Genomic DNA, 288,358 nt, shown 5'->3' with positions numbered 1-288,358 from the left:
GTATTTTTTTGTAATCCCACCTAAATAAATGATGACAGATTCCTAAAGATGAACTGTTGATCTAGTCTTATGGAACTGAGGATATTTTTACTCATGTAATCATTTAATATTTCAGTGAATCGAATTAAACTTTTCCTCAGCTATCTCCTATGTCTGTGACTTTCAGCAATTCTTGCTCTGCATTAAACATTTTTCTTTTATCAATTTTTAAGTTATTGCCTCTAAGTTTTATTGGATATTATCAATACTTAATGAGAACAGCAGTTCATAAACATTTGTAATAATTTAAGGAAAGGACCATTGTTAAATTAAAAATGCTTTTTAAGGACAGTTGGTGGAAATTGTTTCAAAGTGTACAGGATTATTAATGTTAAAAAAAAATTCAGCCTTAAGAGGACTGTCATCTGGATAGTTGAAAGTTCTCACTATTTATGTTCATGACATTTTAATTCATTTTTTTTTTCTTACTGGATATCTGAAAGCTTTTCTTTAACCTTAAGAGAATAAAATGAGAAAATTGGCAAACTCAATAAATAACTGTATTACAGCCAATAATGATTTGCTAAATTGTATCATCATGCCAAAAAAGATCTGAGTCTTGAGTTCAGTCAAAGAATTCCAGTTGCCATTATAAAACCTTCCACAGTGTTTAAAGCCCATTGGGAAAAATCTGTCTCAGTATTTAGCTCAATCTCTATTACTATTATTATGGTTATTATTATCAATCTCTATTATTATTGTTGCTTTCCTCCCCTCTGCTTCCTTTTTGTTCAAAGAAACAAACAAACAAGTCCCTCCCATGTGATGCAGTTAACCATGCAGCTCATCCCTACCCTTTGATACTGCACGTTACCCCCACGGAGTTGATTCTTCAAAGCCATCGACTGGGTTTGAGGAGCCAGTTTCTGTTCATTTTAATGGGGATTAGACATCCATCCCCCAAGGCAGCTTTGAAAAATCTCCACCAGATTCTTTATGGCTCTTCTTGGAGGCAACAAAATGTTTACCCGGTTATGGAGCTGCGTTTCCCAAAGCACTGCTAACATAGAGATCCCCTTATTTCCTCACATTTAAAGAGCTCCATTTTTCTGTTCAGCCAAATTTGCTATTTTGTTTCTATTGAGTCCTCTATATGGCACAGTTTCAAAGGGGAATGACAGTTTTGGAAAGAAACTAGTAGATCAGCCTTTCTGCATGCAAGGAAAATGCTACCTTGTTTTTTGATGTGCACCCTGTAAGAATCAGTTTGTATCCTCTTCTCTTTGTCTGGATGTTACACTGACAGCCTTCTTCAGAAAACTGATTTCTTTCCATTTTGCCCTGTACTTAAAACGTGCTTCGCCTTAAATATGCAGGCTTTCAAAACAAAATTACTGAACCGGACAGAGGAGAGGGAAGAGGAGAATTGCCTATTCCAACAGAAGTGAAAAGCAGCAAACCCAAGTACATTTTCCACTCATTGACACACATACCCCAGCAGCAGCCTGGATTCCCTTTCTCACGCGTTGCTACCTTTCCCTCTGAATAGACTCTCCATAAGAGCAAACCTCACCTCTCATGTTAGGCCAACTTCCTCAGAGGTATCTGCTCTGCAAACATTTCCTTTGAAAAAAGTAAGAAGTTTGCCATGTATATAAACAGAGGTATCCTTAGTTATAGCAACGTGGACGGCTGCTAAATTGCGTTTAAATTGTCCCTGTTTAATTTATGTTCTGTGCTGTCTTCCTTGTATATATCCCTTAGTTATGTTTTTGTCAGTAGTGTTTCTTTAAATGTATTATAAATCTGTATTTCCCTCATAAACCAGTCTGGAAAAGGGCATCTGTACTGGAAACTGGTTTTAGTGACTTGACACTTTGGCTCTTTTATGTTGTGAAACGAGTTTTAATTTTCTTAACATAGGCCAGGCATGGTACATAAACCTCTTCCCCCCCAGGGAGGCTTTTATGTTTGATTCCTTTAGTGGCAAAGCTTTTGAATTTCTCCCCTTGATTGACTTGATTATGATCTTCCCAGTATATATCCTTCATGTTGATGAATTCCTGGTAGGGATCCTCAAAGGATTTTTACAAGCCCCAATGCTAGATGAAACAGAAGAATTAAATTATCCCTGCAAAAGCTGCTACTAGTGAAAATAGGAAGCTGCATATTAGTGCTGCAGATTTATTAATTTATTCTTTGGGTGTCTAATTTGAGATACTGGGGATAGATTCATTTTCAGAGAATAGGTGCTCGGAGGGTTCTGCCAGGTGACTCTGAATCTGCACAAACTCAGAGCTCAGTTTGGAAGTTTGGGTCTACACCCCTGTAAACGTTGTCCTGGCTTACTGCTCTTGTGCTTTGTTAATGCTGGGATGGAGCGGATCTAACCATCCTTAATGAAGATCTCCCTCACTTAGGAGAAAATTGTTGGTAGAATCTCACTGCTGCAGGGAGCTGCTAATGCAACAGTCCATAAGCAGCATGTAGCCGTGATGGAGACATCTTACTGCCCTGAACGCCTGTTTTGCTAGAAAGGACGCTGCTTGGACATGGCAAGCACGGCAAGCAATGCTTCTGTTACTTCCGTCTTCTGTAACTCAACATGTTGCATCAGAAAAGGCTAGATTTTGCACTAGGAAATGTGTCCAAATCTTTAGAATATGGTTGGCTTCCTTAATAATTGGCTCCTGCAGGTCATTGCTGCCCAGCTTCCATTCAACTGTAAGCACTACACGCAGAAGGCAGCTCAAGTCATCCTGAATCTCACTTTGTTCACTGGTTGGACTCAGCCATACAGGATCAACACCATTGTCCTACTCAGAGTCTTTTTTAGGTGAAAGGCAGAACACCTGGGGATGGAAAATGCTGTTAGAACTGACCACGATGACATAAGGGCGATAAATAACGTACAGTGAGTGTGTGCCATATCTGTCCATTTACTCATACGTTTGTTCGTGGTAGGTGTGGCCAGGGGTACTTTGAGATGCTGTTCCTAGAGCCGAGACAACCATGATGAACTCAACAACTCTGGAATATACATGCCAAGAAACAAAACCAGGGCAAGGTATTTTCACCCTAATATAGTATTCATTGTTGGATTTCTAGTGCAAATGAAGAGTCACAATTTTTTATATTCATGGAAGAGAATCTTTATTGGTTCAAGACTTAGTAAGCCATCCTGATCAAAGGATGGGTAATTTTTGTTACTCAGCTTTACAGTCGTTATGAATATGTAGCTTTTTGAAAATTAGCACTTTTGCAACTGGTTCAAGTTGGATGCCACAAATAATCTAACAGGGACTTAAGAAACCTTGGCAGATAGGTAGTGATAAGTCTGGGTGCTGCACCTTTAGCTGTAAGATGCCAGCTTTGCACAGGAAGGGGCTGAGAAGCATTTCCAGTAGGAGGCTGGAGACAGACAGACCTGCTTCTTGCCCATTTGTACTTTCACATCCATGCTTTGTTTTTTCTTCATGTGAAATAAATAGGGAGCTAGTGGAATGGAGGAGAGAATCAGAAGTGAGAATACTCATGGGCTGAGATAAAAACAGTTTAATAAATAACGACTATAAATAATTGTAAAGAAAAGGAAAAAAACCCAAGAAAGACAAGTGATGAAAATGAAAACAATTGTTCCCACCAATGAACCGATGCCCAGCCAGTCCCCGAGCAGCGTCCCCCACGCCAACCTCCTCCTCAGCTGTATATACGCTGAGCAGAGGTCCTGTGGTCTGGAACGTCCCTTTGGGCAGCTGGGGTCAGCTGTCCCGGCTCTGTCCCCTCCCAACGCCTCGTGCACCCCCAGCCCCCTCGCTGGTGGGGTGAGAGGCAGAAAAGGCCTTGATGCTGTGTAAGCACAGTGACTAAAACATCCCTGTGTTATCAACAGTTTCCAGCACAGACCCAAAACAGCCCTGTGCCAGCTACTGTGAAGAAAATTAACTCTGTCCCAGCCAAAACCAGCACATTTGGAAAAGGCAGGATGTATGTAATATTTTGCACAAACTTTTTTTTTTTTACCTTATCAGGAAACCGTAGTTGGGGCTTTTTCACGAATTATCTCAGACAGGCTGGAGTTAATAAGAACAAACTGGGAGGGCAGGCAGGAGAGACAGAGGTATGACTCGCCTGAAAACAGGAACAGCTTTAGGCCTGGACATCTATGTGTATAAATTCTTTTCTAAACACATAAAATAGAAATAATACAGAAATGAAATACAGGAAAGCATGAATCCCTCCTGGTGCAGAGCTCTCCCTCCCTCCTGCATCGGCTTTAAGTCTCTCAGCTGTCGTTTGTCGTTGTTGTTAGAGCTGGCTGAAAATTGGCCAAATTTTATGAAAACTGTTGTGACCTTTTTTCCTGACTTGACAAATAAAAGGATGTTTTTTTCAGGGTGGGGAGAAGTGTTATTATCTGTAGTGAAAGCAAGTTTATTTTTTTTTAAACTGTTTTAAGGGTTGTTGTTTCTATTTTGGTAGAGCTGTGTGTATGGAAAATGATGCCAGAATGCTAACACTGCGTACTGCCAGAAATCACTTCTGATTTGCTTCTTTCTTGCTCTCTTATTATAAAAGTGAAATGATTAGGCTTTAGTTATTGATCATCTTATTCACATAAGTTTATAATCTATTTTAACACCCTGGACTCCTGTGTGTGGTCTCCTGCAGCAGTGTTTTCAAAGACTGCTGGCAGAAGAGATTTTTTTTTTTTACTGGTTTTGAATTTGCTGCCATTCACTAGATCAAAGAAGGAGAAAAGCAAGGATTTGTTAAGATCTTGGGGTGTAGCTAGTTCCTGGTGGTAACTTTTTGACCTTAACATAGTAGCACACTTATATCACATCCATACCTGTTTTCCAGGGGAACGTCGTGCTGACTTTAGCTGCATACTGAGGCAAATCCATGCTACAGAGAATTGGGATTGTTTTTCCCCCAAATCAAAGGTTATTCATTCTATAAATAGTTTCAAATGAAGATGAGAACTTATCTAATACAGAGCTGTATTTTCAGATGGCAAGAGTAATAAATTAATATAAATTGCATAAAAATAACTTCAGTGAGAAAACTCTTGAGTTAGCCTCAGGTTTTGGAACTTGAAAGCAAGAGAAATGTACAGTATGACAAAATATTTCTCCATGCAGTTTCTGCTGAGGTTCTGATGTTTCCAGAGCTTTGCAGATATTTTCAGATCCCAAAAAAAAAGAAATCTGATGGTCCAGATAAATTCTGGGATTTGCATTTTTGGAGTAAGACCACAATGAAGTTTGAGATCCTTGTTTGTTTCAGCATGTGCTGGGGATACTCTGCTCGATGACAGTGAGACTTGAGCTGGGAAAGCTGGGATTTGGCCCAGTATAGCTGTTACAGGGAGGGCTGGTGGATATCTGCTATCTGCCCTTTTCCCCAAGGACATGATGCCGTTACTCCGCTGTATATATTGACAGTGGTGAACAATTTAAGGAGATCATTTTTGTGCCATGACCAGGCGTGTGGCTGTGAATCTTTCATTGTCCACTCTAATGGCTGTGCTGGGGGAAGTGTGTCTGGAAATAAGGTTCACCTACAGAGGAAGCCTGCCAAACCCGGGAGCCAAGACCGCAGCAGAAAGGCTTGCATGCAAACAAACAGTGAAGTGCTGCACAGGAAACTGCTGAAGAATTTGCAAAGTCAGTCGACCATAGTTGTTCAGCAAGACACAAGACAAGACTGGTGTGCTGGTTTCTTCACCCGTTCTTTTCCATTGTAGATCCTTCCCTCATGTTTGCCATCTGCACAACTGTAAAAGTTCTCTTTCCCCCTTCCTTTGCTTCCTTCCTCCTTGCCATCTCCTGTCAGGAGTGAATGTCTGTGGCTCAGAAGGCTGGATCTGAGGAAAGCAGCATAAACACTCACAAATGTCCAGCTCTCTAAAACCACAGGTGCGTTGTAGGAGCTTCAGTCATTGTTTTGCCTCATTTTATTTCTCCTTGTATTCTTCAGGCTTTTTAACAGCAACCATTGCCAATAAGATGACAGAAAGAAACCACTGTTCTCCAGTAGCCTTTAGCGTTTGTTAGTTGGTGGCCAAAACTAATTGAACTTGTGGAAAGAGAAAATAATGAGGAAAAATGCAGATGAGTAAGGGAAAAGCTTCAGGGACTGGACTAGAATGTAGATGAGGGAGGTAAGATACTGAGAATAGTCAGTTCTAGGATGGCTTTGACGTTGTTAACGAGTCTGAGTTGAAAAATACTATTTATTATTGCCTTGTTTAATGATGTAGTGTGTTAACAATTTAACTGTCACCTACAGGCACTTTCCTGAATAGCAGGATATGCTAATGGGACTGGTGCTTGCCTGCTGTACCGTGTGATGCTGCACTCTCTCCCTTCAGCTATGCTCCTTCTTTTTGGCAGAAGTTTATTCAAGATCATCATCTACCACCCATAAGGTGTTTGAAAAGAAAGGTGCTTTGCAGTCTGAGGGACAAAGGAACTGAAAGGCAAGGAGGACTGACAAGCCTAAGGAAAATGAGAAGGTCTGTTAGCAGGAGGGATAGGGAGAGGGAAGAGAATTAGGGTGCAGGGTAGAAGACTGAGACAGCTGGGCAGGGCAAGAGGCAGAAGGCTGAGTGCAAAACAGGAGTGCAGCTTCAGGTGTAAAGACTGTACTGAGCAGGAGGAATATCACATTCTTATGCACTGGATGTGGGATTGAGTAGCTGTGGTGGTGACATGGGGACTACATGGTGCTACTGCTTCTGCTCAGTGACGTGGATAAAACATAGACTCCCCTGGGCTGCCTGCAGGTCCAGTAGACCTCCCTGTGCTCCCTCTAGTAATCTGCCTCTCATATAATAAATTAACAGGATTTTAGAACTTCCTGAATTTTTCTTGCTGGCTTTATCACCCCCATTTTTTTTCGTATTTTGTTAAGGAAGAAGTTAGGAAGGTTCCTTTTTCATTGAGAAAACAAATATTTGAAAAATGATGCAAAGTAGAAATTAAGTAAATGCCCACCATGGTTCCGAATGACTCCTGTAGTTCTCTTCCCCCCATCCCCGTTCTCCTCGGTGGGGCAGGTGAGCTGTGTCTCTCAAGCAGCAGCATGGACAGGTGCTCCTGTGGTACGGCATCTCTGGCAGAGTAGGTAGTGTGTGATGGAAATGTGATCTGATGAGGGAACCTTACCGAGGAAAGTGGGGTCATAAGTACTTGGACATCAGCTCTTGCAGGGTACCAGAGAGATCCTCCCTTGCTGTAATACCTTGGCTGTTGATTTTCTTCCTGAGCTTCTGGATTTTTCACAGAAAGCTTTTACAGTGACAGAATGTTTAGCTTTTTAATAAAGACACACATTCTGCACAACTTGCTGGCATTCTTGGACTCTTTTTTACCGTATACGTGGGAAGATGTGGAGTGTTTATGTGCTACCACTGATCTGATTCCCAGGGCCCACTGAAATGGAGTGTCTCAAAACACTTGGCTTCTGTCGGGCAAAGGAGAAATTAATGGTAAATGGCTCAAAAATGTGAAAGCTTTAACCCTTTGGTCGTTTAAAACCCAGTTCCCATTGGTGCTAACTTCCCTTTCATTGCAAGATAATGAACCTTCACTTCTGTTATGTGTCCTCACCTTCAGCATGGGTTCTCTGCATAGCTCCCGTCGTGATCAATTATCTGGCGGGAGAGGCCCACAGCAGCAGAGACTATTGCTTAATTGTTACTGCGGGACCCCTCTGCACTGCGCCGTTGCCGGGGCTCATTTACAATTCTGACACATCCAGTGCGCCCTGCATCAGGAGTCCTGTGAACTGGACAAAAGTTAGAAAGTGGCAGCGCTGTTCCTGGCCAAAAGCTCATTAAGATAGACGTCTCCTGCTAGCGAACATCACACAGATGACACAGACAGCTCTCCCCAAACGAGAACGTTCTTTTGTTCTGCCTCACTAGGGCTTTCAGATAAAAAGAATCTGAGGCTACTCAAAGGACCAGCTGTGATATGAAGGGAACAGGTTTAAAACAGCTCTCAGGAGCAGTAAATGCTTAATGATCAGATCTTTCATTGCTCTTGGAACATTTGAGGAACCTCAGCCAGCTAAAATTTTTGTTGATTACTTTAACAGAGGCCCTTTGTTCATATTATCCTGCAGAATAATTAAGCCAATGCAAGCAAGTCTGCCTAGCTATATACATAATTAAAATGTTAGGCTGTGATTAAACAGACTGTATTGGCACAGAGAGCACCTATTCACATTGTAAAAGGGTTCCATTGCTGCCTTAAGCTTGTTTTCACTCTATTTTATTTGTTATTATTTTGTAAAAATTAGTTTTATAAAAGATAGGTAGTTGAAGGTGATATGTTTCCAGTGAGGAGTTAATGAGATTTTATAATGGAGAGAAGAGATATAAGCATATCCGAAGTAGTTAGCTTATAGGGCAAAATTTAAGATGTAAAAAAGAGCACATCAGTCTATTTTAACTTACTTAAAAGCTCATTTTGAAGGGCTTATGCCAAATTTTCTCATTTCCTCCCTGTTTTTGGCATCTCCTCTGCAGTAGTCAAACCTTCAAACTGAAAAGTTTATGATTATGTGGCACCTGAAGCTTTGTCAGAAAGGAAAACCCTTTGATCTACAAAATATTTTAATTAAATGCACTTTCAACTTGTTGGACTACCTGTTTTAAGCCAAAAGCTTATTGTGAAACATGACATCATTCTGAGGTCTCCCAAGCCTAATCACCAGCTTTCTTTTGGGATTCTCTCTCAGTTGGCAATTAGTGAAAATAACAGTTATGCTGTTGGCAGGGGCTGACTGGCTTTTCACAAGTTTTTGCAGAAATGGGCCAGGATCTTTTTTGATTTCCAGGGCAGCAGAGCTGGAATGTTATGGCGTTTCTCCCAGCTAGGGCACCAGGAGTTCTTAGGAAGCAGATTTTTTCTCTCCTGCTTTTTTTTTGGTCACAAAATCTTGTTTTACTATAATTTTTTTGAGAGTAGAATAGGTACAAGAAGAAGGTGTCCTTAGCTCTAGGACTGGAAGGATGCTGGTAGAGATGAGATACTTGACAGAAATCAGGTTATTTTGATACAAGGGAGAAGACTATTTTTTTTTACTTTTTTTTTTTTTTTTGTTAATTTATGTTAGGTAACATACTGTAGACCAATAGCAGTGGCTTTAAGATACGCTGGCTGATTGAGGCAGCCCCAGAAGAGATCCTGGGGTTCACCTTGACTGCCATTCATGTGTTAAACAACAGCAATCTTTAGTTACAAGCAAGGTCTTTGGATGCGTTTTCTGAGGTGGAAATAAAAGCTAGTCTGCTGGGTTCATCCCATTGCCATGAAGTAGAGCTCGAAGTGACAACTACTCTGCTCTCTTTGCCAATCCTCTGGGCTAAGCAGTCCCCGGGGAACCTCTGCTTGGAAATCTATTGATTTCACAGGTTCTTCAGCAGGAGTAGCAATGAGTGATTTGCAATGACCTGAAAACTGCAATTTAAAGAGATGAAGATAAGAAAAATCTTCCTCCTTACACTTATAAGAGACAATATCGTATTTCTCCTAATTTTTTTCTTGTGCCTTCTGTCCGGATTGAAATGCGCGTTCCTCTGGCAGGTCAGATGTCCCTCTAACGTGCAAATAAACTGATTTACACAGAAGTAGATTTTATAATTTCCTTTAAAATCCTACTTGATGTACCTTTTCCTACTGAGTTTCACAAAAAACCCCTTCAGAATTTATCGTGACTATTATGTAGATTTATGGGGAAATGTATTTTAAGGGAACAGTGGCAGATAGTGAGTTTCTGGTACGTTTGAGCTGTGTAATCCAAAGTCTGGAGAAGCCCATTTGCCTGTTACTGGATTCTTGGCTTCAAGAATCTTCCAGCAGATTGATTTTACTGGAGCTTCACTCTAGAAGTACTGTTCTAGCAAATGCTCCTTTCGCTATTTTAATCGTAGACAAAAAGATAAAACGTCTCTTAAGAAATACACTACTTGGTGGAAAGGCCAGGAAAAAGAGCTCCAATTTTCATCATTTCATGTTCAACAGCAGTTTTGCAGTGGTCAAAAGTTTCTTTGCTCCTCAATTTCTCTAGGGTTTGCTTAACTTCTTGCCTGAAAAGTAAACTAGTGACTACATTTTCTTAGGCACTTCATATATTAATATAAGCCATGATCATCACGAGCATGGTAGTTATGATAGCTTTGTCTTAATAAGAGTGATCTCATCATGGAGATAATTTAGATGGGGTAAAGAATTCCCAACACATGCTGACTATAAAGAAATTGGGAGCTTGTTATAAGCTGATGTCATGGGAAGAGCCCAGTCTCTTCAGCAGGGACTCATCAGTGCAAAGGTCTCTAAAAAATGTCTGACTTTGAATTAAGAACAAAAATCAGGGTGGGAAAAGCTGTTGTAAGCTCTTAAGTCTCTGTAGACTTTGACCATTATTATCAATTGAATCTTTCAGTTATTTATGATTGCAAAATAAAAGAGACTGAATGTTCTTTGAATTCATTTTAAAAACCCTGCCATTTTTTTCCTCTCACTTGTGAAAATAATCCATAACTTATAAAGTAAGTCTTTCAAACAAAATAGCTACAGGGTTTTTATTTCCAGAAATCTAGCCCATTTGCTGAAGCTCAAAATGACTGTTTTATTTTTTAATTTAGACTTGGTTATAGTAATTTACATAGTGTGAAGTGAGTGAGAAGGGCTACTGGTAGGATTTGGTTGCATGGTTTTACAACTGGTTTGCATTAATATAAATGGCAAAGTTAAACTGAGTGGATAATCAGTTCTGATTGTAAACATCCTCCAATGCTTTTTAATGCCATCATTGGACCATTTTTGAAAGGATGCCACTGTCAGGCTAGATCTAAAACCAAAGATTTTGTGAGACTTAGCTTATGTGAACATATAATACAGCACTGGAAGCAAGGAAATATTTTCTAATAGCACAGAATTGAAAACATGATCTCAGATACCAAAACACAGCCTTCTGGAACATATCATCGCTTGGAGCTGGACATGTGTCTCTAAGAATAATTTTTTGTTAACTAAATAACTGTATTTGCAATCAAATTTTCCTTTTTCTAGAAAGAACTTTGTGAAGATTGATTAGTTGGTGACTGTTGTCTATTAGTTTATGAGACAGTTATGCAGCTGCAACTATAAATCCTTCTCCATAATGTCTTTTCATTTCACTGAAGAAAAAACTGGCCCAAGAGCTCACTTTTCTTGTTCTATGCTTCTGCAATATTTCCCATTCCACTCTGAGTACATGACAAAAAATTTATATAGGAGCTATTTCAGTCTCTGTTGAACTGTGGCTATCTCACACTGGGCATTTAACAGCATACAACCTGGCCGTGCTGCACAGCACTTTAGCAGAGGGAATGAAAATAAATACCATATTAATTTCAAGCTAGATGTTTTGACAGAAAAGTCTGAATCTTCCCATTTAGAGATATGGAACAAAAATACCCCAGTACATAAATGTTAAGCATCACTTGACTCCTATTTATGTCTCTAAAATTAGGACTCCAATTCATTGTCCCATTTTAGCTGTTGGCAGAGGGGAGAACTGAGCGGGGGAAGAACCGGTAAGAGTAACAGGGCTGGCTAAGGAACATCAAGCGGCTGGGAATCTGTCTGAAGACAGTATAAAATGTACCTTTGGTACACACTAAACACTAGAGCATACTAAAATGTGTTTAATGTATCAGTATGAGTTCTTCAGGGACCCCTTCTTAAAGGGATTGGGAGGTTTGCTGTTTACTTCAGTGGGAATAGAATGCGATTTTAATTTATTGTGGCCTTAACACACCTGATTTCGTGATGTTGTGATCCTGGAACAAAGACGAGAGAAACAGGAGAAATAAAGCTATGGGAGATAGACTTGATCGTGGTGGAGAGATCAGCTGTGTATGGGTGCTGTTTGAGAAGCAGCTACACTTAGAGCTTAGTGTGATGTACTGTCTCTGCCCCTTGGGCCGAGGCCATTCAAGGACAGATTGGGAGTTTTTACTTTGAGTGGCAGTGAAATCAGGCTCGCTGCCTTTTCCGAACATGCTGAACTGTCATCCGATGTGTCTACATTAAAAACTGTTTTGCCGGGTTCAAATCAATTATTTGTTTTTGCTTTGGATGCTTTGCATTCTTGCTCACAGTTGGGCTGGTGTGATGTGAGAAGGGCAGGGTTGTGGGTTCATACTCATGTACTTGTACAGTTGCAGACATACTTTACCCAAGAAGTAAAACAGTCCAAAACCTCAGATCAGAAGATTAAGACATTTTTCAAACCCCAAACAAAAGCAATAAATGGAAATAAGGATTAACTTTGTCACCCCTCCCACAATAAATCTCCCAAATCTTGTATTTTATCTTAGATGGATAACACAACAGGCACCAGAGCACACCAATATTACGCAAATACTTCATGTGCTATCAATTATTTTGGAAGTGTTCATCATCTGAATTGTGAAATGATTTGACCTTTTTTTTTTTTAATGGAGAGTGTATGAAGATGAGAGTGTTAGGCTGACACATTCTTTCTCTTCTGCTTGTGTGGTTATATTTAAAAGTAATTTCAGAAGAACACAGCAGTAAATAGGGCGCTCAGCCCCTCCTGATCTGTGGAGTCAGAGATGATCTGTGTTACACGAGAGGGGAATAGGAGTGAAGTGAGAAATACGATTTAGTGTGCTGCTAAAAAGTGTTTGGATGTTACGAAATCAAGAAATCCATTCAATGGGGATGCAGCTGTGCAACCCTGACTGTTGGTGCCTTTCAGTCTGCAGCGACTAGGAAGCTGACACCCCTCAGATAGCTGGGCTCGGACAAGGGGCTGGTACAGGAGGAGAGCGGAGCAGAGCAGGTAGGCATGCCCAGTGTGTGTCCTCATGGAAGGGATTCTTGTAACAGATGCCTTGCTAAAATAAAAAGGTGACTAAGGTGATTATGCAGGTTGTGATGAAAGAACATAAATTAATTTCATGAAGAATTTCCAGCAATATCTTTCATTTCAGATTTGAGGCACTTACTGATTCAAAGTGATTTACTGTGGGACCAATGTGAACAATCACCTTTCCCAAGGCTGATACTCTGCATTTTAGTTACAGTGCTAGCCACATGTGAGTTGATGTTCTATACTTTTTTCTTACGTTTCTTAAGACTATCTCTTTTAGTCATTAGCACAGATTGATTCCATCATTTCCCCAATTATTTTGTGCTTCAGAGTATGTATTGCCCAGAAAGCAGTATGTCCTGTACTGTTCTCTCAGTTGATTTCTTCTTCTGTTGCTTTCCATACATGGATGTCAGTGCTTTGATTTTCAAAATTAATCATGCTGGGTAGGTGAAAGCTGAATTAAATTGGGTATTTCCCAAAGGTCAAACATATCTCTGAGCAGAAAATCTATATATTGCAGGTCCCCTGCTGTCTCCTCGGCATACTATGATTGCCCTGCTAACAAGTCCTGAAAGCAGAGAGTCGCGGCTCTCGAGATTAAACAATTTAAATAAGCTGATAGTTTGAGCATCCTGCTGATCCTTCTAATTTCTCTGTTTGCATTACCCAGGTTGGAATGATTTCTATAGCTTTTCAATGAAAAGCTGAAAACTCACTTAAATGGGAGCAACTTTACCACCCCTATGAATTAAACACTGCAGCACATTGCAAGTTAATTCACTGAAGCGAATTTGTTTGTTGAGGGCCACGCATTTCTGCTGAGCTCACTGGGACTCCCAGGAGTGCCCTCCACAGAGCACCTCAGGCCCAGCTGTAAGCGATGGTTAAGTCAGAACTGCTCAAAACCTACAAATATCTCTTAGATTTTTGATAAACTGGCATCTTAGGTGCACTGTCCAGCAGCCTAAGTCTTGAATCCGACTCTTCCGTAGCTCAGTACCTGATTCCACAGCAGGCAGCCAGGCACCACACCCGGCCCGGCCCGTGAGTTCAGGCTTTCTCTGAGGTGGCAGCAGCAGGACTACCCGCAGGGAAGTAAAGCCAAACACCTTGACCGAACGGCATCCTACACAAAACATCTTGTTTTATTATCAACTTCAGAGTTTATTAATTTATCAAACCAGGTCAAAGTGATACAACAAGTACATAAATAAGTACCGTAACAGACATACATCCCATGAAGAGAAATGAAAAACATGACACTGTGTATTTTGTTGTCTTAAGTGACCAGAAACTGGAAAAATGCAACACTGCATTTTACTAAATTATGATTTTTTTTTTTATTTTATTCAAAAGTGTTTATTATAAAATAAATACACAATCTGGATTCCACCTGTTCTGTCACAAATACAAAAAGCAGCTTGCCTTCTTCTTAAAAAAAAATTACAAACACTGTACACTTTCCACTTAGTCTTTTTTCACCAGCTACTGCTACAAACAGATGATGCCCGTGAGGTGAGAAATCAACCGCTGGTCTTCCCACCAGACCGCTACAGTTCCTCAGAACCTCTTCCATACAATGTCTTCACCAAAGGAGCAATAAGGTTAATTCAGGACTTATTAGGAGATTTCTAATAAAATTTTGCACTTCTGCAGCACATTTCAACCCAGTAGATGCCACGTGCAGTGGGTGCTGCAGATGGCAAAGTGCTTCTTCTACAGCTACGCTGCAGTAACCTCTGGTGCTGCAGGGCCCCTCCGAGCTGAGCTGGGGGGCTGCCCCGTGCCGGACACGGCCGGTTCCAGCCGGTTCCAGCCGCCCCACCGCAGGGCACAGCTGAGCCCCTCAGCCAGGCTGGCGACGCCTCGGGGAAGGCATCTTTGGGAAAGGGGAAAACACTGCTGGGCAGGGAGGGAAAAAGTGTGAGAAACGGCCTGGGACCCCGAGGGCCGGGCAGGAGGAGGGAGGAGGCGCCCCAGGCCCCGAGCTGAGGCCATGGCGGGACCAGGGGGATTTCCCTGCAGCACAGGGAGGCCTGGAAAGAGACGCCCATGGTTCTTACTGATACCAGGTGAGAGCATTTCATTCTTGCAAATCCATGCGGCTGCTGGAGGAGCTCCCTTTCTAGCATGCTTTCCTGTTATAGAGTGGACCGTATTGAGTGCTTGCTGGGGAGGGAAGTATTCCTGCCCTCTGCCCATGCCTAGGGACAACAGGGTGCTTATATACAGGCAAGATTGCTAAGGACTCTGTATCTCTTCTCCCAATTCCCTTCAGCCTTTCCTTCACCTTCACGTCTGTTCTTCTCACTTGCTCCTCTCTGTTGAGAGCCCTGCGACCCGCTGCTCCCGGCAGCCCCAGGAAGCCTGGCCCCGAGGCCTGCGCTGCAGAGGGAGGCTGCCGGGGTTTGCTGCTCAGGACAAAGATCCCCTCAAGATGGTGGAGCTCTGCCTGAAACTGGCTTTTGGTATTCACCACTGAGCTCTCTCACACCTCCATCCCTTTAGAAGTGGGTACACCCTGGAGTGCTGTCACTAGCGGAGTGACAAACCTCCAAATCCTGGCTGTCACTGCTGATTTCACTCCCTGTGAAGACCCAGCCCCTGGCTCTGACCATTTCCATAAAGCTTTGTTTCCTAGCGTGTGTTTGAACAGCAGTATTCCTGCCTGCTTGTGGAGTACAAAATGGGAGCAAAAGTAGGCAGAGTCACTTGCTTCTTGGGATTTAATCCAACATTGCAGCCACAGGGCAGTGCAGTATTTTGGTGACTCTTCAGAAAAAACATTTTTAAAATTATACTTCTACTTTTTCTGCAGATGAGAACCACCTTTCTTAAACACGCTGTAGACGTGCTATGCTATACTTAACAGAATCTCTCAGATTTGTTTTTCACAAAGATAACAGTTTTCACAGAGCTGCTGTGTTCTAAAGGCCTGCTGTAGCTGTTTGGTGTTTGTCATGGGAGAGAGCTGTCCTTGAGGCGTGAGAATTGAGAGGTCATCCTCAGAAAAATGCAGATTAGGTTTGCAACAAATCAGAACAAATAAGTTAAGCACTGTTGCAACTCTTAAGGAGTTATTAATCGGGAGGTTTAACCCTCTGGGTGTTTTGAAAGTACTGCAAGTATTTCACCACCTGCCACGTCACTTTAGAAGGCAGTTTATCAGCCAAGACCATGTGTTAATAGGGCCCAGAAGAATGAAGTTATTAGGGCTGTGATACGGCGCTAACACTTCACCATTTTTTAGAGAAGTGGGTGGAGGAAACAGTGAAAACCACTTAAAAGCAAACATTTGCTCAAATTGCTACAAAAATATAGTGATTGCCACTAACACCTGCTGTTCAGTTTATGGACTCAGTTTGCTCAACTACAAGACATCATCCCAAAGGCAGGCTGCTTAGGAGTTTGTTAGTTTAAATCTGTTTTTTATGTCTCCAACACAAGTATCGTACCACTTGTATTTTTCCTCCACTACTGAAAAAATCCATGAGCCATTTCAATACCAGAAATGGTATAAATTCAGCAGAGGAAAGAATGCTCTCCGTAGCTCCTGCACATTTATTAGGTGTCCTTCTTTTCATTAGTTTGAATATCGTGCCTAATAATAATAAAAATGTTCTGTTTTCTCTTTTCAACTTGTAAAGAAATGCAACTCTGGGAAAGTACAGTCTCTCTTTCTCCTTCCCCCACCAGTAACACAGAGCCTCCTAGTCTTTTGGAGGAGATATTTGAACGGTTGACACAGACCACTACACATAAAGCAGCAAATTCGCTGTGCATGATGTGAATAATTACTGCATTATAGTTTTGGTTTTTAGGGCAACTGTTGACTTAAGCAAAATAAGCCTGCAGTCCAGCTGCAGATCCAAGTTTTCATAAGTTTTCTTGTGTTTCTCCCTCCAGTGCTGTCTCCCTTAACAGTGACCCTTTTCAGACTTTTCAAGGTACAAAACCTTTACCAAATCCTCGAGCTCAGTCCTGCACACTCTGCTTTCACACATTTGGCTGATCTGAGCTTCTCCCTCGCTAAATATTTTCCACTGGCCTGAAAACAAAAATACAAAGGAGACAGATACTGACTTAGAAAAGGTCATAAGGAATTTTGAAGACATTTACAAGCACTCTGCAGATCAACTGATTCACAATTGTTAAAGAGAGAACATCCCATCCTCCCATGGAAAATATTCAGAGTATCTTACAATCACGTAACATATTCCATGCAAAATAACATTGTTAAAAATAATAAACAAGGACAGGAATATTATTCCTTTCTTTAATTAAATAGTACTGTAAGTTGACTCTATTTATTCAACCATTTCTGACGTTGGATACTCTGCTTTATGACAGAGCAATGTGAAAATTTAACTCTGTTGGTAAACCAAAGTATTTAACAGTTGGGAAGCAACAAGTCTAAGTGTTTCATGCCTACCTGTGAGTAAGACAAACTGTGTTTGCTGGATATTAATATTTCTGTACATTCCTGATAATGTTCATAGAAATGCCCACTGTCCTGGTAACTAGAATACTACATTACAGATAACAATGACAAGCTTACGGAAGGCTGACAGCAAAAAATTAAGAAACATCTTATACGAAAAGCTGTCTGCTTCTCACTAAGCCTGCACTATCAAGAATATATTATTCTTGGGAAAAATACTTCCTTGCCTAATTAGAGATCTCAGAAAAAAAAATGACTGCTTGTAATGCAAAAGAACTGGGAACTAAAAATGTCTGTATCTTAATTCAACTATCAAATTAAGTGTCAGATCCCAAGCTGGATGAAATACAAAAAAGAAACTGAGTCAAGAGTGATAAAAGAATTACCTGTCCTTTCAGAGGACAAAACTTAATAATGGAGATATCATTAAGAACACAGGAAAGGCTTCTTGCAAGTATAACATACATGTATGTGGGAGAACCTGTCTTGTATTTTATCAAAATACAGGAGACTAAGGCAGCATGGTCATGAACTACTGTTACATGTATCTATATTTTAAATTGCTGTATTTTGATTATTTAAATCTAAACTTATACAATACTGGAGCCACGTACTGGAGAAAAAAATGAGTACATCTGTTTGACTGTGTTGTGTAAAAGAGAATGTTTTTCAAGGCTATGATTACATGGAGAATAGAAACCTGAAGAGGTCAGAATTTTACTTACTGGGGGTTGTCCTTGTTATCTGCTTGAAGTAAGGAAGTTCTTCAAATTCTCTCTTGGACACTTTTTCAACATAGAAGTGACGCAGAATGCCTTCAGCAAAGAAATGAGAAGTGCATGTTACTGGAAATGTGCCTGTTATTCTAAACCTGGGTTGCTATCCTGCCTTTATGTAGAATTACTGCCACGTTGAGTCACTTGGTGAAATAATCCTTACCAATTACGCTGATTTTCAGACTATTATTTTTTATTCTGTTTGCCAGTCCCCTGGTTTTTTTTTGCTACTCCCTGTAAAACCCTCTGTGGATTTACGACTGCAGAGAGTTTGTGAGAGGTGTGAGAATTCGACAATTATTTTCCAACATAGTTGAACCCTTCCTTAGTATGAGTAAATGTAAGATTACAACAGAAGCCAAAATCCCAGTGTCTGTGAGAAAAACAGTATCATTTTGCAGTCAGACACCACTTTGCCTGTCATGAGCTAGCAGGCAACACCAGTGTCAAATCATCACAAGGCTCTGTGGCTTCTTGAACACACACGGTAGTTATTAACCATCTGATCCTCTGTGCCGTCTTTTCTGCTCACACTTTGGGCTTGGCTTTGTGCTTTATTGTGCGTTTTAGAGATGTATCGCTCCTGTGTAAACGACTGCACTATCTGAGGGTTTCCTATGAGAACATGCTTTTTGCTTTCAGTAGATTAAGTAAATAGGATTTTTAGGAGGCTGGAGATAATTTCTATTATATTAAAAGTTCAGGAGTTGCAGAAGTGCTTGGGCTTCTGAATGCTTTTCTATTTTTTTCTAATTCTACCAGTTAGCCTAGTAAAAGGTATTGTTTCCATCCTTAACGCATTTTTGGCCCATATTCTAGACCATTATGGGTGTCGAACAAAAAAGAAAAAACTTGCTCAACTCACCTTTTCTAATTGTCCACACGTGTATTTCTACTTGAGGTGGTTTTTCAGTCTCTACTGCAATTTTTCTGATGGTTTCTCCTTCTTCTGTGAAAACGGATTCATAGACGGGAAATGTCTCTTTCCCACAGAAGTAATCTTTGTTGTCAAAGGTCTGACTTGGCACTTCTTCTGTTTAAAAAAAGCCCAAAACACATACTACAGCTGTAATCAAGTCCTCCAGAACTTACTTGGCACTCATAGCCACGCAGGTTTAGTTTAGAAGTAGAATTTTCACTTTACGGCCCCTTAAATCCACCTCCAGCCAAGCCCCAGACATTTGAGAGTGTTCTGTTCTGCTAGGTTCTGATGGCCTGTCTGTGGTGGCAAGGCAGTATTTGTATTTATAATCCAGTTTCATAAGGAAATGAGCTGCGTGAAAAAAAAGTAGTTTGTGAGACTCCTCATGATTTCTCAACCTGTTGTCGACTTTTCAAGCATATTTGAAATAATGGTAGAAGTCTCAGAGGTAATAAAATAACCAAATGAAAATCGGTGGTTGAATAGAGTGAAGAGACCCAAATTAATGCTTTGCTGAGGGAAAGGGCAGGTAGAACCTACAAGGTTTGCATTTTGCTCGGCAGCAGCCAACTGGCCAGTGCAAGCCTGGGCTAGCCACAGTGCACATTGTCTCCTGCCCACCTGATAGAGTCGTAGAGCATATATGAGTAGAAATTGTAATTATTCTGTTGGTAGTTGGAAGTTGGACACGAATGTAAGAGAGATGATGCAACTCAGAAACTCAGACTTCTGTTTGTGGAAAAATCTAGTAATTAATACATCTCCACACGTACCAGACAGACTGCGGGAAGAAGTTCAGCTTTCTTAAAAATTGTCACTTAGGATCTCAAAGAAAAAGATAGTAACTTTCTTTTTGCTATTAAGTTTTCTACTGAAGCCTGTTACCCAGGTTTTGCTGACTGTTCTCATCTCAAATGAGCCCCACCAAAGCTGTGGAGCTTTGAATCACAAGTATCCAAAAGGATCTAGATGCACACCTCCTGCCTGCCTGCTGCCACTGCATCATACTTGTTCCCAGTAAGCAAGGCAAGCAAGAGAAAAGTGTGCGCATTCTACGAAGGATTTCTGTATGCGACTGAACAACTCATTTCCTCAGAGCGTTTCTGCCCAGTGCATCACCAAACAAACACAGAAATGGGCCATACAGATTATCAAAGAAGTTGATCAAAGGGAACCAGACACTCACTTAACCTGTGTATCATATGCAACTCAGCTGGTCATTTGGCAGACCATCAGCAGATTCAGATTAGCAGATTTTTCACTAGTTGTAGGCATTGATTTTGGTAAGTAATGTCTACATAAGTTTAATCATTAGTGCAGTATAGAAACAATGCTAAATTCATGATAAGTTAGTATTTATTTTAAGGATTAAGTTACATAACTGACACCAATCAATTTATAATCAGGGGTTTTGAATCCCTCTGGTACATTTTAAAAAGCAGAAATGGTATTATCTCCATGCAAATTTCACAAGCTAGAAAATAATTTGAAAGTTCTGTGAGCACTGCCGTGGAGAAAGAATGGGAGAGTCTTTTGACAGTAATGAACTTTCTGTGTACGTTTCTGTAATACTCTCTTTGGAAATGAGTGTCAGGAAGTCATGCTAACAGTAGTGAGAAAGGCAGTGACTGATCAGAACGCCTGCGCCCCAGGCAGCGATCCCCCCGCTGAGGAACAGCTCTGCCCATCTCACACTGAGACATCCGCACACACAGAACCAGGGGCACAGCCACTGCTGTTTTCATCAGCTCTCATTGTGACCAGAAGGCTTGAGCCAAGCCCCTTAACATGCACAGCAAAAAGGTGGTTTGCGATCAACTTTGTTTTACCTGGACAGACTTTACAGCATTTTCCTTCTACTTTCTGAGGGTATTTGCAGGGATACTGTTCTGGGCAATGAATTTTCTTACATTCTTGTTTGGTGATGTTGCAGGTGCACAACACACACTCTACGATTCCAAAGGCCCGCAGATTAGGATGCCAAGATTCACCGTGTGAGTATGTTTTGCCATTTGAAACACAAACTACGAAAGAAGAGAAAAGGAAGAAAAAGTACAACTGGAAAAGGTATGTTCACTGGTGACCGCTCTATGAATATCCATTTGATTCATGCACATTTGTTTCAAGCAGTGTCCCTCTACATAATTTGTTAGTGTCTCTGGCCCATTTCTCTGCTTGTTAACTTTAACTTGAAGTTTCTCTACTTAAAATGAGTCTGATGCATATGGGACTGAAATTTCACTCCAACAGCATCTAAACAGCTCAGAATATTTATTCATCAGTGCCTCTGGGAGACAGAAATACAGCTGACACAAGGAGAGTGGAAAAATCCATTCCTGGTGGAAGCCAGTTTGGGTCACCCGGCAGTTAACGGGAATTATGTCACTTTACACCATGTTTGCATTTGTCCTATAAACCTTACTCTTTTCTTTTTAAATATTTTATAAACACAAAGAAAAATGCAAACTAATCCTAACAAGGTGAAAGAAAGGGCACTGCTTGATTTCTAAAAGCAACTGAAGTGAAGCTGGGATATGTTGTAAATATTTCCAGTTCTTCTAATATGCCATCATTTTTATTAATGCTTTTATTTGTAAAATATGTTCCTATTTTGCCTGTAACTTTCAAAAGCAATTTAATTTTTATCTGTAATCTGAAATTTACATCTAACTGGTAACAGATGTGACCAACTGGCTTATACTTTACTGAGTTACTGAGATTTATGGGGAGTGTTCTTTGCAATGTATTGTCTTTCATGGGGTTATGCTATCATTTGGCTTATAATTTGCTACTTTTTAACTCTTTCTTAAGCCATGTTTTTATTTTACAGGTAAGAAACAGTTTTGTTTCTCAAATAAAAGCAAATAAAGTATTATCTGTATACTAAGAACATGGGAGAAAAAACTATAGATGAGAAAACTAGCAAGTACTCGGCGGCTTAGCAGATTCTTACATGCTTAAATACTACATTATTAGTTATATTTATGCTCATGTGGAATTTTTTTTCCCCAGCTAGAGTTCTGCAAATCCTTCATGGACATAAATATTTCACAATTTCTCCCTGAGAAGGGAAGAAATAATACAGGACATTGCGTAGATACGTATTCTGTCTGTTTTAAGCCCAGAACAGTCAAATAGTAACGCAGAGGTAGCAGATGAAGCCTCCAATAGAAGCCAAAATTTGGCAAATAATTTCTAGTTCCCTGATGCCCTGTTCTTAGTCTTCTTTATGTTTAAAATGCTAAATCCGTATTTCGAATGATAAATCCATGCAACTGCGCAGTATTTGCATGTCAGGAGAATTGTTGTGTGTTTATTTTTTAACTTGTTGAAACGCGTCTCAAGGGACATGCGCATTAATTAATAAAACACTTGTTAACTGCACACGAACAAAAGAAAATACATGGTCAGCATTCCTGTTTCCATCGTGGGGATCTCTCAGACACTCTCCAGGCAGTGAGTGTCTGAAGTTGCGGCAGTTACTACATACTGCACCCAGAAATATGCTCTTCATCTGTATGCCCTTTATTTGCTGAAACAAATCAGTTAGAAATTGCTTTGATGATGTCTTCATGTGTGAATTACATGTCAAAGATATTGCACTGCCTGGAGATTCCTGCTCCTAGATTCAGCATAAAACAGTGGCATGATCTGAATGTTTTTTCATGCTTGTTCAGGTGGATAATAAAGATCCTATGGCCAACATTCCTTCTGTTAGTTAATACCTTAAAAGATTAGTTGGCTCTAATACAAAGGCTTTTAACTCTTTGTGTGTAGTTTCTAAGTGCACACTGACTGGTATTTGTGGATGGATGCTGTTCTGAACATGCACTTTTACAGCTATTTCTTTTATGGCTTCTTAGGCCCATTCCTGCAGACCTCTGTTCACTGAAGTACATCCACTGTGAGAACTGAGCATCCTACTCTTTTTATTGTACAAAACCTGCTGCCTCACTAACTGGAGAATTGATTTTTTCCTTCTATTTTTGTCCTTCCTGAAATGCAACAGGAATATGGCTTAGTCATGTTTGGCTATGGTTTGCCATATGGGCTCAAAGTTCTGCTGTCCCCAAAATGTCAGACATCCTGTCAGATATTATCAGAAGGCACTACAGGATTCTCAGAGTGAGATTCGTTACCTTGGTTAACTTCACCTCTTTACAGCTCAGGCATCCAGCACAGGCTAATTTCCTACTCTGCCTCCAGTAGTAGTCATGGAGGAGGACAAGCACCCCTTACATCCCAGTGTCTCAGACAACTAGCTTCAGGTGGGGGAAGTCATGATACTGTCTTTCTTGAGAATAATTTGCTGAGCCTTGGAGGCAGAAAACCTCTTGATACTATGGCAAAGCTTTATGGTCTGAGATTTTTGGGGCAGTTTAAACATATGCTGTTTACAAAATAGGAGACAGTGTAAAGAAAATAACCACCAACAATTTCCTACTGGACAAGTCTGTGTGAACAAGTTAGTCAACCTAAAGGCATCGTGGTGTCCTTTAAGGCACAAAGCGCTCACTTCCTGCTTAACTGCTGCCTGTGTTCTCAGAATTCCGCAGCACAGTTCCACAAAGTAATTCAGAGGGCAACACGATAGTGTGGGGCCTTTGCAGAGTGAAATGCACTGTTGTATGTGTAGGCACAACTGATCTCAGTCCAGAGCTAATTTTGTGCCCTTTATACTTTATTGCTTTTTGCCTCCCTCATTTGCATTGAGTCTCTTGATACCAGTGAGAATTTCCAAGATTCTGCCGTGTATTTTGAGAAGGTGATTGATTCCTGACCCAGAGGAATACTGTAACAAGTACTTCTCTTTACCTCGTCCGTGCTTATGCTTGTTGTTGATGACGATTTGTACTATTGTTCCTGAAGCTTGCTGGGGATCCGGTAGGACTCCACGGTTACTCCTGGCATTGGGAAATCGTGGAATGTTGACTACCTGCCTCACAGAGCTGGGTGACAGGTCATAGTGGGAGCGATGGTATGAGTGTCTCTGTTTGGAGACAGAAAGAGAGCAAGAAAGTAAATGTCTCATTTGAGTGAACATGGGGAAAGAGGCTGTACTAGAAGCTGAACACAGGCAACAAGAGTGTTGCCACTGCCATCAAACATCATTAAATGTAATGAATGGCACCATACTAAATAAAGGCTATTCAGGGTTTGCAGATAGTTAACACGGTAGTGAAGTCATCTACACATCTGCAGCTGTAACTCATCTCACCAGGACGTATATGTCACTGTAGGTGTCTTTATCTAAGCTGGTCGTCTGAAGCTGCTAATAAAGACAATGGACAGAGAGGCAATTTTAGAACCTGACCTGAGGAGATGAATCACAACCCAGAAGAGCCTATTTCACTCCACGTATTAAAAGCGCTGTTCAGAGCTAATATCCACTGTACTGATGTCTACTCTACTTTAAGATTAGATGAGAAGAATTGTAAGACTATTTTTTCTCATCAAAATTGCTTTTTACTGGGGCTCCAGGGGCAGAGCACGTCCAGAATGACTGTCAGCTTCTTGTTTGCTTGCAGCTTTAAACTCTCATGCAAGGCCAGCATTAGCCTTGCACAGACTGAGCAGAACCTTACTAGAATCTGTCTTACAGACTGGGAAGTCGCATTTTATTTGCAAAGGAAATTATTATTATTAGTAGTAGTAGTAGTAATGTGCAGCATGTTTTCTAGAGCAAAAACGTTGGTTGTTTTCAGAGAATTATTTTCCAAAATACCCATGGGCATGAAGGAATAGAGTATGTTACAGCAGTTATTTTATAAGGCATAATTCTTCTTACTAATCCAATGACCTGTTGTTCATGTATTTAGGTAGTGCACCTAATGCTTAAAAGCTCTTCATATTCTCTCCAAATGGTGTTAGAAAAATCATCTCTTGAGGAGTAAGTTGTTAATGGATTCTCTTGCCCCAGAGGTAGTGAAGCCCCTGAAGTAAATATATACATGTGTATATGTCAACTGGGAAATAAGGGTTTGTGATTATGATTTAAAAGTGATGCTTGCACAGCAAGCAAAATACTGTAGAATTTTATTCTCATAGAGCATATACAGCAAAGACCAAATCCAGAGCCTGCCGGAGCTCATGGGAGTTTATAGTTCAGTGTTATTCAAGAATTCAGGTTGAGTTTATTAAGGGGTTTGCAGAAGTGGGATAAACCTACTTTAGGCTAGGTTCACAGAACCCAAGGTGAAGCAGTAGGTATTCAGACCTGTTATAATCCCTTTATCTTCTTCCCCAGTGTACTGGCATGCACAGCACAGCAGAAAAATATGTCTTTAAATTGTAGGTCACACTTACGGCTTCCCTGTTGGCTGGCTGCCGGAAGATATCTCCATCGGAATGTTCCCATGATAATTCTCCATCTCCTGTACGTGATGCAGAGCAGTATCAGTTAGGGGAGTAATTGTGCAGCACCTTGGGAGATACTTAGGGGAAAAGTTTCATCCAGCTTTACAGCTAAATTTAGGGTGGAGGTTGCATCAGTGTCTAGAAGCCTCAGTCTGTAGTCTGACTTGATTGTACTGGATTCTGTAGAGAACAAAAGGAAGATCTCTTCCCAAACATTATGCAAACTCAACATGAAGATTTACTATCAGATTTATGTGGCTTAACGAGATGCTATGGGCAAGGTAATTTCCAACAACCATTTGCTGTGTGATTTCAGGCAAAGGTGAGGAGACAAGACTTAGCTTAGCTCACAGAGAAAGGCTAAATTGTGACCTTCCACCCACTGCGGGCTGAGGGAGCCCACAAGCACAGGTACTGCTGCTCAGCCGGCATGTAACTTGACTGAGAACTGAATCCTGAATTACATTTTTGTAGTCAGCTCTGAAACTGTAGCTATTAATAAATAACATTGTATTATATATATCAAGAAAATGTAAGCCATATTTCATCCTGCAACTTTCCTGTCCCCATATCTATGTGGTTGTTTTTTCCCTCTTATTTATGCTTCATTTAATAAAAATCACTAAGTCACGATTCCTCCCCAGGTATGATGATGAACCAGGGACGTGCTTTCATCTGTTTGTCAAAGACCGACTGTTTCATAAATAGAAGCGATGGCCGTGCTCAGCGCATGACTCATTAGACACAAACCAGCAGCTCTTCCAGGAAGCCAGGCACACATAACAATGAGTTAGGGCAGGATGTACGAGAGGTTGGCCCACTAAGACCAGATCCCATCTAAGCTCATAGGATCCCACATTTGCAGGTAGAGGGTATGAAATGTTCAGGACTGCTTTTTTGAATCAGGCCAATAAAAGTACTGCAGAATACGGCTCACAGGTATGGACATTCTGACCTGTCTTTTAAAAGAGAAGAGGTTTTGCTAGAGCACTGGTACTTTGCGCACGTGATGCAGAAGTGGTGAATGCTTTTGAGAATCAATGTGAGGGACTCACAGAGCCAGGCTCTGGTTCCTCACAGCCAAACATGTGATTCATGGAAAGAAAAGTTGGAATGAAGAAACTCTCAGTTTCTGTTCAGGAGCAGTGTCCAGCTGTTTTCTTTGTAAAGACAACTTCATAAATACAAGCACAACTAAGCATAAGCTATGGTGGAAATCATAGCAGGGAAATATCAGTTCAGGCTAGAGAGAGAAAGTGGCTTTAAGAAGTTTTTAGAGACTTATTTAGAGGTGTTCCTTGATAAGACAAGCCATGGAACTTGAACTGATAGCTGATTCTTGGAAAACTTGTACAAAAACAGGAGAAACCATTTAGTGTGGAGCTGAGCTTGGAATTTATCCCAGCCTTGGAGTTCAGATACAGGTACAGATAAGACTGCTTTGCGAGGGGCTCAAAGCCCAGCTCTAGTTGTGCCAAGCACTGCAAGGGAATGCAGAGCCGTACCAGCACATCAGGAGCCTCATGCGAATGCCACAGATCATGGGCTTGGGTCCTCGAAGCAAGATAGCTGCTGCAGCAGCAGTAGCGAGTGATACTGGCTTGGGAGAGCCATGCTGCTGATGCAGGTTTGCCTCCAGTTCTGGAGTTAACTCATCCACATTTAACTCCATCAGATCCATCATGGATCCACTACCTTACTGCATACTATGTATTAGTATGCAGTAATGCTATGTATTAGTATTTCATCCTCTATGCAGTTTATGAGAACATTCTCCTGAACTTAGGAGGAAGCTGGATCCTGACGTAAATCAGCAGCTGAACCATAGTGCTTGGAGCCGTCTCTAGTCAGTAGCAGAGGAATGAATAGGAAAATCTGCAAATTTTAATATATTATTTAATATATTTGGCCATGCATGGAGCAGAAACTGACTCACAGTTTCCTCCCCATGAGCTGTGCTAGATCTTGATGCAAACATTTTGTTTAGGTTTGCATTTCATAAGAATCACAGAGGGGAGATAAAACAGCTTCTGCCATACTGAAAAGGACAAAGTTGATTACATGATAAATGATCTACTTAACATTTTTAAATAAGAGTAGTAGACAGTGGAATACATTAAAAAAATCCGTGCTGCATCTCTACTCTATTCAATCTCACCTCTCATATGGAAATTCTAATGAACTTGTTTCTCATTACTGACTCTCTCTGGCTGAAATGAATTATTTCTCCAGAATAAGGGTGGCTTACGGCACAGCGATGTCTGATACTTTGTACCTTGAAAGTCAGTTTGATTTTTGTAACCGGAAGAGGTTGGTTTCAAATATAGCTCAAATAACTATCAGGGAACAGATACCAGGAATCAGATGATCAGCAAGGATTCACTTTAATTAACTGTCAGTGCATTACTCTTAAAACAGTATGTCACCATAGGAAGCCAGGACTTTCACCTTGCCTGCTTGAGATCAGAAAGCTTTATAAGCAGTTTGCCTGGCAAAATGTTTCAAGATTTGTAAAGATTCTGTGGAGTAACATGGCAAAGCAGCAAAGAATAAGGAACAATCTCCATGCAAAGGAGTACTGCTTAGAGATCCTCATCCTTGCTCTGACTGAGCTGATGTATTTATGCAGCACACAGCATTGCCCTGCCGAGAGATTAGTTTAGGTCCTACCTGGTGCCACGCTGAAGTTAATTACCACTGCATCTCTGCAGGTTAAGTAGCTTAGACAGCTTGCTGCACTGACATGACTACACAGCCTCTCTCCAGGAACTTGTTCCTTCAAAGCGTGCTGGACTATCTCTACATCATGCTGCAACTTGAGCTGCAACTTGAGCGGTCTGGTGACCTGTCAGACAGAAGCTCATCTTTTACTGGAAAGCTTTCCTACCCAGAGCAACGGCAGCTACTTCAATACGTCATTTGACGACGGGGATGCAACTTTATCATCAGTGCATTCTCTCCTTGTTTCAATTTAGGAAAACAAAGTTAGCTGCTGGAATGTGAGTTTTAACTTCCCAGCACGCGCTGGATTGTAAGTACATGGGAAACTTGCAGACAGTGTCCTGAGTGACAGTGCTGGTGCACAGAGAGGGCTCTGACAGGGGAAGGAGTAAATTCAGAGCCTGTCCTCCTTCTGTGGTTGCACTCGAACTTACCTCTGCAAACTGGACAGCAGGACTCCGGAACAGAAACTGGGAAAGAGCAAGTTAATTTGGGACAAGTCTTCAACCCACAGTACACATTTCCTTCCTGCCAGTAAAACACAAGAATTTAGAAGGAATCATCAATTTATCTGGTACTGTATATGCATTTTTATGAACATGCTTAAATCTAGTATGTGTTTACATAAATGCCACTCTAGTATGCAGAAGTAGAATTTCAGACCAATGAAAACTCTGAATAGCTTTTTAAAAAATTGTTGTCACACAGAGGAAGGTCCCTTTCTTTAAAAAAACAGGGGGAAAAGGGAAGAGGTAAAAGCGTGTGAGAAGAACTGCAATTATTGTAGGCTGAAAACCTACCCGACATTGTTGGTACTAAAATCATCCAGTGTAAATTCTCCTCCCTGCTCTCCCTCTGTTGTGTCTTACCATTGAACTGGAGCAATAGCTCAGCAGTAACTAAAAGTCATAAAGTCTGTTCAGTACTTGGCCTGTTAAATTTGTAATTAATGTAGAATATGGTGATGATTTCATCAGAGGGGGTCCAGAAGATACTGGTTGGACTGACAGGGATGTTTTGGTTCAGACACTGGCTCTGAAGAGTCACTGGGTGATTGCTCAAACATACTGGATTTGAATTGGTGACACCTCAGGAATGGCTCTGTGGCCCAGTGCCAGTTTACAGAGCTGTCCACTCCCAGCCTGGGGGGCTCTTCACTCATCAGCTCAGTCCAAACGAATTCAGTTTCAGGCAGTGGATTAGTGCTATATTTTCCAGTCAGGTTGAAGCGAAATATTCTACATATGCCAAGTAGCAATATTTTACCTGCTGCCTCTGCGCTGTAAGTTCACTTACAGCAGACGCTTGACAGGGTAAGCTTTGTCCGCAGTGTTTAAGAGGTAGCCTGCCATTCACCAGGTGCTGCAGGCTGGCTCTGAGCACTCTCATGAGTTTCAGCATTAATTCTCAATGCCCAACCTTTGCTATGTATTGTTTATATTTCAGCGTCATGTCTTCTAGAAAGGAGAAATGAAGCATAGACAGAGCAGGGCTCTGTCAAATCATGTTACTTACTGAGCAGCTGCACTGGGCACACTGGTTTGCTTGCCTGTTTTGGAAAAGCCCCTCTGCCACAAACATTTCACCATGATGGTAGGTGGTGCCATTGTATTCACAGGATTTCCCGGTGATTTTGCTGCTTACTGAGAAAAGGGAGTCTTCTGGAAACAATGAGAAAAGAACGCTTAATGCAAATGTTTTTGACAACTCACAATATCACAAATACAGGGGAGGAAAAGCTTCCCTTCTCCCTCATTTCTCTTTATTGTAAAAGGACAAGTTTTGCCGTCCTACAAAGTATAAGTGATATTTTTATGCTGCTCTTTTGCTGAATTTTAGTAATTGGTACTTTGAGTTGACTGTCCCAATTAATAAGTTAATATAAGAAAGATGGAGAGAAACTTTCTAGCAGGGCCTATTGCGATAGGATATGCGGTAATGGTTTTAAAACAGAAAGGAGGTAGATTTAGACTAGATATAAGGAAGAATTTTTTTACTGTGAGGGTGGTGGAACACTGGCCCAGGTTGCCCCGGGAGGAGGTGGATGCACCATCTCTGGAAACATTCCGGGCCAGGTTGGACGGGGCTCTGAGCAACCTGATCTGGTTGGAGATGTCCCTGCTCCTTGCAGGGGAGTTGGACTGGATGGGCTTTGAAGGGCCCTTCCCACCCAAACCTGTGGTTCTGTGGTTCTATGATTCTGTGCAAGTGTGTGTTCTTGGTGGCCTTCACAATTCGTTGCTGCTGTTTTCAAAATGGGCAAAACTTGACAAAGGCAGACCTCAAAAGCCACCCCAAAGCTGATTCTTCTCTGACATGCATTTTAATGTCAGATGTGCAACTGAGTGCATTTTGTTTGCAGAACTCTGCATATGACAAAACGCACAAGATGGCAGTGTCAGTTCAACCCGAAACCTCCTGTTTCAACGCAAGATCATATCCAGTTCTGCGCCACATGGCTTAAATTTTCTTCTAAGACATAAAACCATCCATACCTCGTGTTAAAACATCCCCTAGATTGTTTAACTGTTAGCAGTTGACAAACTGTGCAAAGGGATTATACTTTACCTATGAAATGTAAGTCACTTGATACCTGTTGGGCAGTGAATCTGGCACTGTACGCTTACATTCATGTGAATTTAGCATCTCAGCACGGGAAAAGACATTCTGAACAAGAGCTCTATGGAAGTAACACTGGAGTGTTTGTTCTCCGGAGCCTGAATTGCTGCAAATTTCTAGGAATGCAGCTGAAATTTCATTCAGTGGGTTTGGGCTTTCATGTAAAAGAAACCTTACCTGAAAATTCAGGTTTTGCTGTAGCCTCCTTTCATTATCTATCAGATAAACCTGGGGAGTTTTTCTGTGAAACTGTACCACCACAGAATGCACATTTCTCAGCCGGGAGCTCAACTGAAAGACTAGTTTTCTGCTGGCATGCACTGGCATTAAACACTGACATTTAGGGTGTTCCATAAAAGCATGTATTTAGTGACACTGGTTGATCAAATAGTAATATTTTGAATGGTAAATGTCAAATCTGGCTGTGGAACATAGATGTACTATAGTATCTGAGAGTGTAACGGGTCAGCAAAGAACGTTCTGCCGGAGAATGGCAGAAGTTAGCCATTTAGGGTTCCTTGCCTGACATATCATTTCTCTTCAAGAGACAGACATGGTATTTTCTGCTTCCTCCTTTGGTACTTCCTCTTCTGAAGCACCAAACACATCATTATTTCAGTGCAATCAAGGGTGTCTAATGATACCTTTCTGAAATCTTATAAATAGTACAGAGCTTTGACAATACCTGTGCTTGGCAGTGTTTTTGGCACTTTCTGTATGGTTTACTAGTAATGCATTCTGGAATGGCATGCATGTTCTGTATGTTCTAATTAAGACAAATCCTTTGAAAGGCATCAGCAAAACATTCAAGTGACAAATTCAGCTATTAGGCACAAATACTGGTGTATATGAATAAAGAGGCACGTCTCGGGAGTGTGACCTCCTGAAACTTATGTCACCATAGTTTCTTGGGCTTCCCAAGAGTCATCTCATGGAAAGCGGAAAGAGAGATTGCCAAACCCTTAGTTATCCCCTTGCCCCTTGGGCAACCGGAAAAGCAGTAGAACTGGAAAGAAATGAAAATGAAAGGAGAAATGAAAGGATAATACAGATGGTTCTTGTCTGGAGATGAGGCCCTGTTCATGCAGCCTCTGCAGGACAGTGCTGTGCCCATGCCTGTCCAAAAGCAGCGTTTGGCCTGTGGTCTGACATTTGCAAGGACCAATACTTGAATGACTGGTCATGACTCTTCAGATTCCTGGATGAAGAGAATAAATTTTATTGCAGATTTACCTTGGTATATGCCACATGGCTCAGATCGCTATGAAATCACCAAATGCCTTTATACTGTGGCTTCTAAATAAGGGAAGGAAGATGGTGAAATTTTTATTGCTTGGAAAATGACAGTGGAGAGTTGCAGTAGGTAATTGTCTTCATCTATTTTTCTTTTAAGATGATAGAAGTTTGGCCTGTAACAGCTAAATCATAACATGCAGCCCAAAACACATGTACACATGCCTATCTTTGGAATATGGGATTAAATTCCATTGCTATTTTGAAGTCTAATTTCATGAAATCATTACAAGTCAAGTCTGTTTCAATTACAGAGAACAAGACCATAGCTTAGCTCCTATACTGCATGTACCTGTGCATATTATTATCTTTTAGCACATTAAGTGCATGGGGCCAATTGGTTGCATAAAGTAAGGCTTAGAAGAAGTTTTCAGATCAAGATCACATTACTATTATTGCAAAAAAAATATATACAGTCATATATCGGAGACAGCTTATTGGAGAGTGCAACTGATCCTCTCCAAACACAGCATCTGTCTAAAACTGCAAGGAAACTTTGTTTATATTGCATGTTTAAATATAAATTCTGTCTGGTGCAGCTTCTCTCTCTCTGTCTTTGCCTGACTTGTTACAACTAGGACTTGCCTTGGTTTCTTTTCTAGTGCTCTTTAAATCACGGCTAATTAGAGGAGTTCAGGCTCCCTCACCATATCATATTCTCCTGTCGAATGTGAAATGAGAGTCACTGTGGATTGTTTTAATAAGTGCCAGGTTTGGACTTTGAAAAAGCTTGGCATTAATATTGATATCAGCATGCATTATTCTGTGCCTTAGTTAAGATATGTTAGAATTTAATTAATTAACTGCAAATACACTGCATTGCTCAAAGCTCTATTTGTAGACCTTGCTTCCTAATCAGGATTGTTCCCAAAGCCTTATCTGGCGTTTTATTGGTGCTGACTAACGTTGCTTTAATTAGCTGCCTCTGTAAAGTACCAGGCAAACCATCTGTGTGAATCCTTTTAATTAACGGGGTTCAGTCTGAGCTTTTCTTTCTGGCATTCATAGCATGTCAGTGGAAGCAATATAGAACAGATAGGGTAAAGATGTTATAGCAGCAATCAAAAAGGAAGTGTCTTTGTTTCTGTGGCGGGTATTTATTCTCTAAGGGCTCAGGCTTCAATGTAGAACTTAACAGGCCATGCTTACGTTTGCCTGTGACTTTAGTGGGATCAAGATAACAGCATATTGCTATGAGATAGCATGGATTTATCACCAGCTTTAGCATTGGGTAATGGCAGGGGGCTAAGATCTGTGATCTAGGCTTCATGTGACTTGCTATGGATTTGAACTTATCCCCTAAGTCGCTCTGAAGACTGAACATGGCTGAAGAAATCTTTCAAGTTTTACAAGCGGGCACCAGAATACAACTGTATAAAAAATGGATTAGCTTCAAAACAACTATGTTTTTAAAAGCAATTGGAAACTATGGTGGCTATGCTTGAATTCTTATATCCAAGCATTCCTCTCTTCCAAACACAGGATTCTGTCCAGCTTCTGTTGTCTACCTAGCCTGATTTTCACCAGCATACCATACTCACAGGGTAAATCTTGGCCTCAACAAAGCCAATAGGAAGGTTTCCTTCAGAATTCAGCCTTGGTACTTGCTTGAATGCTGCTTTTTAAGGTTATGTTTGAGATGGATGCTTGTACTAGGAGGAACTGTTGGTCTACACAAACAAGATTTGTATCAATTCAGATCGGTAGTACAGAGAATCATACAGTGGATTGGGTTGGAAGGGACCTTAAAGATCATCTAGTTCCAACCGCCCCTACCATGGGCAGGGACAGCTCGATAAGCTCGATACCAAAGTTCACTATAAACTAGAACTGCACGTGGGAATAATTCATGTATTCCATGAACTAAAGGCCATTTGACAGGGCCTGTGAAGAAACAGGATGGCAAAAAGTTTGCCATGAAGGGATGCTAACTTGGTGTGAAGTGCAGCACTAATGCTTTCCTGAGTGAATTAGATATGAATTTGATAAACCACAGACATTTTACGGAAATTTTCTGGTTCAGTGGAATCTACTCCAATCACAGATTTTTCATAGAAAGCTGTCTGGATTCCTGAAGGTCTGCCAATGACTTCAGGTTTCCAAGTGCCAAGGTTTGAGGGCAGCCATCCTATGTACACAGGGGCTTCCTGGCTTCTAGAGCTTTCCAGTCTCCTTGGAGAAACAGATGCTGTCTCACATGGATCATAACCAGTTTTGGAAATGCCATCTTTTAGCTTTTTCTGTTTACAACTCTATTCCTTCTTGGATTGTGTAAAAGCTTGGTCCTGAGATGCTTTACCCTTACTTGGATACGGAGCAGAAGAGCATCAGTTATCTGCAACTAATCCCTCAAATAGCTTAGACAAATTCCATGGGCAGTTCCTGGTCTCCGAAACAGTGGTAACTTCCGTAAAAGTATTTATGTGCAGGGAGTGAAAAGCAGTAACTGGCTATGAGCAAACTTGTCTTCTGGGAAATGTGGGGTGACTTTCTTGAGGAAGGGCTTTAGGATCCTGGCCTTACTACTGTCAATTAAGTTTTCAACGTGGATCCTTCTGGATAAAGTCAGGAGGTGCAGGTACAATTGCTAATGAACAGTTTTAGGATGATAACTAACAAACTGGCAAAACCACCTCAGAATCAGTACAGTCATGGCATGATAATCAGCAAAGTACCTATGATGTGACATCCAACCTTCAAGACAAAAAAAATCAGTTGCTTTTGGGTGGTCTTCGCCATTGCGGACAATGAGACCAAGCATCCTGCCTTTCTGGAAGTCGTCGTGCCGAGTTTTGCTGGTCTGCAACCAGTAATAGGTTGACGTGGTAACCAAGTGTAATCCCGAAATGGAGATTGTACAGATTAGCCATGGAAGGCGTGCAAAGTTCATGCTGCTGCATCCCTCTCGGCAGAGGCTGTTAGGACCCTGCACAGCACCGCAGTAATGCTCTGTGGGTTTTTACTGCATCTCGATGAGATACTTTCTTGTACAATATTCTGGCCATTCTTGTTAGTACTTAACACTCTCGCTATTGCTTGTTTTAGTATCACAACATCTGGCAAAGATCATTTTTTAAAAAATTCTACATGCTGTTGGCTTACTGACTTAGAAACTATTGTTAAACTGCAACATTCAGAATCACCTAGTGTCATTTACTGAAAAAGATGGGCTTTTAACACCAAGCAGAAATGCTAGGTGCTCAGCCTGGCTTGGTTCTTGCAGTTTGTTTTATTAACCACCCTTACAAAAACAATCAAGTGCTAAACAATACGAGATTAATCATGAGGTCTAATGCCTTAAGAAATGTACCATACTGGAACTGTTCTGCAGATAGTCTCTCTGGTCTTTCGTAAGTAGACCGATTATGAATTTGAGTCCAGAGAGGATTTTATGAAACATTTTCTGAATCAGCACGGAATATAAGCATTTGAGCAACCTGATCTGGTGGAAGGTGTCCCTGCCCAGGGCAGGGGGCTTCGAACGAGATGATCTTTAAGGTCCCTTCCAACCCAAACCATTCTATGGTTCTGTGATTCTACGAACAGATAAGGAGATTGAAGATTTGTTTTGGAACCCTCTTCACTAGACAAGCAATTGAATTCAGCTGTAACTCTGGGACAACTGTTTGCATTGACATCTCTCCTGCATATTCACTTGTATTCCCAGTGAGTTTTGCTGCTTACTGAACACATTAGGAAAGTCAGTTTAGTTGCACCAGGTACTTCAAAGCTCTCTAGGCTCTATCGTGGTGCAGGAAACTGTCTTTGGACACCAGCTAACAGGTCATCTCACATGCTGCTTCTGTACAGGAATCAGGTTGGCCATATTGCCTTGGCATAAGAACTGCAGGTTGACACATAAAGAGCAATTATGAACGTCAAAATAAAACACAATTCTTGGAAGTGTGCAGACCATGAACATTTCTAATGCCAAAGACACATGACTAGAACATGAGAGTACTTCTCCCTGTTTTGCTTATTGAAAATCTTATGAAACCTGAATCAGCTTAGCTACACACACTGTCCAACACAAGTGGGCACCACTTTGGTGACCTGACACCTGTTTTTGGAAAACTGTTTGCTTGAGTAGGAGTTGCACATACCCCTAGGTCTCCTTGATAAGAAAAAAAATATTGTTAATTCTTCTCCTTCATAGAGTCCAGGTCTTTTTCCTACAAGTAAAATCATTCTCTAGAGTAACTTACACGTAAGTCACTGGAGAGATGCAGGGATGACCCTTGCTTATTGGGTCTTTTTACTGGTGTTTTTCATAGCAATATTACAGGCTATTACAATGGGCTTCAGGTTCGACTGCGAGGATTCACTCTGTGAGGCCCCAAAATACTAACTGAAGTGGTCTGGAATAACAGAAATGGGATAATTTATTAATGTGCAGAAAACTACATTTCTCGATGAAAACCTGCAGGTGGAGTTGCAATTTACAAAGTAGGTTGAAAAAAATCCAGGCAGCAATGTAGAACAAAATGCTAACTTGTACTGACTGCAATTCACGCTGGGGGCTGGAAGCATAAAATGCAAGGAGGAGAAAGTTGCAGATAAGATGCTGGAAGCTTCCATTACAGTATGCACCTTGTTACCCCTCTAGCTGGGACTGGCAGTAGCACAACCAGTTCTTGTCTTTTTCTGCCAAACACCCATGACAATGGGCTGACTCGTGGATCATTGGGTTTTTTTTTAATTCCTGGTGCAGAATCATTAAAACTTTAAGTAAGGGTAACGATATACCTTAAGGTCCCACCTTGCGTGTGGTGAACAGCATCTTTTACACCACAGTACGCTAACGAAGCCCTGTGAATACAGGGAAAGCAACAGCAAGTGATCTATTCGTATGACATTGGATGAGCGGGTTTGGACTCTCCTTTGTAGTTGTGCGTGTTTGCTGCCTACTAACTCGCACGACTTATCTTCCTGTGTCGCAGGAGCACGTGTACAATACTGGAGAATCTGAAGCTCCTTTGCAGCTCCTACTGACACCAAGATACAGGCTTCAGTCTGGCATCTTCCTGAGGCAGACTCAGAGCGAGTGACTGCAGTTTACTCTCGTAGTTAATCTGACGGCACAGCCAGTTGGAACATGTGTGAATCCTCTGTCATCCCGATGGACAGGAGAGAAGCACAAAGCGAGTAAATCTAATCACTTTGAAATTTGCTTTGCAAGGGGACCTGGGCTAAACTCCTCTCTCCAGCTTTAAAATGGTATGTGCCTCTTCCTGCTGCTGGAACAGCCATTCTGACAGCGAGATAAGCATGTATAGATGTGAGCAGTCATGGAGCTGCTCTGATTAACAATATCTGAATGAGCCTCCTTTCACCTAAGGAATCAGAGCTCTGAAAAAGCAGCAATGAATCCTTTGACCCCTACTGCCTTGATGTCTATGTTCCAAGGGGTTCAGCCAAAGCTCTTCCCAGTCCTGGAAAAATCTAAGTGCTAATAACATTCCAAGGAAAAGATAAAGAAGCCTGCCTCCAGGCAGAAATCCTCTATGTTAGGCTCTTCCCTCTACTACACATAAGCCAACGGAATATGGTTATTATATATAAGAAACAGCTATTCAGTATGAGACACGTATTTGGAATGGAGGAGTAAATATGTGTTGATAATCTGATCCTTACAAATTCAAAACAGAGCAGCCGAAGACTTAAAGAGGTGAGGGAAGCATCCTGCAGAAAGAGTTTATGCAGCTTGCTAGGAAAGTGACAGTCAGTGAGATTTTGATCACAGTTATGTTAAATAAATCTAGAACAACTCTTGATTGAACTAACCATGATGCTATGTATTTTTAAAAATATTCTTTAAAAACGATGTTTATATGGGAAAAAGATCACATATTATTATTCTGTGTTTATGCAGTGCATTTCATGCACAAATAGCAATGCTTTTATGTAACAAAGCATTTGCCTATTTTCCTGCAGTTCCAGTGAAATTAAGGTACAGTGACAGCAGTAGGTTTGCTTTGTACCCAGAGATCCAATTAATGCTTATCTTCTAATTCATTTGTACAAGAAGGGCCAGTGCAAAGAAGCATATAGCTGGGAATCTGGATTTCCTCCTTCTGCCTCTGTGGTTCTCTTCCCCAAAAAGCCTGTCAGTGCAGGAGACGTTCTGTGATCATGTTTTGGCCACCTTAGCAGGAGTGTGCTATCCTAGGGCTACACAGTGAGAGGGGTGAAATGCAGAGGGAATAAAGAAAACAGAGAAGACAGGGAATCTCTCTACTATAGGCAGCAAGGGACATTGTGGAAGACAAGTGTCACGGTGATCTGGGATAACGCATGCTTTGTTTTTTCCAGAAATTTACTTTCCTCAGTATCTGTGGAGGCCTTTTGCATACATTCGCCTCAGAAAGGCAGGAAACCTGTCAGCACCATCGACACGGTTACTCCATATTCCTGACCTGCTCCTAGCGCAGCTTCAGGACTGGACAACTGAACTGAGCCCTGAGTGCCACCAGCACGTGGTGGGACAAACCGCTACTGCAAACTGGCTGTGGCAAGGTCAAAACCATCAGCTGCTGAAAGGGTGAATGTTTTTACCACTATCACATCAAGAAGGGCAAACCACAAATATTTGAGAGCTACTTCATCACCAGAATTAAATCCTGATTCATCATCTTAGGAGAATACAAGAACTTCAGATAGAGAAAACCTATTACAATGTTTCAGTGCAAGGTTATCTTCTAGGGATCACCTAGAATTATTTCAAATAACCTTTGTGGCTGGAGGTCCTTGGGGGATTACAGCACAGGGTAAGGGAGCAAATGGATTTCTTTCCTATTAAAAATTCCTTTGCTTAATTTCTTCCCTCTACTTTTGTTTCCACTCTACATGAATGTGTCACCTCAAGGTCTGATCTGAAGTCCATTGAACTAAATAGATTTGGAACCTGGCCCAAACACCTACTCTGTGTGGTACGGCAAAAAGGCAGTTTCCTCTTTCATCTTCTGTCTCATATTTCTACCATAGTCCTTAGCATTTCTAGAGAGGGGGTATAGTCCCACAGTCAATAACTCCATCTGTTTTCATAGAAGGCTTAGTCCAAAACCTATCAAAGCTAATAGAAATCTGTTGATTGACTACAGTAGACTGTGGATCAACCCTCAGCCCATCTGCATTTAGCCTTTTCCCTCAGTCATGCATCACAATCCAACTGATTATAAATGTACGATTTAAAGAAACAGAGATTATGTGTGAAGGTCCCTTTAAAAAACAACAAAAACAGTGCAGCAATGTTGTTTTTAAAGCAGTGGCTGAGGCTGACAATAAATTTGGATTGAAAAGTTGTGCACTATCCAAAACCTGCAAACGCAAGCTCTAAACAAAATCCAGATGTGCCTTTCAGAGGTGCAGGTGTCAAAGATATTAAGCCACAAAATGCTTTACATTAAAAGAACTTCAAGGACCAGGTTAAGCTCTAAAAACTCCAAGGTAATTCAGAGTTAATCACAACTGCTAGTCTGTAATACGGTCAGACGGTAGAAAGTGTATGAAACTCATTGCTTGAAGGAACTAGTAGCACCTTATCTAGACAGTATGAACTTTCCTACAGATTCAAGGCAAAGATGTCATTTCAGTTTAAACACGCAAAAGGCTGTTGCTTGTTTTTCAGCTTTCCAGGGCCGAAGTCAAGCTCTTCACATTATTTTAATATATTTTCTGCAGCTTAATTTCCTGTGTTTTCTTTTATAGTGGCATAAAAAATTGCCCAGCAAAACTCTGAAGGAGTCATAAAACACTTTCTAGGTTGCTCCATTTTAATTCCTGCTCTAAGGTTGAACTATTGTATGAATCTACCGATCGCTCTCCCAGCCAAGGAAACAAATTGAGTGAGGCTTTGGTGCATTTTGAATCCTCTCTGAAGCATCTTTGAAGCTCTTGGAAGTTATCTTGGAAAAATTATGAGCAGCCTATCCTATCCTATCATGTGAGTCCAAAGAATGGAGGTTCTAATTCTGCCATCCATGTGGGAAGATACATATTTTTTCAGTGCACTTTGGATGCTGATTTACAGATATATTATTTGAATTTTTATGGTCAAAAGAGCAGAATGGAAAGAAGTGATAACCTCAATCTGGCTGTGATAGCAAACATTCCTTATGAAGCTAGTAACAAAGGCAGATCACAAAACAAACTGAATCATCTGAGCACACGTCAATAGGAAATAATTAGACATCTCCCAGGAATGCCTATATCATTATATTTCCAAATCAAATTTACTTCCAAATAAACAATTTATTTGAACGGACAGCTGCCCATTGTTGTGACTATATAAAAACTAGAGCGTCTCACTAATCTCTACACTAATCTGTGTAACATTCTCTGAGTCTTTCATATTCCAGATACAAATATCCACCTTGTTTGTATATGTGGAGTAACCATAAACAAGCACGGCTCTGTAATTCTCTGGTACTTCCACAAGAAACAAGTGCAAGCTGCAGAAATTTGAAATTTGCTCTTATCAATAGGTAAAAATAAGTTGTTCTCCAGTTCTTACTATCAGCTGCGGTGTCTGTTGGCATACCTATTCTGTAGTCTCCTGTACTGTGACTGCTGAGAGTTTGAGTCACCAGTTATTTTTAATTTCTTTTTCATTATCTGAAAAGTGCAGAGTGGGCAGTGAAGGTGTAGCTACTGGGGCTGCAGGCAGTGCAACAGCACGGATTAAAGGACTCAAGAGATCCAGATGCTGAGGTAAAGTAACAAGGGAAGGCGGAGGTGAACAATGAAGGGGAGCTGAGTACACAAAATTGCTTCCATGAACTGAGGCTCATGTCAAACGTGACAGAAGAAGAATACTGAAAGAAAAAAATGCTATCTGCATATCATTCTTCTCATGGGAATCTCCCTGTGGCCTTCTTCCTTAATCCTTTCACCCTTATATAAGAGAAAGGCAATCACAAGCTCAGAGATTGTTTATACTGCTGCCTGACCAATGGTCTCTAATCTTTTTATGGGGTAAGACGGAAAGCGGGTGTTCTGGCAGCACGGTTCATGAACAAATTCTGCTGCCTGGGGACTTAGGTGGCAGAGAGGCCGATTAACATACAGAGAGGAGAAGGGTTTCTGTGTTTGCAACTTGTCAGAGATGAGAACCTTGAAGATCTTTCATGGTAGGGCAGAGATCTGATCTTTCAGACAGTGGAGAGTTCTGAAGTTTTGCAAGTAGTATATGAAGTCTGGATCCATCTCTGAATTCTGATGAAATACTTAGGTGTTTGAATGATGCATATTGGTTCAGGCACAACTTTCTGAAGGATAATCTGCCCTTTGCCAGGTTACTAATAGAAGTTCTTGATCTTGAGTATTGCTTAGTAGTCTTGTTTCAGTCTGGAATTCAGGATGTGAAGCGTTTCTGACTTTAATTTCAGAGGTGTAGCATCAGTAAGCAGAGATACATTTTACATTGGAGGCAACAACTCTTCTTTTACTAACAGCATGGAAAACAATGTCTGCTCAGTAAGAGACAACCTGAACATCTCTTAATACTACCATATTTATATGCTTTTTTCTCTTTCCTACTCAGGCTTCACACCTCTATTTAAGGCAATTAAAACTCCTTGTAATTTCAATGAGATCTGGGCCATGAGCTTCTCACTTAGTGATATGAGAAGCGTAGGTGGTAGCAGCAAGAATTGTATAGAGAATGGAAGAGTTGGGTGCAATATGCCTTCCTCCATCCCACAAATATTTGTGAAATCGATTGGGTTTTTCTGGCACAAGGGTGAGAAGACTGGAAGTGAGAGCCTGGGAGCTCCGGTGTGTGAGCTGGGTAGAACCTAAAACCTCTTCACCAAATGGTTTATCGTATGTGCATTCTGCAGTAGAAAATCATTCCAGCAGAGCATTGCAGCTGCCCAGGTTACAGATTTTGGTTGTAGTTCAGTGCAAGATGCAATGTATTATACACATGCTTCCATGTTTACACATATCTATTAGACCAAGAGGTGATGGACATACCTAGCATCTCGCAGGCTGCTTCCAGGATCTAAAATAATTAGGTCAAAGATACAGGTATTACCAAATCATGCTGCAGTCTACCGTGCAGACATAGCCTCATTTATTTTCAGGTGATTTTCTCAGACCACCATTGTGAGCTACATGATCTGGTCCATCTTTGTATTTAGCCCAGCTATGCATATAGCTAACACCTGGCATTCTGTTGATATTTCAACATCTAAAGAACAACAAAAAGTACATCAGAAAAGTGGTGGCTAAACCACCACAGAATCTGACACAGAAAAATCATAGTACCAAAGGAGCTTAAACTTAAATGTGTTACTAATCATGAACATTCTTGGAAGCCAGTGTGTTTAGTCGGGGCAGCAAGCTTAAAAAATACTAGAGCCAGATGGGCTGATTCATAGATCAGCGTGCAGCCTTATCTGCTGAGAAATCAAACCAGCAAGTGGAATATGGAAGCCCTTTCTAAATCCTGCAGTTGTGCATTTTTGCTTCTGATGTAAGCTTCTCGCATCTTAGATTTACATATTCCAGCAGGTACTCAAAAATTTTAGATCTTTAACTAGACTCTAAGTGCTTTGATTCACAATTGTTCCATGTAGAGATGATACAATCTACAATAAATGTTCCATTTACAAAGGCGCTGCCCATTAATAGTGCCATAAAAGACAGCCGCAGCAAAATGCTTGAAGAACTTGTACATGAAGTTTATTTTCATGACAGAAGGCAGGAGGTCTGAAGTCCACCCTAGCTCAAGAGCCAATACAGCTCTAAGAGTGATGGTGAATTCTCTCCCTGACTCTATAAATCACCTCTCCTCTGACGATGCCTGTGCCTGGAGCATCCTGAGGTGGAAGGAAGGAGTTCAAGCTCGGAAGCAGTGATGTCCTTCTGGATCTCACTAATGTGTAAAAAGAGTCCCAATGAATGTGAACGTAGTATTTTTGGTTATACATGTGTGATGGTAAGAATCTAATTCAGACAGGAAAATACTTTTCAGAGCTGCAAAAGGGAGGAATATCTAGTTCTGTTTTATACCCAAGATCTGGACTTTGCCAATGGGTTTAAAAAAAAAAAAGTTAGCAGTGAATGTGTGGTAGAAGCTGATAGGATTGAACGACTGGTGAAAAGCAGAAGATGTTTCAGAACATATGTCTGACAACTACTTAAGATTCATGGTGGATGGTGCCAGGGAGACAGGATACAAACACTGCATCTCTTTGTGTCAGCAAGTCCAGTGTCACTATGGATGCAGGAGACATTAATTCCAAGAGGAGAGCAGTGCCAACTTTTCTCAAAGGAATCCCTTCAACAGCTCCTCCACTTAGGTAGTTATGAAGTTCAGTTTCTAATGAAAGTTGCTGCCTCCTGGCATTACCTCTGCTTCATTAAATAAGGAGGCAGTTATTTGGGCAGTTGCACTCTACCAGGCCTGCAGAAAGGCAAGAGGAAGAGCCCGAAGTCCCTGTGACTAGCACTACTCATTTCTGAAACGCAGCTTGAGAAACTGAGGGGGAACATACGTGACGGAATATAATGAGCATTTATGAGGGTAATTCCAATGGCTAATGGCCAGAGCTCTGGCACGTTCCATTAAAAAATAACCAGGGAAACCAGAGAAGTGAATTTCCTGCCCATCATGAGATGCTGCACAAAAGACATTGTATGCCAGACACACAGGGATGGAAAGCTGGCGTAAGATGTGCAAGAATGCTTGAGATTCCTATTCAGATCAGGCCCGAACAGTACCGCTGAAGATAGAGCACCAAATATGATACGCATAATCACTGCAGAACGCAAATAAACCCTGAAATCACAGGAGATTCCTGGTCCTCTTTTGCCTAATATTGGTGCAGTTCTATCTGAATTACAGATTCAATTAGGGAAAAAGTAAACCTTAGTGGGACTCTCATTTTTAACGAGATGCTGCCCAGCTAGCAAACTAATGGCCCATCATATGTAGCAGATGATAGACTACAGATAGATTCCAGGAGCAGTTAAGACAAGATAATGGAGCGCAATTCAGGAAGGGCTCATTCTGATAATGTTCTAGATTTATCAGTTTAAACACCAGTACAAAATTCTAGCTGAAAACTGTGAATAGCAAGAACTCAATTTGATAAGAAGGATCTGAGAGTTTACAGCGGCCCTTACTCTTCCTTACTAGGACACTGTAGAAGGTTTTAAATCTTGATTGGTATCATGATGTGTGCAGCCTCATGAACAGAATCAAAGCCAAACGGTTCACTGCCAGAGAGCGCTTGAAGCAAAACCAATCAATCTAGAAGCATTTATGTTTATATAATAAATACAGCACAGAGATACTGAAAAAAAACCCCAACAAACAGAAAAAGTTCCTGACCTCAAATGCCAATTACATACTAAGAGTGGGATTTCTGTGATTTAACTTAAGCTGTCAAAAAAGTAAGCATCTAGCATAAGCCTGTGCTCCCTCAATAATCAGTGGAGAGAGACAGGCATCTCCAGGGAAAAATTCTTCTCATTCTGGGTAACAGGATGGATCACCCTCTGGGGACAGCATGTTTCCAACAGCTATAAAGACCATCTACATGATTCCCTTGCTAAATGAAGTTTAGATTAGCTGGAAAAACAGTCCAGATTTTGGGCACACCGGCACACCAGTCCGTCTTTTGATCTGAAAACAGAAAAGAGGTTCATGCTCCCAGCATCCTACCACCTAATCTAACAGCACTAGTTGGTCAAATAAAGCATGCTACCTTATAAACTTTCTTTCCTATGTATTAGACCATCAGAGAAAAAAATCTACCATCAACTAGATGCCAAAGTATTAGATACAAAGTTGAATGGGATGAATCTCATCCTAGGACACAAGAAGAGTGGCATCATGTCATCAGATGAGTTATGCGCTTGAAATACTTCTTCCTCATCACTGATTAAAAAAGAATTCTAGATACCCAGATCAGATCTTGATATACAGATGTATATAATAGTCAGGGCAGATGAATTCTACCAAAAATTGATGAGTGGGTGCCATTTACTCTCCAATAAGTGCAATGATTGCACTCCAATCCCAGCTGAACAGCAAACTCACTTGTGCACTCGTGTCCCTCCACCACTGCGTACCTCCTCCTGCTCACAGATTTTGGTCAGGGAACAGCCGTTTTCCTCAGACAATGAAACTCTCTGGAGAAAGTCAAATAAAACCCCTTTCTATGATGCTGCATGAATACTCTTTTATAAGTGGAAATGAGGGGTGCCACTAAGACAGACATTTAGGGAAAAGCTCCAGTCAAATCTACCAGCCATTAGGCCATGTCGGGAATGTTGTAACAGCCTCGTGAAAGATCCTGCTTAGTCTCTTTCATACAGTGGCTCTTAATAATGAGCATATAATAAATGTACAGTCTGGAGGAATTTACTATGCAGTATCCAATTGGATTTATACAGTCATAAACTGCTACAGCACTGCTCCCATGATTTACAACAGTCTCTACTAATTATGAAGCTGTGCCTGGATTTGAGATGTAGAAGGCAAACGTTACCAGACTGGTTGTACAGTGATACTGTACAAATGCACATTTGCCACAGCAATTCTGAATTGCTTGTTAACAGAGAACCATTGCAAATAACCACGTATTTTAGCCTGCTCTTATGAAAAGCACCAAAAGCAGAAATCTAGGAAGGTTGTGGGATGGGGTTTTATTGTGATGGAGTTTAGAGGTAAGGGAAGGACCGGGGAGCAGATAGACCATGGACCCCACCAGTGAACCCTCTGCTACCTTCTGCCTGGATTGTAGGGGACCAGACCTGGTAGCTTACCTGATCCCTTCCCAAATCGGTACTTCTGATTTGCTAAAAAGAAACCACCACAGGAAATACTGTAACTTACTGTGGGACAAGCCTCTCATGACCTGAATGGATATAGAAGGATGTTCACGTCACAGAAGTTTTCCAGCAAAGACATTTAATTTTGCCGTTACTCAGCATATTAACTAGTAACTATTTCAGAAAGGGCTGTATGTCATTAACAGGAATTACCTGGGCATCGTGGGCAGCACAGCTGTGGTACATGCACAGGGGAAGGACAGTGTAGGCTTGGGCATCTTATTCTGCTGCACAGAACATTTCCATTCTGCAGGTGGAATATAATACAACACTTTAATGAAACGGGCTGTCTTATCAATTTCCATGTTCTCTATTCTGCATCTAGATATTTTGAAAACAAACGCCTTTTTACAACATCCTGATTTCACTCACACCAGGGTAAGCCCAGACTACTTTCCCTGCCTCTGAATTTATGCTGGAGGTCAGAATGTAGCAGAAATCCATACAAACCTTAAAATTAGAACAAGTGCCTAAAAAATGCATTGCAACAATCTTCATCCATGGTTTCCTTTTGAGCAGACTATGCTTAGGAATTGCATTTCCAAAACTAAGACACAGATAATGAATGGTAGGTCTCTGAGATATCCCCTACTGAGGGTTAGTTCAAAACCACAAGAGACAATAGCGTCTGTAATTGTTCCTGAAAACTGTGGAGAGTCCTTTGTTTTCATTTTATGGTTTCCCCAGTACCCAGCAGACAGAAAACACCAGTTGGTAAGTAGCCATTTTTCTAAGAAATACGACCGAGTCTTGGGAATAGTGTTCATTATTCATGTCATTAACATAATATTCTATCTGACCACATCTAAGTTTGATTTATAATTAAAACAGAGGGATTTTTAATTCTCCAGTGTCTGTAACCAGAAAAGACTATCCATTTCAAATTCCTATTTCCCATCTATAATTCATCCTCCTAATTTAGCCCTGAGTTGCTCATGTTTATAGCAAAAAAGATCTTTCAGTAGGAACACTGATACTATGCTAGGACTGTAGTTTTAGGGGGTGTCAGGAATAAACCCACTTATTTTCATATGCCTTCTGGAGCACTGAAATGTTTCTAGCGGAGGTGCAGACTTCCTTAGATAGCACATGTACAGCCTTTTCTAGCCATCTCTTTCAAAATAATCCACTGACTCCTCAAGATCTGCAGATCATACTGGAATCATACTGTTAGATCATGACTACCCATGAACTCCATTTGCGCATCTGCTCTGGAAAAAGACACTAAAAATGCTATCACCATCTGTTTCCAATAATGATTGAAATTAAATATACTGGTTTGATAGAGGAGGAGCAAACTTTAGGCTGCAGACTGTATGCAGGACAGGGACTATTGCTGGTCTGCACAGCTCCGTGCCCAGCAGACCATCATCAGAGCCTGGACAGCACTACTGGCAGTGCCTGCTGGCCTGGCTCCGCGTTGCTTACTTGACCTGTTCCGTGGCCTCCCTCCCTTTTTAATGATTAGTCCCGTGAAACCTCCTGAGGTGAATGTTTACTCTCTGTGCATGATCAGCTGGGATAAAAATTCTGCAGGCCTACTTCTCTCCTCAGTGCTGCCTGCAGTACTCCGCTGTTTGCAGCAGGACAGAACTATTTTAACCAATCTTGTGCTGGGCAAGACTGATTTTATGCATAAATTCCCAATGATATCTGGGAGACCAAGCCCTGTGGTTAGAGTGGGACTGAAGCTCCTGTAGGCCTCTGAGAGTCAGGGCCACAGTTAGCGTTTCTGCATCAGACACCCAAAGAGTAAGAATGCATCTCTTCCTGAGCCGTGTTAGCAGCGCTGAGCACTCACTTGAGCCCCTGAAGTCTGCGGGTCTGACTATGAACACAACCAAAAAGCTGCATTTCAGAGACTAAAATAATGATCTGACAAATTGTGAGAGCTCCAATTTACCTGACAGGAATAGTTAACAGTCTCCACTGTGTATTGTGAGGGGGAGGAGGGGTTGTAAAATAAAGGGGGAACAGGGCGAGAACACTGCATTATGTTTAGTTTTATTCTGGTTTAAGTATGTAAATTATAACTTGTAAAAATACAATACTACATACACAAAAAAAAATCCAGGAAGGCAACAAAAAACAACTTTTTTTTTTTTTAATCCCAGGCTGAATAATTTGGCCTCTGTTTAGTTAATTTGTCTCGCCTTTTTCTTAAACATGAGAAGTGTGTCTTGGGGGGATGGACGGACAGACAATTGTTCAGAGACGGAGCAGAGGTCTCGGTCTGTTGCCTGGCTAACATGACTCGTTTTGTGCAGACATCATATGCATCACGATGTTTGAGGCCACCAAAGAAATTCTGGTCACACTGGTGATGAACACCCCTGGGGATTTTTTTGCTTTTCTCTGCAGTGTAAGGGAGTAGGTTGCTGCTTCAGACTCTGTACATATCCTTTGCCTAACTGACTGACTGCCAGGGAATCGTAGGTGGGTTACGCTTAGGTCTCTCTTTTTTGCTGTCTGTGGCACAGTTTAGTTTCACTTTTTATGCTGTAATATTTGATTTAAGGTCTGTGCTCGTGCTATGTCATGGCATGTTTTCTAATGCTTTATCTAGCCTTAATTTTGTTAAAATTAGAAATTATTGAGAGTTTCCTGATGATCTGGACCTTTTACTGTAGGTCAGTGTTCTGAGGGCATTTCTTTTGGCCAGGACAAAGCTCAGATGAATGGTGGGATGCTGCCGTTGTTATTTGGAGTCTTCCAGGCAACAAGAGTCACATCCCAGAGATCCCTCAGCATCCTCACTGCTAAAATAACCCCAAGTTACATTTTGCACCCTCATGGTACAACAAAGGTAAAACAGAGCAAAGTAGAGTCCAGAAGCCCTTCTGAGCTGCATGTACTCATAATTACCCCACGCAGTTTCTCTCTTAACCTTGTTGTCCTTAAGGTACTCCATTTGTGCACGGGTATGCCTGGATCACAGCAGTGCTGTTCTCCAGAGAAGCATACCATGCACTTTTCCATCCCTCCAGACTGTCTAACATCTTCTTAAAAAATCATTGAGCAATGATTTGTATCCAGATCTCTAGGGTTTCCAGTAAATTTCATCCCCACCCAAGTCACAGTCTTCCAGCAAGTTAATAAGTGTTACCACACATGGACCGTGGGACAGTCTTCAACTTTGTATATAGATCAGCAAACATGAGTGGAAACTCCTTTCTGCTATAACCAAGGACTTTTGCTTTTCTTCCTACTACATCGCTTTTTCTTTTACAGATGCTTTCTGCTGCACAGATCTGAGGTGCAGCCAAGCTTCTGGGACTACTGTTTGTGCATCTCTGCACTAAATTGTAGTAGCAGATCCCTCAGAGCAAATGCTGCACAGGAGCCCAATATTTTACACTTGCAGGGCGGAAAATAGCCAAGAAAACTTTACTCTGCAGTAAATACAGCAGACAAAACTCAGCATCTGGAGTGTCTCATGTGTTAGTGATTAAGATCCCTTATTGTTTAGTCATTTTAAAGTACTCCAAGGGACATACTCTGCCCTCAGCTTTCTGCCTTCCCCCAGCTGTATATGACATACTAGGGGATCTATGACTGCTGTGTCTTTGTATCAGGCATCAATCAATGGTAGCCAAGGACCAATTCTCTCTGCTCCCCATACCCTGTTCTCATTTTTCAACATCTCAACCTTTTTTCGTAGATTTTTACACACAGTGATATCCAAGCCTGTTCCTTCAGCACTTCAGGGCGGCAGATGCTTTGACTTTGGAAACGCCTCTGAAGATGTGGGCATTGTAGAGAGATCAAAAGACTACCAAATTCAGGTTCAGCATAATTGTTCACGGATAATCCAAGGATTATAACTGGACCCCAAGGTAATGGGGTCCAGTTATTCAAGATGTAAAGCTCGGCATTGACAAAGCTTCTGGGTAGTTAATGAGCTGTTTTGTCTACCCCATGCAAATATTTTTTTTGCCAGTATTGGCCTTCTCTGTTAATGCTTTCCCTTCAGTAGGATCACCTGCCTCTATTTCCTGCAGCATGATCAGGACCCACTAGTGAAAACAGGTTCGGGCTTTGTCAAACTGTAGCTACAACAGAAAGGGTTCTAGTCAATAAAACAAGGAGAAGTTGTAGGATCAATAACTCAGCAGTCCTACCTCTGAGCAAAGACAATTAACGCAGTAAACAAGGCCATAGGGTTCTAGATAAGGATGCCATCTTTCTCCCACACGATACTTCTTATCTTGAAACACACAGTATGTATCTGAATCTGCAAAACAGTAAAGCATTGAAAGAACTGTGAGTGAATGTTCCCACTCTGTGCGTACAAGGTGTTTTCAGGTGTGCAGTGCTTTCTGTAAACTATATTTTCTTTCCCTGGAGAATCACGCAACGGAAATGCCCTTAATTTCATGTGCTATTGTTTCTAGCCTCCCAAACCAAAATAAATGACATGTCTTCCCATCTTTCCAAAATTGCAGCTTCTGAAATAGCTGACAAAATGACTTTCATACAGGGTGAGTTTACCCTTCACCTGCAAAGACACAGGCTAAGATCCCGTGTAGGTAACAAAACTGAAGTGCTTGATTCCTCAGACAGGTTTATAGGAAAAAAAAACCTTCTCAATGCAAAACCAAAGCAATTGGCTCAACTTGGAAAAATCGCAGGTTATAGATGACCTACACATGCATCAGCATTCAAAGTATTTTAAGATCTTTCTGTTCATTAAGCACTTCTAATCCTGCAGGTGCAGTTTTGCAGGTATCTACCTATCAGGCCACTGCACTGTCTCTCCCTGCCATATTACGGTTTCACATTGAAAACTCAAATCCCTTTGATAAAAGAGTGTTTCTCATGTGTTTCTATGAGAGAATTAATTTCTGTTATCTTAATGATGTCCAAATTCAGCTTAATTCATCACCCTCAGTATGTGATACTTCAGGGTATCAAACGGAATACCTGACTTCCAAGTGACAATCCAAGCAAGGGACACTCTTCGCATTTACTGGGCCAAAAGAAGGTAGCAAGAGGTAGGGATTATTAGTAGCAACTGTGAAGCGATCTGCTTTCACTTCACACAAAAGCATGACAAATTAAATGCAGGATCTGAAAAAGCAGACGGCTGAAGTGGAGTTTGATAACTTTTTACATTGTGCTTTTCTTTGAACAGGAATACCTGCACATTGTTTTCCTGTGAGTGAGTTCGGTGGAGAAGGTGGTCTTTTTTGAACTCACTTTTTTTTCTTTTTTTTTAAATCTACCTCAGAAGCAGAAGCTGCTGATACTGCGATTGAAACATCTAACTACTTGTCAAGGGCAAACAATGTCCTTTGTAAGAAGGTGGCCAAAACCTAGCTGATGCAGGTGGGGAGAGCATTCCAGAGAGCTAGTAACAAGGCTGGAGCCTTGTTACTCCTAGATTTATTTGGGTAGTTATTCAGTTATTCCTCCTTGCCATGCTTTCTGAAATGTGTTAACATCTCCCACAGCTGACAGGCTTTGTAGAAATATTCCCTTCGTTTTGTTTGTATTCTTTTCAGTTCTTCTCATCAAGTTCTTGACAGTGCTTAGACTCTTAATTTTCTCAAAGGATGTATCTAATCTAGTTCATATGAGGTTGTTTTTGGAACACAACAGAAGAGTCTTGGACGAGCTTTACACTAGCTGAAAACTTCAGCACAATAGTCTTACACATGGGACAAAATCCAGATAATCCGTCAGATGTTTACAGAGGTCACTAAAATGGAATTAAGCACTCTCTTGACTCAGGATATTTGAAATAAAACAGATTCTCCAATTGATGTGTTATGCTCTTTATGACACAATGAAACCTGTACAGCTTTAGGAAAATGTGTCCCAAACATGGGTGTGACCTGATTCTACTAAATGTAGGATTAGAAGGAAGAAGAATGTTAGAAGGTTTTGAACGCAGTTCCACAGTCCAGGACATTCTTGTTTGAAGACCTTTTCAGAACCACATCGGTCAAATAGAAGGAAAACGTCAAATTTGGGTGAATGTGACAACTTTGTTTGAAGTCTACTTACGTTTTACTTGTTCTAGTTTACCGCCATCTATGAAAAGGAGACAGAGCACACCAAAGGAGATAAAATTAAAATCTTCCAAGATCCACTTTTTTTTCATCTTTATCGACCAAAGGAAAAGAGTGAGCCTCCAAAGTAGAGAATGTTGAGCTGTTGGGAAGAAAAGATTAAATGAACTAAACTAAAATCCTGTAAGATGCTTAAATTCTCTGACATTATTTCATCCAGCACACAGAAATCCTAAACTGCCAGAACCAAAATATGTGTCTATACCATGGATCTTCATTTCATGGAAACAGCTTTGGCTTCAGGTCATTTCATTTTTGGACAAGGGGCCACGTCCCCATTCATGAAAGCTGAAAACTTTATTACCTCTAATAAAGTCCTTATTTTATTCCAAAGCAGAGAAATCTGGCAAGTAAGCAATCTAAATTCTTAATGTTCTCTTTCACAAGAAACTAGTTTGGGAGATTTTCTTGTAGAGTAGCTCTTTCGGATGTAACTTAGGAAATCCAGGAGTCAGTTGTAACATGTTTGCTTCATCGCATCGTAAAATTAACCTTGAGTATACCTGGTGTGTCGGCCCTGCGCGATGGAAATCCAGCTCAGGGTGAAACGCTGGCCACGCTGTAGTCAGTGCGCGTTTTCCTCACTGCATCTAACAGGCTTCCACCACTGTTCAGCTCACCCCTCCTCCCCTCTCCCAACTACTATTGTTCTCAGATTGAGTATAATTAATTTTTCTAGAGTTAACCCTTCCGTTGCCTTGATATCTGAAAGGAGAATGGGGGAACGACATGTCGTCTTCATTCTTGTCGATTTTTAATGTTAAAATCTTGCCTGTGGAGCAAAGCTTAATGTTTTCTTCTCTGTGTGGTTCAGAGGTGGTACTGTACTTGATGCATGCACCATTCTGTTTATCTTTTTCTGCCCTTTAAAAGGTGAATTATTTTATAATGGAAAAATCAAGGGAGAAAATAATTAACTGAAGTAGAATTTATTTAATTTTTTGAAAGCCAACCTAAGAGTCTACATTGAGAAATATTTCGATGCTTTACTGTTTATCAGAATTCCTTGCAACAGTATTCTCCTCCCAGAGTATACTTGTCCATAATTTACAATGTGGGAAAGATTGGGGTTTGATTTTAAGAGTCTTGATGTGGATTCACAATTAGTTCTACAAAAGTTTAAAAAAAAAAAAAGATTCACTATTGGAAAAATAAACAATCTGCTTGGTAAACTAATTTGACCTCTTCAGATTTCATGTAAATAATAGAACTGTACATGAATATGTTTCAGCTCACAGATAACCAAACCAGAAACAATAATTCTCACATGTGTAGTCAAAATTAAGTGGTGGATGACTTTGAGAAATTAACTAAACAGTAAGTTAACAAGCACTTGAAAAGAAAATATTCCTATTAAGACTGTTGAGATCTAGGATACTGTAACAAAGGGTGGGTGATCTGATTTTATCAGAGGATTTTTATTGTCTTTACTGTTTAAGGGTTCTCTAGTCTACGTTCCCAAACTACAACCAAACTGGACATCTTCCTTAACTAATCAAATCTGTGCAACTACTCCGTCTATACTCAGTAAGCTCATTCAAAATAATGCAAATTGCATCTGAAAATATTAAAAAAATAATTCTATTCTACAAGCACACCCCCTATGCAGTAACAAACCAAAACTTTCCATTTATTTTGGAAGCTGAGAATAATATTCCAATTTCAGGAGAAAAGTTTAAGTCATTTTTTCCTTTCAATGTGTTCAAATCATATAGGATATTTCTAAGCCAAACAACCTTTTAAAAACCTGTTTAAAATTAAAACCTTGCAATTTAGACCCAGGACATCACGCATGCATTGAGAACAACAGCAGCACATCCCTGGGAGGAGCAGAAATGTGCACGTTTAAATATTTTGGCCTTCTTGGGGGCTGCTTCAGCCAGCAATATTTGTAAGTAGAGCACAATTACCCTTTGTGCGGCGCTTTACCTGTGGGCTAGGTTGGTTAGTTCGAACAGAAAGGCTCAGAAACGCACCCATTTGAAATGTCAGGTCTTCCAAAGGATGAACATTTTACAACTTGGACTGCCACGCTCAGAAACGCTGCGCGGTAATGCGAAATGGTGGAGTTAATGGGGACTTTTGATGTCTGTCTTAATTCTCTTTAATTTCTGTATTGTTGTTACTCCAAATATAAACACATACTTTTCACTATTAGCACACTCCCTTTATTTCCCCAAAGGGCAACGTCCTAAAAATATTCCTGGATTTGAATAATCTCAGTTAGGATTAACCTGTTAATTATTGCTACGTTTTCTGCTCTGCAGAAACAATGAAAGCGATCCTCTTCTCCCAGGAGCTGCCCGCTGAACTCAGGCGTTCGGCTCGGGGGTCCCACGGAGCCGGGGGTCCCTCCGCTCTCCCCGGGGCTTGTACCCCTGCGAGCCCCGCTGCCCGCCCGCGCTTTTGCCGTCGGGGGGGCTGGTTTTAAACAGGCGAGTCTCCAAGAAAGCCGTTGCCAGCGGCTCCCGGCTCTTCCCGCTTTAAGGGAGTCGCCGTAGGGACAGGGGAGCGCCCGCAGCCCCGCCCGGGGCCGCCGGGGAAGCCCAGCCCGAGCGCTGCCGTCGGCGGAGCCCCGGGCCGGGCCGCCGGTGCTCGCCCGGGGCCCCCGGGAGCGGAGCCGCGGGGCGCACGAGTGCCGGCAGTGGCACCGAGAGGGCCGCGGGGCTCATCGGCAGGGCCGGATAAACCGGGCTGAAGGCGCGGGAGGGACCGGGTGACTCCGCAGCGCTGCCTGTGCCGCGACCCCGGCCCGCGGGCGCAGCTCCGACGGTGGGACCGCGCCTTCCGCGGGGTCCCGCCGAGGAAAGAAAAGCTCACCAACCTGGGGCAGGGCTGGAGGCCGCTCCGCTCAGCCGCGGGCTCGGCGCACCGCCCGCTAACGGCGGCTTCGGCCGGGGGAGCCGCTCCGCTCCGGTACGGGAGGGCTCCGGCCAGGCGGCTCCGCTTCCCGCTCACGTTGCCATAATCTTCGCCCCGGGCTTTCAGCTCCGCGCTTCGCTCCCGCACTGGCGGCGGTGAGGGGGCGAGCAGGGGACTCACGCCAGCGGCAGCCCCCGACCGATGGACGGGAGTGGGGAGGGAAGAATCCGCTAAGCCCGAGCCCCGGGGACGTCCCGGGCCGCCCGACCTGGGACACCTGCCACCGCCTCCTGTCCCGGAGGATGCTCGGGCGGCGGGTCCTGCCCCGCAGCCCCGTCGACACTGGAGCGGCGGCGGGAGGAGGAGTGGAGCAGCCCGCGCCCCGGCGGTCCGCCCGCCCCCCGCCCCGGCCCCCCCCCGCCGCCCGGCGCACCCGCCCGACTGACACGGCCCGGGGTGGAGTTTGCTCCGGTACAGGGGGCCAGGGGGGCAGAGGGGAGCTCTCCGGGGGCGAGGGGGTGTCGGCGCTGGCAGTCCCGTCTCCCCTCCCACCCGGCGGGACCCACCTGCGGCCCGGCGGGACCTTGGTCCGGTGCCTTCAAACAGAGCTGCGCGCTGGGCGAACGCCACCCGCTCCGGCCGCGGCTCCCTCCTCGGTAACCGCGCCCCACGGGCGGTTTGCTCGGAGGGGGGGACTTACACCGACGGGCTTTCCACGGGCGGAGTGCCCTCCGGAGCAGACCCGATGGAGCTGGCGTCCACCGGGATTTGTCAGACACCCTCTGCCGATACCCTCTGCTCTGATTTATTGTGTTAGAAGGTTTCAAGGTCACATTGAGATTCTGGTGGAACTAAATTAAACCCATGACTCATGACATTATATGCTTGGTCAAACATTCTTTTTCTGTCTTGTTGTAGCCCCTGTAACTAATAAGAAGAGATCAGTGAACCCTTGACAAATGATCTGAGAAAAAGGGTGAGGTATGAAAAGACATCATGTGGAGAAACAAATTACAACCTATTTCCACTAGTTTGGGACCAGGGTGTTTGGGGAGCACTGCTGGGAGGTCATACACCTCCCAGGCTTGGTAGATATTTTCAGAAGGCTGAAAATTGAGCAGAACTTTCATTTCTTCCCTTGTAACAAGCTGGACAAACAGTGAAAACACAATGTATGGTGAAAACTTAGATTAGCATGAGGAAAGAATAGCTGACTTACTAAGGGTTTTGTAGTGTGACTCCACGAGTAAGCAGGGCTGTGTGTTAGTAAAATGTGACTTTTAAACTTCTGATATTAAAAAGGGAAAAGAGAAACTGCATCCTGGAGCTAAGCACTTTGAAAACACTGCTCCATGCCTTCTTCTGTGTCACTCTTCCACGCTTTGCCTTGCTATGCACAGGCAGAAAAATCATCACTTGAGGCTCTTAGACCTCAATGTGGTGGCTACTGCTGCAGATTGATAGTTTTGGAAGAGCCGCTGCGTGAAATAGGGATGGGCAAATGGAAGAACAAATAGTAGCTGTGAATCAGAAATATGATAGTAATTTGCACTTCAGGGCAGAGAATCTGAGCTGTGCAGCCTCTGGTCCTGCAGAGGTAGATCCATGCTCAGGGAGAGAAGAGTTGAGCGTGTACACACATGCTTCTAAACTGTGGGGCCATAGCAATGTTGTTGCTTTAGATGTTGTGCTGGGTTAGAGTGTGCGGGCTCAGCCTATGAGATAGATTGCATGTGAGTAACACACACACGCAGATCTGTGACTGAACTCACCCTGTTGCATTCTGCAAAGAGCGAGACCCAAAGCCAATTAGAGTCTTCCCACTGACATCGACATGAGGTGGAGGGACTTTCCTAGGATCTGCCTTGGCCTATCTGGCAGCTCACTGGGTGTGAGAGCAGTAGTAAATCTTAGCCTGGTACCACTTCACCAGTGCCACTGGTTTTGGCTCAGAAACCAAGTTCAGACACCACAAGGAAACAAAGAAGTGAAGGGTGTGACACCAAAGGTACGTGAAGTCGAGTGAAAGAAAGATCGTACTGTGAAAGGAAAGGTGTTTGTTACTGGAACGGTCCAGCAAGATGCGGTAGATTGTGTACATCCCTTGATAGCTCTAAATTTAAACTAGATTGCATCATCAGGGATGTTTCTTGGATTTAGTGCAGCAATTACAAGTGAAGCTCTGCACTTTTGTCCCCCTGTCCTTATGGGGGGCTGAAGTTGTGCTGGTAACATAATTAAAATGACATTGCTTTATAGAAAAGAGGCACTGCATGGCCTGTCCAAACTGCAGTGAAGTGTTTTGATTTTCTGAACTCTTGTGTTACTACAGTTGGACGAAGGCTGGGTTCTCCATGCTGGGTCTCTAATCTGCGAGGTTTTTGTTCTGTTGTTGATGTTGATTAGAAGCTGTATTCTCTTTCTGCATAGCAGTGGCCAAAGTGAACAGACGTGTGGTGTCATTTTCAGAAGACTTTAAGCATCCTGAGTATCTGTTCCCTTCAGTGTTACTCAAAACTAAATACACAATTTGTAAGTCTGTCTAGAAAAGAAAAGAAATTGCAAATCTTCGTGAGTTGGAGTCCACAGGTCCTTGTAGGCAGGCTTGATAGTTTGATTTTACAACATCTACATGACTTTGGTAGGTGCAGCTTTGGGCCTGGCCAGAGCTGAGCTTTACTGTGTAGACATCCTCCAGAACAACTTATCCAACACAGCTACTCAACTCCTTCAAACTTCCTCTAACAACATTCATCACATGTATTTCCCTCTCTGTCCTGATACAAAGTCCAGTGTGTGTAGACAAAGACAACAGTAATCATTGCAGTACTCTTTATGCATAGTCAGTGCAGTCGTAATGAGAAGTGAAATATTTTCTATAGACTCTGTGACCTGAATTCTTTTGTAGAGAGATTCTTTGAAAATAAATTCCTTATTTGGCCTGAAGAGTGCCTTGAGAAAGTTGCTATAGATGCCAGCACTTTCCACTGCATTCTGTAAGACTGCTTCAGAAGATGATGGTGTGTGTCAGTCCCTAGAGATACTAATTCAGGTGTAAGACCTTTGCTGAACGTAGGAGTACACAAAATGGAGTCCTTTCCCCCTTCTTTGGCAGATGTAGATTGTAGAGAATTGGTTGAAAGAGCCTTTCTCTCAAGTGAGGGCTTGGGACTCACTGAATGAGCAACATGATGGAAACCCAGACTTCCAAGGGTGGGATGCCCTAGTCTTACTCCCCGTCCTGATCCTGCTGCTCAGGCTGTGCTGAGGGCTTTTGAGCAATGACGCAGTTTAAAATTATCAGAGTCTGCTTCTTTCTTGGTCATGTACAAAGGCCGGCACTGATGTGACTTAGCAAACGCCTTGCCCTGTGCTCTTGCTCAGCAGTGCGCTGTTACTGCAGTTTGTGACATTCCGGGCTGCTGCACATGTGTGACACAGAGAGCTCCAGAGAAGCATCAAACGCGTAGTTGTTACCCTTCATGCTGCCGAGCAGAATTCACTGCTTGAATATGCTCTGCATCTTGGTGTCTGGAGAAGAAAGAATTGCTCCCGGCAGTGGGCATTACAGATTCAAGGATGCTCTAAATTTTTAAGAGCACAGAGATTTAACCATGTAATTCTCATTAAAGATAATGGGAGTTGAGCAGCTAATAAACTGTGACACCGATAGCAGAAGTCCATCTCCTTGTGCTGTGCCTCACAGGGACTGAGCAGTATGTAGGTATCCTGCTATTATTTCTCAGTTCTTGTGAGGGAAAAAAAAACCCAGGATAAAAGATTCGTGCCAATGCTAACATGTTTATACACCATGTGGAGTTTTCTTAATTGGAACAGACATTGAGCTTTGAGAGATGTTAGACACATGACACAACTTCGATTTACCCCCCCGTCTTTTTTTTTTCCTTTAAGAAAAAAATATTATCTATGGTCAAAATTTCACTTCTGAAAAAAATACGAAAGGAAGTTCTTAAACTAATAAGTTGCTTTGTTTTTTGCATTCCTATAAATTCAGTGGAGCCCTTCGGAAAATGCGTCTTTAAGATGCTAAATATTATTCCCAGGATTTTATAAAATTCTCGAAATTACTTTTTGTGGTTTGGATCAGCTCTCCAACTGTCATACTGGGAATACAATCTGGATGTTCATCAAGCAGTCTTCACATACACTGCTAAACAAAAAGGGCTTCAGATGTGCATGATTTTGTGATTATGGCATAGGATGGTCATGAGCATTCTCCACCCTCCTGTTCATTCTGTAGCACTGACTTCATCCGCGGTGGGGTTTCAGTCCTTTAGCACTAGAAATTAATTTACTTATTTAGCAGTGAGACAGATGGACGTAGTGAATCAGAGACTTCAATACAGTTTGCTAAACAACAACAACAACATTATATAAAACGTCAAATTGCAGCCCAATTCCTCATTACCTTGATGCGTACATACTCAACTGAGACTGAAGAGCAGCTGAAAATCTTTCATTGTTCCATCAAAAAATGCAAATAAAATATGTCACTAAATTGCACTTCCAAATATACAGGCAAGAAGAGAGTCACAAGAACTGCCAGTAGCAAACAGGAAAATGCAGGAGAAGGGAACCACACAATTTTTCATTCTGCCCTAGAGCAAGTGACGCTTTGCTAGGTGGGGTGTGGAGAATACCAATGTATAGGTATAGAACAGATACACACGCACTCAGAGTGAGCCCCCCCTGCATTTTGCATTGATTTCAAAGTGCTCATCTGCAGCTGTTGCTGATCTAATCTAATCTAATCTAATCTAATCTAATCTAATCTAATCCAATCCAATCCAATCCGTTCCCGATATTTATAAAATGCCAATCACCACCACAATCTGTGTGCAGCTGTAGTTTTGATCCTATTATTTCTCATACCTGGAATGTCAAAGAAAGTCTGCAAGACAATTTGTAGGAATACACAATTTTTTGTACATTCGTGAGCTGCATGAGCTTCACCATAGTGTGTCAAACTCTGGTACTCAGTGGTTTACTGAGACTGAAATAGTAGTGAGGTGCGGTCACCAAGGTACGTAGGAGCAATTAGTACTCAGACTTCCAAAAGAGCCCAGGGAATCTACATGAACTGCCATGAAATTGTGAAAGGGCTGATCTTCATTACATTCCCAGGAAGTTTTCCTCTCTGTCCTGTCTTTCCTTGTACCTTCTTATCCAAATAGTTGAATTTCCAATTCAGAAGTTCTTGACCAGGTACATCTTACTGTCAGTGGTGCGTTGTAATCTTTGACAGAAACCACTGGTTTCTTGTTTATCCCCTTTGCATTTTTGTTCTCAAAGTATCAAGCCCAAATCTTCAGTCCCAGCTCTCATCTATAATTTGTATGGACAGCATTTTGTGGGCAGGAAGGCTGCACAACATACAATTTTGTCGAAGTGTAATACCATCTAGCATGCAATAGCATCCTGGGGACTATTTTCAGCAAGTGAAAAGCAGCATCAAACAATCCTTATAACTCTTTCAGAGTTCTGGGAGGAGCTTCATTTTCATTGTTCTTTCAGTGCCACACATTCTTGAAAACAGCAGAAGGTGGGATAGTTCACGTAAAAACAACAGACGTTCTTCCCTGCCGGTGGAATTGTTGACTAGCATCACACTTGGTAGAAATTTGCAGGAGTTTAGAAGAATCGCAGTGATTTGCACTCGCGGAGGACATAGCTGTGCATGAGAAAAGCAGTAACAAATCTTACAGATGTATCGTACCCCGATAAAGGTCCGCTTGCTGAGGCATTTCTGAGATCCACCAGATAAACCCAGTCAGTCCTGTCTTCCGAGGCGTGACAGAAGGAGTAAAGGCAGCCTGACTAAGGCTCCAGTTGCAATTCAAATATACTTTTATAAAACCGTGATTAGCGCCGCTAATCTCGCCTCGCTGAGCCAAAGACAATAACAGCGAGGTTACCGAACACCTCGGGTATTATGTAATTCTTGTGCTAGGAAACTCGCTGGTGTGAGAGTGCTTTTGAAACCCATTAGTAAAACTGAACTTGCCAAATGAGCCTTCTCTAGGGAGAACAAAGTCAAATGTGTGCCAGTACGGAGCCAGAGCCTGCCAGGGGCCGCGCGCTCGCAAATCCCATTGCTATCAGCCAGAGCTGAGGATGTGAAGTCCTTGATGTAACTGAGCCCAGTTGTGAAACGAACTAAGAGCTGTGGACCTGTCCTTCCCATTGGTAACAATATTGTGTATTTACTCATAACAGACCCTAATGCCTTGATTTGCACTGAGCTGTGCCACCAGTCCGCTTGACTGGTGCGCACGCTTGGGAAAAGCCACGTTGTCCAGTCTCCCAGCATCCGCCTGACCATGAGGGGCACTCACCAGCACCGAGATCAGCCCTGCGGGACCACCGCTCTCTTTCTAGTTCGTAAAGCCAGGCTTCAACTCCTCTTCACCAGAAGATGGTGATCCTTTCACATGAACAAAATTATAGAGAGAGGGAAATAATTGCTGAGCTGTCTCAAAAAGCCACAATGAATTTTCAGCAGAGGATGGGAATAGTGGAAATTTCCAAGAGGATACTGGTGAAATGAGAAATGGCTCTTTGAGAATAACTATCTACAGAAAAAAAAATTAAAATAAGCAAAGGGGGGGGGATTTTCTTTCATCATTAAAAACATCAGTAAAAACACATGGAGAAAAACAAACAGTGAAGACACTGTTGCTAGTGGGCTGGCTTTTTAAGTATTAATGGAACCTCCCAGAACAAGAGTTTCTTTTATTCTTTTTATCCCAGCTCCCTGCTTGCAAGGTTCTTGTGTGAACATGCAGCAGTTTCCAAGGCTGTGAAATTATCAGACCTGGACCAATGCCAGTACAAACCAATTTATTGGGGTCCAGCAATTAACTAAAACCTAGAAAGCTTGATTAATTGTGGCACTGCTCAGCAGGGAACATTGAGAAAAAAAAAATCAGACTAAACTCCATGCAGTGTCTCTGTTCCATATACCAATTTACACTAAATGTAAAGAAAAGTTTCCTCTCTGTAAATAACCTTTAGTATACTATTTTGCACCACGTATGAAGAATAATTACAATCCCTTTTGAGAAAATGCTAGCTGATGGCTCTCTGGATAATCATTTCATAATAGCTCTTATCCTGTTACAATTTTTTTTTGCTGATGACTTTGTATCTTATTGTAACCCAAACAATGGGATATATTATTTTAAAACATTGTTTTGTTAAGCTTCTCTCTGGAGGGACATCTTGAGAATCCAGCACTGCTCTGTTTCTTCACGTTTCCTCAAACATTGACGTGTGCAAGAACGGTGAGGGTTTGGTAGCCATTCAGAATTATTTAGGATAGACAAAAAGCAAACAAAAAATTTGAGCTAAGAACCAATTTACCAAGGCAGAATATGTTGACTGAAATGAAATCCTGTAGTCTGAGGAGACAGACAGGAACAACTGGGATGTTTAAAAGCCGAATTAGAAATGTCATATCCATTATGAGAAGCAATTACAAGGTGTAATTAAGGTGTTAGCTGATTTCATTAGGATAGCGTTAACAAATAGTGTCCACGTTGGTTGGTTTATTGTAGGGCCTCTCATAAAACCCTGTGCGTAAAACAGAACTTAAAAATCTCATTTCTAGTTGCCTTAATGGTACATTAATCATTTTTAGTACAGATTACTGAGAAGAAAGTAAATATTTCAACTCAGTGTAAAGTACTGCTGCAGAGTATTGAAATGAGCAGTACAAAACACTGCATCTAGCAATTTATCCTAGTTCCTCTTACATCAAAATAATTCAATGGCTAGTAATGGAAAAAAAAAAAAGCTGTCTGAGGAGAAAAAAGTAGTGGTAAAAAAATAGTCAGCCCTGCCCAGTGAAAAGAAAAAGAAAGATACATGCAAATGATTTTACCTTTTCAACAACATTTAGTATCCTAATCTGCATCCAGCTGCGACACGGTCCCGTTCTCAGATTTAAAGAGCGCAGTCCGCAGACAGTGCTAAATCACGTTAGGCAGCGGTGATCATAGAGCCCGTGCATGCATAACATCCAGGCAGGACAGCTAGCTGGGGCTCTGGGGTGATTTGGGACGTTCAATGAGGTAGGAAGGGCTGTCTCCTCCAATTTCACTGTATTTATTGGGGATTTAATGTATTTTTTTTAAGATATTTGCAGTGGAAATTGGTTTGTCGGAGGTCATCTAATTGAAGCTACAGGCCTGGCAACCCTTCACAAAGGCTGCCAGAAATGACCGAGTTGCTAATGTTTAACTGTGAATACCCAGCAGGGATCCTCCACGGGGCTGAATACAGTCAATTATGTTATTTTTCTAAATATTAGTGACTCAGCTGTCCCTGCTTGTGAAGAGTTGCCAGGGTCACAGATACAATCAGACAGATCCTCGCCCCCCTTCACTTCTAAGGGATGGGGAGAATCTTTTAAATATCACATTGAATAATCTTGACGTAGAGGGAAGGGTTCTTGCAAGGCTGTGCTTCTCCTCCAGAGTGGTTGCACCCAGCCGTGTGGTTCTGTGGGGTTCTACTGGGCCAGACTGGGCAATGTGTAACTGCGTGGAGGGAGCACTGTCGTGTGTAAGCAGCCTCACTGAGGTCTGTGAGATAAATACAAATGTCACAGGTTAGCTCAATAGGGCTGAGATCTGCCAGAAGACATAGGTGCCAACGGCTTTTGTCTCCCTTTTAATACTTTTTTTTTTGTTCTTTCTGTCTCCTCCTCTCCCCTCTCGCCCTGCCTCTCATCGTGCTCCAAATGTCTCTCTGGAAGGAACATTTTAACGTACCATAACAATTCAGTTTCCCGTTTTCCTCTGTAGATTTGTCAGTGAGGAACACAGAGTGGTGGGTAAGGCGGGCTCTGCAGAAACAGATTCTGAGCGACATCCACTCTCCAGAGTGCTCTTCAGCTGAGACTGCAGATGCCCCGGGAGCCCCGCTGCTCTGCCCTCTACACAGAGCTCTGCAAGTATTTCAGTTTTTGATTGCAACTTCTTTAGTTTTTGCCACAAAGGCTCTTTTCCAAAGCCCAGCCTTCTTCAGCAACAGCATCCCTGTCCCTGTGGTCCACAGCCCAGCTCTTATCTGATCAACAGTATCTGGCAGAAGGGGAAAATCCTTCTAGAGCATTTGAGTGCCAGTGCATCGTTTTGGCCCAAGTTTGAGGTAGTGCCTTGGAGTTGGCAAAGTTTCCTAATTTACTGCTGTTAAATTTTATCCAACTTTAGGAATATTATGTGGATGTGGCCAATCTCCAGCTATTCTGAATCCATTGCAAGTACTTTGCCAGCACACATCCAAGCATAATTCAATTTTGATGTTTTTAATGCTGATACAATTTCCCTATAAGTACTTTCAGGCATGGCATCTCAACTGCAGTGGACTGGAGTTCAGCAGCCAGCTGTCTGGAGCCCAGCTCCTGGGAGGGGACACCCCTCATTCCTGTGAGTCCCTGTCTCTCCTACAGTTGGAAAGCCCAGACTGGGTCTCTAGTGACCACTGATGTTGCATCTCTGACATGTTGAGCATATACAGTATTTTGTTTGTGACTGAGGATCTCGACATTTCCTTGGAGTGAGCAGGGAATCGAGTCATGAAATGTCTTTTGCTGTTTGACATCAGTACGCTTCAGATCGGGGTATCAGTGTTCCAGGTATGTTAGAAATACAGTAGCTAGATAAAAACACAGTGAAAGCAGAACTGAAGTTTGAAATGCAGAGAACTTGACTTGGAAGAACTGGACATTATCGAAAGGGTGCCTTTGTAGCTTGTTCTTGCTATAAAAACAGGGAGGAAACCAAACCACCGTCTGCTGAAGCTGGAGTTTCCCCTGGCTGGAGCTCCCCCAGGGAGAAAGAAAACAACCCAGCAAGGGAGAGGAGGCTGGCAGTGTTTAGACAGCCTGTCCTCTCCTGCTCTGCGTGTGCCTCTCAGGAGGAGGAATTCCCTAGGAAGGCTGTGATGGCTGGCTAATTACCAAGGCCAATGTCTCTCTTCTCTAGGAGGGTACGGTTTGGAGCTGCAGCTGTGGTACGCTAAACTGAAGAGGAGATGATTTCCTCAAAGTTTTAATTTTTCAGTTCTTTGCCTTCTCCCCAGATTGTTGTCATGATGGGCAAATACATCGTGTAAAACTCTGTCCTCAGGCAGCGCATGAGGATTCCATTGTGGAAAGCTGGAATCTAGATGTTCCTGAGGTTGCCAAGTTATGTGACCTATTCTGGTCGCAGAAACAATCAGGTCAGCAGCATCCTATCTTGCACTCCAGCTCATCTAAGTATTCATCAGTGAGAACTGATGTAAATGATGACATCTGCTGCTCCAAGCAGCTGACAAACACACGCCAAAGAGAGAAAGGAAGATATTTTAAAGTTCTGTTTCAGCAAATACACCTTATTTTTCTGTTGACACTGGCACTCTTTATTGTTCACAAGACTTCCTGGTTTTCTGTTCATTATTCTGTAACATTCAATAAGGTAAACTGTTAGCAGAATTCTATTGATAACCAAAGTATTTTATCAGGGACTGTGTTCATCTTGCTTTGTGAGGGGAGAATTCCGTACCGATTCTCTCACCAAAGAGCTCCACCCTCTTCTGTCCATTCAGAAATACAAATATTGTACCAGTGATTGATCATGAGATGTTCTGCGGGCCAAATTCATGGCTAGTGGAAGCGGGCAGGCAAATTTCCCTTCAGTTTACTTGAACTCATTAACATCAGCAGTTGATTGCGTTTTGGTTCATCTGTGCCACAGTTTTTGAGTAGCTGACAGAACTGGTTAAGGGAACGCTTCACAATATCTGGTTACATTATTTAAGTACAAGAAAATTACCATCTGGCAGTACAGTGAGAGCAAAATTATGACTGTTGTAGCATCCTTAAAAATCCTTTCCCTTTGAATCCAGCCACATTATGAAGGGAGAAGGGAGCAGGAGTTCCAGCAGCTCCATGTGTCGTCGTTCAGCCCCCTACCACCCTACCACCTTATGCCCCCCCTTACTAAACAAAACCAGAACACCGTGTCATATGTTGCGCCGCCAAAATGTCCGTGCCCCATCTGATGACCGGGGGCTCTGCTGACAAGGTGCGGTATCATACCGTAGCTCATCTGGTGATTTCATGGCTAGCACTGCTATTATACTGCACTGTCTGATCTGCAGGAACTTCAGGTTATCTTTTTTAGGAACAGAGAAACCGAGACGCAGTAAGAGGAAATGCTTTGTGTGGAGGTACCCATCAGGCTGAGAGTAGGATTACAATAGACCCTGTCTCCTGAGTTTCAGCTTGCTGTGCTACCGACTGAGCGATATTTCTCCTCAATAAACATGCTCTTTCATCTACTTATGTGTTCCTTCAGGTATTTCAGGTCTCAGGAGGATCCAAATCTCCCTCTTCCTCAGTTAAGAAATGGGAGAACCATATATGGGGTCACAGCCTTATTTATTCTTCTACTATGACCCTTTAAAAGAGAAAGGAGAATAAGGTGATATTAAAAAAAAACAACACCCAAACAAAAACCCCAAAAAGCTGGGTACAAGATCTAAAAAGACCCAATCCTCTGTTTGCTTTTCCTTTCACAGGCCACCTTCCAAATTTACAGAAGGCTAACTGTACTACAAGGACTGGATTAACACAGGAAGGTTCTCTAAAGCAGACCTGTCGGAGTTATCTCTAATATTAAAAGCAGAGTGTTTGTTTTCTTTAGGATGGGGGGCAGCACCAATAAAAACACCAGTGAAAGAGGCCAGTATTACCAGATCACGTGTCTGCTTTTATCTCACAGTGGAGTTATAGTAGAATGATTTTTGCTTGGAAACTTTAAAGCAGGACTGCATCCTTTCATGCTGAAATCATATCTCCTGCAAGGATTATTGGAGGATATAATGTTTCCTTCAGCTTCTTATTTTCTCCATTCCTGAACTTGGACTCCTGACCTCCACTTTTCTCTGGTTATGACCGAGCATTGGCCTTCAATTGAATAGCAGAGCTTTTTACAATCAGATCAGCTCCCGCTCTTGTAATTTCAGACTCATTTGGTGACATTGATATTGTAGATCTTAATTAAAAGTCAAACATTTTATATCTTGGGTAATGACTATACAGGAACTGCCAGGTTTTGCTCCCATGTGCATAACCATCCACAACATTCAATCCCTGTGACCGAAGCCGGAGTTGCGCACAGTTTGCACGCGGGCCCCCTTCTCCTCTTTGCGTCCCTTCTGCAGCACGGTTCTGCACCTGCGGTTTGCTCTGTGTGGTCACAAAGACCAGGCCATGAATGGCAGGTAATTCAGGCTTCATGTGAGCTGCCTCTGGAGCCTCTCATTAGTTGAAATAGCTAATCAGGCAGAAATCTGAGGGGCTCTGCAGTTAATTACAGGGCAGGGTTAGATGGTGGGTAGTAGAAATATCTGTTGCTTGGCTGTGCCACTGTCTCTTGCTAGCACCGGTGGGGGCTAATTGCACCGGATTGTCCATGTAGATAAGGTTAGATGTACTATTCAGCAGAGTACTGAATCTGCACAGCCTTCTGTTCATGGCACTCACTTTTTTTTTTGGACTTCTAAATTGTTCTTTATTAATTGGGTATGATGTGCCTTGTGCTTTCTCTCACTGAAGAGATGCCAGGGAGATTGGATTTTGGTTGTGCAGCTACAGCATCAGCTTGATTGTACAGCTACTGATCTTGTAGCCAACAAATTTGAATGTCTTTGAATGTTTGAGACACCAAACAAGGTGCTGGAATATGATCTTGAAATCATACAGGACTGGGCTTGATACCATCCTATGTTATCACTGTAACAACTGCTTTATGGACATTTCTTAGTTGCATGAGTGTGAAAGTGAGGGTAACCAAGTACCTCTGATATATCGTCCTATAAAAGCTTCACCTTTTATAAATAAGCCACAGCTTTCTAGTATATTATCATAGAATCGTAGGATGGTTAGTGTTGGAAGGGACCTTCAAAGGTCATCTAGTCCAACCCCCAATATTAATTGCTTTCTAGTGAGAATGGGACTTTCAGAGTATTTTTCAGAATCGCAGATTGAGAGAATGTGACTTAGTGGAGTCTTTCAAGTTGATCAGAACACAAAGTATGCCTGAAGAAATGGGACTGCTAGTGAAGTTTTGCCTCTGAATACAGCAGACACTGTATTCACTCCGAGTGAAGTCAGTGGCAGAAGTGTCTCTGGTATAAATGGAAACAGAATCAGAACCTGTCAAAGAGCATCAGGTTGGAGGTTTACTGATATTTGAATTGCCAACACAGATGAGGAGAGTTCATGAGGGTTTCACAGATACAAATGTATTTTGAAAAAAAATTAAAATGGAAAAAGTGATCTGTTTTGCAAAGCTATTTATGCCTTTTGATTGAAAGTTGATGGTAAACCAGTTACTTTACACTAGCCATCCACTTAGGCTTGTAAATTCATGGGAGGAATTACCTTCACTAATACACTTGCTTGGTTTATTGTTGTAGCTGCTGGTTGTAGTGAAAGTACAAGAAATGGGCCTGTAATGCACTGTGTCATGAAGAAGTAACTTATTAAACAAACATAACACAGAATATAAAACACTTCAGGCACTAAAAGGAGGCATTAACCGTTGCTAATTAAAATTGAACTTGCGGAGATGGCGTTCGTATTAGTAGAACTGTAGGAAACACTGTCCCGTAGTGGTCGTAAGGAGGTATTGCTCAGGAAATAGATGCACAATTTGTTCATCTGGCTGTGTATGTTGTGGTGAATGTCTTTGTTGCTAGCAATTAATAGCAGCACAGGGCATGCAAAGCTTTGAGTTATGTCCTGCCATTGTACAATAACTAATGGAGCCTGGGAAAAGCAAGGCAGCAGTAGTCAGGGGTGGCTTATTTTCAGAACATGAAGAAAGGTACAGAACTCAATCCTGGCATCATTCGTACCCCAGTGAGTTCCTCACCTCTACGCCAGTGCTGCTGAACTCTGACACCCCCATAGTGTAAGTCTGACACCCCCATAGTGTAAGAAAATAATTAACACCTTCAGTTCCCATTCCAGCTGAAGACAAACTGGGGTGAATTTGTGCAGGTGTGTCCTAGGCAGACAAAACCATACAATTTTTCCTAATGTCCTGGCACCCAGGCTTCCTCACTGCCTTTGGGAGAAAGCACTCCCAGGTTTCAAGCACTGCTCCGGAGAAACTTGATTCTTTTTCTTCTGTGCTGCTGTGGTCTATGGATAATCTGAGGATTCAGTCTCCGGCCTGTAAGAAACTCGTTAGCATTTTAAAAATGATGAGTTATCATGTTCTTGCTCCTCAGCCTAACAGATCTAGTTGCTCGTGAAGATAGTAAGACTTTTAGATCTTTAAAAAAATCATTATTCTGTCAATACACTTTTTTTTTTGCCAGTGGTATTTTTTGTCTCAACCCTGGTGTGTGATAATTGATTGTGAACAATATGAAAGGAAGGGCGCTTGGTGGGAATGCTGCTAGAGTCTGGCTCCATAACGATGCCTTTTCTGTACCTGCTCCCGGAGGGTCCAAGGTGTGACACTTCGATTACCCTGGCACAGCGCGTAGAGACAGTGTAAGCCAAGGACCTGAGAGACTTGCTGATGATTGTCTGGATTGTATCTGCTTGGACAGTAAGCTCTTCGGGGAGCTGTCTCTTAAATCCTGGATATACAGGATTCTGTCTGTTGGGACATAATTGGTGAAGCTGGGTTGCCTCCTAAGATTTTTTCCAGTGTAGAGATGGGTCAACATGTCACAGTGTCGTGTTCAGTGTGAAGCTTGCACTCTGAGCTTTGGAGTGCCTTCAGCTGAAAACTTGTCCCACATACTTCTTTGAGGCTTTTTAGGAGAAGAGCCCAACCTGTCCAAACATTCACATGGATGCTTTGTCTGGACTTTTCTGTTTCTTCATCGTCTCCTCCCCTCCTAAGTGCATCCTTACAAAGCTTTAGAGACTGACTTCTTTTGGAAATGTCTGTGGAGATCTTCTTTGGAAACTTGTGAGTTACTAACCATCAATTTACTCCGCTAACTTAACAAGCAGATGTTTGGCTACAGCATTGGCCAAAATAAAAGAAGTGGCAGTGAATAAAAGCACCATTTTTCATTAGGAATATCAGTAGCATGATACAAAAATGGCCAAGTTTTGAGGAGAAACAGTCTTCGTCATTTTTATCTTGTAATTATTTCAAATGCAGCAGAGTGGTTTCTTACTTCGAGTTCGTGGTTTTTAAGGGCATTCATTTCCTTTGGGAATTTATCTCTGTTTTATTAACAGCAGATTGTTTTTTCATATTGTAGCATTTATGGGGAGAAATATGTAATTTTTATACACGCTGACAGTATATCATTAATAAAATACTGATAATAACAGTGAGACATCAGTTACCAAGTTCTAGAAGGAACTTGCAAAAGGAAAATGAAAGGGAATGTTAAAATAGTAACCCAGACATGATCTGCAGAAGTGTCCAACTGTTGTCAAATCCCTCTTTGATTATACGGTACCATATATTTGATTATATCGGCCCGTAGCCGGTGTTGAGTATGTAATGCTCTATATGTTCAATGGTGCCCAGTCAGGACGGCGTTAGGGGCTGTGGGACTGCTTGTTTGTTGTATAGTTTCACTTCTCTCCCAGGAGGAGCGTAACTGAACGCAGTGAGTAGTACAGCTGGTGCCTGGTGTTGTTGGAGGTGTGTATTTTGGTAGCTCCTCAAAGGCCTGTGGGTATCTCTGGACTTTAACTGAAGAAATTTTTCAGGACTCAGCCCATCAAATCTCCTGTGCTGCCTGTTCCTCAGGCTCGTGCCCTCTGGTTGCCCTCTGGGCACGGAGGTTTACCTAGCGAAAGATCATAGCAGGACTGTACTGCAAATCACACTGAGATGGAGCGTGGGCACTCCTTGAAGAGGAGAGGGAAGGGAGGAAGCTGAGCCTGCTGGCACGTTTAATGGGAAACACTTCCAAGGGTACTCCACTGGCCTGGTACAGCTCACTGGCTAAGACACATTTGTTTTCCCACTTCCCAGCCTAGCCTGCTGTGCTGGGAGCTCAGAGCACGCACCAACACGCCTGTGAGGTGGTGCCTGATACATGGGGTGCTTACACAGTGACTCTCTTGCTATGTGTTGTGTAGGATTCCCTGATCTACAGAAACCTTTGCCTGTTTCCCATACCTGTCACCTGGCTGTACCGAAATATCAACATTTGAAACCAACAAAAGCTGGTGTGAATTCACAGTACATCAACGAGCGCTGCTCCAGAGCTGCTCTTCAGAGCCAGAGCTGAGAAAAGGCATTGCTCGTTGGGATGAAGCAAAACACTGTTTCTTTGCCCTTCTCCGCCTGTAAAGCTGTCAGTGCATTGCTCAGTGCAGTCTTTAAAAGAACAACTTTCTTTAATTACAAGCAGACTTTAGTGGAAGTGCTATCTAGCAGTGAGAAGAAGGCATCTGTGCAGATAGGACACCTACATCTTTCCGGACAGTTTAATACTTCATGTTATGGATAAGCAAATCTCCGTGTCTCTCAGTTTTCCTTGTGGAGAAATAGAATGGAGATGCTGTAAGGCTTCACTTAAGCACCATCTGTGAGATGCTTTGAGATCCCTGGGATGGAAGAAGGGTAGCGGTGGATGTGTCTGCTGACATATCACGGGAATCAGAGATGTATTTTGGGCTGTGAGGGGGGATTTGTAATAGTCTGTGTTAGATTGTTAATGGCAATTTGCTTTAATTACATTGTGCATTTGTTTGCATCAGCTTCATGCAGTCTTGTTCCTTATCTATTCATTTCAGGGATCTGACAGGGGATGGTTATTTCCTACATTCGTACACATTGGGGAAGAATTTTAAAAACTTGGAAGTATCAATAGCGCTTTAGTGGTTTCATGAAACTGTCAATTTTTTTTTCATTGGTTTTCTGAAACTGCTAGATTACAACAGATGGATTCATTTATCTCACTATGCCTTTATATATATTTAGATGGCTCCCATCTCTGTGGGACTTGTGTGCCTCCCAAGTATTTTAAAATAGGAAAAAGCTGTCTCTTTCTCTGCCTCGCTTTCTATCTAGCCCATGAGAGGAATAGCTTGATCAGTTTATAGGGCCTGGATTTGTTGGGCTGGGTACCAGCATTGCCTGCATGTTTCTGTGCAAAGAAATGAAGCTGAGAAGTTTTGCATTTACTTCTGAAGGCATTGAGATCTGGGTTACTCGTACCTCTGTGAGACAAAACAAGTGCCACGGTGCAGAAATACTGCGCAGGAAAGATGAAACTCCCAGTCTCGTCTTACCCCTTGTTGATGGCTGCAGTGCTCCAGCAGGACCAGGCTCTGGAAGAAGATTATGAAAGGCTTTGAAATCAGAAAAGAAGACCAAAGTCTGCACTTAGTAAGAAACCGGGGTGAGCAAAGCAGCAGGCTGTTCTCCATTGCTAAGCAGACATCTGCTGTATTTTACACCAGCTGTGGTTTATTTCAAAGCATAGGGAGCTGCAGTAATTAAGCTGCAAGACACAAATTCATACATCAGTGTGTCCTGGCGTGCACTCCTTGGGATAAGGTGCAATCTTCCAGCCAGTCCCACCTGGAAGAGGGCATTTCTGCTGACGTGGCTGCTCGGCCATCCACTGGCAACGTGGAGGCTGTGGACGCCCTGAGGCTGTGGGACAGAGGCAGGCAGCTGACTAAGCAACTCCATTGCTGTTGGGATGTGAAGGAAATGTTTAACACAAAACTGTGCAGAGATGAATCTGCAGAGTCCAGAACAGCAGGTCCCAGACGTGCCACCGGACAAAATAGATGTCAGCATCAGTGACCATTTCACTTTTCCCATAAGGAAGAAGGGGCAGCACCAGAATTTTACAGGAGTTAAGTTCCACCATGATGCTGTGAGCTGGTGACTTCTGGGGACGACAGAGACCTCAGTAATGAGCGTCCCAGTCATCTCTTGTGAACATCTGCATCGTCTGATGTAAGTTACTCCTGTAGTAGAGTTTAGAAGAGCCTTTTCCAAACCGTCTACCGCCAGCACCCACAAACAATTACCAGGAGTTTCAGTTGCTGTGTGGCCAGGCCTGCCCAGGCTAGCCTTCCTCTTTCGGATCTGGGCAATGTGAGCGTTGTAAACATAGAACCATAGACTCACAGAATGGTTTGGGCTGGAAGGGACTGTTAAAGGCCATCCAGTCCAGCCCCCCTGCAAGGAGCAGGGACATCTCCAACCAGATCAGGTTGCTCAGAGCCCCGTCCAACCTGGCCTGGAATGTCTCCAGGGATGGGGCGTCCACAGCCTCTCTGGGCAACCTGGGCCAGTGTTCTACCACCCTCAGTGTAAAAAAATTTTTCTTAATGTCTAATCTGAATCTGCCTCCCTCTGTTCTGAAACCAGGGCCTACTGAAGAGTTTCTCCCCATCTTTCCTGTAGCCCCCTTTAAGTACTGGAAGGCCACTGTAAGGTCTCCTTGGAGCCTCCTCTTCTCCAAGCTGAACAGCCCCAGCTCTCTCAGCCTGTGGCATGGATCTCACCAAGCTTGCCAGGGACTATGGGGACATTTTTAGGTTGATGCCACCAAATTCTCATTACTAGTGGCATCCCTGTAAGCTGGAATCCAGTTCACTGTGCCTGTGAAGCGCTGACTTCACGCTTTCCTCCTGCCTATGGGCAGGTTGTGGTCTTTAGGCTCACGTTCTCAGCTCTCTTTCACTGGCTTTCCTCTTCTCGCCTTTTCTGCCGCACCGGAGCACCCCAGTGTGCTGTGTGACAGGGGAGCTGGACAGGGGACTTCTCCAGAGTAGCTCAGACTTAGGGAGGGACAGGGTTTCCACTGCCTCATCACTCCCGTGCTCCTTGGCCGGGGGAGATGCACCTCGCACCGCGGGATGTCACTGCGGAGCTGGCCGATCCGCTCGTATCCAACTGCGGTTTGCAGCTTTCCCTCTTCTGCCACCACCCGTAACTGCCTGCCATGGAATCAACCCCCGCCAACCCCTGCCTTTCGGGAACGGCACCGCCTCCCCATCCCGCCCTGGGAGGGGGGCGGCGGCCCCGGGAGCGGGGCGGCCCGGTACCAACCCCGCCGGCCGCAGCCCAACCCGCGGCGCCCGGCTGCATCCCGGCCCCGCAGCATCGCGGAAGGAGGAGGGGGGCGAAAACGGGTTTCACTTCCGCCTGGTTGCAGGAACCACAAGCCCCCAGAATATATTAGAATAATAATAATAGAAAGGTTTCCCCACCACCGCTCCTTTTTTTTTTTTTTTTTTTTTTTTTTTTTTTGTCCCCTCTGAAAAGAAAGGGTGGAGGGAGGAGGGGGAGGAAAAAACCCACACAAGAGGCTCCCGGCAGGCAGCTCGATGTGGAGCCGGTGAGGCACCGCCACCGGCCCGCCAGCATCCCGCCGGCAGCCGCGGCCGCGGCCGGGAGGACGAGCGCACCCTCCCCAGCGCGGAAGAGGCCGGAGAGAAGGTCTGTCCTTTGCTTTTTCTACCTTGCGTGCCCAGGCACAGCCCCGGCCTGGGTGGAAAGGGAAAGCCGGGCTCCTTGCAACCTGCTTCCCCAGCCCGCAGCCGGCCAGCCGCAGCGACAAAGCCCGGCCGGGGGCTCCGTGTGGGGCGGCAGGCTGGGAGGGACTGGGGAGAGCCCCTGGGCCGGTGTCAGTTCCCCAGTTCTCCTTGATCGTTTCCAAATATGTGTCTTCAAGCCACCCCGAACCCTCCTTTCCTTTCTGGGGGATCTGGTTAACGTGAGGCTCCAGGGAGCATTGTCTATATGGAAATCGTTCCTGCGTGTGCCTGCTGGTGCTGGTTGGGCCTGGTTGCTGTGGGGAGGACTGGGGGTGCCGGCTGCCTCTGGCTGGGAGGCACAGGGAGCCTGGTGGGGTGCAGGAAGGGAGAGTGCGAGGCCAGGGGGTCTGCAGGCTCCTCACGATGAGCTGCTGGGGAGCCGGGCTGCTCGCCCGCTGGGCCACGCTGAGTCCATTCCTGTGCCAGATGCACCTTAAGGGATTTCCCCTTCCAGTTGCTTTTCACAGGTTAAACATTTCCCAACTTTTGCCTTGTTATTTTTAATCTGAAGGCTCAGTGGGATGGTCTTGACTCTCTTTGCGTGAGGCACTTCCAGACTCACATGAAGAGAATAACTCGAATGGGCGCCCTTTGAAGCCAGTCGCAGCCTAAAACTCCTCGCGTTGCCAGTGTCGTAATCCACCTGCCTGTCTAACCATTCCTGGGGTAGATCTGATGCCCTGGTTCAAGCTGGGTGAGCCGTTTAAGAGATTGGTAGTGGTGAACAGAATATTAGGAATGGAGATGAGCTCTGTGAACTTCTGCTGAAAGAAGACAGAAGGTTCAGTTAGCCCCCCTCCCCTCGGATCAGAGGCAGAGCTCCCCTTTGCCCTCGTCACTGTCACATCAGGGCAGCATTTACGTTTTCTCTTTTGGCAAACTCTGGGCACACTCTGTCCAGCAGAGACCGTGAGCACTGAGATCATGTGAAAACTTGGTTGCGGCAAAGTCACTGACACTGAGAGAGAGCCTGGCAGGGATGACTTAGTGGTTGCTGGAGCACATACCAACGTTTTTGCTTTTTTTTAAGAAGTAGCTACTCTAACAAAGTATTGTACCCCCAATTGTAAATAGTTTTCTTCACAAAGATGAAACTTGTGGTCTGTATGTCTTCAAGTAATTGTCATTTGAGTGAGAATTGCCAGGATCATACAAAAACTCAGCTTAGGATAAGCCTATCTTGGCTGAGAGAATAAATGTATTGGCTGCTGTGATCTCCGGTATGTGTTTTACATGATCGAGAGGCTGATGAGCTAAACACGGCTACTCCAATGTTCTTCGGTTGAAGGCAGCTGCTTAGCTAGGGATTATAAATATGCTGATGCTGTTTATATTGATCTTAATTTGCCTTTTAAAATTCATGTTTGATATCTAAGAGAGCTGAACACCTTGAATTCCAGAGTGCTTCGATGCCTCAAGCCTGTATGTTTGTAGCTGAGCCTTGCACTTTGGAAGTCTTGCCCGCAGTCTGCTCAATGTACCGTTACGTAGATGTATAGCCATGCCTAAGGGAAGGGATTTGCTTAAGGCTGCTGAAAGATTGTGGAAAAGACCCTGGTCTATCACTGCCACGTGGTTGCACTTCCTCTTCCCGTTCCTTTCCTCTTGCCCTTTTTTGGCCAGCCACAAATGTGATAGCTAGAGTTGTTTAGGAGTTACTCGCCCTCCTTTCTTAACCTGTTACAGAAACTGCAGTCACAAGAGGGAAGATAAAGTGCAAGTTGTTCAGATGGCATAGACTTAGAAATGAAAGTATGGCACAGAAGAAATGAGAAGCAGTGAGATAATGCAGACTGAGAGCTGGTTTGTGAAAAAAAGAAAAAACAACTATTCCATCTGTCATCTTGCTCATTTCCGTCCATGAAGTCTGAAGGTGTGTTGAAAACAATTTAAAAGTTCATGTTCTGAAGCACATGAATTAGGCTCCTGACTTAGATCTGAGGGAGTGAAGTGGCTTACTGGTGGTCCCCCAGTAACCAGTGTGCCTTGGCTAGCATCCAGCTGGTGGGCGAGAGTCTGGCGGTGTGGTTAGTTGCAAAGAGTTTTAATAATGGGCTATAGAGCCCCGTTATCCTTTTGCTTGTGAATGTGCAGAGAAAGGGAAACAATTTTCTTTCATTCTGCTTCCTTTTGAATAACTTCTTCTGAGGTGCCTTCTGCGCGTGACGTGACAAGAATTTGTGGTGGGGAGAGGATGTAACTATCACTTCTCGCTTGGCCGGAGAGGAGAGACCAGCTTTAACCTGGTTAGGTGGTTCTGTAGATCTGCTGCTGCAACATGGTTATGCGATAGCATGGTTAAGTCTAACTCAACTGTACATCATTTGTGTAAACTGAGACTTGCGAAGGCGATAATCACTTCAGAGTCGGTTACACCCAGCTGTGAGCCTGGGGTTTATACCACAGAAACATTTGCCTTAGGACAGGGAAGGCTGCACAGTAGGTAGGAGTAACTAGTAAAATCTTAGCTTTGGATTATATTGTTCATTGTGAAAATGGCAAAATAAGTGAGAGGTGCTTTACCTGTCCTGTAAAGCTGAACTGTACTGTTGAGTGCACAGCAGGCGGTGCTCCAGACTCCGTTGGGAAGGGTGAATCTCTCTGCATCTGCTTTCTGATATACATGTTTGAATTACAGAGATTTCATCTTGGTCTTTAAAAATTACGGCAACAACCCTGTTCCACCTCCCCCAAAACCCCTACCAGCAGCAGCAGCAATGTTACTTGAATGGTGTTGTGTGGATTTCTCTTTTAAACTGAGTTCAGTCTCCAGCAGCCAAGGAAATCTGAATATTGATCTGTATTAGAATGGCATTAAATCCCAAATCCTTAGCTGCCATGATTATTTGTATCTTAGCTGGCTTCAAACTGCATCTCTGGCCAACTGCCATTCCTGAAGGTTATTTTCACAGAGGTTTTGGAGTGGACGCTCATACACTGATACACCTCCAGATTTCATGTTCTCTGATGTTTCTAAACAGATTGTCAGTAGTTGGCAAAACAACTACATGAAAACAGACAGTCGGTGAGGAAAGTATGGGCCCAAAAATACCTTTGGGCATCAATAGATATCACTTTAAATCATCAGACCATAACTATTCTAGTATATGTAAGTACTCCCAGTCTCTCACAATGCTCTCTAAGATTAAGCAAGTACTTTAAAATTGTCCTCCTGGTTGAAGCCTTAGCCCTTCAAATAGAATGAGATGCATTTTGAGATCCTATAGGATTTTTTTTTTTTTCTGATTTTTCTACCCAGTAATCTTTCTTCCAGTGCATCACGTTCTAGAAGGTTTCACTATTGAACCAGTTGTCCGTAGTCACAGGGTCCTGGTCTGTTGAGCGCAGTAGTATCTCCATGAACACATTGAGACTGCGGTGGATGTTCCCCATCCCTCCCATCTCCTGGACCAGTGCTCCTTTTCTGTAAGGTTGTTGTTAGGTTGTATGGAGTTCCTTCATGAAATATTTTCCAATAGGCTCAAGCAGGTTAACGCTCTTTGACCTACACATGGTGATGCATTAAAAATCAGTTAAACACTGATTGAATTTTCAGTAATAATTCTTGTTCTAGTCCTTAATGGCTAATTTATGCAGAGGTTAGCAGAGAGCAATCGTCAAACAGTGTATCTTACATAATAAGACAGAGGATCAGCTGGAAAAACTGACCTGCTGTCTGGCAGTTGGTGTGAACTTGTTATTTTTGTGGAAGCATAAGAACTGCCATGTTAGAGTAGGTCTGAAGGTCACCTACTCTGCTGTTCCAGCCTGATTTGACTCGTCCTAGGTGGCCCCGGGGACAGTGTAAAGACCACACCATAGGAACTTGCTGGCTGGTCCATTTCCCCACATGATAGCTCATTTTTTTTTTGCCTTCAGAGATCACCACGTAGTTTAATATGTTTTTCAGAAGTTTATCACTATAAATTTAAGAACACTTTCCAGCGATGTCAAATCCTACAACAGGCTGCTTAGGGAGGCTGCAGCATCTCCAGTGCTGAAGATTTCTGAGACTAAGAAAGCAAGCAGGACCACCTCTCTTCCTTGCCCGTCTCCCAGCTCTTGCCATCAAAAACATCACTTTCATCCCGTCTGTGGGTGCGTGTGCAGCACAGGGCTGAGCGGGCAGAGCTGAGGCTGTGGCACCGCAGCCTTTCTGCCAGGTTAGGTCCATCTGGGCAGCACTCCTGCGGGAAGGGTCAGCATGGAGACGTCCTGGGAGCCACCTTGCTGGGATTCTCTGCTGGGCTACGTCCATATGCATTTCTAATCCCTTCTTGAACCTTCTTAGCTTCTTGGTCTGGATGAATGCCTGGTTGATGAGTTCTAGGTTTTAGTTATCTGTGTTGTAGGCAGAGAACATGTCTTAGTTGCTTTAATCTGCTCAGTTCACAGTGGAAGCTATGGTTCTGCAGCCTAATAAAGCACAGATGCAAGGGCGCGCTGCAGCGAGCCAGAGAAACGTGTTTCTTTCATGGTGATACTGGGAAGATTTAAGAGAAGCTAAGCAAACCATGGGAGGGGTTACCATTTCCCTCTTTCAGGATACTGAGGTAGTTTTACAAATATTTTAAGGTATGAGATAGAGCAGTAGGAAAAGATACGCATAGAAAACCCAGTCATAATTCCGTTGAACTCAATAGGAGTTTTTGCCCTTCGGTTTTGCTCCACACCTAACCTTTCGTCTGTCTCATCAATCCTTCCATTGCACAAGGGCGTCATCAAAGTTTGATTAGCCCTTGCAAGGGAAACAGTTTATTGCTGAGAAACAATGAATCAAATCCTTCAGGTTAAATTAAAAGTCAGGAAGAGCCCAAAACCAGATAAGGCAGTAAGATTGCTGACTCCTGGAAGAAGCCCTGGACAGTTTGGTGGCCCTGTTGAAGATGTTGGCAGGACAAACTTCTCTGAGAAAGAGGATTGTAAGTACAGGAAGATACCAATTTAGCACAGACATCACAGGACTGTAACCGGCTGATTTGGATTATCCCATTGCCTTGCTGGATTGTCCAGTTAACCTCCCTGCACTTTGCCTGGCCCAGATAGAAAATTATTTTTATTTATCTCTTTGAGATCTTTGTGAAAAGGATGCTAAGTATCGTCCTCGCTCATTGCAAAGACAGCTAGAGGCAAATAATATAAAAGCTCCGTAAGTGCAGCCCATTTTGGCCTGACAGATCTTTAGCTACCGTTTCACTGGAACTCCTTAATCATCGCGAGGACTGAAATGGAATATCCTCCTCTTCCGTACGCAGAAAGGCACTTCAGGCCACTGCTGGTTGTCCACCACAGAGTGCACTGGGAGAGCACGTGCCCGCGACAGATGACATGAGGTTTGTCACAGTGTGGGCTTTCATTTCTGCCATACCACCCGCAAATCACGGCGGCCGTGTGACAAACGGGACAGGAGCCTTATGCCTGCGTTCTGAGGTTTTCCCATGGGGTCACAGAACCTGTCCATTTGAATTTTCAGGTTATTGCTTGTGTTATTCATTCATGAAGGAGGGAGATAAAGAGGTCATTTGGTTTTGCCCCTCTTTAATTTTATCAGGGGAAAAATGATACCTTTAAGAACTGTTTATTTTATTTTTTTTTTTCTCTAACGATGTCTACCACTCATCTCCTCAGCTGTGACTGCAGTATCTTTGGCTCTGAGCCCGCACAGGAAGAATAAGGGAATAATAAGCTGAAGGGCTGTTTTTAGGGGATTTTTGCCTGTTGTTTGTTTTCTCCATGACGCATTTGGTGCTTGTTTCCATGAGAAAACTCCAGGTAACCACAGAACTGAGGAAATTTGAGTATCTTCGGAACTGAGGAGTGAAAGATGAGAAATCTGAGGGAGAGGAGATTTGCAGGCAAGAAACTGTTTATGTTTTTACAGAATGTTCAGCACTTGCCTGCAGTGCTTTAGCTACAGTGTATTTTTTTCTGTAGACCACCCCGATTTGTCTGCTTAGCAGAATCTGAGAAGAATAAATTAGATATTAAAGATAATTTAAAAATAATACTTTTGTGGACATCATGCCAACTCTATGGCTATAAATATCCAGCATAAATGCAGTGTGATATCCTTACATAGTGCTTTACTGTAATGTTTGTGTTTGTCTTCTTCCCTTCTCTCATTCTCACTCTGTGATGAGTGTGAGAAGTCTTAGCACTGACAGGAGGAGATGACACTTCCCCTGCAGCAAGTGTTACCACCTCTCTGCATCTGCTCGCCTTCTGGAACCACTTACAAGGAGACACCTGCAACACTGGAAAGTTCTTTCCCTGAAGGTAGTGTCAAGAAACACTGCTAGATTTACATTTTCTCTGTTAAACAATGCTGAGTGTTGAACAGTGGGTCTTTTCAGTGGGCTACCTTCCAGTGGCAAAGATGCAAATTCTCATTTGGTATCATTTTTAGAACTTCCATTCCCAGGAGTAACTGATTGGAAGGAAGTTGAGTGAAAACTGAAATTCTTGAAGCTCAGCAGTTCTGAAAAATAAGGCCTGAGCAGCTCTGCTTCAGATTACATAGGGAACCAGCTTTCAGTCCCTGTCCCTGGTGTTTTTTCGTATTTCATCTGTCAATCACAAAATCCTCAGCCTTCCTCTGAACTTCTCATCCAAGAAGGGACACTCAAATTCAGTGGAGTCCAGCGATCCTGTGAAAAACAATAAACATCCTCCAGTTTATTCAAAAGCTTTCCACAATTCCAAAATGTTTCTAGAGAACTCATCATTTTCAAGCAGTTCTTTTAGAAGGAAATGTGCTGAACCAGATACAGAAATCGTATGGCTTCTTGAATTTTCCAGTCAAGCTCAAGAACTATTGGTATTTATTCAAGTAAGATGATGAGATGACTTATTTTCAGTTGGCAATTAGTACGTTGGCTTTAGGGAATGAAAACTGTGTTGCATGAGAAGCAAGAACAGCAACATCAACAAAAGATTTTCGTCTGTTCCTTGTGCCAGTTTGTGTTGTGTGTAAATCTGTAATTCTCAGCTGCCTCCCCATCACCCATGTCTGGAATCTGGGGTGTGCCTGTGGTATGGCGTGACTTGCCTTTGCGAGCTCTTCGTCAGGCTTGTTTCAGAGAACAGCTAAGGAAACTAAGGGCTTGTTTAGCTTGCCGAGATCCGTTCTAGTGAATCCATGGCACTGTCATCCATAGGGTTTTGCACTTTTGACTTGGAATGAGGTTAACCATCTATTTGAAACTCTGCAGATTTTTAATATCAGTCTTCACTTCAGACATTCCCATCATGGGGATCTCAAGAGGGATCCAAGCAGTGAAGCCATGATTGCCATTTTCTGGAATAAGCGCAGTGATAAGGAAGAGGTACATGGGCGCATGATATCCACGTGGATTGGTTTAGCTCCTCTTCGTAATCCCTTGGGTTTGGGAGGGGAAGTTACACCTCCTTTTTTTCTTTGTCTTTGTTGAATGGAGAAAAAAAAAAAGAGCTCTGCCTTTCTGTGCCTTTCTTGCAGAGAGCTTGTAAGGTAGTAGGCTATCTCTCAATTAATGCGCTTCCTGTTTTTTGATAAACTGACTTCTTCTCCTAGGTTTTCCAGATTTGATTTGACTGATGTGTGTGATGACTGGAGTTGAAACATTCTCTTGATGCTTAATAATCAGCCAGGAAACAAACTCGGCTTAGCATCCCTCTCCAAGGGGCACAAAGGGTGAACTACAAAAGGACTGCGAAGTCGTATTTTCAGAAATCAGAAATTAATTATTAATTAATTAATTCTGAACTCTGAATTAACTCAGCCAAGAAGACAGACATCTAAACACACAAAGCTCTGTTCATTATTAAGACACCAACACACATTCTGTGAAACACCTTATTTAAAGCGGAACTTACCTATGTTTACTAGAAAAGGCAAAATATCTCGTGAGAGATTGCATGTGATATCCTGAGTCTTGATCTGAACTTCTCTCTGGAGAGTCCTTGGCTGCTTTTCACTTAACTCTGAGGTTGAAATTAGGAATGGAGTGAGTTTTGCCATTTTGGAGATCAGGACAGTCTTATTTTTGAATCCAGGTAAGCATGTGGATTTCATGCTATATTTAAAGAATTCGAGGTGCAGCTTCCAGTTTTCTCTTTGTAATTTGTTCTGATTCCCAACGAGAGTCAGGTTTGATATCAATGGATACAGCATTTGTGCTTACAACCAATTACAGCTGCAATTGATTGCACACAAATGAGAAGCAATTTAAGAAAAAAAAAAAAAAGTCTCATTTTAAGAACTCAAAGTCATCTGTCCGGAAGTGTTTTAATGTGTACGAGCAAGGACTGTTCATGTCCTTTTGTTGTGTGTCCAAAGTTTGAATAAGGTGCTTACAGAGTGCAATTTGTTAGGAGATGGATTTCTTTATTGCTTGCCTTGCTTGTGAAATACGTTTTATGTAACGAAGCACGGATTACCTAAATTAGAAAACCACAACAATGCTGTTGTCTCATTTGGTAGGAGGCAGAGATTGTGTGGACGACCGAAAGCTTGCTTAAAGGCAATCTGTGACCCCTCCGTACCATTCTTATGCTAATGTGAGAATGGGTATCCTGGGCACCATCTGCTGTCCCTCAGGTCCCGGCCTTGGGCGTTCAAAATCGCTTTGCTTTATTAATGCTAGGCCATCCAGAACAGCAGCGGTGCATTCGTTATAGTCTATGAAATCAGAAGTTCCAATTGGAAGCGTGCGGAGATAATTGTCACTTTTAATAATAAGCTCAAACGTGATAGCTACCACTTTTTCTAACCTCTTAGGCAAAGATGCCGTCTTTCAAGCTGTACTTACCTTCAGCAAATCCAACAAAGGCCTCTCTGGCTTTTCAGGGAGATGGGTTTTACTTCCTTGAAGGTCATTTCATTACATACAGGATGGATTTATTGGCTGGTTCTGCGTTTTAACTTTTGTAAATGCCCCCTAGAGAAACAGAGGAGTGTCTTGATATAAATCAAAATTAATAAATAGGACATACGATGTGATTATTTTTAGAGGGGCTAAAGCGATAGGGTATCAAATATCCTCAACTAGTCTAATTAAGCTTGTTGAGGTTTAAAGGACACCAGGCATCAGGTTTGCCTAGGCTTATTGGCAGAACAAATGGCTACAATCTCAGTTGTAAGTATCTTAATAAACTCTCCTCTAACGATGATTCTGTCTGTGCTTATTAGCTATATAGTTCTTTTGGTGTCCGTGGCTCTAATTAGAAAGCAATGCCTCCTTCTGTTCAAGCATCTGAGTACTTAGATTGCTCATTATCAAGTACCCATGAGATACAAGTCAGGATAGTTCAACTGGTAACCAGCAAGCTACGTCCATCTGACCGGCTGCCCTGGGTCTGTGGTCTCAAAAGACGCAGAGCACATGAAGATCCTACTTCATCCTTGTCACGGCGCGGGGCAGCTCCTGAGCTGACACCCAGTCTCCAGCCTTCTGTAGAAAACAGCATCTTGGCTTCCATTTCACGGGTGAGTGAAGTGAGGCATGGGTCACACTGTGCCTTGGGTCCCCCGGCCTGAATGGCTGCTGGGAGCGTCAAGGCTGTGCCAGATTCAGCCCCACACGGCTCCCAGGAGGGCTAGAAGGGGAACTGGAGATGTTAGGAGTGTGGGGAAACAATGAGGTGATGGCAAAGCAATGGGACAGGCAGTGGTCTCAGCTGATTCAAGCTTTTTTGGTGTCCTGGTGAAAGAGCATTTTATAGTGGAATGGAAGAGGAACAGGTTGCCCAAGGCTGTTGGGTGATCCCCTGAGAGTGTAATTTCAAGTTTGTGAGTCTCACTCTCCTGATTTCTCCATTTCAACATGATGTGCATGCAGAATTTATTTACGATGACCTCTGTGATGAAAAACATTAGCCAATGAACCAATCCTCTCCAGTTACCTAAGCAAGCAACACAGAGCCAACAGAGAAAATAGCTTTCAGTAGCTGCTTTTGTCCCCTCCCTTGCCTCCAGAGCTTTCTGGTGTTACTTTCAGTTATGGGTGAGGGAGACAAGCACTCCAGGGCCAGGGAAAATGAGAGTTAATTACGCTGTGGAAGGGGATTGTTGCACAACGCTGGTTCTTTCCCATCCCTGTCTCAAGTGCTTGACAGTGCAACAGGGCGAACAGAGGTGTTCTTCATACCATCCTTCGCTTGTTCTGGAAGCACTGGAAGTACAAAGCCGGACCTCTTTCCCTTAAATGAGGAGAAGGCTTCTCTTTGGTCTCAGAATTCGTTTAAGTTATGGCAAGGTCAAGTGAAATTCAGCAGAGGCGGATCTAATATTACATACATATTTTAGAAAAGAGAATAATATTTTAACAGCATGTGTATGTACTCCTTAAAGTTCTAGATGAATCTGTATTTCAAAAAATCTTTTAAAAAGTAGTTTTTGCTTTGGTCTCCTTGCTGTAAAAACTAAGAGGAAGTCCCTGAGACGTGCATAGCGGAGAAAATACTTGTATCTGGAGGACTAAGTCGAACAGTGGGATATGAAAGATTGTTGTAGAAATCACTCTAGATAATATTCACCTTTGGATCCATCTCCCTTGCTTCCTGGGATTACTTAGGTGTCACTTCTGCATCTGGCACATGGAAAAGAGTCCTTGTTTAAGAAGCTGTGTCTTAATGGAGTGCTGGTGTAAAACAGAGGTGAAGAAAGAGGAGATGTGGCATTCTACAAAATAATGAGGGGGAAGCTGACAAGAATGTCCCCTTTGGCTCTTCTGAACTGAGGTGCTGAACTCTGAGATCTGAGTACATAAGACACTCTTACAGATTGCTCATTACTCTTCAGTTTCTCAGCGATTGAGAATGATCAACTTCTTGTAAGGCAGGGCACCTACTGACAGGAGATACGTTGTCAAGCTGTTAGCAGGGTCTGCCGCTCCACTGCTGCGCTGCCAGCTGCCCATGTTGAAGTCGTTGAGCATGTACATGCGCCTGCTTATAAGTCTGGCCCTACAGACGCATACGCAGAGCTAGTGCAAGCACTGAAGCAGGGGTTGGAGGTTCAGGGTCCCTCATCTGTCAGGGCAATTTCATCTCACATCAGGGACTAGTATTTGAATCTGTTACATCTCAGCTCAGTACAATCATCACTGGGTTTGCACGTCCTGATTGGAAAGACTCCCATTTAAGTGTGGATGATGCTTCAGAATGATTCTGCTACTTTAAAACACTGGAATAGGTTTGTTTTCAACTCTTTGTAGGAGGCACTGAAATACTGAAAGCTCGAAAGTTCCATGAAGCAAAATAGTTGTCTTCTTATTAGATCTTGTATGCACTACCGTCAGCTCACACACAGCTGGGACTGAAGAGCATCTTCAGGGGGTGTTTATATAAATGCACAGCAGAGAGAACTTAAATTCTTGTTACCATCTGAGATGCAGATCTCCAGTGCTTAACCAAAAAGTTCTGCGCTGCCCGCACCTTGCTGATGCCTGTACGCACAGGTAAGTATAGCAATACATGGTGTGAAGCAGTAAACCATTCAAGTTCTGGTGTTCCTCATTGGTCTTCTCTCACCAGATATTGTACTGACAGGCTTGATTGAACACTTTTGAAATATGTTTTAAGTTTCTTCCCTTGGAATAAGATGTGCCACTCCATTGGAAGACAATTGACAGTAACAACTAGGTTCTGATGAGGGAGGGAAATCAGAAACGGCCAGAAGCAGCTATTGTTAGAAACGAAGAGTTGGTGCCTGCACACGTCAGTGCCGTGTTCCTTATGTTTTTCATTGTTGGCTGGATAGGAAAAACAGTCCCGTTAGCATGCTGGTGCTTACATGAGGCACAGGGCTATCTGTCAAAATCTATTGAGGTGCTTCGAGAAGTTGTGAAATAACATTTCTGCAAAGGACGCAGAAGCTCTTGGAGAGACTGCAGGGGTGCTAGACCACCTTTCAAGCCTTTATCACAGCCTGGCAGCCTCCATCTTCAAGAAGGCCACATTTATACATGTACAACAGCAAGGGAAAGTTTGTGTCCAAAGAAGTTAAAAATAAATTGTGAAGAGAGATACATTCAGAGGTGGCAGGACTGCAATGGGCAAGTCTTGATTCTTCTGTGCAAGGCTCTTTAGAGTGACAGCTTTAGTTAGGGACAGTGTAATTGTTTGCTTTTGGAATGCCTCATATTGTTTCCTTCAAGCTGAGTAAACTTAACTTACTGCCACAGCATATTTCATTTGTTCCCTTGTCGGCAGCTACTGGATGTCTTCTATTCTCGTTGTTACGGGAAGGACAGTTGGGAAGGCCAGAGGACAAGGATGGCTCGCCGAGACACTGGATGATGACAGTGGCTCAGCTTTGGTCTTGGTTGTCTTTGTGTCTCTGACTTGATCTAAACTGAGCCAGGTCCTTGGTCCCTAGGTAGGTGTTTTAAGATGCTGAGATACCAGTGTTACACAAGTATTTTGGAAAACATCCTCCCATTCATGCACAATCACGGTTCTTTTCTAAGCAGAAAGAGAAGTTTTAGGAAGGAAAGAAAGCTGAATAAAACAATAACAGCAAAGGAGATAGGAAGAGCAAGACCGGTGTTTTCCTGCTGCTGGTTCTCTTCATCTCCCGGTGCTGCTGGGACACCTCCCGCTTACGGGCCCACACTACACGCGCTCAACAAGAGCCCTTTCTCAGCTCCGTGTGTGCGCAAGGCAACTGATTTGCAAGGCCTTTGAACTGGTAGATCAAAATGCTTGCAGCTCTGCGTACGCTTCCTCAGGAGAAAGGAATGTTTTCTCATTCCTGTCTCACTTCATATTTCACAGCTTCAGTTTGTCTTGTTTTCCCCTGCCTAAGGCCCAGCAAGTGCTGCAATGCACAAGGGTTTAAAGGATTATTTATTTTAGGGCATTGATGCCTTCTTTGAAAGGCTATGTCTGTTTAGTTTGTTTTACCAGGGTCTCTTATTAGAGAAGCACGGGGAGTTTGCAGGGAGAAAAGGGAGGCAGTAAGTATGCATATCCCTTCCAAATATGTGTTATATAAAGATAGGCCTCTGGAATTATCTTACGTGGGGTGGATTGTGATGGTCTTTGCTCCTGCATTCATTTTTGTTTCGCACTGGCTGTGCATCCCACTTTCTCCACCTCACTGTAACTCCATCTCTGACTGCACTGACAGCTGAAGGTCCTTAAGTTACCCAACACAGGTGAAAGTGGGAGGAAAATTAACTCCTATTAACTTCAGTAGCAACATGATTGGTCTGCACCATCTCCAGCCAAAACTGATTCTGGTTATAATGCAGGAAGCGAAGCATGGGCAAACAGCTACCAAGTCCTGGTCCCCTGCATCATCATGGCACTGGTATGTTGGCTGCTTGACTTCTAAGAAAACTTCTTGGAAAAGGAGGTAGGTTTATACCTTGGAAGAAGAACTGGGAAACAGCCATGATGGCTCTTGAAAGCTTTCAGCCTGGTAACTTGTTGAGTGTCTCAGTCATCTTGTATTCCAGGGTGGTCTGGCAGCACCAAATCTTATCGTTTGGTCAGGCTGCTGCTGAGCAGTGCCATCTCACTGATGTTGATATGCTGCCAGCAAAGAGTGCAAGGGTGTGGATTGCCCTGTTAAATGAGGTGTTACTTTTGAATCATAAGGGAGAAGGTGGAAGTGTGCTCTTCCTGCTGGCTTGGGATTCTGAGATGATGGACTCCTTTTTTCATGGCAAGCTTTCATTTGATTATTTCCACTAATAGGTGTGTCATCTTGCCATCCCCCTTCTCCCAGTGAAGAATTCAACAGTGGAAATCAAAGAATTGAAAGGCTGAAATGTATAAAGATATGTTAAAAACTCTTTCTCTGTGGAATCATTTGCATTTTTTAATTCAAGGAGGAACCTGCAAGTCTGTCCATAGTGTGTCACTTAACAGCCTCTCTGATGTCTGGTGGGCTTCTACCAGCTTAGGCCAGTCTGCCCTGCTGTATGTGGGAGTGCTGGAGGAGTAGGTTGGTTTAGACATGCTGTGCAACATGATAATTACAATTAATGTTTTGCTCCCTCATCTCCCACCCTTAAAGTGAATAAGATACAAAGCCAGGTCTTGCATCAAGCCTTCCCCAGAGCTTTGGAAATCTTGGGATCAAAAAAGAGCCAGACTTCAGGCTGCTTGATTATCCCATCTCGAACCTGGGGGGACACTGATGGGTTTAGTAGAGCCCCTCGCGCAGCCCAAGGGCACAGTCTCCTGTGGTATCTCAGGCTGTGTGAAGTGAGGGTGACAATTCCAGCAGTGTAAGAGGCTTCTTCTGAAATCTGTTTTGTATTGATCTGTCAGTCCAAGCGCAAATGTGCTTGATTATTGAATGTAGGTGTCCCCTTTGTGACAATTGGGAGAGACTGGGTGACAGACTAAATCCCAACCAACAGCACCCACAAGGGAAGAAAACATTTCCAGTACCCTTTTTGTTGTGAAAAAACCTGTATGAGAAAACATGCTTCTAATGGGGATGTGCACTGTTTTTCACTTCCATGGGTTATCACCAATCTGATGAGGTTGTATATTTTTCTGAAAATATATGGGAAGATTTTCCATTTTCCTTTAGAAGCCAGTTTCCAGTTTTCCTTGCTGTGAAGGGAAAAAGAAGGAAGGCTCAACAAATACATATTTGCAAAAGGCAGAAACACCATAAGGCAAATAAAACATATAATATCTAAAACCATCTTGTTTTCTAAGCCAATCTCATTATTTTTTAGAATCTGAGTAATGATTTTTGAATGCCCGGGTTGGCTTTGGAGACAAGAGACGTGATTTTCACAAGCGCTAAGTACTTTACTCCAGCTGTCACACCTATAAAAGTCACCCATTAAAATCATGCCTGGGGTCCGGCAGTCAGACGGGCACGGTTGGGGGGTGGAGAGAAGAAATACGGGTGGCGCGGCCGATACAGAGCTCCGCTGTACCGGCGATGTGTTGGATAAGTGTGAGCTGTGTAAGCAACGGTGTCTTCTCTGAGGCAGAAACAAGAAATAACAGTAGAGGCTTCTTCACATAGTTTTTTGGTCTCTTAGCATGTAAAATTTTAATGTAAAAATATTATGAACTAGTTATGAAATCAGCATGGCTGAGTTTAACATCTAAGGAACAAATTAGGTTAAAGGGAGGGGGAAGTAGAGAAAAACACATGATGGCGAAGAGAAGCCAGAAAGGATCTTTCTCCAAGGAGTATCCTAAAGTAAAATGATGCAAACTGGGAATTTTGTCTTCATTTGGAAAAAGGGGTGTGTGGATACTGGTGCAAAGCCTACCTCACAGTGTTATTTTATTCCAAATTTTGCTGTTTTGAGGTTTTCCTTAAGGCCTTTGGATTCAGGGGATACTCTCCGCATCCCTTAAGGGATGCCATTTCCTATGTTCCACATCCATGGATGAGTGAGTGGAAATCTGAGCTGGCTGCATGTTAAAGAGGAACCTTCCCCGTCCTCAACCCCAAGATTGCTGTTTGTTTGTGTGTATTTATTTTGAGGCCTGACTCTTGATTTTATTTTTTTTTTTCAAGTGCTAGGGATTAGTGGTATTCCAGCTTTTACCCCAAGGTCACGGATTTCACCTGGTTGTACGCTTCCCAGTGAAGTTTACCTCATTTAGCAATCTGTGTTGGGACCTCAGTGCTCCATCTCTGCTGGGCTTTAATCTAAGGGTAACAATTTCCCTGTAAACGTACTTTTTGGACGTCTTGCAGTGAAGGCAGGCTTTCTTGAAAGTTCAGGTTCAAGGCCAGCAAACTACCAGAAATAACAGAAGCTCTGAGAGCTTTGAGTGTTTTGTAGTTTTAAAATAACCTAAAACTTCATAACAGGAATGAAAGGGGAGAAACTGCCTGACAAAACTTTGGGAATCTGTTTGTTTGGGTTTTTTTCACAGGTAAGTGTGGCATGAAGCATGTGAATCTGTTTGAGTTATTGGCAACAAATTAGTAAGTCGCATACTCAGTCTTTACTTTGAGATACCTTTTATATTTAAAATATGCTATAAAAGAAATGTGGGTTTTTTTTCCAGTAGTTTCTCTGGGGTTTGCAGGTCTTTTGATGGGGAAGGAGGATGACTTGGCTTTTGAGCGAAATGATGGAAAGTTTATGTATGTAAATAGCAGTAAAGAAAGGAGAGTCCTCAACATGAGTGCATGATAGATATTCTACCTGCTCATTTTTCCAATAAACATAGACACATCAAAGACAAAAGTCCCTCTATGAACAGTGCTATGAACAAATGTTCCCAACAGAGTACTTGGAATGAGCTCCTTTCATTCCACAGTTCTACTTGTGCTTTGCAGTGAAATGAGCTGGTATTTCCACCTCTGTCCTGTTTCAGGAGGCCTTTCTCTGCTGAGGATCTTCCTGCATGTGCAAAATCCCTCTCCCTGCAAGTAAAAAGAGAGCTCACTTTTGTACAATCTAGTGGGAGCTGGCAGATGAAGCTGGGTATCCACAGAAAGAAAAGTATTCCTTTTTTTCTGTATAAAGGGGCTTATTTTCTGTATAAAGGGACTTAAAGTGGGTTAATTAACAGCAACCCCATTTAAAGGGATGGCTTATGTGCCTGCTTGAGGGAGGGGAAGGTGGGGTCTCGCATGTGTTGGTGGAAATCTCTCTTTCAGTGTGTCTGCAGCCCGGTGCTGGGCTGAGCAGGCGGGGAAGCCTGACAAATCAAGCAGCTGTTTGCCCTGCAATGAGCCAGCTGGTTCCAGATCCAGGCTGTGCCGGGGACTCCCTTGCCTATTCAAAACCAGGGCATATTTGCTCCTTTAATTAGTGTTCCCCTGCTCCTTGGAATATGGGTCTGTGATGGGGGCTGTTAACAGATCAAGAAAGACTTCCTGCCTTGCCAGCCCCTCTCTGAGGGGGAGAGGAGGACAGCTGGGGGACCACTCGCTGCAGGGAGGGTTGAGTGTGGCTAAGGCTGTGTGCCGGGATGGGATGGAGGGAAGCTGCTCCTGCTCATCGCAGACAGGGTTTGTGTCAAACCAGCACTGTGCTTCTTGAGCTGAACTACAGCAATGTTTAAACTTCAGGGAGGATTCTGGCATGGTTGCGGTTTGGAGATGTGGCCTTTAGGACTTAACTTTTCCTTGGGCCCATCTCTCATCAGATGCATGGAGGAGGCTAAAAAATACAATGGTCTGGGTGGTTATGTCTGCGGTGTGAGGATCCAGCCTGTGTGATCCCAGCAGAGATCCCACACAGATGTGCCCTCCACCAGCTCCAGGAGCCAGAGAGAAACCTCCTGTAAGCTCCTGTTCAATGATGGGCTTGGGCTGAACTCTGATTCAGTTGTCTTCTGCCCCTGCAGGTCCCAGCCTTTTCCTGACAAGGTAACACAGTCCTAGCCTTGCTGATAAGCCCTGGGCACTTCAGAGCACAATGAAGGAATTTACCTGATGCTCCCAATCTCCACAGGGGATATTGCCTCTCGGTGCCTTTTATCAGTGACTCCTGGCGATACAATCGGGGAGCTGCTCGTATTGAAGTATTATTAGTAACACCGAGAGCTGTCACATCACTTTGGGTGGATTTTTTCTCTCTTCTGTCATATTGTGCAGGAGAGGCAAGGCAAATACTGCATTTCCAGGGAAACAAAAGGTATTAAACTTGCAATAAAGTTGATTTTTTTTAATGAACAATGATAAATTAGCAAGCTGCTGAGTGGGGTCATTTGTTCTATGGAAGCAAAGCATCGATCTCCTCAAGATTCACTTTTTTCTTCCTCATTTCAGCAGTATAATTGGGAATGGACCTACAAACCTTCCTTTGTTTGTAGGAATGGTGTTAAGAAAAATCCAAAGCAGAAGAAAATGGAAATTGGCATGTAGTATCTCAGAAGAGTGAGACAAATTAACAACAGTTTGCTAATTTTTCATACTGTTATTGCCTGCTTTTAAAGCTTGCAGAGAAATAGCGAAGCAAGTCTGAATAATCTCATTAGAAAACCTGATCGGTCCTTTCCTTCTCTATTTTACCTTGAGAGTGAAAGGGGAAATTCAAACTGAAAAATGAGCCATGGGTAACAGCTGAGAGACCTTATTGCATACAAAGCAATGGGCTAGACAATAAGAATTACGTGCCAAGAAGTGTCTTCAAGGAAAACACACGGTATGGTTTGAAGAAATAGAAAAATTTTACCAGTGCTAACAGCTTTGGCAGCTCTGCACCAAAGCCAATGTGGAGGGCAGTCGGTTGTGAGGCTTTTGGGCTGTGGTATCTGCTCTTTGAGAAGATCCCCTTTTGCACAGAATAACTCTGTGTGATCACAGGTGACAAAGGTGTCAGAGGGGAGCAGGATGGGGCTGTTTATCTGCCCAGAAATTTCAGAGCTGCTTGGAAGTGGCACTGAAGTAAGCAAGAGCATGGCAGATCATCTTCCTCTGTGCTGCATTAGCTGCTGAAAATGAATTGTATGTGTTGTTTAATTAAGTTTCCAAGCTGTGTAATAGCATGTTTTCTGGAGGGGTACTTTAACGGCACCACAAAGTGTTCTTGGGGAAATTAAAAAGACATTACTTGGAAAGGTAGCTGCTCTGAGCCACACAGGGACTTTTGGGAAATGGCTGGGACGTCTCAGGCAGAAAGACACGTCTTTGTTATCAGGAGGATAGTCCATGCTCCTGGGCATCCACTGAGAGAAGGAAAGATCTGCCATTCGCAGGAGAACCTTATAATGTGGCTTTTGGTGGGGAGTTCAGCCCCCAGCCCTCCAGAGGGCAAGTCTGGGAAGTTCACAAGACTCAGCTGCTCCGAGATCCGATGACAGTCCTGCCCATGCCCTCAGGGAAACTCATATATGTGCTGCCTTGTGGAGCTGAACCCAGCAAACCCAGTGAGATGATTCCCGCTGCTCTTGGTAGCTTTGGAATGGGCCTGTAAATATGGCTTTGTTCCCATATTTAGGGCTTTTAGGCACAGCAAAGTGGGGTGGAGACTATAAAATGTCAGTCATATATCCCGTGCCTCCCTCCTTCCCATCTTTGTTTTCTTCCCATTTAATTTTCATTCCCCATTGTGCAGGGCCTTGTTTTCTGGCCACTTGACCTTCTGCAAACCCACACCGCTTAGTGGTGTGACGTTCCCAGACTGACTCCTTGGGGTTGTGGACTCTCTTCACTGGTGGCAGCAGGAGAACTACCGAGGTGGCCTGAGCCCAAACAACTCTCACACGTAGATGCTAGCATAGTGTTTGGGGCCTGAATTTGGATGTGAATTTGCCTGTGCAAAAAGCCCTTGGGTCAGACCTTTGAGGATGGAAACCATAGCCTGCTCCTAGAGCCAGAGGGGCTTTGGCTGAGGCCCTTGGTGCTTTGGATCAGCCCAGGGATGGGGTGTGAAGCTCCAGGAGAGGCTGGCAGTTGGTGCTGGGGCAAATTAAACCTTATTTCTTTCTGCTTGGCCATCTGGAGGCTGTCCTGTAGCAGAGGCAGGAAAAGCAGAGGTCATCCTTCACTCCCCTTCCAGGAAAGAGGGACATGAGGAGAGGTGAGATGTGTGAACAGCTGAAGCGATGAGGGCTGGGTTGGTCTTGCTGCATTACAAACAAATGCTCCTTGGAAATCTTGCTTTTGGTTTACATTTCCATCTGTCCCTTTTGGATGCTTCATGTGACAAAGCTTTTGATTTCGTACCTTCTCCTCTGTGGGTGCTGGAGGGAGGTTTCCCGCATGAGGCCGCTTTGCTTAGGTGCACCTGGGAGATGCTCCAGCGGCTGGGCTGGGCTCTGCCTCTTGCTGATGGGCAAACAGGGCAGGACCTGCGCATGGGGGTGAGTGTGGAAACTGAACGCGTGCCCTGATACGGCACAAATCACAGGGTGTCTCCATACCGAGGAAGGGACCCCGCAAGCAGAAAGTGCTGATTGTGTTTTGCTGCTGTGTGTTCCCCCTTGTGCCAGGTGAATCCCTGCTCCGGGCTGTCCTTCAGCAGGTATGGTCCTGTTCTCCGGCTGCTGCCTTGCTGGCAGAGGGGCAGTTGCAGGACCTGCACCTCCTCGGAGTGCCCGTTTGTTGCTGAAGTGTTCAGGGTTTTAGAAATTACTTTCTGATTCTGTAGCTCGCCAATTCCCCTAGTGCCAACAGCTCTCCCCCTCCTTCCCTGCCGGCTCAGTGTTTCTTTGATGAAAGCAAGCAGCACGTGCATTCGGCGTGCTGGTGGAAGGGAATTTCCTAACTGAAGGTGAACGGTCGGGGCGTGTGGGCTCCTTTTAGGATGGTGAACATGTTTGTAATAAAACTGTTTCTGTGTAGATCAAGACTTTTTGATCTAAAAGTTCAAGCTGCCTTTTGGCTTCCATAATGGCTCCCTCAGTTGTTTGAAGATCTTGACTTGGTTACAAAGTCTGGTAGAACATGTGTGCGCCGCGGTCCAGAGCAGAACTTACTGGTCATTCAGCTGCTGTTCACAGACTCGGGGAGGACCGTTAACGCGCTTGCAGTATTTTCACCGTATGTGGGTGATCTCGCTGGTTGATTCTCTGTCCGGAGAAGGACAGGGATGTTTTGCAGTTTTTTAGCCCCATGATTTTCCCAAGATAAACTGGAACAGCTCTCTGGAGTGGAGTGCACTGGACAGGTGTTCGGTGTATGACACAGGGGACTGCAGTGGCAATGGCACACCAGGCGCCTTTAATAGTGCATGTCAAACTGCTCTGCTTATAAAAAGCAGAGTTAAGATTATTTATTACCCCCCCAAAGGATTTTAGTAGAAAGTTATGCTTAACTGAAAGAAAATACTTTTCTATTCCTTCATAGAGAGATGGAAAGGAATCAAACCTCTAGTTTTGTTTCAGAAACAAATATTTCATTTTGTGTTTGAATTTTTTTCTTTGGATTTTCTTGAATGCTCCTTTCTACCACCTCCAGCATTTTTAAACTCCTGATGCAGTTGCATGAATGAAGTTTAGGGTTTCTTAGGGATATGTTCTTCTACATTTTCCTTTCCCCACTCTTTGAGGAGGGGGACAAAAAAAAACCCAAAAAACTTGTGTAAAGTTTCCAAAGAAAAATGGAGGACAAAAAGGTAGCAGTCAAATTTTGCCACTCTAACTTTGCCAAAATCAGAGAGGCTTGGAAAGGCAGAAAATACAAAGGGGAGACAATAAAGAAGAAAAGAAATTTCTTTAGTCCTATTTTTGCATTGAGGCGTATAAAAGAGAAGAACCTTTGAAAAATTTTAATTACAGAAATCTTCACTTCCATTCCTCTCCCTCCTCCTGTGTCCCCGTGTGCTTTTCATATGTTTTATATTTGGGATGCTTTCAGGGAGGAAAGCTGGAAGAGGAGAGTGGGCCGTGAGTTTTGGCAGACTCTAAGGAGAAGCACCTTGGGTGGCTTTGTCTCCTGGTAGAGCGGCTTGCTGCGTGCTTTTTGCGTTGGCTCCTCCCGTGTCTGGCAGCGCTGAGGGGAAGCAGAGCATCCAGGCCGGTGATGCCATCGGGAAACACGCTGTTTGGATTTAATCTGGATGCGGGACCCGACTGTCAAACGGTGGTTAACCAGAGCTAAAGAGAGGATTGCAGGCATAGTTGAGCCAAAGGAGAAGCAATGTGAATCTAATTTGACTGGATTGCTAATCACAAGGAATATTTTTCAAACTCTGAGTCATTACAGGGTGGAAGGGTGTAGAAGTTGGGTGAAGAGTTTCTATAAGAAGAAAAGTCCCTGCTGCTCGGGGCTGTTTGTTCACTGTCGTAAGGAGATGTGGGAAGGGTTCAAGATGCAACTGGATGGTCTGATGCCAAAGAGATGGTCTAAATGTTCAACTTGGTGGAAGATCTGTGGAAATGAATTTTTCTTTCTTAATGCTGTGGTGAGACAACCACCATTTGGAGTCTGAAAGCACTCCTGCAAAATCTTGCTTTATTTTGTGATACAATCTACACCCCAGACTGTGAAGGATTTCCTTATAATATGGTAGGTGAGCAAGAAGAGATTTGTCCTCTCTTTTGGGACTCTCCTGGGCCTTTACAAACAACAGCAGGAAAGCACTACCGGGAACAGGGGTTCCATTTTGAGCTCCTTGCTTGGTATTTTTCAGTTTAGTACCCGTGTGTTGTGAAAAGTAAGCTTAGCCTAGATAGGGAGAACAAGAAATAGGCTGATGTAGGTTCTGTCCCATCTCTTTCCCACAGGCTTTGCCTGACGCATACTGGGCTGTGACTGGAGCAAGCCGAACAACTCTTAGAGAACTCTTATTTAAGAAGGGAGTTCTCCATTCTCTTTGTTTTTCCTGTTTCTGTAGGAAGAGTGGTTTCTCCTTAATTTTATTTTGTTTTGGAAATGTGGTGGAGCTATACCTTGTGACAAATCCTTACAGATTTGGAATCTGAACTGTATTGCATCCAATAAAGCTCAACTTTTTTTTTTGAGCAGGGTTAATTTCATGATCTGACTGTGACTGTGCAGTTGTTTTGCTGCTGTGTAATTTGGATGGTTACAGTTACTGTCATGTGTGGCTTTGATCCGTGAGAGGCTATTTTTTTGTTTGATCCTACTGATTTCAGGGAAGGGAACTCACGTTGCCAGCTTCTTCTTGTACCGAAAGCTGCGGAAGCAATGTCCAAATAGATGGGCTAAGCAAATTCCTTAGGCCTAGCAACAGTTTGTTTCACTCTGTTAATTGGATGAGAATTACTTCTGAAATGAGTTCTGCAGGGAAATGCTCATCTCTGCAGATGTGACTCTTACCCGCTGATGCTCTTACAATCTGGTTTTAGTAAACATGTAGTTTTCTAGTTTCAGCAAACTGATTATTTTTTTTTGCGGGGGGGACGAGCAATGTCATTTCCTGGGAGATGTAAGCAAGGCGGAGGTGAAAGAAACATCAGGCCAGTCCAAGCGACTGTACTGGTGTGGACGTCTGTGTGCAGGTTTTGTTCTGCTGTGGATTACTGAAACCAGGGCCTGGATTCTGCATTGCTCTCGTGATACCAGTTCTGCTGGCGTCTACTTTGGTTTGTGGTGATTTACTATGTGGTGCATTTGTAAGCAGGATACGCCAAAATTAGAACCATTTATCTGTGTGCCTTTTTCATCCCTCAAATGTATCGCTTTCAGCTACAATAGGGCCTTGATCAAAACCAGTTCTGACTTTTGCCCTTTTCTGGTAAGAAGGGTAAAAGAACAGGGCAAATCTTTGCTTTTTCCTATCCTTTATCTTGTTTTGGTTGTGGTTTTTGTGGGATGGCTTTGTTTTGCAGATAGGAATTTCAAAGTTGGGTTTTTTTTCAGTCCCAGGAACTGGCAGGACGGTCCCAGGCAGATCTGACCTTGTGATGGACGCGGCTGCAGAAAGCTGTTCCGTTGCTGCGTAGCTGACTCGGGTGCACGGCCAGCCCGTGCAGGCACAGGGCTGTGGGTGATGAAGAAAGAGGTGGAGTTATTTTATCCTTCTGAACAAAACCAAAAAAGTGTGAGCAGACAAAGCAGAGGTGGTACTTATGCCACGGAGAGGGAAGGTGTTGCGGTAACTTGTCACCCTCTTTGGTTGCACTGCATGTGAGTGCATCGTGGAAGTCAGCCTTGTCAGGGGCTCCATGCGCACCTCGCTGGCTTACAGTGTATTCAGACTGACAGGGTTTGCCCAGTTTATAAGACTCATTGGAGGAGGAAGGTGGATGCATTTTGCTAGCAGAGCATTTTAGACACCTCTGTGATCCTCAGCCATGCTCTTAAAACTTAAAGTAAATTCTTATTTAATACAGGGCCTCCTTTTCCTGTCTTGTGAGTAAGCACAGAGCTGATGGAGAGGACACCCAGCTCTCTTGGACTCCAAGGCTGGCTTGTCATTTCCCACAGATGTAAGGGTTGCACCCTTAAGACCCAAAAGCAGCCTCTTGCTTCTCCTGACCTCCTGTGCCATAAGCAGCTTCCTGGTGGACCTGTGAGCCACCCACCCAGCCAGTTCCTCAGGGGAGAAGGTGGCCATAAACAGAGGAGATGAGATGTCAGCAGTCGTGTTTTCAGATGAGTCCCACTGGGATGCACCCCTGGCCAGCCAGGAATGAGCCCCAGTAGCTCCAAGGGGCAGAAGATGGTGAGCTCCTCAGGGAAGGCTCTTTTTATGGGATGTAGAAGAACACGATAGTGGATCAAACTTCTGCTCTTGGACACTGCTGCTGGACAGACAGTAAAATGTTCTATTTTGCTTCTTGTGCTTAGGAAAAAGGGAGGTAAATAGCTGCTGCTTTGGAGGGGCATGATGGAGTGGAGGAGACTCCTGCAACTTCACCCAATCTAAAGTTGACATGACAGCAACAATAATTTGACCCTAAATTCTGGGAGTAAAATTCCCAAAGACTCCAAGTGGGTTATCTGTCTGCAGTGGAGATGACCTCAATAGATTTGTCCAGACACTTCCAGAGTTTCTCTTTCCCTGGCTAGGCCATGCACAGTACTTCACTTGGCTGTTCACAGCTGACTAAATCCTTGGAAGAATGAGTCACTCCTAAATAAAAGGTGACAACGGATATGCAGACAGCAAGAAGTCAGAGTGAGATAATGAATATTAGGGAAAGGCTGAGCTAAATAGGGAATGAGCAGTGCAAACTTGCAGCCTTTGTAAATAGCACTGCACTGAAAGGATGGGTTTTATTTAGAATTTAGTTCCCAGGGAGAACTTAGATTTCCTGACCTGTAAGTTTGTCTGTGGACCTGTCTTGCCTTGCCAGCTCTTAAAAGAGGAACAGGTTGACACAGGTTAGTATTCAGCGGGGAGATTCCCAAGACAGCATCCCTCTCCGTATTGATTTATGATGCGGCATTAATGACTGATGAAATGATGCTCTTCCCTCTCGGTCAGCCTTGCTGGACTGTGAAGCAGAAGAAAGCCGGTGGGATGCAGCTACTACTCGCAGGCTCTCGGTGTTACATCTTGCGTGGAGAAATCCCCCGCTGGCTTATGGCTAAGCAGAGCAATTTGTGTCCTGGCCACTGTAACGGGTCACCAGTGGCTAGTTTTCATTATGGAGGTGACTGTACTTCAGCGGAGGCGTAAGTCACCCTGGAGTGAGTTTTACACGTTGGTTTGGGGTGGACACTGGCACAAGGTTATTGCCTAAGGCAGAGATTTGCAAAGTGCTAAAGGGAGTTAATTGTCCAAATCCCATTAAAATGCAATATAATTATAAAATCCCATTAAAATGCCATATAATTATATAGCTCTATTTTATTTTAGTTATTTATATTTTGTGAAATGCATAGTGATTTTTTTTGCATGCATCTCTTAGAAGCACTCAGCCAGACTAATGCCCCTCCTAGTGCTGAAAATTAACTGCTCCCTGTTTCTAATCTAGTAGAAAAAGCAAATGTTTGACTATTTAAGAAATACAGTATCCAAGAACTTTACTTATTTCTACCTACATCGAAAAATCTTTGACATGACTAAAAAGACAAATTACTGCTTTTGTCTTAAAATAAGCAAATGAGACTGTGAGGCAGTCAGGAATCTTGAAGTAAAATGAGGAAAGGACCTTATGGGTGAAATTGTGGCAGGCAAGTGGAAGAGTATCTGGTGGAGTTGTCATATTGGCTTTCTGCGGCTTTCACTCATAATTGAATTAAATTAAATTTAACTTTACATGGATAACACAAGCAGAAGGGCATCTGAACGCTGTCTAGAAGCTATGGGAAAAGCAGTGAAGGAACCAAGAGAATTTTGCCCACTAATAAATAAAATGGCCCCTGGGAACTGAGTTTCTTAATTTCTTCTCTATGGAGATCTGAAGCCAGGAGCAGAAGGGTGGTGGGAGGGAAAGAGGTCACTTGAGTGTGTAAAAGCCATTGGGACCTCAACCGATAATTTGGGCTAAAGGTTATCCTGGGGCATTTTTGGGATCTTTGGTGAAGCGTTGTTTTCAGATTGGTCCCAAACGGGACCTCACAACACTGAGCAATCAGCATCCCAGAACAGCTTCCCTCTGGGGAGGGATTCACTGACAGACTGTCAGGGGGATGCTGGCACTGCAAACAATTGCAAGAGCTGGAATTATATTTATATATATATTTTTTTTAAAAAAATATTTTTACTTTCACTCAGTTTAGAAAAAAGGTGCTGCTGGTAAGGAAGACATGGAGGGGGAGGACTGAACTGATGAGAGGGCACTAGAGAGGGTGTTTGCCCCCGTTACAAAAACCAGTGGTTTGTGGCATGATGATTTATTTGTGTAGTAAAATACACAGTATTAAAATGAGGTAGCAGAACTCAGTTTCTTCACATGTTCTGATCTCATTGACCTCAGAGCAAATGGCTTTATCTTTGCTAATAACGGTGTTTTGTCTCAGTGAAGGCAAAGCTTTGGAGTTACCTGAATCATTGATTCTGGCTTAGGCTAAATTATGATCTGTGCTTGGGTTATCTTGAGACATTTTTTTTTTACTTTGTTTTTGCCAAGTACATCCAGAGTGTATGGAGAGGCTGCTGCTGGTTTGGTTTTTGTGTGGTTTGTTTTTTTTTTAAAGCCTAGATACAAATAAAGTTCTTCCATCCAGGTCTCCTCTATCTTCTGTCTCAGTTCCCTGCACCATCCTTCTCAGAGAGCAATGAAAGCTGTCAAATCTCATTTTATGTTGCATTTCTTGGTACTGCAAGGTTCAGCCCTCCCGACTGATGGCTGCGTTTGGTCCTCTCTGAAGATCCCTCCACTGCCCTTCACCTCATCCTTCCTGTCAGATACAAACTGCTCATCTTCCTTTCCCTGATTCCTACCTGTCCACTCTCCAGACACTACTTCCAGCCAGCCTGCCCAGCACTGGGCACTAGCTCCACCGCTCTGGAAGTCAATGGCAGCTGGGAGGGAGCAAGGAGCCACTTCACTCCTGTCACCTCACTTGAACTAACAGAAAAGCTGTTTAGCCTGTGGAGGGGTCTTTGACCACTGATTGTTGAACTTTGACTCTCCTGTGAGAGGTTGTTCCTCCAAGATCCCCAGTAAAACTTTGTTTTCTTCCTTCTTATCCTGCCTCAAAACTCCATCTTCCACAGCAACACTTATTAAAGATTATTCTTCAGCTTCTCTTGACAGTGGACAGCACTATTGCCATGTTTGACCTAAATCCTCCTCTTATTTCCTTATGCATCCTTAGCTGTACCTATGCTGCTTGTGCTCACTTGCTCCTCTGGGGTCCTGGCCTTGGAGACAGGGCTCACAAGCTCCACTCCAGTACTGATATTTATTTTAGAGTTGGCTAACAAAGCCAGTGAACCCTTCAGTTATTAAGGACACTCGGATAAATGCTGATTCTTTCTGTGCAGCAGCATCTCAGCTCTTTTGGAACAGGCACTTGCTTCTGTTGGATCACACTTGCATGTTCTGCACTAGTAATTTCCCCTGCTGCAATCAATCTTTTAATATTAAAAGAAACATTACATATTGACCCATATTTCATATCATTTGTTAAATTACTGAGCAAATATGAGCTACAGGGTAGACCTTTAAATGGCATCAATGGGCACGAGTACCCTCCATCCCTCTGTGATGGTTTGACGGTTGGGACTGGAGGACAGCTCATGGGGCTTCTCACTGATGCAAAAGTGACCTGAGAAATGGAGGCAGAGGGAACTTCTTCCTGTGGAACATACACCACTAGTGTGATTATCCCTCGTAGGTCTTGCTGAATCCGGCAACAAGGAAACGTGCGGCAGGGGAGAAGTGACTGGATTTAAGCTGTAGTTATGTAGTACAGGGGTTTCTCGAGTTGGAACTTCCCTGCTATGTCTTTGGCATTCATCCCTGTCTCTGTTTATTTTCACCTGATTGAAGCAGTCCCTTAGGCAAACCAAGAAGCCACCCACTTTTGATCCGTTGATGTAGAACACTCTAAAATGCAATCCCCAATACATGTTTTGTACAAGGCTGCCATTAATCTGTTGCACAACAACAACACAATCCCAATCTTGGCAGCGTTCAAACCACCCAGTCCATGTGTCTTGAGCCAACTGCTGACGTTAGGTGCTTTCCACCCTTTTCATTGCCCTTTGTAAAAATGTTCTTGAACTTCTTCGGAAACCTGATAAAATAAATATCCTCCGCTCTGTGCCTGCAAGGTCTTTGGAGCCAGGCTGTTTTGAACAGGAGCCAGCCATGAGCACGTGGGCTGATGACTCCAGATATGTGTGCATCCCATCTGAACCCGTCACAGAAAAGATAATCTGTATGTATGCTACATATGCTGAGCTGTATGTAAAATCAGGATAGTTTGATGCCCAGACTAACAAGGTGTCTACAATGTGAACCCACTCGTTTTCTCACCACTTCTTTGTTGCTCATCTCCAAAACTTTACTCTTAGTGTTTTCACTTGGTAGGAGGCAGCAATAGCAACCCATGAGAAGCTGTTGAAAATATTTAGTTGTGCATCTCTTAACCTAGATTTGCACATCTTTCTTGGTGCTTACATGATAAGGAATTCAAATTTTGGAATATTTGTGCTTAGACAGCAGCCGGTATTGTATCTTCCCCACGTGGTGTAGAGCAAAATCACTGACCAGTGGCCTAAGAAAGGTCCTGTCCCGCTTGGAAATGATTTGGAGTCCTGCTGCTGTCAGCGTTTGAAGAGAGCTGTTGCCAGGCTACTTGACCAGTCGATAATGAATGCTCATTAATCTATTTTCCGCTTCTTGATGACAGTTGTTTGATAGGCCGATCAATTTTATGATTGCCATTTGTGTGGTGACCTCCTGCTGCTTTACTCTGCCTTTTTGTTTTGAGGAAGAGAACAGAAATCTGAGCGGCTGTGTTTCCCCCACTTTGGGGATGAGGTGGAATCACCACAGATGTGTTTTAATTTGCGTCAGTTTTCAAGATCAAAATCTCTTGCAGTATTTTCTGTGAAAACCTTGAAAGTATAAATATAGAAACCACAGACAGTTCCCTAGAGACTGAAGGCCTAATATGTGAATAATCTCGCCTCCTACTTCATAACAGTATCATAGGAAGAAGATGGTGTATTAGGCATACCCACAGCCCTGCTTCCACGGTGTCTAGTCTGGTGTGTGAAGTGTATGCGTAAATATTTGAAGGGTAGATCTCGAGTCACCGCTGCGGGAGAGGCTGCACAGACAGGGTGATACAACTTTGTGCTAGTGATTGGTCAGGTTTGGAACCTGCCCTGTATCCAGAAGCCAGAGCGCACCGGGGCTGGGCATGCAGCTTGCACAGTTAACGCAAGGATGGGTCTCACCAGAGCTCAGAAGCACTGTGGTGTTTTATGTGCTGATAATCACGCAGTATACTTAAAAACACAAGTTATCTAATCAGCTGATATTTAAAATGGCACGCTAGTTCTGCTTTGCCCTATGCAGGCATCTCTGGACTGTGAAATCATTCTGTAAAGTGGCAAAATCCAGCTAGATTGCCAAACTGTTAAAATAATTATGGGATTGAAGGCCATTGTCCCAGGCTTTGGGAGTAAGGTTCTTTGACTTCTTTTGCTTGGACATACCTGTACAATAAATTAAGGAGAACACTAGTCATCCTTAGGTGTGGGCTTGGACCGCTGGGTCAGCACCAGCACGCCCTGCCCTCTCACTGTTCCTGGTGTGGAGAAAAGTGATTTGAGCGAAGCATTGTGCTTTTATGGTACGCAGGCACCTCATCAGAATGGTCTGTGCTGTTAAAAGCACAGTCTTGTCAGGGTGATGTTCTCTCTGTTGGCACAGCCGGACCAGTGAGGGAAGGAACAACCAGGTACTCCAGGCTTGGAAAGTCTCAGACTAAAGCACTTGACCCCATGTCCTGAGCAATTTCAGTTCATACGGTTGTGTCCAGCATGTGTGTATAACGTATGTAGGTGCATGTGCATGTACACACGTGTGTATGAACAAAATGTGTGCTAGCACAAACCTCTGCAGTGTCTGCTCAAGGTAAAAAAAAACCCAGCCAAATGCCTTTTAGAGTCTGTCCTAATTTTCTGGTGCTGCTTGTCCATCCCATACAGACAGGACTTGGTGAATGGCTTCTTGAATAGCACTGGATGTGCTGCTTTGTCCAGGAATGTGTAAGCACTATTTCCAGCAGTGTAGCAGTGTTTCAGAAAGTAGCTCCTTTAGATCAATTCAGCTGAGTGTTGCTGCCGAAATAAAGGGATGCAAAGGTCGGACAGTGATTTATGTACAGTGCTAATCAACTTCATGTCTGCTGAGCTGCAGATTACTCTAGTATCGCTTCCTCAGCGCCACGCTACAGCATCAAAGCTGAAGCAGAAGGTTAGTCAAACAGGACAGGTTTTCGTGTGAAAAGCAGAAGCAGCCAAGGCCTAACTGTTGAAAAAGGATTTTTTTTTTTTTTTTTTTGGTAGGTGGAAACCTAGAGAGGTGCACCTGGCTCTCCTGTTTTGGATTTTGACTAACTTGGAATCCCTGGCTGCCTTGCAGTGTGGCTGCCTTAGCGTTTAACACCCTGTGCTCTCCTGGAGGTGTTTCTCCTCATGATCCAGCCCTCAGGGGGACGTGCTCTGGTCTCGCTTTTGTGCATGGGGGCGTGGGACTGAGGAATCGTAGAACAAGACAGGAGAGTGGTTCCCATGCAGAGGTTGGCCTCCAAATTGTGTCAGGAGTATCGGAGCAGGGATCTGAATCCAGCTGCTTTGTTGCCCAGCTCAGCCCAACCAAACCATCACTCCACATCATAAGCCTGCTTGGTTTTGCCCCCAAGACTTGAGTTATGACCCTGCCCCTCTAGTCTGGGATTTAGTGATGTAATTTCAAAAAGTTTTGATTGATGGAAAGCCAGAAAGAGATTAGAAGATCCTGCAATGTGTTAACAAATCAGATTTATCTGCAATGTAAATCGCCCTAAATGAAATGCTCTGATTTATCCATCTTTACTTCATCCTTGCAGCAGGAGGGACTGATTTAGTGATGCTGAGCCCAGCCATTAATGTACCACGCTCATAAATTGCGGTGTGCATGTGTTAAACTGGGCTTTATAAACTTCAGTTGGACTTTCTGATTTCACCCCATAGCTGTGATAATGGGCACCTCAAAAGTTTTGTTGGCTGTGTGAACTATTGCCAGCCAGAGGACGCTGTTAATGTGACCTTACCAGGGATTTCCTCTCTTGGAGCCTGGGGATGCTCGGTGCTTTTGAATTTGGAGATCAGATCAATAATCTTTGCTTTCCTTTTCTCATTCACAAGTCAGCAGAAAGAAGAGAAGGATGGATGGATGCGGAAAGTCATTTCTGGTGGGCACATGAGGGAGAAGGGAGGGAGCCAGGCCTTATGCAGCCGTCTGTGGAAACGGCTGGTTCTTTTATTGCCTGCTGCTTTATGTTCAGTGAAGTCACGGGAGATCAGTATAGGGAAGAGAGAGACAGGATTTAAAGTAAGAAGGCATTGCTGCTGTCCTTCAATCTGACTTCCTGAATTATTCAAGATGTGATATTTCACCTTGTAATTCTCACAGTGAGCCTGATAACTTCCTAACTGAACTGGGCAGCTGTGAAGAGGTGTAAACATCCTTCCGTAGCCCCACCCCAAAAATTTCCTTTCAGGTCGGTGGTGCACAGAATAAGTTTGGGTTTTTTTTGTGAGGGGTGAAATACAGCTGTGCCTTTGCCCTGCAAAGCTGTGAACTTTCCACCTTTGTAATGTTTTATTTCACATCGGTACTGGGCTGTAAGGAGCCAGAATTGGCAAGTTTTGTGTTAGAGATGTGTAATTTGAGGACATCCAAGGCGCAGGAGTTTCTTGTATGAAGCAGTTGCTTTTAAATGAAATTACTTAATTCCTAATTGTAGGTATGCGTTGTTATGCTTTTAAAATGGAAGATGGCTTTGGCTGCTGTAAGACACAGAATTTTAATTTTGGCTGCTGTAAGACACAGATTAGGAATTAAAGCAAACTGCCCCCCACTACACTCTTCCCAGTGCTAGGTAATGCCAGATGAGGCTTGATTGTAATTATGGTGTCATGAGTGTTAAAGCTCTCTGATGCACATAATGATGCTTTAAAAATGACCTCCTGCACACGCAGGTTTATCAGGTTGTTATAATTTCTGTATGTCCAGATTCATCGATCATAAACAGGGCTTCAGGAGGGCTGAGGAAACTATCTAAATTGAGTGCTCTCCTGAGACTCGTATCTGGACAGGGAGCCTGAATCTCTGTGACTTAACGACCCACTTTCTCCCTCGCCTGCGGTCTGATCCTGCGTTTGTGATACACAGCAGCAGGGGTAGCTGTACAAACCACTCAGTGTGCGTGAACACAAACGAACTCTTCATTCCCCTCAGCAGGAGCGTTCTTGCCGAAAGCATTGCTAAATATTTGCCTGTTTCTCAGTCTTGGTGCTTGCCTGCCCGCCAGCCAGGCAGAGCAGCCCTGCGATGGAGAAGGGTGTGTGCTGGGATCTCCGAAGCAGCGTTTCGGCAGGCAGCGAGGAACTTTCCCAGGTCTCGGGCTCTCGCCACACTGTGGCTGGCTGTTCAGCTTCCAGGGGGCTGGCCAGAGCAAACCCAGGCAGAAATCTTGTAAAATAAAGGCTCACGAGGTAAAAAAAAATTATGAGCAAGACTGCTGTGACCAATAAGCTGTCTGTCGCTGAACACTGTTGCCGTTTCTAGCGTTTGCTAGGAGCATCCAGTGCTGCAGAGAAATATTAATTTTCCTTCTTTTTCCCTCCAATTATCATCATCACAGCAAGTAGCACTGTTTACAGTTCTGCTTTTGTCTTTAGAACTGATAACTCTCCTGTTTAACAACTGTAGGGAAATCTGGGACAGTCCTACTTTCACTTAGTGACACTCGGAGCATTAAATGTTGCGATGAAATCCTGGTTTTCATGAGATCAGTAGCAAAATTTTTGCTGACATCAGAAGAGGCAATGTGCGTCTGTGGATGCTTTTTTGTTTTTTCCTGAAAAAGCCAAACTTAAGGCAATTCTGATCTCAATTGATGTCATTTAAATAATTATTATCCAGCGGCTGTTAGATCCCAGAGGAGATAGGATCATCGTGTAAAGGGCTGGACAAGGCTATTGAGCAGCAGACTCTGCTTCACAGATGTTAGGATTTGAAGTCACAAGTCAGGAGGAAGCTTCATGCATGTCTGACTTCTGAGCCCGCAAATAGCTCCTGCGACTTTGGTGAGAGGACTCGCACGCCGAACCTTAAGTAAGTGCTGAAATACCCAAGCTGATTCTAAATTAAGACCTAATACACAGCCAGTCTGTCTTGAATTCTAGGTTTCCCTGCCTGGCCGCCCTGACCTTCTGCAAGCCTGTGGAGGGCTGATAACTGTGTTTTTGTAGATAGACTCAGCTGGTGCAGTTTGAATCTAGCAATGATGATGGCCTCAAAATTCAAAGTACAGAACATCCTTAAACCCTCCAAACTGTGCTTTGCCACTCTTGGGAATTTAAGGGGGAGAACGTTGTTGAGAAGAGCAGTAGGTATGACTATGTAAAATGTAATTACAGCACAATAAACCTTGGTCACTTTTGAACATATCCAGCAAAGGTAGAGCAGAATGAAGGATCTGGTAGAGCCTTATGGAAGTGCCCGAGGCACGTCGGGGTGTGGGGGGCTCTTCTCTGCGTTGGACCTTGCCAGCTCTCAGGAGCTGCTGCCTTGTGGCTGGGGAGGCAGAGGTGAAGCGGTGTGGGGAGGGAAGATGTATGCATGCTGCACTCTTCCAGAGAGCCTTTTTCATTTTTTTTTTCTTTAATTTGTTGCTTAGATCAGTCTTGATCTACGGCATTCTGGTAGGACTGACAAACACTGCGGTTTTGTGGGAAAGAAGGAAAAGTTGGATAAGTTATTTTGCACAACTTCCTACTGTACCATCCTTTTTAATTGAGTTTGCTCCTGTGATTAAACTAAAGTAGCTGTTGATCATATTTTTGGACAGACTTTTGGCTTCCGCTCTTTGAAAAATAGAAGGAACTGCCTCCTTAATGTGAGAGTTGGTTTTTAGGGCTCTTCACCAGGCGACATCTCCTCACCTATGACTGGATCAAGATATTGACCATTATTTTTGCTCTGTCAGTCCCAAGAGATCCACTTGCTGATTCTCCAGTCGCATCCTTCTGCCTCTGGAAAACTCAACAAATCTGAGGTAGCCACCATTTTACTGGGTTGGTTTTTTGATGCTTCCTTGAAACCCCTCTCTGCTGAGAGGCCAATGCATTACCCTTACCTGGTGTCAGGCAGACGGGAACTGACTTGAGCCTTGGTTGCTGTGCTGTCTGTTCCTTCAGCTCCCGGTCCTCTCATCTCCTTTACTGGTGTGCGCCCAGTAACAGGGTTGGGGAAGAAAACAAGCACAATTCTTTTGAAAAGTTATAATTAGCCATGGAAGCACTTATCTTCCTTTTTTGATTGCTGCAAATTATAGTTACAGAGACTAAACAGGAGTCCAGAAAAACTTTACTTTTCCTCTTAATGGTTTGTTTCACTGCAAGAGAGTGCTTGTGGGTAGAGTTATTCCAGTAGCTTTTACAGAGCATTTCCTGATGCCTCGCTCTAGACGTGCTACAGAAAAATCCCAACCGGCAATTCATCCCAGAGAGCAAGCATGGGGCGAGTGTCTGCGTTGGTGATGGAGAGGCACAAATGAGCAGGGAGCCTGAATTCACCGAGATGCCATTTTTCTCCTCTGGGCATTCCTCCTTGCAGAGCTTGCTGCGTTCGTGGCCTAGTTTTAATGAGAGATTTTTGACAGCTGTGGTGAATGTTGACATTTTCCTCTATTTTAATTTTTTTTTTTTCTCCCTCTTAGGGCTTGTGCAGAGCACCCAGTGTAGTGAGGGAGCTTGAGGGTGTCTGATTCAGCCCCTCTGACTGCAGGTACCATGTCCCAAAGGTGGTTTCTTTCCCCATTATTTCTAGTGAAAAGTAGCTTTTGCCTCATCCTTCTGGTAATAGAAACGTTATAATTTCCAGTCCAAATTTACTTATGGACTTTTTATTCTTCTTTGTTTATTTCTAGTTGCTGATCTTGACTAGCTATTTTTCATCCTTGGTATTTACCTTTGAGTTATTTCTGGATTGCAGTGATGACCCCTCTCAGTCTCTGGTTAAGCTAAAAAAAAGCTGGCTACTCTGGTCTCCCATAGAGGAATCTCCCTTATTCTGATTATTCTACCAGTCTTCATCAGTCTGGCTTTTTTTGAGTTCAGTCAGTGCATGCGCATTGAAGAGAGGTCCTCACAACACCCTCTGGGTTCTGGCTGCTTCCTCCAGGTTCTGGACTGTTTAAAATGGCTTTGCTCATCACAAGAGTCACATGTGATTTTCAGTAAATATGTGGTTTTGTTTTTTAAACCAAAAACCCAACCACCATTCACTGAATGCAGAAGTAAATTCTTGTCTGTCCTGAGTAAGGAATGGTATGTAATTCTTTGGAGAGCTAAAAGATGGAATATTTGTTGGGACAGTCCAGGTGCTGAAGGTATTTACATAGTCTGCTTCCCTTGCTCCATGAAAAAAAACCCCAAAACAATAACAAAAAAAAAACCCACACCAAAAATTAGGTCTGGGAAAACCTGCCCCTAATCTGCAAGAAATAGTGAGTGGAGTTATTGTGGCATGTGGAGGTATGGGAGGTGCAGGTAGCAAGAGCTTTGATGCATCTGGAAGCTCTAGGTCAAAATTTCAGTCAGGGTAACAGAGAGATTGATGGCATTGCATGGTTTTATGCCAGTTGAAGATCAAGCCTAATATTTGTTTTCTCAAGTGAAAAAAAAGGTTCAGTCAGTCTTGCAGCCTGCCTGGAGAATAAAGGGGTGAGACAGATTTAATGCTTGTTCTGTTAATTGCCCAATGGCCATTCTTTCAGCACAGATCTGGGTTTATGTGCCAGAATAATTTGAGTTTGTGTCTGACACAGGAGATCTGACTTGTGGAGGGACTTCAGTCTGGGCTGTTGTTCTTGGAGGCCTGGGGAAATGAGGGCATGTCCTCCCTGCCCTTAGAGTCTGCAACTGAAGACACCTTTCAGGTAGGAGTTGTTTCCTATTGATGGCCAGAGAGGTGAGTGATGTGTAAGCCCTTTTTTAAAGCAAAGTGAGAGGGGAAGAAAGAGAGAAGGGACAGAAAGGTCCTGAAGGGTTTTCTTCAGCCTAGCTTAATTTGGAGGTGACACTTCACAAGTCAATTTCAATTAAGCTGTTTCAAAGAGCGCCCATCCCAGAGCCTCTGATGCACTCTTTAAGACAGCAACTGTGAGTGTGTTGGGTGACTGACACAGCTGAGGACAGACAGCGAGGGAGCTGAGATGCTTCATGGCAGGGCTGCTTTGTCCCCTGACGTGTGTGATCACATGTAATTACCAGGCTGTGGTTCACCCCTGTTTTCTTTATCACGTGTTTGGCCTAGTGTTCTGGTGTGTTAAGTCCAGGTATCTTTCACTTATGTCATGGTTTTCTGCAACCCCCCTAATCTGAGTAAGGTTTAAATAAGGAATCTTGTCTGGGTGTTGAACGGTTAATGTAACAGAAAGCTAACACCTGCATCCGCAGCCTTGTCCCCTCCGATGCAGCTGAATAGCAGTTCATGATGGCAGGGAAATAATGCAGTGAAACCAGGCCCTGCTCTGTGGGCGATGAATGAAGCTCAAGTGAAGCAGAGGTCACTCGTGTTAATCTGAAGCAAATAGGATTGTGGGACTAGGGGAAGAGGGCGAACCTCCTTTTATGTACAAATTCTATAGCTCGGAGGCTTAGGAAACACTTCATAGTAAACATTTGCAAAGTATCCATGCCATTAACCTTTTCTGAGAGGAGAGACAAACGGTTTTCCTGCTTCATTTTGTGCAGGTCTCGCATTTTGGTACGTATGCAAATTGTGCTGGGTGGCAGCGTCTCATACAAATAAGCTTGAAATGCAGAGGCAGCCGTGTAAGCGAAATGGCTTGCCTTTCCCTGCGGCTGCCATGAGACTGTTATCACGAGAGGACCGGGCAGGGAGAGAGCCTGATTTGTAAGGAAGCATCAGGACGACAGAAGAAAACCAGGAATCCTCCTAAAATACTGGCGTGGTGGCAGAAAGTGCTGAGTGAATGCTACAGTGCTACCCTCTATTTTTGATGACCTGAGGAGCATCCAGTATTGTCTTATTTTTCTTTAGGTTTTGGAGAGTCCTTATCCCGACTTCTCAAGGCTTGGGAATATATGAGCAGCTCATGGCTGTGTGGAACTGGGGAGGTGACGTTTGGGAGGAAGAGATGAGCAGCACCTTTTTGAGATCGGGACCAAAATGGGTGTGGTAGATAATACAGATAGGAAACACAAGCAGGCAACTTTGCGGCGGTATTGACTGCCTGTTGTAAAGACAGTGTGCGAAGGCTGGGTGTTACATTGTGCTGCTGATGTTCTCTGTCCCAGATCCTTTGCAGGGCTGCGACTCAGATATTTTTTTTCACGCTGTTTAACATTGGTCACTGATATGCCTGTATTGGATCATCCCAATTATAAGTCTTCTATATCTCTAACCCCTTTGCAATGTTTCTTTTTGAGTTGGGTAGGCATCAGACACTTAGATTTCCAAGAGATGGGTTCCCTGTTCTCTCCATCTTAGGCTGTGCTTTCCTGTCAAGTATACCAGAAGTATCCAGCAGCTCAGATTGAGTTTGTCTTTGCAAGTCTGCAGTGTCTCTTGGTTAATGTAGAGTGACAAGACCAAACCCTATTTAATTTTAGTGATAGATGACAGCAAAACAGAAGAGAAAGGGGACTGCAAGCTGATAAAAGTTCATAAAGACATGAGCTTCCCTGGCTTTTGTTTGCAGCCAGATTTTTCTTGTTTGACCCTCTGTGCTGGAGGAAAGCTGCAGTGCTCCCTGCCTACTGAACGGAAGAGGGGCTCTACGCGAGAGTGCGTAGTGCGGCCCATCACGCAGGGGAAAAGGGCTACTTGGCATCATCGGTTTCTCCGCTGTGTGGGTGCAGACAGCCCCAGCTTGAACAGGCTCCTTGCTTTCAGCTAGATGAGCTGTGAGAAAGAGAGAGCAGTGCAGCTGCAGATTCACACTGCCTTGCTGGATCCGTTCCCTCTTGCTCTTTGATCTTTTTTCACACTGAGTAACAGGCAGCATGACTGCAACGTGATGCTCTGGCTGCAGACTGCATTGTCCTGTTGGAAAAGGAATTGCCTCAGAGCATTCGGTCTGTCTCCTGGGCTATTTCCTGTTAAACACGGGAAAGCTGGGATTTCCATGTGATTTTTAAGCTCAGGGCTCTGATGTACAGAGAAATCCTGTCTCTCTGTGTTTGTTCATTGCTGTTTCTGATCTCTCATTTTCTCTTCCATTATCTCAAGTGCTTTCAGAAACTTCATTTTCAAATAACTGTTGTCTCATGGGCCACTGCTCGCTTCAGTTTCCTTGCGTGGGCATCATAGTCTAGTAGGAAATGCAACACTGGTTTGAGATGATGTTTGTCAGACAAGATAGGGAAAAATACATCTGTGAGTTAAGGGCGAGAGTAATGTATTTTACCTTCAGAGTCTACAGATTTTATTTTTTCCCCTTCTCATCTGCCAAACACTTAGGCTTTTCAGCATCGTCTGCGTCCAGAGGGTGTGTGTCTGTCTTGGCAGGGAATTATCTTGAACATCCTGTGTGAAGCTGCCTTGGGCACCTCCTGAACGCTCCGGCTCTGTGGCTCAGTCCTGCGCGCACCACTGTGCACTGGTTTTAGCATTTCACCTCCGGTCACTCATGAACTCATTCTGTAGTGGGAGACTTTGGTATTTCATTTTGTAACTCATGTAAACTGCAAGTTTCAGTAGGAGCCTGGGCTGCACCCTTCCCTTGGTAAGGGAAAGCCTCCTTTCCCCAGAGGTGATGGGCTGCTGCCCATGCTCGTGACACCTCTGCCCATGCAGAACGGCTGAGTGATGACAACTGTGGGGTTTTTTTTAGGGAGTTCCTGGTGAGACCCTTAAAACTCACCAAAGATTAAGCAAGTTAAACCCAGCTTTTTCTCTGGCTGTTGCCCTCTAAAAACAATCTTTAGATAAACTCTTTTATTGTGGTAGAATTTTCCCAGTTGTTAGGTTTTGTCTGTGGAGGTCAAATCTCTGGTTAATGTTTCATTTTTGTGGCCTGTTGTAAGTTGTTTCCCTTCCATTCCTACCGTATTCCAGGCAAAAAAGGGAGGAGAGACCATAGCACAAGTAATGCCCTTGTTTCCCCAGCTTCACTGTGACAGATGTGATTGCCACTTGTTTTTGCAGTTTTTGGCAATAGTCATCTTTAACTCCAGCCACTGAAAGCATAGTGGACTCATGTCCATTCTAATTGCTAAGGTGCAGGAGCTGCTTTCTAGAGATACCAAACACCTGGGAATGTCTCCTAGCTTATGGGCAACCTGTACCTGTTGCCCACGTTATCAAGGAAGAAAGGCAAGATGCAAAGGCTGTGTTTTAATTAGGCCACAATCTAATTAACTCACCTGTGAGCACAGCCAGACTGCACACTGTGATTTTTCTTGCTCATTCCCACTTCTTTGGGGATTTGTTCCTCTCTGTGGGAGGAACCTGGAAAGCAGGAGTTTTGAGCCCTGTTCCTGGCAGTGCTGTTGATTCACTTGTGACCTCATGCGTGTCCCTTTGGGTTTTGCTTGTAGGGCTTTACAAACGTAGGAGAGACAAACATACTTCCTTTGCTTCTCAGCATTTGTGAGTTCTAATTAACACTTAGAAGGCAAGGAGCTTTAGGCTACAGGGTGCTGCAGAAGTATATTGCTATGGGAGTACAATTAATAAGTCATAACACATATGGTAGAGGAGTTCCCAAACTGCATATTGCAATGGTTTATTTTCATTATTTGTTTACTGCATGCAATCTATATGAGTCATACTATACACTGCCTTAATTTTCATTACTGCTGGAGAAACCCTGGGTAGGCAACATAAATATTCTGCCTCCTGCAGTACTGAGTTAATGGTACCATGATCCCAGGTAATGGGAAACTGGTACTACTGTGTCCTCCTGTTCTTGGCTGCCAGTTCTCAGGCTCCAGCTCTCCCATCATGGCCCTGTTCACAAGATGGGACAGCTCTAACCAGCTTGTCTCTAACCAGCTCCCATGCAAAACAGATCACAAACTTTTATCCAAAGCTTTCTACTTCAAGCTCAGTAATTTCTGCTTAGGTTAGAGCATGGCATTTAGACATCAGTGGGGATGTAGAAACTGGAAGTCAGAAAATCTACTACTCTGCTTAGTGAGTTACTTCAGTGGTGCATTGCTTTGGTCTAAAAATGCTCCCCTGACTTATTTCCAGCCTCTGATCTTTATTGTGCTTCTCATTATGCTTCTGTTTAAAAGGAAAAAAAGACTCAAGCACCCACTAATCTCAAGATTTTTCACTGCACAGGTACATACAGTGACCCAGACACATCTTAACCTTCTCATTACTAAATTACAGGCCCAGGGCTCATTTCAGCTCTTTCTGTAAGATGGATTATCTGGACTTAAAATTCTGGGGTTTATCTCTTTTGCTAAACTGGGTGCCATCAGACATTGTCCTTCTTAGAGTGAGTACCAGAACTGACACCGAGCAACCTGGTAATGACGGTTAATTACTTTTATAATCAGCAGTGTGCATAACTTGCTGGGAGAATTCAGGATCTGAGCCTCCTGCTTTGATGTGGCTCTTTGCAGGATGAGTTACCTGTTTCTGCCTCCAATTACAAGATTGTTTCCTGTGTGAAGGTGAAAAAGCAAACAGGAGGGGGTGACCGAACAGGAGGAGGACAGAGGGGCACTGGGTGCTGTGATCTCGGGGGAGGCTGGTGTGTATGTCTGTATGAGGTAATGAGAAGACCTTGCCTACAGGGCATTAATTGTGAGCGTAAAAGGCTGAGTTTGGCTCTATGTCAAGGAGAACACAAATCCTAAGCCTGTGCAGCTCAGAGGTGAAGTGGCTCTGCTATTTCCAGAGCTTGTGTCAAGGAGACTTTATCCATCTGGGTGTGATTTTGTTGCACTTCTGGATGTGTTTCACCCTCTGTACTCCAGTCCTTTGCTCTTCCTCTCTCAGCAGCCTTCATATTACTTGTCAGACTGGCACGTTCCTGCTGTTGCCAGCTTCTCTGATTTTGCCAGGCTTTGTTCATAAAGCTCCCGTGAGTGTAACTACTGCCCTGATGGGGGTGGGTGCTGAGGGGTGCTCCCCTTCAGTGGGCAGAGCTCATACGGCACCGGGGCTCTGCCAAGACTCCTTGACGTTCTGGGAAGCAGAACAAGCAAGGGTGTCCAGCAAATGCTTATAACTTGGGCCCCTTCGGTCAAATATTCATTTGTCCAAAGTGTGCAAGTTTGAGATCCTCTTGCCTGTCTCTCTCAGGAAAACTGGATAAATTACCTGTTTGTCCCCCAATGGCTGTCACTGCAAGTGGTGACTGGGGTCAGATCACTTATGGTAGAGCCATTCTTTGACTCACACGCTGACAGATACCTGGGCATCCGAGTCCTGAGGTTTTCTTTGCAGCTGCAGTCCTTAGAAGCTGAGGTTCCAGGGGGCCAGGCAGTGTTTTGAGAAAGAAACCAGTATATATATTTATTGGATGGATATTTATTTTGTGTTGGTGTCTTTGCAGCCAGCTAGCCGAAGCATCCCAAGGAATCTCTTGAGATCTCAAGTGTTTCCTTAACTGTTACCCTTTCCCTACCAGGAAAACACGTTCGTTTTACTGGAACAATCCTTGTAGTGGATTACAGAATGAAATCCACCTGATTTATTTCCTGCAGCTGATGAGAACAAGGAGTTTGGGATACTGGAGAATGCACAGACATCGTTGCTGATGGAGAGGGGGCAGGAGGCAGTGGCACCTGTGTGTTTGGGGCGGAGAGCTCCACACCCCACAGAGTGGCTTTGTGAAGGGTAATTAAGGGAGAAGGTGCCAGTAGGTGGCACTCATGAATACACAACGTTGTCTCAGGGTTTTGTGGGGCCACAGTCACTTCTCTTGGGCATGTGGAGCAAAAAGCGTAAAATAGTGCAGTATTCATGTGCTGAATTCCCAGACACGGCTCCAAGGCAGGTGGCCAGTGCTGCAGTGAGCAGATAGCCTTTGGGCTGGTGAGGAGGTGGGGAGGAGTGTTTGTGTGTTGGAAAGAGAACTGATGATGTCCCTGGATTTGGCCATCCTCATCCCCTCCCACCCTCCACTTCCATTCAGAGCAGCTCCCCTTTCCAGGCCTTGTTGGTACAAGGACACTGGAGGGAGGTGTCGTGACAGCCCTGCCGGTTCAGTGGTGGCACTTCTGGACAGACAGTTCACTGCAGGGTCAAAATGATTTTTTTTTTGCTTGGAAAATTACAAAGCAGAGCAGTTAGTATAGGTAGTAGAGCCCAAAGTAGTGGGTTACTCTGTGATGGTAACATGTATATGGGACTGGCAGTGCCTCTGTTTCCCTTACGCAGGGTAAGATTGATCTGTTTCTCTTTCTCTGTGTTATTTATGTGATGTTTGAATAGCTCATGGAGTGGAGTTACTATGGATTGGCCACTGCTTGTGGGCCAGCACCTGTAAAGGACAGGGGACAGGGCAGGTGGAGATGTCCCCCTGTACTGTGCCTCCTACAGGGCTGCAGCCCACCTGAGGTAGAATTTGGTTTCATATTTTTGGAGATAGTAGAGGGAGGAAAGAGCTTTTTTAGTTTGGGCCTTGCCTTCTGAAGCATAACCAAAAGAGCTCAAAGGCCATGAAGCTTGAAACGCTTTCAGTCCCAAGGTTTTCTGCCAATAAAACACTAAACAGCAAACAGGTAGGACTCTTCTCCTCCTGTCTCCTGAATCCATCCAGCTGATCTTGATCAGATCAGTTGCTCAAGATCAGTTTCCTAGTCTGGGGACTGGTGTTGGCATCATGACTTTCCACCTCTCCAAGGAGTGCTGAGGGCGGCAGGGACAGGAGACAGGAGCTGGGCTGTGCAAGGCTGCCTGTCTGTGCCAGCCGTAGCTCAGCGGGCTCTGGCCGGCACTGGCACTGCCTGCCCTGGGACCGAGAGGAGTCGGGCTCCAGTCGTGCCTGCCCGGTGCCCCTCTCCTTGGACAGCTACTGTCTGCTGCAACAAGTGGCCAGAACTGGGGCTTCAGTCTGCCAGCATTCATTCCTGGTGGGGAAAGCAGTGACATTCAGCTTCCATTAGAAGACAAAAATGGCATCACAGGCCATCTGAGGGCACGTCTTCAGCGTCAGAGTGAAGGCAAGGTATGGGCTCTATTTCTGAGCCAGACGAGCAGTCTGTTCCCGGTCCATGGGACTTGTCAGCTCAGCGATGATTAGTGAGGCAAAAGCAAAGGCTGCAAAGCTCCTCCTGCCCGGTTCTGGTGAGAGAAGGTGATAAGGGATTCATTGTGCACCCAGGAGATAATTGGCAGCAGGAGCATGAAGCAATGCCAGTTCCTTTTGCCATAGCGATTGTCCAGACACTTTGTTCACAGCTGTAATTCACCTTGCTGCGCAGCTGACCTGTTCTGGGCCGTGCACTGCTGTGGAAGGAGCGTGGCTGCCACATAAAATCAAGTGGGATGGCACAAAGGCTGCATCTGGGATTAACTGTGAAAATCCATTTTGCTGGTGCAGGGCTTGGGGCAGGCAGGCGGTGAAGGGACTGGACCTCAAAGGGCAAGGTCAGATCACCTCGCTCCCCTCACCGCATACACCAGTAAGCGTAGCTATGATTGTACAATCATTTAACTCCTTGTGAGGAGGAGGAGCTGGGCTCTAGGTGCTTCAGCCTGAACTGACGGATCAGATTTCTTATGGGAGGTACAGCCCATGTCTTGTGTGATGACAAGCTTGAAGGAGCAGGGGCTGGGTCTCTCTGGTGATGACTCTGGAAAAGTGAACAGAGCTTTTGGCTTAGTTGAAAGCCATACTGCCTGTGTCTGTCCTACCTTCTGTGGTGTGTACTGCAGCCTAGACTTGATGTGTGTGCCCTGTCTATAGGGAGAGCAGGGTGAGGCTGTTTGCTGATGGCCTCGACCGTAGCTTGATCTGTAGGTGTCCCCAGGCTCTTACCCCAAGGAGTTTGTCTCCAGAAATGGCTCCCTACCTGCTGTCTGCAGGGCTGCGCATGGCCCTCTGAGATGCTGCAAAGGCAGCGCTTGCCAGAAGGATGGTGCTTCTCTTCCTCTGATGAGGAATTTATCTGGTATTTCCTCTCCTGCTTTGCTGAGCCTTTCTGAACTCCTGGGATTGCCTCCCCTCACCATGGGACAGCAGTTATTCCTGCCAGGCTGAGCACCCCATGCCTTCCCGAGCAGCAGCTCTCCCTTGGGCTGCGCAGGATAATTGGCCTGTTTCCCTGGTGTGGAACCAACGGCTGTGCAAGGCAGCTAACCAGAGGAAGGCAGGGTAGCAACAAGATTAAAAATATGTATGAACAAACATCTTGTTTCAACTGCGAGGATGCACTGAAGCATAAGATCTGGGTCCCGCCGTAAGCCAGAGGCAGACTGGGTTGGCATTCAGACTGGCAGTCGCGCAGCAAAGCAATGCTGGTAGCATGGAAAAAGTGAGGGCAGGATCCCAGTCTTATTTACACTGGTGTAAACTGGAGTAATATCATGGAATCACCTATTACATTTGGCTGCAGTCCAGTGAGGATGCATGGCAGCAGGAGAGCAGGCAGGATGGCACTGAACCCAGCGCTGGCCTCTGGCTCTGTTCTCTCTGCCAGTGGCATCAATACAGGATGGTACCTCTCCTTCTGAAGATTTTTGTATGGAGCCATTATCTGCTTCCCAGCCAGGAGGAGCAGGGAGATGGATACTGGGTGTGGTGACCCTGTCCTGGTGAGCTCCGTGGGGCACTGGCAGAAGTGAAGCGTGATTGTCAGGAAAGGTGTCAGAGTGACAGAGGTGGAGTGGGTGCTCCAATGAAACGTGTTGCTTTTTCTTTCATTAAAAAAAAATCAAGTAAAGGTATTTAATTTTAATTTCTATTTTAAGGGTGATTGTTCTTGGCTGGGCTGGGTCCCTGTAATACTTCACAAAGTGATTTCAGATAGTTGAAGGCTGTCAACACACCTCAGTCATTTTCCTCGCAGGCAGAGAAGGATTTTTTGGGAGGAAAGTTTGACATATCCTTGCATTGAAGCAGCTCAGACTGGCAGGAAAACTTATCAGCTAACTGCAAAAGCACTTTCAGGACAAGGAAAGGCTATCTTGGTACACTGGCTGCAGGTTCCATGTATGGAACCTGAAGAGATGAAGGTTTGCTGTGAGGTCTCTTCACAGAGAGACATTAACTTGCTCATGGAAGGAGATGCTTTCTCTTATGTGCTAGTTTTACCAGGGACCATAAATCCCTGAGCTTTGGATTTCATGGGTACCAAACGAAGGAAATCTCATGGAAGATGAGGGTTAGGGGAATCATTAGGCAATCATGCAGGTTTGCAGCCTTCGTGATGCCTGAGAGCACCCAGCCACCATTGAGGCAGGGATTCCCCGACCCCGGCTCCTGGCAGGCCTGGGGTGAAGGGGGGTCTGACCTGGCACAGCAGCAGTGCAGAACGCGTCAAAAGCTTCAGTCGGTCCCTGTCTCCCGTGGCACTGATGTCACGTGTTTATCTTGGAAATCAGACCCTCCAGCCCCATCCCATATATTAGCAATTCCAATAAAAATAATAATTGGATTCAGTCCATTGCATTTAACATTTTAAAGTCAGCTGGGGAGTTCTTCCTGATCCCAGCTTGATTAGGTGACATCTTTAAGCACCAGATTAATAAGCCCGACTGTATTCTCTGCACACTCGGCGCTCGCAGCCAGGGACGAGGGCTGAAATGTGGTGCTTTCTGCACTGGCGTGCTTTATGTACTTTGCTGAAACTGGTCAAAAGGTTATGAGCACAAGTATTGAAATTTTTTTTCTTTTTACATTTGGTTTTGATCTGAACTGGACGGAGAACAAAACTTTCCTAAATTTGCCATGAATTAAGTGTTCTCCCATCTTGTGGGTGCATGCTAAAATTGACGCTTTCTTGATTTATTGATTTATTTATTTTTTAAAAAGAAGCTGGTCACTGAAGGGAATAAAAGGTCTCCATGTCTAAGACGGGTCTCATCCTCTCCCTGTGGACTGTCTGGGGTTCAAGGTCTCATGAACATGTCTTTCCTTAATCTTGGGGTTCAAAACTCTTATACTGTTTAAGACTTGTCAAACCTGGGTTATTTTGTAGTCTGAAAAGCATAATTTTTAGAAGAAGAAAAAAACCTATTTTGGCAGAAAACTCATGCTCTACTGCCTTCTAGATTTTGAACTTATAGAGATTTTTTTTTATTTTCTGGGATTGTGGCCTTCTGTCTTCAAACCAATGCTTGGTGCTGCCTGTGCTGTGTTGAAACACACTTTAACTTCTCTGACGTGCAAGATAAATTTGTGGAACAAACTTCTTGGTGTTTGTACCTGCACACATACTTAGCTGGGAGACCAGCCTGCACTATTTCTTATGGAGTTCTCTTTGTGGCCAAAGAAAACCAAGAGTTTGGGGTCAAATAGTAGTAAAATACTGCTTGGCATGAACAAATCTGTAAGCTCCCACGTTTTACTGGCTGTGTGCTGATGTATAGTGAGCTACGGGTGTGTGCGGAGTTACAGGGGAGAAAGGCAAGGAAGCTGCTGGAAGGGTTCACAGACAATGATGACAAGGGGACATTCTCTGAAGGAGTAACTGCACTGAGGATGTGTTGCAGGCAAGGTTGTGTTTTAGGCTCTAGTAGCTGCTCTCAGTATATCTAAGTTTGTTTCTGGCACATTCTCCATTTACTACTGTGATGTTGTCAGTCTCACAAAGGTAAAAGTCCTTCCTCTGGAAGGGGATGGCAAAGTCTTTTCCTGACAGCTGCTCAACACTGCTTCTCTTCCACAGCAAACAGCACTCCAGCTTCCTGTATATCAGTCCAGAATCATCCCCCATGTGAAACTGTGGTGATGGAGTGCAAAAAAGAGATCTGAATCCCTGCCTCAGCCCTTTCTGTTCCTGAAGTACAACTGCATTGAATGGGAAAGAGCCAGGGAGGAAGGCTTTTTTTTAATTGCAAACATGTCTGACTGAGAAACAGGCATTAAAAAAATTCAATAGTAGCTTCAGTATAAAAGCTGTTAATGCCATTTGATTTCCTAAGAGCCTTATTGGCTTTAATCAGTTCACTTTCATAAATCTGATCAGCTCCATACCTTCCCTCTGGATGTTACCTCTATGTGGTTTGGTCTGGGATGCTGCGATGCTCTGGACAGTTGCAGATTATATACTGGCCTCCATATTCAGCATCTCAAAACTCCAGATGGCAGGTACCACCAATGGTTTACGTCGTGGTAGGAGCTCAGCACTGCTGCCACGTGTGCTCAGAGCACAGGGCTGAGCTCGGATGTCAAAAGCAGAGGGCCATGCAGGCAGGGCTGCTTCACACTGACGCTGCCTCAGTGCTGCACTGATTAGTCTTAATGATTACATCGAGGTGAATGTAAATTAAACCCCCAGATGCAGACACTGCCACAGTGTGGCTAAGCCTGAATGTAGCCTGTATAAAGGTGACGTTTCACCTCCTGAGCCGTTCCGTTTCCACGTGTCCCAGCAGGCACACGAATCAGTATCTTTCCTGTTCACAAGTAGTTGGGGAAAAAAATGGAGAAGGATTTGTGTAAAAGATCTAGTATGCTGGCAAATGCTTTTCAGAGTAAAACAACGATAAACAGTTTCAGGAATGGTTTTTGTCTCACCCAGCCCTAGATGTTTTCCAGGTTGAAAACTGAGGCACAGTGGTGTGTGGCTGTTCCAGTGAAGAATCAGTGAATGCCAGCTCTTTTTCGAGGAGAAGATAAATTTGCTGCACTTGCCCATCTCACTGTGGTGCTTTTACTGCCAGATTTTGCCCTGAAAGCACACCCTAGCATAGTTACGTATGTATGTTCTTAAATGAGAAGTAATCTCTCTTCTGCTGAGACACTGCAGTGCAGAGGGTTGTGGTCGCACGTCGGTAAGTCTGGTGGTTGTGCTGGGCCGTGGCAGCTTGGCCGTTCTCCCCTGGGCCTGGGGTGACATGCTGCGTCTCAGTCTTGTTCTCTGACACCAGGAAGGGCTGGGAACCGTTCTGTGCTGTTCAGACAGGTTGGGTGAATCTTGGTTTGCTCAAGCCTGAGAGCAGACTGAATTCAACATCTTTAGCAGATAAAATCCAGTGGGCAGGTGGGTCGTCCTTGCTTGTGTTCTGCCAAATGTGATGTTCCCGTGAAGGAGGTTGGGAGGCATTTAAGTGCAAACCAGCCAGGATTGGACTTCACAGGGGTCTTCTGAAAAATTCTGAATCCTGTTTCTGCAGGAAGCTGTGATGTGTTCTGTTTACAAGCCATGTTATGGTAGGGCTTGCTACACTTAAGCTGTTAGTCCTGCTGCTCCTGTTGGAAGGTGATTTGAATTGCACTTTACAAAAAAAAAAAAGGGCCTGGAAGTGACACTGGGGATCCGTGGGAGGCAATGTTACTGGGAGGTTAATGCACAGCTGCCCCTGAACTGCTGTAGCAGCTCCCTGCCTCAGTTTCCCCTCTGCCAAAACTGGAGGCGCAGTGCTGCCAGGCTGCACGCCCTCTCATGTGGAATAATCACTGCTTACAGCTCGGGCTACTTCAGAGCACAGGTTTAAGCAGTATCGGCTTGTATTGTTTGCCTCTTGCAAAACTCTGTTCCAGGACAGGGATCTCGTTGCAAACGTTCCGGTCCCTTTGTTCCCTTCTGGGAGAGGCAGGATTTGTGAACCCGGTGCCTAATGTTAACCTGAGAGCATCTCTGTTCTGTGTAATCAGCTGTATCTCTGAGCTTTGAATCTTATATCGCACACGTCCCCTCAGCAGGAGAGCGCTACATTCCGTTTTACTGGTTCCTGGAGGTGGATTATATCCCACTTGATTGTTTACGGCAGTTGTGAAGATGCAACAACACTTCCATGAGGTGTAGCAGTGGTATATTAAGAAATGTATCTATCTGCAGTCTTTAGTAGTTGATTGGTATTTAATTGGCATGTGTTAATATTCTTATTACATCTCAGTTAAATCCACAGTTGAAGCATTAATTTTGAGTAGGAAAATTATGATTTGAGGTAAAAATATAAACTAAAAGTACAGCTGCTTTTAATATGAAGATTTTATTAAGTCTTATACTGACTTAAGCCCATGTTTACAGTAGGTGTTTTTAAAACAGATGAAGACGATATAAAAGAAACATTCTGTCAATTATTGCTGTAAGATTCATAAAGAGTTATTTATGGAGGTAACTTCTATCTCCTCTTAGGAAAGATTCAGACTTAATAATTTTGTAGGAACTTTTTATTTTTTTTTTTTCCAAAAGTGTGCTCCTTATGGCGAATGTGGGCATTCTTCTCCAGGGACCTGGTCTTGAGGATCAGTAGTTCGGCAACTGAGCTTCTCCAAGCTGCAGTGTTACTGCCATCCATGAAGGCTTCAGACTGCAGCGCCGCGATCCACTGTCACTGCAGCTGGTGGTAGATGCCTTGCGGGTTTGAGAACAGGGTGAAACCCATGTTTCTCAAGGACAAGGGGAAGGACAAAAAGTTTCTGAGGGTGAGAAGACAGTGCGTGTGGAGATCCCAGGGGAAGACGCTGCGTCTGGTGCCTTGTGTGATCCCTCAGGCACAGTCTCTGGTAACGACAAGGGGACATCGCTGTCCTGCCTGATCCTCAGGACAGCACACTCATGCATGGATTCTCTTTGAATGAGCTGCGTTTGCTGCCAGTCCCTGCCCTGTGCGGGGTTTGCAGAACCTGTCCTTCCCAGTGCCCCATGGTGCGACAGTGGGAAGGCGTTCTAAACATTTGCAGAAGTTGCCTGCAAATGGGGTAAACTGAGGCACGGAGTGGTTCGATGACTCACCCTCTAAAGAGGTAGCACGTGAGGCCGCTGTGTCACTTGTCCCAGGCCCTGTGTGCGAGTGAGCCCCCAGCACCTTCACTGCTCAGGGATTCGAGTTGTTCCCAAGCAGGACTCATGCCCTCCTTCCTCTGTCCCTGCCTGGATCTCGGCAGATGCCAGATCCCGCAGCTGAGCAGTTGGGACCCCCTTGCTGCTGGCAGGCAGCCTGCCTGGTTCCCATCGCTACGTGTCGGTAGGTGGTTCCTGTCTAACGCAGCCCCTTTCCAAGGGAGGCTGTTGACGTGCTCCAGCGTTGCCAGATGGTCCCCTTACCTCTTCTGCTCTCACGCTCCCTCAGAAACATTAATGATCCCTAAACCTCTCTGATGGAGGGGCTCCTTTTTGTGACAACCTCATTATGTGGTTATCAGGAGCTGCCACTATCCAGGTTGTCACGACAACCAGTCTGATTCAGAGCTGCTGGGAAAGGTCTGAACCTCAGGCAAATAACCAGCCCCAGCTCCCAGCAGATGCTCATCCGCAGCCAATCGGCGGGGCGCTGGGAAGCCATGACATCATGGGCCAAGCAGGCCCCAAAATTTAATTGTTAGCTGTCAGTGTCTCTCTGTGTCCCTTTCCCCACCAGCACCGCTTCAAACTGCTCTGGAGCTGCCTCTGCTTAGCAGGGCAGAGAGCTGCGGGGTGGTATAACTCCCATGGCTGCTAGGAGCGGAATAGGGTGCTGCTTTTTGGGGTTCTGTTAATGGGGATGGGAGAGAGTTGTCAGTTAATTTTTTACCTGCAGGACAAGCTCCCTGTCAGCTACTATGAACTACAGAAGATTAATGAGATCCTTACTCTCCCCTTCCCATGAAAACCTACCAACACCCGATTACCAGTCACGCTCAGGTTGTGTCATGTTTGCCAGCAAGGGGTGATAAATGCGGCAGAACCAGTTCTGTTGTGGATGGGGAATGTGTCCACCTTCCTGCCCTGCTGAGGCACAGAGGGGGTTGTTCAGGGGCCCTGTGCCTTCGCTGGGGTGTACCTGAGGCACCCCGGGAGCCCTGAACCCCGTTACAGTTACATCCCACATAGTTCTGACCAAGCGTCCCGCAGATGTGCGGCTACAGAGCTTTCCTGAATTCCTGCCCTGCTTGAGCACGTTCCCTGTGAAAGCAGGATCAGGAAGTTCTTTGAAGGGGTTCCTCTTTGTGCCCAAGAAGGACTTATTTTTTTAACTTTCTGGCCATTCCAGCTAAATGTACATTTTGTTTTCTGAAAATGCTGGTGCTTGGTCTCTTTTACTGAGATGTTTAGCCTTGCCACCCCCCTCTTACACAGGGAAGGGTGCTGGTAGTTTTGGGCAGTGCAAGTGTGCAGCACTGCCACGGATTTGGGAGGGTCAATCTGATTAGATCTAAAAGGTGAGGTTACACTACTTTTGGCTTCTGAAGTCCTCAAGGTACCTTTCAGAAGAACAAAGGCTATGAGAAGGTTATTTGTTGCTCAGAGCTAATATCTCTTTTTCTTGCTCTGCTTCATTATCTACCTGGCCCTGTCTTTCCATCTTCTGCATCTTCAGGGAGGGGTTGTCCCTGGGCCACTCTTACCCCACGGACGGGCTGGGGAGCTTGGGCACAGCGCGGCACAGAGACACTCCAGCACGATGGCCTTGGTGCAGCCAGTCCTGCTGCTTTTGGCACAGGAGAACGGAGCTATCGGGGCTAGTGATGGACCTGGTCCAGCCAGGTCCTTCCTCCTGCTTCTCAGACTCCTAAAGCGCTGGGGCTCAAATTAGGGCAGCTTCTGAGGTTACTTTTGCAGGATGAGACCTTTACTTGGAGACTGAGCTGGCTCCTGAAAAAACAGGGTTCAGGCAGGCCCTGCAGGTCTGGAGGCTGGGCCTTGTGGGTGTGAAGACTCTGAAAACATTTCCAGCTAGCTTTGACACCCATGTGACAGTCACACAGGGTTGACACATCTAGCAGGGACCAGCCTGCCTTCCCATGCCCTGTGGAGACAAAACCAGCACCTTGTCCACATCTGGGCCAGATCAGGCTCAGCGAGACTGCAGGTCTGGCCCGTCCCAGGTGTTGGACCTGTGGAGCGAGTCCAGGTTGCACTGCCGAGCCCCGTGTCCCAGGGCTGTGTGGGTGCCCTGACCGTGCCATCACTCGGCTTTTCCCCTCTCCTAGCAGTGTGCTGTGAGCGATGTGCCTGTTGTCGGCACACCTGACCGCTCACGGTCTGTGGAGGAGCTGACAGGGGTCAGCCTCACATATGGCTGGTGTTGAGGGGCAATACAGCTCTGCAATTTGGGCAATTTCCCCTTTCTGGCCTTTGCTTTTGCTTCCTCTCTTGGTCTCCTTTCCCAGGAAGGCAGGGCACAGGCATGGGGCATCAGCTTCTTATTAAGCATGGAACAGTTGCTTCCATCCAGCAGCTTGAAGATAGCTGAGAACCCAGAGAGGCTGAAATAGCACAGGTTCAAGGGCTTTGTGCTGCTGAAAGGCCACCCCCAAAGGCACAGACCTTTAAACCGTCTGTGATTTTCAGGAAAAACCAAACAGTCAATGTTTTTGAGGTTTCCTTGGCTCCAAAGAGAGTCATAACTTTGGACCAGGCTGAGAGTAAGGGATCTGGTCTTGCTTTTTCACTGCGTGCAGTCACAGAGTCAAGTTTCTGCTTTTTCACAGGGAAAAAGAAGCTGAAACTCTTCATCTGCTCTTGCCCAGCCTTTGGCAAAGTCAGGCAGCAGCCAAGGCTCTGGGCTTGGTGTCTCTGGGAGCCTGCATTTTTTTTTATAGTGATTATAAGAATAGTTTTTCTAATAGTTTATGCTAAAACTATATTTACTTGGACTTCTTAAAATGAATGAAAGTGATTTACCCAGAGATTCAGTCCTAACATCTGTACTTGCCTGCCTTGGTGCTGTCTGCAGCTTTTCCCTGAGCCGCCTCTGTGAGCGGGGCACGCGTCTCCCGCTGCCTGTGAATAACCTGCGTCCGAAGCAATCGGGAATAATTTCTGCTCTGGGTGCTGTTTGTTTGTGGGGTATGGCCCTTCTGCCTTGCAGGGTGAGGTGAGTCCATGGGACCCCTGACAGCTTCTTGAGCTGCGTTCCCTTTGTCACTGCAGGCAGGGGCCGTTCCCCTAAATCTTTGCGCAGACTTTGAAGGGGGAAAAGCTGGGCCAAAGCCTAAGCCCTCAGCAGACTACCCTGTCTTGGCTCAGCAAGGGAGAGTGTGTCCTCTGCGGGCGTCTGCTTGTCCCGAGGCCCCTTGGGTGCACACCGTGCCGTCACTGGGGTGGACACTGCTTCCAGCAGAGAGTGGAAGGAGGGACAGTGGTCTCGCAGGGTCACTGCTCTTAGAGGATCCCAAGAGTCACCCCTCCATATGCGTATTTCTCTACAGGGATGGAAACAGCGCTGACGACAACTCAATGGCTTTTAATAGTCAAATCTATCATTGCAGAGCCAGCCGCCTAAGTGATAGATTTGACTCATACTGGGGAAGAGAACCTTGGTGAGACCTCGGTGCGCAGCAGGAAGGGATGGCAGTGACTCAGTAGGGGCTGCTTGTCACAGCAGTGCTGGCGGGTGACTCAGCCTGCTGTTGCTTTTGGAGGACCTGTTCATTGAATGAGCTGGAAGGCGACAGTGTGACCGCTCATGGTCAGAGAAGATCACATGCTGTGTGGTGGGTTCGTTATCTCCTCTTGGGTAACTGCGTATGACCTGTGTTAGCTTTGTCAGTAGCAGCCAGCAGAAGGTAGTCTTCATTTCTTACCTGTGGCTGCTGCGTAATGTGTTATTAAACACTTCCTTGTGCCTCTCCTTTGGGGAAAAAAAATTTAAAAAGGTCAAAGATGTGCCCAGCTTGGGCTGTAACAGTCACCTGCCAGCCCCGGCCCCGGGCACAGCCAGGCGCGGGGCTGAGCTCAGAGCAGGGCTGGTTCCCAGCCCCAGCAGGGCCACGCTGCTGCTGGCTCCCGGGGGAGGGTTTAGAATTGGTCCTATCCATCTGGTGAATGCTGGGTTTTAGAGTTTTAGTTTTTTTTTTTTTTTTTTTCCAGGAAACATTATAAACATGAGGTCATGCTCACCAAAGCAGGGTCTGGTTCTACATCTCAGACCTTTCATGGAGGAGCTGAACTGGCGCTTTGGGAGATGCAGGAGAGGAAGGAGATTTTTTCTTCTGGTGCGTTTGGGGAGCGCCCTCTTTGTCGCAGGAGTGGCCGGAGCCGGTTGCTCGAGCCTTGCGCCCCGTGGGTTCCTCCCACGCATGGATGCTGACGGGAAAAGCCCACCGGCCGTCACATGGCAAACGTCAGTTGGGGGGAACCCGAAATGTCACGGTGCGTTTCCTGCTCCCTGCAGACGAGGACCATCACGGTGCCTTTCACGCTGTCTTTCGGTACCCGCTTCCCAGGTGCCCGCACACCTCTGCCGCGACAGGGCCACGCCGGCGGGGGACCTTCCCCCCCTCCCCACCCCTCCCGCGCCACGCTTTCCCCACGCAGCTGCCTTGAAACACAAGATTTGCCCCCTCCACCCCTCGCGCCCGCCCGCCCCGCACGCCGAGAGGCCGCCGCAACCTCGCGGGGCGCAGCCAATGGACGCGGCGGGTGACGACACGGGGCTGGGGCGCGGCGGCGCTGTCCCGGCGGCGCGCGCGGCGATTGGCGCGTGGCGGCGGCGGCGCGGGGGGCCGGGCGCGCGGCAGATGGGCTGCGCCCGGGGCGGGGGGGGTGGGTGGGGGGGGGCGCACGAGCGGCCCTCGGCGGCGGCGGCGGCGCGGGGCCGCGGCGGGGGACGGCGGGAGCAGCATGACGGCGGGAGCGCCAGGTAACGCGGCGGCGGGGCGGCCTGCGCGGCTGCGCCCGCGGAATGCGGTGCCCGGGGGCCGTGCGTGCGTTCGTTCGTTCGTTCGGGCGTGCGGCGCCCCGTCCTCTCCCCGCAGCGGGGAAAGGCGGAGGGGCTCCGCCGGGCCGGGGGTGCAGCGCGGGGTGTGCGGTGCCGGCGTTGTCCGTGTCGTTCCCTCCGCCGTCGGTGACACCTGTGTGGCCGGGCGGCCGCCGCCTGGGCCGGGCCCTGCGGGAGGGAGCTCCCGGCGCGGCTGCCGGCCGCAGAGCCGCCGGCGGGTCCGAAGTTGTGTCAGCGCCGAGCCCGGCCATGGAGGCTGCCGTGCTGTGTGCGCGCGTGTTCCCGTCTTCCAACAATGCAGCCTTCGGGGCTGTGCTTCTGCAGAGGAGGGAGAGATTCTGGGCTATAAATAATTCTGCCTTTTTTAAAAAAAAATTTTTAATACTCTTTATTGGCAACACGCATCCCATTGACCCCTTTCAAAACGCCTGCCAAGTTTTCCCTGAATCCGTTCCGGGGAGAGGGGGCTCTCCCCTGCACACGGCGGTGCCTGATGCCAGGGCGAAGCCGGTCCCTGTGCTGGCTTGTCCCTTTGTCCCAGGCTTGTACACCAGCCAGCGAGGAGCTGCTCCAGCGTGATGTCTGCCGGCTTCAGGCTTCCCTCCCTCCTTCCCGGCGCGAGTGCCCCCTTTTTGGTCGTTCGGACGGTTTTCAGATCCGGTTTTCACCGGTGCCAAAAATGAACCCTCTTTTAAATACAGTGATGTATTTAATGTAGCAAGTTGAAGGAATTCAGACAGGAAAATCCATGGCTTCGAAGTGAGCGGTGTCTGAAAGAGATGCTGGGCCCGAGCTGGGAGGAGCGGGGCTGTTCCTGCACTTGCAGCCCCGAAGGGTGTTGAAGAGGTTGGATTTGGTCTCTCCCCGCGTGGTTCCATTTGCTGGGGTGCGTGCAATGTGCGTGAGGAGTGAACAGCTTGGTTGCCTGTGTGGAGAGTTTGGCAGATGCCCCTAAAGGCTTCATTCCCCTCATCTCCCTGATGCCCCACCTGTCCGAATTTGACGCCGTGCAAAGACTGGCAGAGAGAGGAGTCAGCTTTTTGTTTTCCGTTTGGGCACGGTCAGTGATGACGTTCAGCATAAGGAACCAGGAGGCCGGAGATCAAAGTGGGCTTTGCTGGGCTGACATGCATCACCCCGGAGTGAGGAGGAGGATGGGCTGTCCGGAGGACCTGGGGAAGCTGCAGGGCTGGAGCCAGGCTGCTACCTGCCTGCTTGAGGGGGAGAGGGAAGGAAATGCCATGGCTGGAGGGGATGATGAGGTGCAATCTTCTCCCCTGGCTGCTCCTCTTGTGTGAATCCACCTTCTCCATGGCTGTCAAGTGGTGAGGAGGGGGCTGTGCCGAGCGCCTTGTGGGGCAGTGGGACCGGCCGGGACCCTGGAGGGGAAGTGGCTGCCATGGGTGAAGGGCAGGAAAGGGGAGCACAGCGGGAGAACTGGGGCAAGAACATAGCCCCGGCCGGGGTGACAGCAGGAGGGTGTGCTGGAGGGGACCACAGTGTCTGCTGAGCAGGAGTTGGTGCGGGCTGGCTGGTGGGGAGCAGGCCATCCACGCAGAAGTGGTACTGGGGGTTTTCAAGCACCTATATCTCCCTCTCTCCTGGAAATGGGGCACATGGTTGCAGAGGAGCCTTGTACATCCATGAAAGATGTTCAGTCACAGGTTACCTGATGACATGAGCAGTAAACAAAGTAAATCAGGAATTGGGTATAACTGGTTTTAGGCCTGGAACATGGGCTGGTGGGTTGTTCAAGGCTGGGGAGTTGCCATGACGGGTTGTGTGTGTTGAGGGGAAGGATTGCCCTGAGCCTGGGTTTTCTGTGGTGAGCACAGGGCTGGCGAGGGACAGCGATACTTGTGCCTGCGTTGGCTGGAGCTGCCTGCCTTGAGCGTGGGACTGGGCAGAGGAGCTGGTGGCAGGCACAGGGTGGGGGGCTGAGTTTGGGGGGTGGCAGGCTTCATGGGTGGGGGGCTGCAGGCAGCTGCCTCTGGGCTGCAGAGGAGTTTGTGCTCTGAACCAAGACCTGCGTGGATGGCATTTCTTCACTGAATGACTCTGGATAACTAAAAGTAAGTCTCGGTAGCTCCTGCGAGCCCTGAGCTCCTGTTACAGGATTAAGTTTCCAGCCTCATAGGCCACCGCTTGCAGCAGCAACAGTTCAGGAGGCAGCTGTGGCAGCAGTGCTGCAGGAGGCAATACCCAGGGTGAGCTGCCCTGGTTGTCACAGGCCCTGTGCTCGGGTCTCTCAAGGCTTTAGCATGAGCATGCCAGCGTCTTGTAGGGAATGTCTGGTGGGGCCTTTGTGCCCTCTAAACTAACGAGCCTAATGAGACTGTGTAGGGGGGTCCTGCAGAAGTTGGCAAGCGTTTTGCTGTTGGCTACAGCAAAGAGGACTTTACCTCTCCAAATTGACCATTCACTGGGCAATTTCTCTGTAAGAATCTGACCAAAACTTGATATTTAAAAGCATGTGGAAGTTGGAGTCCAAATTATGCTGTGTGTCCCGAGCCAGCTCACAAGGTCTGGAAAAACAAAACTTAGTACAAGAGGTTGTCTTCCTCCACCCTCCATATTTCTGTGCAACTTTTGTGCATACGCTTGCAGGGATAGGTGAGACAAATTCAGCTCCACAGCATATTGTTCACCGTGACAAACCCAGCTCCTGTGTTAGCCATCTCCTGGCCTGGCAGCATTTGCTCCTCAAGGAGAGCTGGTTTGTGGTGATAGTCCTGTGTCAGTGCCTGTTCCCTCTGCCAAGAAGCATTCTCCTCTTTTTCTTTTAATACTTTAATTGTGACTGCCGATCCAAGCGTTCCTGGAGATCCCAATTCTGGGATCAAAAACGGCCTGGAAGCTGGAGGTCTTTCAGATCCGCCTTCAGCTCCTCTTTCATTTTAGCCATGTCTGCACAGAGCTGGTCACAGGGGGAGATGTTGCCAGATTTGGCTTCCGCTTCTGGTCTGGTTGGACTCCCTGTGACTTTGGGACATTAACACTGCTGTCAGTTTGTGCCCAGCTGGTTTTCCTGTGCCTTGCTGTGCTACACAGTGGGCAGGCGGGAGCCCGCTGTGATCTTGCTCTTTGATTACCTGCCTTAGCTCTTGCAAAAGGTGCTTGAAGCCTTTCTCCCAGAACTTAATGGGCAGAGGAACAGAGTGAGTGGGTGGGGAGGGCAGCAATAGGAAGGAGAGAGAGAAACGTGAATTAACTTTCACCTGCAGGAATAAAGCTTTCTAGTTGCCAGTACTGTTTTGTGTTTAGAATTTTCCCTTTGCAGCTCTGTTTTGCTTTTTACCTTTTAGATACAAATAGTTGAGCTTACATTATCTTCTGTTTCTGCTATGTTTACTTTGATTTGCCTGATACTCAAAGAAGGGTAGGATACTCAAAGAAGGTTAGGCTGCGTGTAATTGGTAGGTCTCATTGGGCCTGGGTCAGCACAGGTGGAGATGCTGATGTGAATGTCTTGCCTCAGACCGGCTGTTGCTGGTGTCTCTTGCTCCTAGCAGTAATTCTGTAATGGAAAAATACGATGAAAGTATCTGTGGTTTGTTAGTGCTTTGAGTTTTGGAGATCTTTTCCAGGTGAACGTCAGCAGCTGCGGCTCGTGTGCAGCTGACAGCAAATGTAGGCTGTGCTCTGTTGGGGGTAGCAAAGGGACTTTTCATTTTGCATATTTAATTGGCCAGGTGCAACTGAGCACTGGCAGTGCCCTGTTCACGCGTTGGCCTGCTGTGTTTCGTCAGACAGGAGACTGGACTGCAAGGTGGCCCTCGCCTCCTCAGCCACGTGGTGTGGGACATGGCAGATGAGTGGCCCCTTGCTCTGGGCAAGCAGCGTGGCGTCCACCCAGTCAGTCCCACTGACTGTCATCCAGGAAGCCTATGATCATGTTGATGCGGTCTTGTGTCCCCAGCTGCTGGGGCTCTTGACCCCCGGAAGCCCTGGGCAGGGGACAGGCAGGCCTACAAGTGCTCCAGGTATTCTGGCTCCTGGATTGGGAGGATCTTCTTGTCAGCATAGGCCACCAGCCCTACCTGCAAGTCTGGCTCTGAGAGCACTGGGCTAGACGCGCCTCTGGGTACTCCAATGTCCGGTCTCCTATCTTCCCTTCTAGAGGCAGACTTAGAAATCGTGTTCGTCTTAAAATAGGGCCGTGTCCTGCTCTGCTGAGAAAGCTCTGCCGTGAACGTTGCGTAGTATGAGCAGATGTTATCTGTTGGTTTGTCTTGCTCTAATGACTTATTGTCATGACTGTGTGCATTAAGTATTGAAGGGTAAAACAGTGGTGTTGTATGTTCTGTGGGCTCATTTCCCAGCATTATTTTTTTTATTGTCAGTTGCTTATCTAGTTGCGTATTGACAGATGTGACTGACTCTTGACTGATGCAGAGCAAAGCACTTCCCTGCCCTGGAGTCTTTGCTGCCAGTTACACAGTTTGAATAGTTTGCACCGCTTCCACGTGGCGGTGCTGGTTTTGGGCCTCTCTGCGTGCTGCAGGTGCAGGACGCTCCAACACAGCGCTGTGTAAGGCTTGCAAAGGTGGGAAATGGCAAAGTTAGGGTTGGATACACCTCCTTTGCTCTGCTCTGGTCATGTGTACTTTTTTTTATTGCCATCAGAAGCAAATTAAGGCAATTGGGATCCCAAAACGTGTTCAAGGAATATTTGTGAAAGTTTTACATGTTTCCTCATAATCATAAGGGCGAAAGTGTGCTTTCTCAGAGAACTGGAAACAAAGCTTCTGACGTGACCCCTTGACTTCTGAAAGCGGTGCCTTGCACGTGGACCAGGGATAGCTGTGCTTTGATCCAGCTTGCTGCACACGCGTGTGCTTGGCTTTCCCACAAGCTGGTGTACTGTGCTGTCATTTTTGTCCAGCCTTAGATCCCCTACACAACCTGAAAAAAACCTGCCATTTCAACATTGCCGTACTGCACAGGCTCCGGAGCCAGACCACTCTCATTTTCTTTCTAATCCTCAAGTGCTGAGAATGTTCTGGCACCTTAGGCTCACCGTTGCTTTGCAGGGTGCGTGCACTGTTGGCCGCGCGTGACTAGGGGAGCACTAAAACATTTTCTTGTCACCTGAGCGTGCTCATTTCTTCAGACAGTGCTGTGGAAGGGGCAGCAGCTGTGTGGCCCCCCCAGTCCCTGTCCCTTTGCTAGTGTGAGTAAATTGCTGTTTGCTTTATTTGGGAAGGGCACGGGAAAATACTTCTGTGTGTCTCTCAAGGGGAATGAAAGGCCTAATGTTTTCCATTTTCAGTCTCCTCCTTCTCTGCTCCCTATTGTGAAGGAGAAAATCCTCCTGATCAGAAATTTTCCAGGCGCTTCCCTGCAGAGAATTTTGATTCAACCTGCAGTGACCAGATGCCAGCTCATATTTATCAGGTGCACCCAGCCACTCCCGGATGAAACATGGAGCTGCTGGTGCATGGTAAACCTGAGAGGGAAGAATGGACATTTGCTAAAACTGTTTTTAATGTCTCCTGCCCTCACAGGCAGAAGATTGTGGACTTGGATTTGGGATGCTCTTGAAGTGTCACCAGAAAAGCTGTCAAATGTGTAGATGCAGAAATTGGGGTTTGGAAAATGCCTTTAATTGTGATTCCACTCTGCACAACACAGATTGTCATGCTTTGAGCTCAGGTTTGTTTGTATCAGGGACAGACATTGATACCACAGCTCCTATCGGGGCATGAATATTTCAACAACTGAAACGATGCCTGCCTGCTCCAAAAAAGAGCTGCTTACATCCTCATTTGATCTTTTTAGCAAGCCTAGCCAGCTCAGGTTGGCATACTCGTTATTCGTTTCCAGCAGATATGGTCTCTGTTAGCTGTGCTGTGACTCTCCTCTCCTCATTTCAGAGGCTTTGGGAACTCAAGTTGGGAAGAAGTGAGATTTCTAGCAAGAAAAAAAGACTAAAGCAGACAGAATTTGCTCCCTGTTTTGTTTCTTTTTGAGGAGGCACCTTGCACTTCATAGGAGGCATGGACCAGAAAGAGGTGGGGTAATATTTTGAAGTAGCTAGAGTGGCAATCTGGGGCCAGTCTTCTCCTTTTATTTCTGCACTGCACTGTCTCTCCACGCTCTCGTTCTCTCTCCATTTCTTGTGCTAGAGGAGTGCAGAATCCTCCTCTCTGGGGGCATTAATATTAAGCACTTCAGAAGGAATAAGCTGAGAGCGGAGCCTTATTCTTTTCTGCAGTATATTATCAGTTCACACACAGAGATTGTGTCCTGGACCCTTCTTTTTGAAAGCAAAAGTGATACTGAAATGCTGGAACTCCTAGTACCATTGTGTGTTTCTGAAGGAAAATGTCTCCAAAGCATCCAATTAGGGTGCACATCCTACAGCCAAGATCCGTAATGTAGACAGGGAGAGCTTTTGAGGAACTTGCTCCTCAGGGCATGTTCTGTCTTTCCTATGGTCTGTAGGGCACTCTGGACACTCTGGGTGAATGCTACATTTCTTCATGGAATAAGGAAAAGCGATAGGAATCTGGGTATGAGGTAGTTTTCTAAGTCCTTGATGTGGCAAGATCTCTCTCCTCTTACTTAGTGAGCAACAGCATGTGGATGAAGTTTCCAGGCCCACAGATGATGCAAGAGGTCAGTTAGCTGATTCTTGAGTATTTTTTTGAGCTGTATTTCATGGTGTTTGCATTGCTGATCCCAGCAGAATGGCAGAACTTGGCCTCGTGGGTACAGCTGAAGGTGTGTGGTTCTCTATTTGAGGAATACATCTATTGGAGTGGTTATTCTGAGTGTAATTGCTTCTGTACCAGAACAGAAATTACACATTGAGACCTACAGCTGCGTATGTACCCCAGGAAGCCGGCTGGTAAACATAATCCTGAAGTCGACCCGCAGTAGGACTTACTTTTGGGCAAGGAGAGGAAAAAAATCATGCTCTTACTTGTTCCAAACAGCCTCTAAAGTATAAGTTCTCATTAGACTAGTGGCTTTTCTTGGGGTCATTAGGCGGAAGATGCTTTGCGCTGCTCTGTCCTGCAGCGTCAGTTAGACACTGGAGCTGCCTGTGTCTGATCGCCGGTGCCCCTTGCCACAGAAGGGGTGGTTCAGGCTGGCCCAGGCTCCCTCCCAGTGCACTTACTTGAATTTTAAGTGTTGCTCCAGAAGGCTGTGAGCAGTAGGTGCATGCTTCAAGCATTTTTCTGCACCCTGCGGATCTCAAGTATATTTTCTGTGAAAACTATTTGAAAGGTTTACAATAAATGGCTAAAAGTCAGGCCTGGAGAAAAAGCAGAGGTGTGTGTTAAGGCAGAGTCTGACTGCTCCAGGGGGATTTGTCCCAGCTTGACTTGTGTCAGACACACTGGAAACATGAGGATGAAGTCAAATGTCCAAGGTCATCAGTAGGGTGCTGGTACAACAATGGAAGATACTGGTTAGAAGCAAAGATGATGGAATTTTTGTGTCCAGAACTTGCTATCAGAAACGGTGGTGTTGGTATGGCTAAGGACCTTGCAAACCTAGGCCAGTAGGTGCCTAAATGATAGGATTTGGGTCCATGGCGAGTAATGAAGACAAGTTATGGTGGAACATTACTTCATGTGTCCTTTTTCAAAGCAGATCTGTGGTGTTTCCATCTGGCAGTCCAAAAGAGAGAAGAGTCCTGGCACCCCAAGGCTGCAAGGCTCATTGGAAACTAAAGGAAGTATACGTTGGATGAGGAATTGCTACTTGTGACATATCAGGTGTTAAACACATCTGATACAGGGAGCTTGTGAAAGGATCGGGATTCGGGATGTGCTTGTGCATAGCAGAAATGTTCTGGTCTGTGACTGTTTTGAGCAAGATGAGGCCTCCTCCCACCCCCTGCTTGGCCACCATTGCTGAGCTGAGTGTTGTAAGGTAGCCATTGCTCGGGTGGCCACATAACGCAGCAGGATTTATAATGGAAGATGTAGGAACTCCCTGGGGACTGGGGATTTAAAGCTTTTTGGACCCTTTGCATGGCATTTTGCTTGTATATATTTGGGAGGGGTGTCTTTGTATACGTATATATCATATGCAAACGTATTTTGAGTTGCTGTGTGTTTTGTCTGAATTTAGAAAAGGAGTGATTTGGAGAAAGAATCCTCCAGGAAATGTTGTTTTTACAAGCGCAGGCCTCTTGACTGTGATTTGGGGGGGAAGGAAGGGGTGGGAATGAGGGGGAGGTTCACAGAGGTTTTCTGCTTTTCTTGTAGCGTTTGGGGAGAACTCCAGCCAAGGCCCACATACAGTCAAATGAATCAGCCTCCCTTTTTGCCACAAGTAATTGGCAGCTCTAGCTGCAATGCAGTTTTGATGTATGGCTAGTACACTTTTTCTTGGTTAATTGAGAAGAAACTCTGCAGTCGATGCATGATGTTGATTTGGCCTTTGTATGGAGTCTTTGAGCTAGTGGGAGATATTGTCAGCTTCTTCTTGAGAGGCTGGAATTTGCTGCAAATTGTATTCCATGCTCTAGTGTGAAGGCTGTCGTTGCTCTTCATCTGCTACAGAAAATACATTTCTTGGTGCATATAAGTGTAGTGGGCACTGTAGGCTGGCGCACGGCACTGTTGCTCAGTGCGGGGTTTCCTTGGAAGACTCTCATTTTGTAACAACTTCAACACAATATTCATGTTTCTAGATGAGTGACTGTTCCCATGCTGACAAATAAAGCATTTTGGCCTACTCAGGTTCCTGTAACGAAATGAAATTCACTTGTTTTCGAAAGCATCTGGTGCCAATTTAGACTCAGAGCTTTCAGTGTCTGCTGTAGGATTTCCACTGGGCTCGGAAAACTTAGCAGACAAGCTCAGCATTCACCACTGGAAGTATCTGGGGTAACTGGAGGGCTTTCTTGTCCTGGAAACAGGACGTGTAGCAGTTGCCCTTGGCAGGCTAAGATTTACCAAATGCCTTTTATTTCCTGTTGAAAGCCTAATTTTACATGGAAGGGACTGTATTACTTACACAACTGGTAAGTATTGGCTTTAATAACATACGCTTCATGTTAGCAGAATAACAACAGTGAGGGATGAACGTTGAGTAGTGAGATACGTGTGCTGTGCTGGGGCAGTAACATCAGTGTTGCTTTCCAGTGTTTCACAAGGTAAATACAATACCTGTTATTTCCATAGCATTTGAAAATTTGTTAGAAACAAGTCCCTTTGAGGAACCTGTAGTCATAAATGTGATTAACTCAGCCTCGGAGTTTTAGTCATGGCCACAGCTTCACTAAATGCTGTCTGAAGAGAAAAAACAAGCCTGGCCTCGAGTTACTCTTCCATGGAATTGCTTCGTAGGCAGGCAGCACGTGGCCTTCCTCCCTCCAGTTGTTCTGTGGGGGAAGAAAACATTCAAAGAAAATAGAAATGTAAAGTCCTCACAGGGGGTAAATAAGATGGCTGGTTCTGTAGCATTTTGCACCTGAAAATGAGACACACAAGCGACTGGTTTTGCCCTACAACGTTTTAGGAGGTGGAGGGGACTCTTGGGTGTTTGAAGGTGCAGACGCGCGGAAAGCAGAATGGCATCTTTTCCACGCATACTTGGCTGAACTGCACTGCTCCTTGTTTGGTTCAATGTGTTATGTGTATCTGGAGAGAGATTACATCCAGGCCAGTTGGGCTGAAGTTTGCTCTTTCTCTCTCCAGTTCACTGGACAAGTGTTTTACGTTTTCTTCAGCATAACTTTAAATGGACATTGTATTACCCTGTTCTGGAAAGGAGCTGATATTTCTACAACTCGTGCTGTCATGTAAGTAACCTTTTTCTGTTCTCAGCAAGGTCATTACATCATGATGCAGTAATCCTCTGCCTGTGGGATAAACCATCCTCTCTGTCTGTGTCTCTGTCTGCTGCTCTTATCTGTGTTTGTTCTTTCTTAAAGTGTGCAGGGGAGGGGAAGAAGAAATGAGGGGAGAGCAAAAGTTTTGATTCTGGCCTGTTAAACTATGTTTAGAGAGAATAATGCATGGGTTGTGAGATGGAAAGCGCTGTTGTCTCACAGAGCTATTGCTTTGATACTTTATCCACAAAGAGAAGCTCCAGAGTCTCAAGTCAGAAGAGCCTGGGGATGAAATTACACCTTTGCCAGGCTCTGACAGGTTAAACTTTACAGAGATGTAGGTAGCGAATTATCCACAGACTGAATTGCGAAGGAGGGCTTTAAAAACCTGCTGGGGAGATTGAGTGGATAAAAATAGTTAGTTCTTGTATCCTTCTTTTTGTCTGTAGAGCTAAAAGCAATCTACAAAGGAAGGACAATGTAATTATCTTGGTTTCAGCCCAGAGGAACCTGAAGAATAGAGCAATGCCACCATGGGTGGAACGGGTCGGCATGGGAGCTGGCAGCAGGACCCAGCCATCTTGCTGCCTGTCCCTCTACCTGGCCATTAGACTAAGTTGCCTCGCTGCTTGTTGCAGTTTCTAATTTGTCTTGGATGTGTCTGTGTACTTTTCCCGAGTCGGTTTACACCACAATATATCATTCATGGCCAGCCTGGGGTGTGCCCGATGAAGTATGGTCCATAACTATTTTTGATTCATTTATAAAGGGATTAGGTGACGTGGTTGCCTGGACAGCAGGGACTGTACTGGGTGACCTGGTGGGTCTCTCCCAGTCCTGTGTTCCTGTGTAACCTGAGGTGATGCCATCTAAGCTGCATCAAGATGCCAGTGATGTAATTTCAAACTGTCTGGCCTGAGCGCCAGTGAAGTCAGGGAGGCAGCATGTGTGTGAGGTAGGATTGGCTTTGATCCTGTCAGTTTTGCCCAAATATTAAGTAGAAGATAGGCAGGGTTTGATTCAAAATGAAATCAGTTAACTGAGCAGAGAAAGCAGAGCAGATATATTAATGGCCGATCCCATCTTTCACATGCTCTGAGAGGAAATAGCCCATTGTATTTTACTGTGCAGCTCTGAAGTCTGTTGCAGATTAAGACAAATAACTAAGCTGAGTCATCAGGTTGTAGTGTCTCAACAAACTACTTAAAAAGATGTCAGGCCCTCATTATGGGTAGCTGTTAAAGTGGCAGAGCTGTCAAAGGAACACATCTAGAATCACATGAAGAGTTCCCTGTTACCCTCATGCCATACTTTATAGCTGTTTAGAGCATTGCAGTCACAGAGCATGTGTCCTCCCAGCTGGAAGTGATAGACTCCGTAGCTGTCAGCAGGACAGGACTACGACGGACACCTTGCAGGGCACGCTGGCGTGGGTACAGTTCTGTGCTCACGTGCCTTTACAGCTATCGAAACAGATGTGTGCACCAAGTTGCTCAGAGTGCAGGCAGAGGAGCTCGAATTGGGCTGTGCCCATCCGTGGAGACTTGGCCGTGGCTGAGCAGCCCCTGTTCCAGTCAAAAGGGACACTAGTAACAGCTGCTGTATCCTCATGTACTGTCCTTTGTACTTGTCCCTAATTTATTATATTCCAAAATCCAAGAATCTTCTTCCAGAGATTGCATTGCTGACAGCATCTTCTTCCTTGTTTCAGCTGCGCTACCTCTGTTGATAAGAATGGGCTCTATGTAGTTTGGTCCAACGTCAGAGTGTTTTGATGGAGGAAGGGAGATTTCTGAGTTAGATTAATTCATTATGCCCTTTTGTCACTGCCTGTTACTAGAAAAATTCTAGCAAATGAATTCATACTACTTCATTTGCATTGTTGGTTTGCTTCTGTTTAATCCCCAGATTCCAAGGGGATGACGGTGTTGTAGGAAAAACATGGTCACAGCAGAACTTCCCAGCCGTTAGTTGTGATAGGTTTGACTTTTCTACCAAAATCTGCTTTTTCAGAGCAGCATTGATTTTTATTTCTTTGTGTAACTTGTGATTTGCTGAGTTACAGCTGACCAGAGCTTCTCCCCGTCCTTAAGGGGTCATTCTGCACACATGTGCGTGTTTGAAAACTGCAGAATCACACCTTGAAAAGAAAGTCCTCTAAACATGCTTAGCTGAGTGTAATACCTTTCCCTTTGCACTTAGTTTTAAAGCCAAATGTCATAAAAACAACTTTCAGTGCTTTGATGTGGGCTCATAATTTTCTCATTGATGCTATTAATATTGCATGCCCACTTGCTCTGTGGTGGGTGTCAGCGCTTGCTAACAGCAGCCATCTGTGAGAAAGGAGCTACTTCCTGGCATGGAGTAAAATTTAGGCCAGCTGTGGATGCTGGAACCACATCTTAGAGACTGTCTCTCTGGGCTCTCCCTTCCCTGTGTTCTGCCTGAGACTGCACTGAGCAGAATTTCTGGTACCCAGATCCCACGGCCTGTGGAGCTGCATTTCTGTATTAGTCTGTGCCTCGCGCTCTGGCGGCAGAAGGTAGGGCCTGAATTATTACCACATTGAACTTAGGCTGTTGTCATTCCAGAAAGCTGATATCCTCAACTCAAGGGACCTGCCCATTTCAATCCATTTAACTGTGAAGTGGTTACCAACAAATGATGCTCCTGTTCAATTTGGGCAATATTTGAAACTTGACATCTTCCCCTGCACTCGTTCAGCACAAGTGGTGTTTTATGGGTCTAGTGAAGCAATTGAAAATGCCATTGCAACTCTGGCCTGACAGTTTGGGGGAAGCCAATTTTCCTGTACTTTTTCCTGTGATGTTGGAAAAGTCTTATCACTCTGTGCTTTAGCTTTAATTCCTGGAAATATAAACAGAGAGAGCAGGGGAACAAACTCACAAACTCCAAGTAGCATCCCAGGTAAGTCTTACCTATAGAGAATATGTGATTTGTCACATGTTGGATGGTTTTGCAGTTAAGTTTCTGGTAGCTGAATGGATTTTCAAACCTGTGTTAGAGCTTGCTTTCAGCAAAAAATAATCTCTCAGTACTGTTCTCTTAGTCTGCGTTAACTATCTCACTAGGGGTTTCTGGACACACCTGCTATCCCAGGGGCCAGTCCTTATGAAAAATAATGGCCTTTGACCAGATTCTGCCTGCAGTTATGTGATCTGACCTCAAATTTTTATTTAATTTGCAGAATTGAGGTTTATAAGACAGCTATGTTTAAGAACTGCATCACTTCTCATCTTGATGTGACACCAGAATAGCAATAGGAACATGGTCTGAAGGTTTCTGTTGTTTTCCAGCACACATTCATCCTTCCTACAGCTCTCTTCCAAAGTCCTTTCCCTCTCACGAGATTTCCTTTCTCAGACAGAGTTCTTGGAATGGGAATTTTGCAGATGGCTGCAGGTGTGGGCCGATCGCGCAGAAAAGGGCTTCTGCCCTGGAGGTGCTTCCTTACGGACAGGGAAAAGAACGCACAGTTCTGCTGTCCAAGCAGCCTGTAGAAGAATGGAAACTTCTTTATTTGAGAGCAAACAAACCTGCAAAGGTTTAGGAAGTGATTAATCTCCATTTACACAGTCTGCAGTATCAGCTTGTCAGACTAGAACCATATGTTGCACCTTATGATATAATGCCCCTGAATGTGAATCAGATCAAGGCACTCTTACATTTTGCAGCAGCCAAAGTTACATTAGTGCTGATGATAATTACTAACAGAGCATAACAATTTACCTGGATAATCATGACTGAGCTGTATCGGTAGCACTGAACACTCACCTTCTGATGAAGGCCCCAGCCTTCAACTGTTGTGACACTTTGCTGGGGTGGGAATGGTACAAGCCCAGAAAACTGGCACAGAATCTGCCTTGGTGGCCAGTTACCCACTGGCCACGTGCAAATGCTGTGTGTGATCAGAAGACAGATAAGGTGAGAACTGGGTTTATGCTTTTCTTTCTCACACTTTGCTGTCATAGAAATCAGTGGAACTAGTCAAAGGAAAAGGGGCAAAGAAACTTCCCTCTTCAGCTCACAAGTCGTCAGAGATTTGTATTATCTGATATGAATCCTGTTTCAGACTTAAAGGAATGCAGTCTCAGATTCTTCAGCAGCTCCCAGTTTTTCCATTGCAAATACCAGAACCGCTGTGTAATCCCCACTGTGATGATCTCTGGGGAGAGGCCAGGACCTGAAGGGGCTGTAGAAGCACTGGTAGCTGTCTCAGTCATATAGGTGGGTTCTTGATATCAAAGATGTTGACTTTGGCCAGGCCTCGAAGGTCATGCGCAGGAGTATGTGCTCAGTAAGTGTAAGTAGCTCCTGCTTGGCAGATGAGTAGAAAAAGTATTTGCTCTCCGCAGGGATGGTGAGGCACATGCAACCAGAGCTGGATTCTCCTGGGAGCCAAGCACTGCCTTCTGTGTGCACCTGAAACAGGCAGTAATTTCTCTGCTGCGTTACTGAATCCCATCATGTTCTTTGAAAGCAAATGAATGAAGTTTTGGTTGTGGCTGGCAAGAAATTTATCGGTAAGATGTTCAGCACAGGAATTTTGTTTCAGGGAAGTCCAGGGAGTAAATGCAGGAATGGTACTGGTTCAGGTGGAGGCTTTGCATGAGGAGCAAACGGGCTGTGCAGTGAGGTCTGGTAGTGTTTTCTGCTCAGGCTGACATTTCTTTCTGAATGAAGATTAGAGACAAACTTTTCTTGCCAAAGAGAATGTGGAGGCTCTCTGTTTCATTGGTAGATGCTGTTTTTTTTTCTCCTTCATAAAATCCTTGATGGAAGAAAGAATTCTTTGAGTGAGAAGTGCTCATGCCAAGTAAAACGAGAGGTGGTGGCTTGAAATAGAGTTGAATATTTCTAGGAGAAGCACAAAATGTATTTTATTTTCAATGCATGCCTTAATGCCACATCTTAGATTTTCCTTGATAGCATTTCTAATCAGCAGGCCCTTATGCATTCTCTACTGGTATTAGTTGCAGCTTAATGATGTATTATTATATTGGTTCTTTATCACTCAACTTGCCAGGTTGTTTATCTCTTGGAAGGAAGGATGGAGAGGAGAATTTATTGCCGCTCTGTCTCTTGATGTTCTGCAGTGCAAATGCATATTTTTCCAAAGCAGGTGCATTATCTGAATTTGCAGGTAATTGCACACCTAGAAATGGAGGTGTTGCACGTTACCTGTGCTGATAATCTAGCCGAGTCCTTTTAATATCACGTTACGCTATATCCACGGAGTTTGGTAAAAAGGAGATTAGTGAGATAGCTGGATAGTTAACAGTAATTTCTGATGTGTGCACATACAGCACATAAATTGTTTTTTTTTTTTTTGACAGCTGTTGCCAGCAAGTTATCAAGGCAGATTTTTAACTGAGGATAGACAGGTAAAGAGTAGACGTTTGTAATTCCTGGGGCACCGGAGCAACTGCAGTGTTCTCTTCCAGGGCATAAGGTGACACTGCAGCTGCAGGGGAGTACGTCTCCCCCCTCGCTTCTCCATGGAGGTCAGTGTGGGCCAGCCACTCGCTGAGGGACTTACTGCTGGGAGGGGGCTGCGTCCTTTGCTGGTTTATCCACTTGAGTGCATCTTTAAGAACTGCAAGCACTGCTTGCACTGCAGAGTAGATGTTAATTTACCTTCATTTCTTTTTAAGTCAAAAGACCAATCCGTCCTGTCGGTCTGGGAGGAGGAAGTTCTGGGCTTGTCAGAGAAGTGGCAGTGACTTAACTGATTCAGTTATAAATCACCTGCTTCGAGTGGTGTGGACACCCAGTGTAAACACGCTAGTGCAAATTCCAGGTTGCTTCAATCCATTTTGTGTAGTTGGCTTGTCAAATTAAGGCTGCTGAAAGAGTTGGGCCCACTTTAAATATGTTGGCATTGAAGTTTAGATTGTAATAAATCATTTTCTAAGGAGAGTCTGGCCAGTTTCTTCCATGTTGTCAGTTTGGGTGAAGAAGCTGAAGGGAAGGCTGATGAGTTCCAGTAGATCCAAGTCTTAGTGGTCTTCTCCTTCCCTCTGGTGGAGTTATTGTTCTTAGAGCAAAGATGCAAGAATGTGTGCCTCAGCCTTTGTCACTGTGGAGTTGGAAAATTGGTCCAAATCCCTTCAGTGGCACTTTAGGCTAAGTCAGCAGGTGCTACATACAAATGGTTTAGTATAGACACATCTTCCTTTCTGCCAGCTTTTCTGGGTGAACAGTAGCTTTTGGCAGAAAGGCTTCTTCAGATAGTCTCACGGGGCACAGGGAGGTTGCACAGCTACATTTGCATGTTAAGAGCGTGCGGCCCTGTGCCCTCCATCTCCAGAGCTCTCTTAAAAGGTTCTAGGCCAAGATCGTTGCTCACTTGTTATAACGCGCATGCTGTGCTTGGAAGAACTGATTCATGTTGAGTCCAGCATCACAGATTCATAGGAAGGACAGATCCAAGTTGCCTGTAACGTGTGTCAGAGATCCACGATAATAATGAGAAATGACAGCAATGCCTCACCTTCTACCTCTTCCAAGCACTCTCCAGCCGTTAACTAATTAGTAATCTGCACAGGATCCCTGGGAGGTGGCCAACAGGCTGGTTCTTTGTGGAGGGAGGTTGAGTGGAGATTCTGATGTCCTTGGACTCTTGAGAGCTCAGCTCATGATACGCCGTGTGTCCACAGCACCACTTACCTGTAAGTGGAACACGAGCTCTTTCCCTGTCGTAGGGCCAGGTAGGAAATGTTTTCCTCTTCTATATCTCCCTGACACCAAGACCTTTTAAAGTTTTTCAGAAAGGAGTGGGAGTGGAAGAAATGCTGTTAAGAAGTTTTCACAAAGGAGTGGTAAAACTGTGCCTGGGGAATCTGGATCCCCTGCCAGGATACCTGACAGGCTGGTGCCTGCGTTGAACCTGCATTTCCCATTCCTGTTAACAGCCCCAAGTCTGCATTTTCTTCAGCTGCCCTCTAAGGGAAGGGAAACGCTGTTCCCTCTCTGTTTCACCCAGAGACACATCCTTCTGATGAAGCTTTCCAGAACAGCGGCATATTCCCATGAAAAGATTCTCTTTCAAGCCATTGACATGTAACTTGCTGAAGAATTCATGACCAGCTCCAGAGACCTTGGCTCTCCTAGGAGCAGGGCCTGTGCCTGTCGGATTGCAGTGTGCCTGCAGGGAGGCAGAATCCTAAGTACAGGATCAGTCCCGGGTGACCAGGGATTTGTTACGGCGTAATTGTAGCCACTGAGAAAAGAGGGAGTTGAGGCACATTGCAATTATGCAATTGGCCGGAGTCCCTGGGATAAGTCAGTTAGAGAGCAGAAGGGACATCAGGTTCCTGGCGCCTCCTCACGTGCCCCTGCACACGGAGGCAGGACGGGAAAAACCCTCCCGATTTTTGGATTTGATCTGGGTATTGAAGGCTGCATTTTTAAAAGATCTTAGCTCCCCTTGAGAACAGCAGAAATTATGGGGATGTCAATGGCAGAATTAATCAATTTTTTAAAAGAAATTAGCCACTAAGTGATGTAGCTGAAGGGGACCAGAGGCTGCAAACATGCGGAGTAGATGTGGTCAGTGCGTCTATCAGAAGCGTTCAGTAAGTGATGTGACCAGTAACACCTGCCCTGTAGATATAGGCGAGTGTTTGAATGTTGGAATATCAAGGTAAAGAGAGCAGAGGGTGTGCACCTTGACAAGGACAAGACAACTGTGTGGCAGGTAAGACTTAGTGCTGCAGAGCACCCGATGGCTCAGGGGTAGACGGATGATGAAGCTGACTTTCCATAGACCTTTATCTGGACTGGGATGTTCTGGGTGGTGGGGAGCTAACAAGTGCAGCAGTACGCTAGGGCAAAAGATTGTTTTGCTGTCATTGTTTTCAACTGATGATGGTTCCTGATCTCTGGAGTACAGGAGATGCTTTGTACAATTCGGAATACAGGTTTGATGTATTAGATGCTGTGTGTAGAGGGGCCAGAACCTAGGAACCCTGGTTGTATTTCTTGGCTGGAGAGTCTCCAACTGCTAGTGGTGAGTGCTAGACAGCAAGTGGAGGGGTTTGGGCTCTTGGGGTGTGTGTCAAGGACAGGCGGTGGCATGTTGGTTAGTTTATGTCATTTTTACATCCGTAGATTTCTTAAGGCAATTTGGAGTGGTAATTTCATCTCTGTGCATTGATTTCCCGATTTGTAAGCTCTTTGCAGACTGGTGCCTGTGTTCTGGCTAGCTCAGGTAAGCTCTGCTCAGCTTCTGCTGCCCAGGGTGAGCTTTGGCTGGCACAGGTTGTGTGCTGTGCAGTCTGCGGAGTCTGGCTTTAGTGCTTTTTCTCATTTAGGCCGAAAGGCTGGGACTTGGCAGTGGAAAGCCCAGGATTCTGGTCCTGGCTCTGCAGACAATGTGTGATTTGTCTAATATGAATTTACTGATTGCTCCAGAACTGCTTTGAGGTTATTTGAGCTAGGGATGGGTGTCCCTGAAATTTACCTGAGTGGTGTCAAGGGGTTTAATTAATTGTAGTTGGGGAAGGGCTTTGTAACCCTGAGATGAATGACTCTTGAGATGCACAGGATGTTATCATTCTGTAGAAATGTTTTCTAGATAATGGAAGAAAAATATTTTAAAACACAGGAAGTATTGCAGGAACAAGATCTGTAAAATGTTGCATTTATTTAGGAGCTGTTGCAGGCTGAAGTGAATCTGAAGATAATGAAATAGTAATAAACCATGATGCCATGGCTCACATTTTCCAGTGGAGGCTCATTCGGGTGTGCACACCATTCTGTGTCAGCCCAAATTAGACTGGCAGGTCCCAGGATGAGACGAAGAAGCGTGCCCGCTGGTACAGCAGGACTTTCATGTGCCTGGCGTGCACAGAAAATGAGACAGGGCTGCCCGTTCTGAGCCACGGGCTTTGCCTTCACACTTTCTTTCTTCCCAGGGTTTGTGCATTTGCTAGTTGGCGTCTTGGCGTTTGGCCCCTGTGTGGCAGGCAGCCTGGTTTTCGGCATGCTGAGCCTTAGAGATGCCCTTGACTTCAGTGGGAGCAGAGGGAACGTAGTCCTTTGCAGGACTGGGCCAAGTGTGTCTGAGTCAGAGGAAGGGCGAGCAGCCAGGGCATTTTCCTCACAAAGGCAAGGAAGCTGAATTCATTTAGTCCTTAAAGGAGCGTTTAGCTCCTCCGATTGGAAGAGCCCAGAGAAACCTGGTACAGCGTTACTGGAGTCTGTTTGGTGACTTCAGTGGGAATTGCATAAGACTCTAAATGTGCTGAAGTCTTTGCACTTTCAGCTGTAATGATGATGCTGATAAGCAGAATTGAATTAAAGATAATAGAGGAAAGAGCTGTCTTCCCTCTACTGTTACCTGTTTTCTCTCGATAGAGACGTCTGCATCTAGATTATTTTAGGTTTTGTTTTGTTTCCCCATGGTATCATAGTCTGTTTAATAAATAATTTGTGGTTCTTTGTGACAATTTTCTTTACTCATGAAGAGAGGAGATCCAGTTTCGCATGCCTTCTGGCTTTGAGGTGTGTAGTTGCAAGCAAGCAGCTTCAACCATCTCTTTTCTTCTACAGTTGTGCCTGCACCTTGGGAAAAGTTTACTTAATGCAGGGTAAATATTTTCTCTTCTCTGGTACACGAAGCTTTTATTGTCTTATTTTGTTTCTGATGGCAAATAAGTGCTGTTTGAGTTGCAAGAATTGATTAATTTTGCAAAAGAACCTTCATCTCTTGAAAGTCGGAGGATGCTTTCATTCAGATATAGAGACTAAACAAACAGGACGGGTGGTCACAGCCTTTTCATAGAGACTGCTCTTAGGTTTCCCTCTGAGATCTACCGCAAGAGGGGAAAAACCTGAACATTTACCCTTGCAGATCTTTGGCTAGTTTTCCACTGCAGCTTTCTCCTAGCCCAGATCTGTGTGTCTCACTGCTGGGGCAGATCTCTCAGCTGCCAAGCAGCACTAACAAGGATTGGGGCTTAAGCAGATATTTTTTGTTGCTGTAACTTGTTTCACCCGGGACAGTGGCATTCTAACGAGGATGGCTGGCCGTGTTATCAACAGCAGTTCTGAGGACATTGCTGGTTGGTATATCGTGACATGCAGTCTTGCAAAGAGTGGTGTTTTTTTCTTGTGATCTGGCCTGTCAAGGAGCCAGTATTGCCTTGCTGTCTGCAGCACTCTGAAATTGCTTACAGTCTCCCATTAGAGTTAGGTAATAATTTGGGGTGTTGATCTGCTTGCTGTTTTCTCTTCCACCGAGACATGCACTTTGCATTCTGTAAAATTTCCCTTTCTGCATGTTTGCTGCCGTTAGTGACCAACCAGGAAGTGTTGTACCCTGATGCTCTCTGAAGAACATGGGCAATTATCCCTTGGATGTACTCCACGGGGTTGTTTTTGTGGTCCTTTCTCCTGGCTTGTGACCCAGACAGTGCTGGTGACTAGTAAGGTGTGGATGGAAATGTCACATTCCAGGGAGCGTAGCTGGTGGCTCCTTTTCTGTCTGAGCAAATGTACTTTGTGACCTGTCAGGCTTCAGCTGGTAAACGGGATGGGTCACAGGCTTTCCATTCTTGCTGTTCTTAGGTTTGCTTCTGAGGCATCTTGGTGTTGCTCTGAGCTGCTGTGTAGGACTACGGTACCTCAGGACTGGGCAGGGAAAAGCAGCTGTCTGCCTAAGGCTGTAAATTAGGGAGGAGCTGACAAAATCATGCTAGTAGCAGAGCAACTTGTTGTGTACCAGCTGCTTTGAGTGGCTGGAGATAAGGATTGATCTCGGTCTCTCGCTCGGTAGCAGGCAGCCGGGGCTGTGCTACCTGTGTTCCCAGCTCCTGGCCGCGACTGCCTCCAGCCTTGCCCTGCTTTGTGGAGACAGCAGGCTGATGAGCAGCCCTTCCAGCTGGGGTGGGACCCGTCGTCTGGCCGTGCTCCCTGAGGTAACCCTGACCCCACCCTCAGCTGCTGAGGACACTTGAGCCCTAGGATGGAGGCTCTTGGTCCCTTGGCACTGCCTGTCACTGCAGTGTGTGCTGATGGCCTTGGATCTTCCCAGACTTCACAGAGTGGTGGTGCAGAGTCTGCTGAGCTGCTCCAGCTCAGTACTCCACAAGGTGCTCATCACATCTTCTGCTCTGAGGATTTCTTTAAAGGCCTCAGGGGTAAATGCAGGGCCAGGGATTAACCTCGCTAGGAACAGGCTCACTCAGTGATGATTCTTAGATCGTGGTTAGTCTGTGTGACCTGCTAGTTAGTGTGGCTTTTAATTGGTTTAGTGTCTTCTGTGGTCTTTTCTCTTCTGTTCTAGTTTTGTAATCAAAGCCTCTTGTCTTCTAAGGCCTTCTAGGGACAGAAGTTTCTATGAAAATGATAAAATTTCTGTATCAAGTATGTTTATCATTTCATGTTTGCATGGCCCTGCTGCCAAGCAGTGGATGGTTCTGTCTGTCAGCTTCTGTCAAGCTGAAGTGATAATGCCTCTGGTTTTGTGAGGTTTTTTTTATCAACAGCTTTTATTTGCCCACTGACCTCAGAACATTTTTCTTATTCTTTGTTTTCAATGTTTGGTGGCGTTTCTCCAGTCTAAGATTGCCTCTTACCGTTGCAGCTGGCTCTACAATCCAGCTGGAATCAAATTGGTCTTTGATTTAATGGCACACCAGCAAACATAGCTGTAGAATGGCTGGCAGCTTCTTTTGCAGAGTCTTACTATTGAGAGTCTGTTCGTCTGCTGAGTCTGTTCGTCTGCTGAGGCTGTACTGCAGAGATCCTTCTTTGCACAGGAGCATCCTCAGTCACTGCATTCCCTCTTGCTATTTACTTTCTGGAGAAACTACACTGTTAAGGTATTCTGTAGCCTGTATGTGTTTACTTTTATTTTCTGTTTATCTTTAAGCAGGCTGTGTCTCCATGCTTCCTGGGTTTCTTTAACTGTGTTCTTACTCAGTTCTGTATCCGTGTGTCAGGTACGTTTGCTCAGGCACAGTGCTGTGTCAATGCAGCTGGACCTTCCTCCTCGCTGGCCATCGTGGTGCCTCGCGCAGGCTCTCCGGGCTGTGTGCCCGCCTGCCTATGTGTGGATGTGTGTCTGGGGAGAGCAGCACGCCTCCAGACCCTTGGCCCTTGCTTATAATGACTGGAGGATAAAGACAGAGGAGCTGTGAAGATTTTCTTGGTCGTATTCTGTCTTTGCATACTGCTTCTCTGTTGTCCTCCCTAGTTCTCAGCCTGGTTTGCTTCTTGTAGAATATATAACACTGCAGCTGTCACTTTGTGCCTCAGAATCCTCAATTAATATACTTCAGTTTTCTTTTAAGGCCTGAAGTTGTTGTAAATAGAAAGTAGGGGGTGTCAAACAGTAGTAGGTTTCAGCCAGCAGCAGGGTAAATGTTGATGAGCTGTTTTAGGAACAAATTTCTTTGCAAAGCTTTTGTGCCCTAAATCTGATGTGTGCCTGGCACATGGAATCTATTTTGGGTCCTGTTGTTGTCCCCTTTCCTCTTCTCTTGCTGTTTTGTTTGTTTACTTGTTTCTGTGCTTTTTGATGGTTCCTTATTTTTGGTGCTTTCTTTGACCTGGTACAAGATTGCATTAGTGTCAACTCCTGCTCTGGGAGTTTGTACTTTTGTAGGCATTTGCATCAGGACCTCAGGCTGCTTTGGAAACACCTCCTGAGCAATGGAGGAGCTGCTCTTTCAAAGAAGCAAGTGCAGACGACTCCGCACATTCTGGACGGAGACCTTCAGAGATGGGGGTACCCTGATGTGTTGGGAACAGACATGGCTTGGCTCTTGTTTGCTTGTCTCAAAAGATTTGTGTCCTTTTGAATCAATGACTTCGCAAATGTGCTCCCAGGCTCGTCAGACAAGGCATCTGTGGTTGCACAGAGAAGTTAAGTGGTTTGTCCTAGTGAAAATTTGTAGGAAACAGGAATGAAACCTGGATACGTAACCTACCATGTGCTCTAACTACGACTTGTAGCATGGACACAGTGCCATTTCCAAAACTGGAATAGTCCCTGCTGGCTCAGGCACTCTCCCTTAGAGTGACTGAGGCTGGGATGCCCTTACTCCCGGGTGCCACCACATTTTGGGAGGGTTGTTTCGTCCTGCGCTGGACCCAGTGGTCCTGGAGGCTATGGATACATGCAGAGGAATTGGGAGTGGTTCCCTGAACCCCTTTGTTTTTTTCATTTAGGTGGTAAGAGGATGGTGAACTGTTTTCCTGTTGTAATGTGGAGCCATCCAAGAAGGAGTAGTAAAGCACTACTCTGGAGCAGAAGATGATTTTTTGAGCAATCAGGTGTTAACTGCTGAATCCCTGTTTTAGCAGTTTAAAAATACCAGACCATTGTGGTAGCTGAGAAAACAACAGAATTAGTGTGCAGATCTTGTTTTGCTTTCTGCATATAGGTGTCACTTTTCCCCTGACCTATTTAAGAACATCGTTTGTATGTTTACTCTCCTAGTCTTCCCATCCTGCTGCTCTGAAGCCAGAGTATAGCTGGCAACTGGAGAAAAGCGCACGCAGCAACTGCTCCAGTTCCCCCTCTGACTGCTCCAGATCCATAATACCCCCAAGGTAGATAGGCCATTACGCACGATAAGATCACTAACGTAGCAGGTGAATATTAGATATATGAAGCTAGTCAGCTGTAAATAAAAGGGCTGGCAAAGAATAAAAGGCAAAACGTTGTCCCTGAGGAAGTAAATGGGGATATGAATGCCTTCCTGCCCTAGTGCCCTGAAGAGGTGATGCAGAATCTGGAACACGTCCACCTCCTGAGTGAAAGGCATGTGGCAGCCCAGGCTTCGCCCTTTCCTTACCTGGAGGCAGGAGCTGTGTCCTTCCAAACATACCATAATGTCTTGGGAAGATCAGTATAGCAAATCTCATGTGGTGTTGATCTCTGTCTCTGCTTGTGGCACTTGGAGGCCTGAGGTCCATCCCATGCTCTGATTAGAGGTCTTTGTCTTCAGCCCCAGTAGCAGAACTGGAGACATCCAGAGGACTCCCTGTTCTTTATTTTGCCTTCTTGGAGTGAGGTTTGCCCTGCAACACTGCCAGGCAATCCTGGGGTGGCCTTGAGTTAAGTCACTTAAAAGTCAAATTCATCCTTCTCTGTCGCAGGGGTTTGGTGTTGTTTACTGCAGCAAGATTCTCAGCTCACAGACTTAAGGACTGGAAAGGCAAAATGAGCTAAAAGGTGACTGGAAGGTGCTAGAAAATGGCAACTGTCTGTAATTTTCAATTATTGGCGTTGTATTGCTGCGTCCTCATCTCTTCCACAGTTGTGTGGTGGTTGTTGGCTTGGCCTGCCTGGAGTTGTAGTCAGCACGCCATACCCTCCTTCCTCCTGGCTTCCTGGAGAGCTGCACACACGTCTGTGGATGCAAAACCCGCTCTTGGTCTGTCCCTGGGGACCGTGGCAGGGGAGCAGGCCATGGCCACTTCTTGGGTGAGCATTGTTAGCGTGGGTTGGAATGGTGCTAAGCTGGTGGGGGTTCATCTGACTGTGTTTATCGTGGCACATCATCTGTGAGGATGTCAAGCAGAGAATAAACTGTGGCAGAGCGGAGAAAGCACCAACACCTGCAGAGAATATGAGGAGCAGAGAAACTGGTCCTTTTTTTTGTCCCCCCCCCCCCCTTCTCTTTCTTCTTCCAAACCTTGTTTGATTCTTTTTTTTTTGTGTGTGTGTGTGAACAAAACGAAAAACATAATAGGCAAGATGACGTGTGATTTATTAAAAGCAGTCGGAATGCACCAGCTGGAGTTCAGTAGGAGTTTAGGTTGCCCAAAAAAATATGAACTTGAGGACTTTTGTATATATGGAATTTTTATTATGGAAGTCCAAGCAAGAAGAGGGTTCCACTGATATTGTTTACGTGATAAGAGAGAACAGTGATGCAAGCATGCTTACATCTGCCAGACCCTGTGATTGGTGAGTGCTCTGCCCCGATCACTGTTTTTTAGCCTGGATGTAGCTGGTGATCAAAACTCTGCTTGAGAGCGGCCGAATTCAAGCTCCTGTGCTGGTGGTTTGTCCTGCTGTCAGCTTTTCCCCTGCTGCGACAGAGCAGACGGTGTGAAGCAGACGTCAGGTCTCTGCCTCGGGATGCTCCAAGTCTGTTTTAAGACGGTGCAAATGATGGGTTGCTGGGCCATTGTGTGTTGCTCTGCACTGCTGGGCCTGTAAGCTGGAGACAAACCCTGCACCCAAATGCATGTGCACGAGAGAGGCACAAGAAGTGAGGAAGACAGGATAAAAGGTAGGAGAGCGTGGTAAAGAGACTCCCAAGCTGTCCAAATAAGAGACATTTAAAGGTGAAGCATGCGTGGTAGCCTCATACCTCACTAGGTTAGTGTAGATCACCTTTCACACGTCTTCACCAGAGAGGATGAGAGAAGGAGTGAAATTCTTGTGCTGAGTTGCAGCAGTTGTGATCTTTGAACGTAACAATAGTGTGATCCCCGTATGGATATTGTTCAAATCCTGTCAAATTAATGTTTTGGGTGTCCAGGTGCTGTTGCATTCTGTTGCTGTAAGGAGCAGGTTTGGCTCTCTGGATTGGTTTCAGGCCTTGCCTTTCTCCAGCTGAACTCATGTAATCACAGCCTTTTGGTTAAGCTGTTGCAGAGATGGTGCTGTAAGGCTGCCCAGCATGAATGCTCTTTTGTACCAGAAAAAGATGATGTCTGGAGAGCAGAGATACTTTTATTCTGTATTTGAGTTGACTGGCCAACTAAGAGCCAAGAAGCGTTCAGCTTGAACCTGCAAAAAATCCAGCAACATGGGTTACAGAGCCTTACTGCGGCTGAAGGGTTGCTGCCCGTCAGTTGAGTTGGGGTCAGTGACTGGTCTGTTTTAATTGTCAGTTAGACAGGATTTAAATCACTTTCAGGATGGGAGAAGGAAAGAGCAGGGACAGGCTTTGTTGGCACACTCAAAGGACTCGTTAAGTGACAGCAAGTGGATTGCTTGTGCCTGTCTCTCCGTATGTAGCTTGCAGTAGGGGCTGGCTTCTCATACCTGATCTTGGACACTGCTTCAGGATTGACTTCAAGTTGCTCACTCAAATTAGAACTCAAACAATTTGTCTTGGCTATTTTAATCCAAATTAAAGTAATTAAATTTTTATTGCTGCAGTTGTAATGTTGGTGTCTCCAATAAGTAGCTTTTCTTGGTTTGTATTTTACTCCTCCCAGAGAACAAAAGTGAACCTGAGGCTTAAGCTCTGAACTAGGAATAATGAAGTCCGTATGGAGAATTGTTTCAGTGTGTCTGCAATGGTTTAAATCCGCACTTCATTTTAATGTGTAGACAAGGGCAAGGGATGCAGTCGTGTGGAATGTGGGATATTTGATAGGCACAGTTGTTTTTGAGACATCCTTTTCTGCTTTGTGGAGCCCTTCAGCTGTGTAAATAAAAAGCAAAAGAGGGAGTGGTAAGATTTTTTTATTTTCCTCTTGCATGTGAATGCCTATTCCAGGTACTTTATAATTATTTTTTTTATCAATCCCAGAGAAGTGTTTCCCATTACATTAAAAGAAAAAGGCTGTGGTCCCATGGAGGTAGTTCTGGGAGCTTCCACCTCATTTTGGTGTCCTCTTGTAGCTCCTGGAGTGTCCGTTGCTCTGGCAGTCTAAGCATGCCTCCAGATTCAATGGCTTAGAGAACAACTTTTTTGTTTCAAACCACAATTCAAGAAAACATGACAGAAATACCCATGTAGCTGTCTGGGATTGGGTACGAGCGGGTGGAGGTGCTGGTGGCTCTCCCCAAGGCAGCAAGGAGGGTGGAAGCTCTCTGCTTGCTCTGGGTGGCAGAAGTGTCCTAGTGACCCAGCTCGCTTCTCAGAATCAGCATCAGGGTATGAGGTGTCCATACCTTTGTCATATGAAGTTAAGTCACTTTTCCTATCAAAAATAGTTACCTAAAAGTGTTTCTTAATGACTTAAAATCCATATACCATCAACGTTTTGACAATAATAATGACCAGGAGGCTGCCTGGCATAGGGTTACCGCAGGGGCTTTCCTGGCAGCCAGGCTTTGACCACGCGCTCACTGCCCGTGCTCCCCGCTTCCCGTGTTTCCTTTGCCTGGTTCTGTTACGTGACTGTGTGCGTTCGGTGGTTTTGCAACCACTTTGCAGACACACAGAAATACACTTCCTTTCCTTGCTGTGCTCTTAGGAGGTTTAATTACTGAATTAAACCCGGACAAGGGTTCATGTGGAAAGCTGTTTCGCTGCCCCACACCCTCTGTACACACACCCCTTTCCCTCCTGGGTCATGTAACCATCCCAAAACTGACGGTGTTTATAAGTGGCCAGGATCCTGGCATGAGCGCAGTTTGAACAGATTGCTTTTGTTTTGATGTGATTAAAAAACACCCACAAAGAAAATATGTTGGACTAGCGGTGTGTTCTGGGGCTCACCCTCGTCCCGGCAGGATGGAGAGGGACTCTGACTCTCTCCAGTTTTTCTTCCATGGTGTCTCAAAACCCCCGTGTCCTTGTTTGTGTTATTGCATACATTAAGCACTGGTTAAACACAGCCCTTCAATATACACGTAACTTTAAACATCACTGGTTTCAGTGATGCAAAAATAATCCCGTATTTTGCTTTTGGGACCACAGCCTGAAGAGCCATGGCTTTGTACAGAGAGGGAAGGTGAGAGGTGCTCTGTTAAACCTGGGCAAGTCCCAGTATGTGTTAACTTGGAAAAGTGAAGCTATGTGAGGAGCCGTGAAGCTTTTGCAGGGAGAGCTGATACTGGATACTGGGAGTCTGCAGAGCAGCGGCGCGTTTCCACACTGTGGGAAGAGGCACTTGGCGCGGGTGGGCTGAAGGGTGTTGTGAGATGCAAGTCAGATGCATTTTGTGAAGTGTTACCTGTAGTCGTGCTGGCAGTTTGCAGAGAAAGAGTTGAAAGAGTTGTGGAAAGAAATGTAGTTAGATAGGTAGACTGAGTGTTTGAAGAGGAGAGATGCTTGAAGACCATTTACTGGTAAATGCTGTCAAATGTAAATTAAGCAAGGGAAAAAAAAAAATGTTTGCAGATTACTTTCATCAGTTGTGACAAGCTCCGCTGTCAGTCCATTCTCAGCTTTTAGCAATTTAACTGGGTGACTCTTGAGGTCTAGGCAAAGGACATGATAATTCAAATCTGAATGAATATTTAGTCAAAAACATGAATAGCTACTGTGTTTGCATCCTTTCTGTATTCATTTTTTGACACTGTCGCCACAAGTGCACTATCAAGAGTGGATTTTAAACCAGTGTTAGTAAGTCACTTCGTAAAACCCTCTAATGCTGCAATTCCTAACAGGAGCTTGTTTATCCTGTCTCAGAAGACAAACAGTTGCAACTCCTTGTGACCGGAGTAGTTCTGCTTGGAGACAGCCTGAATTCAAAATATCCCCTCCGCACAGGGAGCTGCTTATGAACATCTAGTTCAGAGGCCAGAAGTTACTTCTAGCAAGTTTCAGAGGATAACTTCTGAATAAATGAATGTATTGGAAGAAATAATAAGCTGCTTACAGGGTGTTTGCAAACAGAAACAGAGAGTACATTCATCAAAGAAATTACTCCGTTTGAATAATGTGTTCAGCTCAGAGCGTGTTTACCTGCCTGCGAGGGAGCAGGGAGTCTTAATTGGCAAATGTTTGTATTGTGCTTTGAGACAGTTGTATGAAAGGCAGTGTGGAAGTGAAGTGGTACTGTTATGATTTCTACAATTATAATTCCTTCTGTAGTTGGTGTGAATGGCCCTTCTTTCTGGGCTATATAAAGAAGGGATGCATCCATTCTGTACAACTGACCGGCTGCTCTTTCAAATGAACTCTAAGAAAACTGCAAGTAAACACGCAGATGTAGAAAAGCAGATACAGTTCTTCTGCAACTGGGCTGGCAAGTGCTGTATAAATACCTCCAGATAGTACTTAACAGAGTGTCTCAGTATCTACGGAGAATCCTTCTCAGTTACATCACCATTGATTTCTGGGAAATGGATGAGTATCACTGGGAGCAGGATTTGGCCCATATAACTGAGTAATAAAATATCTTTTTGCAGGAAGTGTATTTATAAACAAAGAGCAAGCGTTACATCTTTGAGTTCTGTTTGCAAAGCTGCTGCCTGAAAATTGGCATGGCTCCTTCCAGTCAGGGGATCTTAGAAACAGTTTTGCTCATCACAAGCTGCAATAGTATCTCTGAGGCTTTGAAAATGAACACCAGTGTCTCTGCAAACAGGATACTCTTTGTGAGTTTTAATTGGAACCAGTCACGTCTGGACGCTGAGACTTTGAAATAACATGACCACCCTAAGAAAGCTATTCAAGATCTATCTACAACCAGTATTCCCCAGATACGCAGGGGTGAAGAGCTTACTGGGATAAAGGCCCAGCGTGAGATTCTGCTCTGAACTTGAACTGAATTGATCCAATTCTTTTTGTGTGTGTTGTTTTGAAGACATTTGGGTGCTTCAAATATCTTCTTTCCTCTCTTCTCCCTAGCTTGGCAAGAACTAGATGCAAAAACATTGTAAGACAGGCTTTTGCAAAGGGGGCATTGAGTCATGGAGAAGCTGAATGCTGTATATTTAAAGTCAGTGTTTGTCTTTACGCTTACCAAAACTGGTGTTTGGAAGAGGTGGGAAGGAAGGGAAGGGACGGGACATTGGATCATCATCACCCTGTAATAGCTGTGTAGAACAACTGGCCTGACTGGGAATGTGAACAAGAAGCGTATGAAGGGGATGAGGTAGCAGAGATTATTTGTGGGAGGCAGGAATTCCTGCTACTAACCAAAAGTTAAAGCGTGGTATAAAGGACATTGTCCAAATGCCTCTTAAACAGTGACAGGCTTGGAGCATCGACCGCCTCTCTAGGAAGCCAGATCCAATGTTTGACTGTCTTCTCTGTAAAGCAATGCTTCCTAATGTCAAGTCTTTTGACCTGATTTTATCAATATAGTTTTATTTAACAAAACAAACAAACAACAAAGCCCTAAAAAAAGAAGGAAAAGAGAACACCAGAATTTCAGTGCTTGAATATGTGGATATGGTGTAATTGTTTCCAATAGATGGAAGGTGGTTTTAGATGGAGGCATCCTGTGCAGAACAGGACTAGCAGGACCAAGTACCTGTTGTTACAACAGGAAAAACTGGCCCCAGGATAGAGTTTAACTTGGGCTGTCGTGCTGTTGACTCTTCTCTGCAATGTAAACCTGAGAAGTTTCTGAGCTGAATAGGTCTTGTTGGCTCTCCATTCTTTACAGGTTTTCTCTAAGTTAAGGTTGGAGTGAATCAATAGAAAAGGCTTAAAATCTGAAGTCTTATGTGATAGTGAATGTTTTTTTTTTTGTCCTGATGCAGTGGTATGTGGAAATTCTCAAAATTAGAATGTATGGAAGAGCAGATGGACTCTGATCAGGAAAACCGTAAATTGTAAGTCTCTTGGTGTGTATTGCCTTGTGGTTTGCTTTAGTTTTCATTTAGACCGGCTTTAGAAAGTTAATATCAACCATTAAACCTTTCAGGCTATCTTCCCCACTGTGGGTTGGGTTTTTTTTTCCTAGTTTAGAAGTGAATAAAAGGGCTTTGTACAGTTCTTGAAACTGAGCCTGAAACAGCTCTGAACAAAATATAGTGTTCCTTTCAAAATCTTGGAAATAATTACATCATAGGCAAATTGGGCCAGAAACCGTTAATAGTATTCTTTGTGGAGTGAATTCCCGTGGGAGGACCTATTTCAGCAAACTGGCATTGTTTACAAATAGATACAGTGACAGATAGGGTTGTCCCATTCTGAGGGGCAGCTGAAACTTTGTGCCCTGTAATGGACTTCACGGAATAACCGTCTCGCTCTCAGTAACAAGCTGAAAACGCGCCTTGGTGCTTCTGCGGTCAGCCTCACACCGGTGGTCTCAGGGAGTGAATCTGTCTTTGGCACTGGAAACGTGTTTGTAGGTGGGTTAAAGAGAAGATAAAAGCCTCTCTTGCCATAAGTTCCTAGGCTGAGAGTTGCTGGAGGGATGGGGAGCCGTGTCCAGGTGTCTCTGTTGGGCTTCATAAGCTGGGAACTCCCTCGTGCTTCCCTGAGCAGAAATGCCTGGGCGCTGGGCACTTTCCCCGCGCTGGGGTAACACGCGTGGCACGTGTAGTTCTCCTTATTGCCATACAGTAGATTTCACTGCTGGCTTCCCCCCCCACTACTGGAAAACCTTCTGCATTTCAGGACGGAAATCACAAAGGTTAGCAATGTTAACTGTTTGACCTAAATCTACAAAAGCATTTAGTTCTCTAGGTAAACGGGCTAGTCTGTATGTGAAGGTTAGATCAGCACCACGTGCCCTGCCCGGGACACAATTACAGCTGTTCCTTGGTGGGGTAAAGCGCGTTCCTGCCTACATACATGCTTCTGTAGGAGGGTGGGCCGTGTTCCCTCCTTGCTGAGGTGCCGTACCTGGGGCCGTTTGTGCTGTTACTCAGAGCTGTGCCGCAAACAGCCCTGTGGTCGCAGACCTGTGCGGCAGCAGGACGGAAAGAGGAGGACTCGGATTGGTTTTGGGATGTGATCATTTTCCTGCTTAGGTTCTGGTTGATTTCTAAAGCAAATGTATTGCTCATTTTTATGTGCAAGAAAGTTTTTTAAATTGGTACTTAAGAATAAATTGCCTTTGGGAAGTTCGTTCCTTTTGAAGCCCCGCACTTGCAGGACTAAACCCTCTCCAAACTCAGAGCAGGGAGGGAAGAGATATTTTAGTGCTTGCTGTCCATATACCCTAACATGCACCTTGTTTCTTAAAACATAAAAATTCTTCACTGCAATACCAGGTAATTTCAGTAAATTATTTAGGTTTTGCTTTGGAAGTCTGATTTTAGAGGAAAGTCTGAGTTGTAAACAACTACAGGAAAAAGTTGTAAATAAAAAAATTAAAGCCTTTTAACAGGGATAAAAAGCGCTTTGGTTTAATGGTAATACAGTGATTTTTAGGAATTGGTGACCTCATTTATTTATAGCAACCAGCAGTAACCTTATTCAGAACAGACTTCTAACAGAGCGGCTTCCTTGTTCCACCAGAAGGCTTTTCTTGCCCGCTTTCCTCCCCAGGACACTAGCCATGGCATCCTTACTTGACAGACTTGCTTTCTGTTCTGCTTTTGCAGGAGGCTGTGAGGGCTGCTGAAGATGTCCGATAGTCTGGATATTGAAGAGAAACCTCCAGCCCCACCGTTGAGAATGAACAGCAACAATCGCGATTCTTCAGCACTAAACCACAGTTCCAAACCGCTCCCCATGGCCCCTGAGGAGAAGAACAAGAAAGCCAGGCTTCGCTCCATCTTCCCAGGAGGAGGGGATAAAAGTAAAGTATCAGCAGCGCGAATGGGTGGCTACATCTCTGTTTGCTTTCTGGTGGTTGCTGGTTACCGTGTTTACTTTCTGCTACTCTTTTCTTTCCGTTTCACTTGCAGAACATGGTAAAGTCCTTCCAAAGCCTTCTGTTCCAGTTACTCTAGTAGCATGTTTCGAAGGAGGAGGAGGTGTTCAGTCAGTTACTTTCTTGTCTTTGAAAAGCCAGTAAGACTTGCACACAGTGTGTGACTTGCCTTTTAAAAATAACTTTGTAGTTAAGCTGGGGAATCCTTTCCTTTGGATTTTGCTTTGCATTTGCAGTAAAAACAGGGATGAGGTTGTGTACTTTTGCAAATACATTTGCAGAAGCGAGAAGGCAATATGCCTGACACTTTTAGGGGTTTTGTTAATGCGCTTACATTCCAGGAACAAGAGCAACACGCTTCTTGCTTGCTGCTTTTGCGGTGACAGTGGATGCAGAGTGGCTTGGTTTAAAACCTGCTAGGTATGGTTACAGCAAGAGAGTCTTTTAAACATGCAGGAAACAACATTACATTTGCATTCTTTGAAATGCATTTGCAGAAGGGAGTGTGTTTTGAGTTAGTGTGTTGACAGAGTTAAGGGAAGGGATCTTCTTTCTTTGTAATGCCGTGGGAACTGATGGGCTGCACCCACAAGTGCTGAGCTGGCTGATGTCACTGCAAGGCCACTCCTGATTATCTTTGGAAGGTTATGGTGGCTGGGAGATGTTCCTGATGACTGGAAAAAAGCAAATGTCACTTCTGGCTTTAAGGAGGAGGATCTGTTGAACTACATGCCAGTCAGCCTTACCTTGGTCTCTGGGAAGCTAGTGGAGCAAATCCTCCTGGAAACCATTTCCACACAAATGAAGGATAAGAGTGTGGTCAGGAGTAGTCAGCACGGATTTAGAAAGGGGAATTCACGTGGAACCATGCTGACAGCCTTCTACCATGAGGTGACAGGCTTGGTGATGAAGCGAGAGCAGTGGATGTTATTTCTACTTTAGTAGGGTGTTCAACTCAGCCTCCCATGGTGTCCTCACAGACAAACTGATAAGGTACAGTCTAGATAAGTGGATGGTGAGGTGGGCTGAAAACTGGCTGAAATGCTGGCCTCAAAGGGTTGGGCTCAGGAGCACGAAATCCAGCTGGAATTTCGAGAGGGATTCTGCCTTTGATGTGCATCCTGTTCTTCCAAGGAGAGCTCAGAGCTATGAAACTGCGGTCATTCCCTCTGAGCTCCAGCTCACTTGCACTGCTCAGCTGCCCTGTTCACAAATCTCTTCCACAGGTTATGTGGAGCGGTTGGAGGTAGTCTGGCATGCAAAACTCCTCACAGGCAGTAGAAAGCACAGTTTCAGCCCTATTCCTCCACTCAGTCGGGGCAGTTCTGGTGGCTCCTCTCAGCTGAGGGCTGACTGGATGGGCCCATTCCTCAGGGAGACCTGGCCAGTTCACTCTGCAGAGTGCTTCCCAAAATATCCCTGTCTGGGAGCAAAACTAATTTTCAATTGATTCTTCTTAAAGGGCAAAATTAATATCTCTCCCAGCTAGTTTAATTCCTGGCAGGACTTGGGTCACTTCTCCCCCTGACTGCCAGCAGGATGGTATTCTCCCTCTCCAAGGGAACATTTCTTAAGCAGGAGGTGCTGTGTGAAATGCATGCAGAATCGAGAAGATCCAGAAACAACCCCTCCTGGAAATGATCAGTGACATTAAAAATAGGTATAATTATCTACCAGTCAGAGCAGTCTCAGGAAACATACAAGTAGCATGCTTTTAAATGTGACTGTGAGGGAAAGTAAGCTAAGATTTATAGCTTAATTTTGTTGGATGAAATAATAAATGGAGGAAGTTTAGCTTGGCTGGCCAAGCCCCTTGAGGTGGTTTCATCTCAGGGTTGGCTTGTGGGTCAGGGTATCAGCTGGCCTGTGCATGCTTCACAGACTCAGTGACACATTTCTGGGAGTCCTGCTTATAAAACAGAAGGTGATTAATATGGCTGCTCTCAGCTAGTGTGGTGCTTTGCAGCATCACAAATTTGTATTAATAGTCCACCACTGGTGCTAGTGAACAGAATGCTAAGAAAACACCATGGCAGGATGTTTCTGCCTGAACTTGCAGGAGCTTTGTTGTCTTCCATTTGCTCACCAGGCAGGAGGGATACGAGGATGGATGTGCTATGGCGTGTTCTCTCCAAGGCAATGGTGTGTGCTGGGACTGCTGTGCTCGGGGACCAGGAATCTTTCGCAGCCGTTCCTATGTCAGAGTGTAGGGTTTTCAGTTAGGATTTAAGCGCTTCCATGTTTAAAATCTTGTTTTGGCAAGCCGCTGATGACTCTGGGCAGCCCCTCTGTGCTTCTCCAGTTGAAACAAGCCACTTAGGCATTAGTGTCTCGCTCCTTCCCCTAGCACCTGACCTCCCTGTGTTCCTTGGTGTGGCTCCTCTTGCCCCCGTCTCTGGGGTAAGGTACCATGTTTCCTGGGGGCGGGAGGCCAAGGCAGACATACTGAAATACGTTTCCATGTGGGCAATCGGTGCAGGACAAGGAGCTGAACCAGTTCCCCCATAGCCCGTGCTGAAGCTGTGAAATTGGCCTGCCTTCCTCGGAGGTGATGATGGTGATGGGAACCACAGTGGAGTTCAGAGTTAGTGTTTCCTTTCAGCAGAGCACTGTTACCTCAGGAGAATTGAGAGCAGAAAGAAATAACTTGCATTCTTCTGGATGCTTGATACAGCCTTGTTCTCCTTTCATTAAAAAAAAAACCCTGTAATTGCTGTGCTATGAAATAAATTAATAGTGTGTGTGAGTTAGTGACTACATGAAGGCGCTGTAGAGCATTCAGCCTAAAGAAATGAGAGGAGACCAGGCCCACCACAGCTCAGATCCCCCTTTCAGCTGAAGAGGTACACCTGTGTTAAGGTTGCTGGGTGAATGATAGCACTGCCATTGAAGCCTCTTCAGACTCAGCTGTGGGTGGGAGCACAGTCTGACCTTTAGTCATCTCGTTGCGTCCTGTACAGAAAAACAAGAAAAGAGGGAAGGAGAAAAACCTAGCTGGGTTAAGATTAATGGAGGAGAAAGAAAAGAACAAGGCTGCTCAGGTAGGAGAGGAGGACCAGAGCAGGAAAGGTGGGAGAACAGCGTGAGTGCCAGTGGAAGGGAGAGGGCATGGAGGAAGGAATAGAATGAGCTGGAGAGGAGATGAACAAACAGGAGGGCGTGAGCGTGAGGTCAAACCTTTCCTTCCTCTCTGGAGAAAAGCTACCACATAGCTGAGTCACATTTTTCTGCCAAACAACTGCTCTTTTAACATAATGATGATGGTGATGCAGGCTGTGGAAGACTGAACACTCTTTCGTTGTTCTCTTTTGATCTGTAATAGTTGCTGAGGTGGTGTGGGCAGCCCTCCTGGCTAACTGCTGTGCAGCAGGAGTGCATTGTGAGGGGCATTTGTAAGAAATTAAAATAGGAATGTCCAATAGAAAACCTTTGAATCCAGTCAGTCATTGCTTCCAAGAAGTCATACGTTTTCGTATCGTTTTGCCAGGTGACATAAAACAGAAGTTACTTGAGTTGCAGGGCACAGACAGAAGTCTCAAAGTTTTCAGGCTGGGGAGGGGTGAGGGTGTCGCAAGGAGATGTTTAATTCTGTACTTAATTTATAGTTTATCAGCATTGAGCCATAGATGTTATATCCACAGTCTGGTAGGCTGTGGGTGTCCGTGAGGCAGATGAGCCAGATCTTGGGGAATGAGCTGGAACACTTGTCCCCTGGCAGGGAAGGCCTAGAATGGACAAATGGTGCTTTTGATGGAACGTTTTCTGTAATGCCTTATTTCACTTGTAGATTTGACTGTTGCTTTGAACTGAATTTGATGATCCTCTAAATCTAATTTTCACTGCATTTGCTTGCAAATGATGAGGTAGGAGAAGCCAGTTTTGTTATCTAAAATAGAAAGTTATCTATTCTGAATGGAGATGACATCTTGGAACTGGCAACATTTATCCTGAAAATTAAATGACAACATCTTAGAGATAAAAGGAGAAAAGCCTTTGCATTTGTATTTGATATATTGCTACCATGTTTACTGAATGCTAAATGAAAATAATTCATCAGTTAACATTGTTAGGGGTGTACAGTACAGACAAAAGGTGATAGTTAATTATTTAATGAGGATAAATGCAACAATGCAGAGAAAGGGTTAGAAACATAAAAAATACTCTGAACTGTAATTAAGAAGAGTAGAGCATCTCCCAGCTAAAGGAGGCTGTGATGTAGAATGGGAAAGATGTGCAACGGGAGGCCTCGTGGAGCTGCTGTCTGTGAGCAGAGACAGACCCAGGCTGGAAGGGGTGCTGATGCATGGTGAGTTCAGCCTTTGGGTGAGACCCCTAGGTAAACTTGGGAAGCTGGCAAACATAATATAAAACATCGAAGGAAAAGGTTCATTAAAAGTCCATGAACATAGCAGTGCTTTGTGTTAGAAGACTGATGTGCCAGAAGATAGGTGTAGCAAAGCTGCATCATGATTGATGCTGTCTCGGGGACACCTGCATTTGAAATAAGACACACACAAAATTGTCTTCATCCAGCTGGTTTGATATGCATAGCATGGCTGTCACCGGCGCTGCTCTGAGGGGGTGTGGAAGGCAAAGACAGGACCTGAGCAACTGCTCCTTTCTCTCCTGCTGATGTGTAACTATGGCATCTGTGTTAATTTTCATATTATAATTAATAAATTGTGATATACTGGCCTTTAGAGATCCTCATATGGAGTCCCATTGTGAGAGGCACAGCGTAAACCTCTCTGATAACTCAGGGTTTCTCGCAACTGCTAGCATGAAGTCATGTCACATCAGATCTGTAGAGCAAGCCTGCTCAGGACCACGATGAGGATCTGTAAACCGGACACACATCAAACTGCTAAGAAGGCCAGGAGAGGAGAGGTGGGATCCTGGGTTGCAGAGTGCTTTCTTTAAAGACATGAGACGGTGTGACTTTTTTGTATTCTACATGAGTGCTTTGTGTGTCTTATTTCCTGAGTTAGTGTTAGTAACTCATGCGTACTGCAAGTGGGCACTATAATATTTGTTCTGTTCAGTCATTGGCATGTAATTTTTCCACTGAAATGACAAATGTGTTTGGCAGAATGGCAGTTCCTCTCTCAGCTGTTAGAGATACACCGCTGGCACCAGAGAAGATCCTATAGATAGCTCTGTACTGTATTATTCAGCCACATGGTAGTTGGTCTTGGAAGCACGCTGGTTCTCCAGGGAAGCCAAATGTTTCAGGTACCTGCCAGCAGGACAGAAGTTAGAACGTGGTTTTGAGCTGTGTTTGTCTGGGCCTTTGCGAGTGCTCCAGAACTGGCATTATTGTCACCGTTTTTCAGAGAAATCTCTGTTGAATGTGGATTCTTGATGCGTCAGAGTGAAGGCAGCTTCTCTCAGCCTTTATTCCACTCATTCTTCATCAGAGTCAATAAAACTGGGCTGAAGTGAGATTTGTCAGTAGTAAAAAGCAGAGGAGATGGATGACCACAGGGGATGTTACTTTCAAAAGATGTTGAAGTAGAAGGGAGATGAGAAACATGCGGATTGACTGACTTCCAAGTCTGTCCTTCAGTAAGATACTCCACGCTCTGTGAGTACTAGTGGAGTGATTTAAAAACAGGGAATTCGTGGAGACTAATAAAGCCTGGGTTTTATGGTTATGTGTCTTAGCTAATTGAGAGCTCAAATGAAGATTTTTCTAATGGCATTTTTGGGATCGGGATCTTGTTGCTGTGCCGATTGTGTGGTTTCTAAGACAGAGCTGCTACTTCAGCCTTTTACTCAGAGGGCAGGCAGGAACGGGACCTTTGTCTTCTCCTGAGCTGCCTGTTTTCACAGAGCTTGTAGGGAGCTGATTGCCCTAAAAAACCTCTCCTCTCTAAATTGGCTGAGCTTGACAACAAGTTCAAAGCGTGTTGGAGAAATGACACACGTGCAAACAGGCCTGCACATGCGTGTCCCGAGCGCTTTACTTCTGCAGGAACACACAGAGCGAAGTCAAACAGGAATTAGGTGCTAGATATGAAAACTTGATGAGAAGAAGAACTGATAATAGATACCATACTGGTTAGAGATAGAGGCTACTTCAAGAACAGCTTGCTTTGTCAGTTGTGACACTGATTGGAAGAAAAACAAAATGAAATAACACCTTCTGGACCTTCCTAAGCAGGTGTTGACAGTTAGTCTGGTGTTGTATTAGCTTGGGTCTGTTTGTCAAGTAAGATGAATGTTAATTGATTTGGTTTCCGCTTTAAAATACTATTTTGAGCACACCTGATTGTGAAAATTTTTGAATGAAAAGCTGTGCAGAAAATAAGTGCGTGTTAACGTTTTGCCTCTAGCCAACAAGAAGAAAGAGAAAGAACGTCCTGAGATCTCTCTTCCTTCAGACTTTGAACATACCATTCACGTAGGATTTGATGCCGTCACTGGAGAATTCACAGTAAGTAACCGCTGTATTGCCTGCTTAGCAGAGCTTCTAGTTTCTTGATGGTAAAATAACCTCCTCTTGCCAGAAATGTCAGATGACGGAAGCCAGGCTGTGAAGAAAGAGACTTTTATTTGTTGGGTTAGGATTTGGAGTGTTTTACTTCTGATTCAGGCTGCTTTTTTTTCCTCCAAGGATTGTCTGTGGAAAGTGAGAACTAGGAAGAACGTAGGCGTATGCTTTTATCAGTCCCACAAGCTGCTACAGGGGTTGGTTATTCAGTGTCTTTGGAAAAGCATGAAAAACCCACACACATGTGCATAGTTTGTGTCTTGTAGACAGCCCCAAAGTGCAAAGTCCGGCTGCTCCGCAGACAGCCCTTGGAGACGCCCAGAGCGCGGCAGCACTGTGGAAGTCCGTCCGTTTTAATTTAATGTCCTTCAAAATATGTCCAGAGACTGGGTGATCAGACATGTTTCTAGCCTTTATGTATTAATAAAATAGCAGTCAGCTTTTTCTACTTCCATCATGACCAAGTGTTGGGAAAAATGAGCCTGACAGAAGCTTCTTGAAGTGTGCAGGGGGCTTCAAAGCATTTTCTCTCAGACTGCCTGTTAGGTGCTGAAACCATGAATCCTTAAAGCTAAGATGGCAGTAAGCTTACCTTTGGTTGAGCTGTGGAGGTGAGAGGAAACGTTAGCAGCTCTCCATACCATCAGTAGTACCCTGTGAGCTAAGTGGTCAGACTGTGTTACCACCGTGCGTCAGATTGTAGAGGCTGCTGCTGCTGACTGGCTGCATACACCAAACAGGATGGGACAAATCATCTGCCTGGACGAAGGACGATTAGCTTTCCGAATTCAAACCCAAAATGTGATTTCTTCATCGTTTTTTACTTTAGCTACTTTTGTTTCTCAAAAACATTTCAGAAAGCTGGAAACTTTCAGAAAGCTGGAAACTTGTGTGCTACAGTAGCAATAGTAGTAATAACAATAGAAGAACATTTAATGACAGCATGTCTTCAAAGGAGTAGTGAAATTGAATTATCTTTAGTAATTAGGAAATACAGCTACATTTAAAATATGTGGACTAGTTAATTAGCCTTTTTAAAATAGATGTCACTTAGAAAGTCTTGCTTCAAAATTTATTCTGTGCCAAACCCTAAGACTTGATTAAATGCACATTTTAAAAGCCCAGATGTGGTCATTTTTGATCAGAAACTTAGTGTAAAGCTTTTAAAATTGTGTTTTCCCTGCTATCTATCGTGGCTTTCCTCTTTTATCTCCTCTCTGTCTCTCTCTGTAGCCACTTTATTGTTCAGTGCCATTCTCTTTATTTCTCCCTTTTGTGTTTGCATCCCCTCTTCCTGTCTCTCTTTTCTCTCCTTCCTTGGTTCACTGCTCTCTCCACTGAATCCCCAGCTCTTCTTATTCCATATTTGCTCTTACTTTCAGCCTTCTGCCTTTATTTCTACCCCATGCTTCAGACTCTTTCCTCTGGCTCTGCGGAGACGCGATGGGTCGCAGTGGTGTTCTCTCGTAGGCTGGCTGGTGGTGAGGATCTCAGTTATTCACGTGCGCGCCAGCTGGAACAAAAAAGGAGAGACATTGAGGTCAAAACACTTCAGTTCTAAGTGCAAGCGCTCTCTATCAGTGCTTCAGAGATCATGATTTGGATCAGTTTGAATGTTACTATTATCATTTGGTGTGTCCAAACAGTCTCTAGCATCAGAGTTGGTGTTTTTTTTGGTGTCAGATGCCACCAGGCCAGGTCCTGGCCTTTTATAGAACAAAGCCATTGTACATGGCTAAATATTTCCAGTTTTATTGCTGTAGCATGGTTTCTTTTTAATATTTTTTCCCTTTCAAAACAGTGATCATTAGATGGCTGCTGTTTCTCAATGACACAGTACTTGTACAGTGCTACTTATTCATAAAATGCGGAAGTGCAGCGCTGCAGTTCGGGAAGCCTCTAACCAAGTCAAAATGAACCAAAGGCACAGGTGACTTCCCCATGCAGCTTGCCAGCACAGGACTGAATAAAATGCCAGTCAAAGCAAGGGGTTTTTGCACCATTAAGAATTAGCTATCAGTTCCCAACTAATTCCAGATGCAAGCGCAACATTATACGTTACGTTAGGCGTGTTTGATTTGTCCCAACCTGGATACAACCTGTGTATCAGCTGAGTGGTCATCTGGTAAGTACGTCCTGCTGAAGGGGCTGCCACTGGCCGTGTCGTGGAAATATTCCCACCATGTAGTGATCGCATTGTTTGTCTCTTTCAAAAGTTTGGAAGTGCCATGGGAATGTCCAATAAATGTGCACATATATGGGGATTTTTGTTTTGAATTATTACGGTTGTCATGCCAATAGCGTCTGCTCTAGTGGTTATGTGCGATGCGTTGGGCCATTTTCTGACACCTAACAGTCGCCCTCCAGCTGCATTTACCTGATTGCTGTTGGTTGCATCTCAAATCAAAGTTGCATGGACTCCTGAGTTTCAGCTTTCAGGCTCGAGCACCAAGCTGTGTTGTTGCTCATGAATGTATGTTATATCTCCATTTCATTGTGCTTGGAGCAACCACATCTGCTAAGAAGGAGGGCTTTTAAAGCTCCAAATAAAATCAGTTGGAAGCTCTTGGGCGGGAGCATGCTGCTAGAGCTTTACATTGATTTAATTTGAAGAAAATAGTTGCATTTTCTGAATGGAGGAAGAAGTGTGGTTTGCAGGGCTTTGGGGAGTGCATTTTATATGGCATGCATTTTGGAAACTGTTTCCTGATCCCCAGTCTAGAATAAAATGTGGTCACCCACCAAACTTTTCAAGTGTTGAGGTTATGACATTACAAGTGGGAGAAAGTTGTGGCTGTAGATCCAAAGTAGTTGCATATTATTAATCTAATCGAGGATTTCTTTAGAATTGTCCTGGTTTTCAGTCTGACACACACAGATTATTTGTGTTATGACAATACAACCTCCCAGTGTGAAATAGGAGTTTGACCAGCTGCTTTCTCCCCTGCACTTTGTTGGCTCATGCACTGGCCAGTTGTGATCTTGGGGCTGGAGAACCACTGGAAATAAATTGTATAGAGCCATTTGAAAATGCTGACCTGGCTTTCAGAAGTATACAAACAGCAAAAGCCCAGATCTTTCTCTACTTTTTTTTTTTATTATTATTATTTATAAAAGAAATCACAGGTAATTTTTCCAATCTCTTGCCGTTAATCCTCAGTAATATATTTTTATGAGGGAGAGAAAAACTGATTTAAAAAGAAAGGAGGGGGAATGATGCTTCCAAACTTTGGAACAGTTGTGATTTTTCTGTTTTCCTAAACCTGCCTTCCTGTAGCCTGTCCACCACCTGATCTATTTGGTATCTACCTCGTAACTCCCATTTTAGATGGGACTTCCCCATTTTGGCCCATCGGTTTCCTCCTCCCACCTTCTAAGTTGTCCCACATTCTGTTTTAACTTTCTTTTCTTTCTTTATTTACGTCCATTACAGCCAGATCTCTATGGCTCACAGATGTGCACAGGGAAGCTCCCAGAGGTGCGTCACAGGCCCAAAAGAATCTTGCATCCAAATGCTTCTTTGAGATGTCATAGCACTGCAGCAGCAGGTTGATGTGTGTGCAGTAGATTTGTTGCTTGGCTTATCCCACTTTTTTTCATTAATCCTAAACTCTGGAGGCCCATGTCACACATTGTTTTGTGGAGAACTTCTTAGGAAGAAGTGTTTACCTAGAGTGGGGTGGCACCAAGGCTAAGTTTAAATGTGCTTCAGGTGCGGTTTTTCATCCAGTAAGCCCTACAGTTCGCTGGTAGATGTTGGCTGTGCAGTAAATGGGGAAAATTACAGGCTTTCAAATTTAGGAAGTTATACTGGATATTTAAAGCAAATTTTCATCAATATAATTTCAATGCAGAGCTGCGACTTTCAGCGATTGGATCAGTTTTCAAATGCCACCCTCACTCGTAAGATGTCCAAGAATTCATGCAAGGCTTTGGCACTCTGAGCCTGTTTTCTGAGTCCCTGGTTTCTGTATATTTACAGTAGAGAACCTACAGAGCTACAGGAGCTCAAAAAAGAGACATTCAGCAGTGGTACAACTCAGTGTTACGATTTTGAGAATTTACATGCAGATTCTTAACCCCGCAGTGTTCCCTGGCGTGCTGACAATTTATTGTATTAGGATGGGGTTTACCTTCTAATCAGACAGCAGTGATCATTTCAGCAAAATCTTTGTGTTATTAAGCATTAAAAATCCAGTGTAAAGCTCCTAAAATACACTGTGTTGTCCACAAATATAGAGTAGTCTTGTTCTGTCTGCACTGAATCTCCAGGAAAACAAGCTAAACCTTAAATCATTATTCCATGGAAGAGCAGAGTTGATTTAAAGATGAGTTTCATGCACTTTTTTTCCTATCACAGTCATAACTTTCTTTTCTTTTTAAAGTTGGATCCTGGTTTTAGCTCTGTGTTTTGATAGAGAAGAGAATTATTACATCTAATGTATAAGCTACTAATTTTAATTGTAAGGTGTCAATGAAAATTTCTGGAAGTAACCTTACAGGTAGCATGGGATCTTGGTAAAGATCTGTGAGGCTGTGTCTGTTAAATATTCTAAATCCGTGTTCTTTCCACTTGACAACTACAGGGCATTCCAGAGCAGTGGGCCAGGCTACTACAGACCTCCAACATAACAAAACTGGAGCAGAAGAAGAACCCACAGGCTGTTCTAGATGTTCTCAAATTTTATGATTCCAAAGAAACAGTTAACAACCAGAAATACATGAGCTTTACATCAGGAGGTAAGTTGACGTCCCGCTACAAAAAAGGGAGTGTCAGGCCCCAAAATGAGTCAGACTGATGTTCAACACTCAAGTCATCCAGAAGCAATCTTAAAAAGTTCCACTGTGTCAAATACTCCTGCAGTGAATTATGTTTCTCCTTTTGTCCTCTGTGTGTCATTGAAACTGTGACTTCTTTTTGTCACTTAGTTTTAGAACTAAATAAGATACTAGATGGAGCAATTGTTACTATTTTTAGTCAGAAACATTAGTGGCCAAGGTCATGTTTACTTTTGTTTCTTTGCATCCTTGCTCCTTCACAGTGTTCAGATTAGGATACGGGGTGTACTTGTTTCATTCATTTTACGAGTTACGTGTGGATCCTTTGAGCAGTAGGTTATAGACTGAGGAGTTATATAGACTGAGCAACCTGATCTGGTCGGGGTTGTCCCTGCTCCTTGCAGGGGGGATGAACTAGATGACCTTTGGAGGTCCCTTCCAACCCTAACCGTTCTATGATTCTATGATTTTTGGTGATACTTTGTGATAGGAGAATTTTCAAAGATTTTTTTTTTTGCCTGCAAATGTGATGGGGGTGTGATTTTTTTCCTTGGTTGTGCACAGTCTGCAAAATCGACTACGATTTTTAGTGTTCCAAAAATGGGAGAGCAAGTCCATTCTGCAGCTTGCATTTTTTTCCCTTTGGCCCATTCCTTTTCTATTTTTTGCTAGACAAGCCCTAGCTGATGACACATCTAGCAAGTAAGTAGAGGTTTTTACTAGGTGCTGTGTATCTGGCTTTTGTATTGGTGTGTTCTTTTGCTATTCCTTAATAACGGTGTTGATTTTTCAACAAAAATACCGTTAAGATACCATTAATTTGGTAATGCTCATGTCAACAGTCTCCGCTAATAAGGAGGTGTCTATCCAACAGGGTGTGGACAGCATTTGTAATTTAACCTGCAGTGGTTCAGTTCAGTTCCCTGCTGTCTGTGGCTGTGGAGTCTGTAATTTCCTCAATTTGCTGGTTCAGCCAATACAACTTCCAAAATGCAGACTGGGAGAGCTTCTCAGAAGTCCTAAAAACTGTGCTGTTATCTCCAGAATTTACTAACCTTTCTCTTCTTTTGAGGGAAAGCATCGTTTTTTCTAAATTCTGAAATCAAAAGGTTTGACTGTCTAACTTGACACTTAATGTTTGCTAAAATAGCAGTTACTTTTTGATGAAATGAACAATTCAGAAGTGTTTGCTCCTGAACTCGGGAGCTGTTACTGTGCTGTATCAGAATAGAACTGCCATGGCTAAGGGGGATTTTGAGGAAGCTTTAAAGGGAAACATTTTCAGCAAGCTAAAGAGAATCAATGCATGCAATTTATTTAAAAAAAAAAAAGAAAAGAAAAGCTGCTTTAGCTCTTCAGCAAAACAGAAGCATTGACTGTTAAAGAACAATTTGCATTTTCTTGACCAAGTTTCTATTTATTTTATTTACTGGCAAACCAATGCAAAAGATAGACACGAGAAACTGTAGAAGAATAATCATGTTATCCTGTTGTCTTGCTTGCTAGGTAAAATACTTTTGTTACTGAAGGGGTGTTGTAAAAGAAAAATGCTATCTATTTGGATTTACTTACTCTGTGGGATTCCCCGCGACAGGCGGTTTTATACCAGCATCTGGTTAATTTTCCCTTGTACGTTGCAGATAAAAGCGCCCGTGGATACATAGAAGCCCATCCTTCGGTAAGCATGAAAATAACCTTTTCCTTTCATAGCACTGTGAATTTCCAAGAATTGTGGAGCAAGCTGTGACAGAGTGCCAGCCTCTACGCTGAAAGAAAGTATATTTTAGTGTCTTTAGTGTCAGAAAAGCAATCACGGGCTGTTTTCTAATTTTCTGTTTAAGAACTTTTAAACAGTTGAAAGTCTGGTTTTGCAGACAGAAGATTGCTTGCTGTTCTTAGCCATGGTGGAATATATAGTTCGCAACAATATGCAGTACTAATTAGCCTATTTTAATTTCATTAACAACAACTTGGAATCCATTTCTGTTAAACTTTATGATTTATCCTTACTACATCTGATATGTAGCTGCATATAAATAAGGTTATAATTGATACGTAACTCACTGGAACCATTGAAAGAAAGTTTTAAATAATCATTCACTCTGAATTAGTACTGGATTGCCGTAGCAATCCCAGAGATGTAGTCGTGACATCCACATTAATATTGACCAGACATATTAGTGTTAATGTTCGTGCATTAAAGAGCAAGTGAGTGAATGGGGATTTGGCCTTTATTTTCAAGTGTTCAGTAACTTAATTTTAGCTTTGTGGTTACACAGCAGAGAGTGTGTATAATGAAATGAAAATAATCTTTGAATATTCACACTTCAGCTTTTCAGCTGATGCCATGTCCATTATCTTTAATAAAGCACACTTTTAAAAGCAAGTTTGGAGTTCGCCAGAGCACAGTAAACCTTCCCAATAGCTTCTCCAGTGGGTACGGACTCATCGGCAGATGCTGTGGTATTTTCTTCTAGCAGACAAAGACAGTGATGAGATAGTCAAGATGTCAGCTTTCAAAAGTTACCCACTCAGAGGATGCTGATTGAATGGTACAGCGCAGGGAAAACAACTCTCTGACAGGATCGAGCAGTCATCGGAATTACTTTAATTTCATTTCACTCCTTAATGGGAGTCTGGCTTTAAGTAATATGACATTGTATATGTTCTAGCTGCACCATTTAGTGCTGTCAGACCAAGCATGGAGCCCAGTGGAAAAAATAGTTACAAGAATTTGACATAACAGAAATGGGATTATTCCTTCCTTTATTTTTCCCCTCATGATCTTCTGTCTTCATGTAAGCCAAGTGCTGATGATGCTTAGAAAGCTATGCACTGACCTAACGTATGACAAATTAACATTCACCTTCCCATTAGAGCACCCCTTGCCTGGCAGAGCTGGCCTTTGAACTGGGGTTTGAAATGTCTGCCGTACCATTCCCTGCTTTGGCCGGATTAGTAGCCCATTTCACCATTTGCCTTTAAAGGCTGGGTGACGGAACTGAGTCTCACAGAAAACACAACACTGTGTGTGTGTGTGTGTTTGTCTATATGACAGTGTGTTGGAGTGCAGCTGACTTAAGGCAGAGATACACTCCTCTGTACAGTCAGACACAGGCGTGAAGATTAGGTCTACCTGTTTCCTGCGGACCTTCCTTTGCTGGTATTTATACTGGACCAAACTGATGCCATTTTAAAGACAACACAAGTGAGATGTGAATATTTAGAGTAGTACCTTTGATTTGCTTGACTTCTCTAAGCAGCCTGTTGTGGCCAGCTTTAAAGCAGTTGGTAAACACTTAACAAGGCACCTGTTCAGGTTTTTGTTTCACTCGCAAATTTGTGACAATGTCACAGAACCCCTGCTCCCGAGTAGCATCCGGGGGGGTTCAACTCGCCTAATTTTAAATATCTGCACTGTAGGCTTCAGTTTACATGTAGACACCTGGTCAGCCAGACTTCCCCTGTATGCCTCATGTTTGGAGTCTGCAGGAAGGCTGACTGCACTGTGGAAACAGGCAATAATCTGGTCACCCCATGGGTAAAACAGTAAAGAAACAAACAGCCTTTCTCTCCAAAACCAAATTCCCAGCAAGATGACGAAGGAGGCTTTGCACTTTGAAGTGTGTTAATTAACCTAGCCAGTAGACACCTGTTAGCTTAATTAACTGCTACCATTTCTGTAGACACAATGCTAAAGCAATTAGCCAGCAGCTAGATGTGATTTCTAGTGATATATTCAAGCATTACATTCTGTGAAATTAGACTTTGACTAAGCATGGGAATGATGCAGTTGTTTTTAGCAAAAATGAAAAACACCAAGACAAAATAACAAAACAGCACAGTAATTTGTAACCTTTAAATTGTATTGTGCTGTGTGTATCTTAGAACTGATTCCTGTAGGACTACAGGCATGTCTAGATTGTTTTCTGATGTCTAAGCAGACAAACGTTGTGTGTAATTATCAGACCTCCCGAGTGCCAAAATGGTGACTGTCACTCACGCTCCTGTCTGTCCACAGAGCACAAAAACAGCGTCAGAACCCCCGCTAGCTCCCTCTGTTTCTGAAGAAGAGGATGAAGATGATGAAGAGGAGGAAGATGACAATGAACCTCCACCTGTTATCGCACCACGGCCCGAACATACAAAATCAGTAAGTCCCAGCTTTGATTAGCTCTGTGTTTGCTGTAATTCATGTTTCTGATCAGGCAGCACTTGCCAATGAAGACTCTGAGGGCTGGAGTCCCTACCATGGCATAGTGCTTCATCCAGGTCACTGACACCAGGAAAATCTGTTTTGAACTTCCACATTTAGTTGTGAGTTTCCTGTCATTCTGATAGTCTGTGAATTTATCTTAGTATCAGATAAGGCATACCCTTATGTCTTTTAATGCCACTGGTGTAAAAGTGTCCAGCCGTGTCCAAAGTGTCTGTGTAGGCTCTGTGTCATCAGTGGAGAGACCCAGTTCACACTCTTGCAGGATACACAGGAGAAGCTGTCCCCTGGAGGAACCTGTCCCTCTCCATAAACTGTAGAAGTAGGGAAATGATTGGCTTAGACTTCACCCTTAACTTCTACATGACTGAAGTTTGGTGAGAAGAATCTTGCGCAGCTCTGCGTTGTAAAAAGAAAGTAGATCTCTGCAGGACTGGAATGCAGTTCTTAATGGCCACTCCCTAAAGCTTGAAGTGCTGCTGAGATGTCAGATCAACAGTTATGATCAGAAAAGGGAAATGTTTCCTGCTTCTAGTCAGACGCTTACATACCAACTAAAGAGTAATTTTGTTACCCGTGGAAACACACGAGCATCAAGAAACAAGGCTGGGGGGCCCTGGACAGATCTATTTTTGTATGCTTGCAACACAGTAAATTCATTATTTGGCTCATCTTTCAGAAAATCAATGAAAATTGAAAATGAAACTGGCCATGGAATTGTGTAAAACTAGCTTTTAATTTTTGCCCATTCAGTTTGAGAAGCGGACAGCAAAAACAAACATTTTAAGAGCCCTGAATGTGGCAGACAGCATCTTCCTAAGGGTTTGCATTTGAAATATGATCTCAGGGGCACCTCTGCAAGCCATCTTTCTGACACACAATAATTTTTTGTCACAGATCTACACGCGCTCTGTAATTGAACCTGCCGCTGCACCAGCACCAGCTAAAGAAGCCACCACTCCCCAACCTGAAAACTCAAACACAAACACTTTGTACAGAAACACAGACCGGCAGCGAAAAAAATCCAAGATGACAGATGAGGAGATCCTAGAGAAACTGAGTACGTATTGTGTGTTTCTTGTCTGATAAAGCAGGGTACTGTACGCACGTCTCGGGATTATACGTACCAAATGTTGATCCTCAGTTTAGCGCCACAGAATCACTTACAACTCCCTGCACAAACTGTTACTGTGCTTAGAGGAAGGGAGAGAGCACCCTAGGTGTTCCTTCTGCCTCTGAGGGCAGCTGTGAGGGGTTGGATTTGCCTGAGCTTCCTTCTACGCTGAAGGCAAAAGCAGAGATTGTTTCTGGTCGAGCAGAAGGCTGTGACCTAGTCAACTCCTGTGTGCAGATGGCCAAACTGAACAGAATATTTGGATTCCTAAATTCTCTTCAGACTCTTGACTTCTCACCGGTGACTGGAACCAAAATACTTTGCTGAAATCTGTTGGGTTTGTTTGTTGAGAGGGTTTTTGGGGTTGTGTTTTTTTTTTTCCTTACCTGTAGACACTACAGCAGTAAGCTGATTCCTTCAGCCTCAATGAGCTCTCCTGCCCCAGGTATTCTATTGGTGTCATTTTTATTGTTGTTACTACTTCTACTAATACATCAGAGCTCATTTTTATAAGAATTCTACAGTTTTGTCAGAGAGAACTCCTTAGAAAGAACATCAGTTGACACTATGGATAGAGAGGAAGAGGTGTTTTCAATGTGCCCCAAAAGAAAAAAACATACTTTTATAAAATCCTTACTTTATTTCTTAGCTTTATGCTTACAAGGATGTATCCAAGAGACACATCTGTGTGACGTGATAGGGAAAACTGTGCTGCAAGCATTTCTCAGGAGCCACTGTATATTCTTCAGATATGTGGCACTTTGTCATAGCTGATTCCCAGCCAGTTAATACTATTAGAGTCCTAACCATTGGCCCCAGACCCCTGTGCAGATTATACTCTAGGAAAACACATCAAGCTGTTCATGATTCTGCAGTACAACCAATTTAATCTGCTTCTTGCACGTAATAGCTGCCAGTGCTGTATTCTCAGATAACATATTGTTGGGTTGGTAACATAGCCCAGTTTACTCTGTGCTACCGTTAACTGTTAGGACAAAAAGTGGATGGATCTGCACCTCCTTGTGTTTGTTCTGTCTGTAATGGGGGCAACTGCTTGTAAAGGAGTGCAGTCTGGCTGGGGCTTCTTCACCGCGGTTGTCAGTGCTCATTCTTGTGCTCTACCAACCTTTTTGTCATACCTGCCCTGCCACTGATGGCTGGTGTGGCTGCGGAGCCTGAAGCCTTCCTTAGCTGGGAGATTTCAGCTGCTTGTGTAGAGTTTTCCACACCCATAGCAGCCTGACTGGGCTATAAAGAACTGAATCTCAGTGCCATTAGGGAGTATCCAAGGGTTAAGTTCAATACTTTGAGCTGAGCACGCAATGAAATAAATTCCAGAGCAGACAGTAACCTGCAGGTATTTCAGCTTATAAAGGGAGGAATTACAGCTTCAGCTGAGGCTGAATGTTTGAGGCAGGCTTCCACCATGAGATCCGCAGGTACCCTGCATACATGAACCTAAGTATGTGTATCGTTTGTTCAGGCTTCTGTGTTTGGCAGATTAGGAGCGAGCCCTTGAGTTATTGTGGGTTATATCTTTGAAATGTTACATGCTTTCATGCTTTTCCTTTTTTAAGAATTTGATACCAAGCGAGCAAGGTCTGGACGTCTGCCTTGGGCAAATTGTGATGTGGACAATGAAAATCCTTTTGTGCTTTCATGAGGCTGTCTGAAAATGCCAGTGATGCTTTTTTGTTATAGTCCTGGGCCAATGATATTTAAGTATGTGTGGTGGTTGTTTTTTTCTGTTTTGTTTTGTTTTTACTTGTAAGACTTCTTCACCTTGACTATTTCCCCACAATTGATTTTATGCTACTTTTAGGAAGATGCCGTCTCCCCTCTTTTATCTTAAATTGCTTTCATAATTCTTTTCTGTTTGAAATAACTTGGTTTTTTTTAGAGCCACTTTCATTACAAGTTTTACTAGGGAGTAAGGCCTGTAATATTGAGATAAGATCAAACAAAATTCTGTCTCTAATGAAGTCAAGAATATGTTCCACTGTAATTATAAAACAGAAGTGGCCCAATTCTGCTTTCTTATCGATGACTTGATAAAGGAAAGTACTTAAAGACGTCAGAATATCTGGTAAGTTTATCTTTGTCCAGAGTAGGGAGTGCTTCTCTGAACTGGAGCTCTGTACCATTCACTTTGCTGATTTTGGTGCTGTCATATTTGATGTGCATTGGCTTAAGTACAGGCAACCAGCCACAACTAACTTGTGAAAGCAGCTACTCAAGTTTTGAGGAAAAACTCCAGAAATCTCAACTGCGAAATCAGGGGCAAATGTGGAAAGTTCTTTTTCAAAATACTTGTTCTGCAGTCTTTTTGTAACGTGAACTTCTGATACCTGTTCTGATAGATACACAGTTCCATTAACTCACTGGAAATAGCACCTGGCCAGCCACCGACCACACAATGTGCTTCCTGTTGTCTGGTCCAGCCCTGGATTATGGCAGTGTTTGGTTTAGTACTGCAGAGTCTCTCTCTTCCAGAATGAAAGCTTCGTCTTACGTTACTTGTTTCAGTGAGATGAAACTAGGAAAAGTTAACCAGGTCCTGAAAGCGTTAGGTCCTTGGCTTGGACTCCAGATAATACAGTTACTCTGACTCTTGCAGGCTGGCACAGCAGGGCAGGATGGCTTCAGGCTACGAGGCAGCGTCGGCATCCTCACTGCCATGGGCAGTGGGCACTGGCTGGCGTTCCCGGAGTGAGTACCGCAGGGCAAAGGAAACCTCTTCTCCTGCAGCTCCCATTAGCGATCTTGCCAAGGCCAACAAAATGGTTTTAGCAGGGAGCGTACCAGATGGTGTTGATGCCCCGTCTTCTTGCCATGCTGGCAGGCAGGGTTCCTGGCTAGGCATCCAGTCAGATGTCCATTTGGATGCTAAAGCCCTCTGCTCCAGAGAGATGGCCTGGCCAGAGGAGAGGGGCTTTTGTTCCTACTTACAGTGAATGGTGCATCACCTAGTTTTGTTTGGATGCACAGGTGAACAAATAAGTATGTGTTTGTATTTATGATACAGGAATATTGCCAGATCAGTCAAACAAAATACACTGCAAAACACTGGGAGTCTTTCCTCCTGAACTAATTTTCTTCAAGTGTTTCAGTGATATATGTTCCAAGTTAAATCTTTAGAAGTCGTTTGCATTGAGCCATCACCTTGGGCTTCATTGTTTGTATTTTATCTAGGAACCTACCGGACCAAAAAACAATATTGTTGGAGTTAACCAGACTTTGTTCTTTCATTCGACACACAGTATCCTAATTGCTGCATTTTTTCCTTCCCGTTCAGACTGCCTGCACCTCCGAGTGGGCAAGAAGCTGTCATGCAGTGCATGCTTTAATTTTAGCTTTCAGCGGCACATGAGCTTTCAGTGGCTGATGGAGCCAGACTGTCCCACTCGCTGTGCCGGACAGGCCAGCCCTGCCTTCCTGCTGCTGCAGCGCAGAGCTGCCGGGAGGCGGCAGCAGCCCATCTGGCCTGGTTTCCGAACCGCGTCGCCTGTACTCAGGAAATTATCAGCATCTCACTTGTGCAGCTGGCTGTGTAACACTAGCGCCCGAGGAATAGTGCTGTTCTTGTTATCCATCGCAGCTCTGCTTAGTTGTGAAGATCAGCATGTGTGCGGCGTTGAGAGTGCGAGTCAAATGCCAGTTACTGATCTGAGTCAGGCTGAAGACAAGCAGCGTGTTTCTTAAAATTGCACAAGTGAGGTCTTCTTCAGAACTTAGCCTGGTAATAAATCATGAAGGTCATACTTCATAGAGCCCCATGATTATTGATTGTAATATGAGATGCTGTTCTTTAAAAACATAAAGACATTCTTTTGGCAAACTGCTGAAAGATTGAGAAGATCCCCTCCTGGAAACACTTTGCAAGATTCTTCCTGTTCTGAAAATGGCATCTGTTCATAAAAATTGATTCCGGAACCCGAGGTGCATTTCATCTTTGGAAGTATTAAACCTTCTGTTGAATCACACGGAGTATTTATTCCTAAGAAGGTAAAGGCTCCATTGTTCTGGCTGTCATTAATGTTTATAGACACTTGCATTGGTATTGTTCTTTTCTGATATCTGTCTCCTGTGAATGTTTCTCCATGTTTTTAGTTTCCTGTCAAGGTGGCTCTCCAAAGGACTGTAGAACATCAGTCTTCGTGGAGGCCGTCTGTGCTACGGAGCTGACCGAGTCGTAGTTGTTACCCAGCTGACTACAAATAGCTCAGAAGCCCAGACAGTGCAGCTGCGTTTCTGATCTGCTGGAAGGTGGTATCTACATTTTTAAGTAAGCATCTCTAATTTTGTTTCTTTCAGGGAGCATTGTGAGTGTGGGAGATCCTAAGAAGAAATACACTCGTTTTGAAAAAATTGGCCAAGGGTAAGTCCAGTCACGGTTACTTGTACTAAAACATGGGCCAGGGTATTTTCCTGGTCTAATGTAAAGTGTGAAGTCAGGCAAGCTCCAAACATGTTCAGACACTGAGTTTAGATTCTGCTGCCTCTCAGTACTGACCAGAATGAGTAACTGTGCTCAGAAGGCATCATCAAAGACAAATTGATGCGGGCAGTGTCTTGTCTGCAGCAAGGAGCATGACCCAAAAGATCTGTTGTCCCTCAAGTGTGTGGCACCTGTTTGCTTATTTTTTTTAGGAGAAATCATTTTTGTATGTCTCAAAGTAATACGACTACGCTAAAGAAAGGAGAAGAGACTTTATTGCCTGAAAGAGCAACTTACCATCTAAGAGTTGTCAGATAAATAACAGTTCTCAGTAATATTTCTTTCACGTATTTTGCTTTAAATATACACAGTGATCAGGATTATAACCACATAGTTTAGAAACTTAAACCAGGGACTAAATAATAAGCTCTCTTTTCTAGCAGAGGTAGTAAAAAATAAAAATTCAATAATAAACACAGTGTTGATGCACAAAGTACGTGATGAGAAAATGCATCATCTGCCTGATGGCAGACCACTTACGGATCCTGCAGGTTTTAGGAGTTTACTGAAAATAATCAACCAAGCTATTCCCTTTTGAAACCCACCTTGCTTCCTGTAAGTAGGATTGATTTGAAATATTTCGTATGTGAGGAGGCAAGAACAAAATAAATCACATCAAAATTAGGTATCTGACTTGAATTTTAAATATGGACAGACTCCCTGCTCAGTCAAAGGTTCCTTGGCTGTGCTGTAATTCCAGGAGGGCTGGCACCGTTTGTGTAACACCAGGATCGCGCTGCTGTCAGTGTGTGACAGAAGCTGTTCACTGACATCAGGATACACTTTTCTGCCTTAACTGTTTGTGAGGTTTGAACTCAGGGTAGCAAGTTGCTGACCTAGAACTGATACATACAGCAGAAAGCCAGGCACACTCATGCTCTGGCAGTCTTTATCATGGGTGTATCTTGTTTGGTAGGGCACTTGTGGGAAGGTGTTTCTGCTCCATTCATTGTATAAAACCCCTTTCTCCGACTCCAGCTTGCTTTCTGCTCAAAGGTTTGGTTCTTAGTGTCATTTGTAAAATGTCAGTGGACACTTAGAGCTGTGCCAGCCTCTCAAAAGATAAGTGTCGACTGAAGAAGTGAGAGTCAGAATGAACACACAGATTCTTGCTGTCACCGTGAGAATATGGCCATCGCCCTCCCAATCTTTTGACAGTCCTAGGAGTGAGCTTGTACAAAGGTGCCTCACAACTGGTGGAAAGACAAGTGGCTAATACCCTAAAAGGGTATCTAAACTGATTTCCTACAGCTTTTAGTACAGCCTGCAGATTGCACGCCCTTCTTACAGAGGAGTGAGTGTGCTGCCGTAACCAGCTCATGGCTGTAGTGCCGCAGGCCAATTTACCGGGATGGGGAAAGGTCCTAAAGGAGAAAATCATCACAAAGGTGATCAAACAGGATGATCAGGAGGGACCAGACTGCTGTATGGCTGGGGTTGGCCTGTCTGTCTGCAGCAGGGCTGGACTGAGGTGCACTGCCTTGGATGGTGCTGACGGCCTTAGCTGATCCAGGCGCCAGTTCCTGAGCCACCCACCTTTGCAGTGAGTTGGGTACAGTTATGCCAAAGGCACTGGTAGTGCTGGAAGTGAACAGGATTTTAGTGGCTGCTAACGAGGGCACTGCAAGGCAGCAAGGATGTAGCTGCTCAGAGAACTGCTGGTAGAGAGCGACTTCTTATGTAGAGGGAGGCAACGTGCCCAGCGTGCAGCATGTCATGGTTTCGTACGGCTGGTAAGTTAATAAACGGGATGGTTTTACAGGCACTCTGCGGTGAGCGGCCGTCAGCAGGCCTGCAGCCGCAGGTCAGCTTCAGCACTGAGTCTCTGGTTTGTCATCTGTTTCCAGCTGAGGACTGAAAATGCTGCTGACACTGGAGGAAACATAGTTAGTGGGTGCTTGATAAAGAGGCTGTGCTTGCTCAAGCAGCGTTAGCTCTTGCTAGAAAGACAAATGAGTATGGAGCCATGAGCAGCCCGGGTTCAGGTTGGTTTTTTTTAACTTGTACTGCACTGCATCACAGTGACACAGATCTAATTGTGGGCCCTGGTACTTGCCTAACTGCATTAAAACCAAGATATTACAGAAGCATTTAAAAGTTAGATACAGATCAGAAATTATAGTTGCTTAGAAGTAAAAGTTCGTAATGCAGAATCACAGAGGCCTTGCAATTAATTCACAGCTTTACTTAAATTACTCACCTTTATCTAAACTCTTCACAGATGGCCTGGAGCATACCAACAGCATCCTAATTTAAATAGCTGTTTTTAAATAAACCCTGACACGACTTTGCTCAGGAGATACAGCACAGTGTTAGCAAATCTGAATAAATGGTGTTGGCTTTTTATGAAAACAAATTGGATTAATCTCGACAATTAGTCATAGGAAAATGCATTTGCATTTATATTAAAAGAATACGTAGCGTGTCCAATGGGAACATTGTTCTCAACACAGACATACAGTCTCTGGTGCCTGTTGAATTACAATGCTTCAGAAATATTTCAGCCTGCAGGTAAACAAACAAGCCAGGGTATCGTGTGAAAATGAGCAAACTGATTTTGGCATTTTCGGTCAGTGGGGCACTTGCCAGATGCATGTTCACGCTTCTCAGAATTCCTGCCCTGGCTCTCCCTTGCCTCGCTGCCCATGCAGACGTGGGCTTCATAAATGATGGCAGTGTAAACCCGTGGTTGAGCTCAGAAGGAAGCCTCATTAGGGTTTACAAGCCCATCGTTGCTTTTAAACCCAAAGGGATTTCCTCTGATCGTGGCCTTTCCAGCCCTTCACATCATTACAGGGGAGGAACCTCTTCTAACGAGAGGCAGATGGCAAACAAAACCCCACAGCATCTAGTCCGCAGATGAGCATGCCGTTTATTCCTGGTGGCTCTACAGCACAACCTGTGTCTGCCACGAAGCAAAACAGACCCCATGAAGAGTCCTTCACCTGTCTGGTGCACCTAACAGAAGCAGCTGCTGATGGCTCTTGGCACACAAAGCAGCTGTCTAAGGAGCTTCTGTTTTGAGTAGTTGTGCATGAAATAATGTTTGCCTTCACCTGCTCTAGCTGCGACCTCGCAGGATGGCCAGAGAATCATTGCCTTGCATGCTGGAGACAGCTGTGTCTAGATCCTTTCCTCAGGCTGTCGCCTGTATTCAGGGTTCTCAGAATGACTGCGTGGTGCTGGCTGAATTTTGCAGATCGATTCAAATAGGAGGTCTGAGAAGGCACGACTAGACTCTGTTACATCCTCTGGAAACGCTATCCCCACACCCCAACTCTCTCCGAAAAAAAAAAAAAATTAAAAGAAAAAAGGAAAAGGAAAGGAAAAAAACCTCAACAAAGCAAAACTAAGATGGTAAAATAATTAAATATATTATTTTCCAGTTTTTGTAGACACCCCACACCTTAAGTTCTGAACTAAAATAATTTAGTATATACGTCTGAGATTTGCACCAGCCCTTCTTCATGTTGGGTGTAAGTTTTCTGTTGGATACCTGGCATGGGGGGGGCTGGTGGGCTGCTGCGCGGCGTGCTGCTGGCTGAAGCAGGGGTGAACAAAGGTGTTTTATAAACGCTCCAGGCAGCAGAGATCTATCTGGGCTTGCTTTCACTCACTGGGGCTAAACAGCTTCTCATTTCTTCACCGCTCTTTTCTTTCTAGGGCATCAGGAACTGTTTACACAGCAATCGACATCGCCACGGGACAAGAGGTAGGTGTCAGCAGTCCCGGCAGATTTTGCAGGTGCTCAGTGCTTTCCCCTCTGTGCGAACTGTGGATGGGGCTTGTGGGTCACCAGTAGATCTCTGCTGCAAAGGCTGTTCCACTGAAGGAGTCCTAGCCTGCAAATTACGTCTTCTGCCAGGGTGTTCCTCCTATGTACAGACTCGTGTCTGCTGGCAAAATACATCCTCTGCTGTCTTCAGCTTTGCAGTGCAAGCTCTTTAAGCGCAGCGTGGCTCTGTGCCTCAGTAACTTAACACTTCCTGTGGCCATCCGCTTTCCAGCAACCGTTACACTGCGGTGTTGATTAATGCCTGAAAAAGCGCCTGCAAGTTCCTGGGGGAGATCCTGGTGCCCCTGGAATCAGAGCCCCGGTGCTCTCTGTGCTTGGGCTGATGCTTCACCCATAGCTCTGAAGGCCAATCATAAGAGAATTCTTTCCTCTTTCCTCTGTCTTCAAAACGGGTGGTGCTCTCCACAGTATTGTTGGTCCCCGCCTGGCACCATGTTCCATCATCCCTGAATGGGTGTTCTAGTGGAGAGAAATCTGTAAAGAAATCCCAGCAAGCTTTTGGGCGCGATAAAAACTATATAATTTTTATTGCCAGTGTAAATGTATTGGCTTAGGAATTGTTATATCTTTGTTCCCCAGTGTGCACGAGGGTGTGCTACTACAGAGAATGTTGGTCTGTATATCCAGTGTAACTCTGTACATTTACAGCGTAAAATCTGCCTGTGGACCTGCCCTAGAGTACAAATTACAATACGAATTGTAAAATCTAAAGATCTGTCACAACGAGAGGCCTCAGGAGAACCCTGGGAGTGGTCACAGATTCCCCTGTTGTTGTGAGGAATAAATAGCTGATGGAGGCTGCTGTCATTCAGTCCCCGTTTATCTGAATCTTGTGCAGACAGTTACACTATTTAGCATTTTTTCCATCATGTGTTTCATCTCCAAAGTATAATGCGAGCCCTAATTAAGCAGAGATCACGTTTGGGATGCAGTTCTGTGTTTTAGTCGTACTGAAGCTGGTTGGCACACGCTGACACATGAGAAGGCGTTTATCAAAGATCTCCCCTGGACAATGCAGTCGTGTTTCGGTCCGGTGTCAGTGACAGCCCCTTACAGCCCGGGAACTGGTCACAGGGAGTGGGGTCCAGGGGGGTGAGAAACAGATCTTGAGGGAAGCGGTGTTAACTTTGACAATCCCTGTCGTGGCCAGCTTAAAGTGACATCTTAACATCCATTTCCTTATCCAAGCCTGACTTTTTGAATATATACAAACTCTGCCTGAAAATTTGGCTGGAAAACCAGGAGTGAGAGTGGAGGAGTGATCTCTCTGGTGCCGTGTGAGGAGCAGGAGCAGACAGAGGGGGAGGCTGGCCAAACTGCGTATGGAGGGAACAACAGGCAGGCTTTAAATGACCACAGGGCCACATCTCCCCACAGGGTGTGGGTCAGCTGGGAGGGCTCTTCGGGGACTGCTGAGAAGATGTGTTTGTAGGAGTCCTTGACCAGAAGGGAAGCAGGGCTGAGCCCTGAGGTAGGAGGCTGGCAGAAGCGGGCTCAGCAAGGAGACCCAGAGGAAAAGCTCAAGTAGAGACCGTGGCTGCCTGGGGGAAGATGGGACTGGGCCGAGGAGCCAGGGTGAGGCAGAGGCAGGATGACTATAGTGGCTCAGAGCAAAAGTGATCATATTAGTAACAAACAGACATGGTGGTGTCTTAGAGAATCCCATTGCTCTTTGGGGCTACAAGCTTAAAATTTCTAACTTCTTCTTTCCGGCTGTCAGCAAATACATCTGAACCTTACTGGTAGTTTCTCATCTGCCTGCAGTGCTGCACTTTATAACTGCTCTTCGATAGAGGTCTGCATGGGAGCTGAAAGCCCTAAGCCTTGCGTAATAGCCCTAGATGTATCCATAAAATACCATAGAGTGGATTTATTTTTTTTAAATCAGAAAATAACTGCAAATCTAAACTGTGTTAAAGAATGTTATTTAGGTTGCAAAATAAAAATTCAAGAAGTCGGGAATTGGGGGATTCAGGAAGCTAGGATTGGGGTTTTTTTGTATGTAACCTTAATTATCTTTTTAGTACGGCATTTTACAGGTAATGTACGTATGTGTTTTCAGTTATACAATCAAGTCAAGAGTAGCAGCAGTTGCTGAAATAACGATCAAAAATCATATAATTGCTAAAGTATTACCAGCTGGTTTTATCCATTTTCACGGTAACAAAGTCACTTCCTGCTTCCAAAACATGCATGAGTGACTGCAGAGGTGATAAACTAAGGCCATCTGAGAAGAATGTGGCTCCAGAGAGTGTTGTTAGAGATCTGTGGTTGGACAGTTTAAATGCCATTGTTACAGATTTTACAAGGCAAAACGTGTATGGCCGTGTGTCCTGTAACTGGCACCCAAGCTCGCGGAGAAACGGGGTGCTGCAGTGTGAGTTACTGAGCAGTGCTGTCTGATAACAAGGCAGCTTGGCACAGCTCTGTTTCCAAAACACTCGCTCCATCTTCATTCTGATCTTGTGCGACAGACTGCTCAGGTTAATGGTTTTCAATGTCATTTTAGGTGGCCATAAAGCAAATGAATCTCCAACAACAGCCCAAAAAGGAACTAATTATTAATGAAATCCTGGTTATGAGGGAAAATAAGAACCCCAATATTGTTAACTATTTAGACAGGTAAGCAGTTCTGGTATTATCACATGAATGTTCCTTTACATGCTGCAAGCCAAAGATTAAAGAAAAAGCTTTGCTCACTGGCAGAAAATTGACCTCTTTGTTATGTATCTACCCACATACCACATATGGGAGGAGACTGTATTTTCTCTGCATTAATCTTTTCTGCCATATATAATTTGAAGACAGTTTTCAAAAACCTGGATCAGCCATATCTTACTAAAACAACAGCCTGTAAGTTCACTACCTCCATGTTGTTTTGTTGTTGGGCTTTTTGTTTTTGTTTTTGTTTTTTTTATGTTGATCATATTTTTTGTGTCCTATGATAAGTGCTGATAAATCATCGTAGAAATTGTTTCACTTGGGCTGTTCCCACTATTTTCCATTGCTGTGGATGCCAGGAAGGCTGGGTTCTTGTTTCCAGAAACACATGGTTTGACAGTTTTTAAATTGTTTTTCCTGTTTCTGAATGTATTTTATGTAAGGTTTTCCAAACTGTTGACCAGTTTCTGTCCTCAGTGGTACACACCCTCCTGCATTCACAACTATGAAAGTTGTGTTGCCTTGTTCTGGAGTTAATCATGGAATTTATCTGTTAAGATGATGAACCAGATGATGTGATATGTCCTGGTTCAAGATTTGTCTTTGCCATTACTAAACTGCATTTTTCACTTACTTGCCATCTAAGAAGTCTAATTTTTCACTTGTATGCCTTCCTGATTTAGACAGCACAGATTCTAAGTACTGTATAGCCTAGAAGGAATGTCTGTTCATTTTATTCTGTCTTCATTTAAAAATGACCTGGAAACAAAAATCAACTGTAGTTGTCTCCATACGGTAATTTAGCTGTGTGCATTTGTCCTAATGCCGTTGTTTTCCTCTTTCAGCTACCTGGTGGGTGATGAGCTCTGGGTGGTCATGGAATACCTGGCTGGAGGCTCTTTAACCGACGTTGTTACAGAGACGTGTATGGATGAAGGACAGATAGCAGCTGTCTGTAGGGAGGTAAGGGATCCGGCATGTGCTTCTCATTGCTTGGACAGGGTGGCACTGCTGAACAGGTGGTGAGAACGGGAGTGGTTTCACGTTCTGAGCTTTGTTTTGGTGTTGCTTTTATAATACGGAGAAGAAAGAGCACCTTAAGTGAACTGCCTGCCAGTATCACTGCACTTATTACGCTCTGTTATTATACGCTTATATACTGTTATTGTACTGTTGCTTTTTTTTTTTCAGTTTTACTATTCTCAACTTTGCCTCTTTAAACATTTGCCTGGAGCATGTCTGTACTGCATTCCTGGCCTGTAAAAGCAAACATGCTGGTGGCAGAATTTTAAAATAAAAGCGAAGAAAAATAGAGACACATTTATCACAGTCCTCAGCTTAAAAGGATAGCATTCCACCCAAAATGGTGTTTGCTTCAGAGAAATGACTAACATGCTATTTCCAAATCTGCTGTACAGCCTAACAATAAAATCTTTGTCATGCAACCTCCCACCCGAAAGTGATCCGCTTCATACCAAAGGAAGGGACTTTTTCTTTTTTGGCAAACAATACTTTGTCATATGGATGGAGACAGCACAGCATTCTGTCTGGGCTTTCCGGGGATAGTCTGTAACAGTAATTGCCATTTCTCTTTCAGAAACTAATATGCCTTAATTTAGAAAGTTATTACTCTAATAGTGTTGAAGCAGCAAGCTATTCCTTTTGACAGCACAATATTCTGCCATTACTCACAATTCATCTAGAAATGAAATCTTTTAGAGCCATTTCCTCTTGTGTGATGAAATCAGGTCATTAATTTTTACCCTCATGTTTCTTTTTTATCTATCAGTGCCTGCAAGCACTGGATTTCCTTCATTCAAACCAAGTCATTCACAGAGACATCAAAAGCGACAACATTCTTCTCGGAATGGACGGATCTGTCAAATTGAGTAGGTATTCTTGGTCAGGCGCAGCGTTCCCAGGATGTGGTGTGAGGCTGAGAGGTGTAGAAAGGAAAAAGCTGTAAAGAGTGGCTTTGGTTTGTGTACGTCCCTTCCAGAGGAAGGGAGTTACAGTCTAAAGTTTCAAGTGAATAAAAGCCACTGCGTGAAACTTGAGGGGTTTTTAATTGGCAAATTCAATATTTCCTTGGCTACAGCCCTGAGTAAAGAGAGCACGCAGCTTTTCCAGCTAGATTAAACAACGCATTCTCAGGCATATAGCGAGGATTTCTTTTGCTTGGTTTCGTAATTCAAGCTGGCTTTAACAATACTTGGTTTTCTCCTCAGCTGATTTTGGCTTCTGTGCTCAGATCACCCCTGAGCAGAGTAAACGGAGCACAATGGTCGGGACTCCTTACTGGATGGCACCGGAAGTGGTGACAAGAAAAGCGTACGGCCCCAAAGTGGACATCTGGTCACTTGGGATCATGGCAATAGAAATGGTGGAAGGAGAACCTCCTTACCTTAACGAAAATCCTCTCAGGGTAAGGTGCAAATAAAATCAGGTATCACTGTCCTTCTAACCTGTCCCATGTTTTGTCTCCCGAGAGACAAAATCCCAATCGCATCAGCTTGAACTAGTTCCACCAAGGCCTGCTTCTAAAAATGACACTGGGGCATATCAGCGTATACTGTAGCTTTAGTTACATCAACAGGAGAACCTCAGAAGAGAAGTGACGCGTAGCCAGTTCAGAAATGTGCTATTTTTGCCTTCAACAATGCTTGAAACTTCTCATGCCGTTTTTGAACTCTTTGAGCTGTATCTCTGAATGACAGGAATTTTTCAGTGGCAAGTTTCTCCAATTGGGGAATTTTTATGAAAAGCATTTCAACTCTGTGTGCAGGCAGAGAAGTCTTTTCAAACTCAGATCAGTGCCGACTGCTTACCCGAGCCTTTCACAGGAAATGTCACTGATTATAATAATGCCTTAGTTATTTACTACCAAATAAATTTCTAAAAGTATGTTTTAGCACAGAGACTTGTAGCAAACTAATGTAATTTTAATATTTTGAAGTTTTTGGTTTTATCCTAATTCCTTAAAGTGAAATGACCGGTTCTTACACCAGATGAGTGTGTAATAGTGGAGGAGTGTATACCAAGATAAAACCTCACGACTAGTAGCTGAAACAAAGTCAAACACCAGACAGTTAATTCCTGATAGAATGCAGGAATTTATGAGAAAATTAATTTTGACCTGTGTGTATACATACATAGTTTTTGTTAAGGCTAGAATTAAAACAGAGCATGGCCTTTGGGTTTTCTCGCAGCAGTAAGGCTGCGCTCTCTTGGGTCTGTGGCGTATGACACTCTCTCTCTGGGTATGGCAGATAGAAGAAAGAAGAGAACGGGCAGGAAATAGCCCCAGCCATGCTGCTTAAGAAAGGAATACAACAATTATACAAAGTTCAGTTTTCCACTCTCTTTGAAAAAAAAGGTTCCTGAGTTTTCTTGGAAGACTTCTTTTGGTTTGGTAGGTGCCCAGAGGTTTTTGGTTCCTGTGTACACACGTGGAGCGGTGCTTCCTAGACCTCAAATGTGATTAGGGCTCCTCGAGAAGCCACAGATCACCTGTTAGAAGGATAGCTGGATTTCTTATATCCGACAAAATTCACATTCAGCTATTCCTGCCCTTACCTGGATTATTGGAGATGCTTTTTTTTCTCCATACATGCCTCATCTCCTCCTGGAGTTAAGATTAACTTGAACACTTACAGCTTCAAGCCATCTTCAGGTGTCTGAGTAAAATTGCGGTAGATTAAAACTGGCCATCTGAAGTTGGTGCCATGTATCTTAGCTTCTTCGACTCTTTTGCAGAGGTGGTTGCCCCTGAGCTAGGAACAGTGAACAGCTTGTGATGGACCACCTGAAGTTCCCCAGTATCCGCTAGTTTTATTAAGGTAGATCAGCCCCAGCAGGGACAGGATCGTCTGCTCTTGTGTGTGGAATCAGAGGCTTCAGTGAGAGGTCTCAGCTGCTTCCAGATCAGACAGCTTTTAAGCAAGACCTGCTGTTTTTACAGCAAAGTTTTTTAGCTGGTGGCACACAGTAGTTGTTGAGTTTAATAATCACATTTAGACCCAATTCAGGGAATTCTTCAAAGCCTGGAAACAAAAAGATAGTTTTTCATTTTGATGAGTGATTGTTTTAATAATGGAAGGCACTGACAGTAGCTTCGGGTACTGACACTAATACGTAAATAAATTATAAGGACATTAAAGGGTCGTTAATCATAGAGTTAACAGCAGTCTCAGCATAGATGCATTTGTTGTTTTCCACGTGTAGAGCAAACGCATCCCATGTTGCTCAGGTTCTTTCCAGCCCATGCAGAACTCACAGGAATGAACCATTTTCCAGCCATGAGCGTCCTGGATATTTTTGTGATGGTATTTGTTTTCTCTCACTGGGATTTCCTTCCATCAGGCATATGCGTAGGGCCAGAGGGACAAACATTGGTGCAGTAAATATCCTTTGAAAGGCAGGTTGGACCTCCTTAGTTTCAATTAAAAAAAAACCAAAAAACAAAAAACCAACCCTAAGCATTTCTGTTTGCTTTTTCATTTATTAACCGCAGCGTATCAGTTTCCCTCAAAACTGTAGCATATTTTCCAAATGCTGTGAATCTTCTATGGTTTCAGGCTTCTAAATCCTCTGTATATTGTTCTGTCAAGTATCTGGGTGGCCTGGATAACTTCAGGATATCGTTTTCACAGACTGCAGCTATAATTGTATGCCGAATCCTTTCTTGTTTCTTGGTGTGTTAAACAAATTAATGAGCTTATTGCCCCTTTGCAGCTACTGCAAGCGCTCATTTCCTTTGTACTGTACGTTTTTCTTTGCCGGCTACATCACAGGAAACAAAAAGATATGTGATAAGAAGGTTCCTCAGCTTCCCATAGACCTTTTCCTGTTGTAGAAATATTTACCTAGCTAAAGAGGACTCTTCCTCATGATTTGTGTTCTGTGAAGAAATGAGCAACTAAAAGAGCTCCCCTTGTCCTGGCACTCCTGTGTCCCAGTCAGGTGAATGTAGCTGGAATAAAATTTCCAAGGTTGACAGCGGTGCTGTGTTCCTTTACCACAGGAGAATTAACATCCCTCGGGCAGCACGATTTAAACATGGAGAGGACAGGCACTGCAGCTCACCACTGTGTCCGGTGGTTGAGGTCAGCTGCAGGCGGACAGGATAAGACCGATTTTGTGACATTTTTGTTGTGGGAAGAGTAAAGAAACTTCATTTCATTGTTTTTACTCTAGGATAGTTCATTCACCTTTTTAGGCTTGGAAATTTTCCTCTGTATTTAAGAGGATAATAGCGAAGTCCATCAATGGCAGCAGTGCAGAGCTGTTATCATGGCAGACATTTTTATGGAAGACTCCAAGGCCTATTTCAATTATTATTACTGTGTATTTCAGACACATTCTGAAACTACTCAGTTTGAGTAGTTCAAAATGTTTCTCTTATGTTTCTAAATAACATCTTGCAAAAGCAGAAGGAACACATCTCTCTAGCCTCTCAGCATGGTTACAGGTGAACCACACAGGATAACGCTCACCCTGTGTGTTGCAAAGTTACGTTATAATTCCTTGGCCTCAGGAATGTCAGGAAGACTTGCTAAGCTGCATGGACACAGCCAGCTGCATGGAACTGAGCGTCTTTGGCTTTGCTTAAGAAACTTAAGCTTAGCTTAGGCTAGATGCTACTGAGGAGGAGAAAGGCTGGAATTTTCAAGTGTTTGGCTAGGCCTGTGTGCACAGAGTAACTGCGCACGCAGACGAGCAGCTGGATATCGTGGAATTCACAGATGACTCAACCCTTAACGCAGACGAGTACTCCCAGTTCTCAGGTAACACTTTGCTTTGGGCTTTAAGTTGTTCCAGCTGTTCTGTCTGAGAAGATGACTCTGCAAATGTGAAATGAGTGTAATGTATCTATATGTTATCTTTCCTAAAAAAAAAATTATATATATATATACCAGCTTTTCTAAAACAGTGGCTTTGAGAGATGAACTACCCCCCAATTATTCTCACTGGGAAGCCTGCCCGAAACATGAAGATTATAGTTTAAAGGCGACATAGTCTGTTCTGCTTCTTGTCCCTTTTTTGCTGAAGTGCTCAGTGAACATGTTTCTTCCATAGTCCAAGCCACTTTCTCCACGTCACCGAGCCTGAGCTTTCCATAACCCAACTGCCAAAACCTCCCATTTCTCCCCTGGCAATTTCTGGGATGGGAACATCATTAATGTATTTACTTGAGTATCAAAATTAGCACAGGGTTACCATTGGGATGGAATTACTGATTTTTCTGATTAGACCATTAAAAGTTTTTCTTTTTACCACATAAGTGAAGCTGATCTGGAGTTTGGAGACTGCTGACAGACATAGTTCCAGGTGGCTCCTGTCTGCCCAGTTACGCATTTTCTTCAGAATATATTTGTGCATGCAGCTTACCTGTCTGTGTTGAACATGAGGTTCCAAAGGTTTCTGATTCTTTATCCAAGGAATAAGCTTATGGATACACTTTTTTTTTTTCACTCAGTCACTGTTTTTGTCAAGAACAGAGCAGAAAACTTGACTACCTTTGTTTATGGAAGCTGTAATTTGGGGACCAGTAGGCACTGCGGAGATGCATTTTATGTAATAATCCTTTGAAATAATACAGCTAGACCAAATTCACTCCTTAAAATAGCCTGTAAAGCTTGTGTCACTACTCGGAGAAGCAAAATGTGTTTTTGCTGATGCAGTTTGTACTAACTAGGTCAGCCAATGAAATCAGCTGTCAAGGCAAGATCATTTTGATGTTGGAATAGCTGTGGCTGCATCAGGGTTTTTTTTTTTGTTGGTATAGAAAAATCATCTCTAACGCTCTGTCAGGGAAAAACTGCCACTGGAGACTGGACCTTAAAAATTGAGGTCTATATGAGCAGTTACGGATATGAAAGAAACAGGTGGACTCTGTGTTTCCTTTTTCTCTAGGCGCTGTATCTGATAGCTACGAATGGGACACCAGAGCTGCAGAACCCTGAGCGACTGTCCGCTGTGTTTCGCGACTTTCTGAACTGCTGCCTGGAGATGGACGTGGACAGGCGAGGGTCTGCCAAGGAACTTCTGCAGGTACAGTGTGAAATGCTTGCAAGTGAAATGGCTCTACTATGTAATGGTTTTCTCATCAGCTAAACTCGAAGGCATCAGATGGGACCCCCTCATATTAGCCTCCAGTCTTGGTGCCTTTCAAATGAAAAATAAGTAGAATCATAGAGTAATTAGGGTTGGAAGGGACCGTTAAAGGCCATCCAGTCCAACCCCCCTGCGAGGAGCAGGGACATCTCCAACCAGATCAGGTTGCTCAAAGCCCCGTCCAACCTGGCCTGGAATGTTTCCAGGGATGGGGCATCCACCACCTCTCTGGGCAACCTGGGCCAGCGTTTCACCACCCTCACTCACCCTCACTGTAAAAAAAAATTATTCCTTAGATCTAGCCTGAATCTACCCTTTTAGTTTAAAACCATTACCCCTTGTCCTGTCACAACAGGCCCCAGTAAAAAGTCTGTCGCCATCTTTCTTATGACCCCCTTTTAAGTATTGAAAGGTCGCAGTAAGGTCTCCCTGAGCCTTCTCTTCTCCAGGCAGAACAGCCCCAGCTCTCTCAGCCTGTGCTCACTTGAGAGGTGCTCCAGCCCTCTGATCATTTTCGTGGGCCTATTTTGTATTTTGGTAGTATACTCAGTTTTACATGGTGGCAAAATAACCGTGGAATGATACCAAGTATGGAGGCCTGAAATGGTGCTGGTGACACGATATAGAGAGATATGACCAGGGAGGGACCCAGTGAAAGCAGTCACAGCCAAGTGAGAGTGCTTGTCTCCCTGCTCTCTCTTGGTGCTGGAAACCTGCACCTCAGTGGCCTTCAGAACAACACGGCCTACATACTCCTGGGATAACATTTCCTAGAGGTACTGGAGTTCCCTGAGGAATGCCTTATGCCCCTCATTTTTTTGACAACTAAATAGCTCATGTCTTTAGAAAACAGGATCCTAAGTATTTCAAGTTTCCTGAAAGGAGCAAGGCCCTGGGACAGCAAGCAGCATTCCCAGAGCGCTGGCAGGGCAGAAATCCCAGCAAGCTGAAGACACCTTGATAAATGGATTAATAGGAATATGGGCCGTGCTTGCCCGGGATAACAAGGTACTGGATGTGGAGACAAAGGTGCAGATGGTGCCCTCAGTCCTGTTTCTGAGTACTCCTAGGAACCAGAGGAACGCTGCTTGAGCCTGTGAGTAACTGAGTTTGGAAAGTAATGGTTCATCTCTTTTTTCCTTTGGGCAGCATCCATTTTTAAAATTAGCCAAGCCTCTCTCCAGCCTGACTCCTCTGATCATTGCAGCAAAGGAAGCGATTAAGAACAGCAGCCGCTAGTGCTTCAGGCCGGCTTTCTCCCATGCCAGCTCAGAGCAGGACTGAGAACAAAAACTCTAAAAAACCTCAATTCTTGTGCCGCAGGACAGATGGATGGATGAACAAACCAACGGTCACAGTCATAGAATCATAGAATCATGACGAATTGTGTTTCGGTTCTTGACAATTTGATTTGTAAAACTAATTGTAATCTGTTTGCCTGGATGAGTCTTACTAAGATGACAAAGCAGAAAGATCGGTCAGTGTGCTCAGCAAGGGCTCGTCTGATGCCAGGCTGTAAGAGAAACGTGAGGTGAGAGCGGGCCCAGCCTCGCCTGGTGCTGAGCCCCAGCAGACCCCTTGCAGAGCACAGAGCAGCCTCCGCAGACGCAGGCTGGAAGAAGGCACAGCGGCAGCAGCCCCACACTGGGTGCTCGCCTCTTCCTGGGACTGGACTAATCATCCCGTACCAGAGCCAAACCGGCAGTGCGCTGCTCCCAGGGTGAATCGTAGCCGTGCTGTGAGATGTGCAGACTGGTGGGATTAGCCATCTTAAGTCTGTGCAGGAGTAGAGAAGGGCAAAACAGAGCTGAGTGGTGGTGTCACTTCTGAGGATCCCTACTCTCCTGGTTGTCTTGTAGCTCCTGGGAAAGGTTAGTAGCGTCTGCGCCACTCTCGGCAGAGGGGGAGGGAGCTGCGCCGCTCCACAGGCTCTTGCGCAGGTGAGTGTCCTTCAGGCACGCGAGATCTGCCGTGGAAACAGGCCGACGTGAGTGACGCCTTCCGGAGTTCAGATCTGCATGAGCCCGTGCAGCAGGCAGCTCTGGAAGAAAGTGCGTTAAGACCTGGAGTTCTGCACGGAGCAAGAGCAAATGTGTGAAATGCAGAGTGGATTGCAGGAATTATTTAGAGGCACCATGCCAGCCTGCTGTCTGCTGTCCGGCGTACAGCAAGCACTGCTGAATGCAGCTCTGAGTTGCTGGGAGAGAGGGCATCCTGGGTGTGACTGAGGATTGTGCTTCACTACTCAGCTGATTTGTAAGGGAGCAGAATAGTTTAAGTATGCAATTTGTGTTCTATTTATTCATTTCTGAAAGAAAGACGCCATGTGGCTTCACTCGGAAAAAGCATTTGTATGGAGTATTTGTTGCTGTATTTTAGTAGTACAACTAATCAAAGACCTTCAAAACAGCAGCTGAAGCAACACCCACCCAGTGAGCAGCAAAAAAAAAAAAAAAAAAAAAGATTAAAAAAAAAAGAGTAAAACAGCTTTCTGCTGTAGATCTTCATGTTTAGGCCTGGTCCTGCAAAGGGCTAAGCAGCCTTTAAGGTACTAACCACCTTCGTGTTTTGCCAGTAGGAATGAAGGATGCTTGGGCTGTTCTTGAATTAGGCTTTGGCGGCTTCTTTAGTTAGAGTCCCTGTGTTGGAACTGTCGTTCGTGCTGCCAGCTGACCTGCCCTGCGCGCTCTGTCCGTCCCAGTGTCTGTGGCGATGCTCAGTGCGTTACCACCACTGATTTCTGGGGAGCACCACAGGTCTGATTTTCAGATGCCCAAATACCGTGCTGAGATGAGCAGCTCTGGTGCCAGCAGGATCCCTGGTGCACAGGGGGGATTTCCTAAATCAGGGGAACCTCCGGGAAGCAGAGAGACCCTGCAGGAGCCCACAGCAGCTGAGGAGACCTGTGCTGGGCCGGGAGCAGCGGCAGCCAAGCCCCACTCACACGTATAAAAGAAGCCCCTGGGGAGCAGTTTGGACGGGAGGGACACTGAAACTCTGCCAGCTCGACCAGGGAGCGATGGTACCCACCCGGCACAAAGCCACGGCCTCTCTGAACTCCGCACCCGCCACCACGGACACAGCTTCCCAGAGAGAGCTCCGGCAGGGCACGCTGCCAGCCAGGTGTCCGGCTGCAGGCTGTGCCCTGCTTTACGCTGGTACGGGACGGCGGCAGTGCCCACAGCTGTGGGAGGTGCGCACAGGCAGAGGAACTCCTGCGCTCCGTGACAGAGCTCTGGGAGGAGGTGAGTAGGTTGAGGAGTATCAGGAAGTATGAGAGAGAAACCGACTACTGGAACCGCACCCTACCTTCCCTGGGACAGGCCCAGCCGACAGACAGGAGCAGCAAACGTGGCGCCAATCTACAAGAAGGGCCAGAAGGAGAATCTGGGCAACTACAGGCCTGTGAGCCTGCCCTCGGTGCCAGGGAAGGTTGTGGAGCAGGTCATCTTGAGTGCCATCACTCAGCGCATACAGGGAAATCGGGGGATCGAGCCCAGTCAGCAGGGGTTTAAGAAAGGCAGGTCCAGCTTGACAGACCTGATCTCCTTCTGGGACCAGGTGACTCGCTTAGTGGAGGAGGGACAGGCTGTGGATGTTGTCTACCTAGACTTCAGTAAAGCCTGTGTCACCATTTCCGACAGCATTCTACAAGCGGTGTTCCCCAGGGCTCGGTACTGAGGTCAATTCAGTTCAATATCTTTATCAACAATCCGGAGGAGGGGATCTGCTGGAGCTCAGGAAGGCTGTACAGAGGGATCCTGACAGGCTGGACTGATGGGCCATGGCCAGCTGCAGGAGACTGACAAGGCTCAGTGCCAGGTCCTGCACGTGGGTCACAACAGCCTCATGCAACGCTACAGGCTTGGGAAGCGTCCCCATCCCTGGCGGGATTTAAAAGACGGGTAGATGTGGCACTCGGAGAGGTTGTTTAGTGCTGGACTTGGCAGTGTTTAGGTTTATGGTTGGACTTTGATCTTAAAGGTCTTCTCCAACCGAAATGATTCTGTTCTGTTGTATTCAGCAGGTGCTGTTTCTTTTGTGAGGTCCCATTTTTCTCTGTCAGCTCAAGCTGTCTGTCTAGGGGAGAGACTTTCTTGAGAAAGAGTAATTCAGGCTCGAGATGGGCTGCCCTCAGTTTGTAAAGCATTCATCTGAATGAAACATGTTTGTATTCCATGTAAGAAGTGAAGAAACAAGTGTCAGTTTCTGTTTCCAGTACAGCTTTTCCTTTTTCCTACCCACAAAGGAGCAGACAGCCGTCCTTTAAAAGGAAAGCACTTTCTTATGGCACGTGTTTACTGGACATAGAATATAAATACTTACGTTGACAGACTACACTATTTGATTGAGGTTTTTTTCCTGTTCTTTTCTTTATCTGTAAGTATTTCAGCATCTCTACTTAAAAGAAAAAAACTACCACACCTCCAAAACTTCCAAGAAGATAACAGGTATGAAAAATAGGAAAATCACGATAGCTTTTTTTTTTTTTTTTTTAAATCATTGTATGCCCCAGCACACAGAATGTTGTTGGCACTGGCTTTTTAAAGACAACTGCTGTAAAAAGAGGCCTTTTCATTATATTAAATACTATATTTATTTTTCTTTGCATCAGCAAATCTAGAAATTTTTCTTCGCTAAAATACTCGTAGGAGGCAGACAGGATTCAACAGAAATAATCTCCGTTAGTGGCAGTTTTCAGCCTGGGCTGTAATTGCCCGGCTGAGAGCATCTGACATGCAGGGAAACGCACCTCGGGCATCTCTGGCACTCAGTTCTCAGTTACTAGCGACTGAAAGACGGCAGCTGCATTTATATCCTCCCAACTCTGACAGGAAATGTGGAAGAGGCATAGTAATAGATTAAAAAAACAAAGAGGAAAAAACTCCTAGTCCTGAGAGGGGCAATTCTTGTACATTACTTAGAGGCTCACAGGGTATGCTGGCACTGACAATAGCGTTGACCTTGCAGAAAGAGACAAATTCTACGAAATCTCTGGAACCATCTCGGGTTTTCTGACTGCTATCCTCCGATTAAGCAATTAGTTGTGTGTATTTTTGGAAGTATTAGAAATAGGCTGTTTCTGTTGCAAAATGCGTAGGTAAACAGGTTACAAGCACTTTCATTCCCAGGTTTTAAAGGATTGGTTAATTGCCTTCATTTTAAATTCGTTAAGCGGTAAAAAACCCTATCCAGAGCTTGACTAAGATTCCCATCCCTGCAATGAAGACGTGTGACAATGACCCGATAGCTCGCTGTGGTTTTAATGTGTTCTGGGGCAGAAGTGTGACAGCAGTAAAGTCAGGGAAGTATAAGAAGCACAGAAAAGTTTATTTATTTAAGAAAAAAAGAAAAAAAAAAAAAGAAAAAAAAAACCATACCTATGTAAAATTCCATACAGCTCCTGCATGCACCCCTGGGTGGACCTTGCAGTGCTCCCAGGGTTTGATCACAAACTCGGGCCGCGGTTGCATTCTCACTTCTTGTGTCCAGCGCTTTTGTAAATGTGTGTGTGTTTATTCTCCATCTCTGGCTACTGCTTGGCCGACTCACGCTACACACACGTGAACTCAAGTGGGTTTTTTTAACTGTTTGTGCTGAGTTTCTCTGAGGCCAATGGCTGCAGGTCTCTTGGCCAGTCTCTCCCATGAGGCACACACCAGTCACCACAAGAAGAGAAGTAAGTACCTGTCTCCTCTCCTCTGGCCGTAGGAAATGTCACCATGCCCTGTTGTCTGTATGGCAGTTGTTTCCAGTACGTACTCAGCGGTGTGGCTACTGATTATTCCTCACACTGCACATGTAAATACGTGTATTTCGTAGTCCAGCCCTGAGCAAATCCAGTGAACAAAGAGCCAAGAAAGTTCTCCAACACGTAACATGAAAGACAGGAGCCAGTGTTTCTTTGCTTGACATCCAGGGCATGCACACTCGTGGCAGCTTCGCCTTGCTAAACGCTACCGACTTAGTGGTCCACACCTTCCCGGTGTGCAGACGTGCAGCAGCTTAATGACGGGTGATGGAGCAAGCTGATGAAGACCCATAAATACAAGTGTTCAACTCTTCTTGGTTTTTTGTTGGGATGCTGTTTTATCCCCCCGCCCCCCCCAACCCTGCCTCTGACCAGGTAAATATATTTAATTTTAGCCCTGTTTTTCAGGAAGTATGTGAAGGACAACCTTTGTGTTTCAACAGAAACCATCCAAGGTTTCTTTGAGTGTTATTTGCAATTCAGGGATCTTTAACATTTCTCTTTGATTGTGTCTGTCCCTGAGCTGACAGGGTAATTAATTCTTCTGGCTGAAGCCTGCAGAATCTTGCTTATACATCCTCTCTTTGGATGCAGTTTAGAGCCGGCTGCTGTAATCCTAGGTGCGCACCATGTGAACAAACCGTCACTGGCCTGAGCCTACCAGTGTTTCTGTGCACCTCTGGTGACCAGAGTCATCTCAAAAGGTAAAAAAAAAAAAAAAAAAATGGGATGCTTATATGCTCCTGGTGAGAGCCCTTTGGACGGCCATGTGGGTATGAGCCTGCAAACTTTGTTCTCGCTGCTTAGCAATTCTCTCAAGCAAGCACTTGGTTCTGCTAGAACCTGACCCTGCCTGAGGAACCTGGGGCAATATCATTAGTTAAAGTGGCTAATATGGAAAACTGCTAATTGTTTTAATGACCTGTGAGCACAGTGGCTTTGCACTGGACAGTTTCCCAGCAGACCAGACATCAGCTGCAGTATCTGTGTGTCAGGTGCCTGCTGCTCTGTTTGAGCGGCACCACGTTCACAGGGGCTTGGGAATCGCGCTCGGTTCCTGCGAGGCTTGCTAGCAACGTTTGCCTTGCCGAGCTTACGCACAAAGCCAAAAGGACCGCAGCTGGGCGCAATGGCCTGAGTTGGCAGGTGCGAGTGCGTCAGAAGAGCCGCTGGACATGCGCCTTTGAATTGCAGCTCACTGATGTTACGGGTTTACACGTACCGGCCACTGTCAGGAGATGGTTTAGCGGTGGACTTACTTGGCAGTGTTATGGTAACAGCTGGACTCGATGATCTTACGGGCCTTTTCCAACCTAAATGATTCTGTCTGCAGGATTCAGCTGGTTTCTTATTAGCAGCTTTAGTTTTATAGAAAAATTTACTCTCAATCATTTCTTGTGGCCTAAGGCTTCAACTACTTTAGCTACTTGTGCTAAGCTGGTAATGCTGTATGAGACTACTGAGAAGAATACAGTAACCAAATTTCTTCTACAACGGGGAGGAAGTGTATGAACTGAGATCATGAGTATTGTGTGTCACCTCCTCGCTGTCCTCCGCTCCCTTCAGGGACTTAAAACAGAGAAGAGTCTGCCTAAAGAGAAAAATTAAGCACTGTTACTTCTCACAGGTTTTGCTCTTTCCAGTCTCTGTGCTTAACTGATTTTTGTCCTTTCTGTGCTTGGTGGCCGCTAACCAAGTGAGATCCTAATTTCTCTGCCCTCTGAACTGCCTGTTTACAGCAGCTTTTTTTTTTTTTTTTTTTAAATCTCTTAAGCTTGGTCTGGAGAGGGAGTGATTTCCTCCATTTTGCGCATAACCTCCATGAGCCCAGGGCCTGTCATCTGAAGGCCATGCTTGCACTGAGGGCTCCAGCTGCCTCAGGCTGGTGTGACACTACTGCAGGCGTGAGGGAAGCGTGGCAGGTTGGTGGGTTTGAAGTCGGGGCCTTTTGCTGCTGCGTGGCAGCGGGGGGGACGGGGTGTGTGTATGTGTCTTTTGTCCAGCCCACCCATAGACTTAGAGATCAGATACAGGCACTGCTGCTACTCCCACTGGTTGTTGGTGTCAATGACAGCAGAACTGGTTGCTTAATCAGCAGGTGCTGATAATGCCCTGGGTACCAGGGGCTGGATGTGTCCCTTGGCTGAGTGGGTGGGGGAGCTGCTCATTGCTCTTTTTCTCCTTCATGCAAAGCTGCCCAGGTCAGAACTGGGGCAGCACAGCAAACATGAAGCATGCAAGTCTCTCACATCCATGGCTGCTGAGATTTTTGACCTTTGAGTTTAAGGTGCACACAGGCAAGTGCTTTCTGTCACACTGTTTATATTTGCGTTAAGCAATGCTGCTAAATCAGGCTGTAGCACAGCAACAGGAAAAAAAGCTTCTCAGCTCTTCAGGTGCGACTCTCGTAAGCTGCCGGTATCTGCGTGAGCAGGTGAGCCAGGGGAAGGGGAGCTGCTCCAGATGGGAACTGGTAGCAAAGGACTGCACACACCGCAGCCCCCGGTGACGAGACCACCTCCCTCAGGCAGAGCCCAAATTCAGCGGCCGCACTGGGAGTTATTCCAGTGCACGGGTGCTGCATCTGTGCTGCAGATGCTGTGTGTACAGATGTACGTTTTTGGGAAGATCTGCAAAAGAATTCTGCAACTCTTGACTGGATCAGGATGTAACCAATGCTAAACTCCAGTTTAGTACGAAGCAACTGGTTTACACCTCTGCTGGTGTCTGTTAGATTTTTTTTTTTTTTTTTTTCTTCAGGGTATCAAGACAAAAGTAAACAGAGGAGGAGCCTCCATTTTCATTGTTTATCAGAAATGTATCTCATTTTGCTGTACATTCCTTTTTTAGGACGTGTTATCTGTTTAAAAAAAAAAGAAAAAGAAAGAAAAGAAAAAAACAGAAAAAAAGAAAAAGATAAAAGATAAAAAACAAATGTGTAGTGAAAATTCTTCTGTAACTTTGGATTAAGAGGTAACTGATCTTTTTAAAGAGAGAACTAAGTTATTTACTTTGTAAATGTGCTGATGGCATGGATCCATCTTACTGACCTCAGCATTGTTTTTTTTAAGATTTTGGGTTTTGTTTCCAATACTAAGTTATTTTCAATTGTGGTTGAAGCAATAGAAAAATTGAAATATGGATTGTGCATGACTGTGTCTTGAGTGTAAAAATATTGCAGTTTGAAACTTGGACCTAAAGTATTGCAAATAAAAGTTATAAATACCAAGGGATTGTGTGACTGCAGCTTTTCCTAGAGGATGTGCTGGTGCCGTTTGACAAAACGAGGTGGGTGCTGGCTGAAGAGCATCTGCAGACTCAGAAAGACTTCATCTGTATGGCTGTGCGCCTGTAGCTTTGTCCGATGCTGCTAGTGTACGATGTCATGAAAGACGACGTAGCTGCCACGCCGCCGTATTTAGCCTCTGCTGCTGGAGCTCCTTCCAGCCTGGGTCTGCAAACGCAGCCAGGCTGCCCTTCTACCGCTCCCCAGTTTGCACAAACGCGCAGAGTGCTGTCGTTTCTCCACTGCGTTGTGTCGCCATTGTTCCCTATGTATAAAGAACCAACACCCCCTCCTGATGCATACGGGAGTGGCGCAGTTGGTGATTCGCCATGGTTCCTGCCCAGAAATCTTCACAAGTCCATGCTGCGTACGAGCTGCTTCGGCTCCTGTACTGCTGCTCACACAGAGCTGTGATACAGTCACCTGCCCGCCTGAACAAGTCTTGCACTCTAGCTATAGCATATATATATTTATTTATAAATAGACACACATACAGCGTGACCCTTAGAACCATATAACACACCCTTTTGCTGTCTGTATGTATGATATAGTATATACCCTGTAACTATGTATAATATATAGCTACAGGTTTCTATATGCACATATACACACACACAGGTATAGCTACACACGTCTATTAATATATGTGCCTACCTACATATTAATAAAAAAATATACAAAATAGTAAATAGACTGCTACAGTTGTTATGTGCTCTCTGTGTATATATAAATATAATATATATTTTTTATGTATAGCAGATCTAGCTATATACAGAGAACCTTACCCCCGTGTCATTCTCACTCCATCAACATGTATTTTTTAATGTATTGTATGTAGATACACTGCGGCACTTAAGTAACTACATAACGCACTACATATAGTGTACCTATATAAATAGAGTTACAAAGTACGTGTGTAACGCATGGAGATTGCTAAAGAGAGTGAAGGAGTGTTATGGGGGCGGTGTATGCATAAGCATATATATGTATAAAATACACACTCCAGAGTATATATTATAGTGTGTTAGAGTGCAATAGACGTACAAGTAAGTAAGTACGTGCTCTATTATCTCTCGCTCACAACTCTTGAGCCACAGCCCCTTACAAACTGCTCCCTTCTTGGACATCTATGTATTATATTGTATATATTTTAATAGAGATAGATATACACACAGAGGCCCTTCTATAAATGTTACACTACACTCTATATATATATATATATATACACACACACATATACACGCACGCACGTGCACACACACACACACACACACTCTCTCTCTCGTATAGTATAATGTATGGTATCACCTATAAGTGATATATATTTTATATGTAGGCGTGGTGTGCATGCACATGTGCAAACAGAGTCCTTCACATAATTCTCTCTAGCCATATATTTTTAAAAATTAAGAAATGAATAAAATATATTTAAAATAAATATATTTAAAATATATTATAAATACATATTTAAATAGCTATTATATATACATACCCCCTATATACAGGGGAGGGGAGAGACATCCTTCTCTAACTATGTAACTCTCTCCTTTATGCATAACTATATAGGGTTTGCTACGTATATGAAAATATTTTAATGTATGTGTATATAGATATACCCAGATAGACAGCCCCGCCTACAAATACATAACTCTCTCTAGTCTATGTATATCTAGTGAGACCCTTATAAACCAATCTCTATCCATCCACATATTTTTAATATATCTATATATGTAGATATAGCTCTGTGTGTGCACATTTCTTTATATATATATATATATATATATGAGTGTGTGTTCAAGCAATTTACCGGCCTCTAATACTTGTACCTCCCACTATCCATGCATGCGCATTCTCTCTCTATATAACGCCATATAAAATAAATTGCCCCTTACGTAAGTGTATAACAGACACACTAGCTCCATTATAGAGTGTGTACATACACAGACCCTCTCTCTCTCCAGCCAGCTCTGTTACACCGCCTATACAGACAGAGACCCCTCTGTAAATGTACCGCACTCTACCTGTACTCTGCACGTACGTATGCAGCCACGCTGCCGCAGGAGAGCCAGATGGGTGTGCACACGCGTGTTTCACGTGCACAGAGCACACGCGGGTGTCACTCCGTCACAGAGGGGCCGCCTCCGCCGCAGCCCCTCCCGCCCCTCACAGCCGCCCCCTTCCCGCCGCGCCTCGCGGGGAAAATGGCGGCGGCGGCGGCGGCGCGCGGGCGCCCCCTAGCGGCGGCGGCCTCGCCCCGCGGGTCCCGCGGCTGCCGCAGCTCGGGGGCGGCAGCGGGAGCGGGGCGGGGGCCGCCAGCCCAGCGAGACCGACGTGAGGAACCGCGGGCAGTTCCAGCATGGCAAGGCGGCAGCGGAGGGAATTAACGGGCAGCGGGGCACAGACGGCCGCAGAGCCGCCTGTCCTGAGCGCGAGGCTTTGGTTTGGCGTGTTCCCTGCGAGGCCATGCGCCAGCCAGGCCGGGAGGCATCGCTACCCACACTGCACGAGCGCACGGGCACCCACCTCTGCACAACACCTCACCCCTCCAGCCACGGGGTTCCCCCAAAACGAGATGGGCTCTGGCCCTCCTTTTCCGCAGCAGTCACACTCCTGTGGGAGCCACCTGCACCGGCTGAAGACTCAGCTCGGCCGCGGGCCGTTTTTCCCAGCACAGCATTTCCCACATCCATGCCATCGCGAGCATGGGACGGGCAGAAGGAGAAATGCAAAGGTATGAGCTGTGGCTCCTGGCACGGCTCCTGCCAGGCTGAGTGCTACTCCTTTGGAGTAGAAAAGACCTTCAGCCTTCCTGACTCCTGGCCGACACGAGCAGTACTGACCTAGCGGTACCAACAGTCGGTTGTTTTCCCCGGACGTCGCAGGAGAAGGTAACACAGCACTCGCACAATGCAGGCTGGAAGCTACTGCTCTGGTGCTCACCATGCACATCTGGGACCATCCTCTGCACCCCAACGAGTAGGTGATGCTGCGGGAGTCGGGCTGTCTGTCTACCCTGTGGCTTCCTAGAGTGAGAATTCAAAACAGCGAGGATTTAGTTGAGACAAACAGCAAAACACGGGTGGAGCAGAGCTCTTGTAGCTGAGAACGTCCCTTGTAGCAAGGAAGGCTACAGTACAATGGAGACTGCCATGAGCTGGGAACTCATCTGGGGAAAGTAGAGAGCGGTTGTGAAGTAAGAGGCAGGCAGGTGGGAGAACTGCCCAGCCAACAGCTGAGATAAATTTTTCCTCTTGAGCAAGCTGAAAAATGTAATTTGGGGTTATCCCGGAACAATTCCTTTACCTGAAACCAACTGTTTCATTTCAGAAATTACTGAACACGTTTATTTTTTTTGTTAACCTTTTATTTAGGTCATTTCATATAGAAAAGTAAAGAAAGGTTGAAATGAAACATTTTCCAACTATTTCTCTCTGTTTTAATTTTTGGGGGCTAAAACTCGCTGCTGAAGGTGGCCCAAGTGCGTACATAAATGCAATCCCCCACAAAAAAAAAACCAACAAAACCCTTTATTTTCCCTCAATTATCATTAATTGTTAAAAAATATTGCCCAGCCCTGGTAACACTTGAATTTAAATTCCTGTGTCTGACAAGGCAATCTTCTTATCTCAAACATATTACACCTACCTCTCCTGTAAGCCAAAACCCCACGGAGCTGGCTTTGCTTCCGCTGTGTGGCAAGGTGTACAACAGGAGAGCGAGCCTGCAGAGCAGTGGGCACTGTCCCTGGACAGCCTGGGCTCTCTTGCAGGGAGCAGGCAGCAGCGCAAGCCCTGTTCAACGTGCTCTCACCTTGGCTTCACCTGGGATTGCTCCCATCTCCCAGGTGCATGAGAAGCAGAAGCCTCTGTAAATCTGCACAGCCGGGCTGGATCAGCTCCCCACGCCACAGGGACAAACTGTGGGAATGTCTTCAGCTGACATAATTATCAAGGCCTCAAAACTATCACCTTTCCCCACTCCACCCTGACGTCCCTCCTTGTCAGGCTGTACACCACAAACAATTGCTGGTCAAGCTCCCTCTGCCCTGCTAACACTGGGGACGACCCTCACGCAGATGCTGAAATGGGATGGTAGTGCAGGGAGCTGGAGGCCAGGGCTGCGGGGCTCATAGGGAACAGCCACGGGACCCTCCGGCCAGCGAGGAAGTGAGATGGCTTTGTGCCCTCGGTGAGCTCAGGCAAGCTCTTGGCTCAGGCAAATGCTGGGGCAGGGAGGCATATGCCTCCAGTCTCCTGCCTGCTGCCTCCGTTGGCAGAAGCAAAAGCAGCCTGGCCGTGCTGGGTGCCATCTCTGAGAGGAACCTTCTTCAGGCTAAACACTGACCCAAATCAATCAGCTGGCCAAGCTAACCCCTCCTTACTGCACCCTTCTCACACAGAACAGCCCCTGGAGAAAAGTCTGTCTGAACCGGGGGTTATACGACCCTCAGTGCCTTCCCTCAGTGTGCTCTCCTGCACGCCTTGCTGCCCTGCGCATTGCAGCGCGGGGCTTTCACCACGCTGGAATGCCAGCACGGTGCTGTCCACTCGTTATGGTGAAGGTGTGCCAGTGGGCTTCATGCTTTTTAAAAAAATATTGCAGTTTACAAACAAATCTGAGAGTAAGCAACTCAGAAGCTATGAGCTTACAGAGAAGAATTACACTTGCCTGTGGGGCTGTCAACTGCATGTAGTTCACATCTGCTCTGCGTGCAAAACGGCTTGGGCCCAAGCTATTAAAAAAACGAGCTGGATTTAGGTGCTTGGTACATGCAACTAAGCTGATGGCGCTATAATAGCCTTACATTCCATCTCCAGCACATCAGAGAAAGCATCTTCCTAGTACAGCAATGATCCTTTTGGAGCCCTGAGGAGACTTCAAACCTTTTGTGAAAACATTAACTCTACTGAAGACCATTTTATGAATTATAAAAATTGGCTGAAGTGATTACAAGGTAGAGAGAAATCCAAATTTCCTGGCTGTACAAAAGGCAGAATAGACATCCTTTAGCTTCACTTTCAAGATCAGAATTTGCCGCTACATAAAATCCATTTCTGAGAGATCTAACACACTGAGCCCCTGACACTGCCAGAATCACTCCACAGCTTGACAACACAGAAATGTCTGCTATGAGGAAACCCTCCCGTCGGGCTATATGCAAAAGTTAAAAGAAAGTTTATACCTGAACCCTGCTTTGAAGGAAACGTGAAACAATACCTGTCCTCCATTATACCCAAGTTAAACTTCATCAAAGTCAGCTCTGTCAGCAATAAATCAATGCAGAATTCCATGAATGAAACACGATTCCTGCCACAGCATAGCATCTTTGTTTTACAAACCCATCCTTGTCATTCGCTAATTTTGTCCTCTTTCAGTCTGGTGCTACCCATCATATCTAATGAAAAAAAAAGGGAGTGTTACTCCATTTTTAGCATCATGTGGATTAAACAAAGCTTCCTTAGCAAGGAGGCTCCCACTAGTGAATTTGTCCTCTGAGCAAAATGACAGGTGAACTGTGAGGTGCCCTCTCTTGGCCAGAGATACCAATTCGCAAATCATCAGCTTGAGGTGGAGAACAAAAGAATAAAAAAGTCAATCTGAGAGCCTTTATGCAGGCAAAGCTCTTACTTGCTGTGGTGTTCAAACAGGCACTGCAAGACCTGCGCTTCTCTTTTAACGTTGCCCCTGGCATGCCTGATCTTCAGGCTATGACCTATAACTAAACTCTGGAGTAAGGACATTTTCACCAAGGAACAGAAACATCAGATCTGTAGCAATAACAATGAAAATCGTCAAGAATTTTATATCCCTATATGGGGAAAAAAATTCCAATTAAAGCTTAAAAAAATCCCCCTCCCAAATACAGCCTAGCAGTGAACAAGGACTGAGCCTTGCAAATCCCCCTTGTGCTTGCCAGCCCACCAACCTGCTGGGACGGGACCATGGAGGTGCAGCCATTCCTGCCTGCATCCAGCCCCACTGCTGAGAACAGATGACGATGTGCTGGGAACCTGTGAGAACAGTCACGTGCGCTTCCAGCTTACTTGCCAAGAGCTCCTGAAAGATGCTGCTGGGAAAGATGGTCACATCTTAATGAGCTTATCTGCTAACGTTTAGTTTGGCCCTGCTTCTACTCTATTTGCTGTATCATGAACATATATATGTAGAAATATGTATTTTCCCCTCTTTAAAAGCCTCTCTCCCCATTATCCATGATAATATGGAGAGTTAGAGGGCTTTTTTTTTTTTAAAGCTATTATGATGATGTGCAACCTTTGCTCCCGAGTCATTCACACAGAAAGCACAGACAAGCCCCCCCTGCTGCGAGGTGACAGCTCTGTCTGGCTCTGCGGGGCTTTGGTATTCATAGCTCCACGAGGTCATCGCTGGAAAAAACCTTGATGGTGATGTGACCTGGCACCTCGGCTGCTTCTTGGCTGCCTCTCCCTCGGAGCTGCAGAGTCTGCTGTTCTCTGGGGTCACTGGGTGAAGCTGCCAGCACTGCCTGTCCAAGGAACTGGTCACACAAGATGTTGTTGTTCCAGACCTAGAGACAAGGGCACAGAAGTAAACCCAGTGGAAGCAGTGCTTCTCTCACACTGCACCTGAAACGCTTGTGCTGGAGGAGAGTCACCCCCATTAACCCCTTGAAAAAGCAGTGAGGAGCGGGCATACATCTAAATTTAGCTAATTGTCTAGAGAGCAATCTGATTCCTGATTTGCATACTCATTTACATGCACCATGCAAATCAGGAGCTAAATGCAGCTTTTTGCTTTCTAGGTCACAGCCTGCCTAGAAGAGGAATAAAAATTACCTATTTGAGCTCATCAGCAGTAAAAACCTACATGCAATCAGCCTGTCTGTGCCACTCTGCCTGCCTGTGCTCACCTCTGCAGGGACAGCAAGGGACAGCAGTGGTTTTGGAGTCCTTGGACATGTCCTTTGTCACTACTCAGGATGGGGTTGGGCGTATAGCAAGCAGCAACTGAAATGGTGTTATATGTGGGGTTTGCTGCTAGTCTCATGTGCCAGTCTTTGGTCGCTGAAGTTTGCGAGTATCTAACCTCCAGTGATCCTGGAAAAGTCACAGTGCTTGAGCTGCGTACTGTAGAGAGATGGGGTGAGGTCCCATGGGTAAATCAAATCTGTACTAAGGATTAGGCAATCCTGCACATGCCAAGAACACAGACCATGTTCCATCAGCTATTGTATCAGTTCCCTCCAATCAGTAACTACATTCTGTGCTCTGGGGGATAACACTGCTATCATCCTCCTTCTATTTGTAGTATTTGTAGAATATACCTGTTAGTTCAGAGGAGTACTATGGCACAGGAGGACTATGCACCAGTACTGCATTGGGCAGTGAAAAATCAGAAATGTCTCTCTTGCAACACAATGCTACACAGCTATTTCTGTTTCTGGCACTGATGTGCCACAGTGAACTGATTCCCAGATTAATTGTAAGATCTCCCTACACTGATGAAAACGACATAGACCTTAGTATTTGTCTAATACTAAACAAACGTGTGTATCAAACAGAAATGCCAGTCCACTCTCCCACAGTTTCCCTGGACTGCCTCATCAAAATACCAAGCTCTGTTTCTCCAGCCAGTCCTGAGGTAAACAATGTGATCTTGTTCCCACAGGACTAAAATTCAAGGTTAAAAACTTCTTAACAGTAGCCTTAGCTTTGGTTTTATTTCAGGCACTGACTCTGGACAACACTTGGCTTTTCTTTGTCTCTGTTTCATCAGGTACCAAATGAGGCAAAAGATAATTCTGTAAATTCCTTCAAAGCCTTGAAATATACCATTTGATCTCAAAGTGTCATCAGTTGCTGTTTTATGGAGGAGACCTAGAGAATCAGTAGAGCTGCTGAATAGCTCCAGCCAACAGCCCAGCAAGGGCAGCAGAGGTTCTCACACTTCTATGCTGGGTATCAGTCATATGAAGGAACAATTAGCAAGTGTCACGCCCAGCGATGATGTTGTGCTCCCCTGCCTGCCTTTAGCGCCCTGCATGGCCTCTCTCACCTGGACGATGATAGGACTGTCGATGTTCTTTCTGTAGAAAATCACTTGTGTGTCGAAGATGGCACTGGTCGTGTCGTGTTGCACAGGCGAGCGCATGGTTTGGTTCTCACACTTGATAAGCACGTAGGGATCTGCTCCTAAAACACAATCAGCAGCACGGCTCTTAGCACACAGAACGGCACCTGAGACCTGCCCAGAAACCCAGCAGAAGAAATCCCCTCCTGCGCCTGGCAGCACCACTGCTACTGAGCACCAGAGTACGTCACATCCACTGCTAGCTGCCCATCACCAGCAGAGGTGAAATACCTCATTCTTGTAACAACTGGATGCTCAGAGCTGGCTGTGAAAACAGCTCTTTTCTAGACTGGGATTGTAATCTTTCCACATTCACTTGCTGTGCATCCTTGTAGCTCATCTAACAGAAAGTCTTCAAAGGGAAACACAGCTCCAGATTTGAGAGCCAAAATGCATCTGTGCAAATGCAATCCGATACATAGTTCTGGACGCCTGGGCCAAAAGGGAGGGTAAAAAACTGTTCATCATCCACAATTCCTACGCAGGGCAAGGACAGGAACTGTACAGAACTGTTTTTAGATCACTGAATGCACATCCCAGTGCCCACCTTGAGACTGCCTAGCTTGAAAGTGCTGTCTGCTGTATTCCTATTTGAGTATTAGTTTTAGGAGTTAGTTCTCAAGAAGCAGTTTCTTTTCCAGAAAGTAAAATATTGTCAAAATGCAAAAACGTTTTGTAGGAGTACACTGGTTTCAATGAAGTATTCTGTGGGAAACTGTCAAAGCAAATCCTCCCCAGTTTCTCATTTCATTCCCATGAACCTGAGACGATTTCTTTGTTTCTGTCATTTGGATCAATGTAATTTTAAAGTTTATGTTATCACAACATGTTTGTATCTATTGTAAGTCCTAGTTAATGTTCTGAATTACACTTTAATCATACGTAACCCACCGAGATTATTCAACATTCTAGAAATGCTTTGGTTTTTTCACACTGAACATTTTTACTGTGTTATAAATGTTGGTACATTTTTCCATTCCAATAGGGAGCAAGAACCAATTTGGAAACACCTGTCTTTATCCTCAAATAGAATGGACCGTTCCACTTTCTAATTAACCTGTAATTAAACACAGGCACTAACTTTTTTTTAAATTTCAACACAACTATTTCTTTTGATTCCGATTGTTAATGACAGCATATCTGTTTTTCAACACCTGTGTACTTTTTAGATGTGGATTTTCAATAAACCCACTGAATGTGTGTAAGTCAGACTCGTGATCATTTCTTACACACATTTCATCACCATCTACTTGAAAATGCCACCACTGGCATGACAGCCATAAGGCAGCATGATTTTAAGGCAGCTTTCGTTTTTTAACAACTCATACCCAGGATGATTTTCCTCAAACACGTCACTCATTTGCAGGAATGGGTACCAATATCTCACGCAAACAAACCGCCTAACAGCTACATCAAAACCAGAAGGAGCTACTTCCACTTAGAAGAAACGAAACAGGTTTTTTCCATATGCTGCACTACGGCTGCACCTGGCCAGCCATGCGCTAGTCCTGTTACCCTGACAACATCCTCACTTGCGATAGCAGGTAGCAATGTATTGGCTTTTCTGAGAGGCAATTACTTTCTGTGTCACTGAACGTGTGGATTCGGCTCTGGGGCATGGGGTGGCACCATGCTGTGTAATCAGTGATGGAAAAGCTTCCCCCTTTGCAAAGAGATTTGGAAAACGGATCTGAATAAAATGGGGTCTTGCATGAAATGGTGTCAACTACTTTGGCCGCAGGCAAAGAGCAAAGCAACATCTGATCATTAACAGTAATTAAGAGATAAAGGGCATAAGAAGAGGTGGGGAAAGGACACAGAGCTTAAAGAGGTAACAGGGATATCTGCTGGACCAGGGAACTGTTAATAAAAGGACTTGCTAAGGGAAAGGAAAAAGAAACCTAACGTTTCAAAGAAACAGACTCAAATTCTCAGAAACAGCTATAAAAAAAAAAAAGGGGAGGTAGAGGAGGAACATGAAAGGTACCTGCACAGCATGACCTCACGATGGCATTGCTGCATGGTCAGTTATATTAGGAGGCCTGGCTCCAATGCAAGCACAAACAAAAGAAATGGGAGAGCTGCACATGTGGAATGATTTCCCAGCTACAGCTGGCCCAGTTCTTTGCACCTCTGGGCCTGGTTTATTTACAGTACAAAGACAATGCAGAAAGGGCTACCATCACGGAAAAGCAACATCCTAGTATTTGCCGTGAGCTGGGAATGAAAACAACTGGAGCTGCTCCTCTGGCAACTGTTCTGGCAGTGGAAGGAGGACTGGGTTCAGTTCTCAGGCACACCTATGACTCCAGCTATGCCCTGAACACCGTGCTCTGCACAAACAGCTGCTTCATCTCAGTCCTATGGCCATGCTGTTGTATTGGGAAGCTCTACAAAAGAACAGCGCAAAGGAAAAAGTTGAAATCTGTAAAAACACTTGAACAGTGATGACATTTCTAAGGTTTAAAGAAATCTATGCCCAGTAGTCTCAGGCTAACTTTTATTATTTTATAATTGGACTGAGGATCTAACATCCACATCCTTCCCCACTGTACCAAAACAAAAGGCTTTCTAGAAAACGTTCTTGGGAAAAAGCTCTGAGAGACATTCCCTCAGTCACTGGAAAAAGGCACAGGGCAAACAGAGCTGACACAGTGCTGAGACACAAGCACTGCCTTGGGAATTACAACAGGTAGTTTTGCCTTTTGCCCTTCAGTATTTGTTCATGTGATACCTCTTAGCTTCTCCTGCAATACAGATAATAAAAGGGAGTCCTTCCACTGGCATCAGTAAATCCTCCCCCATCTCTGCTCCATTTTCTCTCTGTTTCCCTTCTCGTGGTTTGACTGGATATTTACCACCTGCTTTTTGCCTTCGCCTTCCTTCTATTTCTCAGGCTGCTCAAGGCAAGTGCCATTAAAGGTACCAGATACTCTGCTTAGCAGGTACGTCACATACTGGGGATCACAATATCTAGTTTCGAATAGATGTGCTGGACCAACTTCAGAACAAGCTAACTTGGAGAAAGGTACCTCCAAGAAAAGCAACCTATATGCATTCAGAATTGAGTCTGGACAGCTAGATTCATCCACTGATCCTGACAACAGCAAACCATTATTTTTTCCAGAAAGGACAATGGATCAAAGATAGCACCAAGGAGGAGCTTTCCAATAAACATTTAAAATGGAGATTAAACAACCTTTGTCTGGCAGGGAGCAGGGTTCTGATGACATCCAGCTCATGAACCAGGCCAGATGTGCACTTGCTATGCAACCTTCACTCTCTTCCAGTTTAAGTAGTTGCTCAGAAATTTGCTTATGTGAAGAACAGTGCGTTCAAGTCTAAAATCAAGTCATAGAGATGTAATGCCATGTCTCAGTTCTCAGAAGCTTCAGAATGAATCATAACCTCCTCCTTCATCATCAAGCTTTGTCTTCTCTCTATGCTAAGGGATGATAGTGACAAACCAGGGAGGTCGCTGGACCAGGTGGAATGCAGCTGACAGAGGCTGGGCATAAGAAAAGCAGCAGCTTGAGAGCTGAGATGCTGCACATTAGAAGGTGAAGGAGAAGTCAGGAAACCCTTGTGAAATGCAGTGGAGCTAATCAGACTCAGCAGCTCACATAAAAACAAGTTGCCAACAACCTTTGCACCAGAAAATTAGTAACCTTTATGTGAAGTCCTCTTAGCAGCAGGCAAACACAACCACTTAATCTACCTATTTTCTACTTGAATAAACATATTGAGTGTGCCTAACCTGAAAGGAAACCTCTACTTGTCCCTCTCAATGGCAATTCCTGTGTGGCCTCTTCCCTCATCTCACAGTATTGATTAGGCAGGAGGCTGTTGTTGACTTTTAAATCTAGTTCACATCAGGAAATGCTCCAGGAGGAGCAGCTACAGCTGGTATTTTGGAACCTGCCCACGTGACTTTGAGATCTAAACTCACTTCTGAGAAAGCTGGTCTTTTTCTAAAGCCTGGCTGCTATTTCTCCATGAGATAATAATGAGAAAGGGTCCAGACATGGATCCAGAGAAGCCAGAGAGAAGAGGAGAGAAGACAAGGAACTGCATTCTTTTATGACAGTATTAGGAAGCAATCTTAGAATATGGGATATTTGATGTCCTTGGACACATTACTTCCTAGTGTACACTTACAATCGAGCCAGACAGGGTGCCTCAAGGAATTTCTATATCCAATCTTTTAATCTACAAAAAACCCCCACCAAATGTGAGAAACACGTACCATGCTCAGCTTTTTATGTTACCAAAAATGGACTCTGTTATCAATCAGGAGCTTGGCCAAATTTCCCACCAAGGTGCCCTGAGAAGGCAGAGTGCCAGTTACGGGCGTTATCCTTGTCATCGCACAGCTTGATTCTATTGTGCAGCACAAATGTCAGCAGTGCACATTTGGCTCAGTGGTTTTTTTATTTACACACTCTGCCTACTTTATTTGTCTGAAGCTGCTGTAAGAGATGGCATTCTGCAAGACAACCTATTAATATACTCTGTGAGCTGCAGATACTTATAGGGAAAAAAAAGGCTAGTAAGGAAAGATTCAAATAGGGATTTCACAGCAGAATTCAAGATAATGGGAAAGCTACTGAAGTGAAGTAACTCAGCTCTCCTTCAGTGCCCCCTGAATGGATGAGATTTGGAACTATAGGCTGAAAAAAGACAAAGGCTTTTACTGAAAGCTTTATGTTGATACAAAAGGAAAATATTTTAACTTTTTTTTTGGTGAAGTTTTATTCAAAGTCAAACAAACACGGTTCATTTAGGTTTTGTGTTCAAATTCCCTTATGTTTTTGATGAATTTAAAAATGGCATGTTGTTTCACACAGGGAAATGGAAACACTTCAGAAAAAAATTGACAACGATAGACTGATTTTTTTTTTTTAGCCACTTGATGAATTCAATACTAATTCACAAGTAATATCACTTGACCCAATTATGCATTTTTTTCAGCTGATAAAATAATCAAGCAGAAGTTTTGCTTAGGTCTAAACAGAAAATCTGTGAGTCTGTTTTCTATAGAGAGCTCTTCCCACAATAGGTTATCTTTTCACTTCTGTCAGGGTAATCATCAGCCCAGCCCTGGATGCTGAAATCAAAATGGAAGAAGATGCTTCAACTCAACCGGACCACGTCTGGTAGTGCTGGGTCCTAAAGGTATTTGGGCTACACTGTAGTTAGAATATTTATGAGACATTGGCTGCAAGTCCTATTTGTATATTCCCGAGGGTCTGTGTCACAATGCACCAAATCCCACAAGGCTCTCTGAGCTCAAGCCTGGTCTTTGGCAGCTGCAGGCAATTGTTTTTCATGTTTGTCAAGACTGTAATTGTGCTAAGGATTGTGAAATGCTAAGGGTGGAGAATTGGCTTTTATTGCTTTACTGCAGGCAATGTTAGAGAAAAATGTTTAAGGAATTTTAAAAGCAAAAAAAACCCCACCCTTAAAAATTAAAATGTCCTTCACGGGGCAAGAACAAGAACATGCTGCTGCTTTTCAATGCACTGCTCTGCTATTCCTGTCACATAGAGTGCCTTCAGTCTCACCCACCCATCCTGCCTTGCTGAGAACATGGAGCCACACTGCTTGTTCCACTGAGGTGTTTGTGGCTCCTGTTTTTCAAGAGAAGTACCAAGAAAAATGAACTTAATCAATTTTCTGTATCTCTTCCATCCAACATTCCTGTCCCCTGAAGAGACAACCAGACTTTAAAGAAAGTGGCTTTTCAGAGTGAAAAGTGCATTCAGTCACCACTCAGTGGGTGCCAGGAATAACTATGAAAAGGGGACTGGAATAAAATAAAATCTCTTCAGCTGGTGGAAGAAATTTTACAGCTGCTTCGTGAGAATGAGGATGAACTGTACTACAGGTCTAAGTCCAATGCCTTCTCTACCACAAGAAGTTAATGCAGCTGAGCTCCACATATTAAGCTGAAGAGAGCTGAAGAGTTATCTGGAGCAAACCCAGCAGATGTTTCAGGAACCTGTTTAGTTTCCTGTTCCCGTTTCACCGTAGTATCTTTGCTCCTTTGCTTTCTCCCTACCAACCACTCATAGCTGAATGTGTCTACCTTTTTTCTGTTGCAGTGGTCACAGAAAATGAAGGCTGACAGACAGAGAGTAGTAGAAGAAAATGAGGAAACAAATGACAACTGGACAAGTCTTCTAATTAACTGTCAATATCAGGTGCCAAAAAGACATTTTAGTGTCCTCAGGACACTTCCTATGATGTGTAGATACACAGTCCTGTACAAGTCATTTAACCTCTCCCTGTTCTAGTTTTCTCAGCTGAAAATGGTTGTTTGAAAATCATAGTTTCCTCCCTGAAGTGCTATTAAACTTGTGGTAATGAAGAACAAAATGCTCTGAAGGCTGTGAATGACATTGCTGAGGTAAGTGTAATACACTACATGAGTCTGTGTGATTCAGCTGTCTCCCTGGATATTTTCCATTTTAAAAATACATAACCCTGAAAGGGGAATTTCTTAACAATCCTCACAAAAAAGTTTCTCAGAATGGTCTGGCCACTACTGCCCATGTGGACCAGTGTAGATGACATAAAACTCTTGCTGGTTTGCATCATCTTATTCATCTCATCTCTCCTTTTGAGCAAATTTTAGAACGTGCTGAAAAAAAAACCTCATAAATCTTCAGTTTGTTTGGATAATTTTTGGCTGCTCACATATCAGCTCAGATCATCTTCAGAGGACTAAGGAACCCCCTTCCACTCTTACAGGCTCACTTTACACTTACCGCCAGATCTGTCTTGCTTCTGTAAACCCTCTGCAGAGTGAATTTTGATCTGGGTGACTCTGCGTGGATAGCCACAAAGAAGACTCCAACATGTCATTTTAGGCTTATCTGCCTTCAGCTCCCTGAAAAATCATGGCAAAAGCAACTGAAACAATGAATGTGAAGCATTCAATGGTTGTCAGAATTTGGCGTTTTTAGTACATGAGATTTTTCCTCATCTGCTGTTTTAGAAGTTTGTGGTACAGAATTGGCAAACTTAAGAAATAAAAACAGAGCAAAGCAAAGTAAACCAGATTTGTGTCATCTTTCACATGGCAGCAAAAGTGACAGGAAAAAAAACAACCTTTAAATAATGGAAAATAGTATCAAAGCAAGAAAAAATTCAGCATGCCTGATTTAATGAAACACTAGTTTTGCCCTTGCAGACAACCACTGGTTTCAAAGGAGATGGTCAAAGAAATAAACAGTATCAACTGTAACTGCAAGCAGCAGTGCTCAGAGTTCAGAGCTAGAACTGGATGCAACTACAAAAGTCAAACTAAGAGGTCAAAAGTCCCAAATTGAATTGTCCACTAGGTTCCTACGTAAAAATGTCCTGACCGTGCACAAATCCCAGTGAGTTATCTGGAAATTCTTGAAGGTGACCCTGACCATCTCAAAGCCCTAGTTCTGGAGTGATATGAGCTAGTGAGTCAGGGATATTTGAGGGCAACCAATCGTTTTCAAGGAGATGCAGCCAATGTGGGCATGGGAAGATCTCACCTAGCTGTGAGTGCAACCTACCTGAGTTTTGATGGCACATCTGTGAAGAGTCTCAGGATAAACTTCGTAATGATGCCAGGATGATACGTAGTTGGGATAAGGACGTAGCGGCCTTGCTTAAGGATCCTCTTCAAGAACACAGTGCGTGTATTGATGTAGAGAGACGTGGCCACTCTCTCCTGCACAGTCAGCTTGTGTAGTCGATAGCTTCTGTTATCCTCCACCTACAGCCCCAGAGCAGTACAGGGATTAATGCAAGGAGGGAGATCAGAGCTAGCAGGCAGGATTTTCCCTGCACATCAGCCTGCCTTTCACGGGCAGAAAAGACAACGTGCAATAAAGGCAATGGTTTGGCAAATGGTTTTTCACCCACTGAAGCTGTGTCAGGCTTCCAAGCAGGGCTGTTCTGTGCTTCGCTGCATTGGTATATACATGTGTACCCCTAAGGGGAGGTGAAAGTTTGAGACTGGCAAAGACATGCATCCATTCACAGAGACATAACGCTACTGCAGAGTTTGGAATACTTTCAGAGATGCATGCACACTCCAAGGATTCTACCCGCTGAGCTACATTGGCATCTTGGATGAGGCTGAGATTCATCAGCCTCCTTTCTCTAGCATGCAGAGAGAGCATTCCAGTCTTACACAGCAGGCTCTCAATCCAGTTGCACACAGCTGTATTTTCATTGCCCTTTCCTGAATACAAAAACCACAGAATAACCATTTATGTTTTTTTCTAAGCCTTGAAGCTGTCCTTAACTATTAACATAATTTTAAAGGAATTTATATTTACCACAATACAGCTAAAATATGAATCTATTTATTAAGCAGCTCCTGGGGGCAAAGACAGCCCTACATTGTTTTCTGGCAGTTTTCTTTTGTCTTCAGACAATTTAGGTCATGGTCTTCCAAAGGCCTTTAGTCATGATAGGCCTTTAGCCTGGTGGGTTAGAATACTTCTGAAATAGAGAAACTATTGAACAGGAATGAAGATAGAACACTGATACTTTTCTGAAGGTGTGATTTTCTTTTTCAGGCCTTTCCAAATTAGATACACAGGCATGAATAAGGCAAGGGAAATTATGCTACTTTCTGCAGTGACACTTTTCAATACGTGTGGTTGACAGGTGATAGGAAATGAATAGGTGTGATGCAGACGTCAGCAGCTCTGACTGTTAAAACCTGACTATTTTTTAGATAATCCTGATCCTCAGGGAAAAAGCAGATGCATAGCAGTTTCTCTTGCTTTCCTCCTTCTTTCAGTCCATATGTTTTTCGTTTATTCAATTTGCCCTGGGAGTGCAGTTAAATTACTGTTTGGGATCCCTTTGGTTCCTTTTCACATATGCTCACTTCCTACTCGCTACTTCAGCTTTTGAAAACACTCTTGACTTCTTCCTAAGTGGCAAAAGAAAAACTGCAGACTTCTGAAACTCATTCACTTGGCTGTATTTGCTGATTAAATGGAGACAGGAGCCTCCAGTGAGGTGGAGAAATAAAATCTCCATGTTTCAAGCATTAATATGTTTTTGTCTTTCTCTTCAAAGCTTGAGCTAGGAAAAGCACTTAAAATTCTTTTGCAATAGGGAAAAATGACTTATGTTCCGTTAGCTCAAACAGAGTTTGAATTGAACTAAATTCAATTGAGTTCGAATAGTCTGTCTAATGTCAGCTTTGGCAACTCGGTGCGACACACAAGCAAAATCCATGTTGAGAGGAGAGCCAGACTCCACCGCGATAATCATGCCTCTGTCTGCCAAAGATCCCATTGGCAGGATGAAGCAGGATTGCTGAACAAGCTCAGAACCAGGAATGGAGACGGCTGCCTACCTTGAATATTTCAAAGCCAATTGGGATGCTGTCTCCTTTCCCTTCTTTCTTGTATTTGCGGCGATCCTCCTGTTGTAATGAGACCAACACTTTGTCCTCTGTCTTCTTAACATCAAAGACGTACTAGTGCGAGAGAGAAGAGGGTAAGCCGTTAGAAATGCCTGTTGGGGATAAAGCCATCACCAAGGAAACATGTGCATACAAAGGTGGCAAATGAAAATACATTGGGAGTGGGAGGAGAGTTCTCCGTATAACAGACATTCCCAGCAATTCACAGCTGAAAATTAATGCTAATAATAACCAAAAGTATCAGAGACACTGAAACAGGTAATTCACATAAAGGACAGTGTGAGATAGTATTACAAAATAACTGTTGAGGCAGCAGAAGATAATATTTCCTCTGAAAGCATAAGACAAAAGATTTTAATTTAAATATATATAAATCAGAGTGAGATTTAAAAAATTAAACCAACAGACAGATGAAGTCTTTGATCATTTTGGATTCTTCTTTTAACTTGAATATCTAAAGAGGGCCTGTAAATTTCAAACATCTTTATATAGGACCTGAAAATGAAGGAATCTTCCGAAGCCTAGTTAAAAAAACCCCAAACCCACAACTTCATTCCACACCTACAATTTCTGTTTAATAGAAGAATGACAGGAATGCTAATTTTGGACTTCCTCAGTTTTCCTGAAAGTCTTAGGAATACACAGTAAAAAGGGCTAAGAAGGACTCCCGTATCTTTAGCACACAATTTTTTTTTTTCCAAATTGTTTAAAGTAAACTTGAATCAACTTGGGTTTGAGACCACCAAGGAAATTATTTCAAGTTTAGGCAGCAATTCCTGTCTCAATAAATCAAACTTGAATTGCTTATGTTATTAAGTATCACTACCAGACCACAAGTAAGTATGTAGCTTTTAAGTAGACAAAAATGTCAGATGGGTATTTCTTTATATGACAAAGAATTAAACACTCAAATTCATTCATTATTAGAGACTCCTTTAAATTTGGTTTCTTTTGTGCATACAGAGGGCAAATCTGAGTTGTCAGAACCAGTGGAGGGGAAGAGGACACTACTGTGTCAAGTTTAGATAGATGCTGTTTTCCTCCACCGTCAAAGAACTTTCAATGTGAAGCAAATAAAAGCATAAAGCTGCAGCAGTGCACAGCTGGGTACTATGTGCACCACACATTCTGATTTAAGCCAAAATTCTCTGACAGCATGGGGAGGAATATCATCAGCAATTCCATTCCTCCCTCCCTGCTCCTCCAACAGCTGCTAAAAAGCAAATCCTCATCGAGCTTTGCCCAGAGGTAGATACTGAGATTGCCTTGGTTACTGTTGTGGAACGATCCCCTGTCATGACCTCACATCCCCCTGTGGTTAGAGCTCTGCAGAAGAAGGCACCATCCCATTTCTCATCCCTGACCTTCACTGTCTCAGGCAGTGTCACACCCACATGGAGGAAACACCAACCTCGAGCTGCGCTGGCTGAAGCACAGCAGGACTGGAAATAAAATCAATACCTTCCCAAGCCTCTAGGCTTCATTAGTTGACAGTATTTACAGTCCAGGTTGGCATCCTAGAGAACTACTGCTTGCTACTCTGGGCTGGCTGGTTTTTGGTACAAATTCAAAACTTCTTTGTACTCTTATTTGTGTGGTAGATCAACATTGAGGCAGGGAAAGCACAGGATCCTGAAGAGTGTCCTAGGGGTTTGTAAAGAGTCTCTGCAGAGATAATCTAAAAGTGAGATATAAATATGCAGCAACACCTAGTAAGGCACATTTTAATTCTTGCCCCTGTTGAACCATGTTCAGTGTTACCTTGTCAGATAGCCTGGAGTGTTCCCGGACAAATGGAGGTGTGGAAGGGGAACTGTGAAGGTGCAAAAGAAGTCTCGTGGTCTGATGAGAGACAGACCTTTGATCTGATGACATTTCAGCTGTCCTAATGGGTAACAATCTGGAAATCAGCAGGTGACTGTAGGAATACATTTATACTTTGCTTAAATTCCTTTATTTTAAAGGTAGTATGTCTCAATCCCTCTCTGTATAGATAAACTTCACAGGAGGCCTCAGCGTCAGGCATTTCACTCAGGGAGAACAGAGATTATCTCTAGACTATGGTACATGTGCCACAGTAATTTATAATAGCCCTAAGCTAACATAAATATGTTCCAGCACTGCTATTAAGAGCCTTTTAATCAAGCAGCCTAGAGATAAAACTGGAATAAAAAGAACTTCCATTGCATCAGGCATTGCACTCAACTGTAACGTGTATATTTTGTTCTCTGTGGCAGCTAAACACTTACAAATAAGACCCAGACAAGCACTTGGAATACTTCCAGAATCATACCGGGGAATATCTGAATAAATTCACCCTCTGGAAATGAGGCACTGACAGAAGACAGAGCGGTGAAGAACCTCCTATGTGACAGGATGAGCTGGGAGTCTGAGATTCACTCCTAGTCTGAACAGCCAAGGCTGCACTTCTCCAATATGAAATATTCTTCTGCTCTGAAAGTGGAGGGGTGCACACAGAAACCTCCCATACAAGTGCAGAGAAGCAGAGACAAGAACATCTTCAATTAATCTTAAGTATGTGGTGAATTACAGAACAGAAAGGTCAATTTTCAAAGTAATAACATTGAAAATTCTGTAATGCTGATAAGAGGGTGAGCTTGGAGAAGAGACTAGATACTTTCAGAATCTCAGATGAATGCAAAGGGGTGCTAACTAAATACCGTGGAGCAAATCCTCAGGCTTTAAGGGTGTTAAGCGAATAGAGTTCTGTCAGAAGAAAATCAGACTTGCTGCCTTTCTACAACAGCGAAACTGAAAGAAGTCCAGGCAGGACTTCGCTAACCCTAGTGTGTCTGACTCATCGGCCCCAAACACGATCAGTCCTAAACAAATATCTGAACTCTTCTGAGACATTTCACAGAAATCTCTCATGCAGTGAAACATGCAGTGAACCAGCATACTCCCAGAGGACAGACACTGGCAACGAGATTTCTGTCAAGTAGCCACTGCCAACTCCTAGATAGGGTGGATACTTCAGAAGCCCTAGCTAAAGTGGATACACTTCAATACCTCACAAAATACAGGGATACCCACCTGAGGATTCTGAAGAAAGGTCTCTTTGTTATCAAAGCATCCACCAGAGCGATTTAGCAGGGGCTCCGAATTCTTTGTCCAAGCCCCGTGCATCATTTTCTTCTCCCAGGTCTTGTGGATACTGAAGTAGGAGGTATTCACAATCCGGCAGATGTCCACATCAGTGAAATTCTTACACCAGTCCTCAAAAGTCATCCTATTCCATGGGACACCAGGAAAATCATGGTTATTTAAAAATAAACAGTGATACGCAAAGAGCCAAAATAACACACAAAATCTTCCAGTAATTTAGGAGGAGGCATTGCTCAGTTGTCCAGAGGACAAATGATTCACTGGAAAGCTCTCCATGTTGAAATACTTGTGAAGCCACAATCACACTATGTTAGCACGTAATTTAGAGAACTGTCACCTCAGTGTGTTTGGTCAGCTCTGGATTTGTGCAGTTGCAGCACTAAAGGATAGGTTGTACCTACCAGGCTGGCTTTGATAACATGTATTTTGCAAAGGCAAAAGAGACTATCCACAACCAAAGCACTATCCACTCCTCATTATTATGGTCCTTATCGTTACATCTGTCCCTCAGCATGACTCAAACCTCTGTAGTCAGGACATAGCTTCTATTTAGCACCCTCTCAATGCTATAACCTGTGACAGACTGGATTGCAGAGCAGTTAAAAAACACTCACCTCCTCTAACAGCCTGGTATCTCTGAACTACCATAATGTCCCGGCTTAAGCTGGCTCCCAGTTGCCAGTTCTGACAAAGCCAAGCAAACAGAAGACATTTCATACCGAGTCCTACCAGCACACTTGATGCAATATTGATGATCTACTGAAGAAGTTGCTGGACTGCCTCAGTGTATCTAAGCTTTAAGTAGAGTCCAAATTATTAGAGTTCTAGAGATTCTGTAGAGAATGAACAGTTCTCATGCCCATGCTGGAAAACACTGACAAATATCAAAATTCATTGGCTGCAGTTGTATTTACAGGTATGGCTGACCTAGAAATCCTACAGAGAGGCACAGTAGTCAGTGTCGTAGTTGGACTGATAGTGTATTCAATATCAGGCATTCTGTCATGTAAACCAGCACATATGTTATCTTGGATTCTGAGGGAATGTCCTAAAAATATAGATAATAGATTTCGAAGGTGTTTGAAACTTATATTTACTAAGAGCTACTAATTTTGTTCTACTACTTTTAAATTCATTTTTTCTGTTCTTCTCTGTCATCCCTTGAGAGTTTAAAATAGACAGACTTTGTGCCATTTGGGGAAGTTGTTTCTGAAGCTGTTAAATGGCAGAATTAATGACAATTACTCAATGTAGCCCGTATCTCCAAACCCTTCACATGACTCCCACTCACCAGAATTCTCCATCATTCTCAAGAGTGAGTCCCAAGCTCTTACGTTCTGAATTGCTGACTTTCTTCCACTCCTCAGAACTAAAAGGAAAAAAAAAAAAAAGAGTAAAAAAAAGGCATAACAAAGACGATTAATAACTTAAATACTCTCACTAAAAAAAAAAAAAAAAAAAAAAAAGGCAAGTCAAATTCTCTCATGGTCCCTTGGTATATGGTATAAAGGTAACATCGGAGTACTGAAAGGACAGATGATGTTCAGGAAGAAACTGTGTGGCTTACAGGAAGAGTTTTAAAGCATTAATTGATTTGAAAGCTACTAAAAAAGAAAGAGATGAATGGGAAATTGGCACAACTAGAGCAGAACCTTATTGATTTCCTTTGTCGCACCCTCCCTTAGGACACTTAAACAGCTGGTTTGCAAGGTCATATGAGATTGACTCCATTCCCTAAAGACCCTTCAAAAGAAACCTGGTTTTCCTCCTCAGGAGCTTATTGAACACTTCACTTAGACCAGAGTATTCTCTGTCTTTCAGTTGCCTTAAATAAAACAGGCCTGAGGTCTGAGATTTCCCCAGAGAGTCTTTAAGAAGAAACTATTGCAGCAGGAGCCTAGTGTCCAGTTTCCACAGTAACGCTACGCTGCATGGACACTTCACTGCCTGCATCAGCATATAACTTATCGCGCTCTGCATTGTCCCCTGGAGGCACCTGTCTCTTTCCACTGACTGCAGGGGAGCACGGGATCCTAAAAGCAAGCAGTCTGATGCTTAAATCAGACAACATGATAGCAGACAGCATGAGCCCCTTCCATAACGTGGAACATGTAGACAAATAGCCACAATTCCTCACCCCCTTTACAAAAGTACTTGGAGGGTAAAGTTGAAGGTGGTTAGCAAGAGGGAAGGGAGATTGCTTGCCATAACTGACATTTTCTTAACCTATTTGGAAATTCTTAATTTAATTCTGCTAAGTCAGAACCCATGGGCCAACCTTAGAGTCCTCAGTGTTTCCACTGGAATGCGTGGCAGCTGTGCCCAGAAAAGGGCTACTGGAGAATCAGAAGGGCTTGAGTTAAACAAGACACAGTAGTACTTCTGCGCATTCTTCACATTTCACCTGGACTAAACTCTTTGAAAGAAATAGATTTTTGCTAGCTAAAGTATGGAAGATAAAAATTTAACATGCTGTTGTTAAGAACACCGCATTATTAAATGCTAACAGTGGCTGGTAAGCACAGTGTTGAACTGTAACATCCTAGCTGAATGTTTTCACGTGTAAACTGCCAGTGATGGAACACATCCCCTCCAGCAATCATTTCTGTCTCTGCAGGGGTGCCTGCTAAGCTCACAGCCCACATTAAAATTCCTTAGAAAATAATTCTAGAAAAACTCAAATGTGGCAATATTACAGCATTTTTCACCAGTCACTTAAATTATGTAAGAATAAAAATCTTGTATGATCCCCAGCAGCTACCAATTACAGATGAGAAACTGAGTCACAGATGAACTCAGTGGTGAAGCTGGGAACAAACCTCATGTTCTTGATTCATGACCTTAAGCTTACGCTATTTTTCTAGTTACGCTCCAGTGTGCCAGAACAATACCATAAACTAAGGTCCAGGAAGCCAAAACCTCCTGGCTCCTCCAGGAAATGTTCATTTGCTCAGAGAATGCTGTAATTGGGAAGAGATGGCACAACGGTTCAGCCATGACTGAGTACCGCAGACTGCTGTGTCTCACAGTGTTTAACCATGCATCTAACATCCAGTGGCCCTAATCACAGCTTCATTCCTTTGAGACTGGATTTGCAGCACTTACTTGTCGCTCCAGGCACCGTTCCACTCTCTTTTTCCCCAGGGATTCCTCAGCCTGATCATGAACAGCTTTTCTGCCTTCAAAGAGAAGATGAGCCTTTCTCCAAGGCGCAGCTTCCGAATTGCAGTCACTGAGTAGGCATGGCCGACGACCAGACCCATCTCTGTCTCCGCTTCACTGGCAGTGCCAGGGGAAGCCTTTAGCACCAAGAATGACAATTAAAAAAAAAAAAGAACTCACATCACCAAGGGCACCTGACAGCTACATGTTCAAGGGGCAGGACGGGGCAGATCTGCAGGCTTTCTTAGGATCTGGGTTTGTTCCTCACAGACTTCACGTAAGAAGTCCAGTTTCCAGCAGCCATCAGGCAGTGAACTGTTCTGCTGGGTGACCTAGGCCTGATCAGATGCTGAGCTAAGAATATATAAAAATTGTCAAGCTCTGAAAAAGACTACAATTTCATTTAATGCATCCAGATCAAAATGTCCTAAGTACATCTAAAACCAGAAAAGCAGTACCATATACAGATGCTGGAGCTGCTGTGAATGACTGGCCCTTTACAAAGCCAGCACAATGCTGCTTCTGGGCAACACATGCCAGGCAGGAGAGTGGAAAAAGTACAGCTGTGCCAGTGCTGTAACCCTTCTTCTGAGCCAGAAACAATCCAAATTGTCTCACCTCTGGATTCATCACACCCTCCCTGGAGCCAGGATGGGCATCTTTGCACTGAGCCATATCCAGCGTCTCTCTCACCTATACTGGGCTACAACCCATTGCACCTTAAGACATTCACTCCCTTGGACAGCAAAGGAGGAAGACTTGACTCACTGCAGATCCCTACGTGTAAACTTGTAATAACCTAATTAAGAACTCAATTACTCAGCAAGCTTTTGCTCTGGTGGAAAGAGATGGACTTATTAGAGTTATGAAATGCACATAGCAATTTCTCAGATAATTTTACCCATTTCAAAATTTCTCTGGTCTAAACAGACAGGGTCCTTCTCCTAAGGCACGTGTTGCATTGATACAACAGTGTTCAGTTCCCAAAGATAAGAAACCAGAAAAAAAAAAAAAAAAAGAAATTTATGTCCAATTGGAACTGACAGATGGTGTGGCAACCGTGAGCCTCTGGCCAAGACCTATTTGCTTTTGACCGACAACAGCTCCTAAAGAATCAGCTCATGTGTTACACCAAGACTGGCTGACATTTCCAGTGGGTTTGGGCTTTCTCCAATGTAACACTTTCACCTGCATTTTTCACAACTAAAAGCAAACAAGCATCCTTGATAGCATGGGAGTCTGTAACCTCTCCTGATGCCTTTATTATCCCCAGGCTTTTCTTACTGCTGGGCTGCCTTTCCCACCTCATTTGGAAGACATACATTTATTTATTTATTTATTTAAAGGAGATATTTAAACGTCTACTGTCCGTTCAGATTTCTAAATGGTGAAGCTCAGGGCTATTTTGTAATCCAAGGAAAATGAGGACATGTTTGTAAGTCAGCAATGAAGGCACTTGAGTATTACATATTCTATACCCAGCAAGCTTCATTGTGTGTAACACATCTATCAAAAAGCGGTAAATGCAGACGAGTCAAGCCAAACCAATAGGAACAGCCCCTGTGTAATCAATGTTTAGAAGCATCTGCATTTAATTTGACAGGCAGAAATACAATGCCAGGAAGAAGTGAAAGCATTACAACTGTCTAATTAATTGCTTTTTAAAATACGACTCCCTGTACTTAGCCTATCTCCTCACCAGATCCACATTAAGAAACTGAACTGCCTCAGCATTTGGGAGCAACCTATCATCCCAGAAACAACGTTTACAACAACAATTCCCACCAGGAAGTCTGGTCCGCCAGCTTGGTCTGAGCAAACCAGATGCAATTCTAAATAAAAATTCAGATATTTTTCAAAAGGTAAAACAAACACTAAAGATCTAGAAAAATTTGTTTCTGAGCTGTTGCCTGATGTTGCTGGGAGGGACAGCTCAGGACTCCTGGTCTATCCCAGCTGAGTCCTCAGGTTCAAATCTATCTCCCAGAAGATAGAAGGTACCACGTGTTCCTCTTTGGTACCATGGCACTGGTGCAGGCAGTGCATGGCCAGGGCCAGCTAAACAGATAATGTTCTCAGGCGTCTCCAAACCTGGCTGATTTTCTGTTGTTACAGACAATTCCACAACTACCACGGTACCGGCAAGAATTTCTGAATGAACCAATACCTGAAGGTCCACCAGTTTACCATGGATTTAGCACTTACACTACAGGTATGAAATAGTGCTACAGTAACATGATCTTCGTTTCACAGACAGGGAAAATAAACCAAAGTGTTTAACTGATTTAACTAAGTCCACATAAGATTAAGCTTAGCTAAGGTCTTAAATTGGAAGCAGAGGGCATCGGAGTAAGAGGCTGAAGTGCACCTAGATGCCAACTCTGCAGCTTCTAGAGAATGATCCCTTTCCTGCAGACTGCAATAATTTCAAAGCAATCTTTTAGGAAATATTCAGATGTCATGGCAGTTTGTTAGCCCTCCACATGTGGCAACAGCTTCAGACAAGGTGTCCAAACCCTTTGGGAGCTGTTGCTTATCTATCTTCTAGCACCTCAAGTGAACAGAGAGAGGTAAAGCTTCCACAGGAGGCAACCCTGTATCGCCCTTGGGGAAGCCATTCCCTCTCTGACTACAAGATCTTCAGGGTCATGGCCTCCTAAGGTGGGCATCTGAGTTAGCCGCCTCAGATGAGCCAGCCTAGGCAAGTTTTGCTGGTTAATTCTAATGGGGAGTCTTATTAACAAACAGTACTAACTGAGCTCAGCCTTTCAGCTCAGCTCTGGTGTTACACTGATGAGACGACTGCATCACCACAACCAAAGTCAAGAAGTCTCAGCAGCTCAGCGCCAGCAGAACTGTCTTCTGTAAACAGATTTCCCTAAGAAATAAAGAAACGGAACTGCCATCTGGCCTGTAAATTACAGCATTCTAGGTACACTAACCTTGAGTCAATACACAACTGCGACCATTCAGAAAAAACAGCATTTCAGAGCCACAGTAAAGTGGCAGCACAAACGGCTTTGCGGTTTTGTGGTTCTACTTAGCAGCTCATGGAGTTGTACTTGGCTGACAGCACTGCCAGCTTGCTAGCTTTTTTCATACAAAGCTTTTCCAAAGCATATAAATGAAGGGCATACTCAATATATTAATAATGGTATTTTTTTCCAGATATTTTTCATTGAAATTGACTCTTAAAATCCAGCTCTCTATACGTACCATAATGGAACAGCTGATCAGTCCACCTCTTTTATGCACTTTCAGCAAGTCTTCAAACAGCTTCATTTGCTCAGAAATAATCTCACCATATTTGCCCTGTACCAAATCAACAGATTCTGCCACTGCTCCACTGAAATCCACAATTGCATCTGCAGCACTGCCTCCATCTAGGGCTTCGTAAGATCCAGCCAGCCTGGAGGGAACACAGAACATTCTCAAGTCACCAAGTGGCTGTTGGAAATGCTCTAATTTGGCTTGAATGTAGGTAACATATTTGTGTCTCACCAAGGAAAAAAACAAAACAGAACAAACCAAAACAGTAGTTTGCAGATAAACCTTTGCTGGGTTTCTAGGAAAGAAGTGTAATGATAATTAAGGCTTTGGCCTGCTGAAGTAGAGTGCTTTGCACTCTTTTATGATTCACCTCCTCCATGCAGATTAAAGGAGGAGTTTTCAATCTTTTTCTAGGTTCTCGACTAGCAGCAAACCTGAAAGGTATGGAAAGTGTGACAGAGCTGAAAGACAAAACAAACAGATGAATAGAAAGGACAGCACTGAAGACTAAAAGGACAATGAACTAGCTCATACTTTGCATAAGCTTTCTCCAATAATGCACTCCAGAATTCATTTTTCACGTTGGAATGGCAGTAGATCAACTTCCCATCCATTGTTGGCAGCAGATCATCAACAACCACCTCTGTCCATTCTCCAAAGCACCAGAAACGGAAACGGAAAATCCCAGCATATTTCTCTGGGTTTTTAGGGTCCCATTCTTGTTCGTTGAAGTCTGGAATCACCTGAGAAACCATGCAAAGGGAAGTTCACCAAATGCACTGTTAAGGTTTATTCAGAGGGCAGACTGCCCTAGAGCATGCACTGTGCTGCTATTCAGCTTCACAAGCAGTTGACCTAAAACAGATGAAGCAGTGAAAAAAAGAGGGTGAATTTGGTACAAAGTCAAATACAGCTCCACTTCAAAGAATCTTTTAGGAAGGTAAAATACAAATTGATCTGCAGAGAAAGATAAACAGAACCTATTGTACTCTCTGGCTTTGCTATATCTTTTCTTTGGTGCTCAATGGGACTGTGGAGGGGGGAGGTCTCATAACATGCAAAAACAAACTTTTGAAGAAAGGGAATATTTCAACCCACCAAGATTCACCAGTTATCAGAGGCACATTAGTCCTAGAGGGAAAAACACTGGCTGATAGGCAGGGAAACAGCCAAGGTTTATCAGCTTCATTTTAAGCACCACGCACACAGATCACCTACCTGCTGCCAGAGGGCCTTCCTCAGGGCCAAGCAAGAGCACGCAGCCACGAACCAGCAGTTCCCCAGGGTGCCTTGGTGCAAGTCGTGGGAGCTGATTCCATTCACAAACAGGTGGGGGTCTTCACAGAGGTCCTAACAAAGCAAACCAGAGATTACTGGAGATTCCACTCCAGAAATGATCACAGTATCCTTCCAGCTGTTCCTCTCCACGCTTACTCTGCATCACATTCCCACTGAAGTGTGGAGTTTCTGTACCAGGAAGTTCAAAAGCCCTCTGCCACTGAGTATGTTTGAAAGTCAGGGTATATAGGATTATTTCAGTTCTTACAAGTAGATTGTATTGCCTTATCTAAACACCAAGATTTGCCTTTTTTTTTTTCCAGAGTTCCTAGTTCTGCCCTCAGCTAAAGGCGCTCTTTGAGGACTGGAATGATTTCAACATTTGGAAGACTTATTTGGCATTGGGGCAGTTAATGAACTGAAAGTAAGTGAAATGAGAAGGACGAAGCATTATAGGGAAAGGCTTTGATAAAAAAAAAATCAAGAAAAGCAGCAGAAAATTATGCCACTGACGCTAGAACTCTTCCTTCATTGCCACTCCCTTGGCTGACATACTGGAAACCCTCCTCCACCAACAGTATGAGTTACTGCAGTGACCCCTGCCACCCAGCACCAAAGAAGCCAGAGAATACACGCCTATGAAATATGTCTCATTCTCTGGGTCTCATCATTCTCATCTGGCCATTATTAGAACCACTCGTTCCTCCTCTCCCATTGCAGATTCTCATCAAAGCATAGCTGGCTCTTCCTGTGATGTCTCCCTGCTCCTCACCAGCTTGCCCCTTGCTGTGTCATTTCCAAGAACTACAATGATCATCACTGAACATGGGAAAGCCCCAGGGGTACATTTTACAGCAGTGCTGTGTTTGTTACCAACAAATCCTTGGTAGATGATGTTCTCCTGAACAGATACATACGTGGGCTCACAGTCCCAGAGAGGACCTCCCAAGCAACACTTCAGAAAAAGAGGTAATCTGCTGGGAATTGATTGCCCAGTGATTGCTCATGACGCTCTCGGGTGAATCATTGCTTTTCCTGACTGCTTGAGAGGATGGAAGAGCAGACAGCAGTAAGAAATTCTGATTTTTCAGAGTTTAAGAATAACCCTAAATTTCAACACTGTGGGAAGGAAATGATCTTATATCCAGGCATTAAAAATGCAGAATAAATAACTCCCTCTCACATTAAAATGGCAGGAGACTCCAAATTTACCGTAGTCTTTCCAGTTTGGAATAAGCAGCAGAATAAGGAGCTGTGCTCCTTACCTCATGGATCCTCACTGCCCTTTGATAATTATAGATGAGGATCCCAAAATACCAAGATTGCAATCCAAGCCTGGCTGCACACCACAGGCATGTCAAAACCTCTCGGTCTTCCCTTTGATGGGACTGTGACGAATCAGTGCCAGCTGAACTTATTTTCAGAGAAAAGAACTACCTCAGTGTTGAGCTGAAAGCCTGTTTTCCTGGGCTGGTGTAGCAGATGGCAGTCTGAAGTCAGCTCACGGTGTGTAGTGCATGGAGCTGCTGCTGTTTTCTTTAAGAAAATGATTTTTTTTGGCATGAGACTTTCCCCATTAAATAACAATTGGTAGAAGTTTTAAATGCCTCTTGGGAAACGATTAACTGATCATTATATGACACTGTTGTTCTGTCAGTGTTTCTTGCATGTGTCTTCACTTAGAGACATTTCAAAGCTTATTAACAGACCTTAATAAAGTTCTGAATAAAAGTGGCGCCTACAAGGAGAACTGACTATGTAGAAGACACTCGTCTGCATCGTGGACAGACCCATTCAATCTGCCTGGATATCTGATACAGAGTGGCAACAGGAACTTCAAGCTAGCACCTCAGCTGATGTAGATCAACCCAGCTGCCTGTTGCAGAGGTCGACATCAGTTGACGGCTTTGGCCTTCGTGGTGTAGCACACACTCCAAACCCAGCTTGGGTAGACTCACGTTTCATATCTCATTTCCATGCATCTCTGGCAGTAATAATTTCTAGTTTGTTTTTCCTTTCAAAATGTTATTTTGTTAGTGTAATAACAAAGGATAAATTGAGCATTTGGGGTTAAAATTGTCCAAACTTTTCTGTCACTAGAGGAAGCCAAAACTTACATTGATTTTGAAGGAAATTAAGCACTACTGATTATTACAAATATCTTCTCTTATTTGATTTGCTTTGCTAAAAATAACCACATTAAACTGATGCTTTTTAATTGAAGTGTGTCTTACATCTCACACAGCCCTCAGAGAAAAAACAGAGAGCAGCACGTGTCAGCTGCCAAACATATGGGTGAGATTAGCATTTGCTGACCGCTGGGGTCCAAAGCAAACAAGGAACAGCAGAACTCAGAAACAGCACCTCCCTGTTTCCACCACAGTCACTAAATTCTTCAGGATCCTGCTTGATAAACCCTTTCTTATTAAACTGCCTAGGAGAGCTGGACTTCTAAGACTAAAGAACATTGTAAGAAAATGACATTACCTCTGTTTCTCATCATTAATTACAGTCATTATAACAGCTTCTATGCTGACTGTCACTGTGTGGCTCAGATGAGATGCACAGTAATACTCCACTGCAAGCTACAGCTAATTTCAGCTGCTTGCTTTCTTCTGGGCTTTTTGCTTTTCACCACTTATGCAGCATAGCAAATTCTAAGGAATGCTTTTGAGATGGGATTAGCTATCTAAGCCACAATTCCCCTAACACAGTTAGAAATGTTCTATTAAAATACATTATTCTGCAGTCCTCGTGAGGATTTTAAGCATTTTTGGTTTCCCTAAGCATGTAAAAAAAAAATTTTCAAAAATCACTTTTCCAATAACTGTCCCAGCAGTGATAATTTAGGATAGTTGAGGACCAAGCCAACTACCATCAGAGGAATCACAAGGAAGAAAGACTGACACGAGATGTGGCCCAGGCATTTCAGGAGACCTGATGCCTTATCTCCCTTGCAACCTAAACACCTAAGCACTTGGGTTCCGAGTTCCACTAGAAGTACCTTCTTTGCAAACACAGCTGTTTAACCCTAATCCCTTCTCTCAGGATCAGCCTGCATCATCTGTGCTGTAAATAAATAAATAAATAAATAAATATCTTCCCATTTAGCTTGAAATAGCTTTAAAATGGAAAAGGGTAGGTTTAAATTAGACATAAGGAAGAAATTCTTTACTCTGAGCGTGGTGAGGCACTGGCCCAGGTTGCCCAGAGAAGCTGTGGATGCCCCATCCCTGCAAGTGTCCACAGCCAGGCTGGATGGGGCTTTGAGCGACCTGGTCTGGTGGGAGATGTCCCTGCCCAGGACAGGAGCCTTGGAACGAGATTATTTTTAAGGTTTCTTCCAACCCAAACCATTCTATGATTTCCAAGAAAAAGTTTAAAAGAGGTTAGTGGGTCTTATTATACATCATGGACATATAATAGCCACACTATTTCTGATACAACACGGCTAATAAAAGCAGTTGTTGTATTATTTATGCCCACAGGGAGCGTTCCAGCATCCAAAATGCAGCACTCTCCCCAGTTCTCCCCTTACACATCTGTATAATAAAATAAACACCATCTGCAGAACTACAATTAGGTAAGAGGTTACAGCGGCTCATGGTTCTGCTGAAAACCCTGATGTTTGTATTTTCATACCAGACTTTCATTCGCATGACATAAGACTATTTGTGTCACCTCCTATCCTTGCTGCACTGCGTAGGCTCAAAATACCTGACATTTAGCGCTGCTGAGCACTGATGCTGTGAGAAATAAAGTGTCTCACAAACCCCTTTTCCTGATTTTAATTGGTTCATCTTTTTGTTGTATTATTATAAGTATTACCAATATCCATGAACTAAAAAAATGAGCAATATTGGTTATAAATAGGGAGAAAGACATTCAAAGAGTTAACTAATTTGCTATGTGTCTTCACAGACATTAATTGAACCTGCACTGCAAAACATCATGAGATCTCTGATGTCTGAGAAAAGGGAAAGATTATTTTTTAATGGATTAGGGTCTGTCAGCTGGCTCAGATAGAAAAACAGAGATTCAGGAAAAGTAAAGAAGGAAAAAAAATAATTATGTTTGCAACTAAGATTTTCAAAGGATTCAGTACCATTTAGCGCTTATTTTCTCCAGCACTGTTTAAAGAATCCAGCCCTAACATAAAAAAAAATGAATCTACCTTTGCTTGCACACAAGATGTACAGAGACAGGCACTTTCCTTGATTCTATCAGACTGATCTACTTAAGCCCGGTACACCATTCCCTTAAATACTTTTAGAGCAGTTTGAATTATGTCAGAGCTGAGAATTCTTCCAATTTTCATCTCTTCTCTCGTCCTCATATCATACTGAGTCAACTCCCGTAGAGAATGAGGTTGGTGTAGGGAAGCTAGGGGAAAGGCATTCTTCCTGAATACGGATGCAAAAAAATTAGCTAACGATGAACCAACCTCATCTAAAGGAAGGTAGGAAAGCCAGCCCTTACTTTGAGGCTGTGTAGCTGAAGAGGTAGAAGAGATTGTCTGTCCTATAATAAATCTCAACTGTGCTGGCATGTTTATAGAAACCCTCTCCAGATCAGGCTGTTTGCCAAGGCAATTGCAGTTGGCCCTAAAAAGAAAAATAACTGACTCCAACTGGGCTAGATACTTCAATGCATACAAAAAGCCTTTTGCAACTTTGTTGTGCTGGAAAAGCTCTGCCTATGGAGTGGAAAAAGAGAAGTCCTAAGTTACAATCATGCCCTGCAGTATAGCTCTAACCCCTCAGAGGATGGTTCTCAGAGAAGGAAATCCTGGGTCAGATACGACCCTGACAGAAACAGCCCCTGCTGAGATCAGAAGTCACTTTACCATCAGTGCTGTTACACCACGTAAGTCAACAAAAGGAAGATATAGCCCTCAGGTTTCTGTCTGTACACCCTGAGCTCAGGATGTGTAATTCCTCTGTTAACTTCATGCCCATTGTCCCAACATCAGTTCCTGAGAGCAAGATAATGCCCAATACTGCTTTAAAAAGAAACCCAGCAAGGGCAAGAGTTTGATCCAGCCTTGTGTAAAAGAAAACTCACTTGTACAGGAATTGAGAAATCCTTCTTCCCCCTCCTCCTTCTCCAATAAATCCCATTACAAAATCAAATGCATCACAGACATTTTTGTAGCATTCTTTTTTTCCATTTTCAGTTTGGGGGTAGTGGTGACTAATGCTCAGCAAAGGCCATAGGTTGCAGCCTTGCCCTGTCTACGGGACACGTGTGTTTGGGGAGGATCGGAAACAATGTTTTGGAATTAAAATACCAAAACATTCGGCAACATGGTGTGTATCTTGGCTGCCTCTAGGTTTCACCTGACCCTTGGAGCGCTGGAGCTGCTCTCATCCAGAATGCTGACAGTTGCGGGAAGGATTCAGATGGTGTGCCGTAGGGCTGACCTTTTCCTGAACCTCGCTAAAAAAGAGTGTTTTCTGAAGCTTTCAGAGTCCTCTGCCACTTCATCCCAGAAATCATTCAAAACTATGACGGACTTTCTGTTCTCCCAGGACCCTCTTAGAAGTGTATCATACCATCTCTTGCTGCTCTGTCTTAGGTTGTGATGCTTTGGATCAATGTTCTACAGAACTGCAGCACATTCATCTTGCCACCAGCAGGAATAAGGACATTAAAAATCTGTTCCACAGAAAATCAATCATAAATGAGTTCAAAATAAATATAAGAGATTAGAATGTGTATGACAGCAAGGGGATACACAGCACATGGGGAAGGGCCCCACAGAAGTCAGGCTCATCGCACATAGCGATGCAGTCTACGTGTGTGCCATATCTGTTTATCTGGGAGTGCTACTTAGCAAGTTGTAACTGCTCCAAATGGGCTGCCAGCAGTCCAGGGATCTCAGACCAATTTGTCTTTTTTTTCCTCCAGTGGAAAGGAAATAAATTGAGGGCATTTTCAAGAAAAACTGCACGTATAGTTCTTTTGAGAAACAGGTGGCATAAGCCAGTCCAACTCTATTTCTGCAGAGAGCAACCTGCTAAAGCAGTGGCAATGTTTAATTAAATTAAATGGCATTAGATTAAAATTAAGTTGCATTGAATTAAATTAAATACTTGCACTGAAGGCAAGTAACAGAAGGATGGCCAAGTTCGAAGACAGGCAGTTTAGACCGACTCCCCAGCATCACTTCCAGGCACACACTAATGCGGCTGGGGTCAGACACGGGCTCCAAGTCCACTCAGGCTGCATCAGACTAAAAGGCCACCCACCGTTTAGCTATGGTTTTTTACTGCTTCCTCAAAACATATTTTTCAATCAAGTTCTTGAACTAGTTTCCTAAGATGGAAAATAAAAACAACAAGAAAAGGAGGTTGGAAAACATCACGCACAATTTTTCACAACACTGAAGTATTCAGCACTGGACCAGTGCGCAATAAGGAGCTCCCAGGTCTGTACGCCTGACTGTTCGTCTCTGGCTGGAAATAGCTGCGCTGTTTTCTTCGCCTGATAATAAGCATCATTTTGACTCAGTGGCCATGACCTTTCTAGACTTGTCCTGTCTGACCTTATGCTGTGTCTCAAGGGGCTGGTAAGCGATGCAGACTGAATTCTTCATGATTGCCTTTTAGGAAGAAGGGAATATGCTGTTTACAAAAGAGTATTAAGTAGATTTCAGCAAAGTCACCCTTCTCTTTCTTTCTTTTTTTTTTTTAATTACATCGTGGATGTTTTTTGTTATTACATTGGGCATTGTGTGGCAAAAACAAAGTCAAGTCATCTAAGAAACATCGTCCGGTGAGAAAAATCAGATCAAGCTGGAGGTGATTTGTTTTACTTGAAAGGAGATATTTCTTCCTTGTCCAATGACAATACACAATCTTTAAAGGTTAAAAAGGGTAAGTCTAAACCACAGCATTAAAGAGCATAAATCTCTTTATCAACAATCTCCTCCTTTCCCCATCCTCCTCCAGCAGGGGTTGGTTTCAGCTTAGATTCCAGTATCTACTAATTGTGCCATTTATCTCAAACACTTTTTTCTTGAAGATAAAAATCCTTTATCCTCTTCTCCCAAACTCCTCATCTTTTTCAGACAGCACCTTGAGGTGTTCTCCCCGACTTATCTGCTTAAAGCAAAAAAATTCTAATGCCTGGGATACCAGTGCACCGAAAGCCATTGTGACGTCCCAGATACACTTTTGGAATTGTGATATACACTACACCATTCTGAACTTTATGTTTGCTTCAAAACATAAAAAGAGGAACCGTAAGCTTGTATATAAAATCCTGATCATAACACGTGAGCTTCTTAAACTATTAGATGACTTGAAATATATAAAATTTTGGATTTTGAATTTATTTTTTAAAATAGACATTTTGTACTAGCCAGCACAACACAACTTTTCTGAGCCATCATAAGTTTGAGTCAATTGAATCTCTCAGTTCCAACAGGACATGGATCAGACCCTTAAATTCTAGACTGGACATCCTTTCTGGTAAAGATCCACCTAAGATGAGGTAAAACAGAGGGTATTTGTCTTTTAGGAACATAGAGATATGCCCAGGACCTTGCAGAGAACCATAGTGCTTTCACACCATTAAAACTTTATCAGATGGCTCATCTACAAGCTCTAGAAAAAAGCCTTCGCATCTCTGTATTCCTCGAGCCTTCTGGTATAGCTCGCTCCTTCCATTTGCTGCAGCCACGAGAGCGACAGCAGTGTCCAGCGCTGTCTGGGTGCTAGCAAACGTCAGGACAGCAAAGCCTTATGAAGTGAGGATAAACACCAGCACCCATCAGTGGTCAGCAAGGTCACCAGTGTTGCCAATGGCAGCCAAAGGGAGTAACCCAGAAAGTGTTGATAAGGAACAAAACAAATAGACCAGTGGAGAGAGAACCCAAAATTTGTGATACCTGTTTGACAGTCTGAACAACCAACCCCCTTCCCATTTTAAGGAATCTCACTGCTTGCCTAAGAGCTCAAATTCCGAGCTATAAAAAACGCGTCAAAAATGATACAGCAGCATTCGGTTTGCTTACAAATACTAAAAGCACTTTTATGACTCAGCCAAATCACTGCATCATCTCATAAATTCACAGAAACTACCAGAAAGAATTTTATTTGCACATCTTTAAAATAAACAGCAGCTTCTACTTCTAAAATATCTTTTAAAATCTTATCTTGGAAAGATGTTCATTTAGCAATAAAGTTATCAGCACATGAGATAAGTGTCTTCAGTTTTGAGAGAGGAAACTGGAAAACCTCACAGCACAGATTTCTCAAGTAAGATACCAAGAGCAGAATCACAGCTGTCGTACCTGCCAGGCAATCAGGCACATGCTTCTCCCTTCACGTAGCCTAGTACGGATCGCTGTTAGAGGGCTGAAATGAATTAAACATTTTTGGATAAGCCTCTTCCCTTCTACTTGTGTCAAAACTTCTGGAAGTTTTTGAAATTTAAGGAACCATATTAGGTGCTAAAGGGTAAACTTTTTAAGGGTAATTGTGTGACTAACGTGCCATCTCTGCAGCTGGCGGTGCCAAATGACAGCCACTATTGCCACTATAGCAATGAATTCACTCAGTGTTCTCCATCAATACCAGTCAGTCTTGCAGATCACAGAGCACCTCTTAAAAAATGTCCAAAATTACTTGGCTACTTAACATAAAGGCTGGAGATACCCTTTCCTCCTGCCCTGCTCAGTCTGGGAAGCATCTCTACTTACTGTGATGTCAAATGCAAGTGACTCCAGCTTCACAATGACTGTCACGGTTTTCCCTATAATGATCCAGGATTTTCTTCTGTTTCAACCCAAAACAAAGACTAGAGCAGATCCAGGTCATGATTTTATCACAGTTGAAGCATAGTTTCATCTGTATGTTTAAATGGTTTAGACGCTTAAGAGACCTCTTGCTTGGAAGGATATAATAAGAAACTTTTTTTCTTATTTCTATCAAGTTGTTTCTTTCCATAGAACTTTCAGGGCATTTATTGGGCTTGGTTTTGGTTTTCCCAACGTGACATAAATATCCTAATTTGAACTCACTACTTAATTTCAGACAAATCCCTTTGTGAAACACTAACATTATATCTGCTGGATGCCAGCCCAAGACAAAGATGTTATTCAACTGTCAGAAAACAGAGAAAGCCAATATGGCAAACAGAAAATCCAGAATAATTTTGTCACAAAATTCACCGCTAACAGACCTGCATCTTCATCGGTTCAAATAAAGTAGCACAAAGATCAAGGTGTGTATCTGAATGGATGGTAGTTCATTCAGGATCACATGGGGTTCCTTATCTTCAAGAGGATCGTATACATATATAAGAAAAATAAGAGGCTCTGTAGAAGCTGTGTATTTAGAAAATCACCAAGTTCGCAGGAACTGAACAAAGGTCAGTGATGGTGAACAGATGAGTTAGTGCCATCATTGAGAAGTTACTCCTCTGATTTGCCAGTTTGGAAATCCTGGCAATGCCAACAAGTTCCCCTTTGTCTTTTGCAATGACTACTACCAGCCACAGGAGTACTCACAGCGGCCAGCCTCACACCTCTTTTCAAGAGAGCACAAGCTGTTTGATTTGCAGTTATGGATTTGAAGTTACATTCTGGGTAAAACAGAAGGGATCCAGATCTCCAGTCCTATTACAATGCATTCAAAACACCATAAAATTTCCTTTAAAGGTGGAGATTCTCTATGAACGTTTAGGAATCGCTGCGAGAGCTTCAAGCCTCCCATCACCTGAGAAGAGAGAAACCTCCCAAGATCTTCTATTGTGAGAAACAGCCTGCTTGTCTCCCAGGAAGAGCAGTCTGAGAGGTGCTGATAACTCAAACATGAACTCGACTAGGCATCAAATTCCAGCTAGTCTGAGAGCACAGTGCTCCACCTCTATGTGCTGGAGAAGCACTCCAGTTCCAGCACTGCTTCTCTCCTGCCAGGTTTAATTTCTTTATGATGTACCAGGAAAAGCATCTCAGCCAGCTGGAACTCTAAACCCCACCAGGGACATTGAAGTCATTCTGGCTCACTGGTGTCTCCAGTAACCTCTCTGCTAGTGCTCAGCACACAGACCACTTCCAAGAGAAAATAATGAATCACCTTTTAACCTCACCCTCACACTATTAATCACATTAATTATTTTACTGAATCAGGGTCTAACAGTCAAAGTAAAGGTAGTGGGAAACCTAAGGAAGCATATCTTAACTCTCAAATGGCAAGAAGGGCCTGTTTCTAATAATGCTGAGGTTTGCCAATGTTGCTTTTTTCATGTCTTACAATTTAAGTATTGACAGTGCAGTCATTATGTTCACTAGAGGGGATTTTTAATTTTCTGCAGATTTTGGAATGTCTGCAGAAGTAGCTTAGCGAGGTGTCCCTGTCTCTTCCCAGCACACCATCCCCCTTAGCATCTACGGCTTTCACTCTGCTCAAATGCAGAGATGCAGGCCAGATTCTCAGCTATAAATCATCATCACTTTAGCTAAGCTGGGGGGTGACACTGCTTTAAACAAGCAGGGGCGCAAGGCCCCTCAATCCACCTCTATCCACAGACAGATACTGCTTCGGTTTTGTTCACAAGAGATTAATCATGCTTTTAGGAACAGAGAAAGCCCATTAAGACCAGGAATGAGAAATTTCATGGTTGGATTACGTTTGAAATGTTTGGATTCAATTTGAATTATTCCTCTTATAGTCCAGGCATTAGCCGTGTTACCAGTTAGATCATGTGTCCAAATATGAAAGCAGCTCTTAGACAACTGCCACTTCTGCGAATTTTCATTTGTGGAGAGCAGAGTCAGTGAGTGAAAGAAGAGGACAGGAGAGGCCAGAGGATGAGGTACTGCATTCTCATCTCCATTTAGGGAGAAAAACTAGATGTCCAATGCTTAAATGCTCCTTTTCTGAAGGGAGGACAAACCAGACAACTGTGATCATGCACAAAAACTACAAGAAGATGAGCTCTGCACAAAGTCTTTGCAAATGGATCCAGTTATCTATAGGGTTATCCTAGTGACCAAGGCAGAACAAAGCTCTGCATTCACATTCTTCATCAGACCAAAGCTCAGTTCACTGCTGGATCATTGCTAAATGATATTTAAGTTTTCGCTCACTCTCACAGTACTAAAGGTTTGGTTCAGTCTTAGGAAAAAAAAACCCTATTTTCGTTATTTATTCACTGTATCAGACTGGAAAGTGCTGTTTCCAGGCAAAAATCAGACCTCAATGTGCTTTGTACAGCACAGACACTCTTTATTAGACAGGCCCAGTCCTTACGGCCTTTTTAGTGAACGAGGCCAGTTCTGCTCTTTTCCAGGGCCAGTTTTCCACCCAAAATGTTGCAGCCAATGAAATAAGCATCTGCATAAAGCTGTACGTTTCATTATTTAGAATCATAAAATAGTTTGAGTTGGGGAGTGAATTTGAGGGTTTTGTGGGCCTCTAAAGAGGCTAAAGGTATTCTGAATTTGAGGAGTGAAGATGAGAAGTAGGGCCTGCCTTCCCAACTCAAAGAGCATGTACAGATGTATGTATATACATGTATTATATAAACATACGCTCATGGATGACTGCACACATGTGAGACCAGTTGGCCTCAACGTGAGGAAACCAAGATGAACGTAAGAGGACTGTATGGATACGCATTATCCAGCCCAATAAGGGAGGCCCAGATCCCATACTACAGATCTCTTCCTGATCACGGAATGGTTGAGCTTGGAAGGGACCGCTAGAAGTCACCTTGTCCAATGCCCCTGCTCAGGTAGGGTCACCTAAAACAGGCTGCTGGAGACAATGCCCAGATGGCTTTTGAATATCTTCAGGAACAGAGATCCCATTTCCTGATGCACATGCATAGGTCAAGGATGGCTTCCGACACCTGCAACACTGGCCACAGTTTAGTGCATAAAAACTGGAAGATAACATTTGCTCTTAGCAAAGATAGTGTATATTCCTGAGAAAGAACATTTTACTGCCTGCAAACTTGAAAAGATGTGAATTCAAAATCTTTTAGTCTTTACAGTGAAGTTAGAAATAATGCCACATACAGACAAGCAATTCTAAAAGGTTCTTTCAACCGTGAAGGAGTTTTAAAAGCTTCTTTTTCACCAGGAAAACATACATCTTTACATAATTTTTAAATAGACTTACTCTTGAAGGAAACATACATTTAAATCTCAGGGAAACAGCATGAAATTCAAATAAATTTTTTTTGCAAATTTAAGATACAATGGCTTACAAAACCTCAAATTCCAGGACTTCACTCATCCCAAATATCCTTTTAAATACGAGAATAAAATGAGAAAAGCATAAAGCTCTTAATGTATAAAGCATTTTTTGGATGCGGATGCTTTCCACTCTTGGGGAAGAATGTTGACAGAACAGTACCTTAATTTCCTTTGCAACTGGCATGTTTGGGCTATATTTTTTCCTTCAGAGAAGCCAGACATTTAATTTCTTAGGAAGACTAAATCAATGAACTAACAATTACAGTACAAAGACTTATGCTAGCTGAGGATGTGATCCTTGGGCTTTTTGTTTTACAGGCTCAAAATAATTTTTACCATGTCACTCTTATTATCATCACAGTGCCTCAGGACAAATAGAAGCTGACTCTCTGAGAAACCAATTTTCATCTAATGACGACTGAACCAAATAAATAAAACCTGACATTTTAAACTTTAAAGAAATATTCTGAACCTTGGAATTGTACTGTTTGTGTTCTAGAAGTGACATTGAGGTCATTTAGAATTTTTTTCTTGAGAGGAAACAACCGCAACAACATAAGAAAGCCTCCATCCAATCGGAAGGAGGGAAATATAAACTGGAAAAACTGCCAAGAGAGAAGATAACAGAATACTGGCATCTGGAGAACTGTCTGCTTGGCAAGCACGCAAGTCATTTACAAATGTTTGCTCATAATTATATCCCTGGAAGACTTGGGTGAATAATACTGTAGAGAAAGACACAGCTTTCAAAACACTGTCTCTCCATCATATTTAAATAAATTGAGGGGCAAGTGTATCTAAGGATATTGCCACAAAAAAAAAAAAACAAAACCGGGAACTCATGCTTCACACTGCCCTGGTACCTGAGAGACAAGGGGGAGGAAGGATGCAGCTGCGTATTAGGACATCCACTGAACTCCCAGCTCTTCGGCAAGCTTTCTGGAGGAGGAAGGGCAGGGATGCTCCCAAGGTGCCACTGTGTTTTTTGCTGTTGGAGTTGAGTGTCACCAATCCGCTGCAGGAAGGTGAGGAAAAACACAAAAACCTAGAACTAAGCAGAGTCCCATTTCCTATTTCTGATGAGCCTTCTCAAACACAGAAATGGAGCCCATCTGAACTACCATAAAGTTTCCAGGGCTTCTTATTTAGAGCATGGCTGAGCCACAGCACACTGAACTCCCCAGTACACCTCAGCCTTGATATGAACTGCAGATTCTGGTCTAAGGAAATGGGACACAGACAAGGGTCACACAGCTGTACACACCACTCAGACTTGAAACCCAGTCACTGCCAGCAACAACTGCCGGAATGGATTAAGGGAGTTAAGAGATCCCTACTTGTTTGTTTGGCCATGTGAGAGGAGTCCTCAGGGGACCGCACACAGCTCTGCTCGCTTCCTCAATACAGGAACAAAACTATTGGGAAAGAAAGCGCTTACCACCACATCTGTGACAGCCCTTTGCATTTGACAATTGCTCTGTCCAATAACTTCTCTATGCTTCTTGGACCCATCTTCTAGAAAAGCAGATGGCTGTACTGCCCATCTGGAATATCACTATTTTCCCATCACTACTCCTAGCACATGCAAATACTGACTCACCTCAATGAGAACATGTTTTTAAAAATCTCCCTTATAAAGCTAACACCACTCAAATTTTATAGCACAGATTCCGAGTCTGTCTCAGTCTTAAAAATGCTACAGATTTGCCCCAGTGCGACAATGCAAGTCCAAAGCACTGCTTCATCCTTCTCCCCACTGCACCATTCTGCTTCCCAAGTTCCTCTCAGATGTCCATGGATGTACATCCATACCTGCCTGCTCTGAGTGGGGACGGGTGAGTGTTGCAGTTACTAAGAGTCATCAGGACCAGAACAAAACTTAGTGCATAGTGACTCTGGCACCCACAGCCCTTCATACACGCTTCACATTTATATTAGAATCTGGGTTGGTGTTGTCACAGGTGGAAACGCTATTGCATGTGAACCAAGATTTCAGATTGCTGGGGGTTTATATCGGTTAAATCTACAGTTGTATACGAGGCTTGTATTGCTTCACCTTTAGAATTGCCTCTCTAGCAAAATGCGATCAAATACAAAATATTTGCTGTTAACAGAATTCTTGCAGGGTCCAATGCACAGCAAACTTCCAGAGACAAGCCTGTTAATTATTAGTTTGACATTTGGTGACAGAGGTTACTTTAGAATAATACCAGGCCTAATCTGCAGACAAAGTCAACGCACATTTTCCACCCTAAACCTCCGACAATAAACTCCAATTAAAGCACCTGCTGGAAGACGAGGCAGGACTTGCGGCAGAGCACGTCACAGCCACTGTGAAAGGATCAGCGTCACACCGAACGTGAACTAGCACAGCGGCCACGGCCGGGGCACTTCGACCCAGGATGGCCTCCCATCCAGGCTGCTCCTCTTTTACCGTGACGGACATAACGTGCCCTCAAGTGCTTGAGGAGGGATCTCTTCTGGCGGCTGCTTCCTACACTGGCAATAAAAGCCATACCCGTGGTTCGACAGGAGTTGACTGCATAAGAGGTTAACTAACAAGAACAGTTGAATAATAATGTTAATCTTGCACACAGGAGACTACATTGTGTGCTCTTCACTGCCTCCTTTGGAGTCTCGTTGTTTCCTCACACTGCTTTCAGATGTTGTGAGCTGTCAGTCATATTTTACATGGGTAATGCAACAAAAATCCTCCTGTTTTTTTTTTTTCCCTTTTCTGGCCAGCTGGGAAAAATCCTCCTCTCAGTTATGAAACACACAAGCACACCCCCTCAAAAAAACCCACCTTTGCCATTTCTTGGCCAAGTAAGAGCAATGGACTTTATGAAACAGCTGCACGTAGCTCACTACCTCCCATTTGCCAAGGTGCTGCTAAAGGGTATCACACTGGTCTTTCCTCCTGCTCTGAACTCCTTTCGGCTACCAGCTCCATCTGCCTGATTTTTAAGGCAGCAGGACACAGCACAGGCCAAATACCAAAGCAACAGCATCTTGATGCAAGTCATGAACACCCAGTCTGAGCACTTTTCTGTCTGAAAAGGATGTCTCGTTTGGTCTTTCATGTCCTTCCTCCTCAGGGAGGCACCCCCTTCTCTCGAACTCAAAGCAAATCACCGTAAGGAGAGCTAGAAACACATATGCATGCTCTGGTATCTTCACCACATCAGATCTATTTTTGTGCAAGGCAATTATGCTGGTCGAGTCCTAAAAATAGGTGCTGAAGCACAGAGATTAGAAGAAAAGGGCTGGAAAAGCCCAGCACAGCTGTCCCCAGAATGTCTAGACCATCAGCTACAACACCACAAACAACAGCAGTTTGGATCATTTGCCTGGACAGTTTGCTTCCTTTATTTCTGAAAATAATATGAAAAAGGAAATGTCATATAAGGAGGAAGACAGAAGAGCAGTGATAGAGAGCAGACAGGGAGAAGAGAAACATGTGAAGGTGTGTTCCCTTCCAAAGAGAGAAGTCATTTTCTTTTCAGAACACATTCACTGGAGGAAAAAAAAAAAAAAAAAAAAAAAAAACCACAACAAAAAAACCAACCAACCAAAAAAGAAAAAACCACCTCAGAACCTTAGGAGAAAATAATAACGAGGGAAAGAAAGAAACAAAGCAAAGCCCACGATGTTTTCAGGGAATTACTTGGCCAGACACCATCAGAACATTCTGTTCCAAGTACCTTAGAAGATCAGCAGGGGAAGTCCCTTTACAGCTAGAAAATGTTTCCTTGCCTCCAACAAAAAAAAAATTCAAGAAACATTTTATTTTTATTAGTGTATCTGATGGAAAGTTGCAACACTAAAAAAAAAAAAAAAAAAAAATGCTTCAACTGAATATTCCGCAAAAAAAAAAACCAAAAAAACATTCTCCCCCTCCTTTTTTACAAAAAGTGTTTTCTCCTCAAAAAGACCAATTACTTGGAACAGCCAGGACTATTATTAATTTTTAAATTATTACAAGATCATATTAAGGTAGCAGTAACAACGACAATGTTCTATTATGATCCTCTATATGAGGATCCAAGATCCTGAGGAACAAGAACTCCAGTTCCAATGGATTCCAGTTACTTTTTTGATCCTTTTAGATCAGTACGGAATACACGTATTTAAGTTATTAGCACTGTTATTTAGGCTTATCACCGTATTTAGGTTCTTATCACTATTATCACTGACAACATAACAAGACAGGAACGTGAATTACGAAGTAATAGCTCACTTTTTTTCTTCACTCCTGCAAGAAACAGTCTATATTATTCTACAAGCCTTGAGGTATTTTATTTAAATAGTTTCTTTAAAGATATACTAAATAATAAAACAAAATTATATCAAGATCAGTTTATTTCTGATGACTCTTCTCTATGCTTTCTAACCATGGCAGCAAATTTGAAGCTACCAACATCTGACTACTCAGAGAGCCTATTTTTCAAAGTCATCTACTCATCCCAATACCTCATAAGCCTTCTCTTTAAAGTTAGAGCTAGTTAACACAATTTGATAAAGCTTTATTTCGTGGGAACAAGAGAGACACAATTCTAAGTAGTTTGTTGTTGGTTTTTTTTTTCCCCTATTATTTCCAGCAGTAAAGTTGCTGTCATCTACATTACTCATGGCCATAAATTCCAGATATTCCCACTCTAGTATAACCAATATTCCAGGCACCAAGACAATTCCCATGAATGCTCAGTTTGTTAGTGAAAAGCACGAGAAGCAGCAAAAGGAGTATCTGGTCCATCAGATCCCACGTAACGTTTTAAAGCACTGGGCTATGTTGGAATGGAGAGAGTTGCTTGTCTGCTTGTGCTCATGTTTTTTTCTTCCCTGAAAAATTTCAGCAGGTCTCTTTTCATTCCATATCAGAACAGAAACCACCACTACAGCTGTATGTACTCAGTCTCCAAGCCAACCAGCCTAAAGGTGATGTTCTCGCATAAGGAGGAGAGCATACGCAGAAGCACATCAATGCACCCTTCACAGTATTTCCCCGAGTCTGTCTTGTCTGCAGAAAGTACCTGTACTTTAGCATAGAAGCATTATTCTCATATCCATAAACTGAAATTCTCTTCAGGCACAAGTCAGTAGACTGAGTGATTAATATCTAAACCAAATGCTAAAAGCTTGATCCACCCCCATGCTTAATATTTCTGTAACATTTAGATTTCAATATCCCCTTCAAAATAAAGCTAGATGGTTTCATATTTATGCTTCTTCCAGGAGCAGAAAAAACATCCAAGACAGTACTTTCTGATGCTGTTTCTCTCACATTTAGCACCCCACATTTACCTGGTCACTCACATCACTTAAGTCCCATGAACAGAGGGCTTTACTGATAGTCTTCTCATGAACATTCAATTGGCCTGAAAACCATTTCTGAAGTGCAACTGGAGACAAGATCAGGACCTTGTGCTGATAGCGAATAAAACCAAGAACCATTTTAAGCAATGACTGGTTAAGTGTTCTTGCCTTTCATTAAGCGTTGCTGGGCTTTTAAAGCACGGGAAGCATTAGTCTCAATATAGTGAAGACATGCCAGGGTGCTGCTAAGTGCTTTATAATGTTTGAATTTCAGTGGATTCACACATACCTCTCATGCACCATCAATCACAGTTGACAGCCTCTGTCTCAGCACTCCTGGGCAAAACCATGTGGTAGCCACCTCACTTGAACATTACAACATTTCCTGCTGCTGGTGAAAACTATCTGAATCAACCGATTTCACCAAATAAGACAACAAGAAATCAGATTCTGAATCCAGTTGATCCAGAATTACAGCCACGTAGTAAGGATAAGACTTGTTTTGACCTGGATTTGAAAGACCTCGCCCTCCACTTTTGTAGCCCACTTCCATGGGGTCTTTGTAAACGCTGCTGTTCCAGTCTGTGGATCACCAGGACGCAAGAACAGTGACAGATTAGATGTACGGAAGATTGCTAACTCCACTAAATCTACCCTCAGTAAACAAATAAATCTTGAGGCAGATTTTTTAGTTTCTCCAACAAAAAAAACCAAACAAACAAAAAAACCCCAAGGTTCAGAAGCCAAGTGCCACCACTAATTTTATCCTTAAAAAAACAGGCAGCACGATGGAGTCCTGCTCTCCAGGATCTCCAATGGGTGGCAGTTCATTGTTCATATCACTGATGTTCACCCATCACCCACCCCTTCCTCCAGCTCAAAATTAAATCTAACAACCTGAAGACAATTCGACTTAATTGCAACTGCATCATCTTCTGAGGGATCCAACTGCCAATCCCTGCCATTTGAATGTGCAGTTGCTAGGGCAACGGGTGTGAAGAGCATGCTTTTGTGCTGCCACTTGCAGCTTTGGGAGCTGTGCCAACATCTGAGCTCCCACAGCTGGGATGGATTTAACGCCTTCCTCCCCAGGAGCAGCCTGTCCTTGCTTCGAGTGCCAGGGACACGGCAGCCAGCCCTTGGCAAGCAGCTATTTCTCCTCTGCAGATTGACACCTGCATGAGAATGACAGATGGCTGCAGCCAAGCTCAGTATAATCAGCACCAAGGATGCTGTAACACTTGATCAAATGAAAGGTTCAGCACTGATAGACTTCATTTGCAGGAGGTTATGGGGTACACAGTTCATCGTGTACATAGCTAGGGAAGAAAGAAAAGATCATTTACCATAATTTAAAAATAATTTTATTCTGGTGGTTCCCCGTCCACCTGTTGTTGGCCCCTCACTCACCCCCTCCACACTAACAGAAGGTTGCATCTTATCTAGAGGACTACAGAGTCTTTTCTCTGCCTCCACAATTTTAACCTAGAAAACATGATTAATGCGTACAGAAACCTTCCCATGAACCTCTCTGATTATCTTCCAGGGCAGACTGCTTCCCAGAGTTTAGCTCTTAATTTCTTTAAGATGAAGGGTTTAAACTTGGCTCAGAGCCCACTTTGCCTATGACACCTCTGAGTCTGCACAACTTATGCTCTTCTGTAAAAAAATAGGTGCACTCCAACCCTTCCCTTTATTCATGCACACAGGTACGTTTAGCAAAGAAACATCTGACAATCTTTTCCATAGCTGAGAACAAGCTGGAGCTCCAGATCACAAGCTAAATCTGCTTTTAATGGAAAGTAAAACTATTTGTGACACTGGCAAATAGCTTCCCCGCTACCACACTCGTGTAATCACAGCTAATTACAGAATATAAAAGTGCCTGTAACAATGATAAATAGTGTCATTTAGGAGTCCTGTAATCCCCCAGGAGCCCCATACAGCACCGGTGATGGAGTGCAATGTCTGAAAGTCACCTGCTGAAGGTTACAGTGGGTACCTCAAACTCACTTGGTCTGTCTGTGGAGGACAACATCCATGGTGTCATGATCTAGGATGTGACAGACACAAAGGGAAAAAGGAAGCCAGTTAAGAATTATTTCATGTTAGTGGAAGGCCAAGCCTTTCACAGTCTTTTTCTCCTACAAACATGTTCCAAAGAAGCATAGAAAATAAGCAAGCTGCAAGACACTGGTGCATGGCTCAGACAACCTACAAACTGAAACCAGCTTTGGGTTCCCATCAATGCCTCCATATGTTTGAGCCACATAAAAGGACTCATGAGCTCCCTCAGAGCTCAGCAGCGGCTCACCGCCCCACTTGGAAACACATTTCCTCACCTCTCAGATACGGGCATAGTCCACATGTGCCACTATTTCAACCACAAACACAAGTCATAGCACTCAGGGCTTTGCACCTTGTATTCATCTGCACTTCAACAAGAGTCAATAACCACCACCACCAGAGAAATATGGACAATTCTGGGCAAAGACGGGGAAAAAAAACCCCAAAACTTTGGCTGTTTCAGGACATGTCAGCAGCCTTTGTGGAATAAGTAATATTTTCGCAGAAGAACAATAACCAGATGCTGCAAAGCCTGAGGGGTGAGGAGGAGGGCGGGGTGGGGAGGGACCTCTATTCTGATTAAGCAAGAACATTGGCATTGCCCCATACTTTTAACTGGAAAGAAGAGGCTGAAGGGAGAAAAAAGGCACGTTCAGATCTGAAAAAGGCAGCAATGTAACTACACTGTACTGCTAAGAGTTCACATCATTTTGTCATCCCCTTTAATCTCCAGCCTCCTCCAGCTCTGGACTCTCCCCAGGCCCCATCCTGGCAGATACTCCAGTGCGCAATGAGCCGTCACGCCATTCCATGCCCCGAAACTGTTCTTGCAGTGCGCTGCCGGACAACTGCTCAAATCCAGATGTGGTACCAGGATACCTCCCTCGCCAGTGCCTCTCCTGCATGCGTTACCGGACTCTGACACGCAGCCCCAGACATAAGCAGACATCTCTGGTCGTGTTCACTGTTACACTGTAAAATAGGGTTAGGCTGCAGCCATGCAGTCACAGAAGAGCCAGAAGAATCAAACGATGAAGCCATGCATTATCTCTGAGGGGGATTTAACCCAGGTGTGCTTACACCTGACAGCCAAGTCTTTCATGACACTCATTCCACAAAATTCACGAGGACTGGGATACTATTAGACATTCTGAAGGACTGTGACCACAAATCCTGTCACTGAGAACATATGCAGAATAAAGAACATCAATGCAAAATATGTAAAGCTAACCCAGACTAAGTGCCCAGGCAGGCATGCCTCGAGCCTCTGCTGCCTTCCAAAGGAGGGCAAAATTTTCTGAGATAGGTACAGAGGTGGAAGAGGTTTCCAAGGTTCAAATCAGCACTTGCAAACACAAAGATGTTTTAGCTCCTGAGACAACCAATCATTTTCCACCAGTTAGAAGCAAAAGCTGGTGCCACCTTCAAGAAAAAAAAGCACAGGCACAGAAGTCAGAGCTCCTGAGTTCTCTGGCATCTCAGTTCCTCACACTGCCCTGGATAAGTCACTGACATGTTCATCCCACACTCCCCAGTTTGGGAGCTGGGGAGACACTTGTTCTGTTTATTCCTATTGCTGTATCATTCCAGAACACAGTACCTTATTTCCTGATCCTTTTTGCTTGCATGGTCATAACCACCCCTGAAAGCACTAGAAAATCGGTGAGAAGATTGGAGAATTGGTCCCACGGCACGCAGCGTTTGCAGGAACATGGGGCAGGCAGTGGGCCATGAGTATGCAATTCTCCACTTCCAGTCACATATCTGACCTTTGGCACCCGTGAGTTAATAGGGATTTAATCAAACACAGCAGCAGCCCCTCCTGTGGCCTGGGACACAAGAGGGGTTTCTTGGGAAGCAGTTCAGCAGTATCAGCACACAGCGTCCTTCTGAGAAAGAACCAGCCCTGTCTCTCCAGAACATAAGGGTATAATCACAGCCCTTTCATAGAGAGAAGATGCAGATGAAAGCAAAAAACAAGTCATATAAAACAGAGGGTCAAGCAGGGAAACCAGGAAAGCACACGATAAGACTCTCATTCTGTAGGATCAGACTATTATTTTGCTTTATGAATCACTAAAGAACATCGCTTATCTCTGAAGCAAGCTTATCCACTCTTTCCCCACACGGATGCCTGCCCTGGCTGGGGGATCACTGCTATTTGTTTAACGCTGACAAAGATGTCCTTGGGATTTAATACTTTTTGCAAGGTCAGTGCTCAGTGAAAAAAAAAACGAGATAAAACCCGAGGTTTAGTTAAAAATAAGACAGACAAAATATCCTTTCAGCAAAGTGACTGTTGTTCCCGCGTATTTTCACTAGAGCTGCTTAATGCTAAAAGCCAACACACAGAAGCAGTGGGAGCATCTCCCTGTGTGGTGTCGGAGGCAAAGGAGGCAATAAGCTGCACCTCATAAAGACACTTCTTACAGCAAGGAGGCTTCCTGCACACTAAAGGGCCCTGGAAGATGCTGCACCTTTGAAATGGTCATGCTCAGCTCAGATATTATTTTACAGGTAGACAGAGGAACTGATGTATTAGCAGAGCCCAACATCCTGAAACACCAGTAAAGGATTTATGTTGTTGGCATCGACACCTGAATTCATCCTCTGAACTTCCGGTCAGCAGAGACCCGGCACTTGTGGGGCATGATTCATCTCAGCCTGCAGCAAACATCTCAGGTACGTCAGTCGAATCACATCCTAAATATACCAGTTCCTCTTACTGCCTGTGACGGGAGCTGGTCACGACTGCCCCGTATCAGACATCCATTGCAAGCATCTAACCTTTGGGCAAAGCACGTCCCAACTAAAGTGCCCAAAACTGCTTTGGGCTGAGCAACCAAAGGACAGGCCCTCCCCTCCCCTGAGGCTACAGCGGGCCACCACGGGCAGAGTGGCAGTGTCGGCAGACACCGACTGCCAGGGCAATTACAGCCAGCAGTCATCTCTCATCAAATCTGTCAGAAAACGTCACTCTGACAAAGATGATTTTTTCTATGAAATAAAGTCCAACATTTCCAGATCTCTTTTCCCCCAGAGGTGAAAAACAACTTGGCATTTTTATACTATTTTTACTTTTCATAACCCATCACTGGTGTGGAGAGTGTCACAAAGAAAGGTGATATAAAAACAAAGCAGAATAAGGTCCAAGCTCATTTTTAGGCAGATCTTGCACATTCAGACTTTTCTTTTTCCTACTTAGAATAAAACATGGAATTTCAGAGTGCTACAACTTGCCACTTCCATGTTTCAACCAGCTCTATCGGATACCCCGGATGGGGCTGGACCCTTTGAGTTCATTTACTACCCAGCGCTGAAATACAGCATTACCAGCAAACACGCACCTAAGCTCCTGCGTACGATCAGAACCCGCTCGCCTGGCCTGCCCACTGCATAGCACGCCACGCTGCACCCAAAGAAACCAAGACCCAGCACTGCACATCGCTCATCGCTCTTATTTGTTGGATTATCTTTCCGTAACAACATTTCTCCTTGGAAAGTCACGCCATCCTAGGGAGACTGCATGGTAATTACACAGGGCCTTTTGTGTCCTTCAGTTTCTTAATACCGGGGTGCCACAGAAGTAACACTGTTCTGTCTTTGTTCTCTTTCCCAAAGAGACTTTAAGAGTACAAAACAAGTAATTAATGTCAGATTGTTAATGACCTATCGCTAAGAGTCTGACTGGAATGAGCAAACAGAACATATTTAACATTGCAGGTGCAGATCCAAGGACAAAAAACAAAGTGGAAGAAACCCTTTCTCTCTCCTCCTCTTTTCTCTCTCTCACTTATACTCCTTTTTCCATGAGGGCAGAATAAAACCCTTTTGACTACAAAGATACTCTCCCCAAGCATTTGCTCTGTCTGGCCACCACCAACCATTTACGGTAATTGAACAAAGGATCATATTTGTAAGCTGAAACTAAAATACCAGCTTTCACCTCTCCTTATAAAAACTTTAGATTCACAGATCCCAAATGCACTTGTTTGGACAACAGCATCAGCGACAGCAGCCCCCAGCTCTGCACGCGCTGGGCAGCACTCCCCAGCTGCTCAGACAGCTATGCAGGTTTTCTACAACAAAAAGCTGCTTGCTCGTACTGGTATAATACCAGCATCTGGACAGGCTACCCATGCCTATGTAGACAGCAGAAGGACAGGAAACTATGATCATTTAGTTCCATCTCACTCAAGGTGCTGTACAAACATCTGGGGATGGCCTAACATGGCATCCTTGCCTAGAGTCCAGCTCTTGCTACACATCTCTCAGGAAGCACAAAGGCTTTCACTGACCTTGTTGTGACTGGTTGCATGGTATTTCCCCTTCTAGGAGGGGGTGGAAGACTCCAACAAACAGGAAAGCACTACAGAAATAAAAATAAACCCAAAGACTTTGGAATGCCTACTTTTCTTCCAAATTCATTTTCCCTGTTCTTCACTCTCATGTATTACTTGGAATGCTAAAATGAGAAGCAGGAAAGCAACCCTTGCTCCACTCACTAACATTTCAGTGTTGAAGCCGCTGTGAGAAATGAACACAGGAAAAAAAATAATATGAAAAAACCAGTCTACTGCCACCCCGGCAAATACAGCGAAGCCTTGGTCAGCCTCAACTGTCATCCCCTGTCACAGGGAACAGTACCAGCTGCATATGAAGTAGATCACATAGTCATCTGCATCATGTTTTCTTAGAAAAAGACACCCAGGTTTGTGCTTCCAGAAGATTAACCCTAATCCAAAAAGAGGACATGGGTGAAGTAAAGGACAAGTTCATCACATTTAAGGGTAAAAACACTGTGTGCATCTGGCTAGAGGCTTCCACTGTCCTCTTCATTACATTTGTCAGAGCACGAGAACAGATCACACACTCTGATGGAAAGCCACATTGTCGAAGTTGGGAATGATTTTGTGTTCTTCTGAATTATTTGCTTATGTCTGTCAACTACCTTCTAAGTTCAAGATATGTGAAACATAAAACCTCAGAGCAAACCAGTTAACAGACCCCAACTATAAGTAATATTAACAATTTGAAATGTCTAGTACAATAGTCACAATTAGAAGCGAATAACATATTTGTTTTCCTGTTAAGATGCTAGTAGAAGTGGCAAACATACGTGTTACTGGTTGTGTATAGATGATAGCTGCTCATTTTGAATACGAGATGACTGGTGTGTAATCAGGGTTTATAGAACTCAAAGGCAAAATTCACAGGAACTTCAGCATAGCCATCCAGAGACCAGAGGCTGTATCAATCAATACAGGAAAACTCTCCATTCCCTCTGGGTAAAACTGCAGCTAAGATTTCACCAGATCCTCTATGAAACACCACCAAGGAAGAGGGTATCAAGTTCACTACAGAACAAAGGTTTGCTTAGACACCTCTTGGGAGCTCACCGTCTCTCCTCCGCATCCGCTACACATCTGTATAGTTACATATTCCCTGGGAGTAGCTTGTGAGCATCCTGCCTTATACTGCAGAAGTCATTCAAAGCTCTTAAGACCCGCACAAAGCTGGGCTTTGTGGTTCCTAGACAGCTATTTGAGATTGGAGAAACTTCCCCTTGCTACTGTGAGACTTCCTTTCCCCACACATTTTAATAAGGGGCAAGTTACTCTGAAAACATGCAGAGCGCTATAATAATGAACAAAAATCCCACATTATTATTTGAGTTGTTTAGTATTCTGGGCAGAAAGATGCCATCTACTCAGTTAATAAAATATAATTTTCCATAGCTTTTCTTGCAAGGGTTATATATAACTTAAAAGAAAAAAAGACACAACTTGGGGGGAGCACTAGATTGGATACCTAAAGCTCAGATTTTGTATTACAATTACTATGTGTACACACCAGGCCCTCAGAAGCAATGGTACTTAAGAGAATCTTTCAATCAAGAATCTCAACACCTTCCTGAAATGCTTCTGTTAACACAGCAACCTAGGCAGGTACACATCCATGGGAAACGAAGAATTTATTCACGGAATATATTTCTGTATTGACTGATCTATGACTGGTATTCTTAATTAATTACTGCTATTCTTAATTAAAGAGGGCTAATTTAAACATCACCACGGCTGGAGTCACCTCACACTGCTGCTTGTTACTAGAGAGCCATCAACAGTAAAAAGCACGGTTGTTCTGGACGGAATGCTTCCTTTTTGTCTTTTTACAGGAAGGCATAACTTTCACTTCGGACAGCAATGTGACGCAGAGGGGCTGCTGTCTGAATCACACAGTGACAGGAAATTAATGAAAAAGGGAGGGAGAAAATACTCGCGTAATTATGTTTTAGCACAGAGAAGACAGTAGGAGTGGAACAATACACAGCACCTCCTCACAAGGAGCGCAGCAATTACCTTTGGGCGCTTCCATTCAACCTTCCTTGGTGGCGCTGATTGATAGAAGAGGGACTCATCCGAGGCTGGAAACTCAGGATCTTCGAAGAGCTGTCTCTGCTGGATACACTGCGCTTTCAGCTCGTGGTACTTCTGGTCTCTGAAGAGTTGCACTGACGAAGACATATCTCTCTGCCTAGATAAGATGAACATTGGCTTGCACAAATTATGAAGCGTCTTTAAAGTCCACACATGGTACCACTCATTGGTCTTTAACAACAAAGCATGTAACTTGTTCTAAACAAGATTAATTACTGATTTCTGTTAAAAAAACCAGATTATAAATTAGATTATGTTAAGTAGTAGGCTAGAAAACTATAAAACCCAATCAGATCTTACATATTAGGATGGTATTTTTGGCTGACCACAACTTTTCTCAGGAAAGACATTAGAGAGTCCAGAGCAGGCACAAACCCAGCATTTTGCTTTGTCTAATGGATTGGAAGGTAACAGAGCAGGGCTTGGCTCTCAGCCTGTACCATGTGCGAAAGGCTGGACCATCTTTCTGTCCTACATTCTTCTTCTGGCCACTAAAGCTCTAATTATCTCTCATGCCTAAAGACAATCAAACACAGATTTCCACAGTTCTCCATCTTCATTTAAGTGACAACACTTTGGCTGATATTATTGTCTTTGAACTTTATGCTATAGTTCAGGGAACTGAATTCCCAGAAGCAGCAAATATTTGCAAATAGATGACAATTAAAGAAAAAAAAAACAAAAAAAAAAACCCCAAAAAACAAAACCACCACAACAACGAAAAAAACCTAAATAATTTGTTCTCAGGCCTTAGTTTCCAGAATCATGACTATCTAACTGGCAAGTTTACAGTCATAGCCAAATAAGTTGCTTAAGAATATTCTACAAGTCAAATCAACTACAGAAATCATTCAGGATAGTCCGAAGTCTGGAGGACATGAGGGATGCTACCTCTATTTCAAGAGAGGGAGTGGTGAGAGTATCTGAACTTACTCTGTTTGGAATGCTCCTGTGCCTCAAAATTCCTCTCCTCTTTCTTCCTGCCACGGGTTAGAGATGTATATCCCCTTCCTTGAGTTATCTGCAACAATAAAGACAAATGCAAGTTGTCCTGATGTCAGATCACAAGAGTTAAACAACATGCATGCAACAGAGCGTGGCATCACATTGTCCTAGCAGCCTACTTGCTGTGTCCTGTTGCAGTGATCTCAGCTCATAGTCGAGCCACCTGCAGCACGAATTAGATGAGACAGGACAAGGGGTAATGGTTTTAAACTAGAAGGAGGTAGATTTAGACTGGATATAAAGAAGAAATTTTTTACACTGAGGGTGGTGAAACCCTGGCCCAGGTTGCCCAGAGAGGTGGTGGATGCCCCATCCCTGGAAACATTCCAGGCCAGGCTGGACGGGGCTCCGAGCAACCTGACCTGGTTGGAGATGTCCCCGCTCCTTGTGGGGGGGCTGCACTGGATGGCCTTTAATGGTCCCTTCCAACCCAAATCGTTCTGTGATTTTATTCAGGAGTGCTCTTCTACCTTGCTGCCATTCTTGCACCCATTCCAAAACCTCTTAACGACACTCAGAGTAATCTACCCGGAAGTGTAAGTACCACCTAATTTCTACCAGCAGAATCCTACACGGCAAACCAACAGGACAAAGAACTGCTTTATTTTTGATATTTTGACCAGCCAAATCTTCAAGTGCCAGCTCATTCTCCATCCTCTTTCAAGGCAAGAATCCAGCAATAACTTTTGCTTACATCAGGACTTTAATTACTTTGAATCAAATCCTGATGCTGCTGGATTGATAGAAAAACCCCTATACCTTCAGCCAGGCCAAGGCTCGCTCTTCCAGAACTGGGTCACGGAATCCATAGTGACTATGTATTCCAGCCTCAGTAAAACAAAACTACACTTAAATGAACTCTCCAAATCCAAAATGGCTCACTGATACTATGCCATTTTTAGCAATTTCCTTTTTCTTAAGGGCTATTTTCTTGTTAGTTATCTCCCTCAAAGAGTCACAAGGCATCTCACTTGGCAGACGGCCTCCCAAGACAAGGCAAATAGACTTGCTTCCCCCCACAAACCAGTTCTTTAAACTCAAGTGCAGAACAACTTGACAATTATATAAAGATAGCTTAGGGACAAAAAAAAAAAATTAAATAGTTTGGCTAATTTGAGTGGGATATAGATTATTTCACGATAACTTTCATTCTTGCTTATTTAAAATTCCCCACGAGCTAACTAACATTTTAAATCGAGCCTATCTGCAAGATATGCTTGTTTTTAAAATAGCCCTGGGTGATAAGGCTTTCAGCTGTCACGGCCTAATTCATAGCCATAGGTCTTTAATGAGCTCATTCCCCACCCTTTCTCCCCTTCTATCGGCCGGACTGGAACATGAGCTCTTCCAGGATTAACACCCCATTACACAACAGCCACTCTCGCAGCAATGCGCAGAACGCGGTCATAAATCACAGCACGTGAAATCAGGCTGCTGCCTCACCCTGGGCTCCGCAGGACGGCGCTCACCCAAGGGGAACGCCAACAAGGAGGAGGCTTCTCTGGCCAGGCTGTCAGCTTGCCTCTCTCCAGGCTCCCTGTGCCATCCCGAGCAAACAACTGAGCGCGTGTCTTCGGAAGGGACTCAGGCTCCCAGGGCTGCCCATCCCAGGAGACACTGAGCTCTGGAGCGGAACTGAAGTCCCATCACCACCCGGTAAACAGGTAGGAGTCCACTTTCACAGGAACCCAAACCCACCCTTTTGAAACACAGCAGAAGTCTCTTGTTGGAAAGTCCACAGTAAAGAATGTAAATGCAGTTGCTACACAACAGCCCGGTAGTTTGAGCACTGAGGACCACAGCTGAGCCCCTCCATTCCTGGGGTGTCCAGGACATGGCCTAACCTGGCTGAGACAGACAACAGGCACCTGGCTCCCACTCCAAGATTTATTTTTGAAGCAGCTCCCAGTTTTTGACTTTCAGTTGAATACCAAAGCTCCCAAACTAAGAACTGCACTCCCTCCTCCTCTCTCAGGTTCACAGCACGCAGTAGCACAGCTTCTCCTGCTCTACACCCAACAGATTTACCTCTGGTTTGGCTGACACTCCGAACGTACAGCCGCGCTGAGGAAACACCAAGCATGGCTTGGCAGCCGCTCTTTCCAGGGCTCGCTGCGCCGTCATGTGATACAGAGTGAGCCGCACGCAGCGTAACGAGCACTAAGAAACACGATCCTAAAAATACCGCATCACAGTTCGGAGACCCTCTACTGCTCTGTAGAGAGGAAGGGACAGAAGAGGGAGGAAGGAGAGGGGAAAACAAGCCCTGAACAGCTCTACAGGTCAGCCATTCTTATGTTTTTGGTTTCCTTCCCTGGCCATATACAGTTACAGTTTTGCTCTTTAACATTTCCAGCCTCTGAGCTGAGCTCCCCAGCACTTCACCTCTCCGGGCAGCACAGCTGACCCCAAGGGTCTACAGCTCCATGGCAATCCCCCCCGATAACAGCAGGAGGACAGGAGGTCCCACATCTCTCAGCTTTCAACCACTGAGCTTTAACATCTTTCTCTGACTCTGTCTTTTTCCAGTGAAATTCCTATTTTGATTGGAAAAAGGATTTCAGCAGAACAGCGAAGATAAGCCAGTGCAGGTCCCCTGTTCAATCAGGCTCTACTTGCAGCGTTCCCGCCTCAGCATTTCTTTTTTACTTACAGTTAATACTCAGAGATGCTTCCCCGTGTCAGGGCCAGAAAGAGTACGGCTAAATCACATTCAACACAGCGGCAAACACCAGCTCCTGGAGTTATTAGCAGCCTTAAGTTAAAGGGACACTCACTTGAAATCCAGTTCCTCACAAGAGCATTAAGATGAGCTGCAAGTATTTTTTCTACTACGCAACAGCATTTCTTTACACTCACATTTTCCCATCTTAAACTTTCTCTTCCCCAGCTGCTACATAGAAGATCCACAACAAACAAGACTGACTAACTGTCTAGACAGGCACGCGAGGGGAAAAATTACACCCTTGCTACCATTAAATTCATGCAATAAGCACACAAAACCTAACAGAAGTCACCTCTTTGAGAAGTCACCTCATTTTTGTCACTGTGTAACTAAGCAACACAGAGGGTAAAAAGAGAGAGAAGTACTTGCGGCTGTTAAGCCAACTGCACCCTCAGCAGCGAGGCAGCTTGCACGCGGAAGCATCCCTCCCACTCCCATCCCTGCAGGAGGGGCGCAGAGACGGCACAGAGCTGGGTGTGCCTTAACAAAAATCAGCACTTTCAGTCCCAAAAGCGAACCCTGCCAAGCAGGTGCAGGGAACCCTCTGTTCTAGATTAAACTCCTCTTCAATGAAGCAGCCTGCCACATCGCAACACATACATTTTATAACACACCCCAATTTTCGTTGCAGGAATTCGTTCCAATTGCAGGACTCGGAGGAATTTCCATGCACAGCACCAGGACTAAAAGGGCAAAGTGCATTTCTAGCCAGAATTTAACACCACAGTTGAACACAGCTTTGAACATAAAGCTGCTTCTTCCAGCAAGTGGATCCCGAGATGAAGGTGCCCAAGCTCAGGCACCCCCAGCCCTGCAGCCACATTCCTGCTGTTCCAGGAGCCCGTCTGGGAAGAACACGGAGCAATGCCAGCAAGGATATACGCAGTGTATGCCATGCTTTGGGGTAGCATCCTGGTTTTAAGATTACTACCCGTTTGCAGGTGCCAAGCTTGCTCTTGTTTCATGCGAACAGCAGCATTACCAACAACAACGAACATCTGGTTCTTGGGTTTCTCTTTTCTAAGTGCAGTTGTGCGGCTGTCTTGACCGTCCACAAAAACCTCCCAACTCTGTTCTTTCAATACTGACTGATCACCAAACCTCAAAATCACTGTTTGGACTGCGGCAGCAAAACAGGGACTCAAGTATTTAACTGTTTGCAAACACAGCTTAGTGTTTTCCCAAACATTTCTTTCTCCAAACTCAGCTTGCTTCAGAGAAACCAAATCAGTGACTGCTTCCAAAAAAACAGCCCTGCAGCCAAAAGCTTTAAATGAGTCTGAGCTAGTTTTCTGTAAGACTAATTAAATGCACTTCCAGGGCTCCAGCTGGAAAAGGTTATTGCCCTCTCTTCCTGTGCAGAATGATCCCAGGTCCTTACAAAGCAGTGACTTTGCAAACTTGTATTAAAAGCGCGGAGGAATTTAAAGCAGTTTAAAAGTTTCCACTTCACGTACACTGCGGTTTTGTGATCCTGGCTGTTCCACTGCTACTGATGCATCAGAAGTATCCTGCCTGTAACACAGAGCATTGCTACCGGAGAAATTTACTCATTCAGATTTTTTAAACAGTTCAACACGCTTAACTGCACTGGGAGTCCTTGTGTTGGACTGGGTTTCCTCTCTTTTTCTGCATAAGCCAATATAAAAGTATCAAGTCTGTGCTAAATCTGTATTGTGTAGCTACACAATTGCATTAGTAAGAGTTTATTGAACTGGGATCAAATTTGCTGCACAGGATAATTTAACAGCACCCGGCCTAGTTTTAATGACCACGGTCCCAGGGCTTCTCAGTTGTTTTGGACAACAACGCTCTCCCTGCGTGGATGAAATACCAAGTTTTATTGCATGCTCTCGAGATACCATGATTGCACAGTATTTGCCCTTCTTTTATCCAGCTTTTGGATTTTTTTCAAGAAAATAAGGTTAATTTGACTATTTTATGGCCTCTGTAACTCCGTACTTCAATAGGCATACAAAGGTTTCTCTGTCTAGCTCAGCTTAAGAATTGGCTAAGGGAAGGATACACAAGCATCTGTCTTCTCACAGAAACAGGAAGGTGCCAACATTGTTCTGCTGTGCAGTTTGGCCATAATTGGTATTAAAATTGAGAGAGGAAAACTCACACATTTTCATCTCAGAATATCTGCCCATATCCTATCACTTCTAAGCAGAAATGCAGGGGAGATGAACTGGACACCAGGAACAGGACTGGACAGCAGGAACGTCATGATGCTTAAGCAGGCTTTTCTTTTAGGTCTTGCTGGGACAGAGAGACTTTGTACAGCACTTCAGCCGGGAGCCAGAATGCAGTTCGCACTGCAAAGCCTGAGCCCAGGCAAGGCAGCTCAGGAGGGTGGATGTCGGTTCAGGACCCAGTCTGCTGTTCCCATAAGCCCGGGAGCTGAGCAGGAGCTCCGCCGGGAATCCTGTCATTGATTTTCACAGTTTGTTCTCTCTCCCACCTCTCTTCTAGTCAGGTCCTGGTGATATAAAATGCAAGAGCTTTCTTACCCTTCAGGAAGGGAGTGCTGGAGTCGGGGCTCACACCCTGCAAACGTTCTGCAGCCCTGTGGAGTGTGAGGTGCTGGCTAACCCCTCCATCCCACAATAAGAAGCACAGCTGCTCCGGCGTTCAGGTGCTGGGGCTGGACAGGTGGAGCAAACAGCAGCTGAGAAAAGGTGATGACGGCCAAGGGGGGAGGACTCCATCTGGCATGAGCAGGAGGAGGCTGAATTTGTAGGGCTGATTGTCAGGGGTGCATGTGATCTTTTCAGCTTGAAAACTGAGCAGAATCAACACGCATATCTGCATGGGATTACTCAGCAGTACAACGCTGATTTCATGATTAAAACCACTCAGAGTCCTGGCCAAACACACTCGGAGAGGGTAAACTCTGGCTTTACTCCCTCTCTACCCTCCTTGCCTCTTCTGTGAGAGTTTATCTCAGTGCAGTTGCCTGTGAAACAGCTTTTAACCATTTTCTCTCTCCCCTTGGGCAAAGGCAAAGATTTAAAAAGGAATGGGGTCAGCAGCAGAGCAGACCTGTCTCCAACTGACCGGTTTCCAGGTGAAACCTTCAATGGCTAAAATGCTTAAATATCATTGCAAGCAGAGACAAAAACCCAGGGCTTCTTTCCTTCAATTCAACTAAACGCTATAAGGATGAGGCTACCAGGACTGAGCTCAGCCACGCTCCCAGCTCGCCTCCCCTGTGCCGTGCACACCTGCAGCACAGACAACTCCATGCCAAGGTCAGTCCTCGAGGGAAGCCCAGCAGCCTGACTCCGCTCACCCCAAACAGAGAATTACTTCTCCACGAGTGCTCTCAGGCACAGGCTGCTGCTGTCAAAAAGCAGCACAAGCTGCCCTGCTGCCTTCAGCCGAACTAGAAAAGCGGGATTCAAAAAAGTCTACTCACATCCGGACTCTGAGGGTCCCCGACTCCCAGAGCAGCACAAGGAGGAATATCTGGCACTTTGCCTGCAGTTGACAAGCAAGATTAAAATGCTTTTCTAAACAACCCTGCACCAGCACCGTCAGCACCTGCTACCTTTTCAACAGGTCTCGGAAGCAGGTGCTCAGGGCAGTCACTTCTGCTTCGGGACAGCAACTGCCACTTGGTCATTTTATGCTGCTGCTTTCTCTCATGAAAGGAGTCCTGTTTTGGGCTGCGTATACTGCACAGCATCCAACCTTAGTACAGCTTGATCCTTTAGCTAAACTAGTATAATACCTGCCTTTTAGTGAAGACACAAAGCAGCTATGGGACACATTGCTAAGGATACGCAGGCAGACAGAGTTTTCTGTACACAGGTGTCCGTATCCTTCAAAGAACATTTGATCTCCAGTGGCTTCCACTGCAGCCTTAAGACCAGACAGGTCTGCAGCTACCTACACAGAGGTACAGCTCCAATTTTGAATTTTTTTTAAAAAAAGTAATTTAGTATTATACATGCCAATTGTTACAATTAACATTAATCCAAGTCAAGTGATCTACAATAAGCTCTAAAAACCCCACTAACAGCAATGTCAGTCGATTCATTCAAGCCAAGCTTTTGTGCTGAGACCACAGGAAACAACTTTCATCAGAACTCCAGTGTCTCTCCATTCTGCCTTTTCATAAAGTTAGTTTTAAAAAAAAAAAAAGACCATGATTGCAGATTAATGGCTAATTCCCTATCAGGCCACTCCATTATTTTATTATCTACTATTTTAGACGCAGTATAAAAATCTGTCCTTCACAAGAACAACAAAAAAAAAAGTAAAATAACCACTTGAATTTCACAGTGAAAGAATCCAAAGTGAAAGCTGACAGTATTTGGGAAGATGAGAGCCTGTATGGAAAACAGAATTATATGAGCACTGAGATCAAATCACACTTTACCAGTCTGCCCCTTTATTCAGAATAAGTGTGAATGAAGCCTGTAGAGAGAAGACTAGCATTAGACTGGTTATCTGAGAAGAAACGAGAGCAACCATGCTTTTGCACTAAATCGCAACGAGCATTTGGCTCAGAGTTCGCATACAGTCGAGATCTGACTTTCTAAAAGACATGTACATTTCTGCAGTAGACAAAGGCATTTTCTCACTACGCTGGCTGAAGCGCTCATTAGTGCATGTACAGAGTTTTCACCCTGGTGATAAAGGTGCAAATCACGTAAATACCAGTTTACAGGCTCCTCTGGCACTTACCTGGCTGAAGTCCGTCCCTGCTCTGAGCACACCAAACTCCAAAGTGACTCCTGCAGAGATCCCCTCGGCTTCTTAACCTGAAACTCTTTGGGCTGTACCAAGATCTCATCACCAAGGGGTGTGTTTCAGGATGACCCTTCCAGGGATGAATCACAGGGACACCAGGAAACCTTCTGAGCCGACTCAAAATGCAGAGCCCTGTTTACTCCCAGTACGCTGTTTGTCAGCTGTGACTGTGAATGAACTTTGAAAGAAGGAGGTGATGAGAAGCTGTTTGGCAAGAGTTGCAGGCATTTATTTTTTTTTTGTACAGAAAACAGGGCAGATTCATGTGCACCATGAAAAAAGACTATATTCCTTATTAGGCTGCACGCTGTTCCTCTCTTGAATAAAGCCAGCGTCAATGCCTCTGCCTCAGTGTGTCCCTTCCAATAACGGCCCGTCCAGGCCGTGGGGAAGAGTCCCAGATGGCTTCTGTGGGACTCACAGCTGGGTGGGGTTGTGCAGGGCACAAGATGCAGCAAAACCCAAGCAGTGGCTTTGTGCCCTTGGCTCTGGCACCGTGGCAAGCCTGTAGCAGCCTTGGGGATGGCTCTCGCGCACTGCTGGGTGCTTTCTCCTGGCTTAACTGTTCACGGTCTAGAACTGCCCAATTTTGCCATTCCTGTTTCACTCATGGAGAAGAAAACAACCTGAATGCCAAAGCAGCCCTGTACGGGACAGAATAGATTCCCGTAGTCCCCAGCCTCAGCCCCAAGGAGGCTGAGCTGCTCCTGGGCTCTGCACCACAGCAACCCATCTCCGTGGATCTCTGATCCATCACCAGCAGCCCAGCCTCACTCAAGCACCCGTCCTGTCCTGCTCCTCTCCCTGTGCTAGGAAAGGAAGATATATCGCTTAGTGGGGGTAACTACATCGTTTAGAAGTACAAGAATAAAACATTTCTCTGTGCTTTGGCAAAATAAAAAAAAAAAATGGGACACTAAGAAACGGTTTTGGTGAAACAAATTTCTCTCCATACTCTGCTCAGCCCCAATTTCGTTTTGGGTAAACCCTAAACATTTGGACTAATCTGACATTAAATTTTTCCCATTTGAGGATTATAACATATTTATTTTACCATTATGTGGCTTTTACTTATATTTTAGAAAATGTAGTCCAATTTTCAAACAAGCACCATTTCAAAATACATTACAAAACTTAATCTGTACCAGTAGTTTTAACTATGGCCTCCAATTTACTTCCTCTATTTAGTCCTCTTTATTTTTGCATAACTGTTTTAAGTTTAGAAATAGGTCCACTCCTTCTCACAAACCTTGCTATTCAGCAAATCTCCTCTTTGCCTAAAGGAGTTTGGATCTCGGGGGCTGAGTTACATCCAGAACACACTCTGAGGATGAGGTGTTAAGTAGTATCATAAATTTCTGTACTGCGAGGCTCGCTGCAGGGCTGTTTGCTCTCCTATAAAGCACTTACCCCACTTCCTTTTGAAGGCATGCTGAAATTTGGACAGAAAGTCCCTGGAAACTGCCACTACAGTTTTAGCATTTAATGAGTAAAAAAGACCTACATACTAAAGCCATGTGTTTTCAATTCATGGTTGTGTAAGTAGACCAGACTTTAAGGCATAATAAAAAGCTGACGTCTGCCCTCTATATACTACGCGCACATTTGCGCAGTTGAGGGAAGAACATGAAAAAATCCCGCGTGAGTACAACAAAATTCTACTTTTTGCGAGCTGATAATAAATATTCACAGCTTGTATAGATGTGTTCTCACAGTAGCTGCCTTTGATCCAACATGGAACAAAACCATGAGAACTTTTTCATACCAGTATTAAATCTGGCGGCGTAATCCAAGAATTGTATGCAATTTGCCTAGGCTGAGGAGGAGGTCTTGCTGGAAGTCTCGTCAGAAACAAGAATTCCTTTAGACAGGCAGCATGATGAGCAACATAGGCAGCAAACAAGGGTAACCAGACAGCTCTGGTCTCATTGCAGAGCCGTGACAGAAAAAGCTTGTAATCATGCTCACGTATACTGCTGTGGTCTGGAAAGAGGTCTCACTTACTGCAGACAGTTTAACCTTCCAGCATAATACCTGAAATCCCTGGATGTTTCCAGCAGTCTTTAGCCTCCTTGTTGGAGATGTCCTGAGTATCACCATCACGTGTTCCTCTAAGTTGGTTCACATCAGTGACTGTGCTGCATCTCCAAGCACCCCAACTTCCCCGTTGCTGTCTTGCACAGCCTGCCAACACCCCCCAAAGCAGTGACCCACCACACTCTCCTCTGCTCTAGACTTACTGCTTTCCAAACCTGACTCATGCCTGCACCCTCAGCAGGCAAACAAGAGCCCAGAGCTGGCCCTTTGTGTAAAGACACAGCACAGCACAGCACAAGCAAACAGCAGAACCTGTTCCTGCGCAAGGCAGCAGTTCCCACACACCTGGACATTCAGAACCTAGCTCTGCCCCTATGCTCCAAACCCAGCCATACCTCCATAAATACAGACCCATCCCTACAAGGAGATGCTTTGCCATCTGCACAAACCTGCATCCACAAGCAAATCCAACACCTCTCAGTCCTCGTGTCCAGGCACAGGAACCACTCCTCACTCCGCTGCAGCACACTGACCTTCCCAGGGCACTCAGCACATGGCCTAATCAGTGCTCTGCCAGCTGTGCCTAACGCAGAATCACCCACAGCTGCAGAGAGGACACAGCTTTTTGCTACAACATGGCTGCCAGAGACTACAAGGGGTTGTTTTGACCCAGGTAGTGCCCTTTGGCTCTGCCTTCCTGTGGGGCCATCAACATTTGATAGCAGGATACACAAAACAGTTATGGACTTACCAGAGCAACGGGCAGCACTTCTGAACGGTTATTAAAGTGGTTAAGAGGTGTCCCAAATAACGATCCTAGTTGGTATCAGCATTAATTGTGGCTACTAGAATAAATGAACTGCAGCGATCAGACAAGAAGCTGTTCCTTTGGGAGCAACGTGACCCTTCATCCCAAGCAGCAGATGTGGCACATTTCCCATTCGCATCTGTTTCAGCTCTGCTGGGGCTGCCATACCTCTGAGGTCTGAACAAGGCAAACACTAGCAAGATCATAACAAGCCTGAACAATGCCCAAAGCTGGTGGCAGCAGCTGAATTTGAACAGGCTATAGTCCAAAGCCACCCTATTTTATTCATTCAGTATCTGCAGCATCCTGCTGCCTACAACTAAGCGTTGTTTCTCCCTTCCCACCCAACCTTGATCCAGGAGAGCTACTCTCACAGAAACGCTATCTTCACAAAGAAGGATGCAAAAACAGGGTCTTCTTCACACCGAAGGACTTTTTGGTTTCACAGTTCAGTCCAGTTCCAGACTGCTTTGCTCAAATAGCTGTTTTGATGCCTGTCAGAAGAGCTATTACTGCAAGGCTTTGGCCCACTCATGACTATTTAGCACAGAAGCCTGCAACCTACCCATCACCTTGCAAACGCACTCCACCATCAGGTTCTTGTGTCCCACCAGAACTACATTCATCTATTATTCATTTAACTTCACGGGGCAATTTGTTAATAAAACATTAGGTGGTTTCCAGCAGAGATTCTACTTAAATCCTACATGTTTACTCTACTCTTTCTAATTTAAGCAGTTTTGTACAGGGAAGAGCCCAAGAGGCAGAATCTGAAAACTAACCAAGATTCACAAAAAACTTTCAGAATTGTGTATCAGACGAGGTCTGATTCTGCTCAACAACAGTATTTTGAATGTGGATCACTCATCCCCTGCATCTTGGGATTCTGGTAATAGGTTCCTTCATATTTCCTTCCATAGCATAAATGACAAGAGAGATTGTCTCAGACTGTCGGTTCGCTGGCAGTGAACCTTCCATGCAGCACTGAGTAAAAGGAAGAGAACCCCTAAAACACAGGGCACAGAAGGGGCTGTGCTTTGCCCCTGGCTACAGAAGATTTTGCCAATAGGGCAAGGTTTATCCCCCAACTTCCTAACTACAATCATAAGAAAATTTTCTAAACCTTGAGAAATAAAAGGCCCAATTCTGCAACTCAGAGACAGCAATTATTTTAAAGGCAGTATGGAAAATCAAGGCAGCATTGTCATCTCTCAGGGTCCCTGAAGGAGTGAGATTTGAGGCGGGCATTTGGAGTTATTTTTCAGGCAGGCTGGCCATGGCGGAAAGGTGACTGAAGAGGAGCAGAGGGACATGACTCCAGAGCAGACACAGCCTAAAGGAATGGCCACAGGACTCCCCTGAACAGACAAACCTCGCTTGCCTCTGAGCCCTCCAGAGCCCAGCTCTCCCCCAGGCCCCAGCAACAAAATGGCTGCTCAGCACTGTGAGAAAAACAGTTTTCTGCTCACGGATGGAGAGCCACGACGGCCGCTCCTTTGGCCCGACCCCAGCCACCCCCACGCAGGCTGTTCTGCCTAGAGTGCCCTAGGGGCTCGGGGCGAGCTCCGCGGCCCGGGGAGGCCGATCGGGTGCCCCCGGCCGGGCCCCGGTTTCGGAGCGCGGCAGCGCGACCGCCGCCACCTCCCGGCTCGGGGCCCTCGGCCGGGCGGCGCCAGCGCGGGCCGCTAGGTGGCGCCCTCGCCCAACGGTGCGCGAGCGGCCGCTGGCGCCAGGCGGAGGCGGGCCCGCCCCTCCCCGAGGGCCGCCCGCCGCCATCTTGGTGCTGGCTGCGCCGGGTGGCTTCGGGGCGGGAAGTGCATTTGCTGGCACCGGTTTGAGGGGTTCGCCTCTTCGGCATGGTGGTCCCTCGGGCGCTGGGGACAGTGCCTGTCGGCTGCCTTGCAAAGGGCCAGGAGAGCCGCCATCGTGTGGTCATGGAGTTCACTTCAGCTTGCGCTTGTTCTGCGCAAGGAGGCCGTGCCCAGGCATGCTCAGGGAGGAAAACGGCATAGGGACGGGAGGAAGAGGCTGGGTGCTCTTCCACAGCCAACCGTGCCCTTGGGCAAGTCATTTTGCCTTCCTGCATTCCCGTGGATGAGGCAGGTTTTTCCCCAGGAGTGCTATGGCAGATGTTCTCTGGGGGGGTGTGGAGCTCACACCAGCAGCGAGGGCCCTGCGGAAAGGCAGTGAGACAGATGTTTTTAGAGGCACCCAAGAAACATGATATGCTGCCATCTACCATTTGTGTAGGCAGACGTCAATCATGCTGAAAAACACACATGAAGAGAAAACTCCCCGAGGAGCTTACAGAACACAGGGGTTTCCTTCTCTTTGAATTGCCATTTGTATTCTGAGTGTTGTGTAAACATTAAATATTTAAAACATTGCCTGTAGCGCTCCTGTTTGTCCGTGGGATTTGGATAAAGCCGTTCCTGTCTCAGGGTCATGAGAAAAGCTCTCAGGCTGAACTGTTTTCCCTTCTCCATCTGAGCAGCTGAGACCTCTAGGAGCGGTGCCCCTCTGAAAAAGGCTTAAATCAAAGCCTCGTTTAACATTAGGAGGAGTTGTAAGGAGATTCGGTCGTGTTTGCTCTGTCACTCATGGTCTGTGGGATGACACTGCTGCAGGAACGTCGTCTGAGGCTCTCCCGAGCGTGCGGTGCTGCGCTGCGCTCCCACGCAAATGGCCCGGGGCAGTGTGCTTTAGTTTTCCCTGTTACAACACTTGCTCTAGCAATGCTCACTGCAGTTCACGTCTGCTTTGGAGCCCAGGAGGTTTTACCTTGAGCACTTGACCACATAATGGCTTTTTTTTTTATTTAATGAAGGCCTGTCTTCTTGCAGTTTCAGATCCCAGCTCTGCTGCTGATAATGGTGGTAACTCTTAGCAGCTATTCCAGTTTCAGATGTGAAACTCTACGCAGACTCTGGAGTAGTGATTATCCTTCCTGCTGGCACCCGAAATCCAAAGAAATTCTAAGCCCACTTTGGGCATCTGCCAAGCGACTCCCCAGGTCACACAGAAACCTGTGGCCACATCAGGTGTTGAAACTGTCTGTCTTGAGTTGTAGCCTACTGGTCTAATTGCTCTTTTCCTAGTGCTATTGCCTGACATTTTTAAAAGTCACAGCTGAGCTACTTTTCTGACCAGCAGCAGAGTATCTTGAGTCATTTAGATTTAAGGATATTAAGGGCAGGCTTGTTTTTCTGTATCAAAATCTGTGTCAAGGGGACAGAAAGGTGTGTTTGAGTTTCTGCTTTAATGCAATAAGCCATGAGGGGGATGCTGTACTTGCCCGTGCCTGGCAGCCTGTTCCGCAGTACTTTGTCATGAGACACCAGCATAAGGAGATTGCCCTTTAAAAGGAGCAATGAGGAGGGCATGGGAGGACACATTTGCCCTTATTTTCAGGTTCTCCAGCATATAACTGCACTGCCTCCCCTTTTGCTTCCCCTTCCCCACCCAAAGGACAACTGATTCATTTGCAGAGCTACAAAAGCTTGGCCTCATCTCACTGCATTTGGCTCATCTTCCTGCTGCGTGTGCACAGTAGTACTTGGGTGGGCGACCTCATTAGAGAGTTGATTTCATTATAGATCAACTGTGTTCCTCCCATCACGTATCTCATAGTTATCTTCTTTCCCAATGAGGACTTTTTAATTAAAGCATGAACAATTTGTGACAGAACAGGATCTTCCAAAGATTGTCTTTCCTGGGTGCACAAGTGCATTGTTCTCCAAAGGGCAGGCTGGTAACCTGTTAATTTTAAAATCAAGGTTTTATTGCTGCATCCTGTTGTAGATGCTGGTCACCTTTCTAGGCAGTGTAGCAAAAATCATAATTTACAGGCGGATTACAGATCTGGCTGTGTATGCATTTTCAGTGAGAATTTTTCTGGCTATTGCAGTCAGGCTGCTGTACTGTGCTAATAAAAGCTTAGGTTGGCTTTGCTGCCTTATTTTGCAGCAAAGCTGGAGCCATACAGAGAATGGCATCTTCGTCCCCCTCCTATCCCCAAAATGAGCAATTGAGTTCCTCTGTTCCACCAGCAATTGAAACCCCGAGGAGATCATATTGCTTACAGGAAGAAGGTCTTTCTGGCTGCTCTAGCGCTTTCTTCCAAGAGCCTCAGCAATCTTACAATGATCCTACCCCGTGTCCCAAAGGCACCAAGGTCTGCAGGGAGCTGTGCTGCCTTCAGGACCCAAGCTAGTGTAGTGCTGTCGTGCTGAGATCTCTGCACCGTGTCACAATGTGTGGTGTACGCAGGCTCTTAGTCACGTCTCCTACGTTCAGATTTTCGTAAGCTTTTAAGGCAGCTAAAGATGCAGGCCAGCCTAATGATACTGATAAAGCACTGATATAATTAAAGTGGTTCCACTGGGTTGTTTATACCACTAATGTCTTTTCGCAGCTCTCCAGAGGATCTCCTCACGGTTATGGACGCTCGTATCCATTTGGACATCTCGGCTTTAGAAGGTGGACAATCACTGACTGGTCTAGAGAGCAGCAAGCAGCCAGCCTGTGGTGTCAGCCTCTGAGAGAAACTCTTTAAAATGCAAGATTTTATGACGTACGGTGAAAGGGTGCACCTGAGAAAGTGGTCAAACCCATGATTTGTTGCCCTGGGCTCAAGAAGACCAAGATCTGAACACAGATGCTGAACATCCTTTCCAGTGATCTAAAATCCCCCTCAGCCTCCACATACCGTTAAAAACAGTAAGCCTGCTGCGAAGCCTCAGTGCTGTGAGTGGCAGCCTGTGTCACCGAACTGACGCGTTGCCAGGGACCTTGGGAAACAACCTTTTTCTCCTCAGCTCCAGTTGCCTTCCTGGCTGTGACTCTCTCACAGTGACTACAAGAATAGAGGTTTAACCAGCGTAATGGCACTTCCCGTAAGTGTGTGAGTGCTAAAAGCACCCTCTGAACACTTAAATTAGAAGGTGACACACGCATCGTGGCTGGAGTGCAGTTGTCAGAAGAAACAACTCCAGTCTTTTCCAAACAGCTGTTCGACTGCCAACACTCATTTGGGTACAACAACTGTGGGGAGACCTTTGCTTAAAATAAATGGGTTTCCAGCACAAGCAAGCAGCGGATTTGACTTGTTCAGCATCCCTTATTGGCTCTCACGTTTACTGCCACCTTGCACCACACTGGTGGCCTGATGGTGGACTCTGTCCTGAGCAAAGCAGGAGAAGGTGCTTCTTCGCAATGAAGCCACATCTGTTTGCAGGTGTGCAGGGCCTGCATTACGGTGAAGACACGGAAACCTGTACCTTTGACATTTAGGTGTATTTGAGAGAGGCTGGGGTGGGGAGCAGATGGGTGAAGTGGAGGACAAGGGACAGAGCTCAGACTGTGGGAGAAACTACGTAAATCATCAAGATTTGTTGACTTTTAAAGGTGTTTTATTTATAGAAAAGATAAGATTAAACATCGCTACATAAACCCTGAGCCATAGCATTGACGCTACAACCATGTTCAGCATTTCACAGAGCCAAGCTGACAGAGCGCAGTAAATGTCCTGTTACGCATGGATCTGGCTGCCATATTTTGGGCTGCAATTCAAAGCCAGCAACCACAGAAAACTTGGATCATTTGCAGCTGACAAGCCTGACAGGCAGGATTTTCTTTGATTGGAACCAGATTGTACAGCGAGCAATGGCTGAGCATCCAGTAACGGTGATTAGGTCAAGGACCAGGCAAAGGTTTTCCAACCAGGCGAAAACATTTATTTCAGTCCGAATGACTGACACCACATAGGACCAACACACTTGAACCTGGACCTTTTGGAAACAAGCACTGTTTTGCTGCTCTGATGAGACAACATATTCAGGGATACCCGATGTACGTGTCTATATAGATCCAGGCTGTGTAGCAGGAAGGCTGGACTTTGGCACTGCCACCGTGTAGGCTTCCTCTTAACACTCTCGAGTGTCCCTGGAATAGCTGTGATAGATGCACACAGCGGGCTGAGGGTTTTAAATCTGCCATTTTCAGAACATTTCACATGGGCAGCAGCACTACCTCTTAGGTTTTTTATTGACCTCATCTAATACATAGCCCCTAGAAAAGACACTGGTGTGCTTTGTTTGCTCTTGGGGTGCATAAAAACACAAGCAGAGTATTTTCTAAAGTACTTGTTCTGCTTTTCTGATAACATTTACTTCAATTTCAGTCCATGCACATTCACATAAAGGCTGTTCTTAGGGTGTTTTTCTTCTACTGGTTTTATTCTGGGAACTGCATTTTTTTTTTAGTGTGGTCTTTCAATGCAAACAGAACTGCACTGTATGTGCTGCTTCTTGCCTGTCCAAGCGTGGCATGATAATCACAAGTGGGTGCCAGTAGTTGACCAAGTGGGGCTATGTGCTTGTAGCCCCGATGCTGTTTGCCAGTTGGCGTAGCATCTCCTGTGGATCTAGTGGGCAAAGAGCACAGCCCTCTCTGGGCTGACGTGCGGTGACCACAGGGAGAAAAGGATAAAGGACTCCATCCGAGCATGAAACATTGGGGAGAATCTGAGCTTTTTCACAGCAGCTTGGTCTACAGGGATGGCCAGAGCTGACTCACCACGCTCACTTTTAATTCTGCAGATTTGAAGGAGAAACAAACAGCACAAAGTGGCTTGTACTACATAATTAAATGTGGAGGTCTAAGCCTTATTAACATTTTTAAAGGCTTACAAGGAAGAATGTTATTGTCTTCATTGTGGTTCTGACAGAGTAGCTGCAAAAGAAGAACTTGGACCTTTGTCAGGCCTGCGTGGGAAGGCAGGACAAACACAGCATATCTTTCAAATCTCACCAAACTTCCCAAAGCTCATGTGAGACTGTACAGGCCTTGCCCAGGCCCTGGATGCCAAGACAGAGTTCAGATCTTGCTATTTTGGATCCACACTTTTGAATGAAATGCTGCACGTACGGAAAGAGCTGCCCTTACCTCTACCGTATCTCCTACTGTGGGACGCACACTGAGCTCCTCCCGTTAGTCAAAAGGATGGGTCCTACCCAGGTTGAGCTGTTGCAGTCAGGCAGATGGGGGTCTGAATTAATTCAGGGCCATCGGATTTCCTCCCCAGTGTTTCTTCTGCATTTGCACAGGTGAGACTGATTTGAGAAAGCTGATGAATCAAAATCATAGACTCACAGAATGGTTTGGCTTGGAAGGGACCATTAAAGGCCATCCAGTCCAACCCCCCTGTACAGAGCAGGGACATCTCCAACCAGATCAGGTTGCTCAGAGCCCCGTCCAACCTGGCCTGGAATGTTTCCAGGGATGGGGCATCCACCACCTCTCTGGGCAACCTGGGCCAGTGTTCCACCACCCTCATTGTAAAAAAATGTTTAAAAAATGAACAATTTTTTACAATGAAATGTTAATTGTAAAAAATGAACCATTATAATTCACCATAGTCCACACACAGTTGCCAAATAAAAGCATCAGAAAGTTTTTTATCGGCCTAAATATTGAAACCAAATTTTATTTTTTGAAAATGACATTACACACATCTTGCAAATGTACATTAAGATGAGAAAACAATGAGTAACAAATATTGAGAGCAAAGCTATAAAGTGGACAGGTTCTCTGCTGCATGGCATTGCATTACAAGAATACTCAGACCTGGGATGGTTATTACAAGTAGTAAAAACAGTTCACAACACCTCACAAAAATGGAATTTTTTCCTAGAAAGTCAAATTTTCTAACAAAAGGAAATTCTGCTAAGGGAGAAGAGGCATGGGGGATAGATGTGTGGATCTAGGTACATTTTGTGGTTTTGTGGCAGGGCTTTGTGGGGTTTTTTTAAGTCCATTTCTTACAAAATCCGTCTTTGTGAGTGACCCCCTCTTTTCCAAGCCTTTGACTGTTTTCTGTCCTCCGTTGCCAACAGAACCACAGCTATTAAACAATAAGCCCTGCGTACTCAACTCAGAGCTTGGGAGTGTGGAGAAGGAGTTGTCTACGGAACCCCTAACAACATAATTCCTATATACCATCCTCCACCCCCTTGCACTGTGTATCCAGGAAAATCAAAAAGTGTGTGCAAACTCTGCAAATCAGGGGCTGTGGGACCAGTCCCAGGTAGAACAACCAGGTGTGGAAGCCACGGCCAATACACCACATGCCACATGCCTCAGCTGCAATGGATCAGCAAGATCTCATCGTTTACCAGTGATGCAAACTTCCAAAAATTTAACTTGTTCCCCAGTTCAAGCAGAGGCAACAGGTGACTGATCTCCATCTGTTTTACCTTGAAAGTTAGAGTCTGATCAAAGTGCCAAGGCAAGGCGCTGTGAGAAATAAGTTCCCCGAGAGAACCTGTTGAGAACTGCTTTTCAAACCTCGTCGTTTATCATTTTATTTATGCCCAAATCTGTACTTTACAACCACGAGAGAGACAAAGACAGAGTAAGAGAGAGGGAGAGAATCTTGCCAGGAGGAAAGGAAGAGCTAATTAAGAAGAGAGAGGTACAGGACCATGCATTTACTCTCAAAAGCTTGTTCACAAGCAAGCTAACATCTCTAACACTACAACCACTCATCTACATCTGTTCGCTAAGTAACTTGAGTTCTACCTACAACTAGGGAGCAGAAGGGTTGTTTTTTTTTTCTTTTCTTCCCCCTCCCTTTAAAATGTCAATAAAAATGTTTTCTGTACAAGTTGAATGGCACAAAAGGTGGTTAAAATGCTAAATAACTCACCACAAATGGAGAATGCAAAATTAGTTCAGAACATGCATGGACTGTGTACAGGTAAGCAAGGAATCATTGGCATAAAGCTGCAATATATTACAAGATGATACAGTTGAGATCTTTCGGAATAACCTCTGCTTGGTTTGTCCCTTTTAAGAGAACTTCACATAAAAATTCAGTGTAAAGGAAATTCAAGGTATATATCCAAGCAGAAAGTTAACGATGGGCAACATTATTTATCTGAAGAGAAAAGCATTTCCCCTCCCCTTCCACGCGCTCCCCCAAGGTACAAAAGTCAACGTGATTAGGATTGCTGCAGGCTTGCCAAAAAGAAAGGTTAGACAGATCTGGTTTAGGAGAACAAAAGCACCATTTAAATTAATAACTCTTTGTACAATGTCATTAATTAAATACCTTATTATTTAAACAAAAACAAACTGAAATTTTCCAGTCCCAACATAATAACGACTGAACACTTACCACCCACGTGTCCTCCAAGGTTATGTACACAGAGTTTAAAGTATACCAGCTAAACTTTAAACCCCTCCAACCCCCACCCACGGAATGACAATAGAAAATATATTGCGGCCTCTCAGTTATATTATATTGCAGCTTTGTTATTAATGATGAACTCATACAAACTCAACGAATGACCTAAGACAGTAATCCATGACCAGGTGCCAGTTCAGCTGCGTATCTCCCTCCCTCCGCGCAACTCGTCGGCAGGTTTGCAGCTCGGAGCGAGCCGCAGAGCGCAGGGCCCTGAGCGAAGGCAGTTCTTGCTCTTCAGAGAAGAGTGGCGCGAAGAACTCGGGCTTACAGGATGCGACGAGAGCCGCTAGCCCTAGCTTGTGAGTATATTTGTGATTAAGAAAATAAGTAAAGGCTAGGAACAGCAAAGGCAGCAAGCTGCTACTCCTTTCCTGTGCTTCTAGACTAAATAGTGTCATAAAATACAGAGTATCATGGAGAGGAATGTGTCATCGTTTCAGAGAAAGAAGGAGGTTTGGCTAGACAGGTTTCCTCTTTCTAAAAGACCCTGGGTGTCTTCTAAATTGATAATCGCAGCTGTACCGGTACTGCCACGGCGATAAAGCTGCTCAGATCACACGTCATTTAAATAAGAAGCAAACTAACAACAATTTTACATGTCAGAATTCAGCATGTAATTATAACTCGTAGGCTTTCTTGTTCTTACATTCAATACTTCTGGTTCACCTTATCTATAAACACCAATTAGCAGTGCAATTAATTCCCTAGACATTCTTCTTTTTAAGGAGACACATCTTTAGACATCACACTAAATCTGTAAAAAGGTCTTCTGTTGTAAAGAGGGGTGGGGGGAAAAGGGAAAGAAGCTGTGTGTTCTGCATCCCTCAGTGCCTGTGTGGTCAGCATGAGAGGGAGACAGACTATCACTACATTTCAGCTGCCACCTGCAAAGGGAAGTGAATTAAAAACCCATCCATGTCTGCTGTGCAATGATTGGAAGCAGATGGAGAAAAGCAGGCATGCTGGAGTTTAAAAAAATAAAAAGAAAATAAAATACCAAAACAACAACAACAAAACCCACTAAATGTTTCACAGGGATTCTTCAAAGGTAAAATTCTTCATTTCAAGAACTGGGCCTGGACCCCAGCTTGGGGTCCATTTGGTCTGTTACAGTATTTCCCAAGTTTGACTCTGCACATGGGTTTCTCAGAAGCTCAAGGGTTCAGAACCAGGGTTTGGTTCAGGTCCACCCTGACCAAGTGCCAGCGTGTTTCATCCCGACTGCACGTGCCAGGTGAATCACTTTGCTCTGCAACAACCCCGCTGTTCAAATGTGACTCAAATTAATCTCAATTTCATATATATAACTTGCAAATAGAGATGGAGAACCAGCTTGGATAAAAATCAAAAGCAGCCTTGAGTTCAGATGAGTCACCTAAAATGAACTGAACCTTCCTTTTTACGTTCAGCGGCATTTGGTAATCTTTTTCTCTAAAAACCAAGCCAACCATAAATCTCTATTCTGCTTGGTTCTAGCTGGTACTAGAGTAGAAAAATACTGGAAGAAATAGAAATGCTGTTTCTAGTTCCATAAACCTGCTGGGCTCAGGGCATCTCTATTGGTAGACTGAAATGAGAGTGAAGTGAGATAAAGCCAGCAGAACTATATTTAGAACCAGAAAATGTAGATGAGACCCTGATTTACTAAGGTTCCTTGTTTAATTTTAACTTCTAGAAGTTTTAAGATATTCAACAAAGAAAACTCTTCCAGCTTTAACGTTAACTATAATGAAACTATACAAAATATCTGCCATATGTAACTTGCTATGTGAGGTTCAGACAAGAGATCACTTTATAGCTGAGGTCAGTGAGGTTTTCTCTGCAAATTCTGCAGCTGTCACCCAGGAAACTGAATCTGCACTTAAGTAATCAATCACACAAGAGTTATTGACAGTAATCAATCTTCGAAATAGGAGACTAACCTTGGACCAAATGGATTCAGCTCTCTTAATTACAGAGGAGCTTCTGCCTGTTCAGAGAAGCAGAGAATTAGGCGTATTGGGTTTCACATGTGTTATATTGAGCATCTGAGAATCTACGGAAACAAAGAGGTGCAATCTTTATGCAAAAAGAAAAAAAAATCTGAGACTAAACAGCAAAAAAAATGTGTTCAGGTAAGTCAGTTGTTTTGCCTTTTAGGATTAAATTCACAAGCGCTGTAACTCAACTGAATTTAGAAAAAAGATCTCATGAGAAAACCAGTGTTCAGCACAGATGCTCTTGTTCAGCATGGATTTCCCATTGATTACTGAGTGCAGCAGCTCTCCCATACATGGCTAGGCATTTCACGGACAAAGTCACCATCAGTCCCTCTGCCTGCACAGCAAATCGATGTAACCTCCTCCAGGAGCCTGTCCTGGGGTTTTTCCCTGCTGCAAGTGGGTTGCTACCTTTTCCAGAGCTTGCTGAGCTCCGTGGGAAGGGATGGGAGGTTCAGAGGTGCCCTCGTTATTCTCTTGCACACGTCTTGCAATTCCCCAGTGTGCCAAGCCTGTCCTTCTCCAAGCCAGAGCATGCTGATGAATTTCTATTTCTGATCTGATAGGGACAAATAAAAATAAAACCAAACAGCAGGTTGGTGCTATCATTCAGCGAAGGGCTGGATCTTTCCTTCCCCCTTTTAGGGAGGAACTTCAAACCAAGTTCTCCTGCCTGCGGCCAAGCATGACCTTATTTCTGCCATCGGGAGCGGGGGACACGCTGTTGTGGCAGATAGCCTGCATCCTGGCTTTAGATACCTGCAGGGGCAATAACTCTCTCAGCATGCAGCCAGGAACTCCTGCTGCTTTTCTGTCCGGAACCAAGCTGTAGATCCTCAGCTAGCCCCAGCCTCCCCTTTTGTTTGTCCCTGGAATTTCTTGGCTTTTGTCTTTTATTATTCCGACACATCAATGCCACTGACATTTCCAGTGCTCTGCCTCTTGCTCTCCCTTCCATTTCATTTTCTGTGAAGTTCAAGCTCCTTTCATCACTCAGTAAATATCTCCTAACAAATGCTCCCTACCATTCCTCTCCGAAACGAGTCTTCTTTCTTTGTTTCCCATGACACCGGCCATCATGGCATCTTTCTCTAACGATGCCAACTTTCTTTTTTTCAGCTGACAGACTCCAATTACTGCAAAGATTTGTTAATTCCTTTTGGGCGTCCTCCTCCTTCAGTTGTTTGAGTGATAAACTGTCAGACCCAGGGAAGCTCTAAGCTGGCTCAAGAGGCGTGAGTTACAGTTCACTGAGATACAGAGCCAGGGCCAGAATAGTTCAACTCAGTGCATGAAGCAACGAAACTGAAAGGCAACTCTTTCCCATGAAGCCATCTGGCCACGAACACTTTCTAAACAAGAAAGCTTTCAACAACAGGCCCACTGTTTTCTTGGTAGAAGGCCACTGAAATCGTTAGTCGTATTCATCTTTTACAAATACAAGGCCCACATTCTGAACGGTAACACGAATTGCCCCCGATATGTACACATACATGTACCAAAAAGAGGGACCGCAGGGGTCTGCATTCAGGATGAGAGAACTGGGTTGCTGGATGTTGATACGGCCTTGCTCTCTGGGGTGTTGCTGGCTCCTCTACGGCTTTTGGGTGACCTAAAAATGATGTGTCTGTCTTTCACCGTTAGTAAAATAATGAAGCATTTTTACAGCATAGTTTTGAAAGAGCCAGAGTTCCTGAAAAGACTTGCTAAAAACAATGGACCTTGTTTTGTTTCTGTAAGGTTTTCAGACTTTGCTAAATAATGAATAAATCTTAAGAGCAAGCTCTCCCATAGGTCTTTGTATCAGCTTATCTCAGAGCACCGTACAGATGGAGGTTAGTATTGTGATCAGCTCTGTATGCACTGGGACACCATGGCACAAGGAGAACCAATCTGCCAAAGACCAGTAGCTCTGAAATGCCAATGGCTCTGAAATCCCACTGCTGAATCCACTAGGTTTGATTCTCATTTGCTCAGAAGCTCATCTATGGGCTGAAAATTGGTCTCTGTTTTTAATCTTCTCTAAACAGAGTGTCCTGATGGACGGACAGTGGTCTGTGATGCCAAAGCTCTGCATTTTCATGCGCAGACATAGTACTCATACCCTACCCTGCAACTGGGATTCTGCCAGAACAGCTGTGCAATGGCATTGCTGAAAAAAACCTTTTTCATCCACTCACTCACATCTCTGAGCACCTCCCCTCTCCCTATTAACACATGGGGCTTTTGTCAGCTTAGCCCCAGACCTTCAGACAAACATCACATGACTAGATCTGTTCCAGAGGAACAAAACAAAACGAGGGGTCTGTACGCACTGCTGGCCACAGGCCTTTCACCTGGAGGCACCCGGAGTGAGAGACGCCAGGTCTCAAGCCAGGAGCAAAGGCGGAGGGTGAAGAATACCTGAACGACAGAATCGATAACCAGTGCAGCAGACCCCAGCCCAGTTCACTCCGCAATCAGTGAGGAGCGGCTGCGCTGTGAAACACAAGACTCAGCTTTAACATTTCCTGAGATGTCATGGAGAGGCCTGTTCAGATTCATACAGATGGGACAGTGAGGCATCAGCCAGAAGAAATCTGTGATTCTGGAGACAGTAATTTTTGAGAGCTGGTTGAATAAATGTGAGATGGGCTAAATATCTCAAGAATTTAAGTCTACCTGTCCCCTTTTGTCAAGGCCATTTTTACCTACACCTTGTTGGGCACATGTATAATGCCACTTGTCAAGCCCAAAGCATGTTCGAAGGCACTTAAAGTCTTAACCTTCTTGGTCTCATTACACCAAGGTGATGTTTCAGCTGGATCTCTTCTAGATATCTTGCGTAAAGCACTAATTCTGTTGCATGGACTGACCTCACTCTTTATCTAGATAGACAGAGAAGGATCTTCATCTTGTGCCATCCATTTGCTTCTACAAAGAACCTCACCAGTCCCAAATACTGTTGCAGCCTGCTTCCGTCAGCAGCTGGAAGAATAACTTTAAGGCTAAATCACCACTAGAAAAAAAAAGAAGCTGTTTTGTTCTGCTTTGGGCATGATCGGCACCTTGTGTGTGATAAATGCACCTCTGTGTTGCTTTTCTCTGGTTGTGGATTGTCTTAGCTTGACGAGAGACTTTCTGGATTAATTTTGTACCTACTTTACTTGGCTATTTTTTCTTCCTTTCTCTAAAATTGATTCTGCCTCTACAACTCTCCAAATGCCTTGAGTGGATGTGGGGTACCCGTGAAGTCAATGACAAAACCCACTCGTGTGCTCTCGTTGCAAGAACGAAGTCTCACACCGTAAAGTCCATACCAGGCCCCTGTGGAGAGGATGCGGCGTCCAGGGATAGCTGTCGCTGGAACAGCATCTGCGCAGGGGTTCAGCATGGCCTTACAGAGCCGTTTCACAAGGTGTTCTGAGAAGCAGCAAGGAGACCAGCACTGACCTCAAAGGCATGAAAAAGCAAACACAAGGCATCCTAGAAAATGTCATCAGTATCCATACGGATAAAGAGAAACTGACACTTTTATGCCATTATTTCCTATTAAAAATGCCTGGTATTGTTTTGCTGCTTGCCACTATTTTTGGTCCTACCTCCCTTTTTTCCCTTCAAAAGTACTGTTCAGGCAAATGAGAGAGAAATAACAGACAGTGTGTGCAATTTTTTGCATGCATATGCGTTAGCTAAGTATGAGAGAGAGATGTGGCAGTTGTTTTCTAAGCAGAATTACTTTTTCTGTGCCTATGAAAATAACACAATTAGTGTTTCTAGCTCCTGAGAGGATTGTAACTAATGTGCAGATATAGAAAACACAGACAATGGCAGACAAAAGCTATTTCTATCTCCCACTGTAGAGCGGACCAAGGTAAAGTCCCATCACCAAACTCTTTCAAAATTACTTCAAGGTGTAGAGTCTTCGTTGGCTATTTAGTTGGTGGCACTGAAATAGCTCCAAATCTTATAAGAGATGAGGCTTTAACCCAGAAACTTCAGGATTATAAATGCTTTACAAGTGACAAAAATCCTAAGGCTGAAGATTTTGCTGCGTTGCCCTGATCTTCTACAGTCAAGGCCATCACTGGAATGTGTGAATACCAAATACATCCGTCTCTGCTTGGAGGATTGCTCTAATTCCTTCCTGATGATTGTGTGCCTGAAACAGGTATTTTTACTGTACGTGCAAATCTGCTAAAACATACTGGGTACTGAATAAAGGCAGATTTCAAAGAAACAAAGCCCTGCTACTTTAAGAGATCTCTCCAATTTGTTTTAAATACTGTATTGTTTTAAAACAATATAGTCTTAGTGATTCAATTAGTCTCTGAAAACACTAAAGGCAGCCTCATGAGGGAAATTAGACAGAGTTCTTATAGCAGAATTAATATGGCAAATCCTCATATCCTGTGGAGTTTTATGTGCTTGTAAAAGTAGAAAAAAAAAAATAAAAGGTAAACTCTGGAGTGTGTAGTGGAATTAGTATCATCTGCTCCAGGATCTCATAGGGTCTGAAGTTATTATAATATATTGAAAGTAATTACTGATTCATTCCAGTTCAGGAAAGCTTTCTGACCAAACCCAAGCTTAGAGCTCGTGAAAAATCAACAGGAGTAAAGCACGTGCTGAAATTTAAGCATTTTTTAAAGTTCTTTCCTGAATCAGGGCTGTCCCTGTATTTAAATGTCTACGGTACAATGCCTATGCATTGTTTCTCTTGGTATCCAAATCTACATTGGGGATCCTACAAAGCCAAAGATAACTAGTTTTGGGTGTAGGTAACATTCCACATGCATTTCTGTACAAGAACTCATGCAATATCGGCATTAATACAGACTTAACTATATGTTACAGGTGAAATGCTCACTGACGTTGCCTACTGCCCAGGCATTTCTACCTAGAAAATTGCTTTTTAAAACTTGGGAGTTTGACCTCATACCCTGTTTTCTTTGTGGCTTCTACTGGTTTGAATGGCTATTTTTCCCACTGAACAGTTTTTTTTCCTCTTTTAGGCCTTTTCAAGGTCCTCCTAATTCCCTGAAGGAGCTGTTGGGCTCAGCTCCACCTCAGGATGATCCTCATGCAAACAAAACCCCGCTCCCAAGGGAGCATTTGCAGTGTCAGGTTTTAGATGTGTCACTAGGTGCAGCTCAGGAAGAAGGCCTCAGTGATTCCTTAGCATGCTCCACCAGGAAGAGCATCTTCAAATAACCAAACATGATTTGTGGCAAGAAGGAAAGGAACCACTTCTCAACAGCTACCTCAACAACCAATCCTCCAAAGGCTCATTCACCTCTTGGGATCCTGCTTTATCTTACACAAACTGAACTTGTGGACACTGGATGAAAGCACATCTCAGACTCCTTTCCTACCATCATCAGCTCTAGAAGTTCAGTCTGCTTATGGATATCAAAGATTTAGGTTTTCCTGGTGGATCTGTGGTGAGTGTCCCCTACTGATTAGCAAGAGCACTTAGATGTGATTTCATGGCTGGCCTCTTGGCTTAGCAGAGACTCAGAGGAAAGGTGGCAGGACATGTTAATCCTGACTATAACAGGAACGGCCTGTGTCAGTGAAGTGACAGGACTTTGACTGGAGTCCAAGGCCATAATCTCTAACAGGCAGGGTCATGACTACTAGTCAGGGTCCCTGGAAAGGCAGAGACTTGGGGAAGGACTCTAAGATTTCCTCCAGCAGAAGATAGGAGAGGGTAAAAGCATGTCAAAATACCTGTCCCACTAAAGCTTTTACCAAGACAAAAGCTCTGATGAATAATATTGTTAGCATAACCATGGCCTTTGACATCCTCATGCTTTAAAAGTCATGTTTTCTCATGACCAGCATCTACAGTAGCACCTACAGGATTAAACAGCCAAAAATCAGCACCCGTAACCAGATCTGCACCCAGGATACTTCAGCACCTTCTCTTAGAGGATCTGAAAGCACTTTACAAATGTTAACCAACATTTGGCCTCACAACCCCCAGTGAGGTAGAACAGTATTGTCCCGGTAGGGACAGACAGAAGGACTGAGGCACAGGGTTACCAAGAGACCTGCTCCCGTTCAAACACGAAATTTGGCAATGCCAAGGGCTGAATGAAGGTGTCCTGACCACTGCACCTATGCTTTGTCCACACTACCATCCTTTCCCCCTCAAACCTTCAACATGAGCCCTTAGCCTTTGAACTAAAACCAGGATTCTATATACAACAGGTGAATCGATCATTTAGCAGTCGCGTAGTCAGAGAGTTATTAAATTAAATGAAGTTCTTCAGGGGAACAAATGATTGCTTCTGCAAAACTCTGGGTGTAAATCATAATGCACTACAACTGCTGGGTGCAAATTTGGTGCACAACAACTCTGACCCCTTGGTAATTCCCA

At 44.3% G+C, this 288,358-nt stretch overlaps 3 protein-coding genes across 11 annotated transcripts; 1 reads left to right on the top strand and 2 right to left on the bottom strand.

Annotated features, from left to right (window-relative positions):
• Positions 1-14,006: 14,006 nt before the first annotated feature.
• On the bottom strand, positions 14,007-55,409 carry CHRDL1 (chordin like 1). 3 transcript variants are annotated; one of them, XM_086756637.1, is made up of 12 exons: positions 55,356-55,409; positions 51,863-52,009; positions 49,975-50,087; positions 46,007-46,100; positions 29,612-29,757; positions 28,531-28,624; positions 25,325-25,392; positions 23,834-24,008; positions 20,848-21,042; positions 18,962-19,129; positions 18,046-18,135; positions 14,007-16,927 (listed from the first exon to the last, which is right to left on the bottom strand). In XM_086756637.1, the coding sequence occupies exons 2-12, from the start codon at positions 51,957-51,959 to the stop codon at positions 16,797-16,799; spliced, it is 1,371 nt and encodes a 456-aa protein (XP_086612763.1). In that variant the 5' UTR covers positions 51,960-52,009; positions 55,356-55,409; the 3' UTR covers positions 14,007-16,796. The 3 variants fall into 3 exon arrangements, with proteins under 3 accessions (XP_086612763.1, XP_086612762.1, XP_086612764.1); XM_086756636.1 differs by lacking the exon at positions 55,356-55,409 and adding an exon at positions 54,752-55,162; XM_086756638.1 differs by lacking the exon at positions 55,356-55,409 and adding an exon at positions 54,752-55,162 and having other exon boundaries at positions 29,612-29,754.
• An 18,794-nt stretch (positions 55,410-74,203) lies between these two features.
• Positions 74,204-198,422, top strand: PAK3 (p21 (RAC1) activated kinase 3). 4 transcript variants are annotated; one of them, XM_086756621.1, is made up of 15 exons: positions 74,204-74,258; positions 161,041-161,237; positions 167,648-167,748; positions 172,392-172,545; positions 174,225-174,262; positions 176,606-176,737; positions 177,698-177,860; positions 182,229-182,292; positions 186,076-186,124; positions 188,718-188,830; positions 189,715-189,832; positions 190,659-190,758; positions 191,098-191,294; positions 195,785-195,922; positions 197,135-198,422. In XM_086756621.1, the coding sequence occupies exons 2-15, from the start codon at positions 161,063-161,065 to the stop codon at positions 197,222-197,224; spliced, it is 1,632 nt and encodes a 543-aa protein (XP_086612747.1). In that variant the 5' UTR covers positions 74,204-74,258; positions 161,041-161,062; the 3' UTR covers positions 197,225-198,422. The 4 variants fall into 4 exon arrangements, with proteins under 4 accessions (XP_086612747.1, XP_086612746.1, XP_086612750.1 ...); XM_086756620.1 differs by lacking the exon at positions 74,204-74,258 and adding an exon at positions 128,849-128,989; XM_086756623.1 differs by lacking the exon at positions 74,204-74,258 and adding an exon at positions 138,818-138,833.
• A 295-nt stretch (positions 198,423-198,717) lies between these two features.
• CAPN6 (calpain 6) lies at positions 198,718-268,254 on the bottom strand. Of its 4 annotated transcripts, none has more exons than XR_015259754.1 (17): positions 267,855-268,254; positions 260,363-260,450; positions 259,352-259,526; positions 233,339-233,470; positions 232,655-232,863; positions 232,067-232,259; positions 228,794-228,987; positions 226,980-227,057; positions 225,617-225,812; positions 222,494-222,616; positions 220,686-220,888; positions 219,903-220,024; positions 213,058-213,194; positions 207,045-211,570; positions 204,964-205,476; positions 199,168-204,597; positions 198,718-199,133 (listed from the first exon to the last, which is right to left on the bottom strand). XR_015259754.1 is itself a non-coding variant. In XM_086756619.1 (14 exons), exons 3-14 carry the CDS (start codon positions 259,514-259,516, stop codon positions 211,388-211,390), a joined length of 1,935 nt encoding a protein of 644 aa, XP_086612745.1. In that variant the 5' UTR covers positions 259,517-259,526; positions 260,363-260,450; positions 267,855-268,254; the 3' UTR covers positions 206,976-211,387. The 4 variants fall into 4 exon arrangements, 1 of the variants encoding a protein (XP_086612745.1); XR_015259752.1 differs by having other exon boundaries at positions 204,964-205,288; XR_015259753.1 differs by lacking the exon at positions 267,855-268,254 and adding an exon at positions 261,904-261,952 and having other exon boundaries at positions 204,964-205,288.
• Positions 268,255-288,358: the final 20,104 nt, after the last annotated feature.

This window comes from Chlamydotis macqueenii, chromosome 11 (assembly GCF_036417535.1).
Source record: "Chlamydotis macqueenii isolate bChlMac1 chromosome 11, bChlMac1.mat, whole genome shotgun sequence".
NCBI classification, from domain to species: domain Eukaryota; kingdom Metazoa; phylum Chordata; class Aves; order Otidiformes; family Otididae; genus Chlamydotis; species Chlamydotis macqueenii.
Note: the sequence above shows the minus strand (reverse complement) of the source record. Positions and strands in the feature narration are given on the sequence as shown.

What these genes read in the sequence shown, in the direction of transcription:
- PAK3 (XM_086756621.1), top strand. Translation starts at nt 161,063, where the DNA reads ATGTCCGATAGTCTGGATATTGAAGAGAAACCTCCAGCCCCACCGTTG. An exon ending in ACATAGAAGCCCATCCTTCG is followed by an intron (nt 174,263 to 176,605) that starts GTAAGCATGAAA and finishes GTCTGTCCACAG; the next exon opens with AGCACAAAAACAGCGTCAGA. An exon ending in ACATCGCCACGGGACAAGAG is followed by an intron (nt 186,125 to 188,717) that starts GTAGGTGTCAGC and finishes ATGTCATTTTAG; the next exon opens with GTGGCCATAAAGCAAATGAA.
- CAPN6 (XM_086756619.1), bottom strand. Translation starts at nt 259,516, where the DNA reads ATGTCTTCGTCAGTGCAACTCTTCAGAGACCAGAAGTACCACGAGCTG. An exon ending in TTGGAGAAAGCTTATGCAAA is followed by an intron (nt 232,260 to 232,654) that starts GTATGAGCTAGT and finishes TGTTCCCTCCAG; the next exon opens with GCTGGCTGGATCTTACGAAG. An exon ending in AACGGTGCCTGGAGCGACAA is followed by an intron (nt 227,058 to 228,793) that starts GTAAGTGCTGCA and finishes TTTTCCTTTTAG; the next exon opens with TTCTGAGGAGTGGAAGAAAG.
- CHRDL1 (XM_086756637.1), bottom strand. Translation starts at nt 51,959, where the DNA reads ATGAAAAAAAAGTGGATCTTGGAAGATTTTAATTTTATCTCCTTTGGT. An exon ending in CAAGCATAAGCACGGACGAG is followed by an intron (nt 21,043 to 23,833) that starts GTAAAGAGAAGT and finishes CTTCTTTCGTAG; the next exon opens with TTTGTGTTTCAAATGGCAAA. An exon ending in GATAACAAGGACAACCCCCA is followed by an intron (nt 16,928 to 18,045) that starts GTAAGTAAAATT and finishes TTTTGTTTTCAG; the next exon opens with GCCAGTGGAAAATATTTAGC.